Source organism: Cupressus sempervirens, chromosome 5 (genome assembly GCF_028749045.1).
Source record: "Cupressus sempervirens isolate cs-2001-9-10 chromosome 5, ASM2874904v1, whole genome shotgun sequence".
Classification (NCBI taxonomy): Eukaryota; Viridiplantae; Streptophyta; class Pinopsida; order Cupressales; family Cupressaceae; genus Cupressus; species Cupressus sempervirens.
The window spans coordinates 420,238,698-420,482,490 of NC_143122.1; the positions used below are offsets into that span (position 1 = coordinate 420,238,698).

The following is a 243,793-nucleotide window of genomic DNA, read 5'->3' on the forward strand; positions in this document are numbered from 1 at the left end:
TTTCTACAATATACTCATTGATTTGATAGAGCACATGCACATCTTTTCTCCATACTATAGTGCCTTTAGAAGAAAAGAATTTCTATACATAAAATAATAGGCAAGTCAACAAGGAACCAAACTTACATGGGTTGTTCTTTGAGGTTCTTATGCTTTCTATGTTCTTGTTGAACTATTTCAACAATAGCTCAGCAAGGTCATATGATAAATTTTTCTTAAACACATTGTAAGCTAAGTCCATGACTTTACATGACACACTATTTAGTCTTCTTGAACTATATATCTTGTGTTTAATGACATGAATACCAAAATTTAGTTATGCATCAATGACAATACTAATTTTCATTCCTCTGCCATCCCATTTAGCTAGGGTTTTCTTTTCTAGTTCTACCTGACCTAGGGTTTTTGTCATTTTGTCTTTGGCTAGCATAGCGAGGCCAGTGGTTCAATGAATCATCTTCTAGGTTATTAGAATTGGTTGTGTTATCTATAGTTACCCATTATGCACCCAACTAAGGATAAACCTAATCCATTTGATTTGAAATTCTTTGGGCATGTGACGATGTGTGTCCACCCTTTAGTTTCCAAATGTTGATGCTCAAGTTTTAGGACTCCATTCACACATAACTAACCTAGGGAATCATCCATTTCTAGTGTACCAATTTCTTGAATAACGCATTTGAAATGAGTGCAAATATTATTGATAAAAAGTACCTTGGGAGGAATTCGGGATTATGCACTGCTTGGATCTAGGGTTTCAACAATTGCAAGAGTGAGCTTGAAATTTGGCACCTTCCACTCAACTCCAAAAACCAAAATGTTAGATCCTTGCTTAACCTTGCTACTATTGGATGCCATTTTCACTTGGTAGGGTTTGAGAGAATTTGAAAGACTTTTTCTAGAAATTTTCTTAAATCACTTTGATTGCACTAAAAATTGCTCTTCACAATAACACTTGAAATTTCATGATAAGAAATGACTTTGATTTCATGCCTTTTGCTAAAAAATTTCCATTAATGCTTGGTACAAAAGTAGATATGTTGATAGACTGTCATCCACTACTTGGCATTGAACACTTGACAAAGTCTTTGTAACTTGGTAACCATATGAATCTTTATTACTCCTCACCTTGCTCAATAGAGCCTATGACCTAATCTCACTCAATAGAGAAGTAACTTGATAGTAACTGATACCAATCCCACTCAGTGATCCCTTTGTATCCTAAATACAAATTTGGATCTTTGCCATCTTTCAATTGGAACTAATTTAGATGTCATCTTTGATAGCCTGGTTCTAGTTCTCCTATGAGAACTTGATTAGAAATGGTAGAGTCACCCAATTCTTGAGTGACTTGACCATCACTACTCAGACTTGTATTGTCATTAGACTTAGGAACCCATTTCTTTCTCATATGCTTTTGGATGTTATCAGCTTTTTCCATCCTTTTGTATTCAATTTTACTAGTATTCATGCAGTTCTTGGCAAGATGACCAAGTTCTATACAAATAAAACATCTTCTATTGGAATCTCTTTTCCTTATATGATGTTTAATAGAATTCATACCAATGTGTCCAAATTCTCCAGAGTAATGACATTTGCACCAAGTGTTGTAGTCCCATCCAAATATTGCTTTCACAATTTGCTCTACCAGATTCAATACCTTGGTTTTGAATTTTGATGATTTATGTCCATGTTTCTTTCACTTGTGACATTTGCCTTCAAATCTTGGTTTCTCTTTGCATTCATTAGCCTTATGACCACACTGATTGCAATTGTAGCATTTTTCATTGAATTTTTCTTTTATATTACTCCAGTACTTGTTTGATGCACAACCTATCTTACCATTGTGACTACAAGTAGGTCTTTGGTTCTTTTGAGCTCCTTTCTTGGATTATTCTCCTTCTTCTATATATCCAATTCTTTCTTTTCCTTTTTTCCTATAGAGGTTTTGCTCATTCAATTGATTCATGTGTGCTTGAGATTCCATAATTCTTTCATTGATTTGCTTCTCAAATTTTAGATCATTCCTCAACCTTTCATTGATTTTTCTTTCAGATTTTAGATCATTTTTCATTCTTTCATTGATTTGCCTTTCAAAATTTAGATCATTCCTTACTCTTTCATTTTCAAATCTTAGGCTCATGATTTCTTTATTTGCATTGGAGAGCTGATCAATAAGGTCTGCTTGCTAAAGGGATTGGTTTTGGATTTCATTTTTCCTTCTATCCATTTCTTCTTTTATCTTGTTTCTCTATTCCAATACTTCACATAACCTTACTAAATGAATTTCTTGTTCTCTTATTAACTTTCTTCCTTCTTCTTGTAGTGAACCATTCTTTTCTAGTTGTTTGATTGTTTTATTGGCTTCATTTGAATTACTTGAATGAAGGTCTTCAATTCTTTCTTCAATGTAGAGTTGATCATTAATTTGAATTGCAAGTTCCTTTCTTCTTTTCAAGGATTGAGAGAGTTACTCTTTGCTTTCTTGAGTTAGGCAATGACCATTTCTAAATCCAACTTTTCATTGTCAATGGCTTTTTCAAGTTTGAATGTCTCCATGGCCTTGACCTTGGCTCAAGCTATTAAGCTTTCTCCTAAGAACCAAAAAGGTCAGATACCAATTGTTAGAAATATTCAAGACTAATCTAAATTACTAAGAGGGGAGGGGTGAATCAATAACTTCTAAAAATTTATTAATTTCAATCTTTAATCCAACCATTCAATTAGCATTTATCCATTATATAAATTATGATCTAATTGCATGCATAAGAAACTAAAAAAACTTATAACACTGAGACACAAAGATTTGGTGATCCAAAAACCTTCCAAATAGAAAAAAAACTAGGGTGGGGATGATACCCACAAATTTAGTACTATAGTGTAAAGTTGGCCTATTAAAGCTTACATTGATCACTTTTGATGATCTACCCTGGTAGGAGCAATAAAGACTACTAGGTCAACCTTGTGAAAGGATTTACAAACATACAATTAATTATGCACTTGGTAAAGAGATTTACAAAAGACTATTAGGTCTACCTTGTGAAAGGATTTGACTGATCCACTTATTAGGATGAAATAGTTGATGATCTCTGATTTGCAACTGGGCTTGCTAAATGAGATTTTTTAATGTATTGATCACCTTTCTATAATAGATATGTCACTGCTACTTCTTATTCTATTATGGCCTTTACAATTCACTCCTTCTTTTCTTTGATGTAATTCACATTCACATCTTCATATTTTCATACATTACATCCATCCATTCATTCATTGGATATGATACAATGCAATACATATTTATCAATCAAATTATACAAATTACAAAGTCAGCCCACATGAAGACATTTGGGTTCTAAAGGCTAAGAGGTTCTGATACTCGACATCCACTATTAATACTCAACATCATCATGCACTTGGTAGACATAGAAGCTTGGTCCATATTGATCACTTTCAAGTAGTCCTAAACTTGGTCTACATTGCTGACTCAGTAGACATTGTGAAACTAGTCATATAAATTGAGTCTCTTGACTTACATTGTATGACTCGGTACACATTCTCACCTCAAGGTTGATATAAACTAAGTCTCTTGGTTAACTCTAGACTCTCATCACATACTTTATGAACTCAGTGAACACTGCACTACTAGGTAACTACTGATAAAATTGGCATCAAATAAAATGTATGGTTTACACTGCTTGTCTTCACATTAATTGAATCTTCTTGATAATCAATGGGGTGTGTCCAAAGGACTTAGTAGAAACTATAGAATTTGGTGAACAAATGAATTACATGAAAAATACTGAGAATTGTATAATGATCTTGGTATCTATATACAATCTAAATATGTGTCACTAATAACAAATTTGAGTAATATGTCAACAGTATTTATGTATGTATATATAAAAAGAGATCTTATGGATTGTTAATTATGGATTATAAATAAAAATGAAAAGAAAAAATCAAATTAATGATTTTCCATTTGTTTTGATTGATTATGGAGAGATGCAAGCAAAAGAGGGTGGAGAGCTCTGAATGTTTGTGGAGTTCAGTAGAGATATAGGATTTTCTTGTCATTCCCTTGTGATCATTGCATTTTATTGATGTGTCATGCCCTTGTGATCTTTGTGCCCCTTCTCTATTATTTTCTTCAAAGGGAGAAGAGGTACCTATGTAAATGTTCCTTTTTTTGCTTCTAAACATGTATCTATTATTCATATATAATAGCTTTGGTTAGATTCGAGGATTACTGATTATGATATTTGTATGCATATGTGCATGTACATATGTATATCAGTTCACTATGTGAACTACTTTACATGCATACATATACACTTGCATAGTACTTGTGGTAAATTAAATTAATCATTGATGTCTTGAATTCACACAAGCAATTATCCTTACATTTAATTGAAACTATTCATACCAAACTAAGTATGCATAAATATATACTTATAGATTATATTATCTCTTGGTGATTGAGTAAAGACCATGTGCATAATTGTTGGAAATATGGATGTAGTAACTGAGGGGGGGTGAATCAGTTACCACAAAAACATATCCACAAATCCCTTAGATGTTAGATAAAATTATTTACTAGTGTCACTCAGTAAACATACAAAATTTGTTGTAACTCAATAGATGCAATGTATGTTATACTTTAACAAATATTAAACATTCATAGTGATTAACATGAAAGCATAAAAGAAATAACATGAACATATGAGACACTAGATTTAACATGGAAACTCAATATGGGAAAAGCCACCAAGTAATTAGCTACTAATTTTCACTCTTCTAAAGTGAGCCCTATTAGGAGCCAACTTGGTTAAAAGTTACAAAACATACTGTTAGGTGTGACCTTGTTAGAGGATTTAATCACCTTGTTAGGAGTGACCTTGCAAGAGGTCTTTAGAAAAATTCAATAAAACTGTCACTTTGTTAGAAGATTCACAACTGGCTATTAAACCAACTTTACTAAGAGATTTTGGAATCACTGCTAAAATGGTAAGAAAGTAACAATGAAATGACCTAAATGAGATGAAACTAATTTTTTTGATTACAAATCTCTATTTTACTTCACTCTAGATGCTTCCTGGTCAAATATAATTTTGCTGCTCCTCAAGGATATTTGATCATCGTTCAAATTTTCTCACACTTTCCTTTTCAAATAATTAATACATTTGCATACTCACTCATACACTTTAGAATCTCAACTTGACCTTTTATTTATACCATTCAAATTATCAAGTCGGCTCATTTATAACTTACAATAATCAATAAATATTACCATAATTGGCTAGAATCAATACTTGAAATAATTAAACTTCATTTCTCAAATTAACAAAATCCTTCATTAGCTGACCCTGCTTGGTAAACATTAATTTGAAAAGATTTCCTATGTTGACCAACATAAGCTTGGTTAACACTGCAAAGCTACAAAATCCTTTAGCAACTGAGTGAACTTGGTAAACACTAACTCTGACTAAATTTCTTTCGTTAACCATGAGATCTTGATTAACACTACTTTCTATCATAATTTCCTTCGACACCCAAGTGAGCTCGGTAGACATTGTCTTTATAGATTAATCTTTAGGAATGCTCAGTAGACACAAAAAATTGTCTTGCTAACCAAGTGAGCTCAGTAAGCACTATCTACCAAATGATATGACATTTGTGTAACATCAAAGATAACACACAATTAGAAAATTGTATCCAACAATCTCCCTCTTTGGCATTGATGGCAACACAACATATCATAGCACAATGAAATTTGAAAACAAGTCTTTCTCTGATAAAAAATTTCTCCCTCTTAGATTTTATGCCACAAACTTCTTTAATGCAGTAATCTCCCTCTATAAAGGAATTATACAACTTTTTCTACAAATAGTAAACTCTTTCTAAAACAAATTTTAGAAAGACATGACAGTAAACTCTCCCTCTTTGACAACACATGCCAAAGACAACACATACCAAATGAGTATCAATGCATGTTGAGTACTGATTCATATGCAATGTTTCCTTGACTATATTGCATCAATTGATAGATCTTCAACTTCGTTCCTGTTGATGCATCACTAAAACTTTATTTTAGTGAGCTTCAAATAGTGGAATGACCCCTAACTTACCTCTTAGATAGAAGAATGCATCCTTAGATAATGGTTTGGTGGAAATGTTTGCAATCTATTATTTTGTATGGACATATTCCAATCTAATTTCTTTATCCTGCACCAATTCTCTGACAAAGTGGTATTTTGTAGCAATGTGCTTGGTTTTGGAATGCATCACTGGATTTATTGATATGTTAATTGCACTTGTATTATCACAAAACATGACAACTGGTTCTTTGATTTCAACCTTTATGCCTTCCAAAAACTATTTAAACCGAACAATATTAGAATAGTTCACTGCTGCTACAACATATTTTGCTTCTACTACAGACTGGGATTTGCAATTTTTCTTTTTACTTGTCCAAGATACCAACTTTTTTCCAAGAAAGAATCCTTCACCACTTTTACTCTTTCTTTCATCAATATTTCTTGCCCAATCAACATCAATAAACACTTTTAAGTCCAAATTTCCTCCAGGTTTATACCATAAGCCATAATCTTGAGTACCTTTCAAGTATCTCAAGATTTTGTTGATTTCCATTATATGATTTTCTCTAGGTTTTACCAAGAATCTTGCTACTATACCAACTACAAGAACAATATTAGGCCTTGTATGAACTACATACTATAATTTTTCAATCATTGATCTATATAAGGTTTGATCTACCTCTTTTGAATCATCAGCTTTGGTAAGGTTTAGTCTAGTACACCTGGGGGTTCCAACTAGTTTTGAATCTTCCATACCAAACTTCTTGAGTATCTCCTTGATATATTTAGATTGAGTGATGTAGATACAATTATTTCTCTACTATATCTAAAGACCAAAAAGAACTTAATCTCACCAAACATAGACATTTCAAACTCTTTGTTCATTTTCTCTAAAAATTCTTTGCATAGATCATCATTCCCTATAAAAAAAAGTATCATCCACAAATATTTCTGCCAAAACAATCTTTTTATCTGGTCCTTCCTTGATGTACAAACTACTGTTACCATTAGTTCTTTGAAAACTAATCTGAATAAGGTAGTTATGCAATATTTAATACCAATTGTTGGAATATAGATGGAGTAACCAAGGGGGGGGAGGTGGGGGTGAATTAGTTACAACAAAAACATATCCATAGATCCCTTAGATGTTAGCTAAAATGATTTATTTCTGTCACTCAGTAAACATATAGAAGTTGATGTAATTTGGCAGATGCAGTGTATGTTATACTTTAATAGATCTTAAACATTCATAGTGATTAACATGCAAGCATAAAAGAAATAACATGAACACATGAGACACTAGATTTATTGTGGAAACCCAATATGGGAAAAACCACCAATTAGCTACTAATTTTCACTCTTCCAAAATGAGCCCTGTTAGGAGCCAACCTAGTTAAAGGTTACAAAACACACAATTAGGTGTGACCTTGTTAGAGGATTTAATCATCTAGGTAATGATCAAATTCATTCACATTAAGACATAATAGGATTGAACATATGATCCATTTCTATTACTTCATACTTGTTTTATTGAAAATTTTGTTTAATATAATCTGTAATACTAGAATTATACAACTACAAACAATACTCTTGTTTATTTTATTTAATCATATAAATTTAAGAAAATTATTTTTCTTAAAATTAGAATGCATATTTATAATACACCATTTGGAGGACTGCATAAAATAAACAAAAATGAAAAGACAACATGACATTAATCATTCCCCATTTATTTTGATTAATTATGGAGAGTTTCACATGAAAGAGGGTGGAGAGCTCTAAATGATGGTGGAGATCAATGGAGATATAAGATTTTGTTATCATTCCCTTGTGATCATTTCATTTTGTTTCCATGTTGTGCTCTTATGATCTTCGTACCCTTGCTCTATGATTTCCTTCAAGGGGAGAAGAGGTACCTATGTAAATGGTCTTTTTTTTTTACCTCTAAACATGTATCTTTTGTTTATAAATAATATATTTGGTTAGATTCAAGGATAATTTATTATGATGATTGTATGCATATGTGCATGTATGTGTGTATATCAATTCACTATGTGAACTGATTTACATGCATACATACACACTTGCATAGTACTTTTGCTAAATTAAATTAATCATTCATGTCTTGAATTCATGCAAGTAATTATCTTTGCATTCAATCGAAACTATTCATACCAAACTAAGTATGCAAAAATTTGTATTTTCAGATTATATTATCTCTTGGTGATTGAGTAAAGATCTCGTACATAATATCATTTAGGTAATGATTAGATGCATTCACATTAAGTCATAATAGGATTGAGTAGATGATCTATTTGTGTTACTTCATACTTTTTTTATTGAACATTTTGGCTAACATAGTTAGTAACACTAGAATTGTACAACTACAACTAGTACTCTCTCTTTTTAATGATATACACTTAAGCATATTATTTTTCTTAAAATTAGATTGTATATTTGTAATAGGTCATATGGATTGTTGTGATGTGGAGCCTAAATAAACTTAGAGGTTTATTCAACATGGTTTTCTCCCAATATTATTTCAATGGGGATTTGGGCATAGCACCCCCAAGACAGGGTCAAGAGGTAACACCCCTATAGGGTTGTGCACTCCTTGTCACAATATAGGGTTGAAGGTTCTCAAGGGCAACATCCTTGAAGACAAAAATGACTTTATATTGTAAAAGGCATCGACTACTATTTTTCCTATTGGATGAATTGTCCTAGCCCTAATTTTGTAAGGGAAAAAACTTATATAAAAAATCCTAGGGTTAGGGATTTCATAATGTAATGGTGATATTGTAGCTTCTTGCAATGGTATTGAATTGTAAGAGATTGTAGAATAATTGGATAATACTAATATTGGACCTATTTTTAGTGGATGTAGCCTAGGAATTGGGTGGAACACATTAAATCTTGGTGTCTTGTGTTCTCTTTTATGTGATCTACTATTTTATGCTATTGGTTATATTTTTATGTAACTATTTATTCTATGTATGGTTAATCCTAGCAAGTGGTATCAAACCTAGACAGTCATCATTTTTTTAGCCAAGCTGTCATTGTTGTTTTTTAGCGATCCTCTATAGAGAGGTCTCATAGTTGAGTGGGAGTCTCATGGTTGAGTGGAAGCAATGGTAGATAAGGGTAATATTAGGGTTGATAAGTTTAATGGGCAAAAATTTTAGTTATAGAGAATACAAATGGAGGACTATCTTTATCAAAAGGATTTATGGAAGTTGTTAGAAGGGAAAATGAAGAACCGGGGAACTATGAAAAATGAGGACTAGGAGATTTTAGATAGAAAGAAACTTGGAAGCATTCAATTATTCTTGGCATCATTAGTAACATTCAACATTACAAAGATGATAGAAGAGTTGATGTAAACCCTAGAAAAATTGTATGAAAAGCCCTCCTCTTTAAATAAGGTATTTCTCATGAAGTGTTGATTTAATATGAAAATGGTAGGTGGATCTATTGTGGATCATTTAAATGAGTTTAATAGTGTTACTAGTCAGTTATCTTCTATGGAAATTAATTTTGATGAAGAAATTAGAGCGGTCTTGATTTTGTATTCTTTTCCTGAAAGCTAGAATGACTTGGTAATGGCTGTGAGTAATTCTATTTTTGGATCTAATAACCTAAAATTTGATGATGTGATTGGTATTATTTTGAGTTAGGAAACTTATAGGAAAATCTTAGGTGGATCTACATCAAGAAGTGCTTTGAATGCACAAAATAGAGGCAGAATGATTAAGGAAATAATTTTTGAAATTGTGGAAAATCAAGAGGAAAGTCAAAGGGGAAGAGGTCTTAATCTAGAGGACCAAGAAATTGTTGGTATTGTGGTAAATCAAGGCATAAGAATAAATATTGTTGGGTTGAAAAGAACAATGGAGGAGATAAACCAAAAGGAAACAAGGAGGCAAATGTGGTAAGTTAAAAATCTAAAGAGGATGCTTTACTTATTTCTTTAGAAAGTATTGATGATTTATAGGTTTTAGATTATGGTGCTTCATTTCATACTACACCTCATAGAGGTTATTTTATTGATTATGTCCAAGGGAATTTTGGGCTTGTTTATTTGAGGGATAATAAACCTTGTTAGATTGTTGGAAAGGGAAAAGTTAAAATTAAGTTGTAGAATAGAAATCATTGGCTACTACATGAGGTAAGACATGTTCCAAGGCTAAGTAAGAATTTAATTTCGACAAGGTAACTCATTGATGAGGGTTATGTAGTTACTTTTAATGATAAAAATTTTAAGGTTTCAAAAGGTTCCCTTGTAGTAGCAAAAAGTGTGAAAGTAGGAACCTTATATCTTTTTACAAATCATATTGTTCATTTTCCTTTGATTATTTTAGAGAAAAATGAATGTTCAAGAATAGTTGTTGCAGTTGAGCATGGAGAACAAAAAAATGTTGTAGATTTTGATACAACGCTATGGTACAATAGACTTGGGCACATAAGTGAAAAAGATATGAAAGTACTTCATTCAAAGAAATTTTCACCAAGTCTGAAATGTGTTAATATGGATTTTTGTGAAAGTTGTGTGTATGGAAAACAAAAGAGAGTGAGTTTTGTGAAGATTGGGAAGGAAAATAAAAGTGAGACATTATAGCTCATGCATACAGATGTATGTGGACCAGCTCAGGTATCTTCCTTTGGTGGCTTTAATTATGATGTTATATTTGTTGGTGATGAAACTAGAAAAGTATGAGTTTATTTCCTTAGATAGAAATTTGATATATTTCAAACTTTTAAGGAATTAAAATGCTTGGTTGAAAATGAGATTGGTAAGAAATTAAAATAGCTTAGATTTGATAATGGTGGTGAATATTGTAGTCATAAATTTGAAGATTATTGCCCCACTAATGGTATTCATAGAAAAAAACTATTCCAAGGACTCCACAAGAAAATGGAGTGGCTAAATGCATGAATAGGACTATAATGGAGCATGCAAGAAGCATGAGGTTGCATGTAGGGTTTCCCTTAAACATGTTGGTGGTGGCTATCAATACTACTATATATTTGGTTAATAGAGGCCCCTCTACTCCTTTGGGCTATGGTATTCTAGAAAAAAATAATTATGTAGTGATGGATGATACTTTAAAAGGTGACGTTCCAACAATTCCTCATGATCTACAACAACCACAACAAAAAATACTGCACACACTAGTGAATGCTAGATAGTCAACAAGGCTAAGTAGACCTTTATAAATATTTTCTCCTTCTTTGCATTCCATTTTACTTATTGATGTTGGTGAACCTTAATGTTATGATGAAGCTATGCAGGTGGATACAAAGATTGGGAGTCTACAATGAAAGATGAAATGGACTCTTTGCTAAAAAATAAGACTTGGGATTTATACAAGTTCCCATAGGTAAAAGAGCTTTACAAAATAAGTGGGTTTATAGGTTGAAAGAATAGGATGGAGGTAATAAAAAATTTAAAGCAAGGCTAGTGCTAAAAGGATTTGCATAGAAAAAGGGCATTGATTTTGATGAGATATTTTCTCATATTGTTAAAATGACTTCTATTCACACTATTTTAAGTATTGTGGCTACTAAATATTTACATTTGAAGAATCTTGATGTTAAAACAACTTTTCTTCATGGTGATTTGGATAAAGAGATCTATATGGCATAGCTACAAGGATTTGAGATCAAAGGTAAGGAGAACTTAGTGTGCAGATTGAAGAAAAGTTGATATGGCTTGAAGCAAGCACCTCGACAATGGTATCTAAAATTTGATAGTTTTATGCATGTGTATGGATATAGTAGGTGTCATTTAGATCTTTTTTTTAATTTTAAGAGCTTGGATGATGACAACTACATTATTTTATGTTTAAATGTTGATGATATGCTTGTAGCTAGGTATAACATGGATCACATTAAGGGGTTCAAAGAACAATTAGCATGTTCATTTGCTATGAAGGATTTGGGGACAAAAAAAAATCCTTGGTATAAAAATTTATAGAGATATGAAGAATAGGAAATTGACATTATCTTAAGCTAATTATATTGTGAAGGTGTTTCTATATGGAGAATGCTAAAACTATCAGCACACCTTTACCTAGTCATTTGAAGTTGACTAAGGAGATGTGTCCCAAGACACAATAAGAGGATGATAAGATATCTAAGGTACCTTATTCTTTAGCTATAGGAAGCTTAATATATGCAATGGTATGTACTAGGCCACATATTGCACATGCAGTGGGAGTTGTTAGTAGGTATATGAGTAATCAAGGAATTGAGCATTGGAATGTAGTTAAATGGATTCCTAGATATTTGAGGGGAACATTAAGTAAGTGTTTACATTTTGGGGGATCTACTACTGATTTATAGGGCTATATTGACTTAGATTTGGTAGGGGATATTAATACTAGGTGGAGTACTATAGGTTGTGTATTTACTATTGATGGGGCAACAATGAGCTAGGTTTCTAGGTTGTAGAAGGCTAATGCTTTATCGACTACAGATGTAGAGTATGTTGTTTCTATAGAGGTAGCCAAGGAGATGATATGGATTCAATATTTCATAAAAGAATTGGGACACCCATAAAGGGATAATTATGCGTTCATAGATAGCCAGAGTGCCATTCATCTTTTAAAGAATTTAGCTCTAAATTTAAAGACAAAACACATACAATTGTAGTACCATTTCATTTAGTCAATTTTGGATGATGGATAATTAAAGTTAGATAAGATACTTATAGATGACAATCTAGTGGATATGTTACAAAGGTAGTGATAAGGGAGAAACTAAAATCTTCTTTAACTTCAATTGGTCTTCTTGACTGAATAGAATAAAAGAACAATAGAGTTTAGAGTGGTTTGATATATTCTATTGGGAGCTACAAGTTTAGCAGTGTTATGATCAGACACCAAGTGGGAGGTTATTGTTGTGGAGTCTGATCAGTCTCCAAGTGGGAGATTATTGTGATGTGGATCCTAATCAAACTCGAAGGTTTATTCAACATGATTTTCTCCCCATATTATTTCTATGAGGGTTTGGGAGTAGCACCCCCAAGACAGGGTCAAGGGTCCTGGGGTAGTGCCTTAGGTGCACTCCTTGTTGTAGTATAGGGTGGTGTCAAGCACAATGCCCCGATGGGAGTTTTTGGGGGTGGCACCCTTGAAGCCAAAAATGACCTTATATTGTAAAAGGGGTCAGCTACTATTTTTTCTATTAGATGACTTATTCTAGCTAAGTAGCAAAAACTTATATAAAAAAGCTTAGGGTTATGGATTTCATAATGTAATGGTGATATTGTAGCTTCTTGCAACAGTATTGAGCTATAAGGGATTGTGGATTGTAATCAATGGATAATAATATTGGACTTGCAGTTGGTGGATGTAGTTGATTGGGTGAACCACATTAAATCTTAGTGTTGTGTGTTCTCTTTTATATGATCTACTATTTTTTTCTATTAGTTATATTTGCATGTAACTGTTATTTTTGTTTGAGGTTAATCCTAACATGGAGAAATACATAAAATAAACAAAAAAGAAAAGAAAACACGACATTAATCATTCCCCATTTGTTTTGATTGATTATGGGGAGTTGTGCACGAAAGAGGGTGGAGAGCTCTAAAGCTTGGTGGAGTCCTAGGATTTTGTTGTCATTCCCTTGTAATCACTATATTTCATTGTCATTTGGTGCCCTTGTGATCTTTGTGCCCTTGCTTTGTGATTTTCTTTAAGGGGAGAAGAGGTACCTATGTAAATGTTTTTTTTCCTTTCTAAACATGTATCTATTGTTCATATATAATAGCTTTGGTTAGATTCAAAGATAACTAATTATGATGATTGTATAAATATGTACATGTATGTATGTATATCAGCTCACTATGTGAACTGATTTACATGCATAGCTATACACTTGCATAGTACTTATGCTAAATTAAATTAATCATTCATGTCTTGAATTCACACAAGAAATTATCCTTGCATTTAATCAAAACTATTCATACCAAACTAAGTATCCAAAAAAGTGTACTTATATATTATATTATCTCTTGGTGATTGAGTAAATATCTCGTGCACAATATTGTCCAAATAATGATTAAACGCATTCACATTAAGTCATAATAGAATCAGCTAGATGATCCATTTATGTTATTTTATACTTGTTTTATTGAAAATTATGTTTGAAATGATTAGTAATGCTAGAATTATATAGATACAACTAGTAATCTTGTTTATTTCATTTAATCATATACATTTAAGACTATTATTTTTCTTAAAATTAGACTCTATATTTGTAATAGGTCATATGGAGGACTATGTAAAATAAACAAGAAAGAAAAGAAAAAATGACATTAATCATCCCCCATTTGTTTTGAAAGATTATGGAGAGTTGCACGTGAAAGAGGGTGGAGAGTTCTAAATGAGGGTTAAGAACTTTGAATGTTCATGGAGATTAGTAGAGGATTAGGATTTTGTTGTCATTCCCTTCTGATTGCTATATTTCATTTTCATGTCATGCCATTGCTCTATGATTTTCTTCAAGGGGAGAAGAGCTATTTATGTAACTATTTTTTTTCCTTCTAAACATGCATCTCTTGCTCATATATAATAGCTTTGGTTATATTCAAGGATAACTTTTTATGATGATTATATACATACATAGATGTGTGTATATTAGTTCATTATGTGAACTAATTTATATGCATACATACACATTTCCATAGTACTTTTGCTAAATTAAATTAATCATTCATGTCTTGAATTCACACAAGTAACTATCCTTGCATTCAATTGAAACTATTCATACCAAACTAAGTATGCAAAAATCTGCACTTATATAGATTATATTATCTCTTGGTGATTGAGTAAAGATTTGATGCATAATATCATCTAGGTAATGATTAGATGCATTCACATTAAGTCATAATAGGATCGAACAAATGATCCATTTATGTTACTTCATACTTGTTTTATTGAACATTTTGTTTGACATAATCAGAAATACTAGAACTATACAACCATAGCTAGTACTATTGTTTATTTTATTTAATCATATTCATTTAAGACTATTATTTTTCTTAAAATTAGACTGTATATTTTTAATAGGCCATATGGAGGACTACATAAAATAAAAGACCATATGTAGGCCAGCAAATAAAGCCTATGTAATTCATGTCTATATTTAACCATATGCACAATAGAGAACAAGGGTTGTAGCAACTCTAGTCCCTACCTATGATGGGGTAGAGGGAAGGTTTGAATGGATAGATTTGGTAAAATAAAGATGACAATAATGTCTAGAGGAAGGAGACGATAGAGGGTAATATCTAGAGACAAATGCAAGAAATTCTAATCAATCACTATTCATATCTTTGAAAAAAATGCAAATAACTGTAGACTTGAGTTTTACTAACATAGAATGTGATCCATGTCCTAAAAAAGTAAAGGGCTTTTACAGAAGGCATACAATTGCTCACTCAAGGGTGAATACTTACTCTGGTGGTAGAAGAAACTTCTATAACTAGGGTTTTTTTCATGAAAAGTGTATGATACATATGAATACCTTTAGCCTATGATCATTAGATATAAATCCATATAAGTTGTCTATAAAACAAGATCACAATAATTTTATTCAAATCTCATCTCAGGCTTTTATCTCCCCTTGAAGAAAATCACAGAGCAAGGGCATAGAGATCACAAGGGCATGCCATGACAATGAAATCTTAGAGAAAGGGCACAAAGATCACAAGGGAATGACAAGAAAATGTAGAGATCACAAGGGCATGATAATAAAATGCAATGATCATAAGGGGCGTGGCAACAAAATCCTAGATCTCCACTTGTTTCCACCAAGGGTATGACAATAAAATATAGAGATCATAAGGGCATGAAAATGAAACATAGTGATCACAAGGGCACAATAATGAATTATCAACCAATATTCAGAGCTTAGAGCTCTCCACCAACATTTAGAGCTCTCCACCCTCATTCAGAGATCTCCACCCTCTTTCATGTGTAGATCTCCAAAATCAAAATAAATGGGGAATGACTTATGTCATGTTTTCTCTTTTTTTTTTAATATCTAAAATGAACTTCACATTGTGTTGTAACTATGGCATAGGTGTTTGATCCTTGATAGCTTTCATTTTAGCATTTCAACATTCAAGTTCTCAAGTTTCCTCTTCATTATATGTTTGGTTTATCAATTATTTCTTCTAGTTTTATTATAGTGCATCTCAACTAGCTACTCCAATAATGCAATCTCCCATCTATCTCTAGATTATGCAAGCACTTGTTGTTTTAAAAAATCTAGATAGATACCAAGAGATCCAAAACCATAGACCTAAAGATCATCATGTGTGTATCCTACTTTAGGGAAAAATTAGTAGTCATGTTCTTATGCATATATTTCAATCACTTCTTTCAAATTCAATTGAGGTACACCCATGGAATTATTTAGGTGAATCTCACTTCCCATGGAATATGAGGCTTGATGCTAAGAATATGTTGCTATTTCTTGTTATAGATGAAGTGCCTCAAATTGGTGCTGCTTTGTCACCCTAAGATAGCTTATATTCTTTTTAGCCCCAAGTTGTTCCATAGTCATACCCTCTAAAACTTGATTTATCATTTGAAGGGCTACATTTAGTTGGATTCTTATCCTCTCATTAGCAAGAAGCTCATGGAAAAATAGACCTTTCCAACCCTAAAAACCACTTTTTTACTTCATTAAAATTAGGACTTGAAAAAAGCCAGTGGTCAAATACAATTTTCCAAGGTGGTTAAATTGTAGATGTAGATGCATCACTTGCATGCCAGGCATGAAGCATTCCCTAATTTATAACAAATTGTTGGATATAAAGGCTCCATATGCTAGCCCAACAATGGAAGCCAAGGATGTAACCATGCATTTATTGGCACAGTCCCCCTAGGAGAATCCCAAGTATCTACTATTGTTATTAATTTGGGCATCACTATATGATCCAAAATGTTATGAAGTATTGAAGCTAGTAGTAACTTCTCCCATGTCTCCAGAAAATGTAGCATAAGTTTAGGGTCCTTTGGCTCCCAGGAATTTGTAGTAGTTATTTTCACTACTAGAAGAATAACTTTAGTGAAGAGTTGAGTATAAGAAGTTGAAGAAGCAAGTTATTATTCTATGTAAATGTCATAATCACAAGGCTCATTCCCTTGTCGAAGCCTCTTCCACAATGACATTACCTCTAAACCATGCAAATGATGTAGATGTATGTATACAGGTATATATGTATGTATGTATGTATGTATGTATGCATGTATCTATGTATCTATGTATGTATATATACACACTAGGAAAAATGAGTAGAGTTAATGTCATTGTTAATAGGCATTATATTTTCCCTACATAAATAAATAAATACACACACACACACACACACACACACACACACACACACATATAGCCCATTAACTCTACATTATTTGTGTGTAGGATTTTGAGGTAAGTTACCTAGCATGGATTGAGTGAGTTTTATTATTTTATTATTTGGATTCTAGAATATGTATGTAGTTGGATCAATTTTTCTATTGTGTTAAGATGTGATAAGAACCATAAAAAAGATCTCTATGTATATATACATACAAACATACATACATTTATATGCATGTATATATGTATGTATTTGTATGTATGTATGTATATACATATATAAATATGTATATATGTGTGTGTGTATACATACATACACACACATATGTGTGTGTCTATGTATGTGTGCATGTATATATATATATAGAGAGAGAGATCTTGTAGATTGTGGAGATTAGTGAAGATCTAATATTTTTTTGTCGTGCCTTTGTGATCGCTACATTTCATTTCCATGCCCTTGTGATCTTTGCATCTTGTTGCCATGCCCTTTTGATATCTATATCTTGTTCATTTTATTGTACCTAATATGATGACAGTTTTATAGGAACTTGTAATCAACCCAACTAATTAGAAACTAGACCCATCTAACTAAGTTAGGGCTTGTTTATAAAAATATTTTCTATGATAAGTTTTTGTAAAATTTCTTGTGAACTCTATCCATTTTTCCTAGTCTACATTATTTATGTGTAGGATCTTTCAAGGTAAGTCATGTAACACCTTAAAAAAGATCTCTCTGTATATATACACACATGTATGTATGTATGTTTATATGTATGTATATATATATATATATATGTATATATATATATATATATATGTATGTATGTATGTATGTATGTATGTATGTATGTATGTACATACATACATACATACATACATATACATATACATATGTGTATTTATGTATGTATGCATGTATATAAATAGAGAGATCTTGACACAACATAAAAATAATAAAACTCACTCAGCACGTAGCATGGCCGCATATGCTATGGCAATGCCTATTGGTATGTAGATTCCTACTTTTTTCTCTCATTTTTCATGTGCTTATTTCACTTGGACTATTATTTCGTAGGGGGCATTTTGTAATATTGCATTCATTTTATGCAGGATGCAATGAGGACATTCCTAGATGTACCCATGTTAGATGTATGAGAATCACTAAAGAATTGTGATAAATTTCTCATGAGCAATGAAGATGGACTTCTTGAAAGAGTAAAAAGTGGTGATGAGGACATTCTAGGTGCTTCAAATATTTATCTCATGAAATTCCATGTAAATTACCATGCTTATACATGTATGGATGTTTAGGTAATCAACCTTACATTTAATAAAAGGAATATGTGCTTCAAAACTAGCTTTGCATTAAACAAAAGAATCATGCATACATAACCAATTTTAAATTTGAATAAAGGGTCCCCTTAGAAAATGAATAATCTATATTTGTGGTTTATCTTAAGACATTTCAGCAAATGTAGCCTAGTCTACCTGGCTTTTGAAAATAGAAGGCTAAACTTTGAGTTTTAGCATTAACTTGACTGGTCTATTTAGACCCATTGATTATTGTCACAAGATTTTGAACATAACTATATAAGGAGCGAGTTGGAAATTATATAGGTTAACTTTATATTAACTATAAACTACAACACAAACATTGCAATAGGGTATTACAATATTGTAATTATAGAAAACTACCTGATTTTCCTGAGTGGGTGTATAATGGTGATGAGTTGTAATAGGTGAGTAAAGCTCACCAATGGTTATAATAATACAACTACATCAAAATAATTGGAAACTATAACTACATATTCTTAATAGTGATTAGTTTAAGGGTCTTGATCCCATTGATATAGTATGTAGGCAGACTGGTAGGCATAGTATACCACCAATGTGTAGATGCCTTGGATATAGTTAGGTAGCACTTAACTATTTTAAGACATTATATGTCAAATCATGAGGCTCATTCCCTTGCAAAAGCCTCTACCACAATGACATTACCTCTAAACCATGCAAAGGATGTTGAAGTGGTTCTCAACCTTGAAACACTCTTGTAAGAAATGCCAAAGAAAAATTAGCCGCAATACATATATTACTATTATTTATGTGTGTGTGTGTGTGTGTGTGTGTGTGTGTGTGTGTACATATATACACACATGTGTGTGCCTATGTATGTATATATAGAGAGATCTTGGCACAATAGAAAAAATAATCTAGCTACATAAATATTCTAGAATCCAAATAATAAAATAATAAAACTCACTCAACTTGTGTTAAGTGACTTACCTCAAGATCCTACACAAAAATAATGCAAACCAAGAAAAATGGGTAGAATTCACAATAACTTTTACAAAAACATATCATAAAAAATATTTTTACAAAGAAACAAGCCATAACCTTGTTAAATTGGTCTAGTTGTTGATTAGTTGGGTTTGTTAGGATTCAATAAATGTAGAACAATAAAAGAATAAATAGTTAAATTTAGAAACAAAATAAGAAAACCATAAGAACATAGATAACACATAGATTTAATGTGGTTCACCCAAAACCTAGGCTACATCCACCTACATAGCCTTCCAACCTCTCTTGTTATCCAATGATTATAGTACAAACTATTATAGCTCAATACCATTGCAAGAACAACCTATCTCATTATACATCACATTACCAAAATCCCTAACCCTAAGCTATCTTATATAATATATTCCCACTTTAGGGTTACAATGTGTCTATCTAAATAAGGCATGATAAAATAGGAATAGAATTTTTTTTATGAAGCATGTACAATACTTCTCTAATTAGTCACCACAAACTAACAATCTCCCACTTGGGGACTGGTCAGACTCCACCCTAGACAACTATCTCCCACTTGGAGACTAATCCTATAGCAATACCACTACCAAATGGGGCTCCCATTGGATAAAAGCCTTTTCTATGTATTAACTCCACGATCATTAGTCAAGAAGCCCAATAGAAGTTGAGCAAATAACCAACTTCTCCTTGGGGATTGTCTTTATGAACATGTCTATAGGATTATCACTTGTGTGAATATTTTCAAGTTGTAATTGGCCATTCTCCAAAATAGACTGTATCAGTGGTACCTAAACTATATGTGCTTTGTCCTTTAATGAAAAGTAGAATTATTTGCAAGATGAACGACACTCTGGCTATCACTGTACTATGGGTCATCTTCCTACTTTTGACCCAATTCCTCTAGAAAATATTGTAACCAAATCATCCCCTTGCTAGCTTCCATAGAAGCTACATACTCAACTTCAGTGGTTGAAATTTCGTTAACCTTTTGTAATTGAGAAATCCTACTAACTTTAGTACCCCCTATAGTAAAAACATGCCCTATAGTACTCCTCCTTGTATCAACATCTCCTGCTAGATCAAAGTCAACAAATCCACTCAGAGTAGAATTAGATCTTATGAAACATAATGTCTTTGTAGTAGTATCTCTCAAATATAAAAGTATCCATTTGATAGCAATCCAATGTTCCATACCTAGATTACTCATATACCTACTGACAACTCCCACTACATGAGAAATATCTAGCCATGTGCATGCCATTACATACATTAGACTACCAACTACTAATGAATATAGGATGCTACATATTTTATCTACCTCTTCCTATGCCTTTGGGCACATTTCCTTAGTCAATCTGAAATGACTAGCCAAAGGTTTATTGACTACTTTTGCATCTTACATATTAAATCTTTTCAATAGCTTCTTTATATACTCAGTTTGGGACAAATTCAAGGTTCTATTTTTCTTGTCCCATGTGATCCTCATACCAATGATTTTCTTAGCTGCACCAAAATCCTTCATAGTAAATGACCTTGCTAATTTCTATTTAAGTTCATTTATCTATTGCATATTAGACCCAACAACAAGAATGTCATCAACATAGAGTAACATAATAATGTAACTCTAGTATGGGACTTAAACAAATCTTTCTATTAGCAAGCTCCAGTATGGGTAAGACTCCCTGAGCTACCCTTGGAATTCTAGAGTGAGGATGTTTTTATGGGTGTGGCTAGTTCTTTTGGAGAGCTTCTCTCCATAGACCTAACTACTACTTCTAAGAGCAAACTGACCTATGCTAGGATCTGTATAGGGGTAAGGGAAGGGGATGATATGCCTGAAGTGGTGTGATTTCGGTCAAAACTTGGCATGCATATTCAGCAGTTGGATTATGAGAGTGGCCCTTTTGGATGTTTTCATTGTTTTAAGACAGGCCATAAGGCTTTTCAATGCTCGAAAGCATCATCAATTTAGAAGAAGAATCCCTTTTTTACTTCTCTATTTAGGGTCAAGAAAGTATGGAAAATTAAGACCACCTACTAGGGCCAAAAGGGTCCTCTTTTGGTGAATTAGAAGGTAGCTAAATATTCAAAGAAGGTAAATCATTTGCAACCCTCTGATTCCACTCTAAATCTGGGCATGGATGGAAAGTCTGCTCCTCAGGTTGAGCTATTAGAGATAGCCTCGATATCCTCTCTAGTCATTAGGGAGCAACAAATGATTAATGTCCAACCCTAATTGACTGAGGGTGCTCTGGCTGAGGGAAGATTGGATCCTCAAGTGATTTCAAGAGATGAGGAAGGCAAGGATGTCCCATAATAGGTTGTTCTAAAGGTTGTGATGTTAAGCTCATCACTTTATGTGGGTAGGCTTGACCTAGATTCCATTGAGGTGGAGAAGGATAAAGTTAATAGGGATATTATCATCTATCAAGACCTAGAGGAAAATGTTGTTTCCTCTATTACTAGAAGGACCAACTCAGGTAAGTTGGATGTTTTGGTGAAGGAACTCGACCAGTGGGAGGATCTTCCAACCAACCCAAAGATTTCTCTTAAGGCTTCTAGGTCATTGAATTTTGGCATGGAGAGTGAATTTCTTCAATCCCCTAAGCCTAAGATGAAAAATGTGAGAGAACCTTCTTTGGCCTCTCCGGTGGAGACTAGAAGTAGTTGCAAATCAAATGTGGTCTCAGCAACCAAAAGAGGCAGAAAATTAGAGAAGGAAGCTAGAGAGGAGCAGACTAGAAGAAACTTGGTGAATAGGTGTCAGAGAACTCTTCATGAGTGTTCCAAGAATTAATCATGAAGATCATATCATGGAATATTAGGGGCCTTAATGGATCCCATAAGAACTTGATCAGAGATCAGAGACCAGACATTTTGATGATCCAGGAAACTAAGATGAAAAAATAATTTTTGGGGAAGATTAAGTTTAGCAATTTGATGAGTGGGGAGGCTTCAGACTCTGATGGTGCCTTTGGGGGACTACTAACCCTTTTTAACACCAAAATTTTTAGAATGAAATCTACTTACAATGAAGGTAATATTCTTTTGTGTAAAGCTCTTCATACCCCTTCCAATGATAGCTGGTTCTTACTTCATTTCTATGCTCCCAAAAATAAGAGAGAAATAAAGTATTACTGGACTAGAGCTCAGAGTTTGGTGTAGAGCAACAATTTAAAGAAAGGAATTATTGTGGGTGACTTTAACACTCCTTTGTTGGATGAGGAGAAGAAGGGAGGTCTACCTACGGATTGGGGAAGTAATAATGACCTTTCAAACTTTATTAATGGTCTGGCTTTTCTGGATATGGACCTCATGGGGGGTACCTTTGCATGGTCAAATAAATGCATTGGTTAGGAATGTATTTAGGTCATATTGGATAGAGCTCTTATCGCTCTCAACTAGCTATAGTCTTCCTCTTGCAAATTAGCTCTTTTTCCCAGAGTGGGTTTTGACCATTACCCTATTTCCCTTTCAATTGTTCCTTTAGGCCCCAAAAGGCCTCCCCTTTTTCATTTTGAAAAAATGTGGGCCTCCCACCCTGATCTTTTAGTCAAGATTAAGCTCTAGTGGAGTATTGATGTGGAAGGCACAGCTATGTATAGGGTAGCCAAAAAAATTAGCAACGTTAAAAGGATGGTTAAAGCTTGGAATAAATCAGATTTTGGCCACATATTTTTTGAGAAGGAAGTCCTATCTCACAATCTTTCTTCTATCCAAGCCTCAATTTAGGAGGATGGGTATGATGAGCTAAACAGGGAGGCTGAGCTATCTATCCTTTTAGATTTACACAATATTATCAGTAAAGAGGAGAAGTTTTGGAGACAAAAGATCAAGGGTTAGCTAGCTCAAAGAGGGAGACTAGAATAGAAATTTTTTTCATCTTACTACTCTTAAACATCATGCTAATAATAGAATCACAGGTTTAAAGAAAGGTTAGAGAACGCTAACCAAGGATGAAGATATCTCAATTGAGGTTGTTTCTTTCTTCTCCTCCCTATTGTCTTGGGATCCTATGTTATCCAAGGTGGATTAGGATGAAATTGTTTCCTACATCCCTCAGATCATCCTCCCTCACCATAATAAACTGCTTCAAGCCATTCCCTTTGCTTCAAAAGTTGAAGAAGCTCTCTTCTCTCTATTGGTAGATAAATCTCCTAGCCCTGATGGTTTCCCTTCTTTCTTTTTTCAATTGTTCTAGTCTATTTTGATGAAGGATGTGGTGAAGGCTATTCAAGAATTCTTTGGGGCTAGAAGTATTCTCAAGGAGATTAACTCTACTTTTTTAGTTCTCATTCCTAAAGTTCCTAGAGCCAATTCCTTGGACAAGTTTAGACTTATTAGTCTTTGCAATTCTTTTTACAAGATCATTTTGAAAGTTCTTAGCTTTGAGTTGCTCAAACTCCTCCCTTTGATTATTTCTCAACAACAAATTGGCTTTGTCCTGGGCAGAAAAATTTTAGACTCCATAATGATGGTGCATGAAGTGATTCACTCTATGGAAGCTGGAAAAAGGGAAGGGTTGTTACTTAAACTAGACCTCTCAAAAGCCTATGTTAGGGTTGACTGGTCTTACCTAGATATGGTGCTTAAGGCTTTTTGGTTTGATGACAAAACTTGTAAGCTTATTTCTCAGTTGGTTACTACTTCCTCTCTTGATTTCTTAGTCAATGGATCCCCCTCTAATTTTTTCAAACCTTCTTGTGGTCTTCGTTAGGGGGATCCTCTCTCACCTATTCTATTCATAATCTTGGTAGACTGCTTAGGCAGACTTATAGAGAAGAATAAGATAGAAGGGAGAATTAAAGGTTTTAAACCTTCCTCTAAAAGTGCCCCTTTTTTCACATCAACAATTTGTTGATGATACTATAATGGGAGAGGAGGCTTCTGCTAAGGAGGCAAAGGCAATGCAGGACATCTTAGATATCTACTCCAAAGGGTCAGGATAGTCCATCAACTAGGAAAAGAGTTCTATTTTCTTTATCAACACTCCTGAGGACTGACAGAAGAAAATCTCCAGAATTCTGGGTTGTAGTGTGGGGAAGCTTCCCTCTATCTATCTTGGGCTTCCTTTGGGCACGAATCCTCTTGATTCTTTTTGGAAGAACATTATGGATAGATTCAGTAAGAAGCTAGTTGGTTGGAAAGGGGTCTCTCTTAGCCAAGCTGGAAAATGCCAACTAGTTAAATCCACCCTTTAGAACTTGCCTATTTATGCTTTGAGCCTTTTTGTGATCCCTAAGAAATTTGCTGAGAGGATGGAAAAAATCCAGAGAGACTTCTTATGGATGGGGGCTGAATAGAATAAAAGGTATCCTCTCGTAGCTTGGGAAAAAGTCTACCTCCCCAAGAAATATGGAGGTCTAGGCATCAGGAAGCTTACTCACCTCAACAAGGCTCTTTTGGCTAAGCAAATATGGTGTATCTTCAGTAGCACAGGGGAATGGAGAGACATTATGGAAAACAAGTATATAGAGGGGCCCTCTAAACAATTTACCCTCTTTAGTAAAGATATCCCAATAGGTTCCACTATTTTGAATGGTTTTTTAAAAGCCAGGGACTTGGAAAATTCTAGAGTCTCTTGGAAATGGGGAAATGGGGAGGATATCTAGTTCTGATCTGATAGCTAGCTTATTTAGGGCCCTCTTATGAACAACCCCAGCTATGAGGTTTGGGTGAATGATTGCATCAACCATTTTGGGAAAAAAGTTAGTAACTATAGGAATGACCAAGGATGGATAGACCTTTCCATCATCTCCAAAGATCTTAATCCTATCATGATAATGCTTAACTCTTATGGCCCTAAATAACAACAGGGATGAATTGGTCTGGGGAGATAACGCTAATGGGCTATATACTGTTGCCTCTAGGTATTCAGCCCTTTGGAGATTAAATGAGATTCCTCCTTGGTCGAGGGCTTGGCTTCCTGGCCTCATTCCAAAAATTAATATGTTCTATTGGCTGGCTCTTCAGGACAAAATCCTCACCCAAGATAACCTCATTAAAAGAGGTCATATTATGCCTAGTAGATGTGAGTTATGTAAAGATTAGATAGAGACTGGCAATCATTTGTTCATTCATTGCTCTTTCTCTAGGGAGGTTTGGGTTTTCCTAACTCAGGACTTGGGCTTTAGCTGGTGTGTGCCTTTTAACCTTCTAGACTTCTTCTATCAATGGAAATGCATGTTCAATAGGTCTGATTTGTAGGAACTAAGTTCCTAGATCCTGCCTCATTTCTGTTGGAGCATTTGGAAGGAGAGAAATAATAGAATCTTTAGAAATAAAGAGGAGCTAGCTATAGTGATAGGAAAGAAAATATTTGCAAATATTAAGGAAAACTATTCAGTTAGGAAAGGGGGAGATATAGAATTAGGTGGCAAAAAAAAGGAGAAGGAAAAAGACAGAAAGGTGAAAAGATAAGAAGCCAAATGGCTTCTCCCCTCGGAAGGATGGCATAAAGCCAACCTTGACAGAGCATCCAAGGGAAATCCTGGTGCCTCGAGAAGTGGAGGCATAATAAGGAATAAAAATGGTGATAGTATTGTGGGTTTTTCCCTACCACTAGGATTTCAAACCAACCATTTTGTGAAAGTAAATGCTACATGTAATGCTATCAAAGTGACATTTGAAATTGTGGTTACTAACCTTTATCTAGAAGGGGATTCGAACAACATTATAAATTGTATTAATGACAACTCCTAGCCATCATGGTCGATCCAAATCTTATTGATGAGACTCATGAGACTCTTGCCAAATTTGGTAGAGTCCATGTCACGGATATTTTTTGGGAAGCTAAACTAGTTGCTGATAGGTTTGAAATATAGGAGTTGGCGCAAACCAAATTATGATATGGCATCCTGAAAATATTTTACCGACGAATGTCAAAAGCATGATTGAACTAGACAAGTACCAAGGAAGTACAGAGAAGATCAATGTGCAATTATAAGTATGAATGGACCAAGGGGAAAGGGTACTTCCCAAAAAGGTAGCATGGGAAATTGTAATAGCTATAATTTATTACAAACTTTAAGACACGCTTTCTGGGGCTTTTTTTGCATTTGCAATAGATGCAATAGAAAGGTTATTTCTTTTTTTATTCTACTCAATGAATGTGGTTCCTTTTAGTCTTTGTGCAAGGTGCATATGAGAATTGACAGTGCGTAGAGTGCAGATATGGTTCGAAAAAGGTGCAGAAAGGAGCCGGTTGGTGAATTGGAGAAATGGAGGAGTAGAGAAAAAGTTTGGGAGCAGCTGGATTAGGGCAGGATTACTAAATACATTGCAAAACTACATGGTTTTGATCAGGAGGTGACTGATAGTATGGTAGGTTCATGGAAGGACAGTAGAGTTAAGGTGAACAGGGTTTCCTTCATGATCACTGAGGAGGTGATATCAACCATCTCTAAAATCTTGATTGAGGGTTTTAAGTTTTTCAGGGACAAGAAGCTCTAGGCTAACGATGTGTAGGATTTTGTGAAGGATACAGAGGAAATGAAAGCCCTGAAGAAGATTGACATGTACTATGTTCCTGATACCATGAAGAAACTATGGAGGTATGTTCTAAGAGTTGTAATTGAGTACATTACTCTGAACCCTAGGTTTGATCAGGCTCGTACCCACCATTTTTTTCTTTTGAATCATTTTTGGCACAGTTGTAAAATTTCTCTTCCTTTTTACTTGTTAACTTCCATGAGCAAGGTAGTGGTTAGCTTCAAAAGGAATCCCACTGATAACCCCTCTCTACATGAGGGGCTCATGCTACTCATTTATGAGCACTTTAAGGCTTAGACTATAAGAAATTCCCCCCCTTAGACAAAGAATATGCCCTCTAGAAGCTCTAGCTTCTCTTCAGACTTGGATGATATTCAAAGCTTTAGCTCTGAGGATGGCGAGATTTCTTCCACTGATAAAATTGTGGCCCTTTAGGTCAAGAATTCACCTTTGTCCATTACCCCAAGTAGGAAAAGAGCTAGGGCTCATAGGCAGAAGCAACCTGTGAAGGATGTGAAGGTTGACAGTGATGATGAGGAGGATTTGGAGACAAAAGAGGAGGAAAAGGATATGTAGGAGGAAAATAAGGAAGATCGGGGAGGGAAGAAACACAAGAGGGAGGATTTGGAGGATGAGAGATTGCAGAAAGAATGAGATATGTCTTTGTTGCCTCTTTCTCCAATCCATACTCAAACCCAACCAAAGAAGAAGAAAATGGGTTCTAAGACTAAGGGTGGGGAGGTGCAAGTTAAAGACAGGAGGAAAGCTTGGAAAAACTTTAATGTTAGGACCTCGAAAATGGGAATTTTTAGAGAGGCCATAAACCCTCAAGTCCTTATGGAAAACCAAGAAGAGGAGCAACTTGAATAACTTATTGACCCTATGATTGTGGCTATTTTGAATAATGCAAGGGAATCTGGGCTAAACCTCTTGAACAATGCCCGCAATAGTATGATTGATAACTTAAGATCAATCAAGTAGCTTTTACATGAGTTAGAGGAGGTCAAAGAGCAGGTGGGTCATATGGAGGATAAAAGGAATGGAGTAGAATCTAATAATAGAGATGACAATAGCAAGAGGGTTAGCTTGGAAGAGAGAAGGATTAACAACCTCAAAATCTACAATCATAATCTCTCAAACTAGATGATTTTTCTGCTAAGCTCCATTAACAACAACATTATGTCTTTAACTAGCTAGATCAAAGACAAAGCTATGAAGGAAGAAGAGGAAGGAAAAGATAGGGAAAGCCAGACTAGAGGTTGAAACTGCAAAGGACAACATCAACAATGGTCAGGACCAAGAGGATCAAAGGGTGCACCAGCAAGAGGTTGAGGAGAACTAGATGGCCTATGAGGTTGCTTAGGCCATGCAAGACCTAGAGAGAAAGAATGAGGACTAATCCACTGCCTTTTCTTTTGTCTCAATCTATTTTTTGTCTTTTTTTCAAGGCTTTTGCCTTTGTCATTTCTAAGTTGTTTCTGTTCCTAGTCTTTTCTTTGATCTTTGTACTTAGGCTGGGCCTTGGGCTTATTATTGGCCTTTGAACTTGAACTCTTTTGGCTAGGCTTTTCACACTTATTATCAGCCTTGTTATTATTTTAACTCTTCGGTTTTAGGGTCCCTATAAAACCTGTTTATCTAATCAAAAACATAATAATGTAACTCCCATTATCTAATCTCTTAAACTATACACAATGATCAAAATGACGTCTATGGTAACCTTGTTCAACCACGAAACTATCAAATTTTAAATACCTTTGCCAAGGTGCCTACTTTAGGCCATACAAACTCTTCCTTAACCTACACACCAAATTCTCCTTATGCTTGACCTCATAACCCTCTAGTTGTTGCATGTAAATTTCCTCCTCTAAATCTCCATGGAAAAAGGCTATTTTCACATCTATTTGTTCAAGATGTAAGTCATCTACAATAACAAGACTTAGTAAAATTCTAATTGAAGTCGTTTTTACAACAAGGGAGAATATTTTATCAAAATATATCCCCTTTTCTATGCAAAACCTTTTACCACAAGTTTGGCCTCATACCTTTTCATTCATCCATCTTCCACCTTGAACATATAAACCCAATTGTTAGGCAAGGCTCTTTTTCCTTCAAGTAAAGGGAAAAAGCCCAAAGTATTATTTTTCAACAAGGAGTCCATCTCCTCTTTCATGCCTAGTTTCAACTATTTTTTGGCATCTACCTATATTGCCTCTTTATACTCCTTTGGTTCACCAGAATCAGTCAATAAAATAGAGTATAAAGAAGGAGAAAACCTTTTATGAGGTCTACTCAATTGAGTAGAATGTCTAACACCTATAGGATTTTGTGGTATAACCTATTTTTGCTGAGCATCAGATACTAGTGGCATGTCTTTTTCAAGAGTCTCATCCAAAACCACATAGTCTTCTTTGACTTATTCATGCTTCTTTACCTACAATTGTTTTTTATACATTACCTTCTCATTGAATATAACATCTCTAATTCTAATTATTTTTAGATTTTCAAAATCCCATAACCAATAACCATAGTCATCTATTCCATATCCAATAAAGGTACATTTCTGAAATTTAGCATCAAGCTTGGTTCTATTTTCTTTATCAACATGGACAAAAGCTTCACAACCAAAAGTTTTCAAAAATGAATAATTTACCTTTTTACCAGTCTATGCTTCCTCTAGAATACCACCATCCAAAGGAGTTGCAGGTCCTCTATTTATCAAATAGACAACAATATTTACAACATCTACCTAGAAATGAAGTGGTAGCCCAACATGCAATCTAATGCTCCTTGCATGTTCCATAATTGTCCTATTCATCCTCTCAAACACACCATTTTCTTGTGGAGTTCCTAAAATAGTCTTTTGGCTTCTAATTCCATTAAAAAAATAGTAATATTCAAAAGACTTGCTATAATACTCACTTCCATTATCCGATTTGAGAAACTTTAGCTTCTTTCCTATCTCATTTTCAACCAAAGCTTTCCATTTCTTGAAAGTTTCAAAGACATTGGATTTTTGCTTTAGAAAATACACCCATGTCTTCCAAGTTGAGTCATCAATAAAAATAACACAGTAATAAGAGCCACCAAGAGATGATTCCTATGGTGATCCCCACACATCCAAGTGCACTAGCTCCAACTTCTCACTTATCTTCTCTTTTCCAACTTTGAGAAATTTGACTCTTCTCTATTTACCATAAACATAGTTTTCATAGATCTCTAAATCAATATTTTTCAACCCTGGCAATAGATATTTAGAGTGAAGGATTTTCATCCATTTCTCACTCATGTGCCCAAGCCTATGGTGCCAAACAACTAAATCTATTCTTTCAACATTTACAATAGCTTTCCCTACATTATAAATATCAATAGCAACTAAAGTGGAATAAGTGTTCCTAGTACACAAGTACAATGTACCAACCTTTGTACCTTTAGCTACTACTAATAAACCTTTAGTTACCTTCTAGATATTATCTATAAACATGACTACACAACCCTCACTACCCATTTGTCCTACAAAAATTAAATTTCTACTTAAACTAGGGACATGCCTTACCTCTTGTAGCATCTAGTCATTTTTGTTTGGCAACTTGATCTTTATTCTTCCTTTTCCAACAATAAGATAAGGATCATCATCACCCAAATATACCTGTCCAAAATCACTATGAACATAATCTTGAAAATATTTCCTATGGTGTGTAGCATGGAATGAGGCCCCAAAATCTATTACCCAAGAATCATTAGAATTATCTAAACATAAGATTATGACATCTTGTAAATCATTACTTGCAACATTAGCTTCCTTACTATCATCTTCATTTCCATCTCCTTGTTTTTTTAATCTAAGACCAACAATCTTTCTTTAGGTGACCAAGTTTCCCATAGTACCAGCAATCTTTCTTTCCTTTAGACTAATAACATCCTTTCTTTGACTTCCCTCATGACTTGTCATGTGAATGGTCTTTTCCTCTTTGACTTTTTCTCCCTCTTTTTCTCCACATTCAATGTGGAACCTAATGAGGTTTAAGTTTCACCTGTGCTTTTCCATTGCATTTCCTTGCTTAGGATAACACCAAAAACTTCATCAAATTTCAAAGTATTTGAACTAGAGATAGAGTTACTTACAACCATAACCAAGCTATTCCGTCTTTCTAGTAAAGAACATAAAACTAAGAGAGCCCTAACCTCTTCATCGAATGAAATTTATATGGATGACAATTAATTGGTGATTGTCTTAAACTTATTTAAATGATTCAATATAGATCCTCCCTCACCCATTTTCATATTAAATAAATTCTTTATAAGGAATACCTTATTTGAAATTGAGGGTTTCTCATATAACTTAGCTAGTGTCTCCATCAACTCTACATTTATTTTTTCCTCTAATATATTGAATTTTACAGATGGTGCAAGGCACAATCAAATAGATCCTTGTACCTTCTTATCCAAGATCCCCCAATCTTCATCTATTATTGTTCCTTGTCTCTTAGCTTTCCCTTCTAATGGCTTCCATAGACCCTTCTAATATAGATAATCTTCCATCTACATTTTCCATAACTAAAAATTCTAGCCATTGAATTTTTCAATTTTGAATTTGGAATCCTCCATTGCTCCCACTAAAATTTGAAAGTCCTGTCAATCTACAACAAAAACCTTGCTCTAATACCAATTGTTAGGATTCGATAGATCTAGAACAAAAAATGAATAAATAATTAAATGCAAAAACAAAAAAAAGAAAACCATAAGAACATTAAAACACACAAATTTAACATGATTCACCCAAAACTTGGTCCATGTCCACATACACAGCCATCCAACCTTTCTTATTATGCTATGCAATGATTATAGTACAAACCCTTACAACTCAATACTACTGCAAGAATAACCTATCTCATTATGCATCACATTACCACAATCCCTAACCCTAAGCTATCCTATATAATATATTCCCACTTTAGGGTTACAATATGCCTATCTAAATAAGGTGTGATAAAATAGGAATGGAATTTTTTTATGAAGTATGTACAGTACTTATTTGATCAATCACCACAAACTGCTAGGGTTCATTGTAAATTCTTGTAGAACTATCATCATATTAGGCACAATAAAACAAACAATTAGTTGTTCCCAGCTAGCAAGATCAAATACAGTTTTCCAAGGTGATAAAATTGCATATGTAGATGCATCACTTGAATATTAGTCATGAAGTGTATTCCCCAATTTATAATGAATGGTTGGATATAAAGGCTCTATAAAGTAGTCCAACAATGGAAGCCAACGATGTAACCATGCATATTGTATTTGCATGCTCTCCCTATGAGGATCCCAAATATCTATTGTTTTTGTTAATTTGGGCATTATTATATGGTCCAGAATGTTATTAAGTAATGAAGCCAGTAGTAACTTCTCCCATGTCTCCAAAAAATGTAGCATAGGTTTAGTGTCCCTTGGCTCCTAGGAATTTGTAGTAGCTACTCTCACTACTGAAAAAATAGCATCCGTGAAGAGTTGAGTGTAAGGAACTAAAGAAGCAAGTTTTGCTTCTTTGTAAATGCCATAATCATGAGGTGCATTCCCTTGTAGAAGCCCCTACCAAAATGACATTACCTCTAAACCATGAAAAGGTTGTATTTATGTATGTATGTAGAGAGATCTTGTGGATTGTGGAGATTAGTGGAGATCTAGGATTTCATTGTCATACCCTTGTGATCTCTAGATATGTATGTATGTGTTTATGTATGTACATATATATACATATGTATATGTATATATAATTTCAAAAACTTAATAGACCTATCAAATACATATGTATATGGTCTATAAGTTTAAAAACTTAATAGACTTATTAAATAAATGTAATTTTGCTACATTTTTTTAGCTGCTCTTACTTTCCATGCATATAGAATGTAGTTGCACATGCATTCTCAATTAAGAGTGGTAGATTCTTATTTTGTATGTGACAAAAAAATGACATGCAGTAGAAGATGGGAAAATGATGTCACTTTTGTAAGTCTAGAACCTTTTTTTGTACTTTAAAGATTGATCCTTTCTTAAATATTTTAGATGTTAACATGGAATTTAGATGTTAGGGAGGGGGGAAATGAGCTTCTACATTCACATGGTTGGCCCTAATTAGTAGAGAATATTAAACTATTCTTGAAACCAAGTGAATCTCAACATGAACCTATGATTGCATTACAACTAACTATGTGAATATATTGGTTTTCAGGTAATGTAAGAAACTTAGTGTCTTATGCTACAATGGCCACACTTCTTCTTTCTCCAATGAAGAAACATGTTACATCCAAGAACATCTCATTCCCTTGCTTCTGTAGAGAATCATAGCTAACTTTGAGCCTCTTTATGATGTCCTAATGGGGAATCTAGGAATACTTATTTAGCATTTTCTACCAAATTTTAAAAATAAAAAAATTCAACAAGCTGTCACAATTGCAACAGCTTGTTCTGACAGATAACAGTCACACTTACAAAATTGTTGTCACATACCTATCACAATTGCAATGGATTATTTTGATAGATAGTTATCACTCCCACAACATGGTTGTCACATATTGAAAGCTTAGACCATTGCAATTGCAATGATTTACTATCACAATTGGGATGATCTACTATCATAATTGGGAAACAAGAAGATGAACTCTTGCCTTGTTGTCGCAATTTGTGACAATAAAAGTTTGATGCCAATCCAATGGGAGCCAATTCATGGTACTATCACTTGGGTGATGGGTGGTCATCACAATTGTGATGGCCTTCCATTGTAATTTGGGCCCAAATGTAGTAGTCAAGCAAAGAAGAAGCAAGTTTAATGGAATTGTTTGAAGAGATGGATTTATTGAAGAAGTATTTTTAGAAGAAGAAATATGAAAAGAAAATAAAAGAGAAAGAGAGGAAGAGGAGGAGGAAGAGATGATGTGATTAGAGTTGAACTAAATTTTAAGAGAATTACAACAAGGTTTAGTACTACTAGGAATGATACTAGAGAAATATAAAAATGGTACCTACTAGTCATGAAGAAGATCACATGGCCTAATCAAAAGATTATAGAAAAGAGAAAAATGAAGGAAAGGACTACATAAATATTAGAAGAAGAGGTAGAGTATGAAATGGCAAGTATAACTATAACTATTTTGAAATCAAAAATTGAAGAAGACAAGGTAATCATAATTACAAAAGAGTCTTGCTATCATTTGTAATTACTTGAATATGATGTTTTATCTAAGAAAGTGGAAATGTATGTTGACAATAAAGTCTCTAATGAATATTTTCAGACTTATTTGTTAATGTGGTATGTGAAAGGTTGCCAGGGTATTATGTGAATTTTGGAAATGGTCAATATATATATGTTAAAGAATAAATTATTATGGTACAAAGGTTTTAATGAAGGGTTCTTCCCTTAATACTATAAACCATAGTAGAAACAAAGAAACAACAAAAAATTCAAGAAAAAATATGGAATTCTTATTTGTACCACAAATGTGGAATTATAGAATTCACAAGTGCAATATGTTAACCCACATGGGAACCTTCATTATAGTAATGTACAAGTCTAAGCTACAAACTACCACCCAAAACTCCCCTAGACAATGTTTGGGCCTTTCTTAAATAGGGAAATTTATGTTTCCTGGGAAGGTTCTAGATATTCAAACTTAATACCTAGGGTCAACAGACCCTAACACTACATATAGAGTTAGCCAAATACATCTTTGACAATTTTTTTAGAAATTTTAGGTAGCCCAACTTTGGAAGGCCATAACTCTTGAACTGTTGCTTCGATTGGTTATTATAACCACTTTTAGAAATGCTAGTTTTTGATCTATAGACTTGGGACTACATAAGCGCCCTTTTGTCAAGTTTTTTGACCTCATTCAGGCACTCTAAGGCCTCCAACAATGAGCCTAGAGATATTTCTCTTAAAGTTTCCACCAAAAATCTGCAATAACTTCTTTGACAGTTAAGCTGGAGCAATGATATTTTTATGTTAGGCTTATAATTCTAAAACAAACCTTCATGTAGAAAATAAGAACATTTTGAGCTCATATGAAAAACTTACTAAAAATAGCAAGCTCCCAGAACTAGTAACCACCCTATCTACTAGTCCTTATTAAAATAGAAAAGACTAAAAGAAAATAATTATTTTTGGTGATGCAAGATTGCTCTTATACCTAGGGTGCTCCTGCATCAGATACCCAAGGTAATTTAAGAAGTAACTCCATCACGTCTAAAGTGTTCAGAGGAAAACCAAGACAATTAACCTCCTTCCTTGCTAGCCATGATGAATCCTCTACTAGCCTCCCTTTCCATTTGACTAGGTATTCCTCATAAGTTTTGTTCCTTGTACTTTTTTTAATATGACTATCCAGTATCTCCTTAATCTCCTTTATAGCTGAACTAGCAGCTGGAATACTCCACTACATTTTTGCAACTTCATCTCCATCACCTCCTTCATAATACTCTATCAAATTTGAAATATTAAATACTAGTGAAATATTCAATTCAATAGGCAACTCCACTTCATAAGAATTTCCAAAATCATGTCTTTTCATTATCTTGCATAGTCCAAACTTCTTCATCTTCAATTTATTAGATGTACCTATTGGTGTTTTGAAATGCTATAGGTTTCAAATTACCCTGATAAGAACAAGACATATCTAGGGGCAGCTAATTCCTATCTTCAAAATATCATTTTAGTCACTAGGCCAACTATAAGGCTTGACCCTTCTTCTACTTTAGGCTCTGGAAAACCTAGGCGGGTGGACCTCAAATTCAATTAATATGGTCCTAGTGCGAAAAACATATTCCTAAATCTAATAAGTAGATTTAACCCTTAATTCTCCTGAAAACTCATGTAATAACATAGATCTATAGTAGCTAAATGCAAATCTATGAAATTCAAAAGTTGAGTGAGGGCATCCTTTTTAGCTCTTCAACATGAAAGGGAAATACATTTGATTAATGATGTTGAATATCAACGCAACCCCAAAATATGTAACAACATGAACAACCGATCCTATAACTGATCAATGCCTTATCTATTGGGAAATTCCATGAATCAAATACATGAATCTATTATATAAAGGACATATTTTATACACCAAGACATCAGATCTATCATTTCACTTTGTGAATTAGACATCAGTGTTCATTAAGACCTCATTCTTATGAAATATCCTTCTCAAATAACTAGCAACCCTGTCAAACACATCAAGCATTTACTTTGCCCTTTGTCCAATAAAAAGACATATCTAACATACAACCTTAAAGGGATGCAAATGGATCTTAGCTCTTTGTTCCTAGACCATATAAGACTACAAATTATTGAGATAAGAGACAAGAATTAGAATGAAACTAAAGAGATTCTAGCTCATTCATATTCATTTCTTTGAAACAATACATTCAAATGCATGAAATAAAAATATGAAAACACCTAACAAATCTAAACTAGTTGAATTATCTTTCCTACTACTATTCATACAAGAGAATTATGTTGAAGAATGGTGTCTCAGTAGTGAGAAGATTTTCTCAGAAAATTGGAACCAACACAATGAGAAAGAAAGAGAATGATATAGAAAAGAAGTGAATTCTTGGATCTAATCTAAAGATGACATGTGTCCACTTGAAATTCCCTCATTTGCAATTAAAAGAATCTCTCTAATCTCTCTCTACAATTGATAAATCAAATCCTTGATCATTTTTTGCTTTCTAACTAAAAATTGGAGCCAAATTATACTAGAATGGCATAATATCCTCAAAATTAATCCAATAGACCTTTTACCAAGTGTTTGTACCAAGCTTATAATTGCATTTCCAATTTTCACTCATTTCATTGAGAACGCCCAAATTTTACATTTCTGCCTATAACTTGAACTAGTGAATTCCTGTGTGAAAACTAACCTTATAATCAAAAATTTCATCTTCTCTTGGTTCTGGAAATATATAATATCACTATATTTGCCTATAGGAAATTCCCTAAAAGTCTATTTGAAAAATAGTACCCCTCTGTATGGTTTAGGTCTGAACTTTGAAATTTCAAAATTTTAAACAATTCTAAAGTTTAAACTTTAGAAAATGGCCCCTTTTTTATTTAAAAGTCTTTGAATGTGCCATTTTGTGAGAAAAAATAATTAAAAATTATTTTTAAAAATATTTCATTTTCTGACTTTTCCCCAAGTCTACCTAGGCCCTAATGAGTGCCATGTGGCATGCTATCATTAGCCACCCAACTGCTCTATCACCACCTACTTTGTCACCACTAGGTCACCATACGCCTCAAGTCCACTACTACATGGCACCCAGGTGCATTCTTGCATTGTTTATCCATCAGGAAACTTTCCCAAGCAAGGAAGTGCCCACCATAGGATGAGGACATGTGTCAACATCCTCTACATTGTCATTTGAATGTGTCACATTAGTACACTAGCACTTTGGTCTAAAAACATTGTGTCATTGCCTCAAGCTGTCTAGGTTGGACCCCACAATGTGTACATAGCTTCCAAAAGCCTTTGGTTTTGTAGACAACTTACATACTAAGTGGATTTGTAATCAAAAACCAAAAATATCCCCCACAACATGAATGTGGGAATGGTCTTCATGCCTCTGCTATGAATGAAATTTGCTCATGTACATTGGCACTTAATCCCTTATATGCTATGGATTGATCATTTTCTTATTGTTCACGGTGTTCTACTTCACAAGGTATTTCATCTTCCATAGCATGACTCCAATCATTCCTTCTTCTAATGACTTATGTCTTCATTCACATGTTGTGTACAAGGATGGCCTTATTCTTTAATGTTTTTTTCCCTTGTATACTCTACAGTGAAGACTTTTTATTAGATAACTCAAAAGACTTGTGTAGTAGAGTGAGACTTTTCCTCAAATCTTTGAAGGAAATTCCTCCTATGTTGGACTCAGACTCCTTTTTTTCAATCTCACGTAATTTTTGTAGCTGATTATTAAGATTGGTAATAGAAAATCCCTTCTTACTAAGGGGATAGAGTTTCCTCCATCTAGCCCCTAATTCATCATAGTTGTATATCTTTATGAAGTCAATTTTGGAAGTGGAAGGAAAATCCATGGTCAAAGGAGGAGGGGAACTAGAGGGCTATAAATTCAAACTCTCTCCAAATGCCTTGAGACAAAATGATCCCTTGCTTTCCTTTCTAGCCACTACTCCTTAGCATTGACTACCTACCATCTTGACCATCCTTACTATGGCTTCTTATTGTTATGTCATGGGCTTCCTTGCAACTTTTCTAGTTTGCTCTTGTGTGAGGCTCCCTATCTCCTCTCATGCCATTGACTATTCTTTCAACATGTGGAGATTTCCTCTTCCATCCTCATGCATTGAATGTAATTTCTTTGCCATCTATTGAACAACTTCAAAATTTGCTTCACCAAATGGCTTCTTTGAATGTCATGTATGTTCATAGAGACCACCCATGTTGTCCTCTGCCATGCTCATGAGCTATTTTCTATTGGTGCCAGGTCTTAGCCACTAATTTGGCTGGTAAGAGAGGTAAAGAAAACTAAAATTTTGGAAATATTCCTATCATACTTCCCCCACTAGCCTTGTCTACTTGCAACAGCTTTGAGAGATCCTGGGCTCTAGTTTCATAATATCTATTTAGGAGTCATATACACTTACAAAGCTGTCCACTATCTCTGATCTTCTTTCTCTTTTTATTTTTTATTAAACTCATATACTAAGCAAACAAAACAATAGATTTCTTCTCTACTTTTGGCCTCCAATCAGTTCTCACTCTGACAATCTCAAATTCTACTCTTTGCATTCGAAGTAATTAATGCATTAACTGTAGTCGAGAAATATTTTTGCTCATAGTATTTATGTCAGCAAATTTAGATTGCAGGTGTGTCAATAACTGTAGAACATGTGTTTTTCCACACTCTCATTTGTAGTCCAAAGTCATGTTCACCAGTTCATTATTCTCTAAAATGTGTAGAGGCACACTCTGCAAATATAATGCCCTTTTCTTTCACATTCACTCAACATTATTCTTTCCCCAATGATTTGTGCAATTTTTGAAATAGACTTATAGGAAGGAGCTATATTTTTTCTTTTATAATTCAAAGAAGAAAGTGAAGCCATTGATAAGGATCCTTAAATAGTTTTCTTAACTATATCAACTGCATGTCCAAACTTTTCTCTCATAATATGCATATTTCCATCTTGACATGGAGAGAGAAGAAGTTCTCTCAATCCAATAATTCTACTAGATATACTTGAATCAGCAATCTCATTCTGAGATGAGCCTCCATGGATCCATTTGGTCTATTTGTCACAAATCTAATGAATTTAGCTAGGCCCCAAAGTGGGTCCAACTAGAAAAAATTTCATTCTTAAACACCTAATTATTTAGATTGATCCATTCATTATCTGATACTAATCCAAATCAAAGTCTATCACTGAACTGCCAAGTAAATCTCATTTTATCACTTTCTTGAAAATTGTAAATTTTACGTCAGGAGGTCCTTTGGCTAGCCTTAAAAACTAATCCAAATAGATAATCGAGCTCTAGGAACTGACATACAAATTCTTTGTTCTGCATATTCTTACCCTATCCAATCTCATCTCATGATGAATTTGGGGTCAAAAGATATTGACCGTCAAATTTGCCCTCTTAGAATTGCCTACAAGAAAACATGTTAGAAAATAATAAATTGTGTTTGGATTTGGCCTTGAAAACTAGGTAAACTAACACTTGGGGAAACAAAAACTAGGGTGTAGGTTCACTGTCATGAGGAGAGTATAAATCTATGATTTGGGCTCATTAAAAATAATAGGATGCAAATGGCAAGTGGTCAAAGTAGGCTACTCAGAATTTGCAGACTGGAAACACTGGCAAAAAATCATTTTTTGCAAATGAAATTGACTTGGGAAAGTGTGCAAATAGATTTGTCAAGACTTGAAAATTGAAATTGACACACTTAAAGTATTTATAGAGTACAACATAGTGGTATAATCCATTTGATCTCACCTATCATGGATTTCAAGCTGTGACATCACAAACACGGGTTCTAACTAATCTGCCTTTCTTGACACTAGTAAAAAGTTAGAAATTGCATTGCATTCAAAAATTGATCAAATGGATTCGTCATAAGCACAAAATTGAAATATAGTATGTCTTTGACCTCCAAAATGCAACAAAAAAGGAATTTCATCATTTTGGTCAACTAGGTCAAAATTTTAACAAGTCAAACAGGGCTTCCTAGAATTCAAAACAAATTACATCAACATGACAACATTAAATGACCAATTTTGAGGGATTCAAAACCTAGTCAAACAGATTTGAAATAACTCAAAATTTGAAACATAGGCTCTCTGGTATAGACACTAAATACTCCCAAAGAATTGAGTCATGAAACATTAGTGGTTGCAAAATTTTCAATTGCAAACATAGCCTCCTATCATTGTTTAACACTTAGGTGAAAATGCAGATTTGGAAATTGCTTAAAATAGGACTTCACAAAATGGCTCAGAATGGCAATTTATCTTCATGAAACACATGGACATACTGAATGGAAGGTATTAGAAACATTGAACACCTCTTAGACTTCAAATAGTCAGCCGGTTACATGTGCATTTAAAAACATTTATAGGGCTTAATTTCATCAAAGTTACTAAAAATTGGGGCTTCAATTTTGAGTTCCAACGGTGGCTCTATCTAGGGATGCATGTCCCTTGTAGGTATGGAAAGGATTCAAATCTCTAGAATAAGTAGACCACACATGACACCAAAAACTTCTCTCAAACAATTTTATTGAAAGCAAAAATAACTACTTCTACTATGTACAAATGATGGCCCCGAGCCACTGAACTTCAACAACAACTTTTACCTCTATCATAGATCTGATTTTCATCTGAATGTGCATGAGGCAAGTTGGAAATATTATTAATATTAGTCTCATCTATTAGATACACATCTTCAATCTCTTCAATTGGCAAAACAAAATCATGACTATTAGTTTCATAGTGCATGTAAAAACTTGGCATAACTTCAACCTCTTGATCACTATGAAAAAGAACGTCAACATGCTTATGAACATCAAAATCAAACTGAAACTAATCTTTATAAATTGATTCATGCATGGTACTAGTCTCGAATATGAAAACTTCATACTCAACTTGGGGAAAAGGATTACACATACCTTCAAAATATGCATCCTTATGTATAGCCGAATTGTGTTCAAATGAATAATCATATTTATACTCACACATGTCATCAATGTCAAAATCTAAAACTAATTCAGAGACTTCAAATGGTCCTTTAAAATTAGAAAATGAATTAGTCATCAGGTTAGAGTATTCATCATAAAACTTAGTGCAAGGTGCATGCTAATTTTCAACAATAACTTCGTCAAACACCTTGTTATCAACATCATGAGATGCAACATCATAATCATTTTCACTGTCATATCTGGAAGAAGAATAATCTAATCTCTTACAGCAGTAAGATAATGTATCATCATTAAGATCACCCTCAACTAAATCTAAACCATTCACGTGCTCTTCAAAAAGAGAGTTGATAACTCCATGCAAAGCACCTTTGTAGACATTATGACAAGTGATGTGATAATCAACATCAAAGTCTTCATCATACAATGGATTAGTGAAAAATTTTAAACCATTTCTAACATCACTATCATGGACATTTTTAGCATATGAAGAAGAAAAGTTAGAATCATCACATGAAGACATATCTTTCACTCCATCAATGAAGCATGTAGAATATAAACCAAAGTTACTTTTATTATCTCCATTAAGGTGATTCAAATGTCTTGCAAACCTATCATTATTTATCTTACCAATAGGTGATGATGCATTGATCTTAGGATCACTCATGTACTACTAATTATTACTAAATGTACCCTTATGACATTCATCCACACAACTAAGTAATTCATCATTATAAAAGATCTCTTTATCATCATATTGCGTAGACAACTCTTCTTCACCACTTTTAGATTTAGAAAAACAACTCACACCTTTACTTACATAAGAGTACTCACTTCCGTCATTGCTTTCTTCTTCCCAATTTCCATCAGATTCATGTGAAGATGCACATGTACTATCACTCTCCCCTTTTTGATTTTAGTAACCACTCTCGTCATTGTCTTCACATGATGCTTCTTCATAATACATTGGATCAGCAACTTTATCTCCATCACTTGAAACATGACTCTTAGCTTCTTCATCCTCATACTGAGATGAATATCCTTTAACTTCAAAGTTTACAACATTCTCAACAAAAGGCATATTATCATTAGGAGAAGAAATAACTGAATTTATTTCATGTATATCTAACTAGTCAAGTGAACTAACTTAGTCATCTACTATTATGATATCACAAACATGTGTCCTACATTCAACAAGAATAGATTCAACTCCTTTTTGCAACAAAGAAACTTCATGTTCACATGTTCTTATTTCTAAATTTTCAAATAGATTATTTACAATTGTAGGGGTACTTATTTGCTAATCTAAAATGAAACACTCTTTATGACATTGATTCTTCCTTGGAACCTCGTCTTACTAGAAACCATTCCTAGAGAAGTGACTTCGAGCTAAGTTGTACTTTATGTTATTCTCAATTTTTATTGCCATCATGAATGCTTGATGCAAAGTCTTAGGTTCCTTATCTCTCAAGAGGGAACTCATATTTTTATCAAATGCATCTAGATAAACCACTAGACACACTTTATCATCAGGCTTATTAATTTCAAGAATGTTGTTCAAAAATTTTGCAAATCTGATATTGAATTCAAGAACTAACTCACTATTCTCGATTTGGATTTTCAAGAACTTACCAAAATAATTAGAGATGCTTACTCTTTCCCAAAACTACATCATGAAGGTTGAAAGTAATTCATCCCAAGATGAAATTGAGTATGCTAGTAGAAAGGAAAACCAATCCCTAGCATCACCTTCCAAAGTCTAAACAAACAACTTCATATGAACATCTTCATGAGCAATTTCAAAATCACCAACCAAGTCACTAAATAGCTAAATGTGATGATTGGCTAAAATTTCATGATTCCCTCTAAACTTAGGCAAATACTTTCTAAGATTACTTGGCATAAAATTTGGGAAACCATGAATGCCATTGAAATTTAATGACATATACTTCTTGGTAGAAATAGATCTAGAAATTTCACCGACAGGCTACATACTAGGTGAGAAGAAATTTTCCATTTCTTACAAATTTAAAAGTCATCCACCATAAATGCTTTCATAATTCATTACTTTCAATAGATCTAGAGTTTTTTCTACTAATTCAAAACTTCAAACATACTTCAAAATGTAAAAACAATTTTGTTGAATCTACTTTCCACAAAGTATGTTGAGATGTATTAAACCATTCTCTTATTTAATGATGAAAACCATTTGATAGAGAATCTTTTGTGGAGCTTACTTTCATGGAAATGAAATCATACGAAAGTGTAAAATACCTTTAGTGTTGTTGTATGCAAACATTGATCTATTGATTGGCATAGGTGTTGGTCTCAATTCTTCACATCATTGATCAAATCTTTATAGAGCCACCATCTCCTTGAGGAGAACCAAATGAAATCACTATTGTCATTCATTTTAACATTTAAATTTCTTATGACAAAAAATCAATCAAGAATTTAAAATGCATTAGTCAAGAACTCATATACCCTCTCTTCATGCTTAAAACTTATCATAACTTTTAGATCTGCACAATTGAATTGAAAGTTCTAAAAAAATTAGATGTAACCAATCTATACTAGTACAGAAATCCTTTAGAGAGCTGCCACTCACAATTGTGAGGAAGATTTAAAACATAATTCATAACATGACAAATCTGAATTGAACTTTCAACTCATGGGATTTGCAAATCTTTAAACACTTCAAAAGGAGAACCACTTTTGATCAATTCTAACTCTGAATTTAAAATAGTACTTTGAACTTAGTAGCAACATGATCTGCATTCAATCCTTTAAAGCTACTGCTATCTTGAACAAAGCATCACTAGGGGAACATGAAACTTCAGCAAGGAAAATGGAAAAAGCTCTTGCTATAGATTTACTATATCCAATCTGTTTCATGCCAGAGATTTTGGTTCTTTCTATATTCAACTCCCCAGCAGAGTTGCCATTTTTTTGGTGACTCAGATGGGCAAAACCATACTGAAAACTAGGACTGAAGTATTCAATTCACACCAGAGGTTCTTTTCCTTTTGACAAGATGTATTGCTACCTTATCTCCCCAGTAGAGTTGCCATTTTGTTGGCTCCTAATTTAACAAAGTTTGAATAACCAAGTATACAAGGCAAGAATTTCATCTATGGGCAACTATCTCCAATAATGGACACAAGTCACCAAGAACCTGGGCCAACTATAAGGCTACACTCCTTCTTCACTTCAAGCTCTATAAAACCTAGGTGGGTGAACCTCTTAAGATTTGATTATGTGACCAGTGCAATGAACATAATCAGGATCTAGAATAGCAGATGAAACCCCTAAATCTTCTATACTTAACCAAGAAATCACAAGCATGAAATAGCTAATAGCATAAATCATGACATTAGTAAGATAAGGGAGGGTTAAACTTTGAATAACTTTCAACATAAAAAGGAAAGTATGATTTAATATGTTAAATCAGCAAGACCTAGGTATGAGAAACAAATTTGAATGATCCTATCTCTAATCATTGCCTTATCTATTGGGAAATTAAATGAAATACAACCATACATCTTCTAGAAATCTTTGATATAATTCCTAAATCAAGATCCCTGATCTGTCTTCCACCTTGTGAATAGACATCTGCATCAAATTGAATCTCATTGTAATGAACCTGGATTAATGTGTTTTTCTCTATCATAAATATTATATATTTAGTTCAAATATTTATTGATATAATCAATTTTATTTTTATGTTGGCAATACTTTAAATTGTTTCAAACAAAATTACATACAAGTAGTAATAAATATTGCAAGTTCTGTGTAAATCATCCACAATATAAATATATTATAATATATTTAACTTCTAATATATTAATCTTGTATTATTTATGTTTAATAAATATAATTTGATTCTTATAAACATTCTTTAAAAGAAAAATCCTAATCAATTAATAATTATTTTTATTAATACTTGTACATAATTACAAATGTTTATTATACCAAAATAATAATGCAAGCATTGAGAATTATTTAAATAAGGAAATTGAAAATTATGAATCATATGTAAAGTCACAACTTTATATGCGTGACTTGTCAAAGACATATTAATACTTGCTATTAGGGTTAGGTCATGATATAGGAAAAAAAAAAAAGAAAGACAGCGAACTCAGCATGCGTGATCAAGCAATTAAGAAGTACGACCCTGCTCCGCATTGATATTCCCTCACACCATTAATCGAGCAGCAGGCCAAAGAAATCTATGGGGTACCAATAGTCTATGTACACTTCTTAATAGGTACAGCATCCTGTGACTATGATAATACAATGTTTTAGTTTGTAAATTATTATAGTTGATGGATTTTCATTATTGTAATGGTAATTAAACTGCGCATATGATCTGATGATCTATGCACTGCAAATTCAATATGAGTTTCCCATTAACTTATATTGATGAAAGGTAGTCCATAAGGATTCATGGAATGTAACCAAGTCATTTCATAAATACATTCAAACATATAATACAATGTGCATATATATATATATATATATATTTGTATATATATATATGTGTATGCATAATGATAATGTGTAAATAATCATGATAAATAAAAATATTGTTACACTATAATCTTAAAGATTACCATTGAAATTCATTTCAAACTATAGCCCAGGAAGCCTTGTTCTCATCTGAGCTATGACATCTCCAGATAGAGAGTGGGTGGAGGGAAAGGCAGAGTAAATTCAAGCACCTGATGGTGTCCTCTAGGGAGCCGCTTGTAGCTTGTTTCACACACCTTTTGCACCCTCAATCTACCATCTCTAGATAGTCATAACCCAAAGAGAGTAGTTTTCTTGGTGCTATAGAGTGAAACTTTTAAACTAATTAAATGATATTTCTCAATCCCTCCATTTTGAATAATAATAAGGATCTAAGGCATGTTAACTGAATGACTTTCCTAAAATTATACTAAATTTTGAACAACAGGTCAAAGAATTAAAAAGGGGGTCATTACAATTGGTATCAAAGCCTGATCCTGCCATCCTGAAAAATATAGTAAATGACAAGAGGAGTAAAGATGAGTGAGAAATTATCTAATGAAATTAGAAATGTCATGGAACAGACAAACCAAACCTTAGTAGAACAAATAGAAAGATCAAATCAAGCACTTCTTCAAGCCTTGCAAAATATGGGGAATTCCATAAACAATCTCAAAAACCATAATTCTGGTGGAAGAGACGTAAGCTCAAACCATTCAAAAAATAATAGAGCTATGCCATCTCAAGTACCCAAACCTCCTTTCTTACACAGGGAAGGCCCCTTAATGGAAGAAGAAGGTCAAGCAACCAATACTGCTATTGAAAATGCTAGAGCTTATGCCAATCTTGAACTAGAAATCAGGGAGTTAGTAATATTTAGGGAATTCTATGAAGCCAATAAGCAAGAAGGTCATAGGAGAGAAAAAAAGACATCGAAATCAAGATTTTAGAAGTAAAGTAAATAAAGTGACACTTCCAAATTTTAACGGATTAGAAAAACTTACGGCACCCGCATGGCTACAAAAATTGAATACCTATTTTATCCTTAGTCCAATGATGGAAGAAGATGCACTTCAATTTGCAATCTTGCACTTAGAAGGTACAACACATGATTGGTGGCATCATGGCCTTGTCACCCAAGGACACCAAAGTATTACTTCCTATGAAGAATTTTCTCAAAAACTTATTAAGAGATTTGATAGGAAGCATCCTGAAGAAGACTTTAAGAAATTGACTCAATTAAGGCAGCAAGGAACAATTGAAGATTATATTAAAGAATTCCAAAGAATCTCTGTCCAAGTCACAGGAGTAGATGATGAACGCTTTACCTACTTGTTCATAAAAGGGTTGAAAGATTCACTAAAAGGTCTCGTAAGTGCCTTAAAAGCCTCATCCTTAGATGATGCTTTTGAAATGGTATTAAGATTGGAAATTTCAAACACTAGCAACAAATCATGGAATAAGCCCACTATTAAAAATCACAAAAAAGATAAATCCTACAAAAAGTTCATTCCAACTAAAGAACGAGAAGAATTAAAGAAAAATAATTTATGCTTTAAATGCCAAGAACCATGGGAGCCAGGCCATAGCTACAAAAAGAATACTTGTAGAAATTGTGGAATAGACTGGGTGCCCAAACATAGATGTGGGAAGAAAGGCCGCATCCAAAGAATGGAAGAAGATGATGAGGAAGAAAGGGTGAGAGAAAAGGAAAAATGTGACAGAGGCAATGAAGAAGAAATAGAGGGAGAAGAATACATAGTAATAGCCACTATGACTCAACCCTCCAAAAATAGGGTCTTAAGAATTAGATGCACCCTTAATGGACAGAAAGTCATTGCACTGGTGGATAGTGGAGCATCCCACAACTACATTAATGAAAGACTGGTTAACAGAATGAAATTAAAAACTAAGAAGTTCAAAGGTTTTACTACTATTCAAGCTATAGGATCATTGGTACATTGCACAAAAGTGATTCCACAACAAGAAATCACCTTCGGAAGAAATCACACCATCAGAGAAGACCTACATGTGGTTCCACTAGACTTAGATATAATTTTGGGCAGCCCATGGATATTTTATCTGGGATGTTTTAGGTTTGACCTTCCAAACCTAAAAATCCATTTTGAGCACAATGGGGAAGAAATAACATTGGAAGGAATACCTGATGATTCTGCGAAACTAGTTTCTTGCAAAAAAATAGAAAGAATACTACGACATGATTAGGGAGAATGGATTGTACAATGTTTAGTATTAAATAAATCAACTCCCCAAGAATCTATTATCCATATTGACATTGAACCTATCATTAAGAAACATCAAAGAATATTTGAAGAGATTCCCCCAGGATTACCCCCCAAAAGAGAATTTGAACACATTATAGAATTAGAAAAGGATGCTAAACCAGTGATCACCACCCCTTACCGAAATCCTCAAAAGTATAAGGATCAAATTGAAAAGGCCATTCAAGAACTCTTAGCATTGGGACACATTCAACCCAGCTCCAGTCTCTTTGCATCACCAGTAGTACTTGTAAAAAAGAAAGATGGGACAATGAGGATGTGTATAGATTATCGAGCCCTAAATAAGAAGACTATAAAAAATTGCTATCCCATTCCTAGGATAGATGAACTCATAGATGAACTTCATGGAGCAATATATTTCTCTAAAATTGATTAACATTCATGATACCATCAAATCAGAATGAGGAAGGAGGATGTTCCCAAGATGGCATTTAGATGTCATTACGGGCATTTTGAGTTTCTAGTGCTACCCTTTGGCCTAACTAATGCTCCAACCACCTTCCAATCATGTATGAATCATATATTTCGAAAAAAACTCAGGAAATTCCTTCTTATTTTCTTTGATGACCTCCTTATCTATAGCAAAACATGGGCAGATCATCTCCAACACATTGATGAAGTCCTAAGTATATTGGAATCTGAATCCCTATTTGCAAAAGCATCAAAGTGTGAATTTGGATTAGAAGAAATTCTATATCTCAGTCATAAAATTAGTGCCAAAGGTGTAAGCATGGATGAGCAAAAGATTAAAGCAATAAGAGAATGGCCAAAACCCAAAACTCTAACTCAACTTAGAGGGTTCTTGGGCCTATGTAGCTACTATAGATGATTTGTGAAGAATTTTTCAAAATTAGCATCTCCTTTGACAAACCTGACCAAGAAAGGAAATTTCAGATGGAATGAAGTAGCACAAGAAGCTTTTGAAGAATTAAAAGAAAGAATGAGTTTGTGCCCAATCTTAGCTGTCCCAAATTTTACACAACCTTTTGAATTACAACGTGATGCTTCTGGTGAAGGAATTGGGGCTATGCTTATGCAAAACAAACACCCTATTGCTTTCGAAAGACAAAAAACTTTCTAAGATAGAAAGACACTTCTCAATTTATGATAAGGAAATGTTAGCTATCATGCACGCACTAGCAAAATTCAGGCAATACCTAGTGTGTGGAAGGTTCAATATTAAAACAGATCACAATAGCCTAAGATTCTTCATGAGTCAAAAGGATCTTAATGATCGTCAATCAAAAGGATCTTAATGATCGTCAATAAAAATGGATAAGTAAAATCCAAGCCTATAACTTTGATATTGAGTATGTCAAAGGAACCCATAACATGGTAGTTGATGCTTTATCCAGGCAAGGACAACTGAATACTATTACTAGTATCACAGATAATTGGAAAAATGAAATTATTGTAGAATATGCTAAAGATTCGAGAACTAATGAGATCATGGAAGGAAACATAACCAATGATGAAATCAAAATTGTGGAGGAGCTCATAATATGCAAAGGAAGAATATTTCTGGTAGCAAATTCCAAAGTTAAAAGAAAGATCATGAAGGAGTATCATGACAACCCCCTATCTGGTCACACTGGATTTTACAAAACTTATAGAAAGGTAAGAGAAACGTACTCCTGGAAAGGTATGAAGAAGGACATCATAAAGCATGTCCAAGAATGTATAACATGTCAGAAAAATAAATCTGAACAACATTACCCAGCTGGTTTATTACAACCATTACCTATTCCCAATCAAAAGTGGGAGAGAATTTCTATGGATTTCATCACAGGCTTACCTAAAGTGAAAGAAAAAGACTCCATCCTAGTAGTGGTGGATAGGCTAACAAAATTTGCACATTTCTTTCCCATATCCATACATTATAAAGCACCACAGATAGCAAAATTATTCTTTAAAGAGATTTTCAGGCTTCATGGATTGCCAAGAAATATCATAAGTGATAGGGATAGAAAATTCCTCTGCCTATTCTGGAAAGAACTCTTTAGGTTAGCAGGAACTAAATTAACCCCCAGAACTAGTTATCATCCCGAAATAGATGGACAAACCAAAATTGTCAATAAGTGGATAGAAGGTTATCTCAAAAATTATGTGACAGGACAAAAAAATACATGGGTCAAATGGTTGTACTTGGGAGAATATTTTTATAATAATACCCATCATATGTCAATCAAGAAGAGTCCATTTAAGGCATTATATGGATATGAAGCCACTACATTTGGAGATTTAATCAGCCAAGCAAGCAAGATACCAGGAGCCAAGGACTTCATTCAACAAAGCACTAATATTATGGAAGTTCTCAAAGATAATCTTCGCCATGCTCAGAACCAACAGAAGATATATGCTGATCAAAGGCGAGTAGAAAGGTCATTCCAAGTTGGAGATCTAGTATTCCTAAGGTTGCAACCATACAAACAAACCTCACTCAAGATCAGTGGAGCAAAGAAATTAAAACCTTGTTTCTATGGGCCATACTGGATCCTAAGAAGGATAGGAGAAGTGGCATATGAGATAGAGCTACCTAAAAATAGTAAAATCCACAACATATTCCATGTATCCAAGCTAAAAAGGGTCCTCGAAAAGAATATAAACCCTTGTGTTGATCTGCCACCACTAGACAATGAAGGAAAGCTTGTTCTAGAGCCTAAGACTATTCTTGAAAAGAAAAATAGGAGATTAAGGAGTCAAACTATTCCAGAATACTTGGTAAAATGGAAAAATCTTCCCAAAGAAGATGATTTCTGGGTTGGAGAAGAAGTCCTTTCCCATTCAACATTGCTTGGGGACAAACAAAATCAGGAAGGGGGGACTGTAATGAACCTGGATTAATGTGTTTTTCTCTATCATAAATATTATTTATTTAGTTCAAATATTTATTGATATAATCAATTTTATTTTTATGTTGGAAATACTTTAAATTGTTTCAAACAAAATTACATACAAGTAGTAATAAATATTGCAAGTTCTGTGTAAATCATCCACAATATAAATATATTATAATATATTTAACTTCTAATATATTAATCTTGTATTATTTATGTTTAATAAATATAATTTGATTCTTATAAACATTCTTTAAAAGAAAAAACCCTAATCAATTAATAATTATTTTTATTGATACTTGTACATAATTACAAATGTTTATTATACCAAAATAATAACGCAAGCATTGAGAATTATTTAAATAAGGAAATTGAAAATTATGAATCATATGTAAAGTCACGACTTTACATGCGTGACTTGTCAAAGACATATTAATACTCGCTATTAGGGTTAGGTCATGATAGAGGGAAAAAAAAAAGATAGTGAACTCAGCATGCGTGATCAAGCAATTAAGAAGTATGACCCTACTTCGCACTGATATTCCCTCACGCCCTCAATCAGGCAGCAGGCCAAAGAAATCCGCAGGGTACCAATAGTCTACGTACACTTCTTAATAGGTACGACATTTTGCGACTATGATAATACAATGTTTTAGTTTGTAAATTATTACAATTGATGGATTTTCATTATTGTAATGGTAATTAAACTGTGCATATGACCTGATGATCTATGCATCACATATTCAATACAAGTTTCCCATTAACTTATATTGATCTAAGGTAGTCCATAAGGATTCATAGAATGCAGCCAAGTCATTTCATAAATACATTTAAACATATAATACAATATATATATATATATACATACATATATATATATATATACATATATATATATATGTATATATATATATATACATATATATATATATATATGTATATATATATATGTATATATATATATATATATACATATATATATATATATATGTATATATATATATATATGTATATATATATATATGTATATATATATATATATATGCGTAATGATAATGTGTAAATAATCATGATAAATAAAAATATTGTTACACTATAATCTTAAAGATTACCATTGAAATGTATTTCAAACTATAGCCCAGGAAGCCTTGTTCTCATCTGAGCTATGACATCTCCAGATAGGGAGTGGGTGGAGGGAGAGGCGAAGTAAATTCAAGCACCTGATGGTATCCTCCAGGGAGCCACTTGTAGCTTGTTTCATGTGCCCTTTGCATCGTCAATCTACCGTCTCCAATAGTCATAACCCAAAGAAAGTAGTTTTCCTGGTGCTATACAGTGAAACTTTTAAACCAATTAAATGATATTGTTCAATCCCTCCATTTTGAATAATAATAAGGATCTAAGGCATGTTAACTGAATGACTTTCCTAAAATTATACTAAATTTTGAACAAAAGGTCAAAGAATTAAAAAGGGGTCATTACACTCATACTCAAACTATCCCAACATAAAATCTGCAAACCCTATGATAAACATCAAGCAATTAAATGGCTCTTTGTTCCACAAGCAAAACATTTCAACCACATACATTTTTAAACAGAATGTAACCTAGTTTATGCTCTTTGCTCAGAAACTAGAAAAGATTACAAATCCATGAATAGGAGACAAGATTCAACATGAATGTAAACCCCTTTGTTGTGCTTTATTCATTTTCCTTTAAAAAAAAACATGAAAGATGTACAAAAAATAACTCAGAAATCACCTAAAAAATACAAACTATTTACATTAAAACTTAAATACTACTCAATACAAGAAGAAATGCTAGGTGTGTGGCTTTCACAGCCTAAGCAGAGCTCCTAGAACTAAAAATTGAAAATCAATCAACAACCTTTATCAAGGAAGAAATTATTGGATTTGATCAAAAGATGACAAGTGTCCCCTCATAATTCTTTCCCAAGAAGCTAAATAACCTCTCTCTACCTTCTCCCATCAACTACTAATCATATCCTCTCTGTTTTTCCTTTCTAAATGCAAAGTATCTCAGCAAAAGACAAAAATCTGATAACTAAACCTAGATATGTGCCAATTGATCAATTTGAAGCCAAAATAGCACAAGAACTCAAAATAACTACATACAAGAGTCACTGAATATGTTTAAGGTGTTTTTCCACTAAATTCTACAACTAACAACTCAAAACACCTGATAAAATATGCAAATCACTCTGAGAGACAAAACCTCCTATAGCACGTATCGGTGACATTCTATGCAAAAACTAGCTCCAAAAATGGATGGCTTGACTTTTACCGATTCCAACAGTATATTGAAGTCTATGTTTTGAGTAAAAATTTGACCTCTGGTATGCATTTGAAAATCAAGCTCCCATTCTAGTTTTGCATATTTAAATTCACAAATTTGAAAATTTTAAGAAACTATATAGTATACACTATAGAGTTTTACATTTATAAGTTCAATTTTTCAAATGAACACCATTTATTGATTTCAAGAAGTATTAAAACAAAAATGTTTTATTATGTTTTTTTACTCTTCCCTAAGTCCACCTAGGTGCCTAACATGTGCCACATGGCACCATATTATTGGTTCAACCTAGACACCCGTCACCATGTGTCCATTTTAGACTTTCCTTTGCTGCCACATCATCTAACACCATGTCACCATTAGCCTAGGCCCACTGCCATGTGGCACCTAGGTGCTTCCCCACATTCCTTAACTGTTGAGCAAATTGTTATTGTAGGAATGCACCAACCACAGGATGCACCATGTGGTGCAATCCTCTACCTCCACTACCACATCATCACATCAATCGGTTTGTTTAAAAATTTCTTGTAGTGGCCTCTAGCTAGCCGACCATAGGTCGAGCCCACCACACATGACTTGCCTTTTCAAAAGGTTGTTGTCTTTAAGACATTTAAAAGGTGAGTGTTTGAGTATTTAAATAACATAAAAGCAACATATCTGCTCAATGTGGGACTATGTTTTTTCACTGTTTTACCTCTTTTACTATGGCTAGCAGATCTCTTTGGCAATATCAAGCCTTTTCAAATCTTCCCACAACCTCCTCTAACTCAGAACAACACATAGACCACAAATCTTTTATAAATCAAAACTCAGGCTCCCAAATCAGCTTCTAGTAAAATGACATCGTCTTGTCATTAATGACTTCATCATCTGTGTGGAGCTCCATTTGGCATGTGGCTTTATATATTGATGCTACCCTCTCTTCTCCTCTATCCATCTTTGGCCTAAGTCGATAGACTGGAAAATCATTTCCTCCCTTTTAAAAAAATTCGATGAGATCCACAAAAAGTCTGACTTACAAAACAACCTTCCAAATACAAATCAATTTTGAAATCATTACCAACATCTACACCTAATCAGCCATTATGTCTATGTCACACTGCAAAAATTAACTACAACCATCATTGCTCAATGAAAAATTATTAACAGACAACAACCTAGTTTCTTTAATAAATGGACATGGTAGCTATGTCATATTGCTCTTTAGTTGCAATTATATATTAACACCACTACTTATGTTGCCTATATGCAATTTGTTCTTGTGTGTAAAACATTCTTGCATATGTAAAATGTCTCCTCACATGCCTTTGCTCTATATTTACATAGTGGCTTCTTACATATCATGGTTGCTCATTTGATGCAACTTTGCCTCTACTCAGAACAAACTCCAAAGTGGCTCTTCTTCTACTAGCAATATTTTCCTCTATCATTTTGGAAAGGTATGGTATCATACAACTAGAAACTCCTTTATTATTCCCTTTACCACATAAGCTATTTTTTGTTTTGATTGCTATGTAGAGAAAGCAACTTCTTTTAATTAAAACAAAAGTGAGACATTTGAGTTGGGTTGAGCACAAATCAGCCTTGTAATATTTGAGATAGAGAATGCTCCCTTGTCATATATTTTCAAATTATAAACTCCAAAAACAAAGTCTTGGCATAGCTCATTGGAAAATAAAATAAAAATCATTCTCCTTCAAAAGGTCAAGATCACCCTTAATTTCAATTCTTTGCTTCAACCACCATTTATTTCCTACCTTTGAGAACCAACTCCCACAGATGAGTTGTTACAAATGGGATTATATGCATTTTCTCCCAATTCTTCACATGTAGAACAACCCATGTATCCACTTGATTTTAATCAATTCTACAAATTGTGAATTTGTGTCTAGAGGCCCATCAATTGGCCTTAAAAACTAATTCAATCAAGTAACTAGGCCACAAAAATTGGCATGAGTGTTCAATCCTACACACCTTACAATACTACAAATTCTCAGCCCATGATGAATTCCTAGTCAAAATATTTTAATTGCCAAACATCCATACTTCAAATATCCCACTAGTAAATTTAGCCCTAAATTTCAACGAGAAAAGGTCAAAATTTCAACTAGAGTTGGTCAAATAGTCAACTAAAACTGTCATCAATCTTTTTTAGTCAATTTTTTGTCACAATTATTATTCATCAAAATTTTGACTTTAAAAGGTTTACTTATTGACAAGAGGTTCATCAATTTTCTTAGTCTAGCCTGAACTCCTATTTCCTCATTTGCATCCATCACTAGTCAAAATTTTGACCAACACCCCTTGACTTTTTTGATAGTGAAGCCAAACCTTCAAAGGAAAAAATGACCAACCATCATTGAAATTTGTGACCCTTGTTGATCAAAATTGTGACCAAGACCCCTTAATCTTCTATGGTGGTGCCATACCATGGATGGTAGAATTGACCAACTGTCATCAAAATGTGTGACCTTTGTTGGTCAAAATTGTGACCATCACCCATTAATTTTCTACAGTGGTACCATACATTCAATGACAAAGGGAGGAAATGTTCATCTAAATTGAGACCAATGTTTGGTAAAAATTTAGACGGGTTGTGCCAATTATTGCAAAATCTTTGCTCTCACAAGAGCCTTCTAAACTAAAAAAATTGATTATAAAGCATAATTGCTCAGTGTGAGACTTAGGGTATCATGCACATTTCTACCTCCACACCATTTTTTTGTTCATCACATGATTTATTTCATACAAAAAAATGGGAAGGAGGAAGAAATGTACATGATATCTTGAGTCTCTACTGAGCAATTATGATTTACAATCAAATTTTGTGCAGTTTAAAAGGTTCCTACGAGAGAAAAGCTTTTGCAATAATTGGCATAGCCCATATATTAGACCAAATCCTCTTAAAGACTGATTTATAATTTCAATAAAGGAAGTTGAGTTTAGATGTGTCAAGCACATTTCAAATCTTTTCCTTGGGACTATATTTTCTTACACTCTAAAATGAAGGCACTTTAGAAATAATCAACATTTATTTTATCCAATGTTTGTAACATAATGTACCCACCTTATGAAAAAGGAATGGATTTTGTCACATAATCTTAGGAGATCGTGTGAAGAAATATTTTGCAAATAAAATAAAATAAAATGGTCTATATTGATATGCTCAAAGAGGTCACCATTATCAAGGATCAAATTCATAAGCAATCCATAATAAAGTTAGAGAATAAATCATTGTTGTCACGATTGCAAGGCCCAATATTTGGTGAAAAAATGTACAAGCCAAAAAGAAATGCCAACTTACCTAAGCCACTGGGCATTAAGGAGTTCCTTGCTACTAAAATAACGATACAAATGAAAAGCAAATCTTACATCCCAGCCTGATGATGCCAAACCTTTAATCCAATAGAGAGGAATTAAACATCAAACAAATTTTCCATTGAAAGTTTGACTATATCATGTAATGTGCCCAAAAATGAAAAACTTGAATGAGATAAAACTATTTTACTGTATATGAAATTACTTACAATTCCTCAAAAGAACCACCATACAAAGTGTTACATTCAAAGCTAATTGTTATATAATGTGCAAGGCGCATCTCCTCTATCTCTGGCAAAGTTACCTCCAAAATCTTCACACAAGGAGAAAACAATCTTGCTTCAAAAAGAAAATAATAATTTATCTGTTAAAAAGTTGTCCATAGTATTCACTCTACCTTCCATATTTTGTTTTAAATCTTGAAGTCTAGAACAAATTGCAAAATTCAGTTACCTTTGTAAGAACTCATAAAAATTATTAAGTAAGACATAAATTTTAGCCTGGGATGCAAAACAAGATTTTGAACTAAAAATGTTTAGATGAGGATATCAAATGAAAAGTATTGAATTTTTAATATTGAGAAAACAAGAAGTAGGAATCACATTTGTGTATATTACATCCATAATTCCCTGCCAATAGATCTAAAGCATGATGATAGGTACTTCTTATGTTGGCATCACAATCATCAAACCACTGTAACTCACACACAAATAAAATACAGATAAATGGTACAATGAACAAGAACCAAAAATAAAGTGATATGGTTGTGACAACTAATCAAAAATTTTCTAATTTTTTCCTTCCTATAGAAGAAAACATAATTTCTTTTGAGTTTCTTACATCTATAAATAAAAATGGAAAGGAATTGAAAAGTGATAATTAGAAAAATAAAAATTCATGTTACCTTTGTTTACTTTACAAGCTTGAGATCCCTAATAGAATTGTTTATTTGCAACAAGGGTAGGTTTAATTGAGACTATAAAACCATAGATGGTACAAGGAAAGAATTAAAATTTTTAGATTTTAGAAAAACCTACATGGTAGATTTAAGGTTAACTATCCTCATTTAATAAGTAGCACAACAACACACTGAAAAAGCTTTTAAGCCAACCAAATTTAGAGCACCTGTAGAATATCAAATGTCATTCAAAGCTAAGTAAATGTTTGCATTCTTTAAACTAAAAATCACCACAAGCAATATCCTAAGTAGCTGATCCTAGTTTTGGTTTGGATTCAAATTTGGGGATTTGACAAAATATTTTGGGTTGATTCCCTATTCCCCAGGAATATATAGACATTTTTAAAATATTTATGTGTGTGTATGTATTTATGTATGTATATTCATAGAATCCATACATGTAACATATCAATGCTCATTCACCATTAGTTCAAAACTTCAAACTTCAACCATATAATGATAATAATAAGTTAAAAGCATGGTTCTCATTAAATGATAAATTCATAACTATCAATATATGATTATATTATATTCATGCTTTAAAAAAAATTCAATGTCGTTACATGATGAAAATTTAAATCACAGGCAATATTTCAATGTTCCATATTTAGAAATTAAAACAATAAGCTTAATATCGCATTCCATGTTCTACTTCATTTTCTTATCGAAATCAAGGTGAATATTTGGTTTTGCTTCAACTTCATTTGAAACAATAGTTATGGAACTTGCTATGTCATGTGGCAAAAAAATATTTAAAAAGTCAAAGTGGGCCCCTTTTTCCTTGACCAAACACCAAGATTCATGTGTATCCTCTTGGATTCCACTCGGCTCCCAACAAGATACCAGAGTGGAATTCAAATTCTCTATGAGTTCCCTAATGAGTGATTCATAAAGAATCTGGACTCCACTCTAGAATCTTGTTAGGATCCAAGAAGGATCCAAGCGGGATCCACATCTGGATCTCACAAGAATCAAGATTCAATGTTTTTTAGAGGGATTTGGTATCTTAGTCAATATAAATCTTCAACCAAGAACACCAACTAGATAGGGTGGACATGTCACCACTGAAACTAGCACCTTAAAGAGGGATTTTTTATTCTAAACAATAAAGCTAAAACTCCCCAAGCTCATTCCAGCATTATAACATGAATTTGTTAACTCATCTACAAGAAAAGAGAGCTCAAACTCAAATATATAATGCAAGAGCATCCAAATAATTAACTTAAATTATCAAATTCCTTGGCAAGAGCATCTAGGACATAATATTAAAATGCAATCAATCACTGAGCCTATTAGCTCTTTCCTACCACCAAGTTTGGAACATAGTAACTTTGTGGATAGAATCAAAGAAAAACAATGCCATACATATGGATAACAAAGACTGATTCAATTTCCTCCTCATGTATATTTTTGTCTACATACAAGGACTAGAATATATCAATGGCCTCACCAAACCTCCACTATAAATCTAAAGGAAAACATAAGACCTTTTTCCTAAGATAGAATTAACCAAGAAAAATAAGAACACTATAAATTTAGAGCTTATATTAATAGAAAACACTACATTTTCTTTGTTCCATACATAAGTGAATAGGCTAGGTATATAGAGGCTCACAGAGTATTTGAAGCGAGTAATATGATAAAAATGCTGGAAGGAATTCCAATGGAGATGAGAGAGATGTAGTGAAACACATGGTCTATGAAGTGAATGTGAGGCATAGAGATCCAATCTATTCCTCTGCTAGAATCGTGTGGAACATCCACCAATAGATTACCAAGTTGCAGGCAGAAAAGCCCAGTCTACAAGTACAAAGAATCTCCAATTATCATTGAGTATTTGGAAAATAGATTAGGAATTTTTATCAATAATTATCTAATATTGTTACAACGTTGGTTTGAACTGAGTAGCCATTTGGGGAAGATATTTTGAATGTTTAACAACTCTTTAAAAAGTTGCTCAAAAGTTGTTAAGCAACTTTTTAACCAACTTTGCATTTTTGTGCATTATAATGCCCCTAGCGACCAAACTTGGTCCAAGACTTTATTTTGTGATCCCTAATGTATCTAAACATGAAAAACATGAAAAATAACCATGCTAACACCTATTTGTAATATATGGGTTCATTTATGACCAATAGCTAGCTAGGGGCTTATAAATTGCCAATCCTGGAATTATGGTCTTACAATGTGATCCAAAGACAAAACTAATGTTCCTAAGCATGGTTAGAGGTCTTAATGACCTTAGTGAACTAATTATTTACATGATGGTGGAGTGGGTGCTCTTGCACCAAGGATTTTTGGTTGTCACAATATCATAGCCAAATAACTACTTCAGATTGGCATCGGTTTAGAGTATAGCTCATCTAAATCCTTCTTCAAATTTTGCATGTATACTCACAAAAGGTCCATATGGAGAAAGTAAGCTCTAGAAGTTCATGAACCTTGATCTTACTTATCTCCATACTCTCAATAGAAAATGGCAGATAAATTGATAACAAAGATGCAACAACAAAGGGATGATTTAGAGAAATATTATGAATGGATATAGGCTATAAGCATGAGTCCATATTAGAATGTCACATAATATCATATAAACAACAAAAACACCATAAAATTGTAATAATAGCATCATGATCATACCATCGTATCATCATATGCTTCAAGTTCAACATCAAAATAATAAAATGTCAAATGATAAATCATAACATCAAGTTCAAGTAAAGGAAATAGAGCCTGCATAACCATATTTTTTTGTCATACCCTTTTTGCAAAGAACTCAAAAATTATTCAAATTAAACAAGTATGAACTGTAAGAGACTAAGAAAGAAGGCAAAGGTGTTACCTCACCTGGATGAGAGTAATAATGAGACAAAGAACCATTAAGACTAAATCCAAGAAGACCAGATCTGAACATTCTGGTTCATTCAAATTAAAAAATTGGTTTGCCTTCATAGCACTATCAAGTCAATAGCATGAACATTATTTTGTGTCTAGAGTGTCATCAATGTTTTTAAATATAGAATGAAAAGGTTGTAAGTATGCATTTCTACCACATGCAATGATTTTGAGATACAGACCTATGCAATCCAATCTCCCAAGGAATAGATAGCACCACTTATCATCATCTTTTCCAAAATAGGATTCTTCATAAAGTGATGTTAGAATAGTTACTAAAATGGTCATAAATTATGTTCTTATAGTAAAAGAATACTTTGACTTAAGAAGAAAACTACATAATATTAAAACATGACATTGTGCTTTAAAAACTAAAAAGGTACCTATAACAAAGAACTTCATTTGGACTTGCTAATTGGTTGTCACTATTAACTATAAGCTTATCTTTAAAGTTTGAGCTTCACTTGGTTTCGAGAATATTTTAATATTCTCTACTAAAAAAGGCTAACCATGTGAAGGTGGAAGCTTGTTTGGCCCTTCCCCCACCGCCCCCCCCCCCCCCCCCCCCCCCCCCCCACCCCCCCCCCCCCCACATCACTCTAAACTCCCCATTAACATTTAATAGCATTCATCCATTCATCCATTTTTGAAATATAACATTCAATCATTATAATCACATGATAACATTCATCAACACATAAAATTCATTAACACACAACAATCATTTCTTTTTGGCTTTCTTGCTATTTTTTTCCATGAAATTTCTAAGAGGAATATCAATGTCCTCATCATCCCCCTCCTCTACTGGCTCTAATTGCAATGAATGACTCCTCCTCATCTCTTCAGGAACATGAGGCCACTGTACCAAAGGGGGGTCTGCTACAATAACAACTACTTCATGAGTTAAATTCACACCATATTATATTAGTGAATTACAAATTTTTATTTAAGTAAAAGAACTATAAATCAAAAAATTAATTTAAAAGAACAAAAGATAGATTTTGTTTACCTGAATGTGCAACATGATCTACCTACTGATTAGTTTGAACATCCTTCGACACTCATTCAACATGACATGATTCTATATCCTGTAAAATATACACAAAAGGTTTACACCAAGTTCAATTAAATATGTTAAATTGTATTAATAATTACATAATTAGTTTTAAATAGAAAATGAGCACCTCCATGGAGAGTACGATGCACATTAGGGGCTTCATGATGCAGCGTATGATCTATGTCATGATTAACAGGCTAGATTGCAATGTCATGCACATTATTATCAAATAGATTGTTGCTCAAGTATTCAATTTCTAATATATTTTTTGGCATATTTACCTGTGCATATGATGCAGGAGACTGTTTGGTTGTGGTAGTGGAAGCTTGATGTAGGTGTTTAGCCATGGCTACATAGCCTTGCTTAAAGGCAATTCTTTTGTGTTCTTCTATGGCCTCAATATTAAAATCAAAGCCTTGCATTTTTTTTTTTAATTAACAAAATTATTTGCATTTTATAAATATTTTTTCTCTACAATTCATTTACTGCTACTTACAACTCATGCTTTGATTTTAGAATATCCCCTAGAGCGAAGTTTGTGCTACCCAATCTTTTCTAGCCTGGCCTTTTTTGCCTTTAATGTGTCTTGCAACCTATGAAAAGTTTGAAATATGTTAGATGATATAGATATAAAGATTAGTACTAATTGGTGCATTATTACATTAATGTACTAGTAGTTAATACTATTGCATACCTTTTCACATTTGCTGGTATAATTCCTCTATGAACATCCCCTTTCTCTTTTGCATCCAAAATGAACTCATTCCATTCCCTCACTACAATAAAGGGAGGACACTCATACTTCAAGTTCTGGATGAGACTCTTTCTATATGAGTCCCTCACAATCTTAAGACATTTGCAAGCATTTTGTAACATTTTCTTCTCATCAAAAATATTAATACTAAAATCATGCTCTAAATCTTTGATGAGCTAATATTTTAATTTATTTTCTTGCAAGTTCCACCTTTTAAGAAAAAACACAAAAATATTAGATATAGCTAGTAAAAGAAAAGACCCGAATGAAAGGAAAAATGTTGCACCAATTAATGATATGAAAAAAAAATAGTGGGGTAAAATTAGTTCACTTATATTGATGTTCCACCTTGTATATATCTTGGGCCTGAATGTTTACAGTATGAGGTCATAAAGCTTCTTATAAAATGTATCATTTTTTGCAAAAAATGTCATAGGATAATCAATCCAAAGCTTCTTATAAATAGGTAAATGCATATTACAATATAAAAAATAATTATTTAAAGTACTTGGAATCGTAGGACATTTTAAAGACATCGATTCATCATTTTCAATTAACACCGATGTCTACATAGCTCTCATGCTAGAAACACCGGTAGCTCTAGGAAATGATGGTGAATTATCACCAATACATGCACTATGATCTATATCTAGCATAGCAGACAGTGCATCTCCTACCACAAAAAAAAATCCACTATGTGATGCACCAAAGATTAAAGTACAAATTATCAACTCATAATCAACACAAAACTAAATATAGCAAAACAAGGATTTACCAGCTAGACATCCCATTGTTATTGACATTGTAGTCAGCAATCTTGTATGGATGTTCGTCAACCTCCTAGGAGTCTCCTGCACTTGATGACCTGAACAATACATTGTTAGCAAAGACATTCTAAAATAATAAAAGTAAGAGTAAACTTAAGAAGTTTTTGAATGTTCAAAATAAAAATTTCCTTGTAACTTGTCAACTAAAAGATTATTTTACCAGTGGCAGTCGGAGCTATGCTAGTACTGGCCTCACCACGTTGTCCTTGACTAGGTTCTGGATCAATTGCTAAAAAATCCTATAACAAGAACACATATTACATATTTTACTTCACAAGATAAAAGATTATAAAATATAAATATTTATTGAACTTTTTTTATAACTAAAGATTTAGTACTACTTACTTCATAATGACAAGCTTGTGCTCTCAAATTAGATAGCCTCTTCATCATCTCCTTGAATGGAATATTTGCTTCATTCAAAATTCTCATTATTTCTAAATTAATTTTTTAATTTTTTTTCTTCAACATAATTGTTACATTAGGTGTTTTTGCAATATCATCATTAGAAGGGGTGGCTATTGGCTTTGTACTTACTATAGGTGCTTTTCCCTTACCCTGAACATCAAATTGTGAGAGGAATATCAGTAAAACTATCATAAAAACTCAAAAATTGTAAATAAAATAAAATAATAATATAACATTTTTCAACTATCTAATTTTTACAATTTCAATAAGGTTTACCATTGCTGAAGAATGGATGGAAGTAGCATCCTCATGGCCTCTATCATGTGTGGGATCCATATCATCATGTCACAAAGATTAAACATAAAAACATCAGCTAACTGAAAGTAATAGGCAAAAAAAAAAACTTATTAATAAAATGGTATATAGGACTTACAACCCTCATGATAGTAAATTTTTTTGTATCTATGTGATTTAAATAGTAATCTATTAGTAGTTCTTCCCCTACACTTATTGATTTTATTGCACAAACAAAAACTTCATTCCCCTCATGCACCTCAAATATGCAATTGGGTTGCTTACTAGTTGAGAAAGGTCACATACTATTTATAAAACCTACAATATTACCTATTGCTTTTGGTCTCCCATCAATTTACATAAAAAATGTTTTACTTTTATCATTTTCTTTCCATTGTATATTATTAGCTAATAGTGCATACCTACACACTTTTTTTATATCAAAAAATCCACATCCAATCATTGTAATTGTGACATGGACTGACATACTTGAACAATTTGACAACTTTGGTGTAACATACCTTTATTCCATCCCTAAAAATAGGGGCCCAAACCATATACTGAGGATGGAGCAATGCAATATATCCTCTCATTAACACAAAAATTGGTGTTAATCAAAAAAAAAATTAATCTTTTGACCTCTAGTTGATCTCTCTATTTTAGTCATACTACATGTAGAGCTTTCATCTACCATTTCCTCATTTCCCTCATTCAATGTAGATAGATTGACAAGTACCTATTTGGTGGGTCTTGCAATCCATCAAATGGAAATTTGATAATGTTTAAATAATATATATAGAAAAATCAAGTCATGACTCATACGTGTAGTTCTTCTTTGTCTATATGTGAGAGATATAAAATGTAGTAAGTTGAAAGTGATTATACAATTATATTTCTATACTAACCTACTTTGTCTATATATACATTATATGATTATATAATATTTCTATTTATAACATACATGCTCAATGATAAACAGGAAGAATATAAGAAAATTATGTATATTTATTGACTTATACCTACTAATCCATGTCATTATGCATGATCCATGCCAAAGGGGTCAAATTTCCTGCATATGTTAATCATTTATCTTAAGTTAGCTAAAAATTACATGATATGCATATGCTACAAATAACTTAGAAGAAAACATGAAAAATATGCAACATCATAAACATAAACAAATTTACCTTATATATGAAATGCAAGATCGTTAACAGAAGGGGTGATGATGTCTATAGTCAATCGCCTATTTGCAAAAAGGGTGATAATCAAACACAATATGAACATTGGTAATTATAAATAACATATTTTGTAATCATTAGAATTAAACACAATAAATATGTAATCAAATTTCCTACATATGTTAATCGTTTATCTTAAGTTAGCTAAAAATTACATGATGCGCATATGCTACAAATAACTTAGAAGACAACATGAATAATGTTCTATGCAACATCATAAACATGAACAAATTTACCTTATATATGGAATTTAAGATCATCAATAGAAGGGGTGATGATGTCTATAGTCAATTGCCTATTTGCAAAAAGGGTGATAATCAGACACAATATAAACATTCATGGTAATTATAAATAACATATGTTGTAATCATTAGAATTAAACACAATAAATATGTAATCATTACAATTGAAAGTAATAAATCATGTCAATCATTTAATTGATCATTTCAATTATGTCATTGATTATCTTCTTCTTCATCATCCTCATCATCATCATCATCATCATCACCATCATCATTTCCATTATCACCATCATCATCACAATCATCACCATCATCATCGCCATCATCACCGTCACCATCATCATCATCATCACCATCATTATCATCATCATCACCATCATCGTCATCACCATCATCTTGATCTTCATCATCTACTTCTTCATCATCTTCAATATCTTCTTCTTCCATAACATTATATGTTATCGGCCTTCCTCTTGGATCATGTCTAACAACAAATGACCAACCCTATTTATATGGAACCTCTGAGTAAAACATTTTCTCACATTGGCTTGGAAGAACATAGGGCTCATCTTCAACTAGCTCAAATGATCTTTTTATTAATCATTGTAAATCCATTATCATGTTGAATAACCATTATATTTGGATCATTTTGATTTAGTCGTAACCTATACCGTTTGATGGTGAATAGAACTACTTTGAAGGAGTTAAAGTTGCACTCAATTATATAATCCAAGATGCCATAGTATTGATTTTGAGATTGTTGAGGATGTATGTCATTTCTAGATGATATATTGGTGACCTTAAAAACTACAATTATCCCATAATCACAAGTTTTCTTTGTGTCATCCAAATTTTTTATGTAAAATTTGTGGCCATGATAGTACATAGCTTTGTGGTGCTTGACCTACAATTTTTGAAGCATGTGTAAATTATTTGCATCATGAGTTGACATGAAACATACATCAAGTTATGATCATTAATATATTTGTACATACCTCTCCACCTCTTAAACCCTTTACTAGATCAACTATCATCAACATAACATTGGAATCTCCATTATGATGAACTTCTGTAACCAATGAAGCAACACCTTCCCATGTTAATGAGAAACTATTTTTTTGACATTGTTCAATCCATACTATCATCCAATCAAGATTTTTTGCAATATACAAATGTATTGCATCCCACTCTTGACAACCTATATAAAAAAAATACACCAATTATAAATAACTTATATTGAAGATTTATAAGAATTAATTAACTACAATAACATCTTATATTTACCTCACACTTTCCTCGATCTACCTTTGCCCATCAAGCACTCCCCTTCAAAATTGTTAATTGAGTTGGGATCCCAAATATGATCTACATGGATCTTTTTTGCAAACTTAGAAAGATATTCATTAATATACACTATGGTCTAGTATACCATATATCCCTTCACTATAGAACCCTCAAGATGTGCTCTATATCGAACCAAGCCTTTCAAAAATTTCAAGTGCCTCTCAAATATCTACATTTACCTAGTTGGTATAGGTCCACACAATTCAATCTCCTCAACTTGATGTATGAGGTAGTGTTCTTGTGCATTGAAAAAACTTGGAGGTAGACACTTTTGCATTTCACACATAAGAAGAGGAATTTTTCTCTTCCAATGTTTTATATCTTCTTTATTGATTTCTTTAGATGACAACCACCTCATGTATTTTTCAAGATCATATATAACCTATTTGACATTTTTGGTGAAATGGTGTGGGAGAGATAAAGGTAGAACATACTGTAATATTTGTAAAATGATCTTTTCAATATTTTATAAAAGAATGAAATTAAAACTACATGCAGTATAAAAATATATAGTGAATACAAAATAACATGAATTACCTTAATAAATGTATGCCAATTATGTGTTATCAACCCTGGCCCAAATTCACTTTTCTTTGATATGAGATTGTTTATGTTCACAAAAAATCTTGTGAGAAATCATATTTTTTTTATGACTTCTTTTGTAGCATTTCTCTACTGCTCTTACAATAACCAAGGGCACTTGTATCAATCTAGTCTCCATTTTTATTTGATCAAATGCCATTTTTTCATTGCATGGTTGGATTATTCAATGTCATTACAAGTTTTGACAATTTGGTCTTTATCATGCCTTCCATCCAAGATTTTCTATAATGTCTCTATTACATTCTTTCTAATATGCACAGGATTAAACAAATGCACAACTGGGAGTTGCTCATAGTATGAAAACCTAGTAAATTGTGTAGGATAAATTTTTAGTCCTTTTGAAAGTTGGTCATTGATGCCTTGATGACCTTCACAAGCATCAATTACATCATCAATAAACCAAACATAATATCAAAATATAAACTTGAAACAAAAACCATTAGATGGAATGACATTACCTTAACGATTTATTTTATTGTATGTCAACTAAAATAGGAAAGGTGTCATTCTTTGTGGCTTTGACGTAGTCTCTTCTTTCCCATTGAAAAGATGGTTTTTAGTAATTTGATACTTATGATTTCTATGGAGAAAGTGTCTATTCTCATCAAACACCTACTTTCTTAAACTTTTTGAATGATGAGATTTCATCTTTGGACCACAAATTGGACATGCAAATTTTACCGTTATCTGAAGACCTACAAGATCATGTATAATTGGATTAAATGTGTTAACTTTGTGTTGTCACTATAACATACCAAAAAAGAGGTGTTAAGAAGAGAACATACCACAAAAATGTGTTAGCCTAGGGGCATCATGTATTGTCCATACAAGCATTGCATGAAATTAAAATTGTCTTTGCCCTATTGGTCTAGAGATGTCATATATAGTAACTCCATTCTAGAACACCATCAACTCATCGATAAGGGGTTCAATATATACATTGATATCTTTAACTTGGTACTTACCTAGTTGAATGAACAAAAATATTACATAATTATTATGACCATTTTGATGGATTAGTAATAATAAATTAATTTAGATGACCATTAAATCAAAAAATACCTGAAACTATCAGTGTCAACATTATGTGTTCTTTCTTTATGGACAACCAAGGAGGTATGTTATTGTTGATAACAAAAATAGGCCACACCAAGTAAGTAGATCTCATCTCTCCAAAAGGATTGACACCATTTTCTACCAATCAAAGCTTGAGATTATGAGGTTCTTCTTTAAACTGTGGCCATTTTCCCTCTATTTTCTTAAATGCCAAACCATCTGCAGGCATTCACATAATGTCATCTTGACTTCTATTGTGTACATGGTAATTCATAAATTGTACCAAGCTATTGCACTTGAATAATCATTTTAGACATGGAAAAATAGAAATATGTCGAAGAACCTTGCGAGACACCTTTTTTGTTAATCGATCTGATTGATATCTACTACTATGAAAAATAGGGCATTGTGTTGCAAATTCACACTATTTATGATATATAATATGATCATTTGGACATTCATATTTGTTTGATACTCCATTCCAATATCTTTCATGATGGTAGATAATTCTCGATACGAGCGAGGTAGAATGTTTGATGGTGGTAAAAAACACTCACCTATCAACCTACAACCAAAAATATAATTTGTTAATTTAAAGAATATTAATTGCTACATGAATCCAATGTTAATTGTAAGGTAACTACAAGTAAAATAATTAAAGAAGATGACATACCTTAACATACGTGTCATTGCTACATTGGATAAACCATTCATAAAATTCTAGTTCACCAACAACAATATAGTGGCCAGAAGAGTTGTTTTGGAGCCTTCATATAGGGACTCGTGTGCCTTCTCAAGTATAATTACATCAAGCTCTACATCAACATCACCATCATCATCATCATCATCTTGATCATCATGATCATCTTGATCATTGTGATCTTCATCATCGTGGTCTTCTTCCATGGTATTGTTACCTTCTACTTCAATATTCACACCTCCATGTTCCTTCATTTGGAAATCCACATCCTCTAAATTGTCATGGTCCATAACATGAAACTCAGGATGACCTATATGAAAATGATGACCTTATATTAACCATGACCACAATGTCATTATCAAATCATGTCATATGTATTTTATAAATTATTAAAATACATACCAATGGATGATATTCATTTCCCCCTTCAATGTGACCATGTTGCCTACAATGTTCCTTAGCTATTTTGATTAGATATCTTTGAGTCTTTAAGCCCTTACAAATTTTGCAAGGACAATAACATTTTTCATCACCTTTTCTTTTTAAGTTAGACCATAGTCTAGCAATTGTCTCCCTTTTCGTGTGTTGATATCGTTAAACATGGTCTTTCTTGAATGGAATGACTCATTGGTGGAAGAAGGATGATTTTTTTGCAACTTGCAAATGGAGTAGTAAGAGGAAGACACACATAGAAATGAATACTAAAGCGAGACAAATGGAAAGAGGTATAGATAGAGAGATAAATTGATAAAGAGATAAAGAAATATAAAAAATGAATAGAAAAAAATGCGTAGTTGACCTTCCATAACTCTACCTCTACATATTGCACTTGCTACATAAAGGAACTTATTGAAAAAATGGGTAGCAGTAGCCAAGAAGAGAATAGGAGAGTCCATTTGGCTCAAGAGGAGGATGCACAAAGTGACCAAGGGGCAAGAGGAAATGATGATCTAGAGAGAGGAGATTCTTTAATATTCAATAGAACCCTATTGAAGACTATCACAAAGCAAGAACTCCCCAAAGAAAGATATTATTTAGAACTCTCTACAAGGTAAGAGGTAAGATCTTCAAAGTTATTCTAGATTCTAGTTCAACTGATAATATACCCTCAGTAGAAATGGTAGAGAACCTTGGAATGAAGAAGTTGCCTCATCCTTGTTGGAAATATTCAAGATGTGAAAAGTTATTGAGAGGGGAGGGGTGAATCAGTAACTTTTAAAATTCTTCCATATAAATTTACCACAAATCAATCTATGCTACTGCATTCATTAATACTGAAAGATAAAACATTCATCACACAAAAGAACACAATATTTTAGTGACCCATAAACCTTCCAAATAGAAAGTAAAACTAGGGTGGGAATGACACCCACAAATTTCACTATTGCAGCATAAAGTTGGTCTGTTAAGGCTTACATTGACCGCTTCTAGTGAGCTACCCTATTAGGAGCACAAAGGAATGCTAGGTCCACCTTGCTAGAGGATTTAAAAACATACAATGAAGTATGCACTTGGTTAAGATATTTATACAAAGACTATTAAGTCTACCTTGTTAAAAGTTTTAGAAACTGATTCACCTATTAAGATGAAGTAGTGGATCTACTTATAATTGATTTTTGATAAGATCCTTTATGTACTAATCACCTGATGTGATGGATATAACTTTTTTCCCTCTGTATAGACCTTGTTGTATTCCTTGATCTGCTGCTAATAATTCTTTTGCATGTACTTCTCAAAAATACTTCACATTACTTCTCTATTACTTAATACAAATGATATCTTACAATACACCTTACATATATACCTTTCAAATATACAAAACTATAAGGTTAGCCAAAACACAAGTGAACAACACATTACAAAGTCATCCCAATAGTAAATAACTCAGGTTCACTGAACTAACTCAGTGACCTTTTGATACTCAACATCTATTACATTACATGGCATCGTCATGCACTCAGTAGAAGTGAAGGCTCGGTCCATACTAATCACTCAAATTAGTTCTAAATTTGGTGACCACTGGTGACTCAATAGATGTAGTGTCACTTGGTAGATAGTGCAAATTGAGTTTACCTTGCTTCACTCGGTAAACACTACTTCTTCCAATGCTCAATTTACACTGAATCTCCATGACACAAACTTATTGCTTGATAAACACTGTGAATCTTGGTAGACACTACTAATCTTCACATTGCCTGTATTCACTTGGTAGCCACTATTCTGCTTGGTGTAAACTACTAAACTCTTCGAAGCTTGGTTAAGACTAGAATGCTTGGTGAGCACTACTTAACTACTAAGCTTACAAGGTAACCACTAAATGCTCAGTTTAAATTATAGACTGAGTGATGAGCTTGGTAAGCATTCAGAATCAAATAAGTGTTGTCACTAATGACAAATACAACATAATGCTAACAATCTCCCCCTTTGGAATTAGTGAAAAAAACACTTATGAGCCAAAACTTATGTACACTGACATTCTGACTTTTGATTTTTCAAAATTGATCTTTGTAAAGTTGTTGTATATACATATCTTACATATCTCCCCCATACATATGGCATAATATATACATAGCTTTTATCTGTACATATATCAATTCTATTTTCTTCTTGATTTCTCCCCAAGTCTCTTTACTTTCCCTATTCTCTTCCCTTATTCATCTCATACTCCCCCTTTTTGACAATAATGTCAAAGAGTATATGCAGTAAATTCAAATGGACACCAAAATGTGAGAGAAACTCAGAGTGTACCTTGAGAATAAGAGCTAATGTCTTATCCCAATTATCTTGCAAAATTTTGTAGGTGGAGAGTGCCACTTGAACTTCTACAAAAAGTTCAATCATATGATCTGGTATTGAAAAATTATTTTCTTGCACCAATGTTTTTGAATAAGTAATATGTTTCTACATTTGGTCCATAATTGGAAGGATCATATTCTGGATGTCAATTAGTGTAAACTTGATCCTAGCTTCCTCTTTGAGTAGCTCTGCTTGCATTTCTGACAAAAAATTCACCTTCATGTGATGTGATGAGCTTGAGCTAGGGTCAAGATGTAACTTTTGAGCACTAGCCTTCATGTCCACATCAATCTTATTTAATTTTTCTTTAATATCCTTGGTATACTCAATAACATCAAAAAGTTTTCCAAAAAGTAATGTTACATTTGTAAAGGATTGTTCAAGGTAGCTCAAAATTGTGGATAATTCTACTTGTGTTATTGCAATGTGCTGAGCAATGTGCTCGAGCACCTTACTGTCAAATTTCTTCTTTGCCTTTTCAGTGAGCTTCTCTTGGCTAGAAGTGTCCTCATTGAACTTATTTAAAACCTCTTCTAATTGTAACAAAATGTGTTGAGATGGATCAACATTAATACCTATAGCTTCATTAATTATGTTTTTGGCATTATCAATTATTGTAAATTCTCTGTCGCTCTCTTCTGTTAGCTGCTTCTGCCTTGCCTTTTGCTCTAAAAGTTGACTGACCAATCTCATTTCGTTGGCTGAGGTAGTGTCCAAATCTATCTTAGGGATAATAATTTATTTATCCAAGTCTATATCTTCATCAATTTCCTTACCAGTAAGCAGAAGTTTTAGAGGAGTCTTTGGTTTTACTTCAATGCTTACTTCATTTGATTTAGAAATAGAAATAATAGTTGATGTGGTTGGACTAGTAGAAAAGACTTGAATTGGTCCAGCTAGAAGAAAACTGAGAGAAATACCAACTGTATCCAAAATTGATGTGCTTCCCAAAAATGATGTACCAATAGGTAATGTACAACTAGAATATTTACAATTGAAGAACTAACTAGAACAAAAATTGGTGTAGTTAGAGTTGTGGTAGAAAAAATTGTAGAATGAATTGGCAAACTTATTGTACATGGTGTAGAAGAAGTTGATGCACTTGTGGAACTGACAGCTATGCAATTTTCTATGATGGATTGCTCAGGTGCTAATGAAGAGGGCTACAACTTGGTAGATGAAGCAACCGATACTTCCATTGAAGATACCTAGAGCTTTGAGGTGGTAGGAGCAAATGATATTTTTGATGTAGATGCAATCAATCCTATTGAAGCTAACTCGAACCCTAATAATGTTCCTGGCTTAAGTGGAGAGTGAGGAAGGGAAGCAATGACTTCTACTGCAATCTACATTGGATCATCTTCTTCATCCACTTCCTCCTTGTCTTCCTCTTCAGCTTCTTTCTCTTCATCATCAACCCTTAGTGCTTGATAATCTTCAACATCAACAGTAACACATGGAGTGCTATCATCTTCTTCATCATCACTATCAACATCATCATCCTTGATCTCAACTAGATCATCATTAGGCTTATGCAAATGATAGATATTCTTCCACATGTTTGTTGCATCTCTTACAAAATTCTCAATGTCCTTAATTAAAATCAAACATGTGTGGAATTTGATCATTATTTTACCTTCATTATCCTTCATTGCTGCCTTTACTTCTACATTAGTAAGATTTGGAAATAGTTTCCTCAAGGATTGTTCATAGATGTCCTTGGCTATCTATGCAGTTGACTCCCACCTTGGCTACAATCTTACTAATAATTCTTTTGAGATCTGAGGAGCAATCTGGTCTAGGGAATACTTCTAATTTCCCATTTTGGTGAGTACTAGCTCCTCAATCCACATCTTCTCGGCATTAGTTCTAGTTTCAAACTTTAAAGCCTTAAAGTTTGTGATGCTAGCTCCCTCTTCCATCTATTTTAGCCTTTCTTGGAAGCTAATTTGGATCTTGCTAAACATTACTTCACCTTTATCTTTGCCTTTGCCTCTCCTGGTGAAAATAGCTATGGAGGCCTTTGGAGGTTTAGTAATGACAACCCTCCCTTTCTTCTTAGATGGCTCTACCTCCTTTTCTGATTCTTACTCTTCATCTTCTTTTTCTTGATCCTCTTCTTCATCTTCTTCTTTTCCCTCGGTAAGCATTAAGGGACTAGTGGCAATTTTCATCTTAGCAATCTTCCTCTTGCCTTTGTTGATTGCTTGAGGTAGCTTGATTTCCAATTCAATTTTGGATTTTTCCTCATCATATGTGCCAAAGACTAGTTGCTTGGGATCTACAGGCTCATTTATCAGTGCTTCAATGATGTCCTAGTTTCATCAATATTTACCTCATAAGGGAGAGGTTTCACCCATGCAGCTCAGGGCCTGACTACTTGAATGTATACTCTATCACAGTCTACCATGGAAAATACATCATCTTTATAATCCTCAACAAGTTTAGGAGGAATCTTGAACCTATTTTTCATTCTTTCTTTGAAGTCTTCAAAATAATTGTCCATTATACTATCAAAGTTTACACCCATTTCTGTAATAAACTCATTTATATGATACAAAATGGGAACATCCTTTCTCCACATGACTAAACCTTTGGATGGAAAGAATTTTTGCACATAAAAGAAAAGAAACATTAACAGAGAGCTAAATTTGCAAGGATTTTTCTTTGATGACTTGATGCTATCCATATTCTTGTTTAGTTGCTTCAGTAGTAACTCTGACAGGTCAAATTCCATGTTTTTCTTCACAACTTTGAATGCTAAGTCCATTGCCTCACATGGCACACTATTTAAGAGACTAGAACTATACATTTTGTGGGCAATTACATGAATTCTGAACCTCAACTCCACATTAGTAACGGTGCTAATTTTCAAACCTCTACCATCCCACTCGGGTAAGGTTTTCTTTTGGATTTCATCCTAACCTAGGGTTTTGGTGTTTTTTTCTTTGGCCAGAATGGGAAGGCTAGTAATCTTGTGAATCATCTTTTTAGTGATTAATACAGGCTATTCCAACCATAAGTGATCATTATGCATGCGACTAAGAATATACCTAATCCATTTTATCTAAAAGATTCTTGGCAGGTGTGATATGTGTGTGAACTATCTTGAAATTTGGTGCTTTCCACTCTACACCCTTGACCAACATCTCTAATCCCCTTTTTGCCTTTTTGTTGCTGGTGCTTCTAGATGCCATTGTTGATTGGTAAGTGAAAGAAATTTTCAAACAAAATCCTTAGCTGCAAATTCACTCAAAATCACTTTAGTGCACTTGGAAATCTCTTAGCTTTGAGAATACTAATTAAGACACAGTGAAAAATGAAGTTGACTTCTACCATTTTTGATGAAATTTTTTTATTAATGCTAGGTACTATACTAATGTAGTGCGTGACAGACTATCATCCACTAACCTAACTTGACAAGAGTATCAACTTGGTAGATGAACCAAATTTCTTTTACTCCCAACCTCACTCGGTAAGGTCTTCATCCAACTTTCCTCAATGGAGTTTGATGCAACTCGGTGAAAGATGACCTTTTTGTGATCCTTGTATATCTAGAATACTAATTAGATCATTTCCATTCCTCATATTTCTTGGAACTACTTATGATTTTCTTATTGAGTACAACTCCAACACATTCTTAGGAATTTAGTTTGAGGGGATGAAGTTACCCACTTCTTGAGTGACTTCACTTTCATGATTTGAGCTTGTATCCTCAATAGATTTAGGAATTCATTACTGCCTCATTTGTTTCCTTATGTTGTTAGCCCTTGCTTTCTTTGCATCTTCAACTTTTCCTATATTCATGTAGTTTTTAGTTATACGACTGAGTTCAGTGCATTTGTAACACCTTATAGTAGTATCCTTCTTTCTTAGGTGATGCCTTGCACAATTTATGCCAATGTGTCCATATTCTCCACAATAATGACATCTACACTTGGTATTGTAGTCCCATCAAAATATTGCCTTTACCATTTGTTCAGCTGGATTGAATGATTTGGATCTACATTAAGATGCCTTGTGACCATGTTTTTTTTGCATTTGTGACATTTACTTTCAAATTTTGGTTTCTCCTTGCATTCATTAGCTTTGTGACTATGCTAATTGTAGTTATAGCATTTTCCATTGAATTTTGGTTTTCCATGGCTCCAGCATTTGTTTGATGTATGAAAAGTTTTCCCACAATGACTGCATGAGGGCTTTTTATTCATTTTTGTAGCTTGCTTGGAAGATTCACCTTGTTCTTCATTATATCCAAGTCCTGCTTTTCCTTTTTGCCTATGAAGATTTTGCTCATTTTCCTAATTCAATTGATTCATGTCTTCTTATGATTTCATCATTCTCTTATTGATTTTTTTCAGCATAGGTCATTCTTCAAATTTTCAATGATTTTCTTTTCATATCTCAATTCTCTCATTATTCTTTCATTAATTTATCTTTCATAATTTAGATCACTTTTTATTCTTTCATTTAGTGCTTTGAGAATCTTGATTTCTTCATTTGCTCCAATGATTTGATCAATGAGCTCTTCTTGCTAATTGGATTGATTCTATTCTTCATTGTTTCTTTCCTCCAAGTCTTCATTTGCCTTATTCCTTTGTTCCAAAATCTCACATAGCCTGATTGATTGAATTTCTTATTCTCTTTTGAGTTTCCTTACTTCTTCTTGAAGAGAGCCATTCTTTGCTAGAAGTTCTTTGATTGCCTCATTAGCTTCATCTGAATTGCTTGATGGGAAAAGGTCTTCAATCTTTTCTTCAACATACTAATTTTCATTCATTTGTCTTGCAAGTTCCTTCCTTCTTTTCAAGGATTGGGAAAGATACCCCTTTGCTTCCTTGAGTTGAGCTATGGCCATCTCTAGATCTAGCTTTTCATTTTCAATTGCCTTATCAAGCCTAAATATCTCCATATGTCCTTAGATCTTTGCTCAAACTGTTAAACTTTTATCCTAAGAACCACAAAGCTCTGATACCAATTGTTGGAAATATTCAAGATATGAAAAGTTACTGAGAGGGGAGGGGTGAATCAGTAACTTTAAAATTCTTCCATTCAAATTTACCACAAATCAATATATGCTACTACATGCATTGAAAGATAAAACATTCATCACACAAAAGAACACAATATTTTGGTGACCCAAAAACCTTCCAAATAGAAAGTAAAACTGGGGTGGGAATGATACCCACAAAACTTCACTACTCTAGCATAAAGTTGGCTTGTTAAGGCTTACATTGACCACTTCTGGTGATCTGCCCTATTAGGAGCACAAGGGACTGCTAGGTCCACCTTGTTAGAGGATTTACAAACATACAATTTAGTATGCACTCGATTAAGAGATTTATAAAAAGACTATTAAGTCTACCTTGTTAAAGGATTTAGAAACTAATTCACCTATTAAGATGAAGTAGTGGATCTACTTACAATTGATTACTAATAAGATCCTTTATGCACTGATCACATGATGTGATGGATATAACTTTTTAGCCTCTATATAGACCTTGTTGTATTCCTCGAACTGTTGCTGATAATTCCTTCACATGTACTTCTCAAAAATACTTCACATTACTTATCTATTACTTAATAAAAATGATATCTTACAATACACCTTACATATATACCTTTCAAATTTACAAAACTACAAGGTCAGCCAAAACATAAGTGAACAACATATTACAAAGTTGGCCCAATAGTAAATAACTCAGGTTCATTGAACTGACTCGGTGACCTATTGATACTTGGCATCCACTACATTACATGGCATCATCATGCACTTGGTAGAAGTGAAGGCTAGGTCCATACTAAAAAATTGAAGTAGTTTTGAACTTAGTGACCACTGGTGACTTGGTAGATGTAGTGTCACTCATTTGATACTACACATTGAGTTTACCTTACTTCACTCGGTAAACACTACTTCCAATGCTCAGTTTACACTGAATCTCCATGACACAAACTTATTGCTTGGTAGACACCATTGATCTTCACATTGCCTATATTCACTTGGTAGCCACTTTTCTACTCAGTATAAACTGTTGAACTCTTCAAAGATTGGTTCACACTAGAATGCTCGATCAGAACTACTTAACTACTAAGCTTACAAGGTAACCACTGAATGCTTGGTATAAACTATAGACTGAGTGATGAGCTCGGTAAGCATTCAGAATCAAATAAGTGTTGTCACTAATGACAAATACAACATAATGCTAACAATCCTAACCCTTATAAGGTTTCATGGCTAAATAAGGAGTAGTAGGTCATAGTAAATGAACAAGTTCATGTTCAATTCAAATAGGGGAGTACAAAGATAAGATTGTCTATGATGTTGTAGAAATGGATGCTTGTCACCTATTGTTAGGCAGGTCCTGGCAATTTGATGTCAATTCTAAGCATGATGGAAGGATCAATGTTTACATCATCTCCAAAAATGGGAAGAAATGCACCATGAGACCACTGCCAAAAGATAGGAAGGAGATCCAACATGCATCTAGTGTGATGATGGTTGGAAAGAAGGAGTTTTTGAAGACCCTTAAGGTAAAAAACACCCCTTTTTGTCATAGTAGTAAAGCCAAAACTTAGAGAAAAAGAAAAGGAAGGTAGATCCAATGAAAGGATTGTGGGACCCAAGGAAGTAGGGCAGCTATTGGACAAGTACAAAGAAGTAATTTTAGATTGTACCAAGGGAAAATACACCAAACTCATGATGAGGAAGATGATACCCTTCAAAATTTTGCAAAAATATGGCACAAATGCATATAAACTTGAACTCCCTACTAACATTGGTTTATCTAACATTTTTAATGTTTGTGATTTGTATCCCTATAAGGGAACTACTGACTGTGATACACATCAAATGGATGGAGTGGAGGTGACCAAGAAAAGGCATTTCAATTAACCATTTGTTCACTATTAAACATCAAAATTCCATAGGCTTGTGATTCCACTAAAACATGACTCTTTTCTACAGATAATTATCCACAATAAAATGACTAACCTCCTTAGAAGAAGAATCCTCACAGCAAGAATCTTTTGCTCATAGCTTCTTTGCAATGGCAAGATTTTTGGTTACAGGATGCCTCACCTTTATCTATAGAGCATTAACACAAAAATTAGAACCATAAAGTCAAAAAATATGTTATATTATCAATACGATCCCAAAAAGCAACAAAATAATTGGCATTCTTCAGATTTGGTATTTTTTTCAACATAAATGTTCTAGTTTGCTCATTTAAAATCTCAGTTTTGCAAGTACACACCAATCAAAACAAGATTGATATACAAAGAAATTTTAAGCATTGACACTTTTGTAATGACTTGGACATTTGATGTTTCAATTATGGTTACCTACATATAACCTTTGTTTGAAGTCTTGAAAGCATTTTGCCTAATTTTCCATATTTGGCTGAGTTAAGGGCAAGTGTCCCTAAAGCCAAATTATGATCTAAGTTTTCCAAGTGTCTTAGGAGATGGCAAAGACCCTAGGAGAGTGCATTCCACTTGGGAAGGTAGAGAGCCACATGTGGTAGGGCTTGGTGAACTTTATTTCCATCTTGTAGTGGGTTTGGGTACTTCAATTGTGTTTGATTTTGGGGTTTATTAACAAAAATTGTTGTTTGGGGCTTGGAAATTTTCTTACTTTTGTTCAAAACTTCATTCATAGGGTATCTAACAAGGCTTTGGGTTAGGACCTATCTTTTCTAGATTATGGGGGGATTTCTAAAAGAATCTGATAATTAATTTATCAAGAAGTGTAAATAAAATAAATTATTTATCATGACCAACCATCCACTAGAAGATGAAATACATGCAACCATCCAACATACCAATGTCAATCACCATGCATCTAAACTACTCATCATAGATAAAACTAACTCAATGCTATGGTCAAGATAACATTTAATGTATATTTATGTATAAATTGATTGATTGGAACTGTGTTTAGTACAACCCATTTTTGGGTTTCTTTTTTATTGTTTCTCCTCTGTGCCAATTCTCAACTTGTATCATAGCTCATTTTTAAAGTGACTTCAAGTGACTTCTAATTATGTTGGTGGAACTATTTTGATGAGATTCTATTACTGTCAATTGGTTATTCAAAGTTACATTTGATCTATTTGTGTTAGGCTGATGGTTTCTTCTCAGTCTAAGTTCTGAGGGATATATATTTGTGTTTCACAAATGATAACTACTCATGCAATACCTGTGTTGAGGTATTGTGGCATGGAATATATTGGAACTATACATCCCTCAACCAGAGAGACAATGAGGATGAGTTCTATGTGATAATTTAATCTTGTCTATTTCAGAAGTAAAATTGAAGCGCTTAAAAATGGGATAGTTTATAAAGGTTCTTAAAAGAGAGATGGAAAAAAGAGTTAGGATTAATAAATAGATTATCTTTGAATTTTTTTATTTAATTCTATTGACACTTTCAATAAAGATCTTTTCTTTAAGGATGATCTTTGATGAAATTTCAATGGCAAACCAGTCAAAAGGTTTAGGGAAAGAAGTTGGTAATTCATCCAACTCATTTAGAAAATGTGAAATATGTAATTTCCTACCCCTTCTTATGAACATACAGGAATAAAAATTGGCAAATTAGTCAGAGGATTGGGCTTTAGTTTCTTGTTCATCTCAGTTGCATTTTTCTTCAAACCCACGTCCTTATGCTAGTTAATAAAGTAAGTCAAACTCATAATTGAAGGCTATGTATCAATTGGAAGTGGGTACTTGGAAAATAGAGTTATATAAGCTCATTTGAAATCATTTTGAGGGTTTGGAGTTCCCAGTGTATGAAATATTGACTAATAAAGTAAATTGTTACATTAAAAAACTATCACAATGATCTTGCAACTCAGAACTCTATATTTTAATGGATTGAAATGAGTGGCTTGATTAAATGGTTTGATGAATTGTTCCAAGTAATTTCTTAGTGCATTAATTAAGTTCCCATTTTTTGTTTTAGTAGTTGTAAATAAATTTTTTCTTCTTGGCTAGTTCACTAGCCTAGGTAGAGTAGTTATCATAGAAATTGCTCTAATTTGATTTCTAATTGTTCGAACACAAAAACCTTTAGGAATATTTTAGGGAACTATAAATAACTTGGGGTCAATATGAAATGTTCTTCTATTTTTGGAATCAATCCCTAGGTGGATTTAGGCATACTCAACAAGGTGACTTGGTGGTTATAGAGTTTGGATAGAGGAGTAGTTTGATTGGTTTATACCAATCAAGGATTGGAGTATGTATAGAAATATCTAAAGGTATAGTTTCCAAGAAATAAGAAGGATTTTAATCTTTTTTTGTTCCTTTTGAATCTTTGTAAGGCCCGTCAACAAGTAAAGTCTTAAAACCCTTGTAAGTATGCTATTTTATAGGAATGATTTGTATAGAAGGGTTGAAGAACTAAAACCTTGAAAATATTCAAGCTCTCTAAAACCATAACTTAATTGGTATCTTCTTGATTTTTTTTTGAAATATTTTCAAAATGGAAAATTTGGAGGCCTAATTAGGGCAAAAGGCTGCTAGCCCTAAAATAAGGGTTTGAGGAGATCGGTAAGAAACCATGGAATTTTGTGAGAAAGAACACTTTGAACCTAATCAAATAGACTTGTATGGGATCTCTCCATCCTACTACAACACTAGTGAAGTCCTTTCTAAGTTGAATGAATCTTGATGCTTTGAGTCTTGCATCTTGTTAAAGTGGAATATTGAAGTGGGAAATTGGTAGAGATATCCTTGGAAAGAATAGGAGGATTAAGTAAAGAATTATCCTAGAGTGGGGTCTTGGACTAAACCCTAATAAGGCTTATTAGTGAGCCTTGTGAGGTCATAGTAGAGGTTAATTAGTGTCTACTTACCATTATGACAAGTTGACAACTATAAACTTTCGACAACATTCCATACATTTTTTTGGCCCTAATTCATTGTTGTCAAATTATTTTTGTAAAATGAGAAGTAGTCAACGTATTCAGCAAGAGAAGAGAGTTAACTAATTTACTTCATTTATTTATATTATTTATAAAGATTGTAACTTCTAGATATATATGAGATTTTTAATTTCTTAAGCTTTAATTTTGTTACTTTATGTGAACTCTACTTTGCAGATTCTTAAATATGATAATAAAAGTATTCAAATTCGATATGTGCTTCAATCTTTTAGTGAAGCTTTCAATATTTATTTCATAGCTACTAGAGGCTTTGGAGGTCTTTGAGCTCCCATTTCTATCTTTTTCTATTTTAAACCTTATGAAGACAATCCAAATGTATACACTTTAGAGAAGTTGATGGAGGTCATCTGAATTATCAAATTCCTATTAAAATGGAGTTCAATTTATTATGATATAAGGTAGTTGACTTCATGTGAAAAATGCATCTATGATGATAATAAAATACTTAATAAGAATTCATTATAGGCACTAATATAAAAAAGACAATAAACTTATAAAGTATAAATCTCATATCAACTACAAATTATACTTACTAAATAGTGCAGAGACAATTCTTCTATAAATTGGGCTTTACACAAAGCAAGCTTTTAAATAAAATAAATCACTACATGTGTAGGCTTAAGGATTGAGGTTTGTGTCAATTATCTATTTCCTCTAGTATTGAACTTTGAAACAAGGAATCACCCTTTGGCCTACAATATACACCAAGCATCATGCACTCCTTGAATTTAACACAGAGTTTAGTAGAGGAGAAGCACTACAAAGGAAAAAAATAATTCCATATTAATTGCATAATACTTACTACCTAGCATAGAGGAAGCTCTTCTAGAAAAGTTCCACAAACCTCAGTTAAAACTTTGTGAATGGCCCATTTCCTACTGCATAGACTCCTTCAAGTTAAAAGGTAATCAACCAAGTTGATTTGATAAAATGCACCATCAATTATGTACAAATAAATATAAGCCTAAGATTTAATATAGAATATATACAAAAGTCAATATAACTCCTATTAATTTAATAAATATACTTACCCATTAGTGCAGAGACAAATTCTTAAATAAAGGGCTAATACACCATAAAATCCCTCAAAGTATCTGGAGACATTAGTGAACTCGATGAGTTTTGGGTGAATGATCTCTCCTACTATGTGGTATTCTTTGGAAATAAGGTTTGACATCAAAAGATGCATCTAAAGTTAATGGAAGAACTATAAATGTCTAGGAATTAACTAGTCTTTCTCCCAAACTGTGGATTTTGGTATTATTTTGGTTAGCTGCTCTCAGTTTATGTATTTAGGCCTTCATAACTAGGGCTTCCTCAAACTATGCCTTCCCCCAATCAATGATTGTTTAAACAAGAAGGTATCATTAGAGAAGTCTTCCCCCAATCAAAGATGAAAAGAACAATGTAAATAGTCAAATTATTTTTCAAATTTTGTTTCTTAGCAAACTACCCATTCCCATCCTTGCAAAATAGAAAAAGTTTTGCTATTTTTCAACTCACCTATTCACCTATTCACCTATTCATTGCTACAATATATGCTCGAATGATGGTTGGTAGTTCAAGTTTAGGGCTGCATTAGATGCTCACAAGGTTTCCAAATGCTCCAATGAAATGCTCGAAGGAAGCAGAATGCTAGAAATCCTCAAATGAAATGTGCGAAGGATGCTCAAAATGCTCATCATATGCTCAAGTGAAATGCTCAACTGACATTTGCCAAAATGCTCAAAATGCTCAAATCATATGCTTAACTGAAATTCTCAATTAATGTTTGCTACTTTTTCTTTTATCTTTATGTTGCCATGTTGGTCACAATTGAGACCAACACAAAATAGAAAGCATTGGTCACAATTATGACCAACACAGGCATGTTTTAAAAAAAACAAAAGTTTCCTTTATAATGACGACCAAACAAGTAATTTATATTTGATGGTCAAAATTTAAGGTCAAAATTTAGGGTTAAATGCACTAGTGTCCTACAGGTTAAGTGTTGAAAAACATAAACTGGCCTCGGGTTTGGCATTATAAATTGGGTTATTGATCACTTGGGGTTCTAAAAACTAGGATATAGGTTCTTTTTCATTCAAAGGATAAGAATAAATAATTAGGGCTTATGAAAAATAACAAGATAAATTTGACGAATTTCTGAAAATAGGCACTTGGAACATTTAAACTAGAAAATTTGTCAGAAAGTATTTTTTTGTAAATAGATGGACATAAGAAAGTATGCAGATGAATTTCTCATGACTTGAGAATTGGCATACTTCAAGGATTTCTAGGACACAACATGATGGTGCAATCCATTTAGGCTTACTAGTCATGAGATCAAATTTATAATGTGTCGAATAGGGGTACAGATCAATCTAGATATCTTAGTCGTAACAAAACAATGTAAACTAGGTTTTTAATCATGTTAGCAAACTAATCAAATGGATTCAACATGATCTCAAAATTAGAAAATATGAAGTGTCTAACCACTGGAACACAATGCAAAAATAATTTCTTCATTTGGGTCAACTGGGTCAAAGATATAATTGGTCGAATAGGGCTTCCCAAAATTGTGAACTACACAATGCACGAAGCAATAAATGACCAACTTTGAGACATTGGAAACCTAGTAAAATAAATTTGAAATGACTCAAACTCTAAAACATAGGCTCTCTAATATGGACACTAGAAATTCCCAAAGTGATGTGTCATGAAACATTACTGAGTGTGAGATATTCAATTGCAAACTAGGCCTTCTGTTGCTATTTGACACAGGGGGCAGAATTGTGAGTTTTGACACTAGCTCCAAATGGGACTTCACCAAATGATTTAGGATAGAGAAATAACATTTTGGATTACATGCACATTTCAAATGAAAGGTTTTAAGCAGCTGAAACACCATCTAGGCCTCAAACTGACAATCGGCTACATATGCATAAAAAGCATCCATAGGGGGCTCAAAGAGATTCAAAATTTGGAATAGACATTCAAAATGGAAATGCAATTTTGAGTGCCATTAGTACCCACTGGAAAATGCTTCTTCCTCAAATGAACCATGACTTCATCTCCAATTAGAAATTCCTTATACCTCCTTTTCACATCTATCTTAGCCTTGTACTGTGTATTCATCTTTATGATGTGCTTCCTCACCTCCTCATGGATGTTCTTCAAATGTTTATCAAAATCTTCTACTTCAACACTACTTATCTCTACTTTATCCAACTATCCCAATTCATAAGAATTTTGGGACTACTCCCATATACAATTTGGAATGGTGATTTACTAGTATTTCTATTGACAGAATTATTATATGCAAATTATGCTTGTGGTAAAATCATATCCCATCCTTTTGGCTTGTCTCTAACCAAACACCTTAGTAAATTTATCAAACTCTTATTCACCACTTATAGTTGTCCATCAGTCTATGGATGATGCAATGAATAGAACTTCAAATTTTTCTTCAACTTCTTCCACAATGTGTACCAAAAATACCCAAAAATTTTGGTATCTCAATCTAAAACTATACTCTTTGGCAGACCATGTAGTCTCACTACTTCTTTGAAAAACAACTCTGCCACATAAGGAATAAAATGTGCCATCTTTGAAAACCTTTCAACCACCACAAAAATAGAATCATGCCCTCACTAAGTCCTTGGTAATCCAAGAACATAATCCATTCTGACATAATCTCATTTCTTCTCTGGTATAAGTAATGGATGATACAACCCTATATTCTTCTTCACTCGTTTCGCCATCTAATATACACTACAACTCTATACAAACCTATTCACTTCTTGTTACAACTGTGGCTAGTAATAATTCTCACAACCAAAGTAATGGTCTTATCTCTACCAAAATGTCAAGCCAATCCTCCACTATGCTTTTCCTTGATGAGATTCTCTCTTATTGAACTTCTGGAAATGCACAACTAGCTTCCTGATGGGGACACAACCCAAGAAAAAATGAATGAAATAGGAAAGGGGGAATATTATTATTAGAAATGATATGCTATTACATGTAGTACAATAAAAATAGACTCCATGGCATGTCCTATGGGCTTGCAATGTTACCAGATTCTACAAAAAACCCTTCCCATGGTACCTTCTCCCAAACTCCACAAAAAATTTCCTTTACAATGCTAGAAATGTGTTTAAATAACCCAAATTATGTTTAAGGTGAGGAATTCATTTCATAATATGTTATTTGGTATCCACCACCAAAATAGAAGGTTCTAGAAAACTCGTCAAAATTCAGTGTAAAGTTAGAAGAATCTAGAAATAGTAGTCCAACTTTTGGGAGGCATAACTTTTAATCTGGGACATTGATTGACAAAATATTTACATTTCTATAAATCTCTCCAAGTGCTCTATATCCCTATAGAAAAGCTTTACTTGTATCCCATTTTTGGGCCTGTACGATGCCGTTTAGTGCCTCAAATCTAACTTTGAAGTGCTCTCAAGAGCTCTCCAAGTAACTTAAAATTGCAATAACTTTCAAACCGTAAAGCCTTTTGACCTGATTCTTTTTTTGGAGTGCTTTAAATTACAATTATAATCATCTCTCAAAATTACACCCTCTAACTCATTATAATTATAGATAAATTACAAAATAATCTATCTTCTACATTGGCACATATTCCAAGGTGCTCAAAAACTTTAACCTAGAAAACCAATAGTGGAACTATGAGAGTTGGAATCTTTATTTGACCCAAATAGGTATCTAGAAATGAAAACACTTTAAATCAAAACTAACATTAAGCATATTTTTGGGTGATACAGGATTGCCATTACACCACTGGATGCTCCTGCATTAGACACCTAGGGTAGATTGAAAAGTGACACTATCACTTTATAGTTGGTAGAGGAAAACCCAAATTAGAAAAATTCATTGCAGATATCCAAGTTGATTCTTTTATTGGTCATCCTTTCCATTTCACCAAGTATTCTTCATACTACTTTTTTTTGGTACTTTAGCCCACCTAACTATCTAGAATGTCTTCAATCTCTTCCTTCATAAGAGTAGGAATTGGAATGGCTCTAGTATAAACTCCTCATTTGCACCATTATCATGATATTCTATTAAGTCTATAATATTGAAAATAGGATAAATGTGAATCCCATCTAGAAACTCCACCTCATATGCATTCCCTAAATCATGTTTCTTCAAAATTTTGCAAGGGCCAAATTTCTTCATCTTGAGCTTGTTGTAGGTACCCACTAGAAATTGATCCTTCCTCAAATATATCATAACCTAATCTCCAACTTGGAACTCCTTATGTCTCCTCTTTTGATCTGCCCTAGCCTTATACTATACTTGTTCATCTTGGTAATATGTTCTTGCATCTCTTGATGTAGGTTCTTGACATGTTCAGCAAAGTCTTCTACCTTAGCACTTGTCCTCTCCCCTTGCTACATCTTACTCACCTCTAGTGCAGTCCTTGGACTACTCCCATACACAATTTGGAATAGTGATCTACTAATACTCCTATTTATAGAATTATTGTAAGAAAATTCTACTTGTGATAGAATCAAATCCGATCCCTTGGGTCTATCTCCTCATAGACACCTTAGCAAATTTCCCAAGCTTCTATTCACTACTTCTATTTTTCCATCAATCTACAAATGATGTGCATAACTAAACTTCAATTTTGTCTTCAACTTCTTCCACAAAGTCCTCCAAAAATACCCAACAAATTTACTAACTTTGTTAGAAATGATACTTTTTGGGAGACCATGTAGCCTCACCACCTCTCTAAAAAATAAATTTACAATATGCACTGCATCATGAGTCCTATGGAATAGAATGAAATGTGCCATCTTGGAGAACCTATCAACCACCACAAATATTGAGTCATTAGCCCTTTGTGTCCTTGGCAATCCAAGAACAAAATCCATACTTATGTCCTCCCAAGGCTTTGATAGAAAAGGCAATGGCTGATAGAGTCTAGTATTTTGACTAAATCCTTTGGTTGTTTGGTATACTTGACAACTTTGCACAAGCTTCTTCACATCATGTGACAATTGAGGCCAAAAATAATGTTCTCTAATAATAGGAATGGTCTTGTCTCAACCAAAGTGTCTTGCCATCCCTCCACTATGCTTCTCCTTGATCAAGTTCTCCCTAATGGAACCCCTTAGAATACACAATTGACTTCTCTTGAACATCATACCATCTTGAATCATGTAATCTAGCCACCTAGTCTTGTCTAGAGCAACAAGTTCTTTACAAGCCTTCCAAGCCTTTGCAAAGTTAGGATCCTTAGGATGCAAATTCTTGATTTCATCAAACCCAACCACTTCAACCTTGCATTACTGTCAGCAGCAATTGTCTCCTACTTAGTGCATCTGCAACCCTATTAGACCTTCTTCTTCTATGTTTCAATACAAATATATAGCTTTGCATGAAATCTACCCATTTCAAATGTCTCTGATTCAATTTACCTTGGCTATTTAGGTACTGCAATTCCTAGTGATCAGTATACAAAACAAATTCTTTTGGCAAAAAATAATGCCTCCATTTCTTTAAGGCCTTAACTATTGCATAGAATTCCTAATCATAAATTGAATACTTCTTTGCATCATTCAATTTTTTACTAAAATAGGTGATAGGCTTACCTTCTTGGCTCAACATAGCCCCAATAGCACGGCCACTAGCATTGCAATCTACTTGAAATATTTTGTTGAAATCAGGAAGTGCCAACACAAGTTGTTCTATCACCCTCTTCTTCAGCAATTCAAAACTCCTAGTAGCTCTTGTAGTCCATTTGAACTCTCTTCTATCTCCCCTTATTGTTTTAGTTAGGAGTGCACATATACTACTGAAATTCTTAATGAATTTCCTAGAAAAACTAGCTAGACCATGGAATAACCTCACCTCAGTGGTAGACCTTGGAGTAGGCCATTCCAAGGTGACCTTCACATTCTCTGGGTCCATGTTGAGACCATCAGCTAATACAATAAATGCTAAATAGACTAACTCCCTTTTGACAAAGCTACACTTCTTCAAATTAATCAACAATTTCCCTTCCCTCAACCTTTCAAGGACACTATGAATGTATAATAAATGTTCATCCAAAGACTTACTAAAAATCAAAATATCATCCAAATAGATGGTAACAAATTTTCCCAAAAATTTCTTTAGTACCTCATTCATAAGCCACATGAAGGTCCTTGGCACATTGGTTAGTCCAAAGGACATGACTAACCACTCATATAGACTCTCCTTGGTCTTGAATGTAGTCTTCCACTCATCTCCCTCTTTTATCTATATATAGTGATAACCACTCTTGAGATCTATCACATTGAAGTACTGACTCCACTCAAATAGTCCATAAGATCATTCATTCTTGGAAAATGAAATTGGTACTTTATGGTTATTCTATTTATAGCCTAAGAGTCTATACACATTTTCCACTCTCCATACTTTGGTGCCAACACTTTAGGTACTACACATGGACTCATGCTCTCTCAAATCAAACTTTTCCTAAACAGCTCTTGAACTTGTTTTTTTAGCTCCTTAGTCTTATTAGGAGTCATCCTTTGAGCAGCCTTGTTAGGAAAACTAGCTCTAGGGACTAAATATATTTGATGATTGATTTTCCTTACTAGCAACAACCATTCTGGAACATTATTAGAGATGACATCTCCATACTCACTTAATAGACCTGAAACTTCAAGTGGAATTTCACTAATACCTTCCTTATCTTTCCTAGGAATTAAAGCAAAATAGATATGTTGATGTTTTATGCCATCTAGAAATTTTCTTCCATAGACAAGACATACCCTAGCATTACTGCATACCTTTTCACCCTCCTTTATTGAGGGCTTCAATGTGTGGCAAACTCCATCCTTTATTAGAGATTATGTATTTGTGTGAACATCATGTATAGCATGCCTATCAAACTGCCATGACCTTCCCAACAATAAATGGTAGATACCCATTGGAATGATGTCATAGAGAGTCCCAGCATGGTAACTCCCAATCTTTAACTTTACCAAACATTTCTCACTAAATAGGACCTTACGATCATCCTGCACCCAAGAAATCTGATAGGGTTGGGGGTGTTTTTCCCTCTTGAGCTTTAGCTTATAGACCATCTCTTCTGACACCAAGTTGTTAGTGCTCCCACCATCAACAATCACATTACAACCTTTATTCTTGCACTTGCACCTAGTATGAAACAAAATCCTCCTTTTTTTAGGTTCAGTCTCACCACTTAGTAAGAACCTTTCATTAACTAGAACCTCTACTCTTTCTACATTCTCTAAATGTGATGACTATGCATCATCATCCACATGAGCAACCCTTTCTTGACCATCAAATCCCCTATCTATCCTTCCTTGGCATTGAGGACATTCAAAGTCATGATGACCTTCTTCATTGCAATGAAAATAGGTAGCATGGAAGCCTCCTCTTCCTAAACCTTTTCCACATCCTCTACTTCTTCCTCTTTGATCGCCAAAGTTTTGATCATAGGATTGGTTGAAACCCTTGCTCCTCTAATTTTGGCTAGCACCCACATCTTCATTTTTCTTTTGGTTCTCATTTCAGCCTCTAATAACCTACCACTACCCCTTCTTCCTTGACTATTCCCTCTTTGCCTTCCATCAAACTTTTTTTTAGTTTCTCCTCAACTCATAAGGAAAATTGATATGCGTCTTCAATGCTAGTTATTCTAACTAGACTTAACTCCTCTTGAATGCTAGGTCTTAACCCACTAAGTTAATGGGAAACCTTCTCTTTGTTTGCTTCTGCATGCCCCACCCTAATAAGGACTCAATAAATCTCCTTTGTGTATTCATGAATAGATTTTCCTACTTGCTATAAGCTTTGCATCTTCTTGAACAAATCAAGCTTGTAATCAATAGGAATGAATTAGCTCTTTAGATTATCCACCATCCGATCTCATTTTTTGATTCTCTCCTTTCCTCTTCTATTTATTTCCAACTGAATCTCTTGCCACCAAATTTTGGCATTGCCTTTCATTTTGGCCTTCACAAACTTAACCCTATTAGGGTCCCCAATATCCTCATACTCAAAATATTCCTCTAGCTCGTTGATCTAGTTGATCAATTCATCCAAGTTTAGATTTCCCAAAAACATGTTGACATCAATTTTAGGTCTTTTTCCAAGCTTTGAAATGGCCCTAAAAAGCCTCTCCTCTTCCTAGATTAGGACTTCTCTATCTCCTTCGACTTCCTACCCAATATTTCCTTCTTCATTTTCTTCCTCACTTTCGTAGCCTATGACAACATTCATCCCTCTACGGATCTCCCCTTGTAATCGTAGACTTGTCTCTAGAGGACTCTAATATTAGGAGTAAAAAATTTGGCCCTTCCACCATACTCCCTTCATGGAGGCATCTTCTTGTATCAAAACCCACAACCACATAGTTGGCATTGTGTCTACATACTCAGGAAAACTAGCTCTGATACCATATGAAGGGGACACAACCCAAGACAAAATAAACACAATAGAAAAAGGGGAATATTATTATCAAAAATCATATGCTATTACATTTAGTACAAAATAAATAGACTCCACGACATGCCCTATGGGATTACAATGTTATTAGATTCTGGAGAAAACCCTTCTCACATTACCTTCTTCCAAACTCCACCAAAACTATCTTTACAATGCCAAAAATGTCCTTAAGTAACCCAAATTAGGTTTAGGGTTAGGAATACATTTTAGAATATGCCATTTGGCATCCATCACCAAAATAGAAGATTCTAGACAACTTATCAGAATTCAGTGTAAAGTTAGAAGAATCCAAAAATAGTAGTCCAACTTTTGGGAGGTATAATTGTTGATCTGGGACTCTGATTAACATACTGTTTACATTTTCAAAAATCTCTCTAAGTTCTATATAGCCTTATGGGAATGATTTTCTTTTCGTTCATTTTTTGGGCTCGTACAAGGCCATCTAGTGCCTCAAATCTAGCTTTGAAGTGCTCTTAGGAGGTCTCCATGCAACTCAAACCTATAATAACTTTCAAAAGATAAAGTGTTTTGATTTGATTTTTTTTGGAGTGCTTTAAATTACAAGTATAATCATCCCTCCAACTTACACCCTCTGACTCATTATAATTATGGTTCAATTACAAAATAACCTATTTTCTACATTGGCACATATCCCAAGTTGCTCAAAAACTCTAACTTAGAAAACCAATAGTGGAATTATGAGAGTTGGAATATTTATTTGATCCAAATGGGTATCCAAGAATGAAAACACTTTAAACAAAAAACTAACACTAAGCATATTTTTGGGTGATACAAGATTGCCCTTAGACCATTGGATGCTCTTGCATCACTTTTTTTTACCAACATACTATCTTGGATCATGAAATCCAACCACTTTGTCCTGTCAAGTGTAACAGGTTATGTACAAACTTTCCATGCTTCAACAAAATCAAGATCATCTAGATACAATGTCTTGGGTTCCTTGAACCCAACCACCTTTAGCTGCATTCTTGTCAGCAAAAGTTGTCTTCTACTAAGAGCATATGCAACTTTGTTAGACTTCCCACTCCTATGTTTCAAAACAAATGTATAACTCTACAAAAACTCAACCCACTTAAAATGCCTTTAGTGTAATTTTTCTTGACTATTCAAATATTGCAAAGCTTGAAGATTAGTATACAAAAAAAATCCTTAGGAAAAAGATAGTGTCTCCACTTCTTCAATGCTTGAACTATAGCATAAAATTCATGATCATAAACAAAATATTTTCTTTTTGCATCATTCAACTTCTCACTAAAATAAGCAAGAGGTCTACCTTATTAGCTCCAAAAAGCTCCTATTGTGGTACAACTAGCATCACAGTCTACTTGAAACACCTTGTTAAAATCAAGAAGTGCTAAAATAGGTTGCTTAGTAACTTTATGTTTCAACATATTAAAACTCTTATCTACTCCTACAATCCACTTAAATTATTTCCTATCCCCTCTCATTTTTTTAGTCAAGGGTCTACAAATACTACAAAAACCTATGAACTTTATGTAAAAACTTGCTAGTCCATGAAAAGATTTTACCTCTATCACACTTCTTGGAGTAGGCCATTCAAGGATAGTCTCCACTTTTTCTGGGTCTATTTCTAGACCTTCTACTAAGACTACAAATCCCAGGTACACCAACTCCTTCTTTACAAAATTGCACTTCTTTAGGTTTATCAAAAACCTTTCTTCCCTCTATTAGAAGCATGAATGCTAATGATACTTCTATGAGGGAGTATTGTAGAAACATAATTAGATCATTATCATGATAATATTTTACATTTACGACTATGTTTGTCATTGATGTCAACATAGTAGTTTTATGTGATATATGATAGAAGAGCAGTGGTAAAGATCAAGTTGGTACAGATAGATCATTGAGTATTTTCACTGAGATTAAACTAGGGAGATAGTACAAAGTATCTAGTATATGTAGATAACCTCAAGTAAATAAGACATTAAGTTTGGAAGAAGTTATATAAGTTTTCATGAAGATTGTTCAAAGATAGATTTTATAGAAGCATGTTATGATAAACTTGTTATATCTCTTAGCAGAGTTGTTATTCTGAGAAGCAAGATTAAAGGTGCATAGAAGACATGTTGGAGATGATGTGGCTAAGATCTCTTTTCATAACATTACATGTGTAAAAAGTTATTCAAGTTACAAGGTAACTAATTGATGTTATCACTAAGTATAATGTGTTCTTAATGAGGTCCTATAATAATTAATTAAGAAGGTGTAATAGCTAACTCAAGAAATTATTTTATGGATTTAGTATAAAGGAAGGACATTTTTCTTTGTTATGTATCAATTTATGAATGCATGAATGATTGTATGAAGTAGGAAGAGTAGAATAGAAGATAAACAAGTTGATATGTGAGGATAAGTAGAGCAGAGAAAAGTTGGAGAGAACTTTGTTGCTGAGGTTTTATTTTGATATCTAAGGTTTGATATTTGGATTTGAGGTTTGTGACCTAGTCTATGAGGTCTGACACTGAGTGGTCTAGTTGAAAAGATAGAGGAATGACACCAGATTGTTAGTACTTAACTATTAGTCTTAACTCATTAAGATAATGAGCCACTTTCTCCTTATCAACTTCTACATGACTAGTTCTAATTAGAAGTCAATAGAACTCTTTGGTATACTCTTGAATAGATTTTCTTGTTTGCTTCAACCATTGCATTTTATTCAACACATCAAGCTCATAATCCATGAGAATTAATTTTCACTTTATTTTAGCTATCATTTAATCTAATCTAGTGATTTTTTCCTTTCCTTTTCTATTTTGCTCCAATTAAACCTCTTGCCACCAGATCTTTGCATGTCCCTTCAGTTTCACCTTCATGCTCAAAGTACTCCTCCAATTCATTGATCCAATCGATCATCTCCTCTAGTTTAAGATTTCTCAAAAATGTAGGAACCTCAAACTTAGGTCTTTTTCCAATCTTAGAGATAGCCTTAAAATCCCTCTCTTCCTCTAGGTTTAGAACTACCTCTAGTTTGGCATTTTCTTCTTTTTTTTTTGCATCCTCAATTTCATCTCTTTCGAGAAGAGTTATTCCTCTATGCATTTATTATTCCAATGCTTACATTTGTTTTTGGAGGGCTCTAAAACCGTTAGGTGTAACACATATAGCTCTTCCACTATGCTCTCTTTGTGGAGGCATTTTTCATGCTTTCATTGAAACCCTAGTGCAAAGTGCCTCATAATTGGTGATCTATCTACACACTGAGCCCAAACCACAGTTCTAGTGCAAACTATCGCATAGTTAGTGATCTATCCACACACTCAAGAACTCTAGCTCTAATACCACTTGATGAAGGGTGCTCCCCTTAATAACATAAGACATAATAGAAATACACAAAAAACAAAAAATGAAAGAAAAAAATATGGACTTCTTATTTGCACCACAAATGTAGAATTATAGAATTCAAAAATACAATATGCTAACCACATGGGCACCTTCATTATAATAATCTGCAAGTCTAAGTTGTGAACTACCACCCAGAGCTCCCCTAGACAATGTCCAGGCCTTTCCTAAATAGAAAATTTTATGCCACCTAGGAAGGTTCTAGACATTTAAACTTAATACCTAGGGCCGATAGACCTTAACAATACATATAAGTTCATTAAATACATCTTTGACAATTATTTTAGAAATTTTGGGTAGCTCAACTTTGGAAGGCCATAACTCTCTAACCATTGCTTCGATTGGTATTATAACCACTTTTCAAAAACTCCAGTGCTTTGAACTATGCAATCACCCTTTCATCAATTTTTTGGACCTCATATGGGCACTCTAAGGCATCGATTGGTGATCCTAAAGATTTTTCTCCTAAATTTTCCATTGAAAATTTGTAATAACTTCTCTGATACTTAATTTGGAGCAATGCGATTTTTATGGTGGGATTATAATTCTAAAATGAATCTTCATGTCAAAAATGGGAACATTTTGAGATCATATGAAAAACTTACTAAAAATAGTAAGCTCCTAGAAATAATAACCACCCTATTTGCTAGTCCTTATTAAAATAGAAAAGATTGAAAGATTTTTTTTTTTTTTTTTGGGTGATGCAAGATTGCTCTTACACCCAAGATGCTCTTGCATTAGACACATAGGGTAATTTAAGAAGTGACTCCATCATGTCTTAGCTTTATAGAGGAAAACCAAGACAATTGACCTCCTCCCTTGCTAGCCATGGTGAATCCTCTACTGGCCTCCCTTTCCATTTGACTAGGTATTCCTCATAAGTTTTGTTCCTTGTACTTCTTCCAATATGATTTTCTATTATTTCCTCAATCTCCTTTATAGCCAAACTAGCAGTTGGAATACTCCACTATGCTTCTGCAACTTCATCTCCATCACCTCCTTCATGATACTTTGTCAAATCTAAAATATTAAATATTGGTGAAACATTCAATTCAGTAGACAAATCCACTTCATAAGCTAGAGAAATGAGATTTTTATGGTAGGCTTATAATTCTAAAATTAACCTTCATGTATAAATTGAGAACATTTTGAGCTCATGTGACAAACTTACTAAAAATAGTAAGCTCCCAAAAACAATAACCACATTGTCTACTAGTCCTTATTAAAATAGAAAAGACATAAAGAAAATATTTCTTTTTCAATGATGAAAGATTGCTCTTACGCTAGGATACTCCTACATCAAGTTTATACATAAGAAATGGAATTTTGGATTTTAAAGGTTGAGAAGATGTTGAGTAGAATATGGGTTAAGAAAAATATAAGGAAGAGGGATCTAGTGGCCATTGCAAAAATGAATGATAAAATGTCAAAAAATTGGAAGACTAGGTGTAGGTGCTAAATATGGGCCTCTAATTCAACCACACACTTACAACATGATCATTATTTTTTAGTAACATCCTAAAATGGATACAAGATTATTCATCCAACATGTCTACACAAGATGATTTGTTGCCTTCTAACTAGGTAAGGTTTTATTATATACTCTCAGAATTGAGTGTTCACTAACTAGACCAAACCAATATGAAGTATTTGAATGAATAAAAATGCAATATTAATCTATGCTTTTGATATTTTATACACAAAGATATGAATTAATCTAGATGGTCTTCAAATTAATCTAAGAACAATGTTAAGAAAATTAAGCTAAATGAGTGCATTGTAATCTAAATGATGAGCATGAAAAAGCAATAGAAATTTGAATAAAAGATGCTTGAGTAATCAATCCAACAATGATTCAATACTCTTCACTTGCATCCTTCTCAAATGAGAGGTCAAGGCTCTCTTTTATAGAATCTTGGATCTGATCAATGGTCAAGATTAAACTAAGTGTATGGTTCAGATTGAATGAGAGATTGAGTCCTCCATTTTTTATGGAGTTGAATGAGATGAAATAGGGGATAACATTGATCCATTCAAATATGTCCTCATAATTATAATTTTAATTAATTAAATAATTATTTTTAACAATTTTGAAGAGTATTTTTTGATTAAATCAATATATTTAATTCATTTTTCATATGAGATGAATTAGGAAAGAATATTGATTCGTTCAAACATGACATCATAATTTAATATTGTAATTAATTAAATAATTAGTTTCAACACTTATGATATGTATATTTAATTAAATCAATATATTTAATTCCTTTTTATGTTTATTAGCTAAGGAGGGTGGATTTAATTTAATTCAAGTGCTTAGGAATTATAATTAAATTGATTCAATTAGGAGGTTAATTTAGCCAATTTGAATCAAAATTTAGGAATTAAATAAAGTATGTGATCAATACAAATTAGGGATTTTCTACATTCAATACTTAGGTCAAGTAAAGATGATCATAACTAGAAATGCCTAGTACAATAGGACTTAATTGATCAAGAAATAGATGTTGTAAAATTGATGCACCGAAACTGGTTCAGAAATCTAATGTGCCAATTTAGGGGTATTACATTTGACCCCTTTTGAATAAATGTTTGAGCAACACATTGATTCAAACAAATCAAAAGTCTGAAGTATAGAACATAAGCTAGGATTGATTTTTGAGATTTGATGACACAAAAACAATATCTAATGAGATTTTTAGGGTTATCTCTATAATGAAGCTTAAGCCTCTGGAGTCTAGATAGAACATCTAGATATCAGTCTAATAGAATAATGATTGTCAAAATTTGTGTAATTATTCCTAGAACGAGACTCAATCCTCAAGAATCAAGATTAGAATTCTTCGATAAATGTCCACTAAAAGATGACAAGATCAATCATGATTCATAGGATTGTCCCAAGAATGAGGCTTAATCCTTAGGAATTAGGGTTAGAATTCCTTGATAACTATCCATTAAATAATGATTGAAAAAAGTTTAGAATTTTCTTCAGAATAAATTTTAATCATCTACAGTCCATATAGAACACCTAAATACTGGTCCATAAAAAAGATAGCAACACCTAATCATGAGTCATAGGATTATCCCCAAAATGAGGCTTAATCCTCAAGAGTCCAAATAGAACACCTAGATACATATCTATCAAGCTATGACTAGAATTGTTATGAGTTTCATTAGTTGATCAATAAGTAAGATTAGCTATGATGTCAAATAAAGGAATAAAGTAGGCTTGATTGATGAGATGCCCCTAGCAATTAGTAAATTGTATTCATATTAAGTTGAAGCTAGATTTGAAAAATTCAAGGATGTAATCATCCTACCCCTTCGAGAACTAAATCAAAAGATGACATAATAGAATAGTAATGACAAGTGATATATGTGAAGATATTGATGTGAGAAAAGATTCAAAAGAATATTGAATAGTTTGATAGAGCATTGAGAAAATTTTGAGGTGATTTAGAGTGATGCAAAGGTCAAGTTGAACAAGTGTGACCATAGTTGACTAGAGTTGACTTAGGTTGAAATTTTGGAAAATTTTGAGAATATATTGAACTGATGATGTTCCTAGATTCATATGGTATCAAAAAAATAGACTATACAAGTGTTTAATCACATCAGTCCCAAAAATTTTAATGTGATATTGAGATGTTTAAGTATGTCAAATGTCATTTTTATCCCAAAAATGAGTTTAGAGAAGTCTAATTAACCAGAGGTGATTTCACATCTATTGGAGCACTTTTTAAAATTAGGTCAAAACCTATATAAGGTCCCAAATGGTCATTTTTAACTCATTTTGTTATTATTTTTTTTGTGGAGAAGGAGATTTGTGGAAAAAATGGTGGTCCCTGTGCATCTTCATCATTTTGAGTGATCCATGTCACATAGTCAGCTAATGAACTATGGATCTCTAGTGAGTAGTTGATAAACCTCTTATTCCTTTCAAATTTTATATACTTTGGTATATTTTGAGCCATTTTAGGATTGTTTGAAGGTTTTTGTCATTGAGGTCCTCATGGGAGGACTCAATTTCTCACATGAGCCTCTATAGGGCCTCACATGAGGAAACACTACTAGAGCACTTTCTTGTGAGAGGTGTAGGGATTTCTTGCATGGGAGAGACCCATCTCTCATGTGAGTGACCCAAAAAAAGGATCATGTTTTGCATTGAGGTTATTGAGTAAGTTGTGATGCTAAAATAGCATGTTTTTTGTCCTATTTATGTCATCATAAGTCATTTTAGCATGATTTTATGATGTTTTTGTTGTGGTAGTTTAGAAAAACCATGTTTATGTTCTAATCAATACTTGATTGTGTTATGTTGGTTTTGTGTTTGTAGGTTGACTTTTAATATATAGGATTAAGATCACATTATCCCATCATTAGGGTGTTGATAAGGAAGCTAGATGTTGCTGAGATGACACATATTGATTCTCTTGGTCTAGCCCATTTATGTGATATCTTGATCTATGAGTGAATCACATTTTGTTGACTACTTTGGTAGAGTGTTTCTACTTAGAGATTAACACTTTTCATTTGCCCCTCAAAGATATGAAGATCAATTGTAAGGACATATACAAGATTCTTTAGATCCTATTTCACGAAGCTCAAATTGAGTATGACATGCAACCACAACCTAGTACATTAGAACTTAGGGCCATCTTCCAAGATGAGATCATCATGGGAAAGTTTATCCCATGGGAGGAGCTAGTTCAAGTCTATGGTCCTACACATAGGGTGGCAATCATGCTCAAAGATTTCCTTTGGTGTTACTTGATGCCTATCAAAGATCAACATGGATTGGAGTGTGGGTGGAGTCAGATGCTACAATAGATGCTAGAGTAGCTAGAACACTTTGGGTAGGGTAAGTGTATGTTGGCCAACATGTTCCATGAGATCCATGCGATTGTGTACAGAGAGAGGAAGAACACATCAGCATGTATTTATGTTTTGCAGATATGGACATGGGAGCACCTGCCCATCACGAGACCAATATGTGAGGACTAGAGACGACCTCATAAGCTATATATATGTAGATACAAAGGATAGATGACCCAAAATACACTAGTTAAGATTGACCAGTGGAGAGCTCAACTAGATGATCTTATAGAAGTGGTTTGGTGGCCTTGGTGAGAGATAGAGGCATGTGATGATTCCTAAGCACAACTCGGCTATATGTTTACCTCTTAGCCACTAATCTAGCATTCAATCCCTAACATTGAGAGGTTTTTGTTGATATGCATGTGGAGACAGTACAACTTCCCACATGGCATTTCACAAGAGTACTACACATACACTTACTTCATCAAGGAGGTGAATGAGGGGTAGTTAGTGAGATTGGGCCTAGGGAGGTCTATAATAGATGTGTGAGGACTTACTATAACCTACTGGGATTCAATGTAGTGCCTACCCCTAGTTTACTTTTCAATTATTAATGTCAAACTCTTTTAGGCCAGCTTTAAGATTGTGTTTGATGATTAGTGGTATTTTTGTCCAAATTGTTGGGTGTTATCTCATATTCAATTGATTATATGATGAGTTACTTGGTACTATTTATTTCATGTATGCATGATTATTCTTGGATGATGATTATATATAGTGATTTCTAGTTATTTCATGATGATAGTTAGATGGATTATTTATACATGTTTCTATGGATACTTACCCCATACTTGCATGTGTAGGGTGTACTTGCATGTTTTATTTTATATTGTATGATATTTATGATATAGTTAAGGGAGGGACTTGTAGTCACCTGCTAGTTGGGATCTACATGATGTACCACTTCCTACCATTGCCTATTTAGTTTAGAATATACATGTATGTACATATGTGGATTTTATGTAGATTACAAGTATCGAGTATTGACTTCCTTGAATTTCCAGGATGAATGTACTCTACTGCATTATCTCAATGGTAAGAGAGAGGAGATAACTCTTGAGTCTGAATTCTAACCTTAAACCATTTGTCCTAGAAAGTAGGGCAAGAATCTAAGTTGTCCACCTTTTGAATTCATCGTATGAAGTAAATTCATGATTATAACCCTTGAGTTTGATCTAGTGTGTTATATTTTATGATGGGTTTTCATAGTTTGGCTTGTGGATCTATGGTATTTTTTCTATTAATTAAATCAAATTAAAAGGATATTTAATTATTTAATTTAATGGAAAATTATTAGGATAACTCAATATTTAATTAATTGAGAAATTAATTAAATAAAAGATTTAAATTTAAAGAAAATGTTATAGTTCTAATTTTGGAACGTAATAATATTAATTTAATTTAATAATAATATATTTAGGAGATTATTGTTAAATAAATGCCAAATATTATTATTACTTAATTTAATAAAAAAAATTATCAAAAACTCTTCAAAAATTAATTAAAGAGAGAAAGAGAAGTTAATTGAATAATGATATTTTAAATTGGAAAAAGTGTGCATGAATATTTAAAAAGTAATATAATATTAAAAGATATTGATCAATGAGTTCCCTCTCATGAGTACACAATCAGAGCCCAAATTTAGGGGAGAACTTTTTATCAAAGATGAGGAGCCCATTTTTCAAGAGCACAACTTTTGGAGAAGTGATTTTAAGAGAAGGAAGTTTTCAAAAGAAAGAGGTTTCTCACATTCTTCATGGGATTGCATGTTTACATGTTAGAATCAGATTGAGGTAGAATCTTGTGATTAATTTATGCAAAAAAAGATTTCCATCTTTCCTATCTTTTGTCTACTTCGTGTTTGGATAGATCCATTCTCTGATATTTGTAGATTTGCTTGATATCATTGATGAAACCCTATTATAAATCTTAATTTCTCTTTATATCAAAGTTATCTATGTTTGAGAAATTGAGTTTTTGAAACCCTCATTCTATAAATTTTACAAATGAGTATTTTAATCAAATGGGGTTTTGGGATTAAAAATCAAATTCTAGATTGTAAATTCAAAATTTTTTTAGGTTTTCCTATCAAAGTATTATTCACAATTTTTACAAAAAAATCTTTAAAAAAATGAATTAAAAAGGGGGGAGGGGGATACTATGTTTATTTTAGTTTTTAATAAAACAAAATTTAAAAAATAAATTAAAATTGGTGGGTGAGGCCACCAAACCCTTACCCACCTACCACCTTGTCTTACGGTGGCTGATAGCAGAATCTGCTACGTACTCTGTAGGTACTACCATTGTCACAATAGTACCCTATTGCGGTCACAATAGGCTCTGTTATAGAAATTATGGCATTTGCAGGATGATAGGCCTTTAATCACATCAAATTTATTTTAAATTTTGTTTAAAAAAAATATTTTATCAAATTTAAATATTATCAATGTTTCTTTAATAATAGTTTTTTGTTAATTATTAAATTAATTAATAAATAATAATTTTATTTAGTTTAGTTTAGTATTTATTAATTAATTTAGTTAATTTACTTTAATTAAATTTTATTAATAAGTAAACATGTTTTTTATACGTTTTAAATGGAAATGTTATTATTTAATAATTTTGATTATAAATAATCTTATGATTATTTTACTTAAAATAATCGATAATTATTACTTAATAATTTAGTAATAATTATTTGAATTACTTTATGATATTTAATCGAGACATGATTCTGAGTTAATGGTAATTATGCAATTGGTTATTAAAAGGTAAAAATGGTTTCAATTATATGGGGATTTTATGAATATTATCAAATCAAAACTTATGCTGAAAACTTTCAAATGAAATGAAATCTCAAACCTTACCATAACTCAAATTGTGTGCTTTCAAAATCAAACAAAACTATGAAAGTATACTGTTAATTCTATGTTTTCTTATGTTTTGGATTTGAGGTTGACTTAGAGTGTTGACCAGTTTAGGATGTCTACTAGAGTTTGGGAGTTATTGTTTTGATTATAACATATGATGACATGATTGGTTTATTTATACTTTTTTGAACCAATCCTATTAGGATGATCGTATTAGTAATGTTTGTACTTTGACAAGTGAGTTTAGTACTTGTTAGTTGCTTATTTAAGAACTAATGTATGGTATGTGGTCTTTTGAGATCTTTTTGCTTTATTGAGCTTAGGGTAGGTTATTTGTATGTAATGTTGGGAAGTAGCTTGTAATGGAGGCCAAAGCCTAGAGAAGCTACCTAGGTAACCCATTGTAGGTTTTTTTAGTATAAGTGATAACATTACATTAAATGAGAGTAAAATGAATTAACAAGAGTTATTGTTTTTTTTCACCCATGCCTTGAGTGCTAGTATCGACTAGGATGGGAATATAGAGGATGCTTGGTTGTGACCTTGCTTCATTAGTATGCCTTGTCAGTATGAAATACTAGTGCCACATAGAGTCACTAGGGGACCAAAGTCCAGTCAGGCTACCAAGGTAACCTTAGAGTTGACACATGCAATGATACTTGCCCACTTACATAGTAGATATCCTATGAGTCATTGTTGCCTCTAGGTTTAGATGTCACTTGTGTCTTGGTACCCTAAGTTAGATTTCTTTTAGGTTTTCCCTTGACCTAGATATTACTTTTGACTTTTGGGATTGTTATCCTATTTGGGACTTGAGACTATCTCCTTAGTGCGATGGGAGTGGACCCTTTTTAGGTTACCATGAGGTCAAGTGGTAGTGCTTTTTACTTTTACCATCGAGATCTATTAGTTTGATGCAATGGTTGGAGTTCCTTGTTTTGCATTTCCTTTGATTCTATCTTTGTGTACTATGATGGATGGTTATACCTATTGTATGTGTTTTATTTCATCAATCTTAAAGAGATGATGTAATCTATTTTATGATGTATATTATTTCAGCCTTTCATATGTTGTGACCTGTATAGTGGATGATTGTGCATTCCAATTATTAATAGGTGACATTTAGGACAATTGTATATTATTTAAATAGATTTAAACTTGTAGTTAATCTTAAATATGAATGTGTTATATATATAATTTAGATGTGATTCAACATCATGAGATCCTTAAGGAATGTATTTTGTTTATGTGTAGCTTATGTATGAATGTATGTTATTGCTTCCACTATTTTATAATTGTTGTTATAGGTTATCTTTAAAAAAAATGTTTAGCAAACTTAGTGAAACTTTAGGTTAGTTCTTTTGGATCCCTTGGTGGGGTGTTACATCTAGTATCAGAGTCTAAGTTTCTACATTGGGAGCTTTCGGTATATTGGAATGCCACTAGTTGTCAACTAGTTGAACTGAAACAAAACTTAAATTATTATATGCATCTATTACAAACTTGAAAAAATTGAACTAGCTGAATTGAAAAAAAACTTAAATTGTTATATGTATCTATTACAAACTTGAAAACTTGAACTAGTTGAACTAAAACTTAAACTATTATTTGTATATTCTCAAACTTGAACACTTGAACTTCAAAACTAAAATATACTTAAACCTTAAATAGGCAAAGACTAAAAATTGAACTTATACTATTTTCAAAACATGTGTCTTATGTGTATTCCTTTTAGTAATATGTTTTTATGGTTATTATAGTATTTTTTTATCTTGGATATTATTGTAGGATGGTATCTAGGATAATATCTTCAATGAGAGGTCATAGTAGAGGTTGTGGATGAGGTAGAGACATCAGTGTACATGAGTCTATCCATGAAGGCCCTATCCAAGAAGAGAATAGGGAAGAGAAACTCAATGAATATCAGGAAGAGAACCATAGAGAGCAATAGGCTGACTCAGAGTAGGTTAACCTAAGAAAGATGATGAGGGCCATTATTGATCACCTAGCTCCTCTTTAGGGTGCTAGTCAAGAAGGAGCACACTAGGTAGGGAATGAGAGGAGACCTCGGTCTAGGAACCCTTAGAGGGATTATCACAAGGATTGACAAATATCAGTGGTAGTTGCTTAGATGAAGGACCTTCAAAGGTTCAAGGTTAAACCCCTCAATGGGTTGGGTTCAGGTTATGTGGTTGATCAATGGCTTATTTTTCTATACAATGGTTTTTCCATACATGACTTTGACTCTAGCATCAAAGTGAGGTTTTCTATCACCAACCTAAAACTCTTTGGAGCTACATGGTGGACTATCAAAGAGAAGAAGTTGGGCATAGACATGAACAATGTCACATGGTAGTTGTTTCTAGAGAACTTCCATGAGTGATTCCTACCAAAGGAATAGAATCAATAGAGAGTAGATGAATTCTACAACTTGAGATAATTCACTATGACCGTAGTAGAGTATGAGTGTAAATTATATGACCTCATTCCCTATGCAGGGATTAGTGATAACCCACCACAGTTGGCACATCATTTTGTCAGAGGTTTGAATAATTGTCTAGTTGGGGTTGTTAAGGTATTTGAACCTAAAACCCTCAAAGATGTGGTACATCAAGCCATACTTCTGGAGTAGAGTGTTTTTCTAGGACATGGTGGCTTTGTGGGAGAACCTACAACATCAGGATCCAAGGATAACCAGAACTTAGGTGGACAAAGGAAACCCCCTTATCCTGAAGAAAATTAGAACAGAAAATAACCTTTACAACAATAGAGAGAATACCCTCCAACACAGAGTGGTGGTGGTGATTCTAACTCTAAGAACTATCATAACACATAGTGCAATAGGAAAAATCAGAGCACTCAAATTGTATAGAGCAACGAGTCTTTTTCTAGTAGGGATAGCCACTAGCAGTCGAGTGTACCTCCAATAGGGAAGGGATCTAGCAGAGGCATAGGATTTTATTCTTGTGGATAGTTTGGACACATTATAGCCAACTACCTATAGTATACATCTCACTATTCAAGTTCTAGGCTAGCTACATTTGAGCCTACAACTAGAGATGCAAGTAGAGCTCACATATTATTTGTGATGATGGACCACTATCGAGCATATCATCAGGGGACCATGGTTGAGACAATGAGAGCTATCTAATGTATACCTCTCTCCAACTTGTTTGATTCGAGTGCTATAAACTCTTTTATTTCATCATCCATAGTTGCTAAATATAAACTAGAGGTAGTAAAGTAGGACTTGGGTTAGCAAGTGGAACAAGCCTCAAGTATTAGGGTTCCCACAGATTCCTTAGTACAATAGTGTGAACTAAACCTAGGAGGGTTTTTTACATCAGTAGACCTTTGAGTCATTACTCGTGGCTCTTATGATATGGTTTTAGGTATGGATTGGCTTAGATCTCATAGAGATAGTATTGATTGGAAAAAGAAGACCACTTTGTGTAAAGATAATTAGGGGATGGACTCAGAGATTGTGGGTATCCAAAGACCTATATCTCTACAGATGATATTCCATATGCAATTAAAGTATAGCTTTTGTAAGTGATGTCAGGTGTTTTCCATTACATTGAGTGAACTGGAAGAAGAAGACCCTAGAAGGAAGACTTTAGACCATCCTATTATACAAGAATATGTAAATGTTTTTCCTAGTGAGATTCTAGGTATGTGTGTGAAGAGGGATATTGATTTCAACATTGATCTTATTCCAGGAGTGGAGCCTATTTCTAGAGCTCCTTATTGGATGACCACTCAGGAATTGAATGATTTGCACCTATAGCTTGAGGACCTTCTAGCAAAGGGTAGTACTTGACCAAGTGTATCTCCATGGGGAGCACTAGTGCTCTTTGTGAAAAAGAAGGATGGTTCATTGCACTTGTGTATTGACTATAGACAGGTGAACAAGGTGATGATAAAGAATAGGTATCCTTTACCAATGATTAATGATTTATTTGATGAGATCAAGGGAGCCATAGTGTTCTCCAAGATTGATCTAAAGTTAGGATACCATCAACTTTAAATTCAAGATGCTGACATTTTTTAGACTGCCTTCTAAACTCACTATGGGCACTACAAGTTCACAATAGTCCTAATTTGGGTTGACAAATGCTCCATCTATTTTCATGTGTCTAATGAATGGAGTCTTTCATTCTGATCTTGATCTATTTTTTCTTGTGTTCTTAGATGATATTTTGATATATTCTCAATCCCAGAAGGAACATGAAGAACATCTAAGATTGGTTTTGAAGTGCTTGAGAGATAATCAATTTTATGCCAACTCGGCGAAGTGTGATTTCTTTTAATCAAAGATACAATATTTAGGGCATATCATATCAAGTGCTAGTATCTCTATAGAACTTACAAAGATCCAAGCAATGGTAGTTTGGCCTACACCCACTACCATGTCAAAAATTTGTAGCTTCATGGGTCTAGCTAGTTATTATCACGGGTTTGTTTAGAACTTTTCCAGAGTAGCATATCCTACCACTTCCCTTTAGAGGAAAGGAAAGAATTTTATATGGACAAATAAATTCAAGGAATAATTTCAAAAGCTCAAGGATCTTTTGACCAATGCACCAGTATTATTAGTAGGGTCAAAGCACAAACCTACATCACCTGTTTGTGAAGGAAAGGGCTAACAAAAGTATAGTTGTTGACCTTCATTGCTATAAAACTAGTGTTATTATTTAGAATTTGAAAATTAAGTAAACTAATGAAATGTGTAGACATTGATCAAGTTTAGGATTATAATTTTTAACAATTATTTTGATTAAGAATTGATATATTTTCATAATTTTTACAAATAATTTTTTAGTTTCTGAAAAATGCTGAAAATTAGGGGTCTACTTCCCACCACAAAACTATATGAAAATAAACTTATTTCCGTTTGATCTTAGACTATGTTATAGATAGCATATACATCTAGAACATTCAAAAATAAAAATTTTCTTTAGACTTATGTTTTCACTTTTATAATCATTCAAAGTTCAACTCACCTAAAACTGATAGCTTTTATCTCCCACCACATTTTTCTAAACAAATCTATTCTAACTAGAATAAAAGTTATACATTCTAAAAGAGGAATCTCTCCTCTAGAACATTATATAAGTTTTAAATTTTTATGATATGATTTACTATTTTTATTTCTCAAAATTGACATCTTTTTGATTGTTAAAATATGTGCTTGTAGAATTTTTTAATTATAGTATACTATATCTAATTAAAGAAATATAAAATCTATATGAGAATATTCTTAACTTTGGGCTTTATAAAATGGTGTTTATAAGGTATTAAAAATATATCATAAAAAATAGTAAGAGTTATTGAAACGTCAATTTTCTAAAATAATTATATTTCTTTAGTTGTTGGATACAAACTAGTATAAAATGTGAATTTAATAGACATTTCCAATTGAAAAAGTTTGATACCACATATAACTTAGCTAGAATGAATTTATCTAGATCATATCTTTTAACAAAATTGATTTTTAGATAGAATTACTCAAATTCATTGATTTTGATTAGTCAACTTGAAAGGTGACATAGCTTTGTACTTTTACTTAGTACTTGATCCAGCAGGTGACTTCATGGTATGTACAATTGCTTCCCTAGAGGGGTTTGGAGTATTATTGATGTAGGATAGATGGTGATTGCTTATGAATCACACAAACTCAAGGATCATGAGTTGAATTACCCTACACATGATCTTGAGTTAGTTGTGGTAGTTCATGCCTTAGTGAGATTGAGACACTTCTTATTGCGACACTAATTTGAACTTTATAGTGATCATTGCAGTCTATAGTACATATTCACACAACCTAATATGAATGCCAAGAAAAGGCATTGGATGGAGTTTCTTTGTGAGTATGACTTTGAGGTGAAGTATATTTAAGGAAAGTAGAATATGGTAACTAATGCTTTAAGGCGTAAGAGACATGTGACACTATCTTTGACTCTTAGTGTAAATTTGAAGAGTCATTTACTTTAGGCACTTCCTATAGATACTTAGTATCAAGTGGTGAGCATGGAGATAGACTCAAGGAGACCATTTGAGGGTTGGTTTTTAGGTTATGTTTTGAAGTTAGATGGCCTTTTGTGCTATTTAGGAAGGATCTATGTACCACTACTAGATGAGTTGCATACATTGATCCTATTAGAGGCTTATTGTGCACCTTATTTGCACATCTAAGTGTCAAGAAGATGCTTACAGATTTGTGACATCTATACTATTGGACAAGGATGAAGCATGATATAAGTGATTTTATGGCTACGTGTCTTGAGTGTTAGAGAGTCAAAGAAAAACACTAGCACCCAGTAGGAATTTTATAGCCCAATCTCATTCCTTCATGGAAATGGGATATCATCTCTATGGATTTCATTGTAGGATTACCTTCGACTTCTCGTCATTGTGACTATCATGGCCATCATTGATTAGTTGACTAAGGTGGCACACATTTTATTGATGAGGTCATCCTATACAATAGCTTCAGTGGCTAATGCCTTCATGTGAGATATCATGAGATTGCATGGTATTCATCGAAAGATCATTTTAGATAGGGATCCTATATTCACATCCACATTATGGACATCCTTCCAACATGATCTTGGAGCACAATTGAACTTTATCTGATCTTATCACCTAGAGGCAAATGGTCAAACTGAGAGAGTGAATCAAGTTCTGAAGGATAGATTGAGGATGTATGTTATGGATAGATAAACTCTTTGGGAATACTATCTTTACCTAGTGTAGTTTTCTTATAATAATGGGTATCACAGTTCTATTGGAATGACACCATATTAGGATTTCTATGGTCATCCTTGTCATACACCTTTGAGTTGGGATAGTCTTGAGGATTGCATCATGTTGGGTCCCGAGATGCTTTGAGATATGGAGCAACAAATAGTGTGCATTTGTGAGCATGTGCCTCTAGTATAGGATAGACAAAAGAAGTATGTCAATGCTCATAGGATGGATAAGAATTTTGCAGTGGTTGAGAAATTTTTCTTGTGAGTACATCCATGAAAGAATTTGATCCATTATGGAAAGGGTTTGAAGATAACACCTCTCTTTATTTGACCATTAGAGATTGTTGAGAGGATAGGTCTAGTTGCCTACCATCTTGCATTAGCACCGAACCTTGCTCATGTTCATTATGTTTTCCATGTTTATGTAATTTGATAGTATATTCGTGATTGATACATATTCTTGATTGGAATACATTACAGGTAAAGAATGGGCAGCTAGCTTTGGAGCTGATTTGCATTCTATAGTAGTAGGATTTGACCCTTAGGGGTCAAACCATAGAGCAGATAAGGGTCCAATGGGACCCTACTAATGAGTCATCAACTACATGGGAGGTTGCATCTAGTTTATAGGATCTATACCCCTACTTGTTTATAGGCTTCTAGGAGTAAGCCTAAGCCTAAGGGGGTGGATGGAGTGTCTACTCCTAGTTTACTTTTCAGTTATTATTGTTGAACTCTTTTAGGCCAACTTCATGATTATGTTTGATGATTAGTGGTATTTATTTCTAGATTATTGGGTTTTATCTCATACTTAGTTGATTATATGATGAGTTACTTGGTAGTATTTATTTCATGTATGCATGATTATTCATCGATGATGAATGTATACAATGATTCCCAATTATTTCATGATGATAGTTAGATAGATTATTTATATGTGTTTTTATGGATACTTACCCCATACTTACATGTGTATGGTGTACCTATATGTTTTATTTTATGTATGATGTTTCTAATATGATTAAGGGAGGGAATCATAGTCACCTAATATTCAAAATCCACATGATGTACCACTTCTTGCCATTTCCTATTTAGTTTAGAATATTAGCTTAGAAAATTACATTAAATTAGAGTGAGATGAATTAACAAGAGTAATTGTTTTTCCTCACCCATGCCTTGAGTGCTAGTATAGACTAGGATGGGAGTATAGAGGATGCTTGGTTGTGACCTTGCTTCATTAGTATGCCTTATCAGTATGAAAGGATACTAGTGCCACATAGAGTCACTAGGGGGTTGGAGTCCAGTGAGGCTGCCAAGGTAACCTTAGAGTTGACTCATGCAATGACACTTGCCCACTTACATAGTAGGTATCCTACAAGTCATTGTTGCCTCTAGGTTTAGATACCACTTGTCTCTTAGTACCCTAAGTTAGATTTCTTTTAGGTTTTCCCTCAACCTAGATATTACTTTTAACTTTTGGGATTTTTATCTTGTTTGGGACTTGAGACTATCTCTTTAGCATGGTGGGAGTGGACCCTTTTTTGACTACCATGAGGTTGGGTGGTAGTGCTTTTTACTTTTACCATTGAGATCTATTAGTTTGATGTTGTGGTTGGAGTTCCTTGTTCTACATTTCCTTTCATTCTATCTTTATGTACTATGATGGATGGTTATACCTATTATATGTATTTTATTTCATGCATCTTAAAGAGATGATGTAATCTATTTTTTGATGTATATTATTTATGCCTTTCATACCATGTGACCTGTACAGTGGATGATTGTGCAATCTAATTATTACCAAGTGGCATTCAAGATAATTTTATACTATTTAAATGGATTTGAACTTGTACTTAATCATAAATGTAGATGTGTTATATGTATTGGTTTTAGTATTAATTAAACTTATATGTGATTCAATATCGTGGGATCCTTAAGGAATGTAATTTTTTTATGTGTTTCTTATGTATGAATGTATGTTATTGCTTCCACTATTTTATAACTATTGTTATAGGTTATCTTTATAAAAAAAAAAGTTTGAAAAACTTAGTGAAACTTTAGGTTAGTTTTTTTGGATCCCTTGGCAGGTGTTACATTAAATGCAAGTTGTAGTGGATAGAAGGATGACTCCCTTATATAGAGAGTATTTTTTGAGCCATCCCTTCCCTTGATTCATAGATCTAATAGGGATGAAAGTACCACTATAACCAGTTCAAGCTCCTCAAAAACTATAGTAACATGGCTCTAGATAGAGGATGATGTAGGTGTCAATTCTACCTTGGTAGATGAGGGTAGACCTAGGTGCTAATGGGAGTAGGTAAAGTTAGAGGAAATCTCAAGGAGAGATGGGAACCTTGGGTTCCATCGTAAATGAGGCATATAGATAGAGAGTGGATGACCAACCTTCATAGTAGGTAGAGTAGGGCAAAGGAAATGAGGAGATGTAGGATCAACCTACTCCTAAGCCACATGGTGGAGATGTCCTAGCACAGACACAAGACACTCTAAGGAGATCCTAATATTGGGAGAGGATGACATAGAGGTATCTTAGAGAAATATAGATATAGGTGGTAGTGCAAGATACACACCTAGCAGAGTTGGATCAAGAGATCTGAGAGCTTCTAGAGAAGGTAGAGTGCCAACATGATGAGACTTGGATACAAATAGAGAGACATATTATTATGCATCTTATGTTAGGGTAGTCCTTGAGGTAGCAAAGTAGGTGCCTTGTTTCTTAGAGTATGCTAGAGCTTCAGAGAGTGCACAACCTTTGGCTAGAGTGAAGGAGAAGGATGTAGTTATCCCACTATCTTCTATCAATTTTTTGATCATGTATATTTGATATATCAACATCTTTTTATATCATTTTGAGATTGGTAGTGTTCGAGTAGCACTCATTTTTGTTTTGATGTACATTATGACTCCATTAGAGATATGTGTGTGTATGTGTTTGGTACCATGGCATGTGTCACACGTTGCTTCCCTTATGATTATTTGTACATGAGATGTGTAGCTAGATGATTTTGATTATTGTAAATGTATACGATGTATGTATATGTAGCATATATGAGATGGATATTATTATGCAAATGTGACTAATGAGATATAGAGATGTGATGTATGTGTATGACATGATTTTGATGATGTGTACATGAATGATTCGATAATGCAAAATGAATGCATACTAACATCTCATACAAAAATAACCATTGTTTTCTCATGACAAATGCTCCATCAAATTCATAAATATCAACCAAGGAATCAACCACTTGTGCAATCAAGAAGAAACATGATACAATGAAAAGTCAAAAACCTCTCAAATTGAAGAATACAAGTAAAGAAGTAACCAAAATCATGTCCTAATGCAATTTGAGTATGAAATGCAATCTATGTGAGATGCAATCCCTAGGACTAGTTGTTGAACCTGTAACATAGTTTTCATCATAGATCTTTTTTATTCAGGTCATCGAATAGCATACAATCCTCACTAACATTGAAATCATGAGAATATGAATATGACATGTGTCTTAGTTTTGTCAAGATTAGATGTAAGAATTAAGGCACAAGAAGCTAGAGTGACCAAAAAAATAATTCCTTTTAATATAGCAAGTGAACATAAGCATCAAAGCATAAATGCTAGGATAACCAAAAAATTTCTTGTGTACAACCACACCAAACATGTGAGAGATCCTTCTCATGCTAAGTAAGTAGTAAGTATTCTATCCACAATGACCCTTGCATTCATAACCTGAGATATAAATTTTCTAAGTATACTCATAATGATCCATTCATTCACTTCATATGATGAGTATCCGTATTGTATTGCAACATAGATAATTCACTCAAATATGAAAGGAGAATAACCAACCTTGCTAAAGTGTTCATATAAAATGAGTCATGGTACACATGGCCATACAACATGAGATAGAGGCTCTTATAGTGGACAACCCTTTTATATGTATCCTTTAGATCATTGGAACTAAACCATCAAGCAGAAAACCAAGAAAAGATCATACCCCAAGTCCTTTTTTCTCTAGTAGAATTAGACACCCTTGAGTTTCTCATAGCGAAATGATAAAGAAAAAGAAAAAACATAAAGAAAAGCTCATCATAGCTCAATACATTCAGTTGATTCAGTGTCATGGTCATTGGATTGATGTCAAGTGGTGATGTTCAGAATATATGTGTAAGAAATATTATTAGTAGTTGGATGATAGTAGACAAACCCAGTTAGGACAATTGGTGATTGATGTTGGAGAGATATTTCATGAGAAGAATCTCATTAGTACACTAAGTGCCAATAGATAGACATAATTAGGACAACTAGTGACTGATGCAAAAGAGATCTTTGAGAGGAATCTCATTAGTAAACTAAGTTATTGTAGATAAACATACTTAGGAAAACTAGTAACTGACACAAAAGAGATCTTCTTCAAGAGGAATCTCATTAGTAAACTAAGTGATATAGACAAACACAATTAGGAAAACTACTAATTGATACTAAAGAGATCTTCTTTGAGAGGAATCTCATTAGTAAACTAAGTGATAGTAGACAGACATAGTTAGGATAACTGGTGATTGACACTTTAGAGATCTTCTTTGAGAAAACCATTAGGTATTTCCCTCAATACTATGACCAATTTCAATCCATGTAAGTTTTGAGAATAGTCTCAAATATAATTGAGAGTATATGTATGAGCGAAAGTAGCAAACTAAAGCAAAAATGTGAAGTACTGAAAGCAGGAAAGAAACTATATAGGAACTAGAAGAAGCACTGCAGGATGTAATATTTGAGCAAGAGGCACCTATTTATCAAATTTTCACCTTCTTGGTAGAGATTATATTTTTCCTACCACAATGCCTATTTGCCAGGTTTTCATCAATAGCATTTATCTAATTTTCAATTTTTGTGTTCATTTTTTATTTTTTATTTTTTTCAATATTTTTGGTATACCAAGGTGCATATTGCTAAGTTTTTACCATGATAATAGATTTTGTTCAGGGCTTTTTGCAATTTTTAGACTTTTTTTAGGACATTTAGATATGTATAAAGAGCTTCAAAAGAATTTCAATTGTAGAACCTTTTAGATGAAGGGTATTGATCAACTCTTTGTGAGATTCTCCTTCAGTAGTTGAGAGTTAATTAGCACCAAATCCAAATATTGAAGTAACTATTCATGGACCAAGCTAGTTAGGTTCAAACTTCCCTTTATGTATCCATTTTTGTTGATTCTTAGGGTTTTTCCTCAAAATGAGGTCACCCACATGGTTTGAGTTTCTTATTTTGTCTTTTTGACATTCACTTTTGATAAGCTCATAGATGATTGAACACCACTTGTCAATGTTCATCCCATAGTTCTAGATCTTGTAGCCAAGATATTCTATGGTCATCATTAGTAATGAGGCCTTTCAGAGAGATTTGTAGAGTAGGAATCCTAACCTTTATTGGAAGCACAAAATTCACTCCATATAACAAAGTAAAGGGTGTTGTTCTTGTAGGAGTTTTGATACTTTTTATGTAAGCCCATAGTGTCAAATTGATTTGAAGGTGTCAATCTCTTCCACATTTGTTGACTATGTAACGTAGGATCTTGAGAATATCCTTATTATATTCTTCCTCTTGTCCATTATCCTAGGGGTAGTAGATGGAAGACTAATGTTGCCCAATTTTGAACTTTGAACACAACTCTTTGAGATCCTTGTTTTTGAACTATCCCCCATTGTCATTAATGATGGAGGATGGTATACCATACCTATAGATTTTGTAGTTGAGAATGAAAAAAGCTACAATTTTTCCATTAGCCTCAGAAAGAGAGACTACTACCCATTTTTTGTAGTTTGTAGTTGTAGTGATGAACTTGTGTCCATTTGAAGAAGATGGATAAACCTGACCCACCAAATCAAAGGCCCATTTTTGGAATGGCCAAAGTGTAATGAAAGGAATATGCTCCCTGGCTAGAGAGTGAATTATATTTACATGAAATTGGCACTATTTAGAAGACTTGGCACATTTGATTGCCTCTTTCTCCATTTTCAGCTGATAATAACTAGTTCTAATAAGTTTGCAAGCCAGTGTTAAGCCATTTGAGTGTGATCCACAAATACCTTCAAGTACCTCAACTAACGAGTGTTTTGACTATCAGGTTCTAGACACCTAAGGAGTGTACCTTTGAGACCTATCCTAAACAAGTCATTAGTAATGATGACATAATATGAAGTATTTTAGATAAGGTGACATTTCTCATTCTAGTATAGTGTATCTAGAACAATTTGGTCATCTAAGTTAGAGTAGATATGATGGTAGCAAGATGAATCATTTCCTATGATAGAATAGATCATTTAGGACTTAGGGGAATCATAGGTAGGGTAGGATAGTGTCTCCACGAAGAACTCATGTTGAAATTCATTTTATGGAATTTGTAACATAGAAGCTAGAGTGGCCATTGCATCGACTATCTTGTTATTTTCGTAAGGAATCTATAGGAAAGTAATATGTGTAAAGTAATTTTTTAGATCATCAACCATTCTCTTTTAAGGTGTCAATTTCTCATTTTTTTTTATAGATATCATTAACTTGGTTTACTATCAACTATGAATCACCAAAAATATTCAGTTCATCTAGCCTCCATTCAATGATGATTTCCATTCCACTGGTAAAGGCTTCATACTTAGTAATATTGTTTGTACAAGGAAAAATAATCCTATATGCCTTAGGTAAAGAATATATATGTGGTATGATAAATATAAGTTCATCACTAGATCCTTGTTTTCTAAAGGAGCCATTAAAGAACATAACCCTTGTTTCATGTGTCAACAATAAAATAGATTCATTAGGAAATTCAATATTTAGTAGTTGGTAAATTTTCATTGGTGCCTATACTAGTTGATTAGATGCTGCTTGTCCTTTGATAACTTTCCATTTGACATATTCAAAGTCAAACTCATTCATGATCATAACCCATTTAGCTATCCTTTCTGTCAGAGTAGCTTTGCAAAGAAAATACTTCAATTGATCAATCATTTCAATTAGACTTGTAGTATGAGAAAGCATGCAGTGTCTCAACTTTTGGGAAGCATAAAAAATTCCAAGAAATATTTGTCAATAATGCTATATTTTATCTTTTAAAAGATTAATGTATGACTGAGATAGTAAATAGATCATTCTTTATTGTTGTTTTCTTCTTGAGCTAGCAAGATACTAAGAGATAAGTCTATTGCAGAGATGTAAAAAATGAGTGGCTTCCCATAAATAGGAGGCATCAATATTGGTGGATTCTCAAGATATTGCTTGATTTGCATTAAGCTTTATAATTTTCCAATCATATTTCACACTTTTATGCAAATTTTTAGTGAAAGGTTGTGATTTTCCTACTAACTATGATATGAATTAAAAAATAGATTGAAGTCTTCCTTGTAGCCTTCTCATTTGACTGATGTTTCAAAGTGGAGGCATTTCCATTATAGCTTGAACTTTTTCTGGATCTACCTCAATTCCTTTTGTAGACACAATATACCCAAGTAGTTTCCCTAATGTGACACCAAAGGAACATTTCTTACGATTTAACTTGAGATTAAATTTCTCCATATGACCTAGGATAGGTAAAAGATCTTTAAGATGAGTGATTTGCTTCATACTCTTGACTAGAGTATCATCAACATAGTCTTCCATTATTTTATGCATCATGTCATGGAATATTGTCGTGACTACAAATTGATATGTTATACCAACATTCTTTAAACCAAATAGTAATATTTTCTAGCAAAAGGTACCCCACACACAAGTGAAAGAAATCTTCTCTTGGTCTTCTGGTGTAATTTTGATTTAATTATAACTAGAAAAACCATCCATTAATTAGTATGTTTCATATCTAGCTATCATGTCCACTATCATATCAATACTAGGTAGTGGAAAATCATCCTTAGGACATGCTTTGTTTAAATATCAAATATTAGTGCATACTGTGCTAGATTTTTTATTTTTTGAGACTACAACTATATTTGATATCCATTCAACAAAATCAATGGCATGAATGAAACCAACTTTGAAGAGATTTTCCAACGTATCTTTCTTAGTTTTTGTTTTTAAAGCAATAGACAAATGATGCATGATAAGATCAAGATCAAACCTATCATATCTAAGTATGTCCATGAAAATTTTATCTTTTTTTCCCAAAAGAAAGAAACAAATTCCTCTTTTCCCTTAGCAAATAAAGCTTTTATGACATTTATAATATGGGGATGTTCCTCAGTTCCAAGATAGATTAATTGTGTTGGTTCTATCAATATTGATAATCTCTCCTAAAAGTACCTCAAAAATGAATCAAATATCTCATCCTTAGGTGCCTTAGAGATGTTTTCACCTCGAATATGTCTTTTTCTTTTACTATTTTTGGTTCTAATACTACCATAATGATGTTTTCACCATCAAAATGTCTATTCTTTTATTTATTTGTTGTATGACTAAGATATTTGATGTCAACTTTAGTCATATTAATAATATTTTCACTAGTTGAAGTTGTTACCAATTAAAGAATGTTTAGATAGAAAGTGAGAGCATAGTCATTCTAGAACATGAGTACTTCACTAGATGTAGTATTTGAGTTCTAGTCTATTAGCTTAGGATGAGTGAGTCAAAGAAAAGTTGTGGGTTCAATGGCATTTATAGTATAGTCATCAAATTCATGGACAAGTAATTTGAGACCTAAAGAAATTTCATTCAAAGGTATATTCAAATTCCTTTGATATTTAACAACATCAATTGAAGACACATCAACATTAGTAAGATGAGACTCATCAGACAAAACCCAATAATTTTATCCTATTTCAAGTTGATTTTCATATGTGTGAGCTTTATTGACATCCTTATCAAAAGTTTCATTTGAGAGAGAATTAAAGTCATACTCTTGAGAGTTAGTGCTACATAGAGTCAAATTGTATATTTCTCCAATAGTCATGGGTACCCATTCTCCACTTTTATTATCATCTTTATTTTGACAAAGTCTTTCAAAATGATAACATGAATAGACTATCCCTATTCCTATTGAATTAGGGGAGCATCAGTATTATTCTTAGAAGAATCAGCATCATCTTTAGGATTAATGACATGTGGTATAAAATCATCTAGTTCTACAAAGAATGTAACAAGATCCAATGGAATAGGACAAGGAAAGGTATCTGGTGTAGGGGCACCTAGGTAGGCTTATGAAAGACCTAGGACTCATAGCATATTTTTTCTTGCAATGGTGCTAGCCACACAACTAGGGGATAATAGGGCTAACCTAATCCTAGGTTCAGGTGAGCTAAGGTGTGAAAGCCTATTAAGGCCTAAGTTGCTCATAGTTGCTCTATGAGGTCAAATTGTGCATCTTTGTGTTTAGAAGGGTAGAGTGGTCAAATAAGGTTTTTTATGGCCTTCTTTCATATTTTTCATTCATTTAATTCTTTTGGCAAAGTTTGGAAACGTTTGGAGCAATTTTGAGGGTCAAACACTCAAAGATGTAAAATTTGCCCAAAAATTGTTAATGTTATCAATGACAACATTGACAACTTTTTGTTGTATTTGAGAAAATTTGTAGTTAAGAGTAAATAATTGTCTAAAATGGGATAGGTGTTGGGATGTGTTTATAAGGTCATTTTATACCTTTTTATAGGGTTATAAGTTTGAGCAAATTCTATGTGTACAAACTGAATAACAAGTATATAGTTGTGATTTTATGCTTTTGAGGATTTTGGTACTTTAATGGATTAGATTTGGAACTATTTTTGTTAGAAGTGTTAGAGGAGTTTTATTTGTGATTTCTTACAATGTTATTTTATGTTTTTTTAAGGTTTTAGTGGTTTGCATAAATTATTTTGCATTATGTTTATATGTTGTTTTGAATCAAGTGTTTGAGCAAGATGGAGTCATAACTCCCTCTCCCATTGTAGGATCTGAATGACCTCTTGGGATTAATGAGATGAATCCTTTTACATATTTTATGATTAAGGAGGGGCCCTAGGGATTAGAACAAGTATTTTTTGTCATTATGCCCTACACATGCTAGAGATGTGTGGCTAGGGATCACAATATGCAACAATGGTGACATGAGTGATTGAATGCATGACAAGCTTCAATAAAAATATGGATTGTGAAATTAGAAGGTGCCTAGGAAATCAAACTATAGGGTGGAACATTGGTATAATGTTTAAAGGATTATTAAAATTATTTCTTGGAAAAATGGTTCATTGCCTTGGAACCCTAATTTTTAGCCACCAATATAGGTTGTATTGTATGAATGCCTTGGGAGTTTGAGACCACATGAATCCTTAAATTATTTGGAAAGGGTGTTATGATCAATGGATAGGTTATCCCCTTGTTAATATTTTTTCCAAGTTATTCCATTTTTTTTTATTTGGAGGATTATTTGCTTGTAGCCCTATTACAAGCATTTTTGTGTAATCCTACATGAGTTTTGGAACTTGATTAGGGTTTCAAGTTTGGTTGTGGTTGTGGACCTTGAAGGGGATCCAAATTCATTCCTAGAGGATCATTCCTCAATTTGGAGTCTCATTTGAGTTTCTGGGGTTGGTTTTAGTTTTTTGTGAAGAAGTGGTGAGGCTAAATCAAGCTTAGGAAATGGTGATGGAGAGTTGTTCTTACTAATTGGTGTGCACTAGTTAAATGGCTTGTTCAAAACAATAGTCCACCAAGATAATTGAGAGTGGAGGGGGCTGAATTAGTTATCTAACAATTAAAACATTTATCTACTTTAAAAAAAAACTTAACTATTCAACCAAAGTAGACAACAACCATAATAAGATGCACATAGACAATTACACCAAAAATGTTAACTAGGAAAACCCTTGATCAGAGGGAAAACCCAAGTGGGAATGATGTCCACAAAATGATGTACTAATATAAATATTCCTTACTAGAGGATGGACCTTGATAGGACTCTATTACAATATTTAGTACACAGAGTCTTTGTTAGGAGACTTTCAATCCCTATTAGGAGATTCCAACCCTATTAGGAGTTGTAGTATAATGTATGCCAGATGAGCCCACTACCCAAACATGCAACTTCAACTACAAGAAGAGCTTACTACTAAAACATGAAATTTACTATTATGTTCTTCTTTCCTTTTTTCTTTCAAATAAACCAATCATTGTTAGACCTTGTAGACTAGGTCACAAACCTTGGATCCAAATATCAAACCTCACATCACTCAACAAAACATCAGTAATGAAGTTTCCTTCACTTCCACACTGCTATGCTCAACTTCGCATTCTACTCTTACTACTACTTATCAGCAATCATCAACCATATCATATGATAAAGGAAAATGTCCTTCCTTTATACTGAGTCCACAAAATAATTCCTTGAGGTGGCTATTAGAACCTTCTCAATTAATTATTATAGGACCACATTAAGAAAAGTTACACTTAGTGATAACATTAATCTTCTACCTTGTAACCTAAATAATTTTCTGTACATGAAATATTATGATGAGAAAACTTAGCCACATCATCATAAACATGTATTCTTCATGTCCTCAACCTCCATCCTTAGAATATCAAATCTACTAAGAGATATAACAAGTTTACTAGAACATGCCTTGGTAAACTCTATCTCAAAATATACATTACCAAAACTTACATAACTTCTTCTAGACTTATCATTTCTTCTTCCAACATTAACTACATATACCAGATACTCAAAAGTATCTCCTATAATCTTAGATAGTTATAATACTCAACTAGCCATACTTACCAACTTGATCTTTCTATTGTTCTTCTATCAGATACTACTAAAAACTACTATGTTGACATCAATGACAAACTCAGTCATAAATGTAACATATCTACAATACTCCTCCATAGGAATATCATCAGCATTCATACTTGCAACAATCTCCCCCTTTGGCATTGATGGAAACACAAATGAAAAACATCCAGTTCCAAGAATACCAACAAAAGACTGTTCATCTTTTCAAATCCTCTTCATCAATCATTCTCCCCCATTGATATACCTCAATGTTCTTTCTATCAAAATTTCATTCCATGTTGTACTTCTTTTGAACATACTACACTCATGCCAAACTTCTCCAACTATTATGCATACTATTTTTCATGCCAAACTTATGCCCCATTGACATCAATGTCAAAGGTTTCAAAAACCAACTTTACTGCATCAAACTCTACAACAACTGATTCTTGCTTAGCTCAAGTGTCCAAAGACATTGTTCAAAATGACATCCAACAAGAGTCCTAGATTACTCTATCCATCATAGATACTCCCCCATATATGAAGCATCAACATTTAGTACTGAACACAATTGTGCTCTATTAAACTAGACTTATACACTCTTGCATCTTCTACTCTAATCTAGGAAGGGGCATAACCCCAATCATACCTTACAATTACTCAAAAGTCTCTTTGGGAAGAGGCTTAGTGAATATACCTACAATCTTCTCTTTAGTGCTCACATACTCCAATCTAATTTCCTTTTCTACAACTTTCTCTCTCAACATATGATACTTAATAGAAATGCGCTTGGTCTTAGAATGCAACATTGGATTCTTAGACATATTTACCATGCTTAAATTGTCACAATGTATAACAAAAGGTTCACTTATTTCTATCCTTATATCCTTTAGCATCTTCTTCATCCAAATGACTTGATTTCAATTGTTTTTTGTTGCATAGGCTAATAAAAATCTTATTGCTTCTATTCTAGCCACTAGAGCATTAGTCTTCTCATAATCTATCCCTTCTTGTTGTGAGTAGCCTTTACATACCAATCTTGCTTTGTTCCTTTTAACTTTTTCTTGTTCATTCATCTTGTTTCTAAATACCCATTTAGTTCCTATCGCATTCTTGTCTGCTAGTATGGGAACCAATTCTCATGTATCATTATTTACTATCTGATCCAATTGCTCTTTCATAGCGTGTTTCCAATAATCATCTTTACATGCTTCATCTATATTCTTAGTCTCAACTTGAGATATCAAGCATAGTTCTTCATTGACTCTACTTCTTGTCATCACACCTTTGTCTTTTCTTCCAATGATCTGCTAAGATGGGTGATTCTTTATGATATTCTTTCATGAAGTAGGAGTTACTATCTCAACTCTTAGATCTACTAAAGGTTTTGAGCTTTGTTATTTCCTTGGATCTCCTTCATTCTACAAATCATTTATAGTCTCAAGAAATATCTCATCATTCCTTGGCTTAGTAACAACATTAGATCATTTAAATTTTAATCAACTATTCTCTCTTGTATCCTAAATTTCTCATCAATTCTAACATTTACACTCCCATAATAGTCTTACTTCTCTAATTGTAACATCTATGAGCCTTTCTTTTTAATGAATAACTAAGAAACATACCTTCATCACTTCTAGCATCAAACTTACCAATATCATCATCTCTCTTGATATAACACTTACTCTCAAAAATTCTAAAATACTTAACTATAGGTGAGTGACCAAACCACAGTTCATAAGGGGTCTTGTTTGTGCCTTTCTAGACTTGTACTCTGTTCATAGTGTAGACTATTGTATTCATAGATCCTCTCCAAAATGTCTTGGATACCTCATTCTCTTCTAACATAGCTCTTGCATCTTTTATAACTAATATGTTCCTTCTCTTTGTAATGCCATTCTATTTAGGGGTTCTCAGAGTTGATAACTATCTTTTGATTCCATTTTATTCACAAAACATGTTAAACTCATTTGAAGTAATTCTCCTCCGCTATCTAACCTTAAACATTTAATCTTCATACTAAATTCATTCTCAACTCTATTCTTGAATATCTTAAACTTATCAAATGCCTCAAATTTCTCTTTAAGAAATGCAACCCACATCATTCTAGAAAAGTCATCAACTAGAATCATAAAATACCTTTCACCATAGAATCCTTTAGTCTTTTTAGGACCACTAATATCTATGTGTACAATCTCCAATTTTCCTGTAGTGGTAAACTTCTTGCTGGGAAAAGAGGTTGTGTTATGCTTTGCCAAAACACACTCCTTGAAAATTTTGTTAGTAGGCTTTACAATCTTTGGCAAATCTCTAACTGAAAACATACTACTAGTCTTCACAATACTATCAAAGTTTATATGACAAAATCTCTTATGCCATAACCAACTATCATCTACCTTTGCAACCAAACATGTCATTTCAATAGGATTCAACTAAAATACATTACCTCTAGATCTAGTTCCTATTCCAATTACCTTTCCATCTTTGTCTTTGATCATACATGTCTTCTCTATGAACTACAACTGATAACCTTTGTCTACTAGTTTTCCAACACTCAAAAGATTGTGCTTTAAACTATACATAAAGCATAGATCCTCAATGTTAGTTTTACCATCAAGAGTTATAGATCCAATACCTTTAACTTGGCATGTTGCATTATTTCCAACTTCGACAATGCCTCCATCCTAAACTTTGAAGTCAAAAAAATTGTTCATATCACCAGTCATATGATGTGAACAACCACTGTCAATTATCCAATTAGATTTCTTCTCAACCTATGACACCAAAGCTACTTTCTCTAGAGTTTCTTCTTTAATTTCCACAAATATTATTTCATCATCACTAATACTTACTGCTTGTTCATCAAAATCATTATCTTCAATTGCATACAAAATTCTCTACCTTTTCTCGATTTATAATTTCCCTTGTACTTTTTCTCTCTTTTAGGACACTTAGATGCATAAAGACCATACTCATCACAAGTCCAACATTTAAAGATTTTCTTACCTCCTTTTTCTCTTTTCACTATAAGGGTTATTCCTTCAATCTTTCTATCCTCCTTAGATCTACTACTGCTAGCCAAACCTCCTCTAGCACTTATTCTCCTTGATAGACTAGGTCAAATATTCTAGGCACTGAAAGTTGTCTCTATTCTGGTCAATTCTCTAGATTGTCTAAGCTCATTCTCAACTACTTTAACTCTTCCAAGCAATGACTCCTTTGTGAAATATTTGGTACAAGATATCAACAACTATATCATCTAAACTATTGACTTAAATGGTGGTGTTAGAGTCTTCAATATCTTCCATATAACCTCATCATCTTCATTGGTTCCTCCTTGAGATTTGACACTTGTAGTAATTTTTGATATCCTACTTATATATGGTCTTGTAGATTAATCTTCCTTTATCTTTATGTCTTCTTATGATATAAATCTATCTTCACTTGTGATCCTATTCCCTTGTATACAACAAAGTATTATGGATTTTAAAACTCAATATTCTATTGTTTAAAAAAATTCGATAATTCACCTAGAACATCATTCGAGTGTCAAAATTTATTTTGTTAGATGTATGAATATCTTTCTTGAACATGTTCAACATGGATCTCCCAATGTTTTTAAACTTTATCTTCAAGGACCTAAAGCTCTGATAACAAATTTTAGAAAAAATAGTCCATTAAGATAACTGAGAGGGGGGGCGAGGGGGTGAATTAGTTATCTGACAATTAAAAAATTTATATTCTTTAGACAAACTTAACCATTCAACCAAAGTAAATAGAAACCATCATAAGATGCACATAGAAAATTACACCAAATATGTTAACTAGGGAAGACCTTGATCAGAGGGAAAACCACAGTGGAAATGATGCCCACAAGATGATGTACTAATATAAATATTCCTTGTTAAAGGACGAACCCTGTTAGGAGTGTATTACAACATTTAGTACATAGAGTCCTTGTTAGGAAACTCTGAATCCTTATTATAGATTTCAACCCTATTAGGATTTGTGCTAACCTTTTTAGGAGTTGTAGTATAATGTATGCAAGATGAGCCCCCTGCCCAAACATGCAATTTCAATTATAAGAAGAGCTCACTCCTCAAACATGAAATTTATTATTATGTTCTTCTTTCCTTTGTTCTATTAACCAAACTATTCACTATTAGACCTAATAGACTAGGTCATGAACCTTGGATCCAAATATCAAACCTCAAATCACTCAACAAAACCTCGACAATGAAGTTTCCATCACTTCTGTACTACTCTGCTCAACTTCGCATTCCACACTTACTGTTGCTTATCATCAATCATCAACCATGTCATATGATAAATGAATATGTCCTTCCTTTATACCAAGTCCACAAAATAATTTCCTAAGTTTTCTATCTGACCTTCTCAATTAATTATTATAGGACCACATTAAGAACACGTTACACTTAGCGATAACATTAATCTTCCACCTTGCAACTTGAATAACTTTCTATACATGCAATATTATGACAAGGAAACTTAGCCATGTCATCATCAACATGTCTTCTTCATTTCCTCAACTCCATCCTTAGAATATCAACTCCACTAAGAGATATAAAAAGTTTACTAGAACATGCCTCTGTAAATTCTATCTCATAATAGACATCACCAAAACTTACATAACTTCTTCTAGACTTATCATTTCTTCTTCTGATGTTAACTACATATAATACTTAGTCATAAGTATCTCCCATAACCTTAGATAGTTATAACATTCAACTAGCCATCTACACCAACTTGATATTTTTGCTATTCTTCTATCAGATACCATAGAAAACTGCTACGTTGACATCAATGACAAACTCAATCATGAATATAACATATCATCATAGTAACATATCTACAATACTCCCCCATAGGAATATCATCAACATTCATGCTTGCAACATGGATTAGGTCCTCATTGTTAGGATCCTATGGAGAATAGGGTAACTAGAAGCCCTATTAAGTCAATATAAAGACCTAAAGTGACCCTAGAGGAAGCTAGGGTAGGAGAAAGACTAGGTATCATATCAGAGTGGCATCCTAGCAAGTTGAGGACTTCGGAAGGAAGTTCATATCTGTAGCTACTAGAGAGTTAGTGGTGAGTCAAGTAGGGTGACTAACGTAGAGCTAGCTAAAGAGGTTGATGAGAAAAAGGAAAAGAATAGACTCCTTTAAGAGGCCTTTGTAGAGGTAAAGGTAAAGTTGGATTCTTGAATGAAGAACCCTTCTTGAAAGCCATTAAAGCCCTAGGAGGGAAGGCTTTGGAAGGTGTTCCACTATTTAGCTAGAAGATCGACATGGATGGAGAACCATTTTTAATGTTAATGATTGTTAGAGGCACAAAAGATTAAAGTATCTAAGTCAAGACTCAGAGGATCAACATTGACTTGGTGGAAATAAGTACAAGATGAGAGGGTCAGGGTAAGAAATAAGCCTATAGTCAATTGGAATTCCATGGTAACCAAAATAAGGTAGAATTTCCTAAGAGAGGACTATGAGGTCCAACTTCACAAAACTAAAACAAAGAGATTTGGATGTATCTTCTTATAAAAAGGAGTTTTAGAGGTTATACCTTAGATCTAAAAAGTAAGAGGAAGAGCCAATAAAAGTGGCTAGGTACTTGGGTAGTTTAAAATGGAAAATCCAAGAGGAGATAAGCTTATGGGAACCTACTACTATTCAAAGGTGCCATCAACTAGCCTTAAAGGTGGAAGAGATGACTAGAAAGAAAGGGGAATCAAAATTCAAGGATAGAGGCAAGGACCACAAAAATCAAAGAGGACAAAGAGGAGGATACCAAGGTAGGGGTAACCAGTAGAGGAATCAAAGTGAGACCAAGCTCACTAAACAAGACACTAAATGAATTTCTAGAGGAAGTTATAGTAGAGTAATGGTAACCAAGAAGGTTTTAACAAAGGTAGAGGATCATGTTAAAGAAAATCATACTTTTCTAGTATGAAGTGTTATAACTGTAATCAACTAGGTTACCGAGTATACAAATGCCCTGAAAAGCCCTCTTCTTCAAATCATGACAAGAGAGTGGCATATGCACAATAGGATAACTCTAGTTGCAAGGAGAATTAAGTGGATTAATGAATCACATATAATCTAAAATAGGTGAGAACCTTATGTTTAGGAGGATACTGATCAAGTAACCTAATCCTGATGAACCTAAACATAGGAAGGTTTTGTTTAGGATTGAATGCAAGATTCTTGGGAAATTTTGTAAGATAGTGGTGGATTAAAGTTCTACTAATAATATAATATCAAAGGAGGTAGTTGAGAAGCTTAAACTAACTAAAATATCACATGTGAACCCATATAAGGTGATGTGGCTCAACAAAGGTCAAAGTATACTAGTCAATGAACAAACTTGGGTGGATTTCTTCATAGTGGGGTATAAGGATGGGTTATTGTGTGATATCTTGCCTATGGATGCTTTCCATCTACTATTAGGTAAACCCTATTAGTATGATAGAGAGACAATATATGATGGCAAGGTAAACTCTGTATCATTCAAGAAAGGAGGCAAAAATTTCAAAATCCAATCTTTGTTGGAAGGAGAAGAATTAGAGTCCAAGGTGCCTAGTGTGTTACTATGCAATGGAAAATAATTTTTTAATGACCTCAAGAATGAGGAAAGCCAAAGTTATGTAGTTTTACTAAAGTCTGAGGGAGAAGAGAAGATAGTCAAGGACCTTTTTCCTATAGAGGTTCAAGCATTGGTTGAAAAGTAAAAAGACATTGTGAGTGATGGCACTCCTACTATCCTACCTCCTAGAAGAGTCATAAGCCATCAAATAGATTTTTTTCTTAGTGAATTCTTACCCAACAAAGAAGCATACAAGCTCACTCTAGACCAAAACTTGGAAGTGGCCAAACAAGTGCAAGAACTGATGGACCAAGGTCTAATCAAGAAGAGCATAAGCTTGTGTGTAGTTCTTGTGATACTAGCATCCAAGAAGGGAGGAAAATAGAGATTATGTATAGACTCAAGGGGTATAAATAGAATCATAATCATGTATAGATTTCCCATACCTAGGATTGAGGATCTCATGGATTATCTTAGAGGAGCAATGTACTTCACAAAGTTGGACTTGAAGAGTGGACACCACCAAATCAAGATTAACGAGGGAGATAAATGGAAAACAAAATTCAAGACAACTGATGGGATTTATGAATGGATTGTGATAACATTTGGTCTCTCTAATGCTCCTAAAATATTCATGAGGCTCATAAATGAAGTTCTTAAAAAATTCACTAGAAGGTTTGTTGTTATACATCTAGATGATATACCTATCTTTATAAAGACAAAGGAGGAGCACATCAAGCATGTGGAAGTAGTATTGCAAAGACTTCATGAGGAGAAGCCTGCTATAAAATTTGAGAAGTGTGACTTCTTTAAGTAAGATCATGTGTACTTGGGCATTGTGGTGTCTACGAGATTCTTGAAGATGGATCAAGAGAAGGTTGTTGATATCCTCAACTGGCCACCACCTACTACATCTACTAAGGTAAGAAATTTTCATAGTCTAGCTCAATCCTATAGGAAGTTCATTAGGAATTTTAGTGGCATATGTGCACCTTTGCTACATATCATAAAGGGTGGGATCAAGTTTAAGTTTAGATGGACCTTAGAAGCTGAGAAACCATTTGAGATGCTAAAGAAGCAAGTAGCTACCTAATCTATTTTGCAACTACCTAGTTTTGAGAATTTTTTTACTATAGAGCGTGATGCAAGTGGCCTAGTGGTAGGGGGAGTGTTAAGTCAAGAATGTAGGTTGGTAGTCCTCTTTAGTGAAATACTTAATGAGCCCATAAAGAAGTATTCTTCCTAGGATTTAGAACTCCATACCCTAGTTCAGTCTCTCAAAAAGTGGAGACACTACTTGTTTCCCAAGGAATTTGTTGAGTTTACTGACAACCAAGCCCTTAGTTATATCAACACTCAAGAAAAGTTAAGCAATAGGCACTTGAAGTGGATGGACTACTTGCAAGCTTTTACCTTCACAATCAAGCATAAGAAAGGATAGATGAACAAGGTGGTATATAAATTAAGTAGAAGATTGTTAATAGTCCAAGAAGTTTAGTTGCATAGCATTGGGATAGAGAGCTTCAAGAGTCTCTATAAGGAGGATTAATATTTTTTAGAGGCTTATAAGGTATGTTCTAATTTTGAGAACCATTTTCATAGTAAGTTCTCTAAATGTACCTTACATAACAAATTTCTATTTAAGGGAAACCAGTTGTGTGTACTAAGGGGTTTAATAAGGGAGAACCTAATATATGAGAAGAAAAATGGAAGCCTAAATGGACACTTTGGTGTGATAAAAACCATAGAACTAGTTTAAAGGTTATATTATTGACATAAACTAGTCAAAGATGTAACTAGGTATGTAGAAAAATGCATGGTATGTATTAAAGCTAAAGGTGGGATGAATAATGTAGGAATTTATCAGCCCTTACCAGTCCCAAATAGACTATGGGAGTGTGTGAGCATGGACTTCATAGTAGGTCTTCCCAAGATAAAGTAGGGCTACGACAGTATCTATGTAGTTGTTGACAAATTTAGTAAGATAGGGCCCTTCATTCCATGTGAGACTACTAGTGATGCTAGCCACATTGTACATATTTTATTTAAGGATGTTATAAGGTCTCATGGATAGACTGAGGTGGTTAATAGGGTGCTAGGTAATCTCTTAAGATGCTTGACTAAGGAGTGTATGAAAACTTGGGATGTGATCATTCCCCAAGCATATTATGCTTACAATGATAATAGGAATAGGACCATAGGTAGAATCCCTTTTGAAATTATGTGTCAAATGCATCCAAGGGGTGTATGTGAATTGAGAGATCCTGGAGGAACACAACATACAAGTGGACATGCTGAAGATTTTTCCCAAACAATGAAAGAAATCCAAGAGCAAGTCAAAAACACTATCTAAGACAATACCCAAAATTTGAAGGCTAATGTGGATGAAAGATGACAAGACATTTAGTTTTTCATTGGTGACAATGTTATGGTGCATTTGAATAAGTCCAAATTAAAAAAAGGTATGCAAACCAATTTACAAATGAAAAGAGTGGGGCCTTGCAAAGTCATAGCCAAATATGAAGCCAATTCCTATAAAATTGATTTGCCATTAGATTTGGGCATCTCTCCTATCTTCAATGTGCAAGATTTGGTTGAATTCAAGGGTACACTACCTTAGAGTAGTCATGGGGTTAGTACTGATCTAAAGCCTATAATAGTATCTACATCAAGCAAATTGGAAGTTGAACAAGTGTTGGATTCTCGAGTTAAGAAGGTAACTAGGCAATAGGTGTATATGGAGAACTTCAGAAAGTGGAAGGAAAATCTTGATTTAGAAGAAACTTGGGGTGATGATTTATATTTCAACAAGACAAGCATTCCCCAAGACCTATTTTCCTCAGGAGTGATATAGTTTTCTTTTGTGGGGGTGTATGGTGTAGGGGCACCTAGGTAGCCTTGTGAAAGACCTAGGGCTCCTAGTGTATTTTGGATTATAGTGGTACTAGCCACACTACTAGGGGAATAATAGGACTAACTTAATCCTAGATTGAGGTAAGTTAAGGTGTGAAAACCTAATGAGGCCTAAGGTGCTCATTGTTGCTCAATGAGGTCAAATAGTGCACCTTTGTGTTTAGAAGGGTAGATTGGTCAAATAAGTGTTTTTAGGGCCTTATTACATGTTTTAAATCCATTTAATTCTTTTGGAAAGGTTTGGAAACCTTTGGACCAAGTTTGAGGGTAAAACACTCAAAGATGTAAAATTTCCTCAAAATTTGTTAATGTTTTTGATGACAACATTAACGACTTTTTGTTGCATTCCAAAAACTTTGTAGTTAGGAATAAATAACTATTTGAAATAGTTAGGATAGGAGTTGGGATGTCTTTATAAGGTCATCCTTGACCTTTTGATAATGTTGGAAGTTTGAGAAAATTCTATATGTATGGACTGAATAGTAAGTTTATAGTTGCGATTTTATGCTTTTGAGGATTTTGGCACTTTAATGGATTATATTTGGAACTAGTGTTGTTAGAAGTGTTAGAGGAGTTTTATTTTTGATTATATGTAGTATTATTTTTTACTTTTGTAAGGTTTTAGTGGTTTGAATAAATTATTTTTCATTTTGTTTATCTATTGTCTTGAATCAAGTGTTTGAGCAAGATAGAGTCATAACTCGCTCTCCCACCATAGGATCTATATGGCCTCTTAAGATTATGGAGATGAATACTTGTACATATTTTACAATGAAGGAGGGGCCCTAGGCAGTAAATAAACTATTTTTTTGGTGATACCCTAGTTGAGCTAGAGATGATGGCTAGGGATCACAATATGCAATAGTGGTGACATGAGTGATTGAATACATGAAAAGCTTCAATCAAAGTATGGATTATGAAATGATAAGGTGTGTAGGAACTCAAACTATAGGGTGGAGAATTGGTGGAAGGTTTTAATGAGTATTAAATTATTTTTTTGAAAAATTAGTTCATTACCTTGGAAACCCTAATTTTTAGGCACCAATATAGGTCGTACCATATAGATGCCTTGAGAGTTTGAGACCTCATGAGTCCTTAATTTATTTGAAAAGGGTGTTAGGATTAGTGTATAGGTTACTCCTTTATTAAGATTTTTTCCAAGTTATTCCTTTTTTTCTTTATTTGGAGGGCTAATTGCTTATAGCCCTATTACAAGTATTTTTGTGTAATCTTGCATGAGTTTTGGAACTTGATTAGGGTTTCAAGTTTTGTCTTCATTTTGGACCTTGAAGGGGATCCAAATTCCTTCCTACAAGATCATTCCTTCCTTTGGAGTGTTATTTGAGTTGTTGGGGTCAGTTGTAGTTTTGTGTGAAGAAGTGGAAAGGTTGAATCAAGCTTAGGGAATGATGATGGAGAGTTGTTCTTACTAATTAATGAATATTAGTTTAATGGATTAGGTCCTCATTTTTAGGATCCTAAGGAGAATAGGGTAACTAGAAACCCTGTCAGGTCAAGTAAAATACCTACATTGACCCTATATGAAGAAAGGGCAGGAGCAATACTAGGTGTCACATTAGTATCCTCATCATTAGAACTTTCCACTTGATCATTAGACTTAGTTTGTGACTCATGTTTTAGATGGGCTATCAGATTCTAGTCCAAACTTATTGATCCCTAAATGAAAGGGAACTTTCTTGAAGCTTTGGTCTATTGTGTTATGAGGCCTTCTAGATGTTTCATTGATTAGATCAATTATTCATTTGTTTTTACATCCTATAGGACCATTTCCTTTTTAGCTAAGTAATTTTATTAGTTCAAGACCTATTCCATACTTTTTAGGAGTTATCTCACAAGACTAATCTGTGAGATCAACTAGGACTTCTTCTTTTTATAACCATGCAATCATCACTTTGTTTTCATCTTCATTTTCTTGAGGTATAGTGGCCTTTACAAAGGCACCATTGAATACATTCTTAGGTGATACCACAAAAGCTCTCTTTATTTTAGATGGTTTCCCATGATGACTGGGAGATTCAAGAAGAGATGTCAAAGAGAAAATTGGTACAACATGATAGTCACCTATTCTAGCTTGTGTTAACTTGAGATTTTTTTTGAGCTTGTTGACATGATTGTCTATAGACTCTCTATTAGTACGAAGAATACTATTAGAAAAATTAGGCATGTTACATGTGTAACTAGTATTAGAAAGCATAGTAAATTTTGATTATTGGAATGGAAACGTGACACACTAATGGTATGTTGAAGGTATTGCTTGTATTTCATGAATCCATGGTCTTCCTAGGAGTATGTTGTATGCTAAAGGAATATCAAGGACCTAATAGATAACATTTCTTTCCATAGGACCAACTCAAAGAGGCAACACAAGAAGACCTAGGGATTTGTGTTCTACTTCATCATATGCGTTCATGGTTATTTTATAGAAAGGATCAGTAGAATGTTCATCATAACCCAATTTTTTGAGAAAAGTAGAAGGAAAAATATGAAGACCGGCTAAATTGTCTATAAGCACATGACGAACAAGTTTCTAATGTATCATGACTTCAATATAATATGGTTGATTATGAGGATGACTCAAAGAGTTATCATCCTCTTCAGAAAAGGAAAAATAATGAGGTGAGGTCAATTGACCTACTAGAGATTGAAACCTATAAAGATCATGAACTTGAGGTACACTTGCCTAGGTGAGGGATTTCTCAAGAATCTTCCTATGAGTAGGCAATATTTTAAGTAGTTCAAAGATAGTTATTTGAGAATTCGTTTATTTCAATTGTTCAAGGATAATATAGTTTTCAAATGTGGAGGATATTGTAATTTTCATATTTTTGCTAGAATGACCAGAAATAGGCTTTTCTTTATGTTGATCTACTTCAAGAGTAGAAGGAATAGGGCCTTTGAGTACTATCTTGGCCCAAGAATGTGTAGTAGCATTGGCACAAAATTGTGACTATTCATGATTAGATGTAAGATATGTAGCACCTCTTAGTTTTGTATTGTCTTTTCTTCCTTTACTTATAATAACATCATAATATTCAAAGTCAAAAGGTTCGACCATGCTAATTATGTTATCATCATTGGTATATGTATAGTTGACCTTATTATTGTTTTTCTATTTATAACTTTCTCCCTTTTCATAAGGAGGAAATGGTTCCTTATAATCTTTGTGATTTGAGTTCTTGTTATGTCCACCAATAACTATTTCACCATCATCAATGAGTTCTTCAACCTTATGTCATAGAATAATACAATTGTTTTTTTCTTTTTTACCCTTGTTTTGATGGTATTTACAATACATGTTCTCATTCCACCATGTGGGTCATGGGTGTGGATCATAAGGATAATAATTATTAAGTGGGTTAATAATATCATTTTGAAGTAAAGTCTTATAGACCACTTCAAGAGGCTCACCTAGAGTTTTGTATTCATGTTTGAGTCAAGAAGCCCAAGACGAGATTTTAGCTTTGTTTCCAAATGTCTTGTTATTCAGAGTAGATTTTTTAGTAGTTTTATATGTATTCATATTATCCATGAGATTAAAAGCTGCCTTAGAAGGTTTGGGAGTGATGTTATCCACCACTCCATATGCTACCTCATAGTTTTTATTAACATACTTGGATTTATCTTTTCTAGAGGTAGACCATTGTTTGATGTCTTTTTGAAGGGTTAATTCACCTTTCTTTACCATGAACTCTTCTATTTAGATACCTTGTGTAATCATGTCTTCAAAGGTATGTGGACCTTGAAGTTGTATTTTATACACAAAATGTAGTAAAATATTATTCATGAATATATCAAGTTTTTTAGTTTTGGGGATCTTATGTGAGTATTTGGTGTACAATTATCTCCATCTTTGGAGAAACATTATAAAAGGCTCTCCAACTCTTTTTTTAAGGTTGCAAACATCTCTTATGTTTACTAGATGTTGGATGTTGTATGAGTAATATTGTATATACATATTGGCAATCTCATCAAATATTTTAATTCCAGTAGGTAACTATGAAAACCACTCCATGGCTTGACCACCCAAACTTCATGGGAACAAACACATAATCTATGTTTGATTAAAAATGAATTCTATGGATAAATCACTAAACTCCCTCAAGTGATCTTGAGGATCAAATGTTCCTAAGTACTTTTCATATTTGGGTAGCTCAATTCCTCTAGGTAAAGGAGACATGTACAAGTCCTTGTAAAAAGGAAATGGATAGATAGTATCTAATATGTATTGTTTAGCTAGCTTATCTATGTCTTTCAACATTTGGGCCAATTTCTCTTTGATGTCATGGAGTTGTTTTTGTAACTTTGAGGTATCAGATTCCTCTCTTGTATGACAATTGTTTCAACATTGTAGTTTCGGGGTAACTTTTCTCTTTTGAGGAAATATTTGTCTTTTTCATCATCAAGCAATATTTCCATCATTTTCTAAAAGTTTTTATCTTTATGACATTTCTCTATGTCTTCTAGCATTATCTCTTTAGTATTCCTATAACCATTTGTGTAGGTGTAAGGATCCTTGAGTTTTTTGATTCTTTGGAATTCCTCTCTATTTGGTCTCCTACTATTATCAACCATTTCTTAATCTTGATCTATTAGTATAGGGGTGTAGAAGTTTTTAGTCTGTTTAAGTTGTATAGGTGTTTTGAATATAAGTTTATCTATTTTGTTCAAAGATGTAGATTTCTTGTCAATATTTGGATGTTCTTGAAATAACCGATTCTTAACTTGTTGCAATTTTATGGAAAAGATTCTTTGAGTGCTAGGTGGACCAACAGGTGAAAGAGATCATGAAGACCCTTCACTATACTCGTATTGTATGTATAACTAGGAACAAACTCTACCATGATCTATACCTCTATCTATACCTCATCTTAGTCTATGGGAAGGAAACACATTTCCACTCCTAGTTGCAACAGTCATAAATACTGACTTATGATTTTTTTTGAACAAGGATCAAAATTAGAACATTATCTTAAAGTAATCAAAAAGTGTGTTGTATACCTAGGTACAAGTAGTTAGAGAAATGACTAGAATAGTTAAGAATTTTGGCTATCATGATACAAGGTATGACAAACAATAGAGAGAAAACAAGATGATATAGTAATGAGACTAGTTCATGTATAGATCACAAGTGATCAACTAAGAAAGTTGTTTGAGTTTTAAATTGTTGCAGTCAGAGGAATGACTTAATGTTCTTAGACAAAGACCAAATTTGGATCAAATTTTTACAAGGGATCTCAGAATAGCTCACTATTTTAGGATAATTCCTGATAGACTCATGTGATGAAATGACTTTGAGACAATTAAATGATGTAAACCAAGTGAGTAAAGAACTCTAACATACCATTTTGAATAGGTTTTGGCACTATTATGGCCAAATCTTGCATGAAGATCCTGCAAGAGTGGTGCGAGGAAGTATGTAGACCCATGTGAGAAAATGAAATAATAGTTCCCAAAAAAGTTCTCATGCAAAATTACATATTTAATTGCACAAGGAAATGACAAATGACAAGTTTTAACCTGATTTTGACTTGATTTTGACAAGTTGATAGTGTTTGGGTATATGCTTGCATGAGAAAACTCAGCCTCCCATGTAAGGAAGTATAGAGGACTGCATGAAGAAATGTTGACTGATAGACCCAAAGGTCCTAACTAGCACAAAATTGTGCAATAAAGTAGGTGAGTAAAGGACAAACTATCAAATTTTGACTAAATTTGAAGAGATTTTGATAAGTTCTGATAGGTTTTGGATAGAGTATTGACAATATTTGTAGTTTTTAGTCAAATGTGGACATAATTTTTAAATTTGACACCATTTTAGATTGTTTTGGCAAGTAGACGGTTGATTTTTAGACTTTTTTGTAAAAACAAACAAGGGGATACAAGTAGTGGTTGTAAATAAACCAATGAAGGACAAAGAAACTTGGAGGGATGGAGGAGTCTTGACCTTTTTGTTTGGATAATTTGGACAATTGTAGACTCAAAAAAGACACTCTTTTATCCCTATAACTAGAAATAGTAGAGGCAACAAAATCTTTGGCTCACAACTGATGTGTATACGTTCACCTCACACAATCGTCACCCCACTAGAGGGCACCCATATTTTTTGTGTATTCCAATGACTCAATAACATATATGCTCAATAATCACCCTTGTGGAAGAGGTCAAGGGAATACACCACCTTCGAATATCCAAGCATATGACAATGGTGAGGATCTATAGGAGAGATTCTCCCCCCTCCTTGCACAAAGATTATGCCCCCTTTCAAAGGTGATTTGGGTAGCAACTAACTAAAAGGTTTTTAATAGGCTTCTATCATTGATCCTTGGTAGCCTTGTGAATGAGGTTAAGGCTAGAAACCCACATTGACACCTAAAAGTGCACATACTTGACTAGCAAGACTAGGGGTAGCATTGTCCAGTGCAATAGATAGAGCCTTCTTTTGATATGCAATATCAAAACTAAGAGAAAGAAATTAATATGGCTTTGAAGTTTTTGACTCTAGAAAGCTTATTTATTATAGTGAGATGGAATGATAGATGTTAGTTGCATGCTCACTTGGGTCATTCATAGAGGTTGGATCTCTCTGACAGGCGCTCTAAATGTTGACTCAAACTATAGCTTAGGTTCAAAGATCCAAGTTTCTAATATTCCCAAAGGGAAAAGAGAATACTCCTCTACCTCTTCACCTTACCCAAACATGCAAAAAATATTTATCATTAAGTTATCTTATTAATCCCAACATGTGTTATTCCAGGATTTTGATTTTGCTAAACCGAAAAGAGCATTATACCTTCATTAAAAGCATTTTTTGGGAGAACCACTACCTTTCTTTCCTTCCTTGGGTACCATCTTCTAAAGGCATCTAGGTTTTTGATTTACTCTTGGGAATCACTTTCAAGTAGCAAAGAGCATAATTCCCTATTCCTTTGTCTAGAACACTATGAAGTTCACAAGCCCTATTAAACTATGTGTATTAAAAAGCATGGAAATAAACACATTATTTGAGTAGGTTTGAATTGTTCTTTGACAAGCATCTTGCAATCAAACCATTTGTAAAGTTTTTACATTTGTTTCAAGGTATCTTTGACAATCATCCTACAAACCATTGTTATGCTTCTTTAGAAATAAAAAATCACAAAATAAATACTTCAAAAATTGTGATTAGAGAGAAAATCATGAAAGAATTATTTTAAAATGTAAATTTTTTAACACTATGTTGTCAAGTTTCATGTGAGACTATGCACCATAGCGCACAAGGAAATGTTTTGTGCCACACTAGAGAATGCTCTCACCATGCAAACATATGCAATCCAACATGAGTAAGTATAGAGAATAGCACAAAATTTTAGGTTTATTGCATGAGAAAACTTTTTTACACATAAGAATTCACTCTTTTATATAGACCAAAATCCAAAATGTCAAAATGAGTAAAATTGAGGCTAGAAATTTGATTTTTCAAGCCCCGTGGTGGGCACAAAAAATGTGGGCATTTAATATGGGTCTCTAATTCAACCACACACTTCAACATGATCATTTTTTGTTAGTAACATCCCTAAATGAATATGAGATTATTCATCTAGCATGTCTACGCAAGGTGATCTGTTGTCTTCTAACTAGATGGGATTTTACTATATGCTCTCATAATTGAGAGTTTAGTAACTAGACTAAACTAGTATGAAGGATTTGAATGAATGGAAGTGCAATATTAATCTATGTTTTTTAATATTTTTGTATGGAAAGAAATGAATTAATCTAGATGATCTTCAAATTAATATAAGAACAATGTTAAGAAAATTAAGCTAAATGAGTGCATTGTAATCTAAATGATGAGCATGTAAAAGTAATAGAAATTTGAATGCAAGATTCTTAAGTAATAAATCCAACAATGATTCAATACCCTTCAATTGCATCCTTCTCAAATTAGAGTTTGAGGGTCTCTTTTATAGAATCTTGGATCCAATCAATGATCAAGATTAAACCAAGTGTATGGTTTAGATTGAATGAGAGATTGAGTCCTCCATTTTTTATGAAGTTGAATGAGATGAAATAGGGGATAACATTGATCCTTTCAAATATGTGCTCATAATTATTATTCTAATTAATTAAATAATTAGTTTTAACACTTATGGTATGTATATTTAATTACATCAATATATTTAGTTCCTTTTTTATTTGTATTAGCTAAAGAGGGTGGATTTAATTTAATTAAAGTGCTTAAGATTAATAATTATTTAATTAGGAGGTTAATTTAGCCAATTTCAATCAATATTTAAGAATTAAATAAAGTATGTGATTGATACAATTTAGGGATTTTTTGCATTTGACACTTAGGTCAAGCAAAGATGATTAAAACTTGAAATGCCTAGTACAATAGGACTTAATTGATCAAGAAATAGATGTTGTAAGATTGATGCACTGAAATTGGTTCAAAATGCCAATGTGTCAATTTAGGGGTATTACACTAGGAAGAAGGAATAAACTTGCATTCCTTAGAGTCAACAAAATCAAATAATGGAAGGAAAAGTTCTAGATAAGAAACTATAAATATTTAAAAAATACTTGAAAGAGCTGCATTTTTTCAACTAGAGGAAAATGATGTAGGTGCTTTTAGTGGCTTTATGATTTAGGAGCTTTTAGTAGTTTTTAAAAGCTTTTAATATTTTTCTTAGTTTTTAGAAAGCTAAATTTTTATTAATAACCTCAAATATTACTTCCAAATTTGAATGTTAGTTAGAAATTCATCTTAGCTCAATTTTAGGAAGCTTCATAGAAAAATTTATCTATTTTCAACTTGTTTTAAAACCATATCAAAATTGGCAAAAAAAGTTTTATGAAAAAACTAATAAAAATGGTAATTTTGGATTTGTATTTAAATTTGTATTTCCTCTCGTTGTAGGAAAAGATAATTTAGAAGAAGAATTATGGACTCCCAAAACATTTTTAGTATTTGTTCTTCTCTTATGTTTTTGTTAAATTTTTAAGGAATTTTGGTTGCATCAATCTAGATGTCGTAACAAGAGTAGGACTTACAAGAATTACAAGAGAGAGAGAACAGATACTAAATGAATAAAGATAAAAAAGAAAAAGAAAAGAAGTCATGATGCAGGAGCATTCTAGGTTGCCTTGTTATCCTACTCATTTTTGTTCATTTTGCATGTTGGTGTTGAGTTACTGTAGCTCTAATGGATGCCAACTTACTATAGCTCTAGCGGATGTTGAGTTATTGTAGCTCTAATGGATGCCAAGTTAGTGTAGCTCTAATTGATGTCGAGTTATTGTAGCTCTAGTGGATGCCAAGTTACTATAGCTCTAATGGATGCCAAGTTATTTTAGCTCTAGTGGATGCCAAGTTACTGTACCTTCAATGGATACCAAATTGTTGTAGCTCTAATGGATGTCAAGTTACTATAGCTCTAGTAGATGCCAAGTTACTATAGCTCTAATGGAGGTCGAGTTACTATAGCTCTAGTGGATGCTAAGTTACTATAGCAATCTAGTGTTAATCAAGTATTCTTTCATGTGCCAAGTTACCCAGTGTATGTTGAGTGACTCTTCATGTGTCGAGTTACCTAGTGCATGTTGAGTGACCCTTCATGTGCCAAGTTTTCCTATTTATGCTAAGTGTCAACATTTGGATGTGATTTCTATGAGTTGACTTGTAGGATTTATTTTGATCGTGACATTTATGTTAAGATATTCTCTTGGAATGTGTCCAAACCATTGTTGGGTCAGCCTTCCTCTTATATAATGTTTAAGAATGATATGTAAGCCATTTTGGCTACTATATATAGAGTGTTTAAGCGTAGAGTTAGGGTAGCTTTTGAGAGATTCTAGAGTAGAATGTGAAAGTTTGGAAAGTTTGTTGCATATTTATTTGGAGCTACAAATTTGATGTTGGATCTTTGATCTTGAATTTATTTTGGTTTTAACCTATAAGGTCTTATAACTGGGCATGTATGCTGATTATTTAATGAATCAATAAGTCACTCCTACATTTAACCTCATTTTTGGAGCAAAAATTTTGACCATTAACTAAATAAATTTAAGTTGGTCGAAATGTTAAGCAAAAAATTTCATTTTTTTTTACATGTAAGGCCCATGTTGGTCAAAATTTTGACCAACACAGGCCTTATACATCAAACCAAGTGAACTTTCTCATTCGTGTGCACGGGTTTTTTGTGTGACTTAATCTCTTAGAATATTTAGAAGTAGAGAATTACCTAATCAAAGTAGATTTTAGAGCTGCGTCATTTACTTTTGCAAAAAACTAAACGTGCCCATGCTTTCTATTTGTGAAGACTATCACCCTTGTCTTTGAGAGTCTCCATCTCAATGAAAATGATCATTTAATGGAGATCAAAGCACTACCATTGAGAGTCAAGTTAATACAATTGGGGCATTGCGATATACTGAAAAAGATAAGGGTTTCTATCTTTTATAAACTAGCAGCTACTAATAACTTGAGAATGATTCTTGGAAGCTTTTTATAGTTTCATAGCTTCTTTTTTTAACTTATTAGTATATCCTATTGTAGATGAATATATGCAAAATGAAATAAGATTTTTTTTTGGTCTACCACTAATAGATTAATTATACAGTTTATGATCTGGTGCACAGTTTGACTTAGTTGTGGGAGAATATCTTGATACGTTTATGGGTGTGTGGGGTTTGTTAACTTGGACTACATTTTTTTGTGTGGAATAAGCTTGAAGAATGTTTTTTATATATCTATTCATGGGCCAGTCTCTAATGCACCTTATTACACATGGGTCACATTCAAAGGTACTCAGTGTTTGCTGGAGCACAAACTCTCCTCATGTCCATGGTGTTATAGGGTTGAACCTTTTTTGGGTTATACTGTCCCTGCTACTGTTAGGCCACAACTCCTTGCACTAAAAACCTTTTCAGTTGTTGTTTCTCACAATTATTGCCACTATTCTTCAAAGTTTATTTGAATTTTATCCATACTCATATGATGGATAGAAACAATATTTTCTCCATTTCATAAAATTGGCCTTGCTTTATCAACAGGCAATATTCAGCCTGTGTGATGTCTTTTTTCTTTGAACATCATAGACAATAAGTGTGCATTAATAATTCTTAAAGTTTTTAAATTTTCATAGCAACTAAAATAATTTCAAACAAGATTTCATTTATTTCAGATGGTAGGAAAGAGTTTTCCACACACATGAATTAAGTAACATAGAGTGCTTTTGGGATTCAACTGTGTGTATTTTTACATCTCCCATTCTTTAGTAATTTGAGAAAGCATTGAAATTTATTTAATATTTTAAAATGGAAAATGGGTGCAGGACAAATTGGAAGTTGCATATATTGATATGGCTCAACTTTAGTCTTTCTCTATGTTTTCTTCAACCAAAATGCCTATCTCAAGCCCTGTAAAAGCTAGTGATAGGCACACTCAAGATTTGAAATTTCTCCATTTCAATGCTTCTATAGGTGAGGCAATTACTACAACTTTTATGCATGGTCTTATAACTTTCAAGTTTTTCTAGAAAATATAGGAGGTTGTTTTGAAATGGTCATCCTTGAATAATCTTTTCTCTGATTAACTTAATTTTAACATCCTTGAAAATATCTATTTTTACGAATAGTTTCAAATATAAAATTCTTGAAACATCAATCTTGTTCCTGGTAAACTTTAAATATAATATCCTTGAAAACAAGATATTGAGTTCCACAAGTACATAAAAAGATAAGTAGTTGACTTATTTTCAAATACATTTTTGTGAAAAACCTAAAAGAATTTTTCTTTGACATGCTATTATCATGCTCATATTTTCTCATATCATAGATTGGCTAGAAAACTTTAAGTATTTCCAAATTAAATACCATTAAATTTTGTTTGGTAGATATACCATACTGTTCACTACCTCTTATCTTTACAGCATGGCTCTATTATGCATCATGTACTAGGCAATTTTCTTTATATTTTTGTTTCTCTTCTCAATCACCTAATTTTGTTGAGAGGTGTATTGGATTGAATTGTTCAAATGTCTACCTCTCTTGGCATTCTTGGAAGCGTATTGAAGTGAACTCATTTTTGTTATTAAACTTTAGGGTCTTGATCTATCTATGGTACTGATCATTAACTAGTGAATTGAACTTAACAAAACCATCAAACCTAATTACTAATGATTTATTGAAAATATCACATATATCTTAGTTATTGAGAACTAAAGCCTCCATTCCATGCCATGCTATGTTGGTAGGAAATGAGTTTTCAATGTAATTATTGACTAATTACTTGCACAAATATCTTGCATCTCTTAGATATATGGTAATTTGACTACTTAGCTTAGCTTGGCTAAATAGTTAAGATTGAATGTTCATAATTCTTATGCCACAAAATGCTTTTGTTGGCCTAGAAGATTAATATAGTCCACATAGCACCTTGTCTAATGCTTAAGAAAATTATTGTGTCCCACATGATGTTGGTAATAGTTGGAGGTCCCCATGGGGCTAAAGTCCCACACCTTCTAGGGAAAGCACTACTTGTTGCACGAGTGGTGACGTCTGGCTCCTATGAACTGAAGGAATGAATCTAGTGATGTAGTAGGAACAAGTCTAGTGATTGATAAGTAGGAGATAATTTCCACAGTAAGTCAAATTGTGATATGAATATCAAGATTTAACTATGTGATTTTTGAGTCAAACTCGATGACCCATGTTTCATGAATAGTGATTCAATATGAATCCATCTCTCATGAGAATAAATGGAACACTTAGCACTCATTGGATCTAGGTGATGCTCACAAGGGTGAAGCACTAGGACTTCCTGGGAGGTCACCCATCCTAGTACTACTCTAGCGTAAGCGTGCTTAACTACAAAGTTTCCTCCATAGTTAAACCCAAAGCTTGAAGCCCCATTTGCAAAACCTTCACCAAGTGTTGTGCCTTATGAACCATTCATTAGAAAGTCCCTTAAGCTCATCAATTGATAAGTCTAGTGATGCAGTTCTGGATGTTACAGTTTCGCAGTTACATACAGATGCACAATTTTTCATACTTGTGAATAAACTTATTAATAAAATACTTCATATATTAATGATTTGTAAAATTCACACAATTTCATTACATAATGAAAATCCAAATTACTATATATTTAATATATAATATTTATATTCCTCTTCATATTGAAATAATATAAAATGACCAAAGACTGGTTATCCTAGGTTCTACTTGGGTGCTTCCTAGGCACCCAAAGCTCTTGGTAGGTTTGACTTGCATTTTGGGTGGAACTAGCCTAGAACCAGTCTTAGGCTCACACCCACAACAAAACCTAGGCATTTTCCAAAGAAACTAATAACTTAGATAATGACATAGGAACTTCAATTTTTTTATTTAGAAATTGAATAAAAAATCAAAAGTTTTTTTGAACTTGTCCTTATAATGTGTAACTCTTAGACTCAACCCTTTGCAATGAATAAGAATTGAGCTTTTTATAGGTGAGAATTTAGTGCTTTGCCAATAGATCCAAAGTATCCACAAGCTTAAAATGCTAGTAGCAAACTATAGATAAATATAGCATCTATATGTTCTTTATCTACTATTTTATAGATGTGTGGAGGTTGAATCTCTTAGGTTTTATTTTCAGAAACGTAACCCTTAATTAACACCATTTAAATTTGTAATTTTTAAAAATATGTCTAAGTTATATGTAGGTAGATGTTAAAGATGCTTAGTTGTTGATTTTTTGCCTGTAATTCTAAAGTGCTTTTATATGCATAAGATTTCATGCAATGGATTAAATCTTATTTAAAGCTGCAAGAAATAATTCCTTATTTGATATTTTATTGCATTTTGAGAAAGAAAACACTGTATATGTAAATGATAGTTGAATATCCAATATAAATATGATTAATGGATTTGCCAGCATCTATACCTACAGTTGAAAATATCATCCATTATTTATTAGATGTTAGATTCTTTATTATTATCACATGGGAGGGAGTGTCCCTCTTGGAAAATGAAAAGATTAGATTTATCCAGTAGGTGGGGATATTTAATTGAATGGTCATGAATAGGATTTATGAAATATGCATTACATGGTGAATGTAATTCATCATGCAATTAGAGTATTTGAATATAAGGGTATGGTTTGGGTGATATGAGTTGTCTGAAATTTTCTATTAATTTCATATTTCTCTCATATATTTTGCATTTGCAAGTTTTAGCAAGTGGTAGAACATCTTTGCGCATGTTGTCTTCCAATCAAAACCAAATCTTCTCAAATGTGAGTGCTTTGGGTAAATTAATAGGTTTATTATGTCTAAATTGAGATTGACACATGTCATATTAAGGAGCAATGTATCTTGTATTTGTTAATGATTAATGGAAAAAAATTTCATTTAACTTGATAACTAGTTGGGAGAATCAAGAAAATTAGCAGGAGAAAATATTACACTCAATGCAAAGTCTTCAAGAAAAGTCTCCCAAAATGCAGGTGAAGAATAAACAAATATCTAGAGCATTTCAACTTCTAATTTAAAACTTTGGTTGTATTTACATGAAAACTAGTTTGATTATCTATTCAAAAAGCATTCAATATTGAATTGCATTTGAAGCCCTCTTCTTTGTCTATCTAGGCACATAAATTATGTGTATCATTTTTTTTCTTGTAGTATGTAATATGAAATACACACACAGTGATATACAAATGTAAGATGTCAAGAGGTTTCATTGCAGGAGGCTTCTTGGTATATTGTAGAGGTTATGCATTTTTTTTAAGAAAGAGCTCATGGTATTAGATTTGCAAGGCATGGTACACATTTTCAATCCTATGGCAATAGGCATGTTGGTGGATTGATTCCTATCCTTCTAGCTGATAACTTTGTTACTGGTCTTGGGTTACTCATGCTTTCATTCAGTCAAATGCCCCCCCAATCTTCTAAAGGGCTAGCCCCTACCCCTATGCCCTACTATTGTGCTAGGTCTTCTTTCAGATTACTGTTAAAGGGTGTTGGTGGCTATGGATTTGGGTAAACAAAGTTAATAGGCACTGGATATGGAGATGAAGCTACAGGTTGCAGCATCTCTCTCTAGTTTCTCTATCAACAGATGAACAAACAGAATCCAGGCACTTAAAACTAAGTTGTGTTTGACTTTAATTTTAGTGTACATGTTATGATGGTAGTTTTCATGTTAGGAAAGTGACATGTAAATTAATTTTAGTCCTGAGTGTTTCCTTTTCATAAAATAATTTGAAGCCACATATATATGTGCACTCTTGGCACATATATCAGAAGCTAGCCATTCCGCCTCCTATATAATATAATATATGTTGCTTTCCATTTGTTGGCATATTTTCCACCATACTAAATGCATGTGCTATTTCTCATCATAGTGTTTACAAAGAGCTCCTATTTACATTGAATTTCAATGTCCATAGCATGCAAATCATTTCTCATAGCTCTATTAAGTAAAATCTAGATTCTCTCCAATGAATTTCACGGGTTTTTCTTAAAATTACTCGGTTGTATAGGGCTGCATTTAGATTCATAGTATGTTGTAGGTTCCAAAGCTACTGAAGTTATTTTTGACTCTATATTTCTTTATTGCTTTTGTAGTACTATTTTGAGGGGAGATTTGATCTGGTAAAGTTTGTGAAGATAGTGCAACAAGAAGGATTATATGTCAACCTTCAAATTGGTCCTTATGTCTACGCCAAATAGAATTTTAGGTATAATTTTCTGTAACTGATCAATATTACATGTAAGGTTCTCTTCTTTCAAACACCCAACATGGTTTATTAAATGTGGATATTAATGCTATTAATCAATTTGTAGGGGCTTTCTAGTTTGGTTAAATTTTTTCCCTAGCATTAGCTTTAGGATGGATAACGTGTCTTTCAAGGTGCTTCTCTATGAAATGATGACACTTTTAAGACTTATAAATGCCTTGTATCTTTATAGGATTTTAATGCATAATATTTGATCCAGTTTCTCATATTGAATAAGTGATGAGTACTGCAGATGGCAATGTAAAGTTTTACATCAAAGGTTGTGGATTTAATCAAGAGTGAAGGGTTCTTTGAGTCTCAAGGTGGACCTATTATTATGTCCCAGGTGTGTGTGTTTCTTACAATATTACCATGAATCTGTGTTGAGGCAATTTTTTCTATGTTAAGGCTATTGATCTTACAAAAGATCAGTGAAATAAGAAGAGTTTTAAGTGTACATCTGTATGGAATCAATGAATACCCTAACCTACTAATTCATCCTCTTCATAGGTAGAAAATGAATAAAAACTTGATGAAGTGGTGTTTGGGCTTGCTAGGGCATCATACATGAACTAGACTGCACAAATGGTTGTAGGATTGGGTACGAGTGTACCCTGGGTTATGTACAAATAGGATGATGTGCCAGATCCTATGGTGAGTTCTATTTCATACGACCCATTTCTATTTTGAGGCTTGGGGACTCTAATGCCTCTATCAATTGTGATGGTCAGTTTGGAATTATCTTGTGTCCTTGCAATTACACTAAATCCATTTCATCAATTCAGTTTCATAGCACTTAAGTTTTTGTATTTTAATGTAATGTACACTTATCCAAACAATTGAAGAAGTGGTAAATAATGTAATGTAAGCTTTCGGGTTTCTAAGGTGTCTACATGTTATTTTATGTTCCTATAATGCTTCAACCCTTTTATTGATATTGTTGATAGATTAACACTTGCAACAGTTTCTACTATGACAACTTTATACCTAACAAACCCTACAAACCATCAATGTGGACTGAGGCATGGAGTGGCTGGTATAGATCATTCCCTCTTCTCAATGCTGTTGAATTTTGAAAATTTCTTATATAGTTCTATTTGCAGTAATTAGGCAATTGGTCTTCTCGATGGCTTGCAGATTCTCACTTTTTAAGAAGTGATAGTAAAGTGTTTTCTTTTTTAAGTTTAACTAGTGGGTACACTAAATTCCATTAACATTATAATTATAAGTTCACTATCTACTATTTTTGTAGGTTTACAGAATTTGGGGGTACTACTTCTCATAGACCTGTTGAAGATCTGGCCTTTGTAGTTGCTTGCTTTATTCAGAAAGGAGGATCATTTGTGAACTATTTAGTATTCTATTTTTGCAGTTAAAGTCCAAAGTTCTATTTTTTACTCCAGCAAGCATTTCTTGTGCGTTCCATCTCCATTTTTTGAAAACGTGATATTTTTGAAAAGATGGTTCTGTCTACTTTTCAGAAATGATGTAATTTCTTCCAGATTTTGCCCCATGCTCTATCTATCATGTTTTTGGCATTTTTTCTCTATGATGGATATCTTGGGTATTTCAGGTTCAAGGATTATTTTCTTGGCATGGGATCTCTTCTTTTGTGATGTATTATCTTTTCTATCAGCTTTTTTATTGTTTTGATCATTGTTGATATCATTGTAAGCATCTTTATGCAAACACACTGAGATAAAGTGCCACTCTTGCATTTCGAGATCCTTTTCATCATTGTGGTTTATTGTACTCGCACTATTTTATAAAGTGCCATGGGAGGGGATAGTTGTTTGCTAGTTTTTTGCCCTCTTCCTCTTTTGCCTCATGTAGTTTTGGCGACATGTGCCTTTATAGGTGTCTATACCTCACTATCAATGTGTTTGGTTCTTATGTTGTAGGATTTTTTTGGCCCATCTTTTCAGTTGCCTGTCACCTCATCGATAAGGTGGTAAGCCAGAAGGGATGTCAATAAAAACTTTATCATATTTACTCAAAAAATTTTGGAGATCATCATCCTAGGGAGGTGTGTGTTACCCTTTTATAGGTTCTGTTGGGAAAAAACAAGGTGTAGCCTAAGCAATGTCATCATGCCGAAAAATTGCCTCCATCTGATGTGCAGAAACTTCATAATTTCTTCTCCTAGTACCTTCTCTCAAACTCCACTCTGAACTGCATTTTACAATGCCAAAAATATCCTTAAATAGACCCCAAAGGTTTAAGGATTAGGAATACATTCTAGAAAGTGCCATTTGGCATCCAGTGACCAAATAGAAGGCTCCAGAAGTCGCATTAGAAGTCGGTACAAAATTAGAGGAATCCAAAAATGGTAACCAAACTTCCAGGAGGCATAACTTTTGAATCGTAGCTCTGATTGACGAACAGTTTACTTTTTTGAAAAGCTCTCGAAGCACTCTATAGCCCTATGGACAAGATTTGCTCATCCCCCATTTGTGATAGGGTCACTTTTCAATCTACCCTGGGTGTCTGATGCAAGAGCATCCAAAGGTATAAGGGCAATCCTGTGTCACCCAAAAAAAATGTACTTAGACTTAGTTTTTGTTTCATGTGTTTTCATTTCTAGATACCTATTTGGGTCAAATAAAGGTTCCAACTCTCATAGTTCCACTACCAGTGTTCTAGTTTAGAGTATGTGAGCACCTTGGGATACGTGTAAATGCCAAAAAAATAGGACTATGTAATTGATCCATAATTATGGTGTATTACAAGGTGTAAATTGGAGAGATGATTAAAATTGTAATTTAGAACATTCTAGAAAAAGAATCAGGTCAAAAGGCTACACAGTTTGCAAGTTATTGCAATTTTTTAGTTTCTAGAGACCTCCTAAGAATACTTCAAAATTAGGATTGAGGCATTAAATGACCTCATATAGGCTTGAAAAATGGGGGATGAGCAAAGCTCCTTCATAGGGATATAGAGAACTTTGAGAGCTTTTTGAAAATATAAATGGTTCGTCAATCGGAGCTACGGTTCAAAAGTTATGCCTCTCGGAAGTTTGGTTACCATTTTTGGATTCTTCTAATTTTGTACCAACTTCTAATGCGACATCTGGAGCCTTCTATTTAGTCAGTGGATGCCAACTATCACTTTCTAGAATGTATTCCTAATCCTTAAACCTTTGAGATCTATTTAAGGACATTTCTAGCATTGTAAAAAATAGTTCAAAGTGGAGTTTGAGAGAAGGTACTGGGAGAAGAAATTATCTCCTGATTTATACTATTATAAGCCCATAGGGCATATTTTGGAGTCTATTTTCTCTGCACTAAGTGTATTAGCATATTTCTCATAGTCTCTTTGAGAGGTTTCTAGAAATGTAAATGGTTCGTCAATCGAAGCTACGGTTCAAAAGTATGTCTCCTAGAAGTTTGGTTACCATTTTTGGATTCTTCTAATTTTGTACCAACTTCTAATGTGACTTCTGGAGCCTTCTATTTGGTTAGTGGATGCCAACTAGAACTTTCTAGAATGTATTCCTAATCCTTAAACCTTTGGGGTCTATTTAAGGACATTTTTGGCATTGTAAAAGGCAGTTCAGAGTGGAGTTTGAGAGAAGGTATTGGGAGAAGAAATTATCTCCTAATTTATACTATTAATATGGTAGAGCTCACCTTGAAGCAAATGGGTTATCCTAGCACATGCCATTCTTATATGGCCTCATTTTTTATATTAATTCAATTTCTCTTCTTTGCAGTATCATGGTGGAACAAATTTTGGTCGTACTATAGGAGGGCCTTTCATTACAACTAGTTATGACTATGATGCACCTATTGATGAATATGGTATGTTTTTTTGGGCATGAGATAAGACTTGTGTTGATATTCTTCTTTGTTAATAGTGTCAAACTGGAACAGATAATTTTTTCTAAATTACATAAATTTTTTAAAGAGAAATACATTTGTTTATCTTTATAAAAGATAAGGTTTATATCCCGCTTTAAGTTCCTTGCTACCTTAGGGTCAAATTAAATCAGTTGGATCTTCAGTATTTTTAAACATGTAAATTGTTTTGAGCTTGGTATTTTTATTCTATCTCAAAAATACTATAAAGTCTTCAAGAATTAGAACATGAACTATTGTTCTTTTCCTTTCCTTGCAGGGCTTCTTAGGAAACCAAAGTGGGGACATCTTACAAAATTACACAAGGCTATAAAGCTTTGTGAGGCTACTTTAGTTAGTGGTGATCCTCAAGTTAACTCTCTTGGCACTTATCAACAAGTAAGTTGAGCATGTTGACTGGTTTGCTACTTTATAGACTATTTTTAGATTAAACTTTAAAGTCTCATTTGAAAAAGGTGAAAAAAAAATTAAGAAGTTGATAATGCTATTATAAACACAATGAGCTAACAACATTGTCTTTTTAGTCTAATGTGTATTCTGCAGGGCATGGAAGTTGTGTTGCTTTCCTTGCAAATTTTGATGCAAACTCAAATGCAGCGGTCTTTTTTAACAATCGGCACTATCACATCCCTGCTTGGTCTATTAGCATTCTCCCTAAATGTAGAAACTTAGTGTGAAAATTTATTTATTAAAATATGCTTTCTTCTAGAGTGCATTATATTTCTTCTATACATGGATAGAATGTATTTGAATTACTTCAGTTGCACATGAGTTGCAAAATTTATGGCACTAATAAATTTACATGCTCTATGACAGGTTTTTGTCCAAACAACTCAAATGAAAATGACACCCGTTAAGGGATTTGCTTGGAAATCATTCTAGGAATATGTTACCTCCAATGTGGATAGCTCTCTCACTGCAATAGGTTTGCTGGAGCAAATAAACACTACAAGAGATAATACCAACTACTTGTGGTACACTACGAGGTGAGATATACCTTTTCCACATCTTCGTTTAATATTGTAGTTTTCTAAATGGTTACTAAGGTGAATATTTTATCAAACATTCTTACTAATTAGAATGATTGTTTTCTATTGGTTCCGATTTTCACATTGTTGAGATTTGTAATTGTATGTTAGAAAGGTTAGAAAAATAATTCCGTTCTAATCCATAGATCACAAGATAACTTTAGTTGATCTCTTGCATGCTTATGCTTTTTGCAGAATAACTTTATTTAGTGTCTTGCATTCGCATCTTTTCCATTTCATTTATGCTTCACATTTGACTTGTTTCATGGTATCTGTATTGATTGTATTTGAACTCTGAATGCTCTTCTATTTTAACAATTTAAGTTTTTGACTCCATTAAATATTAACATGTTACTCTTGATAACAGAGGAATATTTAAGGAAATCATAAACAAGTAGTTTCCTTTTTCTTCCAAGTAGATCTATTATTTAATGCTTCCTCTAGATTCTAAATGTTTAGTGTTGAATTGTGGATAGGAAGACTACTTGATGAATAGTCATATGGTTAGTTTGTAACTTTGTTTGTTGAACACAAATCTAGTTTGTTAAACAAGAATCTTAAATCAATTCAAACCTAAGAGTTTTCTTTTGCTGGGCACAATTGGCAGTTTCACATATTAATACATTTGTTGTATCATGTATGGTATAGTGTTGAAGTTGGTGAGGATGAGCCTTTTATAAAGAATGGTGATCTTTCAGTTCTTTCTATAGATTCAGTACATGATGCATTGCGTGTTTTCATCAATGGAGAATTTGTAGGTATAAGATCATCCAACATCCTTGAATTTAGAGTGTGTTTTCTAATTTAGTGCTGTTGAGTCAAAAAATCAGAGTGGACCAATAATTTCTAGTTTCGTCTGTGTTTTTTTTTTTGGTTTTTGGATGTTGAGACATAGAAATTAAGAATTGGGAGGACTTTTCATGTTGGATTTATGCTTTTGATAGGCTCTCAATTTGGAAGCAAGGAAAACCCTAAAGTGAGATATCCATCCGGTGTGAAGCTTAGGGTTGGAACAAACATAATTGCACTCTTGAGTATGACATTTTGTTTCAAACCACATATGTGTAGTTGCTTCTATATTTTTGTATTATTTGGTAGATACAGAAGTGAAAATAGTAGGTGTAGCGATCCCAGTATCTTGTTTTATGTCTAATTTCATGTATAAGAATTTAGTCACTAGTTTTTTATGTGAAATGAAATCAGATATAATATTACTGGTTGTCACTATAATAGTATAGTGTTTTTCCACATTAGATACTAATTCCTGATTTATCTGTTTATGTTACAGAATATTGGACCCCATTTTGAATCTTGGAATATAGGGATTCTTGGTCCACTTACCCTTAGTGGCTTTAAGGAGGGAACATGAGACTTGTTGATACAAAAGTGGTCTTACTAGGTATGAACCATGTTAATGCAAATTTGTTATTTTGTTATCTTAAATAGGATACTATAATTTGGAGTAGAAAAGAATAGTTTATATACATTTAAATTTTTAATTATTGATTAAATTATTTAGATATGATACATGTTTTCGAGAGCACAAATGGATAAGTAATAAAACACGGTTGAAGTCATCAATTTTGGATCAAATATGTCATTTTGTGTATTCCTGCTAAGCTGGTGATATTTTTACTTTGCTTAATATAGCACAATTTGAACTGAAATTGATTATTCTTCTTTCCAAACATCCCAACAACACCATATTTTTTTTTATATATGTCTTCACAAATTATAATAACATGATGACTCTACACATTTTACCTATGACAACTGGACCTAGGCATCTTTTATTTTTTTTCTCTTCAGATTCTAGAACGACTTAAGTTTCTTCCTTAATATTCAAGAATATGAGCATCAGTTTTTGACATAAAGGATTTTTTTTGGAGTTAAAATGTAAAAGGGTGAATGGTATTGAATGGAATACAAATGTGTGGTAAAAATTTCTAGGAGAAATGCTTGTTTGGAATCTTGTGATTTATTATGATTGATAATACTGCTCCAGCTCATTTTGTAATATTTTTCTATGTATATGCATATCTAATATTTTGTGCATGCAAGTTGGTTTGAAAGGTGAATCAATGGATCTCCATACAATAGATGGGCATTCCTCTGTTGAATGGATGAAAGGAGTAGTTGTCCCTCAAAGACAGCCACTAACATGGTACAAGGTATGCTCTTGATGTTGAATGTTAAATCTATGATTGTGTCAGCAACCACGGGAACCATGAAAAGGTTTGCACAGTTGCAATTTTTGCACTTTGTTTAACATTTTTCATTAAAATTTAAATTATTACTGTACAGGAAAAATTTGATGCACCAATTAGTGAAGATCCAGTAGGATTGGACTTGAGCACAATGGGTAAAGGCCAAGCATGGGTAAATGGTTAGAATATTGGATGGTGTTGGCCTTCTTATCATGTCAATGATGTCTACTCAGATGGATGCAACTATCAAGGAATTTTTCGTCCAAAGAAATGTGCTAAAAATTGTGGCCAGCTATCTCAATGCTGGTGAGATTTCTTATATTTTTTGTGTTCAACTTTCTACTTGATGCTAGTTTATGGATGATACTGCAACTTTTGTGGTAAAATTTGAATTTAAGGGCTTTAAAAACAAAGAAAGAGCTACTAAGAGGAATATGCAGTTGATAGGCAATAATTTTTGTTTTTCAAGTATCATATTCCTCGATCCTGGCTGCAACCAATTGGAAACCTATTGGCTTAGTGTATTTTGAATTTGATTTCTTGGATTTGGAATAAATTGGTAGCAGATATTATTTTTGTTAAGGGAAGTGTTAGGTATATTATAGTAATGGATTTCTTTCCAAGGCATTTGATCCTTTTGTGACTGCCTCTGAAACAAGTCAAGCTATCAAGCAGCAACTCTTAAACTTTGTGAGATCAATCTTGACTATCATGGCATTTGCATATTCTACATCCTAGTAAATCATAAATCATTGTCAAATATCTTATCATTTGTCTATTGTACAACTAGGTAAGATATTGAATCATATGATTGCATAATGCATGTAGATTATATTAAATAATCAAATATTCCATATAATTCTGTGTAGCATGATTCAGCAGGTACAAAAATCTACCACTGAGCACCAGAACAACCTAGAAATGAGAAATGTATGCTATCATCATTTGTTTTATTATTCTATAGAACAATTCTTATGGTTTAAGTTTTTCAGCATCAATTTGTAATTTTAGTCGAAAATCTCTATATATCTTTTCTTGCTAGATAGGGTTGCTTAGTTTTTATGTAAATGTCTTTCTTGAATTCACCACCAATGTTGAAATGTCCCCAATAAAGCCTTTGTTTATGGGAGATTCAAAAATAAGCCAACTCCTTAGCAATTTCAGGTAAGAGCAATTTTCCAGTCAAATAATTAAAACATGAGATTTTGCAAAGAGAGATGATTTCTACTACAACCCCATTTTATCCCATGAATGATATGATTATCATGGTTCATCTTAACAACTGTGGTTCATTTTATCTCAGTCACTAATTTGGGTTTTTCTCCAATATTTTCCAAACAACTAGGGAAACTAGAACCTAATTAAGATACCCTTTTGGGATCTATACATACTCCCTAAGTTTCAATATCAACTCTTTTGGATCATACCCAAGATCCAATACCCCTAGTGACACTAAACAAGGCCTACTTCTCTCCCATTTTTAAAGAAACTCATAGCTCCACTTATCCTCTTGTCCCCAAACATTCAAAGAGTCTTTCTAGGGCTCATAAAACAAGATATTTTGAAATCTCCAAGGTTCTATTAGCCATCCAATTCATTTACCACCAAACCCTTGGTTCTAGGGTCACTAAACTAGGACCTGTTCAATGAGACCTCTAACAACATCACCAAAACAAAAGGATTGCACCAACACTTCATAAATTTCCTTCCCATACATATTCCTTCACCAAATATCATTATCCTTGAAGGAAAGCCCATTCATGTTGATTGGTGCTCACACAAGCTCTTTCACAATCAGTAAATAAACACTCAACACTGCTTCTCCACCAAGATTCTCTATTCTTCTGTAGAAAAATAATAATATAAAAGTATTTAAAATGTTGTGGAAATCTTCCACCAATCACATAGATCACAGAGGGTGTAAGAGTTGCCACATCATAGAAAACTTCAAATCTAAACCTGACTGTGCTCTGCCAATCACTGTCTTACAAACACCAGCCTGATTATTTGAACCTAAAGATAATGAAATAGGGAAGAAAATTCATGAAAAGAATAGGACACAACTTCCTTAAGATTCCTACATCATGATCAATCGAGAGCCAAACTCAACTATCATTTGAGCGGTATTGGTTATGACTATACTGGAATAGTGGCTAGTTAATAGAGAAAAAACTTGTTTTTGTTGCTTCCAAAGTCTATTACATGTCTTATTATTCCAAGAACCAACTCTCCATTTCCTTTAAAACTTGACCACCTTCCACTAAATAGCCAAACTAGGCCAATACCCACTGTTGTCTAACCGTAACAGTAATAGTTAGTTATAAACTGAAATTTTTTGTCTAAGTTGACACAAAGTGTCAACTTTGACAACTTACAATCATATATTCCTTTAATACATTTCACTAACCTTTTCAAAGTTTTTATAACTTCACTAACCCTTCCAAAGACACCTAAACCCCTTACAAGCCTTACTAGGCCTAAATTGCCAACATGGAAAAGTACAACTTTTGAGCACTTATAGTGCTTTTACAATATTTAATGGCTTTTAGAGACCATATTACATTGGTCCAATACCATATAGGTCTTTAAATCCCATAACTAGGCTAGGATCCACAAAATGAACCTTAATAACCCCTTAGGTACATTTTAATCTTTCAATACCATTTACCTCTATTACATTGCCTTTATAGTTTTAGGCTTCATTACATCAAAACATCGAATACAAAGAGGGATCATAGATCCGATTACATTTAACTCTTAATCTTTCAAGATCACTTTTATCTTCTTGATTCTAAATAACTCTCCTCTCATTCTCTTCCCAGGGTGCCCTGCACCATGCATGGTGGTTGTTGGATTTCATTGAGAACATATGCCAAGAATCTCTTCTTCCTCCAAAAAGCCCCTGGACATGCCCAGGTGACCATGCATCAAAATGAGATCTCCTTCATCTTTACTAAAATCATTCTCTTATGGTATCCATTGTAAGTGGAGCTGCAACATTTCCCTTCAGTGTGAGGACTTGTTTTGTGGTTAGAGTGTAGTTGTTTTCCATCTCTAAAACTAACTCTATCCACTGATGTATAGGAGGGAAGACCACTACTTGTGCAATGCCATTCAGAATGATCATCTTGATCACCTTGGATTGGTTGACTCCATACATTCTATCCCTTATAAAATTTCATGTCAAATGGCCCAAGATTGGTGTCTCAAATTTTCTCCCATGTAGAGATGAAGTTGGATTGATGTGTCATTTCTTGTGTATCAGCTTTCAACTGTGCCAACCTTTGTGCCTCGACACTTTCACCATTTCTAACTCCCTTTCCTATAGTTGCTTGCTCATTTCTTTCTTTCTCTCTTAAGGTCTATTTTTTTGAGTTTTGGGCCTCATTAGGCCTATTTGCTTGAGCAAGGGGCCAGATCAATGGGCCACACATTTGGTTATTAGGCCCTTGCATTTGAAATTGGAATTGTGTGTTCGATTAGAGGGTAGATTTATCTCATGCCTCATCTAAATTAAGGCTTGATTTAGGTCCATATGGTTTATAGAAGCAGCTATAAGTTTAATGCAAACTCAGATTTAGGGAAAACTTAGATTTAGGGCCATGGGTCCCAATTAAAGCACTCATTCGACTAGGATCTAAATTGCTTGAAATTTAATTGAATTAGGGCCTAATTTATCCCTCCAAGGATGCATGTTAGTTTACTGATGGCCTCTCTTATCAACGAGCTTAGGGCCTAGATTTGGGATCACCTTGCCAATTAGGATCTGCCTTGTAGATTTGAGGCAACATGTTTGGATTGGATCTGGTTTAGGTCATTGCTTACAAGTTTTGACCCTATATTTGGGTCTTATTTCATGTGGCTAAGGATTATATGTTTCATGTTCTAGGCATTCTTGTCTCTTTGAAAAATTTGCAGTGACCCTATAGTTCTGTTGCAATATGTGTCTGTCAAGATGCAATGCTTGCCATTCGCACAGTGAAAAGTAGCTTGACAACAAATCAACTAATGTCTTTGAATAATTGTGTTTTCCTTTTGTACATGCTGACTTGAGGCCTCATAAAAGGATAACAAGTGACTATCAAACATGCATTTTTATCAAAATTATACTGCAACATCTAATAATTTCAGCTTTGAAATTCTAACAATTAAGTGATAACTTTTAGCTTTGTAAGTAGTCCACCAAGTCTTCCATGTTTTGATGAAAATAAATAAGAGGCAAGGGCAACTAGTCTCCCAGGTTTCAAAAAACTTTGAAAGGAACAACATTCTAGCAAGTTCATCAATGTTCCTTGTAAATGATATAATTGATATTCAACTCTTTTCTAGCAAAATTTTACTCATTAATAATTAATGGTACACTTGTAAAGCTTTATAAAATGTAAATTTTGAAATAATAGTGATACATCCTTGATACTTCAAATACAGGCATCGTTGTGGCTAATACTTGATATTAGTGATACATCTTTAATACTTGAAATATTAGTGATACATCATTAATGATTACATTCTAGGGAACCTTGTGTAACTTCGCATTTAAATATAAAGTTGATAAATGTTTACTATTTATATTGGCTAGACTTGGAAATATATGGACAGTAAATCAAGTTTTACTTGAGATCTTCATGATCCTCCATTTCTTTAAGTTTATTTGAATCTTACAAACAAGAAGAAAATATTGAGAAACCATGTTGAATTGCATGATTTTATTTATGTTAACACTTCCATATGTTGAAGTCAAATTAAGTCTCCTATTCATTTTATAATGTTATTTGCAGGTGGTGGAGGTTCTTACTCGTCTTTTGATGCAGGAGAATCCATAGGTATAAGGGCAATCCTGTGTCAACCAAAAAAATGTACTTAGACTTAGTTTCTGTTTCATGTGTTTTCATTTCTAGATACACATTTGGGTCAAATAAAGGTTCCAACTCTCATAGTTCCACTATCAGTGTTCTAGGACAGAGTATTTGAACACCTTGCGATACGTGTAAATGTCAAAAAAATAGGAGTATGTAATTGAGCCCTCATTTTGGTGAACTAGAAGGTGTAAATTGGTCAAAAGATTGTAATTGTAATTTAGAGCATTCCAAAAAAAGAATCAGATCAAAAGGCCCCACGATTTGAAAGTTATTGCAATTTTTTTGTTTTTGGAGACCTCCTACAAATGCTTCAAAGTCAGGTTAGGGGCATTAAATGACCTCAAAAAGGGCCAAAAAATTGGGGATGAATGAAGCTGGCTCATAGGGCTATAGAGCACTTTGAGAGATTTCTGAAAATGTAAATGGTTCGTCAATCGGAGCTACGGTTCAAAAGTTATGCTTCTTGGAAGTTTGGTTACTGTTTTTGGATTCTTCTAGATTTTTCCTGACTTCTACTGCAACTTCTAGAGCCTTCTATTTGGTCGGTGGATGCCAACTAGCACTTTCTAGAATGTATTCCTAATCCTTAACCCTCTGGGGTCTATTTAAGAACATTTTTGGTATTGTAAAAGGCAGTTCAGAGTGGAGTTTGAGAGAAGGTGCTGGGAGAAGAATTTATCCCTAGATTTATGATATTGTAAGCCCTTAGGGCATGTTTTGAAGTCTATTTTCTTTTTACTAAATGTATTAGCATATTTACATAGTGAATAAAATTTTCCCTTTCTTTTTGTGTCCATTCTATGCTTGGGTTGTGTCCCCATCAAGTGGTATCAGAGCAGGTTTTCGTGAGTGTGTAGACAGAGCGCCGATTATGAGGTAGTTTGCACCAGGATTGTGTGGTTGAGGGTTTGAGTTAAGAAGATGCCTCCATGAAGAGAGTGTGCTGGAAGGGCTGGAGCTATTAATCCTGGGGAGGTTAGAGTTCTCCAAAGGCAGGTACAAGCATTGCAGGAGGAGCTCTGTAAAGGAACAAATGTTGCCATAGGCGATGAAAGTGAGGAAGACAATGAAGAAGAAGAAATTGGACCAAAAGGGGAATTTGATGAGGAATTTCTAAATCAGGAAGAGGAAAGGCTTTTTAGGACCATTAATAAGTTTGGAAATAGACCTACAATTGATGTGGGTGTATTTTCAGGAAATTTGAAACCAGATGAGTTGATCGATTAGATCAATGAAGTGGAAGAGTACTTTGAGTATGAGGATATCATGGATCTAGATAGGGTTAAGTTTGCAAAGGCAAAACTGAAAGGCCATGCCAAAATTTGGTGGCAAGAGGTTCAATTGGAAAGAAATAGAAGAGGAAAGGAGAAGATCACAAGGTGGGATCTTATGGTGGACAAATTGAAGAAGCAATGCATTCCTATTGATTATGAGCTTGATTTGTTTAAGAAGATGCATGGGTTAAAGCAAGTAGGAAAATTAGTCCAAGAATATACAGAGGAGTTTTACTGACTTCTGATTAGAGCAAGGCATGTAGAAGCAAATAAGGAGAAGGTTGCTTGTTATATCACTGGGTTGTGACCTAGCATCTAGGAGGAATTAAGTCTTGTAAGAATGACCAGCATTGAAGAGGCATACCAGTTTTCCCTATGAGTTGAAGAGAAGCTAAATAAGATGTTTGAAGGGAGACAAAGAGGGCATGGTCAAGGAGGAATGGGTAGTGGTAGGTTGTCTAGAGGCTGAAATGGAACTCAAAAGAAAAATGAAGATGTGGGTACTAGTAGGAACTAGAGGAACAAGGGTTTCAATCGCTCCCAAGATCAAGACTTTGGAAATCAGAGAGGAAGAGGTAGAGGATGTGGACAAGGAAGAGGAGGCTTTCATGGTACCTATTTCCATTGCAATGAAGAAGGTCATCATGCCTTTAAATGCCCTCAACAACAAGGAAGGACAGATAAGAGAGCTGAGGGTCAAGCTAGGGTTGCTCATGTGGATGAGGATGCACAATCATCACATTTAGAGGATGCAGAAAGAGGAGAGACTTTAGTAAATGAAAGGGTCCTACTAAGTGGTGAGATTGAACCAGGACAAAGGAGGAGTTTGTTCCGTACCAGATGCAAGTGTGAGGATAAATGTTGTGATGTGATTATTGATGGTGGTAGCACCGATAACTTGGTATCAGAGGAGATGGTCTCTAAGCTGAAGCTCAAGAGGGAGAAACACCCCCACCCCTATCAAATTGCTTGGGTGAAAGATGATCATCAGGTCCTCGTAAGTGAACAATGTTTAGTGAAATTCAAAATTGGGAGTTACCATGATGAAGTTCTCTTTGATGTTATTCCAATGGATGTTTTCCATCTATTGTTGGGAAGACCATTGCAGTTTGATAGGCATGCAGTACATGATGGTCATGCAAACACATACTCTCTAACAAAGGATGGAGTTCGCCACAAATTGAAGCCCATGAAAAAGGAAGGTGAAAAGGTATGTAGCAATGCTAGGATTTGTCTTGTTGATGGAAGGAAGTTTTTAGATGGCATGAAACATTAGCGTATGTGCTATGCTTTGATTCCTAGAAAAGATAAAGAAGGTGGTAGTGAAATACCACTTGAAGTTTTAGATTTACTAGGTGAGTTTGGAGATATCATCTAGGATAATGTTCTAGAAGGATTGCCACTAGTAAGGCAAATCAGTCATCAGATAGATTTAATCCCAGGAGCTAGTTTTCCTAACAAGGCTGCTCATAGCATGACTCCTACTAAAACTAAGGAGTTAAATAGACAGGTTCAGGAGCTATTGAGGAAAGGCTTGATTCGGGAGAGCCTCAGTCCATGTGCAGTACCTGCAGTACTCACACCAAAGAAGGATGGAGAGTGGAGGATGTGTACATACTCTCAAGCTATAAATAGGATAACCATCAAGTATTGGTTTCCTTTACCAAGAATGGATGATCTTATGGACTGCTTGAGTGGAGCTCAGTACTTCACAAAGATAGATCTCAAGAGTGGTTATCATCAGATATGGATTCAAGAAGGAGATGAGTGGAAAATAGCCTTTAAGACCAAGGAGGGTCTTTATGAGTGGTTAGTCATGCCCTTTGGATTGACGAACGCCCTGAGCACCTTCATGCGGCTTATGAATGAGGTACTTAAGAAGTTGTTGGGAAAATTTGTTATTGTCTATTTGGATGATATTTTAATTTTCTACAAGACTTTGGAAGAACATTTATTGCATATTCGTAGTGTCCTTGAAAGGTTAAGGGAAGAGAAACTATTAATTAATTTGAAGAAGTGTATCTTTGCAAAAAGGGAATTAGTCTACTTGGGGTTTGTTATATCACCTGAAGGTCTCAAAATGGATCCAGAGAAGGTAAAAGCCATCTTGGAATGGCCTACTCCAAGGTCTGCTACTGAGGTAAGATCATTTCATGGTTTGGTTAGTTTTTACAGGAAGTTCATTAAGAATTTCAATGGCATATGTGCACCCTTGACTGACACAATAAGAGGAGATAGAAAAGAGTTCAAACGAACTATGGCAACTGCGAGAAGTTTTGAATTGCTGAAGAAGAAGGTGACAGAACAACCTATGTTAGCACTTCCAAATTTTAGAAAGGTGTTCTAGGTGGATTGTGATGCTAGTGGTAGTGCTATTGGGGCTGTATTAAGCCAAGAAGGTAAGCCTATTGCATATTTTAGTGAAAATTTGAATGATGCAAAAAAGAAGTATTCTATTTATGATCAAGAGTTCTATACAATAGTTCAGGGCTTAAAAAAAAGAGGCATTATTTATTGCAAAAGGAATTTGTTTTGTATACTGATCATCAGGGATTATAGTACCTAAATAGCCAAGGTAAATTGAATCAGAGGCATATGAAGTGGGTAGAGTTATTGCAAAGCTATACATTTGTGTTGAAGCATAGAAGTGGAAAATCTAATAGGGTTGCAAATGCACTAAGTAGGAGATAGTTTTTGCTTACAATAATGTAGGTTGAAGTAGTTGGGTTTGATGAACTCAAGAATTTGTACCCTGAGGATCTTGATTTTTCTGAAGCATGGAAAGCTTGTAAGGAGCCTGTTGCTATAGATAGAACTAAGTGGTTAGACTATCTGATTTAGGATGGTATGTTGTTCAAGGGAAATCAATTATGCATTCCAAGGAGTTCCATGAGGGAAAATCTAATTAAGGACAAACACAATGGAGGGATGGTAGGACATTTTGGTTGAGATAAGACCATTGCCATTCTTAGAGAACATTATTTTTGGCCTCAGATTTGACAGGATGTGAAGAAGTTTGTATAGAGTTGTCAGATTTGTCAAGTGGCCAAGGGATTTAGTCACAATACTGGACTATATTAGCCATTGCCTGTTCCATCAAAGCCATGGGAGGACATAAGTATGGATTTTGTTCTTGGATTTTCGAGGATGCAAAGGGGTAATGATTCAGTATTTGTGGTGGTTGCTAGGTTCTCCAAAATGGCACATTTCATTCCATGCCACAAAACTCATGATGTTTTCCATATTGCAAACTTGTTTTTCAGATAGGTGGTAAGACTACATGGTCTTCCAAGGAGTATAGTTTTTGACAGAGATACTAAATTTGTAAGGTATTTCTAGAGAACATTATGGAAAAAGTTGAGAACAGACTTGAGATTTAGTTCCACACATCACCTGCAGACTGATGGCCAAAGAGAAGTGGTAAATAGAAGTCTGGGCAATTTGCTAAGATGTTTAGTTGGGGATAAGCCCAAGGGATGGGATTTGATTCTACCACAAGAAAAGTTTTCTTACAATAACTCTATAAATAAGAGTACAAGTAAATCACCATTCCAAATTGTATATGGAAGTAGCCCAAGGACTGCACTAGAGTTGAGGAAGATAGAGCAAGGGGAGATGACAAGTGTTGAAGTTGAAGAATTTGATGAACATATCAAGCATCTACATGAGGAGGTTTAGGCACACATTACCAAGATGAATCAAGAGTATAAAGATAGGGCTAATCAAAGGAGAAGACATAAAGAATTCCAAGTAGGGGATATAGTCATGGTACACTTACGAAAAGAAAGATTTCCAGCTGGTACTTACAACAAGCTGAAAATGAAGAAATTTGGTCCCTGCAAAATTCATAAGAAACATGACTTAGGAAATGCATATGAGGTGGAGTTTCCAAATGGAATTCACATTTATCCTATTTTCAACATTGCAGACTTAACAGAGTATCATGATGATGGTGTAGATGAGGAGTTGATGTTAGAGCCATGTCCAATTCCTACTTCTAAGAAGGAGGAGATAGAGGAGATTTTGGATAGTCGTGTGGGTAGGAGTACCAGAAATAGGCAGTATGAAGAGTATTTGGTCAAGTGGAAAGGATGGCTAATAGAGGACTCAACTTGCATTTTAGCAGCTGAGGTTTCCCATTTGGGATTTCCTCTACCATTCATAAAGTGACAGGGTCACTTTTCAATCTACCTTGGGTGTCTGATGCAGGAGCATCCATAGGTATAAGGGCAATCCTGTGTCAACCAAAAAATTTACTCAAACTTAGTTTCTGTTTCATGTGTTTTCATTTTTGGATACTCATTTGGGTCAAATAAAGGTTCCAACTCTCATAGTTCCACTATCAGTGTTCTAGGACAGAGTATTTGAACACCTTGGGATATGTGTAAATGCCAAAAAAATAGGAGTATGTAATTGAGCCCTCATTTTGGTGATCTAGAATGAAAACACCTCATTTTGGTGAACTAGAATGAACTAGAATAGGAGTATGTAATCGAGCCCTCATTTTGGTGAATAGAGTATTTGAACACCTTGGGATATGTGTAAATGCCAAAAAAATAGGAGTATGTAATTGAGCCCTCATTTTGGTGAAATAGAATGTGTAAATTGGTTAGAAGATTGTAATTTTAATTTAGAGCATTCAAGAAAAAGAATCAGGTGGAAAGGCCCCACGATTTGAAAGTTATTGCAATGTTTTAGTTTTTGGAGACCTCATACGAATGCTTCAAATTCAGGTTAGGGGCATTAAATGACCTTGAAAAGGGCTAAAAAATGAGAGATGAGTGAAGCTAGTCCATAGGGCTATAGAGCGCTTCAAGAGATTTTAAAAAATGTAAACGGTTTGTCAATCGGAGCTACAGTTCAAAAGTTATGCCTTCCAAAAGTTCGGTTACTATTTTTGGATTCTTCTAGATTTGTGCCGACTTCTACTATGACTTCTAGAGCCTTCTATTTGGTCGGTGGATGCCAACTAGTACTTTCTAGAATGTATTCCTAATCCTTAAGCCTTCGGGATCTATTTAAGAACATTTTTGGTATTGTAAAAGGCAGTTCGGAGTGGAGTTTGAGAGAAGATACTGGGAGAAGAATTTATCCCTAGATTTATGATATTGTAAGCTCTTAGGGCATGTTTTGAAGTCTATTTTCTCTGTACTTAATGTATTAGCATATTTACATAGTGAATAAAATTTTCCCTTTCTTGTTGTATCCATTCTATGCTTTGGTTGTGGGATTCATGGCTTTGGTGGTGGATACTTACGTGGCAATGGCTCATCCTATTATTAAACTATAAGTATAATTTTCAGATTTTCTACTATAAAATTTTAGTCTCTAATAGTGAAGTCTAATCTTTTGTTTGTGAGAGCTTACTGGGGTTTGAGTAGTAGACTATAGAGCTATCTTAGTATGATGTCTCCTTAACACATCTCTATGGCATACAGATATGTGATCATGAGGCTGTCATAGGCTGGAATAGAATAAGGCTTTGAGAGGCATAACTTAATTTTTTAAACGCATAATTATTTTTATATGAGAAGAGGCTCTTGTAGCTTGAGGTGGCTGAATGAGAATCAAACTACAGAAATATTATACAAGGTGCTAGTTGGTATCTTGAGAATTTGAAGAGATTCTGGTGGCAGCATTTATTGTTTCATAAATTAAAGATATTAATATCTCAGGTGTGGGAAGGCATAGGATGCAAGATGAGTAGCACATTATTGTTTGTTTGTATCTGGAACTTTGTTATTTTTGTAGGAATTTTCATAGAATGACTCTTGCAGATAGAGGTTATATGCATCATCTCCAAGTACATATTACAAGTATATTTCAGTATTATGGATCTTATGCTGATCTACAAATGTTTGCATTCCTTTTTGGCACTTTTAATGATGGGATGTTGTTAGATCAGCAAGATATATCTAAGTTTGAACAGGTATATGGAAAATTGGAAGATTTCCTTTGTGATTGCTACAAAGTGCTTCATTATGCCCTTGATACTATCAAAGCTTGCCATTAGAAAGAATGTTGGATGGTTTGCTTATAATTGAGATACAAACCAAGTTGGTATAAATGTTTCCATTATGAGATAATTATTGGTTTTTAGATTTGAGGGAAAGGCATTTCAGATCCTCTACTGTAATGCCCATGTTGCTACGAAACTTAAATGGTTTAATCTAGACTAATTTTTGTTATGTTTAGAACAATGTGAATAATAAAGGAGGGAATTGAACCCTCCCTGAGGCTCACACTTGGTGAGGTCCACTTCAGCAATGGCCCTTCTTGTGAAATTTTTGTCTAAAACCTTTCTAATGAGATAATGTGTTGTGAGCTCTTCATTAGTGGGATGGAATGTGAATCCAAGAGGCAGTTGTGCATCACCCATATCATGACTATAACTAAAGTTAAGAGCCTCTATTATTGAATTATCTTCCCTATCACCCATATAGAACATGAATCCAAGAGGCAGTTGTGCATCACCCATATCAAAATATGGGTGATAGGGAAGAGAATTCAATAATAGAGGCTCTTAACTTTAGTTACAGTCATGATATGGGTGATGCACAACTGCCTCCTAGATTCATGTTCCATCCCACTGATGAAGAGCTCATAATACAATATCTCATTAGAAAGGTTTTAGATAGCAATTTCATAGGAAGTGCCATTGCTAAAGTGGACCTCAACAAGTGTGAGCTTCAAATTTTTTTGACCAAGCGTTGGTCAAAATTTTGACCAATGCTTGGAGTTTTCTACCAAGCATTGGTCAAAATTTCAACCAATGGTTGGAGTTTTCTACCAAGCATTGGTCAAAATTTTGACCAATGCTTGGTAGAAATTGACCAACACTTCTGTGCAATTTTTGACCAACCTGGGAGTCAAAATTTTGACGAGAAAATTTTTGACCAATGGATTGATTGAATTTGGTTGAATTTGGTTGAAATTTGATCAAAAATTTTGACCAATAAAGGTTGAAAAATGACCTCAAATGTACTAGTGAGTGTTTTCTCTTTTTCCTCCTTTGGTTGCTATTCAACATGTTTTGTTTCCACTATGTTAACTCTTGCAAGGTGGTTTGGATAGCTAGATGTGCCTTTGGCCCTAGTTATTCATCTCTCCCAATGTCAAGTGGTATCAGAGCTTGAGGTTCATCCTTGTGGTGATTGGATCATGTAGAACCTTGAGTGAATTGGTTTGTAGGGTTGCAGATCTGTGGATTTGACCTATAACTTGCAAATAGTTATGATCTTGGAGGAACCTAATTTGAAAAGATGGTTCAAGGTAAAGGAAATGTTGATAATGCAATATTGAATATGTTGAGACACATTGCAGCCAGATTAGATGCTATGGAGATAGCCCAAACGAGATGAGTACATCTTAATGATGTAAATGATGATGAAGTAGTATCACCAAACCCTAATCCAGAACCTGAACAAGACCAAGATGAAGCAACATTGTTGAGAATGTTATCTCAAAAAAATTCAAAGCCTACTATAGAATTTGTTCCTTATGATGGCAAATTGGATACCAATGCTATGTTATATTAGATCTTAGATATGAATAAGTTTTTTGAGTATGAAAACACTCCTAATAATAAGAAGGTGAAGATTGCAATTACTAGATTGAAAGCTCATGCTTCACCATGGTGGGAGCATTTACAAATTGATAGACAAACAAGAGGAAAGGAGATGATCAGAACTTGGTAGAAGATGGTAAAAAAGGTAAAGAACAAATTTCTTCCTACTAATTGCCAAGTTAGCTTGTTGAGAAAGTTGCAAAATTTGAGGCAAAAGGACATGACTATGAAAGAGTATAGTGAGGAATTCTATAGATTGGACATCAAATCTAGACATATGGATGATGATATTGAGAAAATTGTAAGGTACATAAATGGATTTAAATTTGGAATTCAAGATGAAATAATTTTTGTGAAGTTAGAAAGTGTGGAAGAAGCATATCAATATACCTTGAAAGCTAAGGAGATCTTGACAAAGAAGCATGAACAAAGAGAAAGAGGTAGAGGTGGTAGATTCCAAAGAGGCAGAGGTAGATCTTATGGAGAAAGTGGTAGATCTGACAATTTTGTGCAAGATTATGAATGGAATAATGATGATAAAGACAAGACTAAGTAGAGAGGTGGAAGTTTATACCGAGGAGGTATTGGATCTTACTGAGAAGAGGTAATTCTTATTCTAGCGGTGGTTTCCATGGGAATTGTTTTAGATGTGGTAAAGAAGGGTATAAATCTTTTGAATGTAGATCTTTTGAAAGTGAGAAAGGTATGAGAAATGTTTTGATTCAAGGAGATGATGAGGGTTCACCAAGTGGAAATGAGGCTAGAGAAAATCTGATGGTGAGAAGAACCTTATATAATAAGGGAAGTGATGAGAAACCTATATTGTTGCCTTTGATCAAAAGTCCAGATGAGGTTAATTATATTGCTATAAAAATTTGCATAGTTAATGGGAGACAATTTGAAAAGGAAATGAAAAAAAATCAAATTTTTTTTGCTATAATTACAAAGAAACTAAGTTGTGTCAACAATAACCAAGTGCCAAAAAAAAGTGTTAACCAAGTGCCAATCAATGGTGACTGAGTGATAGCTGGTAGTATTGACCAAGTACCAGAAGAAATTATAGGATTGTTGAATGAGTATAAAGAGATTGTTGTAGAGGATATACCTGATGGTTTACCTCCAGTGAGAATTATAAGTCATTATATGGATCTAATTCTTGGAGCTAGTTTTTTGAACAAAGCACCATATAGATTGACACCTACAGAGAATGGAGAACTTTATAGATAAGTGCATGAGTTGTTGTAGAAAGGTTTGATCAGAGAAAGCTTGAGTCCATGTGTTGTACCTATTGTATTAGGACCTAAAAAGAATGGACAAGAGAGAATATGTATTGATTCCAAAGCTATTAAGAAGATCATAGCGAAATATAAGTTTCTTATGCCAAGGATGGATGACATAATAGATTGTTTGAGTGGAGAAAAGTATTTTACAAAGATTGATTTGTAGAGTGGCTATCATTAGATCAAAATCAGAGAAGATGATGAATGGAAGACAACTTTCAAGACAAAAGATGGTTTGTATGAATGGTTGGTTATGCCTTTTGGTTTGACTAATGCACCTAGTACTTTCATGAGGTTGATGAATAAAGTTCTAAAAAGATTCTTGGGTAAGTTTGTGATTGTTGATTTGGATGATATTATGATATTTAGTAAGACTAAGGAAGAACATCTTAAGCATATTAGACAAGTATTGCAAAGGTTGAAAGAGGAAAAGTTATTGATTAATCTGAAAAAGTGTTCTTTTATGCCAGAGGAGATTGTGTATTTGGGATTTGTGATTTCAGCTGATGGATTGAATATGGATCCTAAGAAGGTAAAATCAATTTTGGAATGGCCTACACCTAAGAGTGTGGATGAGGTAAGATCATTTCATGGCCTGGCTTGTTTCTATAGAAAGTTCATAAGAAATTTTAGTTTTGTTTGTAATGATATGACTGAGATAATGAGGGGAGATAAAAAGGAATTCAAGTGGACACATGGAGCTATTAAGAGTTTTGAGACTTTGAAACAAAATGTTGTTGAGTTACTTGTATTGGTTTTTCTTGATTTCAACAAGGTATTTCAAGTTGAATGTAATGCAAGTGGTAGTGCAATAGGAGATGTATTGAGTCAAGAAGGTAAACCTATTGCTTTCTTTAGTGAGAAGTTGAATAATGCTAAAAGGAAGTATTCTATGTATGATCAAGAGTTTTATGCTATTGTTCAAGCCTTGAAGAAGTGGAGACATTATTTAATTCCTAAGGATTTTGTATTGTATACTGATCATAAAGCCTTACAATACTCAAGAAATAAAAAAAAAATTGAATTAGAGACATATGAAGTGGGTTGAGTATTTGTAGAATTTTACATTTGTCATCAAGCATAAGAGTGGAGTTACTAATAGAGTTGTTGATGCATTGAGTAGATGAAATTCTTTGTTGACTGAAATAAATGTTGAAGTTCTTGGTTTTGATGAAATGAAAGAGTTGTATGATGTTGATCCTAATTTTTATGAGGTGTGAAGAGAGTGTAGAGCACCAAATATAATAGATCACATAAGTAAGTATGATGAGTATTTTATTGAAGAAGGTATGTTATTCAAAGGTATTTAGTTTTGTATTTCTAGAAGTTCTATGAGGTTGAATCTGATTAAGGAAAAGCATAATGGTGGATTGGTTGGACATTTTGGAATTGATAAGACATTGAGTTTGCTAAAAGATAAGTATTGTTGACCACAAATGTATAAGGATGTTCAAAAACTTGTAAAGAGTTGTGGATTTTGTCAAATTGCAAAAGGAGTGATTCAAAATACTAGTTTTTATACACCTATTACTATTCCTGAGAAACTTTGGAGTGACATCAGTATGGATTTGTTTTTGGATTACCTAAGATAGTGAAGGGGTATGATTCTATATTTGTTGTGGTGGATAGATTTTCTAAGATGGCTCATTTTATACCATGTAAAAAGACATTAGATGATGAGCATGTTGCTGACTTTTCTTTAAAAAGATTGTAAGATTGCATGGATTACCAAGAAGTATTATTTTTGACAAAGATAGTAAGTTTGTTGGTTATTTTTGGAAGATTTTGTTGAAGAAGATGGGTACTAAGTTGAAGTTTAGTTCTACATTCCATCCATAGATAGATGGATAGATAGAGGTTTTGAATAGAAGCTTGAGTAATTTGTTGAGATGTTTAGTTGGAGATAAGCGAAGTAATTGGGAAGTGATGCAGGAGCATCCTGTGTCACCCAAAAAATGTACCTAGACATAGTTTTTGTTTTATGTGTTTTCATTTCTGGATACACATTTGGGTCAAATAAAGGTTCCAACTCTCATAGTTCCACTATTAGTGTTCTAGGTTAGAGTATTTAAGCACCTTGGGATACATGTAAATGCAAAAAAATAGGACTATGTTAATTGAGCCATAATTATGGTGAATTAGAAGGTGTAAATCAATGGAAGGATTAAAATTGTAATTTAGAACATTCCAGAAAAAGAATCAAGTCAAAAGGCTGCACGATTTGAAAGTTATCGCAATTTTTTGATTTTTGGAGACCTCCTAAGAATGCTTCAAAATAAAATTTGAGGCATTAAATGACCTCATATAGGGCTGAAAATTGGGGGACTAGCAAAGCTGATCCACAGGGCTATAGAACACTCTGAGAACTTTTTGAAAATGTAAACGGTTCGTCGATTGGAGTTACGGTTCAAAAGTTATGCCTCCCAAAATTTTGGCTACCATTTTTGGATTCATCTAATTTTGTACCAACTTCTAAAGTGACTTATAGAGCCTTCCATCTTGGTGGTGGATGCCAACTAGCACTTTCTAGAATGTATTCCTAATCCTTAACCCTTTCGGATCTATTTAAGGACATTTCTAGCATTGTAAAAGGAAGTTTGGAGTGGAGTTTGAGACAAGGTACTGGGAGAAGAAATTATTTCTAAATTTATGCTATTTTAAGCCCATAGGGCATGTTTTGGAGTCTATTTTCTCTGCACTAAGTGTACTAGCATATTTTCATAGTTAATAAAGTTTTCCCTTTCCTATTGTGTCCATTTGGTGCTTGGGTTGTGTCCCCATTAGGAAGTAGTGTTGGCACAAGTTGAGTTTGCATATAACAATTCTATGAATAGGAGTATAGGGAAAACATCTTTTGAGATTATTACTAGAATGTAGCCTAGAGGTATATCAGATTTGAGAAATGTTGCTGGTGAAGAAAAGAGAAGTGTTGCAGGAGAAGAATTTGCTGATTTTATGGAGTCTTTGCATAAGGAAGTGAAGTTGAGGTTGGAACAAAGTAATTAGAAGTATAAGGAAAATGCTAATAAATCTAAAAGACATCATGATTCTGAAGTTGGTGATGAGGTGTGATTCATTTAAAGAAAGGAAGATTTCCTATTGGAACATATAGTAAGCTGAAGATGAAGAACTTTGGACCTTGTAAGATCTTGAAGAAGTTTGATAGTAGTAATGATTGTGAAGTTGAGTTACCTAATGACATGGACATATCCCCTATATTCAATATTGCTGATTTGTATAAGTATCATGAGTTAGATGATGAAGTTGTTGTATCAGAAGGTTATCCTAAGAAGCAAATTCAAGAAGTTGAATAGAGATTGGATCAAAGAGTTGGCAAGAGCACAAGAGGAAAAGATTACTATGAATATTTGGTGAAGTGGAAGAATAGGCCTAATTAAGATGCTTCATGGATTTCTCAATTTGATTTAGATTCAACTTAGATTGTGACATCTTAATGATTCAAGAGAATCATTTCTTTCAACCCTAGTTGTATGATGCTGGAGTATTTTGGGTTTCCTTGTTATCCTACTCATTTTTGTTCATTTTGCATGTTGATGTCGAGTTACTATAGCTCTAATGGATTCTGAGTTACTATAGCTCTAATGGGTGCAAAGTTACTATAGCTCTAATGGGTGTAGAGTTACTATAGCTCTAATGGGTGCAGAGTTATTATAGCTCTAGTGAATGCCAAGTTACTATAGCTCTAATAGATGCCAAGTTACTGTAGCTCTAGTGGATGCCAAGTTACTATAGCTCTAATGGATATTGAGTTATTGTAGCTCTAATGGATGCCAAGTTATTGTAGCTCTAGTGGATGTTGAGTTACTATAGCTCTAATGGATGCCAAGTTACTATAGCTCTAGTTGATATCAAGTTACTGCAACAATCTAGTGTTGAGCAAGTATTCTTTCATGTGCTAAGTTACACAATGTATGCCAAGTGACTCTTCATGTGCCAAGTTACCTAGTGTATGCTGAGTGACTCTTCATGTGCTGGGTTTTCTTTCTTATGTCGAGTGTCAACATTTAGATGTGATTTCTACAAGATAACTTCTAGGATTTATTTTGGTCATGATATTTGTGCTAATATCTTTTCTTGGGATGTATCCAAACCATTTTTGGGTTGGCCTTCCTCTTACGTAATGTTCTAGAATAATCTATAAGTCATTTTGCCAAGTATATATAGAGTGTTTAGGCTTAGAGTTAGGGAAGTTTTGAGGGATTATGGAGCAGAATGTGAAAGTTTGGAAAGTTTGTTGCATATGTATTTGGAGCTAGAAATTTGATGTTGGATCTTTAATCTTGAATATATTTTGGCTATAACCCAAAGGCCTTATAGCTAGGCATGTATGTTTATTATTTGATGAATCAATAAGTGTCTTCTCTTTTTTCTCCTTTGGTTATTGTTTTGTGTGTTGTGTTTCCACTATGTTAACTCTTGCAAGGTGGTTTGGATAGTTGGATGTGCCTTTGGCCCTAGTTATTCATCTCTCCCCACATTACGTCAAATTACATTTTTGAGGAAGAACACAACGAGTCAGGATCAGATGATGAACATGAAGGTGAGGAAGTTGTACATGTTTCCATGAAAAAATAGTTTAGAGGAGGAAAGATATGAAGAAGAAAAAACCCTTATATATCATGTTAGTAAAATTTATACTTGGATTATTGATAGTCAGTGTTCATGTCACATGACTAGTGGTATTGACAAGTTTGACAAATTATAAGAGCATGATGCTAGATCTTTTAATCTTGGAAATGATGTTTCATGTCCTATCAAAGGTAGAGGTTCACTGCTGTTGAATGACAAGATTAGATGTGATGATGCTTGTTAGTTTCAAAGTCTAAAATACAACTTGTTGATTATCACACAACTAAATACATGTCACTGATTGGATTTTATGATCATAAAGGTGAAAATATTTGATGTTAATGGAAAATTTATTGGCATTGGAGAAGAAACTAGAGGTAATCATTTTACTTGAAATATACTATAAGTACATGCCTATTTTATAAAGTTGAATATGTATGGTTATGGCATAAGAGACTTTATCATGTAAATTTTGATAATATTATTTAAGTGAGTAGGAAGAAGAAAGTGAGAGGCATACCAAACTTGCATAAACTTGATAATGCTATGTGTAAAGAATGTCAACTTGATAAGATTACTATATCAAGTTTCTTAAGCAAGTCACACACATCTAATGACATATTAGAATTGGTTCATACTAATATTTTTGGTCCAATGAAAGTTGAATGTTACTATAGTGATATACAATTAAGTCTATTGTTGATGATTATTCAAGGATGATGACTATGATGTTTTTAAAAGTTAAATCCAATGTATTTCAAATGCTCAAATGGTATATAGAAAGGGTGGAAAAAGAAGCTGGTAAGTAGTTAAAATATTTAAGATTTGATAGAGGTGAGGAGTTCATGTTTGATGAATATACTAACTTTTGTATTGAGCATGGAATTAAAAGGAAAGTATCTACACCAAGAACTTCAAACTACAATGGTATTGTAGAGAGAACAAAAAAAGTTATTGTTGATTGTGCTAGAATATTGTCGATTGAGAAAGGAGTTTCAAAAAAGTTTTGGAAAGAAGCTATAGGCACTACTATATACACCCTCAACTAAGTTTAGTTGAAAAAAAGGCACAAAGAAGGCACCATATGAACTCTAGTATGGACACACAATGAATCTAAGTTATTTTTAAAATAATTGGAAGTACGTGTTATATTCATAAGGATTCTTGAAATGGAAATTTGATTCAAAAGGAAATGAAGGGATATTCTTGAGATAATCTACTAGGAGTAAATCATATATATATATATATATATATATATATATATATATATATATATATATATATATATATATATATATATATAAAGTGACTAACACTATGGTTGAAAGTGAAAATGTAAGAATTGATGAGTTTACAAATAAGAACAATGAGGAGAGCAAGAAAGTACCTGAAGATTACAATAGATTTTTTATGTACAAGATTATGCACCCAATATTGTACTTATGGACATGACCAAGTGAATGCAATGGTACACTAGAAAACAACAAAGAGAATTCAAATGATAAAAAGGAGTAATAAAGAAACAACCTAAAGTAACCAAGCCACATATAGAGTACCCCAAGTAAAATGTTGAGCTACAATCAAGTGTTGATAATACTAAAGAATGAAGGACTGGTCCTATTTTAGAAAAGTATGTTAGAAGGAACCATTCACATACTCAAATAATGGGAGCTAAAAGTTTTGGTTTCATGAAGAGAAGTAAGTTGACAGAAAATACATGTTTGATTTATGAGTTTGAGCTTAGAACTAGAAAAGATGCACTTGAGAATGAAGATTGGATCAATGCAATGAATGAAGAGATAGATCATATTGAGAAGAAAAATACATGGATATTGGTACTGAGAGCCAAAGATAAGAATGTGATTATAAAAAGTGGATTTTTTTAGGAAAAAAATTGAATGAAAAAGGAGAGGTTGTAAGAAACAAGGTCAAACTTATGTGTAAAGGTTATACACAAGAAAAAGGAATTGATTATGGAGAAAAATTTTCACACGTTGCAAGTTTGGATAGAGTGAAAACACCATTGAAATATTTTCCATTTAAAAGATTCAAGGTCTACCAAGTGGATGTCAAGTCCACATTTCTGAATAGAATTCTAGAAGAAGGGGTCTACATTGATCAACCTAAAGGATTTGTGGAACTAGATCAAGGAGAGATGGTATGAAAATTGAATAAAGCCTTATGTGGATTCAAACAAGCATTGAGAGCGTAGTATGAAAGATTGCATTCTTATTTGATCATAATTGGATTTGTTAGAACTAGTGATAACAATAACCTATACTTAGATAGTGAAATTGAGAATAAGGTATTGATAGCAAAAATATTTGTTGATGACATTATATTTGAACGAAATGAATTGTTGTGTAAGTTATTTTCTAATTAGATAAATAAATAATTTCAAGTGTTTATGTTTGGTGAGGTAAAGTTATTTATTGGTTTACAAGTTCATCAAGAAAAAAGGAAAAATATATGTTACTCAATCCAACTACATCAAGGAGATACTAAATTTTTTTGACATGGATGAGTCAAGGTCATTTGGAACCCCTATGGTCATTGTATGTAAATTTTCTAAGGAAGACAACTCAATAGAAGTGAATGAAATATTGTGCAGATCTACGATTGGAAAGTTACAATATGTATTTTATAGAAGACCTTATATTGCATATGTAGTTGGTATAGAAGCAAGATTATAGAGGTAAAGTTATTTATTGCTTTACAAGTTCATCAAGAAAAATGAAAATTATATGTTATGCAATCCAAATACATCAAGGAGATATTGAAAACATTCAACATGGATGAGTCAAGGCAATTTGGAACCCCTATGGTCACAAGATGTAAATTTTCTAAGGAAGACAACTTGATAGAAGTGAATGAGATATTGTGTAGATCTATGATTGGAAAGTTGCAATATGTAGTTCATAAAAGACCCTATATCACATATGTAGTTGGTATAGCAAAACGATTTTCAACCAATCCTAAGGAGACACATATAACTACAATAAAGAGAATATTCAAATATTTGAAAGAAACAAAAGAATATGGTTTATGATACAAGAAAGAATGATATTGATTAAGTAGGAAATGTTGATAACATAAAGTGTAGAAGTGATGAAGCCTTCTTTTTAGAAGAAATATTAGTAACATGGATATGTAAGAAGTACATTTTTATCTCAAAATCTCCTATTGAAGCCAAGTATGTTGCTACTATAATTAACTGTTCAAACATTGTATGGATCAAACAACTATTGGAAGGTATGCAAGAGGAAGTCACATAACCTATTACTATCTATTGTGGCAATAATGGTTCTATTAACATATCAAAGAATCCCATGATGCATGACAAACAAAGAGCATATCTATCAAGTATGACTACTTGAAAATGCAAGTTCAAGAAAAACAAGTTAGATTGGAGTATGTGAAATCAAAGAAGCAAATAGCATATACATTCACAAAGCCATTTCCTAAGGATTTTTTTGAGTATCAAAGAGGTAAATTAGGGATCATTCCCCTATCCAATATTCACTAAGTGAAATATACATGTTGTGTCAGTTCATGGATGATTAGAATATCTTTATGGAGTTGATGTAGGAATTTTCTCTTTTGGGACACTTCCTAGAGTTGTAAGAATGAATGTAATGTAGAAGATGCAATTATTACATGTGAGGTAAAATGTATAACTACAAGGATTTATAAGTATAGTTACCTTTGACATTATTTTCAAAGGGGGAGTGATTGCCTACGAAGGAGAGATTACTTATGAGGGAAGGATTGCTTATGAGGGAGAGAGTTAGTGAAAAGGGAGAAAGTAACAATTATAGAAATGGAATGAGTTAAGGGAGTAAATTTTGTATGGTCAAAGGTGGAGTATGAAAAAACCTATCAACCAAAGGGGGAGAAATAAGTAAAGGAAGAGTAGCAATAAAGGAGATTGTGCAAAACGGAGTAGTTGCATAACAAGAAAGAGTACCTGATGAAGTTGTAGAGAACCTAATGAAGTCAGAGATGAAGATATTTATTTATGTTTGATGGTATTATTTCCTAATATAATAATATGTAATAATGTATTTCCATAAATTCCAAAGGAAGAGATTGTTAGTTCCAACTCATAATTTTTATAAAGTGTGTAAGAGAGTCATATTAGTTTTTATGTTGTCATTGATGTCAAACCTGATTGGCAATACATTATGAGAATTCAATAGAATATCATATCATTTGATTGATGAAGAGGATTTGAAGAAAGTATTGATAAGTGTATGGATTTCAATGGGCATTTCATGAGCTATACTTTGACAATATAATGTTGATTTGATCAGGTGTTGAAAGCATGTGTAAGCAAGGTGTGAAGTGGAAGGAATTTTAGTTTGTGAATGAAGAAGCTTATTAACTGAGCTACTATGGTTATCACTGAGTGCATGTAAAGTAATCAAGAAATAATAAAGTTAATCGAGAGTAATGTTGACTGAGTGAAGTATAATATTAACCAAGGTAAAAAATGATATTTTGGAAGAGAATTGATTTGAGGATGACATTTGATGAAGATATATATTGTTCGAGAAGTTTTAAGGATAACAACAAACTATTAGCATGAATGTTGATGGTATTCCTTGGGAAGTATCCTAAGAATTTCTAGAGCACTTAGATATTGTCAAAATAATTAATATGTTGCATTCATGATTGTGTTTTTTATTGATATCAACATAGTATTGTTTCTATAAAGACTAGCAATGTAGGAGATAGAGAATGAGGTCATACAGACTTTGTATTGATGATTAGGTCAAGCACAATTAAGGATATGTTCTGTGTTGTATCTTGATGAAATGGACAAGTGTGTGTGTAAAGAGTTGAATACATGCAAGAGTTATTCAAGGATTATAGAGGACGATGTACTGATAGGGTTCTTGAAAAGTGGTCACCGATGTTTAGATTATATCTCTTAACATGTATAGAAATGTGATGAGTGAAGTTAGATAGTGCTAGTATACAACCTAATGTTGAGATTAGCATTTGCACAAGGTTAGAGATCGCACATGTGAGAAGTTGTAAAGACTATAAGCTAACAGTGTTTTGTAATTGCAAAAATGTGTAAAGAATTGTAATATCTTAATGAGGTTCATTGATCCTATTATAATTAATTGGGAAAGACTCAAGGCTGACTCAAGGAATTATTTTTGAGGATACGGTATAAAGGATGGTTAGTTTCCTTGTGATGATATATGTGTACAATGAAGTGAATTCTATTATATTGAGGAAGTGAAATGCAAAGTTGGTTAATGTGTGTAAGAGATCCAAGGGATTATTTAATGTGAAGTTAGTGATTTGGTATTGAGATTAGAAAAGGTTTGGTCTAGTCATGAGGATAGAGAAGTAGTTCAAGTTGAGAAGTTTAGTTTCATTTTATTATTCTACAAGGAATAATATAAAGATCATTTGGACAATGATTTCAGTAGTCTTTCCCCTAAGGCTATTTAGATAATGGGTCCATTTGTCTTCTACAACTCCTAATAGGGTTGGAATCTCCTAGAAGGGATTCAAAGTATCCCAACAAGGACTAATATGTGATAAATGTATTTTATTGACTCCTAATAGAGTCCATCCTCTTATAAGGAACTTTTATATTAGTACATTATTTTGTGGGTGCCATCCTCACTAGGGTTTTCTTTTTGATCAAGGATTTCCTTAGTTAACATATCTGGTGTTATTGTAAATGTGTATCTTGTTGTGGTTGTTGATTATATTGTTCAGATGTTAAAGAATTAATAAGGTTGATGAATGTTTTAATAGTTAGATAGTTGATCCCCCCCTTCTCGATTATCTTGATGGACTTTACTTTCTAACAAAAATTTTTAGATTAAGGTAAAAGCAAGTTTTGAAGGGACCTGAAACACTTTACTAGAAACTAAAGATAAACATTAAAGCACCACTAGGTTTTACAAGAACCTGAAACCCTTTACCAGAAACTAAAGATAAACATTAAAGCACCACTAGGTTTTACAAGGACTTGAAACCTAAAGTTTAAAACATTGAAACTAAGTTTTACAGGGACTTGAAACCAAAAGTTTAAACCATAAAAAAAAACCAAATTTTACAAGGACCTGGAACCTAGAGTTTAAATAAGCTAGAAAGCAAAAAGTAAAAACCATAAAAACTACCTAGAGCATCAACCAACACACTTACTCCACAACTAACACCTACATCAACTCTTTGATAATGTCTACCACCTCTTTACTTTCTTCTATAGTACTTTGGATTATGTCAACCAGAGTAAAAATAGGAGCCTCATCAACCTTTTTCCTTATGCTCTACCTAGTTCTCTTACTAGGACCTCCTAGACTCCCCATCCTTGCATTAATAAGAGACATTATCTCCTCATTACTCTTCTTACCTAGATTGGCCACCATAAAACATAGACTTGAACTGACCTATTCCATTTTTTGATCACTTTCCTTAATTAAATAACAAAGATCCTACTCATATTCTTTAAGATTTTTAGGAATGTTACCAATTTGCACTTCCATCTGAGCTCTCTAAGTGCATTTAGCATCAAAATCTTTTTGCATAACCCTAATTTCTTCTTGAGAACCAAAATTTCATTATACAGCCAAGAATCACCCTGAAGGGAAGTCTTTGCTTTAAGCTTAGCAATGTAAAGAAAGGAAAGTTTAGCATCCTGAAAGTCATCCCTCCCATCTACCACAACCCTAGGCTTAGAACCAACCATAGTTGTCATAGTATTGATCTAGGTATCAGTATTAATATCTAGATTCTTCATCCTCTCCTCTTTATCTTCTTTACTTTAGTTGTTGTCCTTACCAATAGGGCTTTTATCTTCAATTTCCTTACCAGTATCCTCCTCCTTTTTCTCCTTACTGGCATTTCTCTTCATATGAGAAGGTTAATTACTCTATTTTTCTTCATCCTCCCTAAAGGCTTCTAACCCAACATTTGAATTAATATTTCTATCCTTACTTCCCACTTCATTGTCTTTACCAGTTGACACCCTTTTACTCCTAGAGTAAGTGTCCAAGTTAGAACTAAGTTCCCTCATTTCTATTTTCTCATCATTATTATAATTCTTAGACTCTATTATTTCCTCAAAAATTTTCTTAGTCCTCTCCCATTTGGAACCCTTCTTTCAATCACTAGTCCATTCTTCAACCTTTATTCTCTTAAAGTAGGGAACATTACCAAACCCTTTCCTCTTCTCCAGAATTAAAGAGGGCTTTATAGCCTTACTTTTGCAAAAGTTTTCAATAAGCTTAAATCTTCTTGAAGCATAGAAAATATTCTTTCTTCCTATGAACATATAGGCTTTGACATAGAGATAATTTTAGAAAAAATGGAAAGGTTATCCTATCTTTGTGCCTACAATGATTTAGGAAAACAAAGTGAAATTTATGGACTCTCTTAGCCCTACCATCAAGAATAAAGTACTCATAGATACATGATAGTACATCCCTCCAAATAACCTTTATTTGATTTAGTTCATAAAAGTCACCAATTTTCTCCAAATTCTTCTCTTCAGCTCCTGTCTTTGGAAATTTCTTGAAAGGTGCATTGGAGATACTAGTCTCCTTGCTGAAGTTAATCCCTTCCATTGGAATCCTAGTAATCTCAACAATAAATTCTTCAGTCAATTTCACCTTGAACCCATGGAAAGTGACCCTATCTTCAAACCAAATTTTAAAGAAGGAATCTATAATGTGAAGTTTATACCCATGGAGTCTCTCAATGTAGGTCATCATGTTTCCTTTCTGCAAAACCTCCCACATAGAGGCCTTTGCCTTCCACTTTCTAACACAAAGTTAGTTATGAGATCTATGGATAGAAAAATTCAAAGAAAATTTGATGAAGGAGATTTGATGATTTCAAATGAAGTACAAAGTTCAAGGTAAAGGCCTAAAACCTAGGTATCTAGATTCAATGAATCTGAGCTGGATGGAGATCAATTAATCATGATTAAGAAAAAAAACATGGAATAATATGATGAAGTAGAAATAAATTTTATATTAAAGGGATAAATGAGAAGTTAATTGTTGTAGATTGAGTTGATGTTAAAGGAGATAGCCAAGGGATAACTGAGTAAAGTTCCAGTGTGAAGATCAAGCAAGAGGATGGTTAAGTTGATGTGTATGTGATGGATCAACCATAAGAAAGAAGAAGGAAGAAAGAGGATAAACAAAGGAAAGAGAATGAGTGAAATGGAGATCTAATAAAAAAAAGTAGTTTCTATGTCAAAAAAATCATTTCCTTGTTACTCTCTAACCATTGTAGCAAAAAAAAAATCACCTAGTAGACTTAAGAATCTTATTTGTAAATATATTTGTATTGTGAATATTGTTTGAATGTTTGCAAGTACTTTAGAGAAGACCGCTCTAAATATTGAGGAGTGATAAGGTCTAGATGATCTTTGGTGTAAATCCTCTAACAAGGTCATATTAGTAATGTGTATGTAACCTTTAGCAAGGCTAGCTTCTAATGGAGCTCACTTCAGAAGAGTGAAAATTTTGGGTTACTAATCCCAGGTGGTTTTTCCCTTTCCATGGTTTCCATATTAATCACTTGTGTCAAATTGTGTGGATGTTATTTCTGTTGCATGTTCATCTCATGTTTACTATTTATTGTTTCAAGTCGATATATACATGAATTCTACTCTAATACTCGGTATACAAAGTTAACAATTTATTGAAATGATTAAGTTGAATGTTATGGTGAAGTTTAATTTGTTTACCAAGCTAGTGAACAAAAAGTTCAAAGTGTTAAGTTGGTGAAAGGTGTTTTAAGGACCAGAAGGATAACTAGTTATAACTTATTCATCCCCCCTCCCAAATATCTAACAACCCCCAAAATAGTTTGACTCATGGGCTTCCTAATAAGACTTTTGGGACTCACCTTGAGGCATTTAGGCCTATTGTGTCTAATACTTTGGAGATTCTCTATTCTTTTTCAGTGATACATTTGCACACTTTCATTTAGCAATAAAGATATCCATGTTTTTTGTCGTATCAATTGTTGGTGGATTCTATTCTTTTTAGCAAGTTTTTTTAGTTCACTTTACACATTTTTTCTACATCATTTTGCATTGAAAGGCATTCTTTAGACAATTTTTAATTGTATATACTAATAGTGATAGATGTTTTTTTCTTGAGGCAAGTTTTCTTATCGGCAATATTTATTTTAATCTACTATGATATCAAAGATGTACTCCTTGTCCACTTTGATTAGTAGCTACATCAACTTTCATTGTTCAACATCCTTTGCTAGTTGAGTTAGTATATTGATAAGGGTTTTTAACTCCTTCAACTCAAAATCCTCATATTTTTGGACCCTTGTATTTTGGAATGGTTATAAATTCTATTAATAAGTGATACAATATCTAGGGTTCTATCATATTCCATGTGCCCATCAAGCTCCATTCAAAAGATTATGTGAAAAGTGGACCATACTTTGATTACCAAAGAGCTAGCTAAATAATTTCCATCTTCTATGAACTTTAAAGTTATATCACATAAGTGGTGGACCTCAATCCACATGCTTGAAATTGATTTAGTGATTGATGTAATGTGCTTGATCCTATGAGATTTTCTCCTTTTCTCTGGTTGTGAGAGATTTCATTGAATTTGCATTGTACATGGGTACCAAAATGGTTATCTAGTCAAGATCCATCTTACATTTTACTCATCTTTCATAATAATTCTTCTTCCTAAGTTCCACTTAAGGGGTGGTGTTGGAGTAAGTTATTATTTACTCAATGCTTAATTTTACTTAGGAATAATTATTGTTTAGGTGCATATTTTAGTTAAGATAGTTGTACTGTTGCTCTTTTCTACTAGATTATTCCTTTTCTTTATAACAAAGGTTCCATTATTTTATATATAATAATCAATCTATTTTTCTAGTGAGTGGTTCTCTTTGCAAAGGATTTGGGAGCTATGCTTCTTTAAAATGCTATGTAGTTCATTGCATGTGTGGATAATTGTGCTCATCCAATTTTGGTTGCATGTGTGGATAATTGTGTTGTACAAATCCATATTTGGGCTATAATTTTTACCTTACTTTATCTTACAAGAAAGTCTTTTACTATGATAATCTTGGTAAGAAAAATATTTACGAAAAACTATCTAGAGACTTTTAAATTTTTAAGTTTCATAACTAATTTGAATTTACTATGAGATTCTCATATTATTTTTGTACTTAAGAAAGATGGTTTATGGAGGATTCTTATTGACAATAGGGCTTTGTAGGACATAACCTCTTGGAATTAGTATAACATTCTATATATTATGATAGTGGAAAGAAGAGAACCTTGATTTATAAGATTTTCCTCATGGAAATCTCATCGTCATTCTATTCACAAGAAGCCTATTTTCTAGAAGAGATATGCACTATGTGGACTTGATTATGGGCACTTTGTAAATATAATATTTATGAATGCTCATTCCATATGTTAACTTCATCAATCTCTTGGTTTGAGGCAATGCATGAGGAGGCCCTAGTTCAAATTCAAAGATCAATAATGGTTTTGCTCAGGTGATTTTTCTTCCACTATAAACACACACACACACACACACACACACACACACACACACACACACACATTGAACTGTTGAGGAAGTTTGAGACAATTGAAAGCCCAATCCATAAGTATGGATGATAGGAGAAGCTTAAAAACATAATTTCCAATACATCTTTATATGTTTGTTAGAAATGTCTATAGGTTTTCTCAGTTATAAACTATGACAAGCATTAGAATTCCAACTCTTATGGGTGAAAATGATTCCATCAACAACAAAGAAAATTAAAATAGATTTAAAAATTACTTGTTATTAAAATCATTAAGAACTTTCATATTTATGAACCACCAAGGAGTTTGGACCACCAACTTTATTTGAATATCTTTGACATATACAACCTTCACTAATATATAAGAGTTGATCAAAGATGTTATATTCACATGTGATGATCATGCATAATTCATTGAAGCATTACTAGGAGATGAATCAGCCACAAATGTACTAGTGGTATCCAAATTTTATAGAGTCATTACTGGTGCATTTGGGCTTGGATAAAGCTCCCAACAATTCTTTAGAAACTCTGCATGTTCACCATGTGTGCATATACCTTATCTTATAAACTCTTATATAAAAAATTAAAGATTGTATATGTTGAGGAAATTCAAAAAATTATTGGTGTTCAAAAGTCCTTGTTGGTTTTCTAATAAGGGAGTTTACAGTTGTTTTGATTAGGTATCTTCTAGTCTTTTCATTGTTTTGATTTACTAGATTTTTGGAGGTATTCTCTTTCCTATAGGAGTCATAATTTTGATGTCTATAATGGTTGATAACCTAAAAAAACTACCCGCCTCTAATAGATATGAAAAATTGTGATTTTTCAGCTCCATCTAGTGTCTATGTATATGGATTGTGATTTTGTTGCCTCGTCTTTCTTCCTCAAAAGTACCATGCATAGGTTGTCATAATTATGGCAACACTAGAATAATTTCCAATAGCTCTTCCTATGAGGATTCCATAATTGTAATGGTATCCTTGTTGGTGAGATGAATCTCATGCCATTAGAATTTTGATAGACTATTGATGAAACATTTGACGAGGATGCCATACTTTCAATGATGCAATTACTTAACTGCATTTTGTGGATATTGTGATTACACTATTTTTGGATTTCTAGCAAAAACTTTTTTAGTAAAAATTCCATCAAAATTTTCTTGTCCTTATTCTATTCTGATGACAAGGGCATCCAAATTTTGATGACCAAGCATTTATAATGACTAGTAGGATGTGTTAGAATGTAGATTTTTGCACTTCACATCAAACTTTGTGATGCCCATTCAATGAAGACACCATTAGTTGGTATTTCAATGGCCTAATGTTGGTTAGTGTGACAAAAAAACATTAGAAATTAGCACCAAATGTAGTATAGTGTGTGGATGTGGTAAATCTCCACAAATGAAATTATACCAAAACTATACCATGGAGCTATTGATGCAAATGTGAATCAATGATGAAATTCTCAATGTAGATCTCCTCCCTTGATGGCCAAAATAATGTTAGATATTGAAGAGGAAATGCTCACAAAGAATCCTTGAAACTTTGAATGCCTTTAATGGTTTATGAAAATATTCTTGCTTAAATACTTGTTGGTGTCTTGTGGTTTCCTGATAATAGCTTAATTATTTGTGGATGTGAAAATGAGATTCCTAGGCTTAATTTATACTAATTTTTAGGAACAAAAAAAAAAGGACAACATGATTATTAAAGTTGAAACCTTGAGACAAAACTATCCCTGGGATTTAAAATCATCAAGGAATAGGTTAACCTATTCTAGGGTTGGCCTATAGGGAGACGACCCCGAGATCTCAAAGACTGCATTAGTGAAAGTTGATAATATGGAGCACAATAGGAGAAATAGGTGATTGAGCATGAATCCATTCTTGGTCCATAAGGTAGATAAAGGATATGAACTAAAAGGTATTAAAAAATTAGTGTGTCCATTTTAATATGGTATAATGGTACATGTGGGTAATTCCCACCTTTGTGTTATTCCTTTTCTAGCCCTTTGTCCTTCATAGAAATGTATTCTTTTAAACTCATTGTAAACTCATTCTCTTAAGCCAAATGCTTAGATTCTATGATCTTTACTATTAAATGCATACTTAGTGTGTAACTAGTCAAACTACATGGGTGGAGGATGATTTATTTCTATCTTCAAAGGATGATCTACATTTCTCTCTTTCCCTATGTACCTTCTAAGTTGATCACTAAACTTCACTTTGTTCCTAGTCCAAGACATCAATATTTTTAAATACACATCACTAATAAATAGTAGAAGGTTCTAATCAATATATAATGTCACAACATAATTATTCAAATAAAATTCACACAAATTTTGTATCCATTTAGAAGATTCCTAGAAAATTTCATATAATTTTTTAGGAGTCTCAATCTTTTGGATTAAGTAAAATTGGTTTCAAAGGGGTCCTAAAACCTTGTACAATAAGATGATTTGATTCATTATGACCAAATAGACAAAACATACCAAAATAAGACATGCCAACAAAGATACACAAGGCCAACCAACAAAAGATAATAGTTGAGAGACAACACATAATGGACAAGAAAAAACAAAGATTAGAGACCACACAACAAAAGGTAATTCAAGACATGCTCTTAAGAAGATCCACCACTTGCAACTCCAATTGATCCATAACTTTAGAAGTCTTCTTGATTTTCATAATCTCCTTGGTGGCTACAAAAACTTGCTTCCTAGTGCTAGACCTAGTCCTTTTCCCTGAGGCACCTTGACTATATCTAGGGTCTTCCTAATCTTTAACAATCTTCACAATGGTCTTCTCACCAAAAGAGCTCTCCATATTTCTGATTAGTATCTTGATATATTCATTGGGGTCCTTCAATTTTTTTTAGCTCTGGTCAACATTGTTCTTTAAAGTATTCTATAGTCTCAAAGTCTTAGTATGAAATTCAACAACCTTTGCTTCCAATCTATAAAAAGAATCAATGTCCATGAGAGGACCCATGTTAGACCCTTCTCCAATATCAATATCCATATTATTTTGAATGTTGACCTTGTCTTCTAGGTTATTCATCCCTTCCTTCATATCAATGACTTCATGATAAAGCAATTTAATGGACCTGAAATTATCTAGAAGGCTATTATGAGTAATGCTGAAGACATCTAGGGATGACTCTTCACAAGAGTGACTTAGAATTAGTATTGAGGTGTCAATGAGGTCCCTAAGGTCCACCTCACCCTGATTGTCCCGTTCAACCTCCAACTCAATCTTGTCCATAGAAACACCTAGCCTCACTAAATCAATATTAAAGCTTTTTCACACAACCCTCCTCTCCTTATAAAGAGTATCCCTCATAAAATGTTTAACAAACATATTAGGAAAAGGATCTTAGGCCCAAAAAATAGGGGAATCCAAGCCATGCTTCTTCCCTTCTCTACTAATGGACTTCATGTCTAAATTGCCTTATTTTTTGTTACCAATAAAAGAAAATCCCTTCTTCTTTCTACCCTCCAACTCCTCAATATCTACCTTCATTTCATCATCTTCCTTATTATAATCCTCATTTGAAGAGATGACCATTTTATTCACCTTTTTCTTTGATCTAGAGCCTTTAACCTCTTGACTTTCTTCATCAGGCTCTTCAACTCCTTTCCTTTCCTTTTATGAGAAGAGATCTCAATGTTCTCCAAGTGTAGTTCATTACTTTCTTCAATATTCAACTAATCTTGATGAGAATTAGACTCCTTTGACTCATTGTCTAGGCCATCATCCCCATGAATAGATTTACCCATAGAATGAGCCAAGATGTGCTTGTAAATTAAAAGTATTAATCTTGAGGGGGGTTAGTCACAACTTTATTCCTAATACCAAAAATGATGAAATTCATAGAAGTAGAGATATAAGGGAATGAAAATCTCAATGGCATGTCTAAGATGATTCAAAAGAACAAAAGGGTGGGTACAGATATGAGAGAATCTAACACCAAGAAAAAGCAATACACAATTGATCTCAAAACAAACCTCCAAAGATTCTTAATACACTTTGGATGGTAGTAGGCTTTACCTCCCTTATCTAGGGCAACACATTATTCCTCATCCTTAAGAAACTCTTCCACAACACTATTTAAGACTTTCACATCTTTGTTAAACATTTTCCCAACAATTGGAGTTCCTATCACCTGTGACATGAGCTCTTCACTAACGATGTAGGCTATCCCAAAAATATCCAACATCCCTTCATTTTATTCCTTGAGAAATAACCTAGTAACCTAAGGCTTTCTACCATGTAGTCTCTCCATGAAAGGAGTTAAACCCTCATTTTTTAGAATATCACTCACCTTATTTCTCTTCATCTATTTATCAAAATCTGATGACTCCCTTCTCCTTTAATAACCACCCATGTTGTTAGCACACCATAGCATAATCACCCAAAACCAAATGACAAACTTTCCATTATAGAGATGGGTAAGAAAAATAATGAAATGTAGGATCTTCAAAAATACCCACAAAACATGTAGGCTAAAGGCAGTAGCATTATTGCTAAATATGTCCTTAAAATCCTCCCAACTCCTCATAATCATAAATTCATCTCTCAAAAGTGTCATCATCATCACTTAAACTAACTCCTTCCTTTCCATATATCATATCATAATTAATACATGACATGAACTCTGAAGGAATGGCCATGTCACCCTGCTACCTCATATCCCGGTTAAGTCTACCAATTACATTGGTAACAAAGACAAAAATAATATTAGATTCATGGATGATATGGGAAATGGCATAATTTTCCAAAGTTATTAGGATATCCAAAGTCTCCTTAATAATTTTGTCAATGCTCCATGAAGGTTTGGAAAATGCTTTTAAATAATTTACAATATAATTTGAATCACTCTCCAAGAAAAGTTTGGAAACTCCCATATCTGTAATGTCCCCTTTCTAGCATTCATAGCATGATGTTGTCGTTAGCCTATTTCCCCACACTCCCGTAGGCTAACTAGGACATTAAAGGGGCTTAGAGGCCATTTGGCCTAGACAGTTTCAGTTGCAGGTCTTTCTGAGGGGTTCTGAGGCAACTTTGGGCATACTTACTATTTATAGTAAGTCATCTTGGACATGGCCGGACATTCAGTCATAGTGGTATATCGATGGTAATTGCTTAAAATTGATAGGAAGACTTATTTATCATTGATAAGATTTGTTATGCATTGATAAAGCCATTTTATAAAGTTAAATTTAAATATTTAACTTTATTAATGCATAGACTATAGTTTGTGGGAAATATTTAAATTAAAAGAGTTCCCTTTATTTTTATAACACATTAGAGACATAAGGTACATAAAGGGAGTCATGTTTTATCCCACATTGAGAAAATAAAGGGTTGAGCTCTTGTGAGAACACTATAAAAGAAATGGAAGAGTTTTTTTTTTGTATGCTTGGATGAAGATTAATGTTATGTTGCTGGATATCTGATTATTGGGCTTGGAGGACGGAATCCCTCTTTGCTAGCATTCTCTTCGCTGTTGGAAGACACAGTCAGGAGGATCAAGGGTGTTTTCACTTCAGGAAACACACTGGGTTTCATTTGGGGTGTTTGCATAAAGAAATTTACAAGGGTTTGAGGTGCAGATCTGAAGTTAGTTATTGCTATAGTGCCGCATGAACAGTATTTTGCTACAATCGGCATGAATAGTATTTTGCTACAGTATAGTGTGAACAGTGTTGGTATCAAGTTTACTTGTTTTTCCAGCTGATTAGAAGTTTGGAGGGCTGGCCGACTACATCTGCAAAATACTACGGCAACTAATTCCAGGTTTCTTCTTTCAAATTTTGATATTTTGCATAATAATTGTTGAATACAAGTTTGAATAGTTGTTGCAGCCTTTAAGGCAGCTATAAGTGCACATCTACATTTAAAAATCACCCTTTATTAGTAGATTGAAAGAGTTTCCAGATTTTTCATATACTATTGAATGTGTGCCAAATGTTTGTGAAAATGTTATGATGTGTATTATGCATTTTAATGTCACTTCATAGTTGTTCGTAAATCTACTCATTGGAAAGAAATTTATTGATGAAATCAGCTTTATGAGTTTGCATACAAAGTGTTTGACAATATTCCTTAAGTTAAATTTCTGCAAGTCAAAGTTCAAATCAGGGGAGGATATTACAGTGGTATCAAAGCTATAAGTCGTGCCATCCTGTGGAGGTCTTATAGGAAATTTGGAACTGGCGGATAGAGGGGAAAGTGTTTGATGAAATGTCAAAACACTAAAATCAAAGCATTTATGTTTGAGCATGCGACAAGGGCCTTATAATTTCCGCAATACCAGAGCAAGACAAAATAGGAGTTTAGAACTGCAAAGCAAACAATTTAGTTCATCTGTATAGGGGGGTATAGAATCCAGTCATATAGACACAGCGAAGGTATTCTTTGATCAAGACAGCAATATGGGTGACCGAGATTACAGGAATACAAGATTAGGTGGAGGCGGGAATTCTGGTCCAGAGCCTGGAGAGGAAAGATTCTTATAGTTATTAGAGACCTTGGTACAGGGACAGCGAGTAGCAAAACAAAGGGCACAGGAACAGAATCAAAGATTGGATCTTATGATGCAGATGATGGCTCATCAAATGGGGTTGAATGCTAACATGGGTGGAGGAAATAATCAGAATGGTAACAATTAGAATGGAAATGATCAGGATGGGACACATAATGGAGATGAACAAGTTGGGAACAATTTCGGTCATGCACCCCAGCAAGCTAGGACAGTGAGTTCAAGGCCCATGATTCCTACATTTCCTCCTAGAGCTCCAGAGCAGCTCGTACCAGAGCCCCAGATTACTGATATACAGGACCAGTTGAGGAGAGATTGGGAAGCCAGAGGGCTAGATTTTACTGCTGCAATTACCTTTAGGGAGTATATGAATGTGCGGATGAAACATATGCCACGTGGACATGACAGGAACCAGAGCTATGAGCTACGGAAGAAAGTAGGGAGACTTGAGTTACCATATTATGATGGCTCAGGAAAGTCTACAGCAAGAGCTTGGGTTCAAAAGCTTGACACATACTTTCAATTGAACTCTATGCCTGAGGAAGAAGCTATTAAGTACGCAACAATTCATCTGGATGGGTTAGCACACGAGTGGTGGCATCATGGTATGGTCACTATGGGACATGCACACATTACCTCATATGTGGAGTTTACAGAGAGGCTGATTGAACATTTTGATAGGAAGGATCCAGAACTCCATTTCAAAGAGTTAGCTCAACTTAAATAGTGGGGATCATTGGAAACATACATTTCAGAGTTTCTGAAACTTGCAGTGTTAGTAACAGATGTATCTGAATGGAGGATACTAGTTCTATTTATGGATGGGTTAGCTGATCCATTGAGAGGGTGGATTAAAGCTCTCAACCCTCCCACTTTTCAGGAAGCCATTAAGAAAGCTCGTGACATGGATTCCTCTTCATCTTCAAAAAATAAATTCCAAGCAAAGAGTTTCCCTTCAAGGAAAGATAAGGGCAGGAAACCTTTTCATAAAGAGGTTCAGCCAGCTAAGGAGGAAAGTAAGAGGTTGGACAATGAGACACTTAAGGATCTCAGGAAGAAGAAGCTTTGTTTTCATTGCAGGGAGCCTTGGGATTTGTCACATAAGTGTCCATTGAAAGAAAAAGCTAAGCAGATGGAGTACTTTTTAGCTGAAGAGTCAGTAGATGGAGATTCAGAGCAGTCATCTGAATCAAATGGAGATGATGATAGTTCTTCATAGGAGGAAGCACGCGGTGATAGCACGATAGCTCAGTTGTCAAGTATATAGGAGGCTGTCACTTTTAGAGTTAGGGGAACCTTGGATGGACAGAGAGTTGTGGCACTCATTGATACAGGGGTGACACATAACTTCATTGATGAGAATTTAGTGACACGCAGAGGGCTACATACAAAGGAGCATAGGGGATTTAAGGTGATGGTTTCCGATGGCTTCAAAATTGAATGTTCCAAGAAAATCTCCAACTTGCAGCTTCGTTTGGGAGATTATGACATGACAGGAGATTTCTTTGTGGTCAACATTGGTGATCAGGATATGGTGCTTGGGATGAACTGGATGAAGTCTCTAGTAGAGTTTACATTTAACCTTGAGAAAATGGAAATGAGGTTTGAGGCAAATCATAAGAAGATAGTGCTCAGAGGTTTTTCAGATGGGAGACTTCGAGTGGTGTCACTCAAGCAGATGCAGAGTTTCTTTAGACATGATCAGGTGCAGTGGGCAGCAGAGTTTTGAGTAATGCCTAAGATGACAGAGCAGCATAAACAAGAGTATCCACCTAATGTACAAAAAATAATAACCAAACATACTAAGGTGTTTGGTGAGATACCTCCAGGGAGACCCTCGAATAGGGGAATTGAGCATGTTATTGAATTAGAGGAAGGGGCTAAGCCAGTTATCATCACACCTTACCACCATCCAAAGAGATGTAAGGATGAAATAGAAAAGGCAATTAAGGAGTTGATTGACATGGGGCACATACGCCCAAGCAAAAGTCCTTTCGCTTCTTCAGTAGTATTGGTGAAGAAGAAGGATGGTACAATGAGGATGTGCATTGATTATAGGGAGCTAAACAAGAAGACAATAAAGAACCGATACCCTATCCCGTGCATCGATGAGCTTATTGATGAATTGCATGGTGCATGCTACTTCTCCAAGATTGATTTGAGATCCGGCTACCATCAGATACGGGTTAGAGAGGTGGATGTGGAGAAGACAGCTTTTAGATGCCACTATGGACATTTTGAGTTCTTACTCATGCCTTTTGGGTTGACAAATGCCCCTGCCACTTTCCAGTCCTGTATGAATAGAGTGTTCAGAGATCAGTTGAGGAAGTTTGTGTTGATATTTTTTGATGATATACTGATATATAGCCGTACTTGGGAGGAACATTTGAAGCATATTGATACAGTGCTTAGTATTCTAGAGAGGGAGTCATTATATGCCAAGATGAGTAAATGTGAGTTTGGGATGACAGAGTTGCTCTATCTAGGGCATATTATTAGTGTAGGAAGTGTTCGGGTTGACCCAGACAAGATCAGGGCCATTTTGGATTGGCCACCACCGAGGAACACTTCAAAACTCAAGGGATTTCTTGGGCTTTGTGGGTTCTACCGCAGATTTGTGAAGGGATTTTCATAGATAGCAGCACCACTTACAGATTTGACATGGAAAGATAGTTTCAAGTGGTCAGAGAGGGCTTAGGATTGTTTTGACAGGTTTAAGGAGCTGATGAGTACATGTCCTATTTTAGCCATTCCAGATTTCACCAGACCTTTTGAGCTACAGTGTGATGCCTCGGGAGAGGGCATAGGAGCTATTCTCATGCAAGACAAACATCCCATCGCATATGAGAGTAGAAAATTATGAAGTGTGGAGAGAACCTACAACATCTATGACAAAGAGATGCTAGCAATCATGCATGCGCTAGCTAAGTTCAGGCAATACTTAGTGGGAAGCCAATTCACAGTAAAAACAGATCATAATAGCTTGAAATATTTCCTTGGACAGAAGCACCTTAATGACAGGCAACAGAAATGGGTGAGTAAATTACAGGCCTATGATTTTGACATAGCCTATGTCAAAGGGAAGAAAAATATTGTTGCAGATGCTTTATCTAGAAGGCCTCATTTTCTTGCTGTTGGGATAGTCATGGATGATTGGAGAGAGATGATCTTGGTAGAATATGCTAAGGATAGTTGGGCATCTAGCATTATTGAGGGAGCTATTCAAGATAGTCGATACACTGTTGTAAATGATCTGATCATCTACAAGGAAAGGATTTATTTAGTACCCGGGTCTGCTATGAAGCAGAAGATTTTGAGGGCATTTCATGATTCACCAATGGCAGGAAATCCTAGATTCTTTAAGACATATCTGCAGGTGAGAGAGCGCTTCACTTGGAAAGGACTCAAATCAGAGGTGCTTCAATTTGTTAGGGAATGCCCTGTGTGTCAGCAGAACAAACAGGAACATTCTTTTTTGGGTGGTTTACTACAGCCCCTACCCATACCAGAGAAGAAGTGGGATAACATTTCCATGGATTTTATCACAGGCCTCCCCAAGGCACAGGGTCAGGATTGTATCTTTGTTGTGGTAGAAAGATTGACGAAATTTGCACATTTCTTTGCAATTTCATCTACATATTCAGCAGCACAAACAATAGAACTATTTTTTCGAGAGGTATTCAGACTACATGGGATACCACGGAGCATAGTTAGTGACAGAGAAAGCAGATTTATGAGCCACTTTTGGCAGGAGTTGTTCAGGTTATGTGGAACAGAGCTCACTCCGAGTACCAGCTACCACCCCCAAACTGATGGGCAGACAGAGATAGTGAACAAATGGGTTGAGGGGTACCTTCGAAACTACATTGCAGGAGAGCAAAAGGCTTGGGTGAAGTGGCTACATCTAGGGGAGTACTGCTATAATACCTCTTTCCATATGTCTATTCAAATGTCCCCTTTTATGGCACTGTACGGGTATGATGCTCCTAATTTTTTGGATTTGTTATTTGGGGACAGCAGGGTGCCTAAGGCCAAGGATACTTTGCAGGAGTGTCAGGACATTATGCGATCCTTGAAGGAAAATTTGCAAAAGGCACAAAATCAGCAGAAGCAATATGTTGATCAGCACAGGGTTGAGAGGTCTTTTGAGGTGGGAGATATGGTGTACCTCATGTTACAGCTATATAGACAGTCCTCTCTCAAGAAGAGTGGAGCAGAGAAATTGAAACCACGCTACTATGGACCGTTCAAAGTAATCAGGAGAGTGGGCGAAGTAGCTTATGAGTTGGAGTTGCCTACAGACAGTAAAGTGCATAATGTGTTCCATGTGTCACACCTTAAGAAGGCATTGGGTCACAATGTGGTGCCCTCAGTGGTATTGCCACCTCTTGATGATGAGGGAAAGCTTATCTTGGTTCCCGAGGCCATACTTGACTCCAGGGAGAGGGTGCTTCCCAGGAGGACTATCAGGGAGTATCTAGTGAAGTGGAGGAACCTACCTGTTGAGGATGCTACTTGGGAAAATGAGCAAATATTGCAGCATCCAGAGCTGAAATTGCTTGAGGACAAGCAATTTTGGGAAGGGCGGACTGTAATGTCCCCTTTCTAGCATTCATAGCATGATTTTGTCATTAGCCTATTTCCCCATAGTCCCGTAGGCTAACTAGGACATTAAAGGGGCTTAGAGGCCATTTGGCCTAGACAGTTTCAGTTGCAGGTCTTTCTGAGGGGTTCTAAGGCAACTTTGGGCATACTTACTATTTATAGTAAGTCATCTTGGACATGGCTGCACATTCAGTCACAATGGTATGTCGATGGTAATTGTTTAAAATTGACAAGAAGACTTATTTATCATTGATAAGATTTGTTATGCATTGATAAAGCCATTTTATAAAGTTAAATTTAAATATTTAACTTTATTAATGCATAGACTATAGTTTGTGGAAATATTTAAATTAAAAGAGTTCCCTTTATTTTTATAACACATTGGAGACATAAGGTACATAAAGGGAGTCATGTTTTATCCCACATTGAGAAAATGAAGGGTTGAGCTCTTGTGAGAACACTATAAAAGAAATGGAAGTTTTTTTTTTGTATGCTTGGATGAAGATTAATGTTATGTTGCTGGATATCTGATTATCGGGCTTGGAGGATAGAATCCCTCTTTGCTAGCATTCTCTTCGCTGTTGGAAGACACAATCAAGAGGATCAAGGGTGTTTTCACTTCAGGAAACACACTGGGTTTCATTTGGGGCGTTTCCATAAAGAAATTTACAAGGGTTTGAGGTGCAGATCTGAAGTTAGTTATTGCTATAGTGCTGCATGAACAGTATTTTGCTACAGTACGGCGTGAATAGTGTTGGTATTAAGTTTACTTGTTTTTCTAGCTGATTAGAAGTTTGGAGGGCTGGCTGACTACATCTGCAAAATACTACGACAACTAATTCCAGGTTTCTTCTGTCAAATTTTGATATTTTGCATAATAATTGTTGAATACAAGTTTGAATAGTTGTTGCAGCCTTTAAGGCAACTGTAAGTGCACATCTACATTTAAAAATCACCCTTTATTAGCAGATTGAAAGAGTTTCCAGATTTTTCATATACTATTGAATGTGTGCCAAGTGTTTGTGAAAATGTTATGATTTGTATTATGCATTTTAATGTCACTTCATAGTTGTTCATAAATCTACTCATTGGAAAGCAATTTATTGAGGAAATCAGCTTTATGAGTTTGCATACAAAGTGTTTGACAATATTCCTTAAGTTAAATTGCTGCAAGTCAAAGTTCAAATCAGGGGAGGATATTACAATGTCTTTAACCAATCTAGTGGCTTGGAAAGCTACTATTGCCTCCTTACAATGGTTAGTCTATTTTCCAAAGGGAAGTGTCACAAAAATAAGACAATGACCAAATTGATTTCTTTTCACTTCCCCACACCCAACCAACCCAAGGTTGCCCATAGTTGCCCCAATTTAGGAGTCTCAATATTAAGGTAATGATATTTATGAATTCTCATTAATTCAAACAAAATGTGCTATTCCTTCAAACATAATTCATAGACCCTAGGAGATGAGCTACATTTCATTAAGTTCAATAACTATGTCAATTTTATTTTTCAAATGTGCTACCTCTTGTTTATGATTTTTTTTTAAATTTCCTTTTGTACATTGGCCTTCTCTATTTACCAAATACTATATTCATACTATATTTTTTTATAAAATAATAATAAACTAAGTGACATATTAAATAACCAAGAGGTGTACGATTATAAACTTGTGGTTTTCTAATTAAACCACTAACCATATCTTATTATGGAATGTTAGAGGCATGAATGCCTTTGACGAATTTTCTCAAATCAAGAAGAAAATTAAAGATGATATTATTCTCATTCAAAAAACTAAACTTTCAAATGAAAGCTTTCAAACTCTCCTCCCTAAATGGAAGAAATGGAAAACATCTTATGTTACTGCACAAGGAACTTCAAGTGGTTTATTCACAATGTGGAATCCCAAATCAATTTAATTGAAACCCATTAATTCAAGTTATCATGGAAAATTATCTAAAGTTACTCATTTTGACCTCCAATTCATGGATGTCAATGTATATGCTTCTAATTCTACAATAGGAAAGGCCTTGTTATGGAACAATTTCTCACAAGTTATTCAAAGCATGTCTACACAACATTACCTACTTAGAGGAGACTACAATGCAATTATATCCCACACTGAAAAGTAGGATGAAATCTTTCCCCTAGTGAAGGTAATGGAAGATTTTGTAGCATTCATAGAAGACAATGTTCTCACTTATATTCTTCCATTCAACAACAAGTTTACTTGGTCCAAAAAAATTAAATATTTTCTTCAAATAGAAGAATATTTTTATAGGTTCCTTGTACCACCAATATCACTACCTAAACAAACCATCACTTTGCACATCCACACTTGTTAAGCATTTTAGCTTGAAATTGAAAAAAAATGTGGCTTAGGCATCCACATCTCATTCCCTTGATCAATTAGTGGTGGAATAGTGCCCCCTTTTTTTGTTGGCACTTGAATGCATCAATTCCATATGAAGCTTCAACAACTATATAATAAATTAAGCTAATAGAATAAATTTATCTTCAACAACATATTCCACCAAAATAATAGATTGAGCAAGAGCTAAAATAGATACATGAAGATATTATACAATATGGTTTGTATCTAAAAACCTACAATAGACGAAAGGAACTTCAAGAGGAATGAAAATAGCTTTCAAAATGAGAAGATATTTATTTGCACTAAAAATTTAGAGAGACATGGTTAAGTGAAGGGGAGAGAAATACACAATACTTCCATCTAGCTACAAAAATTGAAAAACATAAAAACACCATCTTTGGTATTAACCATGCAGTTACAAATAGTCTTCTTCTTAGTCAAGATGAAATTCAAAATGAAGGACTCAAATTCTTCACTAAACTTCTAGCCCCACCCGATCCAACTACACCTGAGAGTGTTATTGCAACAAAGTATATCTTGCAATAAATCCCATCTATTATTTCTTAAGAACACAACAATACTATCCTAAAACTATTTACACTACAAGAGACCAAAAAGGTTTTTTTTTCCTCTTCTCCACTAGACAAAGCACCTATCCCTAATGGTCATAGGGATTTTTCTTTCATAAAACTTGGGACATTATAGGAATTGATCTGCTATAGTTTTGATTCTAAAGAACAAGCAACCCAAAATATCTGTAATATATAGGCCTATTGTACTTTGTAATATTGTCTACAAAATCTTTACCAAAGTAATCTATCTTAGGCTACAATAAATTATATATCCCAAAAATTATATCACCATAACAAGGATGATTTATAACTAATAGAGAAACAACTATTGATGTCATAGTGGCACATGGGGTTTTACACTATCAAAAAACATAAGATATTGTCCTTATTGGTGAAGCTTGACATGATGAAGAAATAAAATAAAGTTAATTGGGAATTTTTTCTCAAGGTGTTACTATGATTTGGCTTTCATCCATAATGGTGTAAGCAGATAATGTTAAGCATTTAAGTAGCTATATTTTCAATCATCATTAATGACTACCTATTGGGTTTGTTCAACAACACTCAACTTGTTCACCAAGGAGCTCTCTTATCTTGATTCCTATTTATCACTATGGTAGAGGTCTTAAGAAAAGTTATTTCATACAATCATTCATATGGATTATGAAATGATATCCATATTCCTAACATAATGAATGAAATTACCCATTCCCTAGTTGTTGATGACACATTATTATTTAGGCAAGCTTCAATCCTAGAAGCAAGACATATCAAAAAGTTCTAGAATTGTATGAAGTTGCATCATGCAAAAGATAAATCCTTTAAAATTGATTATTTTTATTTTTAACTCCAACAAGTCCATTAAAAAGAATATTCTTGACTATCTTGGCTTTAAAGAAGCCCAACTTCCAAGCTCATATTTAGGGATTATGTTCTCCATGAGAATTGACCAAATTCAATACTGGCATAACATAATTGATAGGTTCAAATTCCACACATCTTCTTGGAAGGCTCGATAACCTTTCCTGTCAAGAAGAATTCTCTTGATGAAAACTTGCCTAACTACTATCCCAAACTATTTTATTGTTATTCTCAATCCCATGTTTTAGTCATTAAAAAGATGGAACAAATCATATTGAATTTCATATGTAGGGAGACTATGATTGATAAAAAGAAGGTTCTAGTTATCTCTATTAGGAAAATGACTAGAGATAAAGATGAAGGTAGAGTGGATTTACATGGCATCCAAATTAGAAATATTGCATTTGGAACCAAATTAGCATGGAAAATGTATGCCCAATCTCAAGCATATTTGGTTCAAATTATGCAACCTAAATATTTTGACTTTCTCCTCAATACAAGAATACTTGCAATCGCCAATCCTCCAACAGAACCAATGATGTGGAATTTCCTAATCTAGTCTAGAGATATAGTTACTAAATTCATTACATGGGATGTGAATGATCAAGAAAATGTAAAATTTTGGACTAAACCTTGGGGAGAAAACCCACCTTTGGTAAGAAATAATAATCTAAACTTTATCTATCCATTGATTTCACAAGTGTGGTGTAAAACACTCATAAATTATTATATTGATGTTTTGGAAATTGGGTCCAATTGGCTGATTCAAAAAGACACATCAGTATTACCAATCCTAATTCTTTATTAGCAATTATTTGTAAACACTTTTATGGGGGAGTAGTGTTCCTAAATTGAAACAATGATAAAATTATATGGGTTTGAACTCCCAATGATAACTACTTAGTAAAAGATAGTTATTTTTCAATTAAACAAGTACAAGAACAACATACAATACATAAACCATATATATTCTATTGGTTTGACATGGTTCCCCCTAAAGTAGGTTATTTTCAGTGGTTAATCATCATTTACAAAGTTCTTACAAGTGACTGTTTAGCTAGATTGAATATTGGAAATAATTTCCAATGTATACTATGCAACAAGGAAACAAAAACAATAGATCATCTCTTCCTATATTGTGGTCATTCTTAGAATTGTTAGTTGCATACCCTCTCCAAACTGAATTGCCAAATTCTACTACCCAAAACACTTTGGGATTTGTTTCCTCAATGGCCAATTTTTTTTTATGAATTTGTTATCTTCATGTAACTGGGTCCTTATTCTATAGTAGTAATTTGATCAATATGATGGGAAAGAAGTCTAAGAAGTTTTAGACAAATTGCCTCTTCAACTTTAATTTTTTTAAGTAAGCTAGAGGAAGCCATTTCTACACATGTTTACAAAAGTAAAAACCATTCTTTAGTGTTTTTATCTTGGGACAATAAGATTTTAAAAGACAAGTCAAGGATTAAGCTTCCTTTCCAAGGGTCACAATTTACTACCATTAAAAAGGTGACAAAAAAGAGAGATAACATAAGAGGTTACCACTGAATGACACTTTAAGACCACCTCACACTTTATAACTTCTATAGAGAAAGAGCTCCATAAATGTAAGAAAGATGAAAGGTTATCTTTAAGCTCTTCACTCACCTATGAAGGTTCATTGAAAAAATTGACAAAAATTGATATAAAAACTAAGTGTAGGTGCACAAAGTTAGGCTAAATGACTACTAGGTCATTTACTCTATTGTTTGATTTGGCCACCAAACATGAGCTCCATGAAACTAGTCTTCAACAACAACAAAAGCATAGGGTCTATCATTAGTGCCTTGTGTACAATATGGATTACAAAACATAGAACTATTGAGTGATGTTTCAACCTTTCCATGGCCAATAAGTCTCACATCTAAAATTTTGTAAGAAATCCTAATTTTTTTGTTTGACATGGATTATTCCAAATGTGCTACAAATGTTCATATGATTATTGGTGAAATTGTTTTGGCTCCACTAACCTACATAAGGAAATGTTGGATGTTGTTGTGGCTGCTAGGCTTCAAGCTTTAGTTAGTACCGTATTGTCTTTGATTCACTACTCAACCTCGACCTCATCTCCCCCTCTTCCTTGTGTTGAACCATCCCAGTTTAGAGACAAAGGAAAATATTATGCAAAATCCTCTACCAGGCAACATATTGATACCATGATCAATTTAAAATGTGTGTTTTGCTAATTTCTCTCCAAACTACCAATTTCAAATATGCTACATTAGGATGGAAGCAATGTTATTGAATTTCTATTTGATGTATCTTATTAACATAGAATTTTTCTATAGGGTTTAGATTTCTATAAATCTAGGTTTATTAGTCTTTGCAAGTTTTATATCATCTTCTCAATTTTTTCCTTATGGTTCTAGCTTCCATGCCTGTGTAATTTTTTAATTTTATATATATATATATATATATCTAGGTTGTGGGAATTTTTTATAGAAAAATAATAATTATAATATTTTATATTTGACTCTAGTATTTTGATTTTTTTAGAAAGTAGAGTTTTGATGGATAAATTTTCTATAGAAGTCTAAAGTTTTGCAATTCTACACTTGTTTTTTATTTAATTGCAACATGGTATGCGACACAAGCAGTTTCCACCAGACTAGGTTTGACTGAAACACAAGTCAACTAGCCAATCATGTGAGAAACAACACCACTTAGCCTCATATATTTGAGGTATTTTTTTAATTTAAAAAAAAAAAACAACTAATGAAAATGAAATATTATTTATATAAAATTAATTTTTGGAGAGAATTTAGCAAATTTTTTTGCATTTAGGGTTGATGTTTGATTTTTCCTAGCAAGTTAGTTTTATACTTTATTTTTTATTTTCAATTAGAAAATTATTTGATTAGTGATATTTATTATCTTCACAAATATTTTATAACCATTTTTTTTGGGTATATCTAGTTTTCTATATGTAGGTGAGTGAAAGCTATGAATTTGAATAGTTTGTGTAATGAAGAATAAAAGCTATAGATATAAAAAGTATAATAAAAAAAGGGATGACAAAATGAAAGATTACACAACATATAATCAAGAGCAACATATTGAAGTTCAAGAAGAACTCATTGATGTTCAAGAAGATGCAACTAAGTAGGCAAAAAAATGGTAGTAGTCAAGGTAGAAATATTTCTTCTAGAATGGAAAATTTGATAGAGATGAATGAGTATTCTCTTTTAAGGAAATTTTATCTAAGCACATGGTACCTGATAACAAATTTCAATTGTATTGCTAAAAAAATTGGGAGAATGTTTTTTTAAAATAAAACTATGCTTTGAATAACACAATTATTTTTTAGACTATTCAAGGAAAGAGAAATGACTCTTGTTTTGGAGTTGTTGGGTGTTGATAATAGGAAACACTTGTGAGGTCGTATAAATTCAACAATAGTTGAAAATTTTCAAGTTGCACTAAACATTATTGATAACTCAAGTGTATGAGTTTATTTAAGTGTTGTATGTAGAGCATTGATGACTAAGGTTTCTAATCATAGGTTGTCATAGAGAAAACAAGTTTAGGGATTTTTTCAAATTTTCAATGTATATAAAAGAACTATTCAAATATATATTAGGAGGAGAAATATGCTATATGAAAATATAGAAAAAATGGTTAAATATTGTAGACTTCCTTGAAAAATATACAATTTTTGAAGATGTAAAAAGATAGGTCATTGAATATTGGATCAACTACTCATGTGTTTCTTTTAGTATAAGAGACACAATATAGATCAAAGATGAAGAGGCTAGTGTAAAAATTTCACATTCAAAATATTTTATAGATACAATACATAGTGAGTTGTTTGAAGTGTTCAAAAAAACATCTTTATATGTGAAAATATGTTATAGAATGTTTGAGAGATTACACACTTATTTTGTATGCGTAAATAAGGTACATGAAACTTGTTATCAAAATCACATTGAGTTTCATCTATACTTGCAATCATATAAAAAATTAATGGCAACACTTAATCTAAAGTTGGTCATCCATGGAAGTACACCATACTTTTTGAAGTCTTTTTTATGTTATAAATCAAAAAATTCAGACAAGTTCAATGTATAGTGTATAAAAAGTGCATGCATTGATTGTGGAGATTTGCTAAAAAATTCATTACAACTAAGAATATTGATATTTCAATTCTAGTTTTATGGAAGAGAGTTGAATACTAGACATACCGAACTAAGATAGGAGATGAATCCAAAAAAATTGCATTGAAGGAGAGTGAATTTCCCTAAATTGAGTTTAAGACTAGATTCTATAGCACTATTTATCCACATATCCAACATTTTCATGGTGCACAATTGCTAGATAAATATTTTTGTAGTTTCAAAATTTATTTTCCTCATGATTGTATTCTTCAAATTGCAGATTTGTTTGAATAGTATGCATTTGCCCCTCAATTGTATATTCAAGCTCAATATCATCAATCTAATCATGTTACAATATTTTCACAAGTGAGCTATAGATAAATAATTTCTTTTGGAAAAAATATATATTTCTGATCCATATGAACATATGATCATCAAGGAGGTTCATTTCTATGTTGATGTTGATAAGATTCATGATAGGAGCCATGTAGCTCATTATTTATAATATTTTTTGAAGATATTGCACATCACAAGATAAATGATTCACTATAGTAGATTTGGTCTTAATGTTATGCTATTAAGTTATACTTCAATTGATTTTATGTTAGATTCATTTAAGTTATTGTTTACTTTTAATTGAATTTGTTTACACACACACACACACACACACACACACACACACACACACAATTTTTATATATTTATAAATTTGGTTTTTTATTGAATGATAATTGTAATACCCCAAAATTGGCACATTGCCATGCTAAACCAATTTTGGTCTATTTAATCAATCCTAAGTCCTATTTTACTAGGAAATTCTAATTATGATAATCACTACTTGACCTAAGGGTCAAATGAAGAAAATCCCTAATATATATTATTAGTCTTCATACTTTAATTAAATTAAAACTAACTTTTTAGCTAATGTACAAGGGAATTAAATGTATTTGATTTAATAAGATATATCCTCATTTTAATTTATTGAATTTAATTATTTAATTAATTAAGATTATACATTTATGAGGTCATATTCAATTTTGTTAAATTAAATATACTCTCCAAATTCTCTCTTCTATTTGGAAATGGAAACTCTAAGTGAACTGGAATTGGAGATGGAATTTACTTAGTTAACTCTATCACACTCAGAAGTGAATCAGTTAACTTCATTTGCACAAAGAAGTTTCCACTCTAACTAAATTTCATTTTCAATCTTGACCTATTCATTCAAATTGATCTTGGTCATTGATCAAGTTTTGAGATTCTATTTAAGAAACTTTCAGTTCCTCATTATAGAGGTTAACAATTGATAGTATCAAACGTATGCTAAATTAATCACTCGAGCATTTACATTTATAGCATTGTTATTCTAGCATAATAATCTCATTCTAGCTTTATGCATACATTTAGTATAATTTCCTCTCTTTTATTTTTAGATTAATTGCATACATTTAGCCTTAATATTGCATCTCATTTAGCTTAAATAAATCCTTCATTCTAGATGTTTGGTTGCAAGCTTCTTGGTATGAGAGCAATAGCATAATCATTCTAGTTAGGAGGCAATAGATCGGCTTGCCAAATTTTTTCAGATGAACAACCCAATGTTCATTCTAGGATGATTCTACATATAATGATCATATTGAAGTGTATGTGAAGATCAACACCCACATTTCCCACATACATTTCTGGCACCCATTTATTCTTTTTTTTCTATATATTTTAATGTTCTATCACTATTGTCCATAAAATACTCCAGTTTCTCACGCAAAAAATCACATTCTCATGAGGAAAAACTAAGATTTCACTCCCTCTACTGCACTTCCTTGCATGAAAAAGTATATAATTATGTGGTACATGTCATTTTCTTATGCTGGCCTATGTAGGATTTCACGCAAAATTTGACATTAGTAATTGCAAAAAGTAGCTTTGAGATTCTATTTTTATCATGATGATTTAACTAATAGTATTGACCATTTGATTGTAGGATGTTTGTCAAAGATATGCATATTAAAGAATATGTTCAAATCCACTAAAACATCATGTTTTATTTATTGCTTTCTTACACATAGTTTAATAGGGCTTTTGAACTTTGTAGGGTTCTAGACAAATGAATAGGGGAGTATGCTCTTTACTACTTGGAAGTGATACCCAAGAGTAAATCAGAAACCTAGGCACCTTTGAAAGATGGTACCTGAGGGAGCAAAGAAAGTTAGTGGTTCTCCTATATGAGTCTTTTTTATAAAGCGATGATAACTTCCTTTTAGGAAATCAAAATCTTGAGAAAAGGCAAGTTGGGATTGATAAGCTAACTTGGTGATGAACATGTTCTACATGTTTAAGTAAGGTGATGAGATAGAAGAGTATGCTCTTTCCCCTTGCAGGAAATTAGAAACTTGGACCCTTAGATCCAAAACACCAATGCAAGTCAACCTTTACAATGACTACTAGAGTGATCCAACCTTTGAGAACAACCTAAGTGATCACACTCCTTTTTCTAGAGATTCCAAGTCACCATAACAAAGAAGCTTTGTAGAGAGAAAGACTCCAAAACCATGTTAATTTCTTCCTCTTGATTCCTAATATCACATATCAAGAGCAGGTTCTATCTGTTGCACTAGTTGGTGCTAGCCCTAGTCTTGCTAATCAAGTGTGTGCACTTTTAGATGTTGATGTGGGTTGCCCTCAACTTTGTTTGTGAAGCAACTGGGGGTTAATCTAAATAGAATCCAAGTAAAAACCTCTTAGTTAGTTGCTACCTAGTTCACCTCTAAAAGTGGGCATAATTTTTGTGCAAGGATGGGGGAGAATCTCTCTTATAGATACTCACCATAGGCATGTACCTAGACATTGGAAGGTGGTATATATGCTTGACCCTACCACAAGGGTGTTCATTTAGTGTATATGTTATTGAGTCCTTTGAATACACCAAAAACATAGGCATCCTTTAGTGGGGTGACATGGCCGTGTGAGGTGAATTCATGCACATAATTTGTGAGACAAAGGTTTTTCTTCCTCTACCATGTTTGGTTATAGGGATAAAGTGTGCCTTTTTCAAGTCTTTAAACTTATATAAATCTATCAAACAAGAAAAATGTCAAGACTCCACTATCCCTTCTAAGTTTCTTTGTCCTCAGTTGGATAGTTTGCAACTACTTCTTGCTTCTTGTGTCTAAAAACAACTATCTATTTGAAAACCAAAATGATGTTCAAAACTTGAAAACTATGCTAATATCTGACTAAAACTTGTAAACATAATCAGCCTTCTATTCAGAACTATTGAAACCATTGAAAATCTCTTCAATTTTTGTTAAAAACTATTGGTCTATCCATTTTCTTGCACCCAATTTTGCAAATTTTCATGTGAGAAAACTCCCTGTTAGTACTTCCTTGCAGGGTTCTTTGTAGTCCCTCACATGACTATCAATGAATCTCCACTTGATATTTTACCAAACACTATATAGTGATGCCAAAATTTTATCTTTTTGTCAAACTTTCAACTCCTCATGTAGCTCTATGCAAGCCCTCACATGAGAAAACTGGTTCAAATTTATTTTTGTGAAACTTTGTTTGGTTTATTATGCTTTCTCGCATGATTCCCTATGAATTCTCATGCAAGATCTTATCTTGAAACTATCAAACTATTATGTTATAGTTATCTACACTCTAATTCTGATCTTTGTCTACAATATTTGATCACTTCTCTATTTGTAAATAGTGTCAAATATTGAATTCTTTCTTAGTTGACAACTTGTGATCTACACATGAACTAGTCTTACTCAGTTTTCTTATTCTATCATTTTGTGTTTGTCATAATTTGTGTCATGATAGTCATAACCCTTGGTTGTTATAGTCATTTCTTGGATGACTTGTACCTAAGCATACAATACTCTTATCTCACTTTTTGAGGCTATGTTCTTAGTGTGGTCCTTGTCTAATCTTTTTCTCTTTGTCATTGTCTATGACTATGACAACAAGGAGTGGAAATGTGTTTCATCCCATATACTTAGACAAGGTAGAGCTAGGGGTCATAATCATAGAAGAGGCCACTTCTCAACTTATACACAATCTGCATCTAGTACATCTAGTGAGGAGTCTTCATGATCTCCTTCACCTATTAGATCACTTCATGTTTAGAGAATGTTTTCCATAAACTTACAACAAACTAGAAACCCCTTATATCAAGAGGATCCCAAAACTAGCAAAGGTCATATGTCTCCAAACAACATAGCTGAATTCTTATTTAGGAGACCTTTCAACCATCATACATTGAAACTTATCATAGTCCTAAAATGGCTAATCAAGACCTAGAAAGTGGAGAACATACTAGAGAACAAGATCACCAAAGGAATCAAAGACGTAAAGAACCTTTTACTGATGAGAATGAGGAAAACAAGAGATACTTCCTAAACATGTCAAAATATTTCATCAGGATAAACACTTCTAGAAAGTCATGGAAATATTTCTGAATGAAGAGAAAAAGAAATACTTTCTCAAACTCACTTAGCAGGGAACCAAGCTACCTCATTACTTTAATGTCAAAATAATCATTACACCTAAATAGGAAATTGAAATGTCTAAGTTGCAAAAACAATTGAAGATATGTAAGAATAGTTAGCCTAAATGATGTGTGATAAGGACAAACCTACAAAAACATACAACTTAGACACTCTTTATCTGTTTCATTTTGACAAGAGTATAGACATGCCTCCTTTTCCAAGAGAAATTGACTTACCCAAGTATGAAAAATACTTCAAAAATTTTGATCCCTAAGATCATTTGCAAAAATTTAGTTCCTTGTCTATGTAATTTATGCATAATCAGACATATCTTATGCATCTATTCCCATGAAGTCTAGGTGGTCATGCCATGGAATGGTTTTCATGGTTGCCTACTAGTATGAAACATTCGATGAGATTGCTAACTTGTTTGTTGAATAGTACTCCCATAGCATACAACATCCAGTTAACATATGAGACTTGTGTAACCTTAAATAGAAAGTTGGGCAACCTTGCCTCACATTCCTTCAGAGATGGAGACAACTTTACACCAAATATTCATGAAAGATTCCTAAAATGGAAAAACTTAACATCTTCACTAATAATCTTTTACCTGACTATGGGTATAAAGTTCAACTTCAAGATCCGCGCACATTTGAAGACATGGTCACACAAGCTATCTAGATGGAGGAATTCATGGTAAAAAAGGGTTAAATAACCCTTCAAAAGAACACCAAACAATGATCAACCTCTAATAAGAACAAATGTAAGTATGTGAACAAGAATTGAGAGGTGGTACATAATGGGGTCATTGAAAACATTAATCCTAAACTTTCTAAGGTAGCTTTCAATCTTACAAATAATCTCAAAGCATCCAAGAATGTTGATAACCTCCTTTTGACAACAAGACATTTGCAAACAAACCAAAAAAAACTTATCTTAGGTTACACACCAAAAACAAGAATATACACTTCTTGGTGAACCTCTAGATGTGGTCAATAAGACCCTACTACAAAAAAAGCTTATTTCTCCATTGGATAACTCTCATCCTTATGACCCACAACCATGACCCCCATGGTGAAATGAAACTACATTTTGTGAATACCACTAGAACAAAGGTCTGAAAACCATCAATTTCATCAATTTGTGTCACAAAGTTCAAGACCTAATCGATGATGGTGACATTGTTGTAGATGGACATAACAAGAACACACATCACAAGGCTTTCAAGGAGTCATTCCCATACTATGAAAAAGAAGAAAATTCAAAACAAAAATCTCATAACAAGATCAACTATACATACTCTAATCATGATGAGATAGTTCATATGGTTGAATTAGTGGATTTTGAGTATTGTGACATTATCACCATCAAGGGAAAACAAGACAACACTAAACCTAAGACACCCTTTGTATTAAGGGGTGCTACATCTAATACATCTAACAATGAACCATCACAATCTTGTGCTAATGGTGTTACATGTTCCCATGCCAAGATAATACTTAAAGGCCCTACACCTTTTGCTCCTAAATTAGCACAACACAAAGACAAACCTCTTGTTGGTCCATCTAGAAAAGGTACAAAAGTTAAAACATCTTCTACAACTATCAACTATAGTATCCTCAACCAATTACAATGAACAAATAATCAAATCATGATCTTTGAATTGCTCAAAATCTTGCCTACTCATAGGTAGATTCTCGATAAAGTCCTCACTAAGGAAAATGTACCTCAAGATTAGTTCCAATCTATGGTAGGTCATTTGACCTCACCTTACTATATGTCTTTCTTTGAGGAGGATGACAATACACTAGTTCATCTACATAACCAACCATTACAAATTGAAATCATGATACAACAAAAATGTGTTTTTGGTATGCTCATTGATAATTGAGTTGGTTTAAACATTATCTCTGATGCTCTATTCAGACAATTGGTCTATTCTAAAGATTCCATTGAACATCATTGTAAGATAACTATCAAGGAATATGACGAAGTTGAGCGTAAATCTTTAGGTCTTTTTGTGTTTCCTCTCCAAGTTGGTCCTATAGAAAAGGATGGCAATTCTCAAGTCTTCAACATTCCATTAGCATACAACATCCTGCTCGAGAGACCATGGATACATGAAATGTGAGCTATTCCCTCAACTTACCATTAATGCATAAAGTTTCCATTTCATAGCTCTAAAGTCATCATACTTGCAAATACTATCTATACTTGTAACATGTTGAAATTTTTTAAAAGCTTTGTACCTACTAATAGGGAGTCTACATACCATCATGATAATACGCTAAAACAATTTGAGTAGTTATTCAAGCTAAAAAAATTGGGATGGGTGAATATCACATAGAACCAATTCTATCTTTGACATCTCTTCCTAAGTCTCCCTGTCATTATGGGAGACCATTTGCAGCAAAGAGACTTTTGTGTTGTCATCTCAAAATAAGTACAATGGTACCTTTATTAAAGCTATTGTACCTCTCAAGGAGGAAGATGAAAATAGAGCCATCGTTACATGGATATACAAAGAGGAAACTCCAGTTGACCTCATAGAATAGTCTCACAAAATTACTCTTGAAAAGTATGGTCCAAGTCTTAAACTCATGAAACACTTTGGCTACAAGGGGAATGGTACAATTAGATGCAACAAAAATGGCCTGATTGATCCTATCAAAGTGATAGCTAAAAGGTCTCAAGATACATATGGTCTAGGCTTCAAGAAGATTCAATTCCATCTAGGGATTAAAAAATTTGTACCAAAACCTAAAAGTTCATCTAACCATGAGTCACAAGCTGAGTCAGCTAACCATGAGGATGACATTAATGGTGAGGATCCTTATCCTTATCCAATTCTTGCTAATCTTGCTAAATTCTTTGCAGAACTAGATGATGTTGTGCCACATGTCACCACCATAGATACTGATAGTGATTCTTCTAATAACACTATTGATTCTCCCCATATTTAGCAAGAACAAGGAGAGTCTAGTCATGCTTTAGTTATTGAGCAACTTTGTAAAAATCCAAATGATGAAGGAGAATTTTTCCCTATCACTATTGGGGAATTCTACAATCTATCCCCATGTAGCACAAATTCTTGAGAGTATGAATTCAACTCTCTCTCAAAAGAAGAAACTATAGTCAAAGACATAGATCAAGTTCATGTACATGAAAATTAGCTTGAAGTAGGTGAATTTTCTAGGGTTGTGTCAGATGAGTCTCAATCAACTACTTCATCGAGTCTTTGATTAATGATAGTAGAAAATAAAGGTATTCGAACACAATTGTGGATGAAGTTTCTCTAGGTCTTGAATTGCTTGTCCACGCATTTGATGATTATACAATAAATACTATCAAGCCCACCACATCTCTTTCACTCACCTATCTCAAGCTCATAGACTAGAATTCCAATGCATCTAGGGAAGTCCCTACATTCCAAAATGACTATGCTCTTTCCTGCTACTTAAACATTGTCAAACCTGTAATATCTTCCATGAGCAAACAAAGTGTCAACATGATTGAAGTTGACATCAAAAATCTTAGTCAAACAATCAAAAAGAAAAGAAATAGAAGGTCTAATGGTGAAAACCACATTGTGGCAATACCAGAATCTAAAATAGTAAAAGTAAAAGACATATCCAAAGGTGAAAACCTTTCTGAGGTGCCTATGGATGAGATATTTGATGCACTTCCTAGTCATTTTTAGGAAAGATCATCATTGTTGATAGAACCCACATAGCTAATCAACTTGGGAATAGAGGAACAACCTTGCATGATACATCTTGCATAATCATTATCTGTAATGTCCCACTTCGGAGCCCAAAAGAAATAAACCTAATATGTTACAAATTTTATTGAATAATTTCTTTTTAAGTTTAAACAAAACCAAAGTAACAATAATTAATAAGTAATATATACATACACATCAAGAACACGTAATCAATTACAAATACAATTTCAATTCCTCAAGGGTTCCTTAATGTTGAGTCACATTTTTTTTTAAATTATTAATAAGCTTAAGTCTCAATTAGATTGTCCATAATCATAAAATGAATAAACACATACATAGTCATATAAGAAAATGCATAAGTATAACTAATAATCTAAAAGCACATCTAATGAATAACATCCACTGCACATGTCATAGTGTGTGTGAAAATAGATACAAGTACATCAATATACAATACAATTCTCATAGGATCTCAAAACATGATACATAGATACATTAAATGAATAGAAGTCTTCAAGATAAGAGGAAGAATGATAATGGTTCCATTGTATCAAGGAGCATCCAACATCTGTCAATCTAAGGGGGGCCCAAATAGTAAGAATACACTACCTCTTGACCGCATGGTCACCTAATTAGGCTCCCACTCCAATTGTGCAAGAGAGATAATGTATGATCCCCACATAGATAATCAAATCATAAAATAATCCTAAGCAAGGAATCTTGATAGCCAAAACTACCTCAAAGGTAACACTTACTAATCAAGAAGATAAGAGACTCTAAAAGAAAGAACACTCAATCCTATACCAACATCATACATACACCAAGAATAGATCAAATCACCAAAATCATAAGATAAAGTCAATGAAAGATATCCACCTCAAGACAAAAGCCACATGCCAAAAGTACATCAATCATAAATCACCAATCACCATCAATGAAAGTAAATAACCACATTAAATACATCCAATAATAAGTACACCACCAGAGGCAAATATTTTTTTAAAAAATATGAAGAAGACTTAGGCTATATTTTAGGAAGTGCCATCACGTGGTCGAACTACTTGAGTTACCCTAGACTAATCTCTTAATAGAACCCTTACTCTCAAGCATTGAGTTACTTGGATTGGTTACTCTGAACCCCAGACCCTCAATGTGACACATACGAAACTAAAAAATCCTCTTAAGAAGATGAGGCAAACTAGTCATACTGTCATCCCATTTTTATCCATAGTCTATACAAGCACTCAAGGCATGGGTAGGGAAAACATCTCTATCTTATCTTTTTAGTGTATTTCTCCAAAATATTAATTACTAGATTATAACTTATTACATAACTTGCAATAGGTTACCTTGGCACTGACCACTTCAGGTCTCGAACCCCTACTATAAGCCACTCCCAAGGATATGTACCTAGATAACCTCCCAAAAATTACAAACCACAATAATGTCCCATACCACAAGAGTAATATTGATCAAATTTGGTTCCTTAAAAAGCAACCCAAAAATAATATTGGTTATCAAAACCCAAGTTCTCATAAATGCTCAATAGCATAAAGCTCATAAAACATAAATCTTAGTTCAAATCATAAAATTTATCATGACATCCTATCAAATAATCATTAAAGAAATCTCAAAAACTCCTCTAGTTCACAACCTAGCTTGGCCAACTAAACAACCCACAAAGAAAAACCATCATGAAAATAAACATCACAAAACTATAAATAGAATATTATAAAACACATAGTTCTTAGCCACATGATTTAATTTCATCAATTTCTCTTAATCATTTTTTGTCTAAAGGATGTGTTTAGAAATAAGGTAAGAATATACATGTTAATTTAAATTGTTATGCTAATACACTTATTTAAATCAATAAGTATTTAAAAATCCAATCTCTTTGCATATAAAATATCATACAATATTATCATGTTATTAATTTAAATAATCTTAAATCATAAATGATTTAATTAATAACATAAATGTATATTATTAGATTTAAATATTGATATTAATTTCAATTTCTAAAATCTTAATATGACTTCTGTTTAAGTCTAATATTAATATTTACTTTTCCCTTAATTCATAATGCAAAAAGAAATAAAATTATAAATTTAATTTAATTATTTATAATTTCTCTCTTAAAGTCAAATAGTTATTAGCTAAATGAATACAAAGTGAACTCTACTACACTTCTCTTAAAATATAATAAAATGTTAAATATTTATTTATTAACCTCCCTCTTGCATTAATAAATATAAAATCATTTATATGCAACTAAGAGTTTAACTAAACTTAAAAAAATCACTAATACTAACATTCACATTAATTAATGGAATAATATATATATAATTCTAGAAATTAATAAATTATTATTATTATTATTAAATAAATAAATCTAAAAATTAAATTATATTTTTATAAAATAAAAATAAACATGCAATTAGTATTTTTGCATGTCTTTAATCTCTCAAATCATGCAAGCATACTATACTTAGTTTTCTATTTTAAGCATATTTATTTTTACATGCATGTAACCATACTATACTTAGCTTTCTATTTTAGAATAATTATTTTCACATGCATATAACCATACTATAAATAGATTCTATTTTTAGCATATTTTCTTTCACATGCATGTAACCATACTATACTTAGTTTCTATTTTTAGTGTATTTGTTTTCACATGCATGCATAAGTTTAGTCAAAACTTGTTTTCCTCTCAATTAATGTTTTTCTTTTTTCAATAATTTTTTTTTCTATTAGATATAAGAGGATCAAAAAGAAATATAACCGAGCAGTTCAAAGAGAATCAACAAGGAGACCTAGCCTCCATCTGAAACCAGAGTAACAACTGAACAAAAAAATCACAGCATGAGGAGCGATCAGCTAGTGCGGAATATCCAAAAGAACATCAACCCAAGTAGTCTAGCCAAGTGGACCTTTCATCTAGACAATATTTTTGTGCTCTTGAATTTGGGCTAACATGAATAGACCTTCTATATTGACATTGACATTATTCCTAATCTCCTTGTTCAGCCTTTTATAAGCTTGATCAAAAGCATGCAGGCCATCCAACGTTCTTCTCCATTGAGACCCATGTTTCAGCTCACCGTCTTCAATGAATCTCTTTAGTTTCTTTTTCATGATCATCATATTGGTATGGACCTACAAGAAAAATTTTTAATGTGTGTGTTTTTGAAAAACCTAGAAAAGAACCCTCAGCGTACCTTGATGCCTCTCCTTGTTCCTGCACTTCCAGATCTACGAAAGGATGTTAGAGGATAGCATATTCCAAAATAAATTTGTATCTTTATGAAGACCAGTAATATGACTAGTAACAATGTCTAAAATATTCACATTAATAGGATAAATGAAACCAAACATGTTCCAAATCTCTTTAGCAAAAATACAGTCAAAGAGAATGTGTCTACCAGTTTCAGGAAGCCTACATAGTTTGCAAAATTCAAAATCAGCATTATGTCTTTTAACAGGAAGCTTATCAAGCATAACAAGCCATTTAGAACATCTAATTTTAGGTTCAATAGGACTTTTCCACATGAAATCAAAATATTTTTTCCAAACATCAACTTCAAAAGAAGAGTACCAAACAGTGTTAATGTGCTCAATGATATCTTTATTGTGATCAATAATTCTTAAATATTTTTGGCCTTAAGATTAGCCATGACAACTCCATCCAACCATTTACATTTAAGATGCCTTTGGGAGTCAACATTTAGGAAGATCTTTTGAAGCTTGCACAATCATATTGTAAGATTTCTTTTGAGAATTAGGGATGTCATATTTCCTTTTGAGGTCATCCCATGGAGTGAGGTGATCTTGCTCAAAAAGGTCAACAAATTGCTTTAAACCTTTCTTATCCCATAATCTAGCAGAGCATCCTTGGGATAGGGCCAAGGGTTTCCCATTAAGGTGCAAGTTCCACTAAATGGATCTTTCACCATGGAGATGATTTTTATTAAAGTAGTCCGTGTTGGTGATGAAATCTCTAACATGTTCCCAAGCCTTCCAAATAGATTAGAAAATCATGGAGCCTTGGATAATGATGGGGAACCTGCCAATAAGGAGATCACAAAATGGGAGGTTCTTCCAAGATCTAGCTTTCTTAGGACAACCTCTTTCAATGTTATGTCTAACAAGCACCTTCCAAGGACTGTTACCCTCCAAGGAATGAAAGATTCATTTAGTAGAAAGGGCAATTCCTTGGATTTTGAGGTCCTTAAGCCCTAAAACCCCAAGGATCTTGTTAGCATGGCACCAATCCCACTTAATAGCATGCAAATTTTTGTTACCTTTACCATTAGACTAAAGAAAATGCCTAATAATCTTTTGAATTTCAAAAATATGATAGTTATTGAACAACTAGGTAGAAGAGTAATATATGCTCTAAGAGGAAAGGATCTTTTGACAATCCTGAATTCTACCAGCTAAGGAGAGAGCCCTATTGTGCCATTTATTAAGCTTAATATGAATTTTCTCCTTGATCCAGAACCACATGTCCTTAAGAGCAGGTTCCATAGAGAAAGGGATGCCAAGGTACTTAACAATCTTGTGGGGGCCTCCCTGTTGGAAATTGTAGTGGGAAAACCAATTAGGGGGTTGCTCTTCCCAACCAAGTAAGATGGATTTAGATTGGGAAATGTGAGCACCAGATATAGAGTAAAATAATTCAAGCTTTCCTTTAAGGGTCTTAAACTTACTTTCAAAAAGTTCAAAAGGGTAGAATCATCATCAATTTGACAATTAATAAGCTCATCATCATTAGGGAGATACAAATGTCTAACCTTAGAAGATAAAGAGTTATCTCTAAAGATATAAAATAGAGCTTCCGAGGCAATGACAAATAGGGCAGGGGCTAATGGGCAACCCTGTCTAATGGAATAGCCAAGAAGGAAGGCGGTCGACAGGGCACCATTAACCTCAACTTGAGTAGAGGCATCATTAAGAAGAACATGAATAGTACTACAAAAATAAGGGGGAAATCCAAAGGCTTCTAGCATCATAATAATGAACTTCCATTCAATCCTATCATAAGCTTTCTCAAAATCAAGAAGTAACATAACCGAATTCTGGTGAGAACATTTAGCCCACTCCATGGCTTCCCAACTAGTAATAAGATTTTCAAGGATAAATCTACCCTTGATAAAACTAGTCTAAGTGGCACAAACAAATTTAGGAAGCATATTAACCAATCTAAGAGCCAAGATTTTAGCAAGAATCTTATAAGAAACATTGAGAAGGGTAATTGGCCTCCAATTTTTAATGAGGGCCTTGTCACCATCTTTAGGGATAAGTTTAATGATGCCCTTATTAATTTTAGGGCCTAAAGTACCCTTAGAAATGACTTTGGCATAAATATCATGAAGATCCTTACATATCCAACTTATGTTAGCCTTATAGAACTCGATAGGAAACCCATCAGGGCCAAGGGCCTTATCATTACTGAGGGCTTTAATAGCAGTTTCAATCTCCTCAAGAGAGATATTTTGAGATTAACAAGAGATATCACTAACATCCAACTTAATAGGAATCAAAGGTTTACATTTGTTCCTATTGTTAGCCTCCTTAGAGTCCTCAGAAGTGTGCAGGGTCTTAAAATAATTGACAAAAGCTCTGGTGATAACCTCAAGATTAGAAACATCTTGATTATCAATTGGAATCTTGTCAATGGACTCTTTGCAATGTTTATGCTTAAGGAAATTAAAGAAAAATTTTGAGCCCCGCTCTTCAAATTGAAGCCACTGAGCTCTAGACCTTATCTTAGCACCTCGAATTTTAATCTGTTGATGCTTTCTAAGGGCATCCCTAGCCACCATGACTTGAGAGAAGAGATCAAGGTTGGAAGAGTTATCTTGAATATTGCTTTCATCATTTTGAAGTTCAGTACTTAGATGTTTTTCAATATATCTATAGTCCTTAGCTCTTTTTTGGCCAATAGTTTGAAGATAGCTCTTCCAGGCAAGGAGATTATAATTCCATCTATCTAGATTGGAAAGGTGATGAAGGTTAACTTTATTGATACCTATAATGATCTAAATAGTAGCAAGGATGTCCTCATCCAGGAGGAGGCTAGAATTTAAAATAAACTTATCACAACTGACCTTAGATGGGTGAAGATAGGGTGATGGTCTGAAAGAATAGTACTAGTGACTTGAACAATATTACCTAGATGATCAAGGGGAAAGGAGAATGAATGTTTATCACCATAGAAATGGTCAAGTCTAGAGTAGATCCTAGATTGACCCTATTGAAAGTTGCACCACATTTGCCAAATACTAGGGTTATGGTCTTTATTACTTGCAATAGGGTCAAAAAAAATTTTAGAGTTAACAAATCTAGTCCAATGGAATTTTTCATTGTCTTTCCAATGAAAGGGGTTGCCCCTAGTTTTATCATCTTGAGACTCAATCATGTTAAAGTCTCCATCGAATAGCCAAGGAATATCAGGAAGAGTGATCAACCAATCCCACAAAGCACTTCTTTCTTTAGAGTCATTAGAGGCATATATGGAACAAATGCCAAAAAAATTATTATCCTTTTGGAAGATACACCAAACAACTCTTTGACAAGGGGAACAACCATTCTTAGTAATGTATTTTCCCCATTTAGGGTTAATAAGAAGGGCAATTCCTCCTCTTCCTCTATCATGATTAGTATAAAACTTAATGGCATCTTTCCATAAAAAATTTAGATTAGATTCAAGAAAGAAACCAAGAGCTTTAATTTCTTTCATCATAAAAATATCTATAGAATGAAATGAGTTAATCAGACATTTAACAACAAACTTTCTATTAGAAAACTTGAGAACCCTAACGTTCCAAGATAAGTAATTCATTGGGAAACATTGCTAGGGGTAGAACATGTAGCAACATCAATCGAAAGTGAAGTCTTATTTGAGGACTCTTCCAGCTACTTCCTAGAAGGTTTGTTCTTGGAACCAGGATGCCTACATCTTTGTTTAATTGCTAGGGCATCAGTTCTAGGAACTTCATCAAATTTAAATTGGGAGTCAATTTCCATAGATTGAATACCAAAAGAGCCATCGAGAAGAGGCATAGTAGGAATAATTTTGAGGATACAATCATCCTCAATTTCTTTAAAGACTTTCTAAGGGATCTTCTAAGAGGAATCCTTAGAAGGGGAGTGAATACTAGTGACTACATTCTGTGGAATATCATTGTTTCACACCATAACAAGGCTAACTATTTGAGGGTCCTGACGACCAGCTAAATTATTAGGACCCACAATAGGGAAAAGAAATTGAGATCCTTGAGAGCCAATAGTGTTGTTAGGATTAGTGCAAAATTATTTTTGTTGTGAATTATTATTGCCCTTATGCCTTTTTTGTTTCAAACAATGACAAATCCATCATCTGAGTTGAGGTCAATAGCCAAATTTGTACAAGGGTTCAATTGAGGGCCAGGTTGAGGTTGTGAAGCAACTAAGTTGGAAGTAGGAGTAGGGTTAGTAGTGACCTTAGGTGCATTCATCTTCCCAGAGGTGGGAACACAGATCTTGTGGAATTGGCTAGGGGATTAGGAGTCATCGGGGTTGGGCATTTAGCAAGGATTTTTTTAATGATGGGGCAATCCTTCCTAATATGCCCCTCTTTATGAAAGAGGAAACAAGCATTAAGCCCACCCAAGATTTCTATTAGACATACATAAGATTCATTAACGATATTAACCGCAATATTAGTAGGGATTTTTTGGCTAGGAAGGAGAGAGATTAACATTATGTCATCCATATGAGGAATCAACCTCACAAAGTCATCCATGTGAATAGTTTTCCTGAGAGGTTCCATCAACTAAGGTAAAAAGTGCCATAGGAAAGGAGGCACATTTTTAACCAAAATCCACCTTGGAGTAGATAGGGCTAAAACTTCATCGTGCACTGCTTCTAGTGACCAGGCTAGAGCACTAAATGAGGTAGATCCCATAGTCCAGTACTATTTCTTAAGGATCTCTTTTTGATCATCTGGGTTAACAAAAAAAATCACATACAACCCTTTTTATATTTGTCGATAAAATGATATGTGAAACCCTAGCTTATTATTCCAAAAATTATGAAACCAATCATCCATAAATTTTTGTGGAGGATATTTATCCAATTCAACAACTGAAAAAAATATTGTAGAGTTTCTTAATCTAGATTTCTCCTTAGCAATCTCATCCAACATTTCTGAATTAGGAACAATAGAAAAAGGAGAAATGATATCTGAGGCAATCTTACCATTTTTGGCAGCTTTATTGGAGCAAGGGTTGGTGAACTCAAACCTAGCTTTTGAGTTGATTTCCTTGGAGTGAGCCACAGCCTCGAAGAAGGACTTGGGTCGACTATTATGAGGGCTATTAATATTGTCAAGAGCAAGGGAGGGAGAGATATCACTGGTTTTAGAGGCACCTAGCTAGTTTCTACCACCCCCATTGAGGTCACTAGATGATGCCACCATGCTAGTGGCCAATGCCCAGACCCCACTTTTTTTGTTGTATAACATAGATCACTTCACATACAAAAAGGCACTCATAAAATGCTTAGCTTACAAGATTCGCTCCTATCTCAAAGTTCACATTCATTCATTTGAAATGCAGAGATCGAGATTATCCCTTTCCAATAAATTTTGTAATTTAAATTATTTTAGATATAAGAATAATATTTATCTATATTTAGAAAATTCATGATAATCACATAGTTCTAATGACAAATTTAAAATTGAAATCCTAACTGTTTAATTTATTTTTTTCTTCCAATTTTTAATAATCAAAATTTTTGTTATATTAGAAAGGGGTTTATAAGAATACAATCACAATAATTTTCTACAGTTTTTCTATAATTTTCCTTAGTTAAGTTTTCTTGATTGATAACTTTTCCTATTTCAAAATCTACAACATAATTATTTATTCAATAATCAATACAATAAATTAATAAGCAATATGCAAACACCCAACAAGACACGAAGTAGACAAATCTTTCAATAAAATTTTACAATGGGTTTTCAAACCCTACCTCAAAACCACAGCTAAAATCTGAGACAATCTATGAATGCATGCAAATCAAAACCCTCTAATATTTTCAATAATTCTTTTGATCCAATTATGAATTTTCACACCCCAAACCTATGTAATTGCAAAACGAGCTCTAGATCTCTGATAAAGAGTTCTCCCCTGAATTGGAGCTCTAATTGTGCAATCACGAGAGGAAACTCAGTGATTAATTATTGTTTACTACTTTATTACCTTTTACCTTTTCATGCACAACTCTTTTAAATATTTAATTTACAAAATATATTAATTTAAATAATTAGATTTCTCTCTTTAATTAATTTTCGAAGCATTTTTAATAATATAATTATTAATTTAATAAATAACATTATTTAAGATTTATTATTAAAATAAAACTCCTAAATAATTATCATTAAATTAAATAAATATAACTATGCCACAATTAGAACTGTAACTTTATCTTTAAATTTTGGTCGTTTATATTTTATTTTCCTCCAATTTATAAATTAGTACAAGCACTAATTAAAGTATAGTTTATTATTTAAATTAATAACAATAATCAAAGCTCATTGTTTAAATACAACTCTAATTTAATTATTATTAAATAAGTAATTATGATAAAGTAATATTAAATCTCTAATATTTTAATATTTTAATTATCTATTTGTCCAACTTCTCAAATTAGACTTTTAAATTGAAGTACATAGTTAACCAATTTATAATTAATTATATATCATCATATATAAATTTCTCTTTAACCAATTTTTTAAATTTAGATTTCTAAATTTGGATTAATACTTTTAAATTAAAGCACGTATTTAATTAGTTTTTTAATCAATTGAATATTCTCATACTTTAAAATTTTCTTTTTAATCAAATAATATTTAATAATTCTCAATATTATATGATTAACCAAAATATTATAATTGAATCATTAACCAAATAAATCACATAGTGAAATCCACATAAAAGAAAAATTACCAAAACAGACCAAAGCTCAAAATCAAACAACATAGACAAAGATAAACTCACTAGTTTTAAAAGGGTGGAAAGTTAGTTACAAGTCCTCCTTGCAAGACAAGTAGTTAGGCTATGGTTGGGATTGGACTTGAACATTATCTCTCCTTTCTTACCATTAAATTATTGTGATAGGGCATGCTCATCCAGGCAATTTAGGGAAGTCGATGCCCAGTATCTACATTCTACATAAAGACAAGCATGCACATGTATATAAATATATCTAAAATAAACAAAAAATGGTAGGGAGTGGTACATCGTGTAGATCCCAACTAGCAGGCGACTATGACTCCCTCCCTTAACCACATCAAACACGACAAACAAAAAGATATAACCGACATACACACTATATACATCCATGTATGAGGTAAGTACCATAATAATTATAAGTCAAACACCAAATGCTCAAATAAAATAATGTATCATTACAAATATGAATTAATCATCATTAAAGTGTCATTTGACATTGCTATGAAATAAATCACATTTATTAACTATGAATCATTAAAAGCATCATTAATGCACCAGTAACCATAATCATAAAACAACACATGAAATATAGTCAACTAATTAATCATTGTTGATATATCTCTAGTCCAAGTTATGTAATAATATCCTTGAAATTAACACATCCATGAAATAGGCATAAACATAGTTTGGTAAATATAATGGAAAAGTAAACTATGTGTGGGCATTACATTATCTCTAGAAGAAAAAAAGGAATTCATTGCCTTCTTCCAAGAGAAAAAGATAAATTTTGCATGGACATACTTAGACATGCCAAGTTTAGATCTTGATCTCATAATGCATCATTTATCTATTGCACCTAGAGTTAAACAAATCAAATAAAAACTTAGAAAAATACATTCTCATGTTGCATCACTTGTCAAAGCTGAACTAGAAAAGCTTCTAAAATATAGTTTCACTTGTGCTATTGACTACGTTAAATGGATATCAAACATTGTTCTAATCTCAAAGCATGACAAATCTATGTAATGAGCACCCAGGAATGCCCAAAGGTTGAATCAACTGCTGAAATTATATTAATTCTAAAAATGTTGCAATCAAGTACAAAGAGATGTATTCCAAAGGCCAAACCCTAAGGGAATGACGTCTAGAATGTTACAACAGAGAATGAACGTCCTCTATTGCCAAAAAAAGGAGTGTGATTCACACATCCAAGCTCTTATCAAATGCAATTCACAATCATCCCATACAATAATCCCATGCTAAACAATGAGACTCTCACCCCTATTTATCCTATTTCTTCACCCTTCTAGAAAGAACTAAAAAATTAATTAATTGCAAGTGCTAGAAGCTTCCCCCTTCCAATAATTAATGCACTCTCTAGAAACTCCTCTCTTGCAATAATTAATTGTGCTTCTAGAGGCTTCCACCTTTCCAATAATTAATACACACTCTAGACGCATCTCCTTTGTAATACAATAATTAATTAAGTATAAAGCCACCTTTTAATTTTAATTTATTTAATGACTTTATAAGAAATTAATTTAATTTTTTCTTATCCTCCACTTAGACTTTGGAGAATGTGAAGGCCAAAATATGGGATCATTACAAATCCGCCCTCCTTGAAATTGCTTGTCCTCAAGCAATTAAGTAACATAATGGACTCCAACCTCCACCTGGATGCCAATATGTGATATCCATATGGAAGTTAAACCAACTGCAAACCCGCATCATCAGGACCAACCCCTGTAGCCTAGCATTCAAAACTTGTGCTGATGAAGTCAAAATGTCATCATAAGGCAACTCCATAGAAGATCTATGAAACGTCTTCTTCCCTTTATCCATCCACATAATATATATTGGACTAGAATGCATATTATCACCATCATGCATTAAAAAATATGTAGTTGTAGGTGAACCATATGTACTCATGCTAATTGTATCAACAATAGGTGTTGCCGCATTGAAATATATGGACATAGGAACAACATTAACTGTTGCAACAGAAAACTTAATTGAATTTGTAGTTGATGAAAACTCATAATCATTAACATGTGTGCCTTCATTAGAAAATACATCAACCACTGCATTTATACCATTAAACTCCTCATTGGATGCTTCAACTAACATAGAAGTGGCTGCTGATATGATAGTATCCTCGCATTCTCCTAATTCCACTATTGCTAAGTCATCATCCCCTGACAAGGCTTCATATGTGGTCTCCTGAATTTGCATGCATGTCTCTACTATCTCTGTCGAAATGCCCACATCACCAACATCATAGCTGGCTGGCTCTATACGTGTCTCGATCCCACCTGAGAAATTGACTACCTTCTGCTTTGGAGCAACGTACAAATCATCAATGTTGATGCCCATCTATCTAGCCATAAGCTGCAACATCATATTCATTCGCCTATTCTGCTCCTGTTGCATATGTTGCCTCTTCTCTAATGTACCCAATAACTATATGAACATCACATCTTGATCTAGACTAATATACATCTTTATCCTACTATCAATATGATCTCCATAGGATGGCAGGACTTATAGCTCTGATACCACTGTAATGGGCACCCAGGAATGCCCAAAGGCTGAATCAACTGCTGAAATTATATTAATTCTAAAAATGTTGCAATCAAGTACAAAGATATGTATTCCAAAATCCAAACCCTAAGGGAATGATGTCTAGAATGTTACAACAGAGAATGAACGTCCTCTATTGCCAAAAAAAGGACTGTGATTCACACATCCAAGCTCTTATCAATACAATAATCCCCATGCTAAACAATGAGACTCTCACCCCTATTTATCCTATTCCTTCACCCTTCTAGAAAGAACTAAAACATTAATTAATTACAATTTCTAGAATCTTCCCCCTTCCAATAATTAATGCACTCTCTAGAAACTACTCTTGCAATAATTAATTGTGCTTCTAGAGGCTTCCACCTTTTCAATAATTAATACACACTCTAGACGCATCTCCTTTGTAATACAATAATTAATTTAATTAATTAAATATAAAGCCACCTTTTAATTTTAATTTATTTAATGACTTTATAAGAAATTAATTTAATTTTTTCTTATCCTCCACTTAGACTTTGGAGAACGTGAAGGCCAAAAGATGGGATCATTACAATCTATCAGAGTTTGTATAGATTTTCAAGATATAAACTTAGCATGTCCAAAGGATATTTTTCACTCCCCAACATTGATATAATAGTGGATATGATAGCAGGATATGAAATATACTCACTCATGGATAGATTTCTTGGATATAATCAGATTAAAATTGCACCAGAAGATCAAAAAAAGATTGCTTTCACTTGTGCATGGGGAACCTTCTATTGGAATGTGATGCCATTTGGTCTCAAAAATGTTGGTGCCACATATCAAAGGGCAATTACTACAATTTTCCACGATATGATGTACAAGACAATGGAGGACTATGTCAATGATACCTTGGTTAAAAGCACAAAACACAATGCTCACCTTCAAGATTTGGAACCCATCCTAGATTGTATGGAGATATTCAATCTTAGACTCAACCTCAAGAAATGTGCATTTGGTGTAACATTTGGGAAACTACTTGGTTACATTATCTCTACAAAAGGAATTGAGGTCAATCGAGAGAAGTTCAAGAAATCATGGATAGGCCTCCACCCCATAATATTAGTTAGATAAGGGGCTTATAAGGAAGACTTCAATCCATTCATAGATTCATCTCATAGCTAGCAGATAGGCCACAACCTCTTACCAAGACTCTTTATAAAGGTGTGAAATATAATTGGAGCCAAGATTGTGATCAAAGTCTAACACAAATAAGGCAATACCTTACTAATCCACCAATCCTGATGCCTCCTATCTACAGGAAGCCTCTTATTCTATACATCTCAACAATAGAGTCATCTCATAGTGTGTTCCTAGCTCAAGAAGACAATGATAACAAGGAAAGAGCTATATCTACTATTTGAGTCACATGTTGATTTATTATCAAATGAATTATAGTATCATTGAGAAGGCTTTCTTGGTAGTCATGTTTTCTTCCCAAAAGCTAAGACACTGCATGCTCACTCATACTACATGACTGGTTGTTAAAACTGATCCACTAAAGTACTTACTCAACAAGGCAGCTCTAACAAGAAGGTTAGCCAAGTGGTTCATGATCTTAAGAAAGTTTGACATTCAATATATTAAGAGAAAATCTATCAAAGGATAAGCAATCGTTGATCAATTAGTAGAAGCACCAATGCAGAGTCTTCTTTTGCTAAAAAATGACTTTCTTGATGAATCAATTCTAATGCTCACACACCAAACTTGGGTGATGTTCTTTGATAGTTCCTTCACACAACAGGGATCCGATGTCAAGCTCTTATTCATAACACCATAGAGGAAATCAAATACTCCAAAACCTGCAAACAATGCCATCTCCATGGAAATTTGATTGACACTCTAGCCAAGGAGCTAATTCCATTTATCACGCTATGGCCATTCCAACAATAGGCATTTGATGTTGTGGGTTAGATTCACTTGTCTTCTTCAAAATGGACATAAGTTCATCATTATAGCTATAGACTACTTCACTAACTGGGTAGAGGCAATCCCTCTCTCTATAGAAAATGGAAAAACTATAGCTCTATTCATCATGAATTAGATCATATGCAAGTATGGTGTACCTTCCTCCATCATTACTAACAATGGAGGATAGTTTTAAAATAAGGATCTTAAAGAATTGTGCAAAAAGTTTAGAATCATGCAACATTGATCTTCTATTTATTACCCCCAAGGTAATGATCAAGCAGAGGCATCTAGCAAGGTGATCCTTAAGATCTTGCACAATTAACAAATTTGGAAGGGATTGGCATCTTTAGATTAATCTAGGTTTATGGGCTTACAGAACAAGTATCAAAACTCCAATGGTTACAATGCCCTTTGCTTTGGTAGATGGAGTGAATGTTGTGCTTCTAATTGAGGTTGAGATTCCTACTTTGAGAATCTACATGGAGGGCCTCATTACTAATGATGACTATAGACTATCTTAGTTTCAAGAGCTAGAATTATCAGATGAATGTCGACAAGTGGTGTGTAATCATCTTTGAGCTTGTCAATAGTGTATGTTTAGAAGCTACACTAAGAAAGTTAAGTTGCATGACTTCCAATTAGGTGATCTTGTTTTGAGAAAAAATCCTAAGAATCAACAACAATAGGTACACAAAGGTAAATTCAAACCCAATTGGCTTGGTCCATACATAGCTATTATGGTGGTTAGGTCTAGTGCTTACGAACTTTTGACAATTGAGGGAGAGATGTTGAAGAAGCCCATCAACACTCTCCATCTAAAGTAGTTCTACAACTGATTTGATTCCAAAAGCTCTTTTTATATACTTAAAAGTCCTTTAAAAAGTCTAAAAATTGCAAAAAATCCTTAAAAAAATTATTATCTTGGTGAAAATCTAGCAATAGGTGCCTTCATAATACCAAAAAAATTGAAAAAGAAAAAAGTTTCATTAATGAAAACCTAACAAATAGGCATCATGGTAGAAAAAATAGAATCTCTGCCAAGAAGGTGAAAACCTAGTAAACAGGCATCATGGTAGCAAAAAAATAATCTCTTCCAAGAAGGTGAGAACCTAGTAAACATGCATCTCTTATTTCAAATTCTACATCTTATAGCGCATCTTTTAGCTTCTTGTATAGTTTCTACTTTTGTTCATGCATCCATAGATTGAATCTTGTCATAACTTGGAGGCAACACCCTATAGTGTCATAGGAATCTCTCTTCTTGCATCAGTCACCAATTATTCTAACTATGTCCTCCTTCTATTGCTAGTGTCACTTTTGATATTCCTTTCATGGAAGATCTCTTGTGTTAATCACTATTGTCACTTGTGTCATTTTTGAGATTCCTCTCATGGAAGATCTCTTGCGGCAGTCACTAGTTGTTCTAACTATTTTTGCCTACTCTCTCTTATGTCTCTATTGAGATTCCTCTCACTAGAAATCTCTTAAGCTTTAATCACCAGTTGTTCTAATTGTGTCTACTTACTATCACTTGTGTCACTTTTGAGATTCCTCTCACAGAAGATCTCTTAAGCTTTAGTCACTAATTTTCCTAACTATGTCTATCTATTGTCACGTTGTTTCCTACCAAGGTTATTCTTACTAAAGATTCCTCTTTGACTTTAGTCACTAGTTGTTCTAACTGCATCTATCTACTACTGTCACCCTATTGAAGAGATTTATTTCATATATGTTTTGAACATTGACACTTCACATCCATTGTATAACATAGAAAATGAACTCAAAATGATGAATTTGTTTTGGATATGCTGAGATTTTCTTCTTTTTGTTTTCTTTTGCTTTATCATGTCCCTTTGAGCAACTTGATGATATCACTTTCAACTAGAGAAGCAAAGACTAGGGGTATGATCTTTTCTTTGCTTTCTATTTGATGGTTTAGTTCTAATGATTTGAAGCATCCATATAAAAGGGGTGTCCCCCATAAGAGCCTCTATCTCATATTGGATGGCCATGTGTACGTCGAATCATTTTATATGGACTCTTCATTGAGGTTGGTTCTTTTCCTTTCTTGTTTGAGTGAGTTCTCTACACTATAGTAAATATCGATACTTGTCCTGCTAAGTGAATGTATGGGTTACTTCGAGTATACCAAGCACATTTCTGTCTAGGTTACAAACACAAGGATCATTGTAGATAGAATACATATTGATTATTTAGCATAAGAAGGATCTCTCATGTGTCTAATGTGTCTAAATGCAAGAAATATTCTAGTCATCCTAGTGTTTATGCTCTAATGCTTAAGTTAGCTTGCTACATTAAAAGGGACAAATGTTCGAGTCATTCTAGCTTCTTGTGCCTCAAATGCTTACACTTAATCCTATCAAAACTAGAACATGTGTCATATTCATATCTCCATGATTGAAATGTTAGTGGGAATTGTATGACATTTGGGATTTAGTTAAATGCTCAGTGATGATAATTTTTGAAGCTTGGTAGCCAAACTTAGGGTTGCATCTAGCATAGGACTGCATTACATAAGCACATGGTTTGATCATTGATTTACTTGTATTCTTTATGATGAGGGAGTGTTGGTTTCTTTAAAGTATCGAATTTCTTCATGACTACACAAGTGTTTAGTTCTTTAGTTTGTACTATCAATTTTCATGGGATATATGTCACCATCAACAAAATGGAACACTACATGAGATGTTAGTTCATTCACATTTTACATTTCATCTACATTCCATCATGATTCACCTCATCTACACTATATTCATACATCTTATCAAATTTACATTCATAATCATATCATTAACATCTCATGTACAACAAACTATAAAGAAAGAAAGATGGCATATGTGAAGATACTCAAATAAAAAATATTGTATATATGTGTGAAGTCAATTGTGTACATCACTACAAAATTGCACGCTACTCGAGCACTGTCAATCTCAATATGATACAAAATGGTGCTAGCACATCAATCAATACATGGCCAGAGAAAAATTAGAAGAAAGTAAGCTAACTCTCTCCTTCTCCCTCACCTCTAGTTGGCAGAGGAGGAGGAGGAGGCATATCTAGTCTTTTTGGAGGCCATGCACCTCCTAACTCTCAAGCATACTAGGAAAATTGGAGCACTTGCTATGCCTCATCTGGCACTACCACAACATATACCACATAATAGTACATTGCTCTCACTGACTACAACTGAATCTCATCCTACTGCTACTCTAATCTATGAGCCGCTCGCTCTAGGTGCTCTCACAATCTATGGTCTCTCAATTCCAATTTGATATCTATGTGTCTCACACTAAAAGCTATATATACATATCTCCCAACTGTCGTTGTGATGTCTTCACCTAATCTCTAGATCTTTTAAAGGCATCTTGGATCTGTGCTAGGATATCTCTGCGTTGTGGCTCAGTAGTAGGTTGATCCTACATCTCCTCCTCACCCATCTCCTGCTCTAGTTGCTTGGCCAACCACTTAGCCTCTATGTGTGGCCTCTGTGTATCTCCTTTGATCACTCCTAGGGATCCCATCTCATCGCGAGGACATCTATGTCCTATCCCACTACCACCAACACCTACATCATCTCCCATCTGCTAGGGAGGAATATGAACCTATTGGTTCCCCTATCTTGGTCTCTCCTACTATGGCTAATGTAGTGGTGGCTGTGGTGCTTACACTGGTTGTATGGGTATGACCATCCCCACTGGGTCTATGAATTGAGGGAAGGGATGACTTGCAAAGTATGCTTGATATGCTAGTGTCTCTACTATAGTTGGCATGTAGTTCCACTAGGTTGCTACTAGGGTACACACATCAATTATTGATTGGCCCTAGTCTAATCTAACTAACCACCCATGATCTACATCTCTAGAAAATTGCACATATGAGCAATACTTCTAGAGATGTCTTGTAGTCAACCATATTGTCACCAAATTCATATCAATGAGTATCTCTCTATAACCTGCACAGAGTGACCAATCAGTGGTCAAGATGCAAACATATATCCCAGCTCTGTAGGTGTATCATCTCATGGCTCTATCTCCCTACATAGTCTCCACACCAGAACTACTAGGCCATCTAGCCAACCTCTACACTACTCAATCTTCCCCAGAGCTATCTGGGTCAACTAGCCTTAATATCTACATACATATGGCTCTAGGGGTTATCTCTTATCTGCAAAAATGGGTCTTGTAATGGGAAAATGCTCCCATGCCCATACCTAAAGAACATAGACCCCAGTGGCTATACTCTTCCTCTCATGATATACGATCTGTGTATCTCATGGAACATATGGGTAAGTATGCATTGACCCCATCTATATCGCTCAGGTGCCTCTAGCATCAACTACAACATCTATCCCCATCTGCACTCTAAACAATGTTGGCCTCTATCAGGCATTAGAAAGTAGCTGATGAATATACCCAATATTGTCACCAACCTATGAGTAGGTATGTATATGTGCACTAGCTCATCCCATGTGATGATCTGCCTATGATAAGATCCTCCTAGAAAATGGCTCTCGGTGCCATTGTACTTGTCCATGGCATTATGTCATACACTACTCGTGGCCCATGGAATGGTATACAAAGTATCTTGTAAATGTCCTTCAGGGTGATATTCATCTCTCCCTAGGGCAAATGGAAGGTGTTCATCTCTAAATGGAAATGATCAACTAGTGTAGTCAATAGGTCATGATTCACCTACAATGCAGGAATCTAGCAAAGACATGACAATCCAATGGCGTCAATATGTGCCATGTCAGCATCATCCAACTCTCATAACAAGGATCTATAAGATGGATAATACGATCTAAATTTGACATTAGGAAAGCTAACCTATAGACACGAAAATAACATGCACAAGATCAATCTTAGATAAGAAAAAATGATGAACAAAAGTGCAAAATATCAACAACAAATCAAGTTTCCAACATTTAAAATTTCAAATTACACTAGATTTATGCATGAGATTCCATCTTCTCATGTGAGCTTGCACTTTTTCATGTGAGAAAGTTCAAAATACAAAGCTAACAAACAACCCAGTTTAGAGTTTCTTGTGTGAGAGATGGGTATCCTCTGCATGACGAAACCCATAGTACCCAATGAAGAAGTATTGGCTTGGTACTTCTTTGTGCGAAAGGAGATTGGAGTCACATGAGGAATGACATCCTTATGCGAGAACTAACATGACAACATTCAAAATGCCCTAAAAACATGCTAAGATGACTCAAAACATGAAAAAAATTCAATGCAAAGCGAGATTATCAATGACTCACTAGAGGTCTATAGTCTGATGACCAGTTATGTCACCTGGAGCACTTGAATCAATGCATACACATGGGGACCACAATCTTTCTCCTTAAAGCTCTCTTCTTCACTAAAGAAAAAAACACATTTGAATTGGAAATGACCCTTTGGGCCCTTATATAGGTGTTGACCTAATTCTTCAAAGTGCTCTACTTGTTGTCAAAATCACCTCCTAACTAATTTGGCTACTTTGAACCCATTTTTGGGATCAATTTCAAAACCTGACACACTTAAATAGCTCAAAATCACATTTTAAAATTTTGGGGCCAACACAATCAAACACTTGTGCAATCAATTTTTTGATACATTGTGAATCTTGGAATCTTTTCATATCACATTTTCTTCAAATTTTCCAAATTTTTTGGGGTCAACTTTGGTCAAACTTGGTCTTTTGGACTCAAAATCACTTCGAATTCACTCCAAATTTTCTTCAGACTTCTCTAATCTAATCTAAATTATTCTAAATCTTAGATTTCTTTAGTATTTCTCAATATACTACTCTGCATCATTGTTCTGGTGTGTCATATTTTGATTTTTCTCCCGAAGGGTGCTAGATGATTACATCATTAAATCTTTGAAAACTAGCTTCAACTCAATCTGAATCTTATGTCCTCATCACTCAAGGCATCTCATCACTCGGGGCATTTTTTCCCCTCTATCTAGCATCGTAGATCATCTATCTCATCTTTTGATTAGTTGATCACATCTTATAGTAGTCCTTATTAGAGTTCAATGGACAAGTATTGGGACAGTCTAACCCTAAACCCTAAGGATCAAGCCTTGTTCTAGGGATGATTCTATGACTCATGATAGGTCTTGTTATCTCTTTTTATGGACTATATTCAGGTGTTCTATCTTGACTATGGGGGATTAAGCTTTGTTCTGGAGATAATCCCTAATTCTTGTTGAGGATTAAGCTTCATTCTCGAGATAATTCTAACTCTTGCTAAGAATTAAGCCTCATTTTAGGGACAATTCTAAGCTCTTACTTTTGATCACTATTCAATGGATAAGTATTGGGGCAGTCTAACCTTGACTCCTAAGAATTAAGCCTCGTTTGAGGGATAATTCTATGAATTGTGATTAATCTTGTCATCTTTTAATGGATAGGTATCAAGACAATCTAACCCTGACTCCTAAGAATTGAGTCTCATTCTGGGAACAATTCTATGAAGTTTGACAATATTTTTTCTATCAACTTCAGTATCTATGGGTTCTGTTTGGATTCCCTCAGGTTAAGCTTCATTCTAGAGATAACCTTAAAAATCTTATCAATCTCGGTATCTAGGTGTTCTATCTAGATCCCCTAAGGTTAAGCTTTGTTCTAGAGATAACCTTAAAAACCTTATCAATTGGTCCCCGTATCATCAATTTCAAAACCAATCTCATTTCTTGATCTATGCTTCATACTTCTAATTTCTTTGAATCAAATGTGTTGCTCGCACATTCATTCAAAGAGGGGCAAATGTAATACCCCAAAATTGGCACATTGCCATGCTAAACTAATTCTAGTCTATTTAATTAATCCTAAGTCCTATTTTACTAGGCAATTTTCATTCTAATAATTGCTACTTCACGTAAGTGTCAAATGCAAAAAATCCCTAATCTATGTTAATTACACTCTTTATTTAATTCCTAAATATTGACTCAAATTAGGTACATTAAACCTATTAATTAAGTTTAATTTAATTATAAGTCTTCATACTTTAATTAAATTAAAATCACCTTTTTAGCTAATGTACAAGAGAATTAAATGTATTTTATTTAATAAGATATATCCTCATTTTAATTTATTGAATTTAATTATTTAATTAATTAAGATTATCTATTTATGAGGCCATATTTAATTTTGTTAAATTAAATGTACTATCCAAATTCTTTCTTCAGTTCAGAAATGGAAACTTTGAGTGAACTAGAATTGGAAATAGAATTTACTCAATTAACTCTTTCTCACACTCAGAAGTGAACCACTTAACTTCATTTGCACAAGTTTCCACTCTAGCTAAATCTCATTTCCAATCTTGACCCTACATTCAAATTGATCTTGGTCATTGATCACGTTGTGGGATTCTATTTAAGAAGCCTTCAATTCCTAAGTATAGAGGATAACAATTAATAGTATTGAACTTATCCTGAATTAATTACTCTAGAATTTACATTCATAGCATTGTTATTGTAGCATAATAATCTCATTCTAGCTTAAAATGCATACATTTAGTATAATTTTCTCTCTTTTATTTCTAGATTAATTGCATACATTTAGCCTTAATATTGCATCTCATTTAGCTTAAATAAATCCTTCATTCTAGATGTTTGGTTGCTAGCTTCTCAGTCTGAGAGAAATAGCATAATCATTCTAGTTACAAGGAAATAGATTAGCTTTCTGAATTGTTTCAGATGAACAACCCAATGTTCATTTCAGGATGATTCTGCATATAATGATCATGTTGAAGGGTGTGAAGATCAGGGCCTACATTTCCCACATACAATAACATGTATGTAAAACCTTATCCTAGGACAATTTAAGTCTGAATAAGTCTTTAATTGGCTATCCATGCAAGATTAAGTATATTTGGAACTTCTTTGATAGTGAACATGGGAAATGAGAGTACGGTAGAGCAATTTCATGTGTAACCATGAACTTCGCCAACATGATTGCAAGTAATTGAATGGTGTTCAATGTTTATATTTATTTCTCAAATTAATTTGAAAATAGGTGCACATTTAAATATACATATCATATATAGATTGAGGTTCTTCTTTTTCTTTAAATTGACAACTTTCTTTAATACACTAGTAACAACATGGAGCATTGAAAGAAAATTGTTGAATGGTGCAAAATTCATTTTGCTAGTTGTGACACATAATGATCAAAATATGTATAAAATCATTATACAATATGTATAAAATCTCCTTAGGACATCTCCTTAAGATTAAGACACCCCCTTAAAACATCATAATTCACATCCTCTTCAGACATCCCCTTAATACATCATAACTTTGGATCTCTTTAGAAATCTACTTAAGACATTAGTTATCTATTTATTTATCTTGCATGTATGAAAATGTGTATGATGTTAGATTAATTTCTCTAACTTACATGTGTGTATGCCATTAAATTTAGATTAATTTCTTTTGAATTACATGTATGTAATATATGTATGACATTAAAGTACATTAAAGTTATATATTAATTGCTTTTAACTTACATGTATGGAATGTAATTGTTGAATAATATGGAACTTCTATATAAGATATCCAAATTTATTGTAAGTTATCTATTTATTATGTACCACCATTAGTATGCAAACCTTGCATGTTGGGTGTAGGAAAATATGTCGGTTGGGACCAAAAGATAAAATATTGTCACAAATCGAAACGTGTTGGAGCAGTCCTTCAAAACAAAATATTTCTTATGCTTGATTAATCATTGATCTACACCAAAATCATTCATATGCCATGATAGGCATATGTAAATGCTACTACTACCATTAATGCCATTGTTGAACCAAATCAATCAAAAGTTGTACCAAATTGTCCAAAAATATGACAACAAGGACTCCAACTATAATCCAATTACAAAGAGCCAATATCCTACTTCCTTTTTTAATGCAAGTCCCTTAGTTGATCACCATTATATGTATCACTAATTTTTTTGAGAAAAGATCACTTTTCTAATTTAATCTAGATTTCATTTTTTTCTAAGTTGAACTTTGTGAATTTCATAAAACTTGATGCACACTTTAACTAACTCCACAAATTTGTACTCTAATACCATTGTACTAATCCTAATGAAATATTGATCCAATTTCCTTCTTCCTTTCTAAAAAAATGATCAAATAGTTGGCATATGGTTTTCAATGTTTCATTTTTAGACTTGCAAGCATTATTCAAAATTACAAGATTGAACATGCAATTCACAAGAACGGTTTACCATTGGAAATGTTCTTTTAGTATTTACATACTTACAAAGTCTTAAATTGATTTCTAAATGAACATCTTCTATTGTTAAAATGAACTAGAGAAATCAAGAAAGAATTTCTAAACTAGAATGTACTAAAATTTGAAAATATTTAATGTGCACCTTTCAAAAGACTCCTCACTCAATAAATACCAAGTTCAAATCCACTTCAAACAACATGCAAAAATAATCTTCTAAGATTGAGTTCAATTTCAAGTTCACTACTGACATCCTTTCATGTGAAGTTAAAAATCTACCGATGATATACTTGGTTCTTCCTTTGGGAGCCAAGCCTCTAGACTCTTTTTCAAAAGTGTTGGTGGACAAGTTCAATAGGAAGTTTAAGGGGTGGAAAGGGTCCATCTTGAGTCAAACAAGGAAGATTCAATTGATTAAGAAAAATCTTCAAAATCTCCCAGCTTATGCTCTAAGTCTTTTTCAGATACCAAACAAATATGTGGAGGTCATTGAAAGAATTCAAAAGAGGTTCCTTTGGTCAAGGGCTAAAGACCACAAAAGAATTCCCCTTATCTCTTGGGATAAATTTTTCCTTCCAAAGAGAAGGGGGGATTGGGACTTAGGAAATCAAGGCTCTTTAATAATGTCCTCCTTGCTAAGAAGATAAGGAGAAATTTTCAACAGTATGGTGAATGGTGCAAGGTGCTTCAAGCTAAATATATTTTTAATTCACCAAGATTGACTAATTATCTTTACTCGAAGTATATCCCAAACACCTCCCACATTCAAAATAGCCTTTTGAAAGTCAAAAATACTGCTAGGATGAGAATTAAATAGAAAGTTGGGAAGAGAAACCAGATCAGATTCTAGGAGGATAACTGGCTGAGTGGAGAGCCTCTAAATTCTTTCAATGATCTCACTGCTTGGAAGGATTTATGTGAAGCCAGATTTGGTATGAAAGTGGAGGACTATTGGATGGATGGAGCCTAGATAAATTTGACTGTTATTAATCCATCCTTAACCAAATTATGTTTCTCTTGAGCTCTACTTCTTTAAATATGGAACCAAATATGATCATTTGGAATGGTAATTCATTTGGATTATTATCAATGGTCTCAGCTTATCTTGCTAGTCTACAAGAGAAGAATGATACTTTTAATTAGAAAAAAGTTTGGAGCTCCATTCTCATTCCAAAGATCAATGTTTTCCTTTGGCTCGCATTGCAGAACATAATTCTTACCATGGATAATCTCAACAAGAGGGGTATCATTATCCCTAATATGTGTTGTCTTTGCAAAGCTAATGTAGAATGTGTTGACCACCTATTCTTCCATTGTCCTTTTTCTTCTCAAATTTGTGTTGAGATCCTGACAAAATTTGGGGTACTCTGATATTTCCCAAGGATTATTTCTGACTGCTTTACCCAAAGACCCACCCCTCCCTAACTTCTCCCATGTTCACCTTTGTATGGGGCCTATCCTCTCCTCATGTTATTTGGAGTATCTGGAAAGAAAGAAACAATAGGATCTTTAGTAATTCTGCCTCCCCCCAACGTAGTGTCCTCTAAGGTTCTAAGTGTCATTTTGGAAAATGATAAATTGGGAACAATCTCATGTACAGGGTGGTAGGAGATCCTCCACAAGAAGAAAAAAGGGAAAGATCCTACTAAGGGAAGGGATGAATATTGGTGGACCCTCACCCCTCTTGGTTGGAAGAAAGAAAATTTTGATAAGGTAGCCAAGGGCAATCTTGGGCTGGTTGGGTGTGGGAGAGTGATAAGAGACTCTATTGGTCATGGTTGGGAAAGAGTGGCACTCCCTTTGGATGTTTAGACTAACCATGTTGCAAAAGCCATGACTACCCTCCAAACTACTAAACTTACTAAAGAGAGAGGTGTTTCAAAACTTTGGCTAGAGAGAGATTCACTCAACATTGTGAAATGCCTTAAAGGCCAATTTGATCCTTCTTGGACCATAGACAACATTATAAAAGAAAATATTTCTATCCTCAAGACCTTTGAGGATTACTTCATAATTCATACTTACCATGAATCCAATGAGGCTACTAACTTCATGGCCAACTTGGCTATTTAGTTTCAAAGCTTGCAAAGAGGGAATGAAAACCTTCAATATCCACTCATCTTAAGAATCAATCATTATGTGATGGTTAGGGTTAAGGGGGTTATCATTAAAGATAGTGATGTATGCTAAGTTGGATATGCTTTTTATTATGAGTGGTGAGGTGGCAATGGTACTCGCCATAATTATGCCTTTTTCTCACACGAATTTTGGATTTTTTTGTTATTTATTGAATTTCTTTTCATCTCTTGGTTTAGCTTTACATATAGAGTGAAGAGAATGGGAGGGCCAAAGAAGACATTGAGAGCCTACTAGATGTGATAATGGAGGAAGAAAACACAAATTTGGGAAGTGTTGAGAAAAGGGGGTATTGCTACTTTCCTAAAGAAGTTGCATGGGGGTTGTCCCAAAGTCACCCAATTGTTTCTATAGAATTGGAATGAGGGTTGCTTGACTATGAATGGAAGGAAGTACTCCATCACTGGGGAGTATATCTCCAAGCCCACAAGCATCCCAATCATTGGTAAGAATTTTTATAGAGACATGAAGATCTCTAACTCTATAGTGGACACCTTCCCAAAGATGCCCAAGGAGAAGAAGAAAATAGTGAAGGAAAAAAGTATTACCTACTCTCAGCCCAAGTCCTTGAAGAAATTTTGGAGGATTATTCTTAGGGCCATTGTTTCCTATATTACCCTTGATGATAGATTCTCTAGTGTTTACACATATCATTTTTTTATGCTTAATCACTCTAGGTATAACATTAAGATTTATATTCCTTTTTATTTGTATTCCTCACTACACAATAGCATTAATGGGGTTAGAGATCAGAATATTACCAATGCTCCCTTCATGATGGCCTCATGCTTCTCATTTATGAAGACATTAAAGCTAACAATGTAGGGAAGTTCATTGAAACCAAGACTATAGAGGCTAATGGTGACGATTCTGATGAGGATGACGATTCCTCAGATTGGGAGGACATTGATGGCCCTAACTTTGATGAGGACTCTAAGCTAAGCAAGAGAAAGAAGAAAAATGCCAAAAGGAAAACTTTCAGATATCAACTTCAAAAAAGGGTGAACAAGGACAACCTTGCTAACTTTGAAGATGATCTCATCTCCAGTGAGGATGATATAGACATAGATTTGGAGGTTTTGTACATGCCTAGGAAGACTATCACTACTAAGAAAAAGAGGAACGATAAAAATCCCTTGAAACCCTATAAGAAGAAAGGAAGGGAGTCATCTTCTAAGAAAGACGAGGAGGAGGGTGAGGAGATGGAAATGACAGGGGAGGAAGAGGTTGTGATAAAGACCCCCAAGGAAAAGAAAAAGTAGCCACATTAAGAGGAGACCATAAGAATTGAGGAGGATAGGGAGTAGAGCCCTATCAACAATATGGACCTGGGAGACCAATAGGAGTTTGAGACTCCCACCAACCCTGTGGAATAACAAATGAAAGACAAAAATGAGACAATTACTGCCTGTACTAAAGGGAGGGTGATAACTTGGAAAAACATGAACATGGACAACATTCACCTGGGGATAGCCAGAGAAACTATCAACCTACAAATTCATGAAGACCTAAAAGGGAAGGTGAAACTCTAGAAGCTCATTGACCTAACTATCTTAACGATGAGTGAATTCAGCAAGGAAGATAACTTCAATTTTCTCAACAATGCTAAAAACAACATGATGGACAATTTTAGGTTCATTAAATGGTTGTTCCACCAAATTTTTGAGATTAAGGAAAGGAGGAGTCTGTTGGAAGAAAAGAAGACCTATGTGGAAGGGGACATAGCTAAGTCTAACTAGTACGCTAACCTTGCTACCTTCTATAGCTTGCAAGCTCCAGTGTTGGATCTTAACAACAAAGTGAATGCCAACAAGCTACTCTATGGGGCATAGCTAACCAGAGCTACCTTATCCTAAAAGCCTCCAATGAAAACCTCAAGGATCTTATTAGCAGATTGGAGGGAAAGGGAATGTAAAAGGAAATGATCATTGCAGATGATGGGGGTGCTAGAGCTGATAAAAAAGGCCCATGAGTAGGACTAGGTCCAATAAGAAGAAGAAAGTCTTTGAGTACAACAATGAGCTCATTGAGATCAAAGAGGCTACAAGAAAGATGGACACTCTAGAGAAGGAGGTTGCAAACATCCTTATGAACATAGACTCCTAGTTCTAGTTGTCTCTTTTGTGTTGTTTTAGGTTGTCCCTATGTTGATGGCCTTCCTAGCTAGACTTTTTGGTCCCTGTCCTTTTTAGCTCTATTTTTTGTTAGCTTGGTCTTTTAAGGCTTTATTCTCTAGCATTATAAAGGGCTCTAGGGGCCCTTACAAACCAATTTTCTTTATATAAAACAGTCTTCTAAGATCAAACCACTAGTTAAATCTTTTATTCATTTTCTCAATACATTGTATTTGACAAACAAAATACAACTAAACTTCATATTTTTCTATTAAGGTTTAGAAAATTTTCACCCTTATTACATATCGATTATTCTTATGAAAAAACTTTGCAATATTTGTCTATAAAGAATTATTCAATCATTTACCTCCATAACTCATTCTTCATCATTAAATTTATTTGATCCCTATCATTATGCTTCTTGTCACTTTGTTTTACTCACATAACCTAACACAACTTTTAGCACAAAAAAAATTCCAAACTTTTAAAATAAAATTAAAATTAACTTTGATTGTAAATGTAGAAAAAAAGTCCAATAAACCCAAGAAAAATAGAAGCCCATTTGAATAAATGACTTAGCAAAATATTTTTCTTCACCATAGGATAGCAAGTCAACCATTATTTTTTTCAACCTTGATGTATGGATAGACATTATAGCTGTACCAAAATTTGGTTATAAAATTTACATGAGTGCTTCAAAAGTATGGGTAAACATAGAAAACCCATGCATCCAACCCAAAAATAATTCACAAATTTTCAAATCAAAAAATTGTTGATGTAATTTTCTAACTAGTAGTCTCCATAGCCTTAACCAACTATTGGACGTGAAAAATATAAAACATATTTCAATGATAATACTTTTATGCTTATGTCCACTAATACATAATCAATTCAACACAATCTTGCAAAGTTAGTAAAGTTGGCGTTTATCCATCTTTTTTAATACACTGTATAGAGTTCTTTTGCTAAATTAAAATCAATTCATCTTAATGAATCATTCAACATGAACCAAGATAACATCAATCATGATAAAAATTAGCAAGAGCACTCTAATTTCCTACAAATAAAAGAATAAATAAGTATCTATTCAAAACAAAAAATATACAACATAACTTCAATGATAACCAATTGAACACAAACTTGGAAGTATAATAAAGCTAATTTGTGAATGTACTATACAGACCTATGTTGTTTAATTAAAACTAATTCATCCTATGAATCATTCTAAATGAACCAAGATGACATGAATCATGAAATAATAAGTGAAAACATCTAATAATGAGAGTTTGAAGAACATAAGGTACTTGATTAATGTTCATGAATGAAATATCTCAACAAATGTAATGAAATTGTATGTTTTTATGTATTTTTCAAGTGCAGATCCAAATGCATGTATATAGGAGTAGAAGAGACATGTTTCTATGCTAATCTATATTGGTTATTTTAAGTTCATTTCCATTAGACTCTCTCTCTCTCTCTCTCTCTCTCTCTCTCTCTCTCTCTCTCTCTCTCTCTCTCTCTCTCTCTCTGTGTGTGTGTGTGTGTGTGTGTGTGTGTGTGTGTGCGCGCGCGCGCGTGCGTGCATGTGTGTGTGTGTGTAATTGATGATTAATCAAATGCAATAATATTTAACCAATAACCATGGGAGATTAACTCTAGATCAATTCAATCTTGATGGGAGGATTGTTATAGAACACATTATGCTCTCAAGCATATAGAGATATATCATCTCAATATAATATTCTTGGAAATGGCATATTTAAGGATATCAATTCATACCCATGAAATTAGATGTTATCTTTTGATATTATCAAAAGTATGATTCAATAAGGAATATCAACCAAATGATATTTGTCATACTTGTATTTTCTTGGTATGTGCACCAACATCAAGTCCATGATACCTACCAAGATAATATCTACATATGGTATAAACACCATATCATATCCAAGTGAATGTGTTATCTAATCTTTGGTGCAACAACTAAATGTAGTACATTAGAACAACAAGTAAGCTATCATGATCTCTGGGATAACAACTTATGTATTCTATCATGACAATTAAGTTAGCATGACTGGGACAAGAACTGAATATAGTCCATCGTGAATAGTAACTAGTTTGACATGATCTCTAGGACAACAACTTAATGTAGTCCATCATATCAAGTAAGTTATCATGATCTCTAGGACAACAATTTAATGTAGTTTATCATGAATAGTAATTATGTTTTCATGACCTTCAGTACAATAACTTAATATAGTCCATCACGACAAGTTATCATGATATCTATGACATCAAATTTATGTAGTCCATCAATATAAGAGGAAAAACATTGTTAAGATTGTCACCTTATAATAGTGATCATAAACAAACATCAATGAAAGATCATCACCTCACATGATAATTCCTAATAACATCATATAGTAATTCAAATATATCCACCATGAATCATATCAGTAGATCCACCACAACTACCCCTAGAGGGTGGAACAAGGGCTTTCACCCCAAACTTCTATCTCATAGAGAAGAAATCATTACAAGGAATTTTTGTTTGAGCTTCTAATAGAGTATCAAACTCACTATGAATTTGATATATTCAACCTTCTAACCTCCTTATACAAGGTATCCTCTAATGAAGAGCCTAACTCCCTCTAAACTAATATGATCAAGATTCTCAATAGTCAATTTAAGAAAATCCTACAGATTCTCCCTCTAACACAAAAGAATACTATCATTTAGCATGATTCTCATATGACTAAAAATGCTAGATCCAAGATCACTTGGGGTTATTGTCATAAGGTTGAGTCTTGCACAATATTTGGTAGCATGCCCAATGAGTCAATCTTCTTTTCCTGCAAGAACATCCCCAGAGATAAAGGAAAGGGTCAAGAAAAATAGCTCTTTATAGTATGTATAGAAATTTAAAAAAGATAGAGACTATAATGAGTAGATGGATGTAATACTAAATGGTAATAAATACTTATTTTCACATCAACATCCTTGATATAAGTTTCTCCAATGAAAGTTCATATGCATCAAATTAGAAAATACCTCCATATAAATATTTGTCAAACAATGGGAATGAAACATTGGTTATTGTGATATTGCTATACAGATTTAACTATCTAATTTTGAGTCAAACTCATTAATCCATGTTTCATGAGTGGTGATTCAACATGAATCCATCTCTCATGAGATTAAATAGAACACTTAGCATTCATTGGATCTAGGTGATGCTCACATGGGTGAAGAACCAAGACTTCCCAGGAGGTCACCCATCCCAATACTACTCTATTTCAAGTCACTCAAGCTAGAGTAGTATTGGGATGTATGACCTCCTAGGAAGTCTCGATGCTTCACCCTTGTGAGCATCACCTAGATCCAACGAGTGCTAAGTGCTCCATTTATTCTCATAAAAGATGGATTCATGTTGAATCGCCACTCATGAAACATGGGTCAATGAGTTTAACTCAAAATCACATAGTTAAATCCTAATAGCAATATCACAATCTAATTTGCTATGGAAATTATCTCCTACTTATCACATTGGTTGTTGTTACCAATTTAGTGTACACCCAAAATCACCAAAGTTCTAAAACTTGCCTATGCATTAAACTATGTGTCTAAGTTATTATTATTCATTGCATAATTGCTCAAATACAAAGAAATAGAGTGTAGAATGCAAACATACTAAAATTTTGATCATTACTATTCAAAACATATATAAAATTACAAAAACAATGCAATTTTATTGCCATATCATTCAAAAGTATTTTAAAAAGGTATAAAATTAAACAATGCATCCAGATTCCACACAAGTTGTGGCAACTTATAACATATAATTTGAATAAACACATTGCATAGATAAGAAATAGATAAAAGACAAAGGTAAAACCTCCATCGTTTGAATGGAAGGTTGTTGAGTTGAGCTTTGATAAAGATCTAGGCTCACACCTCTAGCTTGGATCTGATGTACAAAATAGAAGAAGAGGGGGTTAATTCATGTAATTGAGTAACAAAAACTTTTCCTAATTGTCTCTACACTATTACATGCTTCTACAACATGCCTATTTATTAGATACTACAATATGTGAAGGAGTAACATAAAACAAAAAATCAAAACATTTTTTGGATCAATCTTGTTTGTGTCATGTGCGGACTTCTAATTACTAAGGCTATGGATCAAATCAACATCAAAAGCATGAACTATTAAGGGGACATTGTATCACTTGAGAATGAAATCTTCTCATTTGACAAGAAAAGATGGATCATGATAAGTTTTCTTTTGTAAGAACAAGTTACTCCTATGATACAATGACAATTTAGATAAGAGGAATCAACATGATCAAAAGAGCTATAGATATATTCAAATTAAGGAGGAGGGTACAAGACATTTTGGTTCATCTACAAATTTATCAACATTTAACAAAAATGATCAAAGGCATTTATCAAAACATTATTATTGTTTCATCTTTCATTAATGTGTCTGAGAAATTCAAAATAATAAGGGTATTATTTGTAATCTGAGTACAAATTATGGTAAAGGAGTGTTCATTCATATGAATCTAAAAGGGTGTGAATGACAAATCAGATACATAAGATAGCAAGAGGAACATATTTTCAGTGAACCAACTTAATCAATCAAATGGAAGTCATTAAATGACATGAGTTTTCAACCACAATGATAAGATAATGTTAAATAAATTTATTTTATTTCAGAAAATGGATTTTGCATCAAACCAAAAGCCTTAGGTTAGCCATTAATGATCAAGAAAAATGGAAAACTCCTCATTAGATCACAAAACATTTAAGGGTGAAATGTGTTGTCCTCGAGTTTGACATCACAAATTTGGGGCAACCCTAATTTTCTCATGGATTCATAGGCATCCTCTTTATTTCAATGCATTGATGAGGCGTCATGATAACAATTCATTATCTTTGAATTGTTGTTTGTTAAG

General features: G+C 33.6%; 1 pseudogene; it reads left to right on the plus strand.

Annotated features, from left to right (window-relative positions):
- The first annotated feature begins 49,630 nt into the window (after positions 1–49,630).
- Positions 49,631–237,983, plus strand: LOC149556573 (beta-galactosidase 5-like; annotated as a pseudogene).
- Positions 237,984–243,793: the final 5,810 nt, after the last annotated feature.